This window comes from Diabrotica undecimpunctata, chromosome 2, assembly GCF_040954645.1.
Source record: "Diabrotica undecimpunctata isolate CICGRU chromosome 2, icDiaUnde3, whole genome shotgun sequence".
Taxonomy (NCBI): domain Eukaryota; kingdom Metazoa; phylum Arthropoda; class Insecta; order Coleoptera; family Chrysomelidae; genus Diabrotica; species Diabrotica undecimpunctata.
The window spans coordinates 50,842,230-51,053,328 of NC_092804.1; the positions used below are offsets into that span (position 1 = coordinate 50,842,230).

Below are 211,099 nucleotides of genomic sequence, written 5' to 3' on the forward strand. Positions count from 1 at the left end.
CACTGTTAACTGTGGAAGAAAAGCTAGACACTTGGAAGAATTATGTGGAAGTAACTTTTGCAGATGAAAGGCAGAACACCATTGAAGACACTGAGTGCCAAACAAAACCCCCAATTACCATTGAAGAAGTCACGTCAGCTATTAAAAGAACTAAAGATGGTAAAGCGGTAGGGCCTGACGAGTTTTGTGCAGAATTCCTTAAACTTATGGATGAACAGGGAATAAAATGGATAACAACTGTATTCAACAACATATACGTAACTGGAAAAATACCCCAAAGCTGGTTAAACTCGACCTTCGTGACCATACCAAAAAAAGTAAATGCCAAGACATGCGAAGACTACAGAACAATTAGCCTAATGAGCCACTTACTTAAAACGGTCTTGAAAGTGATAAACGGCAGAATATATAAAAAATGCGAAGAACAAGTATCATGGACGCAGTTTGGATTCCGAGATTCCTTAGGCACCCGAGAGGCTCTATTCGCTGTCCAAGTGCTTATACAAAGATGCAGGGATGTTAACTGTGATGTATATACTTGTTTTATTGACTACAAAAAGGCATTTGATAGAGTAAAGCATGATAAACTTATAAACATCTTGAAAGAAGTGGGGTTAGATGATAGGGACTAGAATCATCTATAATTTATATTACAACCAAATAGCCAATATTAAAGTGGATGACCAATTGACAGAGGCAGTCTCCATAGATAGAGGAGTGAGGCAAGGATGCATTCTATCCCCGGTGTTATTTAATATATACTCTGAATATATCTTCGAGCAAGCGCTAGGCGAACTACAAGAAGGCGTATTAGTCAACGGAATACGTCTAAACAACATTAGATATGCCGACGACGCAGTAGTTTTTGCAGATAGTCTGGACGGTTTGCAAAGAATAATGTCGCGTATATCAGATATAAGTAGAGAACACGGACTTGATCTTAATACGAAGAAAACAAAGTACATGGTAGTCAGTAAGCGCGAAATATTAAATACACAACTTTTGGTTAACCAACATCCAATTGACAGAGTGGACAGCTACACATACCTTGGTACCAACATTAACAGCCAATGGGATCACTCCAGTGAAATAAAACAACGCATAGGAAAAGCGAGATCAGCGTTCATAATGATGAAGTCTCTTTTCAGAAGTCACGATTTACCACTTGCTACCAAAATCTCTCTCATTAGATGCTATGTATTTTCTACTTCTATTTATTATACGGAGTAGAGGTCTGGACACTTTCCGAAGCTTCTTTAAGAAAACTCGGGGCATTCGAGATGTGGTGTTACAGACGTATTTTAAGAATTTCATGGGTGGATCGTGTGACTAATGTTGATGTCCTACGTAGAATACGCAAGGAATGCGAGATTATTAACACCATCAAAGAGCGCAAACTAGAATATCTTGGCCATGTTATGAGGAATGAACAGAGATACGGCTTGTTGCAACTCATTCTTCAGGGCAAGGTGTTTGGAGAGAGAGGACCAGGGAGAAGAAGAATATCTTGGCTTCAAAACCTGAGAAAGTGATTTAATACATCGACAACCGGACTATTCAGAATAGCAGCAAGCAAAGTTAGGATAGCCATGTTGATCGCTAACATCCGGAACGGATAGGCTTCGTAAGAAAAAGATCTATGTGGCAGACACCAGGCGGTAGTGTCTAAAGGTCATCTCTCCGATTTTCTATCCGTAAAACATAAAGTCCTACAGGGTTCGGTCTTAGGACCTCTTTTATGTATTATGTATGTCAACGATTTGCGTAAATTCATATCTCCGTATAAACTCATAGAATTCGCAGATGATACGACATACGTTATATCAGGAAAAAATAATTATGATTTAAAAATGTCTCATGAGGAAGTTTCTACTAAATCTAGCACATGGTTTGCTGATAACAAAACTTAATTCTGATAAAACGCAAAATGTGGTTATATCTGCAAGTAATTTACATAATTTAAGTAATTTAATAAACAATGAGCGAAACTTTAAACAGCTGTATTGTAAAGTTGACCAAATGCACTTACGATATTCTACGTAGATCTACAACAGATATAAATTCGTCCTTATCACCTCTCTTTACTTTCAGTCTATAAATGAGAGTAAAATTATACCTTGATACTGTATCAGTAAAAACTCTTCGTTTTTTTTTAAGTAAGCTACAAAACCCCTTTGCTTTTTTTCCCTCCTACCTAAATTTCAAAATTTATTGAAAATGGAAATAATTTCATCGGTAATAATTTTTAAAGAACATTTTTGTCTACAATTTTTTGGACACATCGGTTTTAATGATTTCGCAAACTGGTTGTACCATCACGACTTTTATATGATTTACCTGTATTTGGCTCTTTCTTGTATTAATAATCCAAGATGCAACATGTCGACGTCTGATGTTACCTACATCCTTTCGAGAAACCTGTTTTCGTTTTCTAGAACATTTCTGAGTTGATTCGGAAAATAAAGAAATCAAGGTGTTTGCTTGGGGTGTTGATAGTAGGTCAGTAGTGGATGAAACGACTGACTGCGGTTTTTGTATAGCATTTTCATTCTAAGGACAAAAGTAGTTATCACAATCGTAGTCTAAATGGCTTTTAGCACACTCTGGGGATGGAATGTGTGTGTTATCTTCCTCTGACTAGTTCTCTATTGATTCTCAAAATAATTCAATGTTGGGTTATCATTGTGTACCTATAAATAATATTGTTATTATCATATTTATTATTTTTTATTTATAGATGTTTACTAGAAAACGGGGAAGAAGGAACGTTATTGAAAACTTTATCAACTGTGACAAAAAATCAAAAAAATGACAATTTGTTCTATTGCACTCTTGTCTAGATCCGATGGCAGAGGAGATTCTGGAAAAAGAAAATGAAATTAGTTAAAAATGTAAAAATTTTTTGACATGTATAATGTTGTAACTTAAATAACTAAACGAAGTAATCTAAGGCAAGTAGTAGATGCGATAAAAAAAACAATATGAAACGCCAACGTAAAACATCGTATCATATACATACGACATCTTCGTCTTCTCATTGCGCCGTCTCCTTTCGAAGGTTGGCGATCCAAATGGCAATTGTAGTTTTGGAAACTGCTGCGCGAAAGATCTCTGCGGATGAGCGGTCGAACCATCTCCTCAGGTCTTTCAGCCACGAGTTCTGGCGTCTTCCTACTGATCTTTTGCCCTGTACTTTTCCTTCCAGTATAACTTGAAGTAATTCATATCTTTCGCCTCTCAACACATGACCCAAGTATTGCATTTTCTTCTCTTTGATTATTCTTAGTAATTCTTTTTGTTTACACATGCGATTAAGTACCTCAACATTAGTAACTCTTTGTACCCATGGAATCCTCAACATTCTTCTGTATATGTACATCTCAAAGGCATCTATTCTTTTTTCTATTGCAGAGTCCATTGTCCAACTTTCACAGTCATACAGTAAGACAGAAAAACGTAACATCTGATCATTCGGATTCTAAGCTGTAGACGAAGGTCTGATCTTGTAAAAAATGTTTTCATGCTCATGAATGTTTTCCTTGCTTGTTCGATTCTTGATAGGATTTCTTTTTTTATATATATATTTATTTTATTTTATATTATATATTTTATATACAAACGACATAATTTTTATTTATTTTCCGGTGTAATAGTATATTACTTTATGAGGCGGAGAAGCATGACTTTTCTTGACGCGCCCGATATTACGCGCCGAACGAAGTGAGGCGCGTAATAGAGGGCAAGTCAAGAAAAGTCGCTTCTTTGCCGAATAAAGTATGTATACTATTTTTTCTTCAAACGTAGCAATTTTCAACCATAAATAGTACAATTCATGCGCTATTTTTACTCGAAATTAACTGTGACAACTATCAAAGTCGTCTAGATGTTAGAAATTAAAATAATTAAGTCGTCGGTGGGATTTGCGTCTCCCTGGTTACAGTTGTTTGACAGTTGTTTGCAATTATTAAAGACAGCTTATTGTTGTTGCAACCACAAGCGCAAATTTAGTGCGAAAATGGAAAACCTAAACGAAATTGAGTCCGCGGCTAATGATGCAGTAGCACGTTTGGGGCCCTCCAAGTCCGGAATAAAGTATCGGTTAGCGTACAAGCACTTCCAAGAGTGGTGCGATACAAGAGGAGTACGGCAAGTTACCGAAGACGTTTTACTGGCATATTTTAATATTTAATGGAAAATGAAAATAAATGGAAATCTTCTACAATGTGGTCACGATACTCTATGATAAAATCCGAGTTAGTTATTAGAAAAAATGTGGATATAAGCAATTTTTTAAAGTTACGTGCCTTTCTGAAAAAAACAAGCGAAGAATATACTGCAAAGAAGTCTAAAGTTTTCACTAAAGACGAGTTTGATAAATTTTTGTTTGAAGCGCCAGATAAGTTGTTTTTAGGATTAAAGGTAAAAAAATTATATTGCAAAGCATGTAGTATACTCTACTAAATTATAAAAATATTTCAGATTGTTTTATTAATTGGGGTTACCGGCGCCTGTCGATGCGACGAAATGGTAAAAATGAAGACTGTGGACATTGAGGATAAAGAAAATGTAATAATTATCAAAATCCCAGACAGTAAAACACGAAAAATTAGATCTTTTACGATAATTGGTCAAAACTACATTAAACTGTATAAAAAGTATGCATCACTGCGGCCTGAAAATTTCACAGAAAACCGATTTTTTATCAAGTACCAAAATGGAAAGTGTTACCGAAGCGTCATGGGAATACATTCGATCAGCGCAGTAGTCACTCTTTACGACGAACTTCAGCAACACTTTTAATTGATGGAGGCGGATATATAGAGGATTCAATAAGAAATAAGAACGATAATGACCAAAAAATTTTAAACCCTCATGATTCGCCAACATCGGGAATGATTGCTGAAAGTTGTTCTCGACCATCAGTATCATCAACAATTACCAATGCGTATCAAGAGTCGGGAACATTTTTGCACGGTTTCAGTTTTGAAAATGCCTCATTAACTAATTGTACTTTTAATATTACTATAAATAAAAATGTGGTTTAATTGTTGTTAATGACATTTGTATTGTTGCTTTGTGACATGTTTCATATTGTTGCCATCACAACATTTTTCCCTCCGCTGTAAAGAAATGGGAAAAAAACTGCTGCCGGCGGAGACATCAAACTTTGACAGGATCAAGTTAGATAAGTAATGTCATCATTATTTGACGTTTGAAGAAAAAATATATTATTTAACACACACGATATTTTTTTTAACAGCACAAACAACGTAAAGTATAGTAGATATAACTTACGATATTTTTCATCGGTAAAGATAAAAATTATTTCGTTTATATTCAAATACTCTTTTTACGACAAAATATCAATACACAATAATACATATCTTCATTTCTTTCACTTTCTTTAATTGAATCTTCGCCGCCCGTATAATATCGGTAGTAGAACATACGATTGTATACTTGGACAAAAGTAAACATACGACATTTTACATTCTAATTTTGGAGGCCTTCTATTAGAAACATAGAAATTTTAATTATTGCAGAAGTTAGTTTACAAGTATGAAAATGAAAAAAAGTGAAAAACCGAATTGTTTTGGTTACTATACTTTACGTAGGAGGTGTCGATATATGAGCCGCCGATTAAAATTCATGCCAACAAAGGTTAGTTTAACATAAACTCCAACCTTCATGACACGATACAAGATCTAGAGATGCTATTAGAGCACAATTTAGGTTGACAAAGAGCATAAAAAATTCGACCGATATTGGTTTGTATACCTTTTTGCCAGATAAAGTAAAAAATCTTCACTTATTATCGTTTAGGCTTAAAACACATTTTTTAAAACATTGTTTCTATTCAAAAACGGATTGCCTAAGTACACCTTTTACACAATAGTACTAGTTTGGTCAGGGCATTTGCCTATTATGACGATATTTCATGTTTTTATATTTTTATTTAGTGTGTTTGTCGTTTCTTAAATTGTTAATATTAAATATCGGTTTGTAAAGTTTAAATTCGCAAAAATTTTATATGTATGTATGTAAAAATTGTCACTATATATTGACTTGTTAACAAAAAAACAATTTTTGTATATTAACTAAATAAATTCTATTCTCTCTCTCTATTCTCTATTCTAGGGTATAAATTTTAGTCATTTTATTCGCTCTGACTTTTGTTTGTTAATCCATGTTTCCTACTTTGATATGATTACTCCGAGATATTTGATTGTCGACAATATTTCTAGATCCTTATTTTTGCAGGTAAGATCTATATTTTTCTGTTGTCGCTTTTCCTAGGTCTTTGTTCTCTTGACATCTATTTTCATTTTCATGTTTTCCATTTTTTTTTTTCATAATTAACTGTTGAATAACTAATTTTCTGTTGAATGAACCCTTTTTTGAGTTTTCATTGGTTTATAATAAGAATCTTAATTTATACATTCTTTGCATTTATAGATCACCTGACTCTTCCACGGAACTATTTTTTCAGAACCTGTTAAATTTGTTAGACGACCTGCCCAATAAAAGCAGAAAGAATAAATAAATTACGCTGTTGCTTATGGTTTCACAATGCACGTTAATTCTCCTACAAGAATTACTAAAACAACATCTACCATAATTGATTATATTGTCTCAGATTTCGCATCCCTTGATGTACGTTCTACAATTATTAATGCTCTAACCATGAAGCAGTGTAACATTCTTAAAAAACCATTCTCGAAAAGCCAACGTTTAGGTATAGGTTTAGGATTTTTTTAGCCCAGAACTTTCGTAAATTCCAAATTTTGTGCTTGACTTCTGGATGGAACTTTCCCTCTGTGGACGTGGACTATAATTTCAGTATTTTTTTAAATAAGCTTGTCTGTATTTTCAATAGGGCATTTCCTTTAATTACAATTAAGTCAAAACATCACAAACCCTAAACAACGAGGGGTATCCGCATTCAGCCAAGAATATGCGTTCACTGGAGTATATCAAGAAATTTACTACCAATGTCTTTGTCACTGAATATATCTCCAAGTACAGGGGAACCTATCTAAAACTTATCAAAATAGCTAAAAAATGTACTCTGAGAATCGTCTGGGAAGCTATAAAAATGTTGTAAGGAAAATTTGGTCCATAATAAATAATCTTCGAAATAAAACTGACACAGCTCAAAAATAAATTTTTTGTTCCAAACCCTGTAAATTTAAATGGATACGTCGTTAATGTGAGTAAAAATATAACATCAGCTATTTTGCCACAATAAGATCCTATTTCCTATCGCCCCAATTTAAAGAAGGTTTCGAATTAATTCTTTATAAGACCAGTTGATAAATCTAAACTGATCCAAACAACCAGTAGTATCAAAAACACATCTTTCTGTAGTACTGATAGACTATCCATAAAAATGTTCTTAAATCTCACAAATAATATGTAGAAAGTACTGGTCTCACTAATTAACGATTCATTTAAGAAATATATATTTCCAGAGTGCCTAAAGACAGCCATTATTGTTCTTCTTTATAAGGGTGGTGATAAATCTAATGTCTGCAACTATAGACCTATTGCCTTACTACCTGTTATCTCCCAGTTTATTGAATTAGGTACCTAAACATTTCTAATTTGATGCTCAGATTTGTAAATCATTTTTGTTTTGATATTCAAAGCGTAAACACTCGTTGTGCGTAACAAAAAGGAAGATTGTGATTTTATAATGCCTAAAACAACCAGTGCTTCAACTTGGATTAAACCTTATAAAGAGCTGTCTATGGATATGGGAAAAATCTACTGTTCAGTCTGTGGCAAAATTGTAAGTATCTAATATTTTCTATTAAATATCTAATATTTCATACATACAGGGTGTTTCCAAATGACACTTACAACGTTTGACTGTAGATACTTCTCGAAAAATTGAACAAAACGATATAGTTAATGAGGGGTCAAACTTATTTACTTTTCGAGATACAGGGTGTTAAAATTAAAAAAAATTAAATTCTTTTAGTTAATAACAACAATAACTTTAAAACCAATAAACGTATTTACTTGAAATTTAGTACTCGTAGGTTGTTTTTAAATGAAAAATAGCTTCCTTTAGTGAGAAAAAATTGTCCATGGTACAATACAATGGTGTGTATTTAGAAAAATTTTTCACCTTTACTTTTTTTATGAAGTCAGCTAACTAAAACACAATTATTTTTATTGTAATTGAATTAACAAAAAAAAAACTTTTGTTGAATTTTAAAATAAGTTATATGATGTACTAATGGGTAGTAACAAAAACTAATTTGTGGATTAATACTGCATTTAAAACACTTAGCGAGTGATATTTTTTCCAAACCAGTTATTTGATTAACCAAAAACACCTTGTATATTTTTATATTTTAAAGGTTGGGTTAAAATAAAGGTTTTTATTTTTATTTATAGATAGCATGTGAGAAGAAATTTCAGATATACCAACATGTGAGAACTGCTTCACACATTGCAAAAAATGGAAAAATAGGAGGAAAACATCAAACTTCAATGGCTAAATGTTTCCAATCTACTTCAAAAAAATTAGATGAGCAAGAAACTTTTAATGAAGACTTGTGTCGCGCATTAGTGTCTGCAAACATACCGCTTTCAAAATTAGCAAATGTAAATTTTAGTTCGTTTCTAAAAAAATATTGCAAACTTAATGTTCCAAGTGATCGGTCTCTAAGAAGAAATAATGTGAACGGGCTATACTCGTCGGTGTTAATTAATATTAAGGAAGAAATTGCAGATAATTATTTTTACATATCTGTAGACGAAACCACTGATTCCTCAGGAAAGTATATTGCTCATTTATTGATTGGTGTTCTTAAAGAAGATACCTTACCAAAATCTCATCTTATTTCATGCCAGCAACTTGAGAAAACAAATGCTTTAACAATTTCGCGTTTTATACAAGAAACATTAGCAACTTTTTTTCTTCCGACAACTATTCCTTCTAATAAATTACTGCTTATTTTATCGGATGCTGCTCCTTATATGGTGAAAGCAGGACAAAATTTAAAAATATTTTTCCCAGATTTAATACATGTTACTTGTGTAGCGCATGGATTAAACAGAGTTGCAGAGGAAATACGAAAAAAGTTTCCTCTTGTAAATACCATGATATCCAGTGTCAAAAAAGTATTTCTTAAATCTCCTATAAGAATTCAACTTTATAAAGAAATGCTACCTAACATTCCTCTTCCACCACAACCTATTTTAACGCGATGGGGAACATGGTTAGAAGCAGCTAATTTTTATGCAGATCATTTTGTTAAAATAAAGAACATAATTGATACGTTAACAGATGAAAGTTCCCAATCTCTTTTGGATTCTAAACAAACTTTTCAGAGTAACTTGCTTCAACAAGAACTTTCATTTATAAAATCAAATTTTAGTTTTGTTCAAAAAACAATTACTCAGTTAGAATCACCAAAACTGTCATTGTTCGAAAGTACAGCATTAATAAAAGAATTTGCGTCATGTTGACGGAACGTTAGAGGTAATATTGGAAAAGATATTTTAAAAAAAATTGAAGCTACTAGGGAAAAAATAAAGGTTACCATATTCTTTCTGAAGTAGTCAGTGTTCTAGCTGGAAATATTTCGGAAACAATTAATTTAGAACCAAATGTTTTGGTTAGTTTGAAAAATGCTCCCGTTACATCAGTTGATGTTGAACGAAGTTTTTCCATATATAATTATATGTACTCAGAGAGAAGCCACAAGTTTTTGTTAGAAAATTTTGAACACCACTTGGTCATTTATTGTTACCATAATTCTAAATAAGTTTATTCATACTTAAAAATGATGTAGTTACTTAAAATAAATGTAAATCTTAATGAATAGTAGGAAATATTTAGTTATGTACACTTTTTTTTTAAATAAAATTGTTACTATTTTACGATTTTTTTATTTATTTGTATGCATATTTTGTAAAATATTTGCATATTTTCGGGTAAACACGTGCATATTTATGCGCATATTTTCTACATTTTTATTTGCATATTTGCCGAAGTCTAGTCATGACATTTTGATAAAAAACCTAAATTTCTACGGAATTCGAGGTATTTCTTTGAATTGGTTCCAATCTTACTTGAGGTATATGAAACAACTAGTTCGAGCAAATGATACTGACTCTAGTCACAAAAGCATTATATGTGGAGTACCACAAGGTTAAATACTGGGTCCTCTACTTTTCCTTATCTTTATAAATGACATCACTAACTTAAAAATCGATGGAAAAATTTTTCTCTTTGCTAATGATACCAGTATTATCTGGAAGAACTCTAATATTACAACTCTTCATGCAATTATAACTTCTGATCTACTTGAAATAAAAACCTGGTCCGACTCTAATTTACTCGTGGAGATGGTGGTGGATAAGATAGTAGCATTATCCTATAAGGAAACTCTTCTACCCTTGCTTCTCAATAACAGCCAGATCAGTATAATTGATTCTCTAAAATTTCTTGATATTTTTATAGACCAAGCAACCTTAAATGGTCCCTTCATATCGATTTGTTTAGTAAGAAACTAGCCTCAGCCTGCTATGCAATAAGATCTATTGCGAAGGAAATTAATTTAGCATCTTGAAAAATAACATAATTTTCTTTGTTCGAGTCTCATCTTCGATATGGCCTTCCTTTTTGGGGTTCTAGTACAGCTGTCCAATCTGATATTATTTTTAAATTACAAAAAAGAGCAATACTGTATCTTTTTGGCCTCAGTACAATAACACATTGCAAAAGCTACTTCAAAACTGACGGGATTTTAACTCTTACCTCTCTATATATTTTAGAAACTGTTTGCTTAATTCGTAAATACCTACATGTTTTTCCAGCAAGACCTAGTCATGACTACTCCACTAGAAATTCAAGCTTTGATGTGTACTCACCGATCCCATCCACTGAGAAACGAAATCTATTTTATATTCGGCAAAACAATTATACAACCATCTTCCTTTGCAACTTAAATCTACAACTTCTTTCCTTAAGTTCAGTAAATTGACAAAAGCCTATCTATCTGAAAGACCTTGTTATTCAGTGGAAGAGTTTCTTAATGAATAATTAAGAAAGTACAGTTCGTTTAGGTACAAGCAACAAAGTATTTTTATAATATTTGGGTATCACATGCAGCAGCTTAAACTTAAACTTATTCGTAAACTAGTTCGTAAGGTTTTATTATGTAATTTGCAATATAGTGAAATTTTGCAATGGCTTGTATGTTTTATTATGTTTTATTCTGTGATATTGACGATTTATGTAATTTTAGTAAATTTTAATTGTTATTGTTATTATTACTTTTTTAACCTTTATAAGCTTTGTCCATAAAATTGTACAATTTTCAGTGACAATAGAACATATTTCTACATAACTCTTTTTAATTAATTTAAAAGAAAATAGATACCATTTGTATTTTAAATTACATTAAAAATTCAGTTTTATTATCATACTTTATTTTGGTTTTTGGCATTGGCTATCGCAACTCAGCCAGTCACAATAAATATTATAAAATCATGTATAAATTGATAAGTATGTATTTTTAGTCTACGGGAACCCATTATCACCCGAATTTAGAAAAGGAAAATTTTATCGAAAGACCTTATCAAATAAAAAACAGTATCAAATCAGCAACAGTAAATCTGGAAACTTAATTAATACTTTACAATCTGATACTGTTTGAAAGCTATTTTTGCGTAGCTTTTCATGATTTGATAAGGCAAAAATATAAAAAGAGCCTTCACTTGGACATTGTTACAGTTAACGTTAATCGTCTGTTGCAAAATGAATAAGTTAGCATTGTTTGCCTTTTTATTTGTTATTGGTTCTGTCCAATCACAATCCATTTATTGGGTAAGTATGGTTTAACATATTAACTATATTTTTTGTTTATATAATTATGTAATATTAAAACGCCGGAAAAAAAATTTATTATTTTTGTCCGATTGGTACTCGCCCGAGCTTCCGCGATTATTCGGATACAATAAGCGACTCTGTGTAAAAACCATAAAGCCAACTTAATTTAATTACAATGCATTTACTAAACACATTGTAATTAAAACAGCTAATTGGAATAAAAAAATGAAATCATTATTATCTTCACCCTATGTTGGCTTCCTTAATTACATTTCACCATAAGTTTCTATATTGAGTCATGCCAATATCAATCCCCATTACCCCATAGCCTTTTTATTCATCTACCCTCTTTCCTTCTTTGGTTTTTCCTCCTACTACTTTCAGGAATTGGTAGATCACCATTGCTTCTCATTAAGTTATTAGCGTCTCAACGTTAAACATGCTCAAACCATCTTAGCCTAGGCTATTTTATTTTAGCATCAATTGGTGCAACCCTTACACACCCTAATACACATTCTTAATTTTATCTTTTTTGTCACTTTACTCATCCGTCTAAGTATTCTCATATCTGTTACATACATTCGTGGTTCATCTTTCTTTTTACATGCCCAACATTCTGTTCATACATCGTAGCTGTTCTTATAACACTCTTAGATAATTTTTCTTTAAGTTTGATTAAAATATTTCTGTCACACTACACCACTCGTTTACTTTCAGTTAATCTATCCCGTCCTAAGTCTACATATCCTTCTATTTCCGCGTTAGTCTGTAATAATCAAGTAATTAAAACTATTACCTTTCACAATCATTTCACCATCCTAAGCTATCATCTTTTTTTGTATTGACAGCTCTATCCTGAAATGAATATTACAAATACTCTGTTTTTGTCCTACTAAATTTTAAACCTTTTTTCTAAAAGTCTTCACTTCCAGTTTTTGTTTTAAATCTCTTTCAGTATTTCCTACTAACTCAGTTTCATTAGCATTCATTAATTACCAGATAATGTTACCCCGTAGTTTACCTGTATACCTACACACATGTCCAAAAGTTTGGAATACGTACAAATAATATATCTACGCCTATCGTGGTTTTAAAACTGTTGTTGATATTCATTCTAGAGGGTTTTTAAATGAAAATGATAAAAAATTTGAATCGTTTTTGTATAATTTTGGTCACATTCAACTGATTAGCGTATTAACACATTATTTCCGTCTTTGTTTAAATTTTAATTAAGCCGTTTAAAAATGTCTAGAAACGTGATATCTCATTTTGACAGATCCAGAGTAATTGCTTTGTTACAACAGGACTTTAGTCAAAGTCATATCGTGAATATTGCTGATGTTACTCAGAGTGCTGTATCGAAAATTAAAAAAAAATTCCAAGATAAAAATGAAGTCAAGGATCGTCTCAGAAGTGGTAGAAATCGATGTACAACAGCAGCACAAGACCGGCAAATAACATTTATAGCTCGTAGAAATCATCTGGAATCTACAAGTGGTATATCCAGAGAAATTTCTAGGCTTCAAGGACTGAATATTTCACTTCAAACAATAACACGCAGACTAAATGCGGTAAATTTGTATCGTAGAAGACCGCTACGTGTTCCTAAACTAACCTACCAACACAAAATAGGAAGGTTGCAATGGGCTAGAGAAATGGCGCATCATGATCCTAACTGGAATAACGTGATGTTCTCTGATGAGTCAAAAATTGACTTGGTATCTGATTCGCTAAACCGCGTGTCCCATTTGAAGGTGGCAGTATTAGGGTTTGGGGTGGTATTATGAGTGGTACACGGACGTCACTGCTGGTTCTGGAGAGAAGAGTCACTGGTGCTGTATACATCAAGGAAGTTTTAAATACTGTCGTACGTCTATTCCGAGGGGCAGTAGGTGATGAATTTGTGTTTATGCATGACAACGCACCTCTTCATCGAACATCAGCAGTACAAAATTTTCTTGAAGAAGAAGGAATATCTACATTACAGTGGCCCTCGAATTCCCTCGACATTAACATTATTGAACATGCTTGGGACATTCTCAAAACACGCATCAAGAAGCGAAACAATCCCCCTATTACACTTTGATAACTTAAAGATGCTGCTCGTGAAGAATGGAAGAGAATTCCGCAAGCCCAGCTCAACCAGTTAATCGGCAGCATGCCAAATCGCCTACAGGCTTGCATACAGGCCAATGGAGGAAATACTTATTATTAGTTTTATTAAAAATTATTTTTTTCTATACTAATTTATTTTTAAATGTAAGTTGTACATTGTAAGTTTTTCACTCCAAGAAAATAAATATTTTTTTTCCATATCGTTTATCTGGTTTTGAGATTTATTTAGTATTGTTGATAATTGAAACAAAATGATGTTTAACTATTCAGATGATTTTATATATAAAAATCAATAAAAAGATGAAATATTCCAATATTCCAAACTTTTGGACATATATGTATCTATAAAATCCAATACTATTAAGAATAAATCAGAACTAAGCACTGAACTCTGCTACAATCTTGTGTCTCTTGTTACCTTATTTCTATTTTTTTCTCATCAGCCGGCTTATAATTAAAATTTCATCTGTTGTTGATTTGCCTTGCATACATCCAAACTATGGATGATTTTTAAAAATTTCGGTTTTTAGCATATTCATCCATCAGTTAATTTCTTCTAAATTTTCATGGTGTGGTTAAGTAGTTTTATCGCCTTTTGTATTGTGCATTATTGTATATCTCCTTTGTTATTGTTAACAGGTACTAATTTATTTCTTCTCCATTTATCTGGCATTGGTATCACTTCCACTATTATATTAAAGAAATTGTTATCCAACTTGTTGTTGTCTCTCCTAAATCTGGCCATTATCTGGTCCAACTACTTTACCTTTCTTTATTTTTTAAAGTTCTTGAATACTGTTTCGTTTATTATTTTGGTAACCATTGCTGTTATTGTCTTCGTTAGCTTAACTTATTTTCTGCCAAATTTTTTATTTAGTTTACTTTAAGGGTACTTTCTTATACATATATACATATATACCAGCCACTACATCAGTTCTGGAACCGTCTGTATACTAACTTAAATTGGTCATTACCTCATTACATACGGATAAGTTTTCCAGTTCTCAGTCTTTAATACTATAATATTAAAATATTTATCAGAGCTATATCTTCAAACCATTCGGTCTACAAGCATTCCCAGAACGGAGTTATATTTTCTGATATAACTTTATTTGATCCGTTCCTTGCCTTATGCTTTTATAATCTTGACTTTGTATTAGTCTGTATGTTGTTAATTGGTCTTTTCCTGTATTAATATGTGCTAGGTTTCACAATACCTCTATCGCATCCGTAAAGGCGATTGTTATAGTTCTAGACTGTTTATTAATAGTACATCATAACAAAGTATTAATACATCATAACCTATACCGTAAGAGTTTTAAGGTCATCATAGGTCTTATAACCCTTATGTATAACCAAATGTCCCGATGTCCCATTCGCTTGATGTCTCATGTGCTAAAGTTACTACTAAAAGTCATCCATAACCGAATATATCACAAACTGGACATAGACGTTAATGATACACAATTTGGTTTTCTCAAAGGCCTAGGAACGCGTGAAGCTCTTTTTTTCACTTAATATACTGATACAAAGATGCCTGGACGTCAATCAAGATATATACGTATGTTTTATTGACTATAATAAAGCATTCGATAAAGTACGAAATCAACAATTAATGAATATCCTGAAGTCAAAGAAGATTGACTACAACAACCTCAAGATCATATCAAATTTATACTATAAACAGCGAGCAAAAGTACGTGTTAACCAACAGGTGTCAGAAGAAATTGAAATTAGATGTGGAGTGGAGTGTAGTTCTATCTACACAGTCTTCTACATCTGCCAAAAACCATTATAACCTTATGTGTAATATTAATAATCTGTAGAATTTCACATCAGCTTTCGATCAAATATTACACCTAGGTACTTTGCCTGACTTACAAATAAAATATTCACTCCCTTGAGCACTTGTAAATGTAATCCTTGTAGTGCCATTTTCCTACTAAAGGTAATAACTGCAGTTTTTCTCAGATAAACCCTTGGCCTTTAGTCTCACATTAGCTATCCATCTCCCTCAGAGCGAGCTGCGTTCGTTCTGAAAATAGTTTGGCAAAACATGTGTTAACCACAACAGTGGGATAATACCCTACCTGTGCACAGCCACTTCCTGTCTTCGTCACGACACTGGTTTCGCCTAATGCGACTTTCTACCCTCCTCTTAACACTGGGTTCGCCTAACAGGATACAGCGATTCCATTTGTTAAAACTGCCTGTGTCCATTCACATATTAAGGTAGGCATTCCTCTTCTTTAAAACGCTTCCGTGACGCACTCGAAGAAGATACTATTAAATACTACCTCTGCGTCAAGAAAAGTCACTCCCGTTGTATGTTTATCCTCCAATGACTTTATAGTTTGCTAAGATCGTCCAGTGCTAAATCTGTCGACTTTTGTGACTAGTACGTATATGGAGGTTGGTCGAGTGGTTTTCCCTTCAGCACTTATCTCTGGTGTGCCTATCTATGAGTCTTTCTAGCATTTTTGCAAGAAAAAAAGATAGGCTCTTAATATTTTACCATGCCACTGGTATATGTCTTCATGCCAAATTAGCTTTAAAGATTTTACTTAGATCTGATATTATCACATTCTGTCCCTGCTACAGACGGACTAGATAGATTTTATCCATTGTGGAGAACTTATGTAGCTAAAATATAGTTATATACTACCTAACCCTCTAAGACCTCATAATTTTGGCAGTCGGTCTGCTGTAGAAATCCTTGTTGAACAAATAGGCTTTACCGAAGAGTTAATATTGGTAGATAAACCAGGAAAGTGGGCTTTGGTGAGTCCAAGTTTTGTTTTCCTATTTCAGAAATCCAACCAAAATCATAGCATTTGTAGGTATATTCAAATTCCTCTCAGAACCGTCTCTTCGAAGTCGTTTTGGCTTTACGGATTTCTTTATTGTACTGCGTCAGTTTCTCTCTACAATAATCAAACTCTTGATTGGATTTGGACCTATTGAATAGCTTTCTTACATATTTTAAAAAACCTTTTGAGTATGCCTTTAGTACTTTCCCAGTGTGTCTCTCTTAAATTTCAGAACTTTAATTATAACAAAGTTGGAGTGACTAGGTCAACTAGAATTTACCTGTAATAGGAATTCGAAGATTTTATTGACACGTGCCAATTCTTTTTAGTATCATAGATTTTGTCACTACAGAATGTTAAATCTAAGAGTTCTGTGTGATTGTTTGTAGAAAAAGAAGGTTAACTTTTTATATTGGCAATTTGTAACTATTTAAGATCAATTAAATAAGTACTCACCTCTACTCTTAATGTTTACAAAACATCCCAGTATTACTTAGAGACTATTTCTTACTTTAGCATCTTTTATTGTTTTTCTTCGTTGGGGCGCTTAGGATACCTTTAATAAAATACTTGGTGCAAAGCCACAGAATTACCTACAATTTACCCCCTTACCATATACTATGTAAGCTCGGACTTTTGCCCCAAAAGAATCGTATAGTACTTTACCTTATTTCGGTCTCAGACCTGTAATTTTCCCATTACGAAGCCAAGATTTCTGAATTGGAGCTTAATGTACCTGGAAGCTTGCACTTTCTTAGGGTTTAAGACTGGCAACTACTTTCTTAAGCCATTGTAGACTAGCACTTTCTAAACATGCAATTGCCCCAGATAACTTGATTGTATTCTATGCAAGCTTTACTTGTATGCTATTTATTAGTGAGTTATCCCCTGTTGCTCTGGAGGGGCTTCCACTGCCTTAAGCTTTATGTATTCCATTAAGACTCTGTGAAACCCTACACAAACTACCACCACCTTTATCGAGGATAAGGCCTCTATGAAAGACATCTCATTTCTTGGTCTTTTCATGACTTCGGACTATTATCCGACCGTGACCGTTTCTTCTTAGGCTTCTTCTTTTGGCCATCTTTGGCCTTTTAGGCTTCATCAATATAGCCTTACTTTATCAATATTTGTGCGGCTTAGAGCTTTACTAAAGTTAGCCTTCACTACCGAGTTTTTTGCTTCAATGAAATCTTTGCCTCTTTCCACCATTATCTTTCTTATTTTGAAGACATATGATTATCTAACCATTATGACTTCTTTGTTAGACATTAGGTCCATCCCTTGCCTTTTTAATAGAGAAGATTCTAACACCACCTTTTTTGGCTGACCATCTGCAGTAGAATTCTTCTAGATTTTTGCCAATTTTAAATGATATAAAGACAATGTGACCTTACCTATTTCTCCTTTGAATGTTAGTCTTATGTGTAAGCATAAATAATAGAAACAAATAAAATATAAATGCAAAATCACAAATGTTCAACTAAATAATAGTTTCTAAAAGGGCGCATAAGGAACTGTAAAGAACAGTTCTAGCAGATCCTCGCCCTTATTTCATAATATGTTTAGAATTCTAGATGTAACTTAAGGACTCAATATTGTATAAATTTATGTACAAATGTTCAACTAAATAATAGTTTCTAAAAGGGCGCATAAGGAACTGTAAAGAACAGTTCTAGCAGATCCTCGTCCTAATTTCATAATATGTTTAGAATTCTAGATGTAACTTAAGAGCTCAATATTGTATAAATTTATTTTTTTTATTCATTATTTATTTAAATTTCAATAACAGAAAACAGACAAATCTTTTATATAATAATTTATTAAAAATTTTGACTTAATAGATGAATTTTCATCGTACAATATTTAGTATATGTATTTATTATATTTATATTATAAATATTCAATATTAAATAATACTGTTTTTTTATATAGCCCAGACGACATAAGAGAGAAGCAATGCAGATGCAGGCGCAGGTAAGCATTTAAATCCAAAGTTTTGTAGAAAAAATTGAAACAACAAAAATGGCATGACTACTACTATCAGGAGTATCTTTTTGAAAAATACACACCAGTTGACTGCCGTTCAGTGTTTATTCTAATAAACATTCTTTATATATTTTTTTATACTTTGAATTGATTGATTGATTGAATTTATCACTTTCATTACACAAAATTTAAATGTTATCAATAATGATATCAAAATCCATAGTATGGTCTTTGTCGATTACATGCTCTGCTAAAGCATAAGATGGTTTTTTAATTATACAATCACTTTTGTGGGAAATAATACGATTTAACAGATTTCTTCCGGTCTCACCAACATACACAGCTTCACACTGAGTACAACCAATGCTGTATACTACATTTGTTTTATCTAATTTGTCTATAGGATACTTAGTTTTGGAATATTAAGATGAAATTGTTGAAATGTGTTGAAAACCAAATGGTTCAGAAAACCCATGTATAGTAATAGATTTATAAGCTATTACTCACATCATCCAAACAAGATGAAAATGAATCTTATAGCAGATTTAAAAGAACTTGTTTTAAGGCTTTCTTATCCAGATTATCTACAAGAAGATCTTCAATTGTTAAAAATATTTTAATTGAGAACTCTTATCCTCCAGACATGCTACATATGATGCTTCCTTCTAATATTGTTAATACAAATAACTTAACACCATTTTTTGCTAAATCTCAGAACATTGTATCCAACAATCTTAACATCTATTATCATTCACTACCTTTTATATTATCATTAACACCTAAATTCATACAAACACTAAAGGTTATTGACAATATTAAAATAGAAACAAAGAACATCAAAACTATTTCATCCTTATATGTCAAAGCTAAATATCCTATAGACCAATTAGATAAAACAAATGTAGTATACAGCATTGGTTGTACTCAGTGTGAAGCTGTGTATGTTGGTGAGACCGGAAGAAATCTGTCAAATCGTATTATTTCCCACAAACGTGATTGAAGAATTAAAAAACCATATTGTGCTTTAGCAGAGCATGTAATCGACAAAGACCATATTATGTATTTTGATAACATTAAAATTTTGTGTAATGAAAGTAATAAATTCAAAAGGATTTTTTTAGAAATGGTTTGTATTAGCAGAAGTGATAATAATTTAAACAAAAATCAGAAATTCAAAATCTAAGCAAAATTTATAATTATATTATTTCTCTATAATTTATTTATAAAACCAGTAAAAGATCACATTTTAATTTAATTTTCCATTTATTAGATAAGCTAATTTTTATAATAGTATTTTGAAATACGTTTATATAGCAGCATAAATTTATTAACCAAATTAATTTTATTTGGTGAGTTAATATTTTTTTTTCTAGTTCCACTTTGTAAGATATTTTGTATTTTTTAGCAGCTCTTGAAAATAATAATATATATATATATATATATATACACTTCTCCAAGAAATTATCGCACCACTTCAATAAATCAATTTGATCTGTAAACAGGCAGAGAATAATAAATAAAACTTTATTAGATTTATTCTACATTTTATTAGTAATTATAACAATTTGTCTAATCATCAGAAAATGTTGAAGTACAGGAGAAAAAAAGAATAAAACGGAAAATTCTAAAAAAATAATGATAAGAAAAGTAAACTAAAATACGAAAAAAGTCTTAATAATGAGTGTTTTCACCTCTACTACGTATAACAACCTTACGTCGTTGGCCCATACTTAAAATTATTTGCCGTGTTTCATTTTGGTCTAGTTCTCTCCAAATCTGGATCAGTCCCTCTCTCCCACTTCCTGTAAGTTGTTTGGTTGGATCGGTGTCTCTCTTAATCGCCTACCAAGGATATCCCAGAGATTTTCAATCGGATTTAAATCCGGACTATGTGCTGGCCAATCCATAGTGTTAATTTCTACCTCTTCTAGATAATTTCTGACGATCTGTGCAGCGTGAGGTCTGGCATTATCTTGCATTAGTAAGAAATTTTCACCGATATAAGGAGCAAATGGTACTAGATGTTGCTCCAGGTTCTCCAATATGTACCTTTCAGCTGTAACAGTTCCATTTTGTATGACCACTAGGTCCGTACGTGCGGTCAAAGAAATACCACCCCACACCATAACGGATCCTCCACCAAAAAATGTGGTGTGTGAGAAGTTACACTGAGCATATCGTTCGTTGGGTCGTCGCAACACACGAACACGTCTGTCGTTATTGTACAAACAAAATCGGGATGCATCAGTAAATAGCACTCGTTGCCAGTCAGCCTCTAACCAATTAACGTTTTCTCTGGCAAAATGTAGTCTCCCCCTTCGATGCTCTGTACTTAATAGAGGACCTCGTGCGGCAATCCTAGGTGTATTCCCTAAGACGCTGGCGAACAGTTTCCGTATTATATTGTATAGCATGCACGTCTCGAAGCTAAATTTGTAGACTTCGATGTGTTACAAAACGTTGTCGAAGAGCAGAAATTCTTAAAAATCGATCTTGAATAGGGGTAGTTACCCGGTTTCGTACTTGCCCTGGTCTGCGAGTATGATCCTCTGTTTCGAGAAATCTTTCTAACACCCGTGAGACGGATGTGTGGGGTACATTAAACCGATGACCAATTCTTCGGTAACTCCAACCTTCTCCCGACAGTATAACTGCTTGGGCACATTCATCTTGGGTTAAATTACGTGATTGGCGTTCCATAATAAACACAATTAACAATAATCAACAATTAAACAGTAGCCGAATAAAATTCGTGAACACTTGGAAATTATTATATTTATAGAATTAGTGCATTTTTTGCTTCTTTTTGTTTTGTTGCAAAAAAAACTACAGCGATAAAAAACAGTCAATAAATATAGAGTGTACGAATAGCATATACAAGGGACTTGCAAAATATAACATTACAATGGAAATTTTTATTAACGCTAATAAAATATTTTAATATTTCAAAGTGGTGCGTTAATTTCTTGGAGAAGTGTATATATATATATATATATATATATATATATATATATATATATATGTAAATAATGTATATACAGATATATATATATATATATATATATATATATATATATATATATATATATATATATATATATATACAGATTTGGAAAAATTTTTACGGAACATTGGATTTTAATACAATAACTCAGATCCTCTGCTTTGCAATTAACCAGTGTAAATTTCAATACAACGTCGCGATGTTTTATAATTAGTTCATTTGTTCGACTGGGGTCTTAATTCATGCCGCGATGCTGCCAGTGTAAGTGTAAAAACGGAACACAGCTAGAGTGCATGTCAATTCGCCGAAAACGTACGTATTTATAAATACAGATATGGAATTAAAAATATTATTTAACAAAAAAAAATGGTTATGTTTTTTTGCTAAAACGGCTTGAAAAAAAAGTAGATTTCTAAAAATAAAAATAAAAAGGAATTTCAGAGATAAAATAATAATAATACACTCGTTTTAATTTGAAATTATAAACAATATTTGGAATAATAACTGTATTTAAGTATAAATTTAATAATTCAAATAATACCTAATGAACACAAACAAAATTGATGTTAATGATACATTATTTGGCGCTAAAATCGGCAACATTACATCATACGAGGTAATTGTAATTATCCGATCCCCTCGTCTCCGACACTTAGACCCCTAGACAGAAAACGAGAAAACCATTTAGTAACACATAACAAGGCAAGGGATTTTTTTGCATACGTATACCCGGTTCATTTCTTATAACATAAACTCGATAAAAATACACTGACCATTATAAGGCGGTGCATTTGTATCGGTTTTTAATAATGTGTACATTTTTGTGGTTAAATTAAAAATAAAAGCGCATTTCTTTAAAACGATAAAACAAAAAATATACTCTTATTGAAAATAAAACATAATTCCAACTAAAATAAATAATTCTTCATGCCCCACATAAATGATTCACATATTTGACCTTCTATGACTGAACAGTATTCCAATCTGTCATAAAAACTTCTGCGGATAGAAGTAAGAGTTTCTGCTCTAATAGAATTGGAGACTACTCTTATTCGGTTTCTTAATTCATCCAAATTTTGGGCTCTAGCCTCAGGATAATTGTAAATGATGCTTTTAAATGTCCCCAAAAAAAGAAGTCCATGAGTGTTAGATCTGGAGATCGCGCAGGCTACTTAATATAGCTTGTTCCACTGATAACTCAATTCGGGAAAGTATTCTTTAAGTACTCCCTAATTATCCGAGCGTTGTGAACTGAACAGCCGTCTTGATGAAACCAAACATTCTCCAGATTTACATCAGGAAGATTGAGAATCTCGGGAAGAACATGATTCTGTAACAAATCGAGGTATATTCCACTATTGAAACATAAACATTATATATATATATATATATATATATATATATATATATATATATATATATATATATATTATATATATATATACATATATATACATATATATACATATATATATATATATATATATATATATATATATATATATATATATATATATATATATATATATATATATGTCGAAGTTTCTTAGAGAATCGGTAACAAATCGGCAACTTAGCTAAGTGGAGTTTATTAACAATTTTCGAAGGTTTTAGCGAGAGAGTATATAGAAGAACAGTTCAAATGGGCGATTTGGTTACGGTTATTATACTTCAAAACAATCCTTAAGAGAGCGACTGCATAAACTTAAACCGTGGTCGTCGGCTTAAAACCGTTATGAAAGATATAGTTAGGGGGAAGTCAGAAAGGAGTACGAATGGACCTATTTATTTAACTTATACATCCACGCTTATCATTGAAAAAAAAGGTATGAAATTTACAATATTCAAAGTATTTAATTTTTTATTACATTTGAATAAAATTTTATAAAAAGGAAAAGACAGATTTGATTTAACGTACAGGGCGCTTGCGCATCCGCTTATACGTATTTCGGCCTAATAGGCCTCATCAGAACGGCTTTCGCAATCACTATGAACGTGAAATAAATCTTTTCTGTCTTAGGAAGCAACTCTAACATGGCTTCGTATAGACGCAATGTAGCGACATCTGATAATAAAATCGTAGACTAATTTTCGAAACCAAATTCAAGAATTCTGCTTTAATCTGTGCCTTCTAAGAATTGCAAGGCAAAACAGACGTTGATAAAGATGTTAAGAGAGACATGGGGAATCTAAAAATTGCATTCCACAACCTACCTCCTCAACTAAGCAAAATTCTTAGCGAATTGGTTTCTAGTACTCGTACAGAGTATATCGAAATAAAAAGGAAAAGACAGTTAAGATTTGATTTCACGTACAGGGCGCTTGCGCATCCGCTTATACGTATTTCGGCCCAATAGGCCTCATCAGAACGGCTTTCGCAATCGCTCTGAACGTGAAATAAATCTTTTCTGTCTTAGGAAGCAACTCTAACATGGCTTCGTATAGACGCAATGTAGCGACATCTGGTAATAAAATCGTAGACTAATTTTCGAAACCAAACCAAAAATTTATAACTTTGAATTAAAGCTAGGTTTGTTCCAACACTATGAAAAACCGTCACGTAACTTTTTATTATACTGTTTTCCTGCCCAAAAATTTACGAAACATTTTAAAAAATTTAGCTTCATTGGACGGATCCTGATGGTTTCTTCATCAAGCTCTTTCTTGAGGACGCGAGTGAGGACCATGGGGCGCTTGGGTATATTATTTGGATCAATTTTATTTAAGTTTGCTCCCTCCCACAGGCCCTCAATAGTCTTTACCACTTCAGTCGTCCACTTTTTGTATGCTCGTTAACACAGTTCGCCCACAGGGTCCCTTCGCTTAACAATATTTTATGGAACTGCAAAAGTTCATTTTGACCTCCGATAGGAGCCTCATCAAGTGCTTGCTCCAGTTTGTTAATGATCAAATTTGCTTGAGGCCGATCTAGTTGAGTATCAGGATGGTGTCTGTGTGCTACCACCATTCTGAATACTTTTGTCACGGTGCTTTATGACCTAGTCTGCTCGATAGGGCCCCTTGGTTTCTTAGCAACTCTGTTACGAGGGGGGTGATGGTATTCTCCCGAAGTCTCTTTTTATTCTAGTGTGTTGCTGATTTGGTTTTCTTGGGATTTGCTATGGTCCATGTCTCAGCAACCATTTTTGCCTTTTTTTTCATCTTCCTTTGTTGACCTCTAGTGATGCGTTTTTTGAGACTTATTAATTTTTTAATTTAAAAATCTGAAATAATACTTCACAATTTGGAATGTTCAAATTGTAAAAAATAATTGTTTATAAGAAAAGAGTTTTAATTATACTATTTTTTTTCTAAAGAGATTCATTTATTAAAAGTTAAAATAATATTTTATTTTCTTCAGAAAGTTTTATGCAAAACGCAAAAATGTAATGCTATTCTACGACCATGCGGCATCTATATATAAAAATATCTATGGTTGCATTTGTTGCGCTACTCTTTCTTATTTTCGAAGCAGTAATAGCGCTGACATGACCGCTCCCTAGTGGTACCAATAAGGAACTAAAATCATGATCAACTTCTGATCAACCTTTGTCGACGCTAAAAATGGCAGTGGGATTCTTCTATGCGTCTCTATTCTTTGGTTTTATTCTAAAAAGCTAAAATCTTCAGTTTCTTAGATTAGCGTCACACAATAATTGACCCACCCCTTTTCTATTAAGCTAAAACCGGAACAGTTTTATAGAAGTTTTGAAAAACATTTGTCTAAAAAGCCGAAATTATCAGTCTCTTAAGTATAAGGCCAATTTAATATGTTTTCTTCATTTGAATTGTATTGTTCTAACATATTAGTGTGACAAAATATAGATTTAATTATAGGACATATGTATAGATTATTAATTATGGAATACGGTCAAATGATCTTTTGTTATTTTTTAATGAATAAACTAGAAACCCTATTAGTTTTAATATTGCATAATATTATTTTAACAACATTCTGATTAGTTCTGCCAAAACTCACTTTAACAGACGTTGACATTAGTATTTTGGTTAATTGCATTAGTATCGCAAACATTAATAGCTTCTTTTCCACACTTATTCGACGTGAAAACAGCATTTGTTATGTATTGCAAAGATAAAGATCCGTTCTCTTTAACACTGCTATTTACTTCTGCTGTAATATCTTCTTCACATTCCATAGAAGTAAAAGCTACATGGGGTATATACTGCTCAGATAAAGATGTACCTTGTTCGCTGACTTCTGCAGTAAAATCTACTTCATTCTGTATCAAAATAACACTCGACTTATGAGTTTGATGTAATTTCTGTAAAACTCTGGGAGAATAATTCGTCTAGTCCTATTTTTTAATTTCTCCATCTCATACTATGTTGAAAAGTGTCATATGTAGACAGTCTATCTCCTTGTCCTACGACTGGTTATTATTTTTCCTGGTATAATCTTCATTTCTAGTCAATTGGTGCCTATTTACAGGCCAAAGACCTGTTGGAAATCTATAACGGTTTAGTTCTATCTCAATATATAAGCCAGCAGGGGCAGGATCTGTAACTAATATTATTGGCGATTCTACGCATCAGTGGGAATTCTTCTAATTCTTATCATATTGTCTTTTTACTCTTACCCCCGACCGATCCCCATTTTGGGTGGCACGTACCTACCGCAATAACACAGTTCGTGTTTAATAACTTCTCCACTGTATCAGTCCATCGGGTTGGTGATCGCCCTCGGCTACTTCTTCCCTCCGGTTTTCCTTGGATTACTAATCTCTTAATATTATCGGTACATGTTACGTGTCCTAAGAATGTTAAGATTTTTTGAATATCTGGAATGGGATAAACGTTGTAGATTGTTAATCTCCACCGCAACAGATGTATTTGTTCTTCTGGCTGTCCAAGGAATTTGAAGCATTCTTGTCTAACGACACATCTGAAATGCATTGATTCTTGTTCTGTCTGCTATTCGAATGCTTCACGTTTCAGAGACATAACTAAATATTGGGAAAATCGGTGGACATAGCGGTTCTACCCATCTTTATACGTCATCGAATTTCCTGTTCACAGATTTCATTGATGTTGACGGTGCTGCCTAAATAAATAAAACTTTCCACTACTTCCTATCCAGCAATGTTGTTGGTTCTATCAACAATTAATACTTTTGTTTTTATTAATTCGTAATCTATGTTCCGGTTAGCGGTTTTAAATTTGTCGAGTACCAATGTAAGATGTTCCTTTCGGCAAAGCCAGGATTGAACACACATTGACTCCACCTACTGGAATTCCTCCTTCCCATTAATTTAGAACAAGACTTATTATGTGTTCACTATATTATGTTAAATTATTTTAGAGCTATATAATGTATACATTTATATTTTGTATTGATTTTTTTTTTATTTTATTAGCTTGTCACACTACTCTTAGCACGTGCAATCAACAAAAATTAATAATATAACTGTATTAGGTTATAGATATATGTTCTTTGATTTTATGATTTAAATGATTTGTTTAAATGATTTTGTTTTTTTTTATTTTCAGCAGAGACCTGAACTCAGCAGATATTATCAAGAATTGCAGGTTAGCATTAATATGTATAGTTTTGTTAGAAATAATCCAAATCACAAATATACTATTATGACTTCTATTAACAGTACACAAACACACACACACCACACACACACACATACACACACGTGAACAACCCTGCCTCTAAGGAACATGTGTATAGCATTTTACAGTATACATTCTACTTATGATCTGATCGTTACTTTGGGTGTCGTGGGTAATCGAATACCCTGTTTTTCTTGACTGTGGTTAGGCCACCTAACTGTAGGGGTAGCATAAAAGTCGTCTTTTCTCCCTATTTACTTTACTGATTCTATTGAAGTTACTCTAATATGACTTCGTTACCCAAGTCCCTAAAAAAAGTGTGTGTTTCGAACAGAGAGCCACCAACCTAAGTTGGTGTCCAGAGAGCCACCAACCTAAGTTGGTGTCTCTCTGTCCGAAATATGTGTGTACTCGTTCGCTCAGCCGCCGATTTGGCAAAATAAATTTTGTTCTCCTGACCGGCTGAGCGTCCGAAAGGTCTGGCCAACTAGCCCATGTTTGTCGTACATGATCAGATTCCGCGAAAAAGATCTCTATGTCACCTGCTATAAGGGTCTATACCTAAGCAAATGTGTAAAAGATTTGATGGGCCTTTTATACATACTCATTAAACGTAAAAAGTGCACCAGTATTTACTCGATCATATACAAAAGAATTTGACGCGATAACAGAAGGTTTTTTGTAAAATTTTTGTTACTATTCACGCAAGCGTAAAAATAAGGGAAAATTAAAGCATGCTTAGATTTTTTTCCCTTCACCGCTGATCAACTCTATATCCTGCTAGTTGTTGCTTGGACTGTTTGTGTACCACCCTTAGGTTTTCATCATAGTCTGTCAACTCTCTTAATATGCTGTTGGGATGGTTTGTGAGGTCGTTGAAGATATCTTAAGCTTTCTCGTCCATCATCGTAAGACCTTCTTTTGTTTTGAATCTCTAAATACATACCTTAACGGTAAGTTTGATATTCCCAGCGCTTCTTTGATTGTGAAGTTTTGGACTATTTGGATCTTCTTCCTATTTGTTTTGTAGGTATGTCCCCATGCTGCAGAGGCATACTATAATGTTGGCAGGATAATACTACTTGCAACTCTTATCTTTGTTTTAAACCTCAACTTACTTTTTCGGCCTATTAATAAAGAGAGTTGACTCTTTAATGCCTTGGGTGTTGTTCACATGCTCTGTGAACGTCAGCTTTTTATCAAGCGTTAGGCCTAAGTATTTAGCTTGGCTAGTCCAGTCTATTGGTAGATTAAGTACCGTTAGTTTTATATTTGGTCTACCTTTTCTTTACTGGTACATGGCGGCCTGTGTTTTTTCCGGGTTTATTACTACTTTCCATCAAATCAAATATACACCTCAAATATACATCAAACTTATATGCGATTTAGAACTCTTTGTAGATGATTTGTAGTTAAGTCTGAATCTCTGATGCAGGCAGCTATTACAGTGTTGTCTGCTTATAGACTTAATAACAATCTAGAATCAGTTGGAGTATCGGCTGTGTAGATGGTATACAGGTAAGGCGACATTTCAGCCTTCATAATTCCGACCTCCGACAGAGTTGATCCTATCCTATTTCTGAATCTTCTCTTGGCTAGGTACGATGCAAGAAGGCATGTCATCGCTTCAGTATATCCATATTCGTTCAGTCTGTACAGCAAGCCTTCATGCCGTACGCTGTCAAAAGCTGTATACATTTGTTCGTTGAACCCTTTCGTTATATATTCTGTTAAACGCAGTACCTGTAGTTTGCATGGGTGTTCAGCTCTGAATACGAACTGTGCTTCAGGTATTATTCCTATTGCTGTAAATTCCTCTTTGAGCCTGGCTAGATATACTCTTTTTGCAATTTAGCTTATTGATGATAATAGCTTATTGGCCTGTAGTTTTGTGGAAAGGTCCCGTTTTTCTCTGGTTTTTCAATCATCATAACATGAGTCCCTTTCGATCTGTCTGGGAAATAACTTAGTCTTACCATGTTATTGATGACGTTTGTAATATAGACTACCACTTTCGCTCACAGGTTCTGGAGAGCTCTGTTTGTGATGTTATCCAGTCCTGATGATTGCTTCTTTGAAGATAACTAGATAAAGTTGGGTATCCTCGCAAAAATATCCAAAAAAAGTCTCGACATCTGATTCACGTTTTGACGTATATAACGCAACTCACCCTGATGTAGACGAATTAGTCAGCTGGAAATAAAACACCTTCTTAAATAAAATAGAAAAACATAACATGAAGAAAACCAGTATGATAATAGAATATTTGAATGGACCGTTAATAATAAAAGTGGTTTATTCTCCACCAAATTATCGAGCAAACAAAGAGTTATGTAGAAATAATAGCAACAGATTCCTAGCTACACCGCTGGAAATCTCGACGTACAGCACCAGGAAGAGGAAGAAACCTACTTATCGGCTAACAAACTTCCAAAACATCCAAAGTGTTATGAATTCTTTATGACAAAAGAATTTTTCTACTTACAAGATTTCTGTAACATATAGCAGTAATAGCTACGGTTCATACTAATAGCCAAAAAAACATGATCAGTGTTACTTCATAATTATGCTACCAGTTGGAATCCACTTAGAGAAATAATAGAGAATATTTTTTTTTTAGCCCTTTTTCTATCCGAATTGTCGAATAAAGGCCTCTCCCATTTCTCGCCATTCATCCCTGTTGTGTGCTAGGCGTTTCCACATTGGTCCTGCGACTCTTTTGATATCGTCGCTCCAGCGCATTTGAGGTCTTCCTCTTGGTCTCTTCGCATCGTACGGTCGCCAGTTTCCGACTTCTTTGTTCCATCCACCATCTTCGAGACGTTCGTTGTGTCCAGCCCATTTCCATTTTAATTTAGCTGCTTGTTTCGCGGCGTCCTTTATTTTTGTTTTGTTCGATAGAGAATATAACTTCTTTCAAAACAACGAGATTTGGAGAATCAAGCACAAACACTTACAGGATTAATGTAGTATTCTTCATGACCATTAACACTACGATTGGTATGTATCAAATACATAAGTTCTTGTCCTTCAACTATAAGGAAGAAGATTAAGGAAAACGCCGTCAAAACACAACTTGAAGATAAAACCAACTATAATCGGGTAGCAAAACGTTACAAATGGGTTTGCAAAGTTTATATCACCAGAGGACTCAGACTACGGCTTATGGAAAACAACCTAAAGAACATACCCAACCTATAATGAAACCTGACGAAAGTTAAATAAAAATAAATTAAGAAAAGGCAAAGGCTTTCGCTAAATACCTAAAATCAACTTTCCAATCTCTTTCAATTCGAGAAGATACATATTACGAAATATAGCCTTTCTTGATTTAAAAACACTGAAAGACAAATTAATAAAACCTATTACAGCAAAAGAGGTAAGAGTATTAAAAAAAAAGGTAGCAACAGGATATGACTTCATCACTGTGAAAATCATAAAACAATTATCATAAAAGGGTATATTTATGTTAGCCTGCCTTAAAAACGCCGTTATAAGTTTATGTTTCAACACAATGGAAGGTAGCGCAAATAATACCAAAACGTGGAAAGCCTTAAAAAGAGACAACTTCTTAACGACCAATACGTCTATTGCCGTCTAAAGTAATGGAAAATTTTCAACTAAGCGATTAGTAAAAATCATTGCAGAAAATTAACTTATACGAACATACGAATTTGGTTTCAGAACATTCAAAAATTGAACAAATCCATCGAGTACTGAAATTATTCCAAAATTCTTGAAAACAAGTACTACTACTCAATACCATTCATCAATATGAGTCTAACTTTTGACAAAACGCGACATCAGACTTTATTACGAATTAAAAAAACTACACCAGAATTTTTTTTTCTGGTGATACTAGATGGTGAAAGTTATGTTTCTTAAATCTACTTCTAGATAACATATGAAGATAATATAACTTGTTTACATCTCATAACATCAGGCGTCCCTGCAGACAACGTTCTTAGGCCATCCTTTACTTACTCTTTACTTCTGATTTACCTGCTGGCACTAAAATCCATATAGCCACTTTTGCAAACTACGCCGTAATAATGGCAGTACATTCAGACTCCGCTATTACAGAAAAACCCTTTTAATAGAACATAAATAAAGTTTAGGAATAAATAAAAAAAAAAGAAAGATAAAACTCAATGACTAAAAATCAAGTCGCACGGTTTTTGAAATACCTTAGCAATTCACCTCTTTAACTGAACGGAGCACTCTTTCCAATGATAAAGTACCTAGATTTACATATGAACAAAAGACTTACCTGGAGACCTCATATATGATTAAAAAGAATACATATTGACAACACATAGAGAAAATATTGTGGGATGTTCGGAAGAAAGTCACAGTTATCGATACGGAAAAAAACCTAGTATACAATGCCGTACTTAAATCTGTTTGAACGTATATAATACACTGTAAGGTACTGGTTCAAAATCCAATCTAGTAATCATTGAGTGATTCCAAAATAAAGTATTATGGGCTATACTTAATACTCATTGGTTTGAAAGCATTATTATGTCTATCACGAAACCTACAAGTGCCAAATATGAGTGAAATAAAACTATCATTTAGTGATGAATATTTAAAACGACTGGAGAAAGATTATAATGCGTTAGCATTAAATTTATTGGAGAAAAGTTAACAAAAATGACGTGACGTTACAGAAAAAATAACTAACAGACACATTTATAGCTTATTAATTTATTAAAGGAATTTAATAAACTAAAATTTGTTTAATTCAGCGCTCAGAAGGAAACGAGATTTATAATTTATCCCTATACCCTTTGGGACGTTGGACAATGCCACCACATATCCATGTTATTAAAGTCATAACGAGCGAAACCGATTTTAATGAGGTTTTTATACAGGCAATGACAGTCTTTTGTTACAATAATGAGTTTACGGCTGTCAATTGTCCAGGGCATTGTCAACGATGTTCCTTTGTTATTTTCATACGTGACACCCCATGTCGTTTTGCCATGACCTGTATTTTTCTCGGTGATAGGGGTTATTTTTGCAAATGGGATTTGGGGAGTTTGATGGAGGGTTATAAGGGATGTTTATACTCAGTGCGTGTTCATGTGCCATATTTTTGATGGTTCGTCATTTAGCTGAAAATGAGTTTGCGGATATTTTCTGGCCTATATGGCACATATTGTTAGTTGAGACCGGCATTGGGGTTGTAAAATCCTATTTGATACTCTCACTTGTAGTTTTTAGGGCCATTTTCTAAAACGATATTTTAAAACTTTTTATATTCAAACCAAAGCAGACATTTATCACGTAAAATACTGTTTTCAAAATGTTATTTCGTCTTAGTAGAAACATTTTTATATAAATATATATCTTGTACGGTTTTTATATACCAACGGAACTATGTTAGTATATAACAAACGTAAGGAATATGTCAATAACATATTAAAAATTATCAATAACAGCTTTTTATAGCTTTCCGTACAGTGTCTGTCCCCTGGTCATTCGGCTTTCCTGGTCCTTCAGATTTAATCAGTACATATTAGAAAAAGAGCGAGCGGGTATTTGTTCTGCAGATTCTGACTTATTGGCAAGTTAGAATGCCACTTGTTGGCGAAGTTTTATTAAGGGTCACTTAGCGTTTTAGTTTATCTTATTTTAAATTATCCAAACGTTCTCAAAAGTTATTTTTTTATACCACTTCAATATACTGTTTGGAGCGGTATAATATGTTGACATTTGATCACTAAAAAAACCTCTTTTTGTAATTATTGTAATCAATAACACAAAGAGGTTTTAAAATATTTTCTTGTTTACTATTTTTTCGGCCTGTGTTTAGTAAACCTGGAAATTTAGTATATTTATTGGGAATAAGTCACAATTTTACTATAAAATAAGTTCATTTTGACGTTTCGCTTTCCACTTCGGAAATCGTTCTCAAAATACAAAGCATTAATAATTTAAACAAATTTTAATTTTGTTATTTGGCAAAAAAGTTCTTCATGTTTCCGTTGTTATTTCATGTAAAGTGTTCAATTCCATAATTAAAAATCGTCTAAAATTGTACCTTTTTGCACTATTTATGAAAAAATAAAACAAATAAAAATATGGCATTTTATTTTTCTTAAGGGAAGAAAGACTTTGACTTTAATGACATAAAGTGACAACGAACAACGCACAGGCACGAGACTAGCAGTGCCATCAAACGAAAGCCTGCCAAATAAAAACATGCGTTGTCCTTGGCTATCCGTGTTACCGATCTAGGTTTAATTTTTTTGTGGATATGATTACGATAAAGAAATATATTTGATTCAATACATTGCGTGAATAATTTAAATGAATTGTGACCTAGAAGCAATAAAATGCAGTAATGATAACGTTAGATTTGCGAAATTACAAAGGCTGCACCAACTTTGCCAGAAAAATCACGAATATTTGCTGCAAAATAGTAATAGTCATCAGCGAGCCAATGTATATGAAGCTGTCAATACGTTCAAAGATATGACTTCCAAAGACTATTTCCTGTTCGTCGTTTGCTTTAGGATCCTTAGTAAACTGCATGTATTTGGTTTTTTCTTCGTTGATGACTAGACCGATATATTTCGCCGCCGTTTCCAAGGCTACGAAACATTGCTCGGTGTGCCCTACTATGCAATATTATCAGCGTATGTTAAGATTTGTATCGATCTATTGTAAATAGTACCACCATTTCTAATTCGAATGTGTTTTCCAAGGCAATATTAAATAGAAGGTGAGCCAGCGAATCCCCTTGTCTTTAGTCCATCCTTTATCTCAAAAGTTCTAGAATTCTCTCTCCGTATTTTAACACTTGCTTTTAAATTAGACATTGTCATTCTCGTTATCTGGATAAGTTTTTCTGGTATGCCAAACTTGCGCATTGATTTATATATTACTGTTCTATTGACACTATCGTACGCGGCCTTGAAGTCAACGATTAGGTGATAGATTTCGATGTTACTAATGTCTTCTCTGGTTTTTTTTTCAATCATGTTCACTGTGTAAAGTTGTAGCCTTTCATAGAGAATATCTGCTAGTACTTTGTAAGCAGTTATTAACAGAGTTACACCTCTGTTGTCACACTAAAGCTGGTCGCCGTTTTTATGTTACATGCATATTAGGACATCGCTTCATTTTGCCAGATACGAAATAAAAGTTTATGTAGTATCTTAGCAAGTTACATTCTTGTAAAGCTCACTGCAAATTTGATCAATTTCTGGTGATTTATTATTCTTAAACTTTTTATTGGCTTGGCAACCTCCTCAATTGTCGATGGTCTTTTGTTTGGGTAGAATAGATTTCAATCATTTCGATCTACTAGAGTATTCTCTGCTTCTTTGACATAATGACCATTAAATTTTGCCTCAAAAAAAGTCAACCCATCGATTCAAGACTAAGGCCGTATTGTTTGGGATATTTTCCTCTCCATTCTTACAGCACCATATTCTTGGCTTAAACTTGTTTCTGATTTAATTCAGAGTTCCGTAGAACTTATGCTTTCTAACTGTTTTTCTTCAAATTGCACCTTTTTTCTTTAATGTGTTCTTTTTTTTGTCTTTTTGTCCGGTATTCTTTTTGCTTCTCTTGTATATCCTGCTTGATTTTTCTTGAGGTATGCTTTATTTTTGTTATTTATTGGCACTCCTTGTCAGACCAGTCGTGTTTTTATTTGGTTTGGTCTTCCCCGATATTCCTGTTACCCTCTCAATTATTACTTTTCCTTTTCCGCATTTTCTCCACAATTCCTTCGCATTTTCCTCCAGTCTCTCCATTCCCTCATCCATGTGTCTTCTATACTCCCTCGCAACGGTTCCAATGCGCTAATTATCCACATGTAAAAGAAATTTAAGTTATGAAAAGTTGAAGCAATGCAGGAAAAAAGTAGTTGATAGAGCAGGATGGAAGAATTTTATTTAGAGATCTAAAAAATGGTCCTAAGAGAAGCAGAAAAAATATAAGAAATAAATCTGGATATATTTTTTCAAAAATAATAAACTTAGTTCTAAAAAAAATTATATACTGTCTTGGTTATAGTCATGTAATAAAAACTGAATTAAAAAAAACAGGTGCAATATAGATAAAATAAAAGTATATTATTCGCTCCGTGCGTGACTGACGCGACACCTTCCGCCTTCATCTGACAGTTTTGGACCTACCAATTTTCAGGTTAAACATATGACATATGTTTGACATTGTTAAATACAGGCGAAATTAACAATTATTAATAATTAACTTTTTGTTTTGATAAAGTGCAGCAACAACCGTTGATACGTATTTCGACCTCCTTAAGTCTCTTCAGAACGGTATAGCCACTGCTCTGAACCAAAACAAAAATCTTTCCCGTCCTAGATAATAGTTATTAAAATAACTATATACAGACGTAACTACGCCATCTAAAAACAAAAAGAGAAATCAAACGATTTCTACTTGGCGAAACCGAATTCAAATCTTAACCACTGTGTTTCCTAAAATTTGCGAAACAAACAGCTGGATGAATTACTCGGCAAGGGAATCTAAAATTGCATTCCACAAGCCGTCCATCCTAGTCAAAATTCGTAGTGAATTCAGTTTCTCGTACTTCCAACGAAGTAAATAACAAAACAGAATGACGGTATTAGATTTTTGTTTTGATAAAGTGCAGCAACAACCGTTGATACGTATTTCGACCTCCTTAAGTCTCTTCAGAACGGTATAGCCACTGCTCTGAACCAAAACAAAAATCTTTCCCGTCCTAGATAATAGTTATTAAAATAACTATATACAAACGTAACTACGCCTGTAACTACTGAATTCGGTTTCGCCAAGTAGAAATCGTTTGATTTCTCTTTTTGTTTTTAGATGGCGTAGTTACGTCTGTATATAGTTATTTTAATAACTATTATCTAGGACGGGAAAGATTTTTGTTTTGGTTCAGAGCAGTGGCTATACCGTTCTGAAGAGACTTAAGGAGGTCGAAATACGTATCAACGGTTGTTGCTGCACTTTATCAAAACAAAAATCTAATACCGTCATTCTGTTTTGTTATTTACTTCGTTGGAAGTACGAGAAACTGAATTCACTACGAATTTTGACTAGGATGGACGGCTTGTGGAATGCAATTTTAGATTCCCTTGCCGAGTAATTCATCCAGCTGTTTGTTTCGCAAATTTTAGGAAACACAGTGGTTAAGATTTGAATTCGGTTTCGCCAAGTAGAAATCGTTTGATTTCTCTTTTTGTTTTTAGATGGCGTAGTTACGTCTGTATATAGTTATTTTAATAACTATTATCTAGGACGGGAAAGATTTTTGTTTTGGTTCAGAGCAGTGGCTATACCGTTCTGAAGAGACTTAAGGAGGTCGAAATACGTATCAACGGTTGTTGCTGCACTTTATCAAAACAAAAATCTAATACCGTCATTCTGTTTTGTTATTTACTTCGTTGGAAGTACGAGAAACTGAATTCACTACGAATTTTGACTAGGATGGACGGCTTGTGGAATGCAATTTTAGATTCCCTTGCCGAGTAATTCATCCAGCTGTTTGTTTCGCAAATTTTAGGAAACACAGTGGTTAAGATTTGAATTCGGTTTCGCCAAGTAGAAATCGTTTGATTTCTCTTTTTGTTTAATTAACTTTTTAATTATATTTTTTCAGTTTATGTACAAAATAAATGTAGTATTAAAAACTGGGTTTCTCAAAATTTATCATAATATATCTTTTTAACCCCAAACGGAAAAATCTAGTACTGCAGGTAGGGAGGTTATGTGATATTTACTTTTTTATATAATTAATAGCACGGATCCATCTTTTTGTTTTCTCTAATTTATATGTAACCTTTGGGAACCTATAAAAACTAGACTCACTATTTTTGCTATTATTAGCACAATTAAATACGCAACATGTATTTGCACACATTTTTGATAAAATTTATGCCTACAAAGATTCCAATTTTGTCATATTTCGCCGCTACGCAAGCTGGCATCGTTTCAAGGTACCCCTGATATGGTCACGCACGGAGCGAATACTCAAAAACGAAAATGGATAATTTTACTACACTGAAAGTCTTTTGAAACTTAAATGTTTCTTACGTGTCACGCAAATGCGAACTAATTTTATAATAGCTATTCCACTTTAAAAACCTTTTTTCTAATTATATCTTTGTTTTTTCAGAATTTAGTTCCTGAGTTATTACCCTCCAACAATCTTATGGTAAGTAAACAAAATTTGAAAAAAACGTCTATTCTTTTTTACTTAAACCTCTCACATCTCTTAAATTTCTAGATTATTATTTGTTTTTTACTTTTATCTACATTTTACTGTTAAAATGTTAGTATTTTCATTTCCTTAAGTTTTTTACTTTTCTCTCCCCCTTTTTAATAAAGCTTAACCAATTTTTTCTTAAATGTTTCCAAGTTTATCTATGTTAGTATGTCTTCTTTATATATACGACCTCTATTTCCATGTCCATCAATATCATGAATGACGTTATAACGCTTAGTGAGTCTCTGCCGCATTTACTACTGTCTTCTATTTTTGTCGATCCTGCTCCACCATTTCACATTGTCCCACTTTTTTCAGATCCTCTTTTTGACTGCATTTTTTCACCTTTTTCTAGGTCATCCTACATATCTCATTTTTCCCAAAACACATAGTTGACAAGGCGATTGTCATTACCGCGTATCACATATCCTGCCTATCAGTCTATTGGCCATTATTTATCTCACTAGATTTTTCTTTCCGAAGAGATACTCTAACTCTTTCACCTCCAATTGCATGTCCATATCCACATATTTATCTTGCTAAACCCTCTTGTGCCCTTGCACAATGTACCATCTCAACTAAATACAAAAGTGATTTGACTGATGTCAAAATACTTCGTAAACAACAAAATTATCACAAGATATCCCTCCTTGAAATGTGCCAAATTCTAAAACATCCAAACTCCCTAAATATTAAGTACTGACATCGATAACTTGGGCCAGATATCACTCTCTTATCATACCTAACAATTAAGAACCATAATATTATTAGTTTTTAAACAAATAGTCCAAATTTTTCCATTAAATATTAAACAAACTTTTTCACGAATCCAAAAAAATTCGATCACTAATGCTCTTGACAATCGCGTACCTCACTGAACCTTATGGACCACATGTAGAAAGGCAATACACACTTGTAATCATGACGCTCTCGTGTCACTAAACAGCAAATATCTGAATCCAATACGTTAGTGTCGTACTGACAATTAAATTAACGAACACCCGCGCTCTAATTCAGTTTTTTTTCTCGTTGAGTTTGCTGTGTTTTAATGTTAAGTAATCTTATAGTTTTCATAACATCACAAAATTTACAACTTGTTTTGTAAGTATGAACTCACCCTTGCTGTTTTTTACTTATAATCTTACATTATTACTTTCTGTAAAGAACTGAAGATGCTATTAAAGAATAAAAAAGCGAAACGTTCTAATAAACTAATGTACTAGTTGACTTCTTTCATTGACCGATCAAACCGCTGCATTCACCTATATATTACGGACGTAATAATATATTCTAATATATTATAATAAAAAACTGTAACTGTTAATGTTTTATATAAAATATTTCATTAAATTTTTTATTTTCAGATTATTGCTCCACCTGAAAGAAAATACTCCCAGGTATTTTATTTTAAAATTTTTCCTTAAGTATTAGTATTTGTTTGTTAGTGAAATTTGATGTTTTTTCTACTCCTTACACCTCGTCTAACGGACAAGGTTGCTAATTAATATTAGAAAAAAAAATTACGCATTTAGATTTAGCTAATATTTTCAGAGTTTTTTGCAATTAGCATAAAAACAACATGCACGTGTTTTTTTAAAACTTGGTTAGGTTAGGTTAACTTGGGTTAGGTTAGTTTATACAGTAACCATAGACATATGATACATATAGACTGACTGCTGCTATACAATCGCGTTCCCCCAGTGCGGCAGAGAAATCTGAGGCAAAGCAGTCTTTGAATCTCTTTATAATGGGGCCGGTTTATCAACCACGTGACCTTCTCATTGGTCATTTAGTTCACGTGGGCGATAATTCTGGCAAATTAGAAAGAGTTGCAGGGACTGCTTTGCGTCAGTTTTGTCTGTCGCACTAGGGCAGGGGTCACCAATTATATTCACTGAGGGTCCGTTTCAAAAAACTACTACACTTTCGCGGTCCGGACACTCAGCACTATACCAGGCAGTGGTGTAACCGGGGGGAGGTTACCCAGAAATCCTCCAGTACTTGTAACCTCCCCCTCAGATCATCCTGGTTACATAGGTAAAATCAGGCAACTAGGCTACCTCGTTTAGGGGGGGTATAAAATAAACTCATGGAAAAAGATGATTATAAAGCTATTATATTGTTTTTTCTCCCGTCTTTGTTTAATAAATTTTTGCGGCGTAATTTGAAATATTTGTATCTTAATTGAACTGAACTTAATTTAATCGTTTAATGATACTGTTTCTGGTTGCTTTCTTTTTGCATCTATAGTGTTCAAAAATTTTATGGAACATATTTATGTAAACCTATTTAGACATTTACAGCTTACCAGCTTACCTTAAATAGCGTTTGTTTACTTTACTTTGCCAGCTTCGCTGATCCGTACACCATTAGGCTTGAGTGAAAAACTGTTGCTTAACAGTTGCACATTTTCAATTTTGTGGAAATCAGCGTATCGTTTTTTACATTCTCAAACAAGTTCATTAATAAAACGTGAGAACTAAGTAGCATCAATATCTTTATTACTATCACAAACGGATTGAGAGGAAAGTTCAAAAGTTCTGCCTTAATATCCTCAGAAAAAATTCAATATTTTTAGAAAATCTTGTAATATCCGACAAAAGTTCACAAACAAGTTTTCCCTTGCATTGTAGTTTTAAATTCAAGAAGTTCAGATGTCTGAAGATATCCGCCAAAAATGCGATAGTTGCAACGTTTTCTGTGTCCAAGAGAAAGGCCAAATGGTCATTTGCACCTTCATTGTTAATAGTGGAAATTATATAATAGTGGAAGTAGAAATTCGTTTATGTTATCAAGTATTTCAAAGCATCTTTCAAGCACTAAACCTTGAATTGACGATGCCTCAAAAATGATTTTGCACGTACAAAGTTCACTATCTTCATGACGATTTGCATTTTACTGTGAAGAATTGGATTTAAACTGCAACACAACATACTTTGATGAATAATACAATGATACGATATTAGATTTTTATTGCACATAAAATTGCTACTTAGTTGCTGAACCAAGAATTTTCTACATCTAACCATCGCTGCAGAGCCGTCCGTAGTGATCGAAATAACTTTTTTCTTCAAACGTCAAATAATGATGACATTACTTATCTAACTTGATCCTGTCAAAGTTTGATGTCTCCGCCGGCAGCAGTTTTTTTTTCCATTTCTTTACGGCGGAGGGAAAAATGTTGTCATTGCAACAATATGAAACATGTCACAAAGCAACAATACAAATGTCATTAACAACAATTAAACATCATTTTTATTTATAGTAATATTAAAAGTACAATTAGTTAATGAGGCATTTTCAAAATTGAAACCGTGCAAAAATGTTCCCGACTCTTGATACGCATTGGTAATTGTTGATGATACTGATGGTCAAGAACAACTTTCAGCAATCATTCCCGATGTTGGCGAATCATGAGGGTTTAAAATTTTTTGAGCGGAGTGTTAGAGTATAGACACTCCGTGGCTCTCCCCATTGTTCTCTTGACTTCAACCCATGTTGAAGTCAATGGTGTGTTGCGTTCTGTAAAGCGAGCTGGGTCGCAGGTTCGGAATAATCCACGTTATCGGGCGCTATGTCACCTCGGGGGAACAAATACGGGTCTATACACCTTCTGTTATCTCCGGGAGCTCTGTAGAGGGCTTCGAATATAGCAGTCGAGAGCTCCTCTACCCAAGTCCATTTACTGGGTATGGACTTGTAAATATTTATCTTCTGATGGCTTGTCTTGAAAAAGACAAGATATTTCTTACATGACAAAGGTACAACAAGTCGAAATAAAGCATCAGGTCGTGGTCTTCTGAAGGCTTGTCTTGAAAAAGACAAGATATTTCTTACATGACAAAAATATAGGTCGAAATAAAACATCAGATTGTAGTTGAATAATATCTCAGCCACAGAGTATAATTGGAACAGCAGGAAGCAGCGCCCCAAGAGCACTAAGTTCTCGGAGGGCCCGTGAGGGACTGACCTGGCTGACCTGAAAATCGCCAATATTTATATGTGCCGTTCGAGCGATAAATAGGGATTTCCAGGTCAAGAGCCAATGGGAATATTCGAGGCAGGGCGATGCGCATCGAAATGTGCACTATTCCACAGACTATGGCATTCGATGACAAAATACCATCAATACCATTCAAGAAATACGGATATTTAACTTCACCATATTGGAAGTAAGTTAAACTAAATGGCCCAACTCAAGCGAAATAACAATTGAGCAAAACTGTATTAGTATGAGAAAAACAAAAGGATACCAAAAAATTTAAAGAAAATGATATTCCACAACTATATTCTACCAGTTATGATCTATGGAATAAAGACCGTGACACTTACAGAGTTGTCCTGGAGCTTTTTCCTTCAATTTTACCTTGCAAAATGCATTGGAGTAGTTCATATATGCCTTGATTGCCAAGTACTGCAGCTTACGGCCCTTCAAGGTGTTCACCTAATCCGCTGTTGTGTTCATCCTCCGTAGTACTTCTTCATTGGTGACTTTCTCCGTCCATGGTATCTTCAGGATCCTTCTGTATAACCATAGCTTAAAAGGCTGAAGTATTAATGAAGCCCGAATCCTGTTAATTAGTAACAAAAAGTTATAATTTTAATCTTCATACGAAAATCAGGAGTAGTAGTAGTAGTAATAACGAGTACGGAAAAAACAAAATTAAAAATATTATTCAACAGGTATGGAAAAATAATTCAAGATATCAAGGAGAGAATAAAAAGATGGCAAGAGTATATCTAAGAACATTTTAGAGAAAACGGACTACAATTAATAGTTAAATAACGTTACACTGACAATGGTCCAGACATAACAAAAAAAAAGATGTACATTTAAGGACAAATCCAAACTAAGAAAATAATCAAAAACGGACATAAAAATGCTGCACCACGACCCACCACAGGGGTGTGCGGGGTCGTTATTGGTGCCATTCGATAGTTTTTTAAAAAATATTAAACACTTATTTTTTGGTTTTTTATTTGGAAGTGTATTTCTCGTATATTAAACCCCCTTCTATCATTTTCCTAGGTATCACTATAAATCTTTTTTCCGACTATAACGCTATCTATCAACAATTCGAAAAAAATGTTTTTTTATAAAAGTTTCAGGAAAAGAAAAGAAAGATTTTAAATCTGTAATAAAAAAAATGAGAGTTTTTATTTAATATTTTAAAGTTGCCCACTTCCCTGCTCCATAGGGTGTGGCAGCGAAGTAGCGTTTGGTGTCATTAAATAGATTTTTGAAAAATATTGAACTGCTGTGCTGTCCTTTCAGTCTCTCGATCCGATGTTTAATTTGCGAAATATTCGACCGTCACACTTCTTTTAACACACCCTGTACATATTATCATATTAAGGAGCTGATAGGTGCTTATTAAAATAGTTTCGTTGTCCGTATATTTGTGAGATCACTGTTACAAGAAAGGTCCTAGTTTTTAAATTTGGTACAAAGGTTTCTCTTGTTGTAAGGAAGTGCCCTATTAAAGTCTACGGAAGTTCACTCTACTGAATTTAGAGTCAATGGTTCTCCTTTTTCTGCCCATATTCATATTCATATTTCTTTCCTTTTTCTTGAAGAGAAAGTCACATGGTCTTGAAACTTGGCGCATAGGTTTCTCATCGTATTACGCTCAAGAATTGTATTGGGTCCTTTAATGTCCCATTGCATCAATTTATTACAATATAAAACGTTGAATATATTAGAACTCCTACATATAATAAATATTTAAATACAGGGTGTCCAAAAACTCTCCTGACAAACGAAGACCAGCGATTCCTCAGATAATTTTAAGACGATTTAACCCAATTCACCTACTCCGAAAATGCTTCCTAAGAAAGCTAGAGCTCTTTGAAGATGGCTGCTTGTAATTAGTTTTTTTTTAATTCTTCCAGAGCGCTTCTATTTAGACAAACTAAAACTGGTATTATTATTCTTCGATTATTTATTCTCCAGAGTTGAATCGATTCCGTCAACAGCCAATTTCTAGTACAGGTCATAGGCGTCCGTTTTGGGTACGCCAACGGTTATTTTAACATATACCTTTTTTGTTTTTAGCTTTTAATCATTCGTGATACTAGATTATTAGATTTTTCGATATTCTAGTATTAAAAGATACTTTTATTTTAAGTCAGTAGGATACACCGTTTTCGAGAAAAATCGATTTGAAAATTTTTCGTTTTTTCGTCATAAAAGTTAAATTATTATTTTTTGCACTCGTTCGCTTTGAACTGACAACAGAACTAGAACCTACGTTTCTCATTGTTAAATTGTTGTCAGTTCGCGAAGTTTCTCTTTTAGTTTTTACTTTGTGGAATTCAAACACAACAATTTCAATTTAACAAAAATTATTTTTACTAAAGAGAAATACGCACTCAATTTCGCAATAAATCAAATATATATATATATATATATATATATATATATATATATATATATTTGATTTATTGCGAAATTGAGTGTAACGTTCGAGCAGTAACGTACATACATTGAAAAATTTCCCGAGTAAGAGAAACAAGTTCAGTGTTCCCAAAAAAATAATGAAACAGGGCGATATGATAATGTGACAGCAGCAACTGAAGATGTTATTTTAATGGAAGATGAGGAAAATTTAGAAATTAAAGTTCGAAGACTATTTGCCTCGTATCTCAAAATTTCAAAATCTTTCGCAGGATATATCTTGCACAACGAAAACTTTTATATTTTCATTTTACAAACGTACAAACACTGCTACAAGGAGATTTTCCTGCTCGTGAAGAAGTCGCTATAAAGTTACAAAATCAGAAAAATAACAATGAAGATTTTTTCAAATACATTTTATTTTGCGACGAAGCTACATTCACAAAAAATGAAATTTTTAATTTACATGATGTACATTATTATTCGTACGTTGGTGATAATCCCCACGTTGTTCAAGAATTTAAGCATCGGCACAGGTTTAGCATAAACGTCTGGATAACAGTAGTTAACGAATATCTACTTGGGTCTGTGGAAATGCCAGCTCGTTTAAATCGTGCTGATTATTTACATTTCCTACAAAATATTTTACCCGATTTGTTAAATGATGTACCTTTAAATATTTGGCAAAAGTTATAGTTTCTACATGACGGCTGTCCGACCAACTTTAGCAAGAACGTACAAGACTTTCTTGTTAATAAATACGAAGAACAATGGATTGGAAGAGGCAGCCCAGTTGCTTCGCCAGCAACGTCGCCGGATTTGAATCCTTGTGATTATTGTATTTGTGGATATATAAAAGCATTTGTTTATTCCGTTCCGATACAAAATCTCGCACAACTCTGATTAAGGATACAAGATGCTTGCAACGAGTTTAGAAATATCTGAAATTTCGTCATCACATTGAGCATCTTTTGTTACTATCTACCTTTGATACGTGTTGTTTTGCATTACTCGTGGTTTCGTTCCATCGTAATAAATACTTTCGTTTTTAAAAACCTTTAAATAAAATTTTGTTCCAAATTGATTTTTTGCTTTTTTTTCCAAATTTTTGAAGTTATACTTCTATACGCGCGCTCCACGTTGGAAATTTGTATGGGAGTGAATCTGTGAAATCATTACATATGTAAGATAATGAGTAAGAGAGAGACAGAAGATATATTTTCTCTCCCTTCCTCTCTCGAATATAAAAATGTTCCTTTTGTATATATATTTAATATTATATATATATATTATATATATATACATATAATATTATATATATAATAAAATATTTATTAATATTATTATTTATGTGATATGTTTTGTATTATTTATTAAATGTTCATAATTATATTAGTCTTTTGTATTTAAAAATAATAATCTAAATAAATCACTGTATGACCCAGAACTGTCAATTTTGAAATACGTTTGTGTCATGTCCTCGGTAGTATAGTAGTCAGTATCCACGCCTGTCACGCGGGAGACCGGGGTTCGATTCCCAGTGGGGGAGTACTTTTTTATTAATATTATTACATCATGGTAAATTAAACATATGCGTAAGTAGAAAAGTTATGTATATTATTATCATTTTTAAATACTTATGAATATTGCATTTTAATTTGTATTGTATTATTATATTGAATTATGTTGCAGTGTATTGTATTGTATTTTTATATTAATAACAAAATAAATAATGCATTTTACTGCAGAGTATGTGTAAAAAAATTTTTGCATTCAACTCCTTTCATACATATATGAAAATAAAAATATACATTTGCATCAAAATATTGATTCAATCTTTCATTTATTATACTCCTATTACAGGTCAAATGTTGTTTATTAATTGTTAGTAAGTTGTTATTAATTCTGTTTCTCTTTCTGCTATGTCTTACCTATCGCATTACATATGTAATGATTGTGCAGATTGACTCCCAAATAAATTTGTAACTGCGAATGCGTGTATAGAAGTGTAACTTCTACCGGCAGTCTTTCTGGACTGCCACACCCGTTTTTTTTTACCAATTGTGTTGCATTTACTGCAGCAAAAGGTAATTTATAAAATTAATTAAGGTGCCTATTGGTTTAATTTTTATGATGAAAAAATGAAAAATTTTCAAATCGATTTTTCCAGAAAACGGTGTATCCTACAGACTTTAAGTAAAAGTACTTTTAGTACCAGAATACCTAAAAATTTAATAATCAGTATCACAAGTGCTTAAAAGGTAAAGACAAAAAAGTTATGCGTTAAAATAATAGTTGACCTACCCAAAACGGACGCCTATGAACGGTACTATAAATTCGCAACTAATGGAATCATTCAACTTTGAAGGATAAATAATCGTACCAGTTTTCGTTTTTTCTAAATAAAATTATTCTGGGGGTATTAAAAAAATTACCTGCAAGGCGCCATCTTCAAAGAGCTCTATCTCCCTTAGAAAGCATTTTCGGACTAAGTGAATTTGGTTAAATCATCTTAAAATTATCTGAGGTATTTACGGTTTGTCAGGAGAGTTTCTGGACACCCTGTATATTAAACTGCTACAAAAATATTTCGAATAGTTAAGTTTTAAATAATTGTGTATTAATTACTTCTTTTTATTTCAGGATTCTGTAAATTTAGACGACCAAGTAAGTAATTTTTAGTATTATAATTTGTCCTCTTTTATGTTTTCTATTTGAAGCTTTTAAAGTATTTCCTGGAACATTTTCAACTCTAAGGCCGCCGCAAACAAACGCGGCGTTCTCTAAATGAATTTTCTTATAATGTGCTCTTTTATGCATCAACGTCGGCGTCGGTGAGCCGCTCGAGACCAGTACCGCGACTTCTCAAATTCTGTCACCCGAAATTAAAGAACGCGTCGCGATAGCATTTTATAAGTACGTTAAATTAAATTGGTCCTTTTATGCAACGCGTTTATTGTCGCTGATCTACTAAACCTAAACCAGCTGAACTAACTAACAATATAATATTTAATATAATATTCATAATTAAATACATAACATATAAATATAAAAAACCTTTTCTAAAAGTTCTTAATGGTATCTACACAATTCTGTAACAAAAAATAAAGTTTCAAAATGTTTAAAAATAAGTTTAACAGTAAAATAATTAAATCGCAACCATGGCAATACTGCCGAAAGTAAATAACATGTTCAAATGTTATATAAAACATTTTCCAAATTTAAAAACTTTATTTTCTTTTGAAAACTCTTCAGCCAATCAAAATTTCGCATCATGACATTTTATCTACAATAAATTCTCTTCTTTTTCACCATTGTTAATAGCCAAAGTGTCTGTTCAATTTGCGGTATCTTCTAAACATTCAAACAAACGTTTCTAGGTCGCCTTATGCTTCTTGGCGCTATTGGTGCGCCATTCTATGAATATGTTTATCCCATCCCATTTTTCGTTTTTGTAGGTACATATTCTAGGTGTATTTTAACCGGATCTATCATAAAATTTAAGTTTTGCCGGTTATTTTTCTGTTGTTTTCAATTTCTGTTTTGTTCTACTCGTATCACGCGTTATGTCCCCGAGATAATTAAAATAAACTAATTGTTATATTGCTGCAATATCAACTTCTTGTCATACATTTTTTTAGTTGCTATTACCATAATCCGACTGTTATCATCTACATTCCCTGCTACCAGGACAGCATCATCTGCATACCATTTCATTTTCAAGTCTAGGAGTAAACATAATAATTTGTTGAATTATTTTAATATAATGTAATTTGTTTAAAATGTAAATAATTAATAAATAATAAAATTACTTTATTCAATTTTAAAAATATTATTTAAATTTTAGAAATACAGAAAACATAGTATGAGGCTTCACGCTAGTCTACAGTACCGCCTACTGTACCATCTTTTATTTATGTATCTAATGATTACTTTTTTTTTTTTTTTAGCTGGACCTTCTAAAACAATTAGTAGTTGACAAGGCTCAAGAAATCGTAAGTAATAATTTAAAATGTTTTAACTTCATCGACTATTTGAATTTACTCTATATGTACTCTTACCACAATGTAACTTTGCAATGATTTTATTACTCATTTCGTCTCATCTTTAATTTGTGTTCTCTTTGTCCTGACGATCTGGCTAATTTATGGATTCCCATACGAGTCTCCGGTCTCTATATTTGTTGATCTCCTCCAAACGTCTTTTACTCCCCCGAATATCTTTCTTAGAACACTCCGTTCCCAGATGTTCAGCATATTTTTTTTTAATTTTTGTTCGTAACCCACGTTTCGATACCGTATAGTACCGTGGGTTGGATCACTCTTCGCTATAGTGTCAATTTTGCCTCTCTTGGGATGTTTTTTGCTCTTAGTAGTGTGTGTAGAGCTCCGACCGCCTTTTTTCCTCTCAAAATCTGCTACTCAATTTCTTGGCTTTCTTTCCCTTTACTTGTTAGTGTTACACCTAAATACTCAAACTCCGTCACTTTTTGAAGCAATATTCTTTACTCTGTTTATTTTTGGTAGTCCTCAGTTATGTGCCTTCATATGTGCTCTGTAGCATTTCCATATTTTGGTCTTCGTTTCAAAGAGTTTGAAAATCCTTAGCAGTTCCACTTTAGTTCTGACCATTAACACCACGTCGTCCGTAAAGGCCAGGACCTGGCTTCTGTTGTCATAAATCATACCTTTCGTTCGAATTCCACTCGCTCTCTCTCATTATTGCCTCAAGCCAGAAATTGAAGAGTATTTTGGACAGCGGATCTCCCTGCTCTAGTTCCCTTCTTACTTCAAATTGGGCCTGATAGGCTTCCTTCTATCCTACTCTATTGTCAGTCTTTATTAGGGTCATTTTTACTAGTCTGATCATCGTGGAAAATAATATAATAAGAGATAAGGAAGTAGAAGCATAAAACGTAGTGTGGCGAAAAAAATTTACAAAAGTAGATAATAAAAAGATTCTCGCTCACAATACTTAACGAAAACCACGTTGCTCAAGTCAGCAGCTTCATTTGAAGTGGGTAGGGATATAGATGATAGAAAAGTACAGATTATAGAGAGATAGATTTTTAAGCCCTTCTCTCTATTCGAATTGCCGAATATAGGCCTCTCCTAATTTTCACCATTCTTCTCTGTTATCTGTAAAACATTTCCACATTGGTCCTGCAGTTCTTTTAATATCGTCGCTCCAGCGCATTTGCAGTCTTCCTCGTGGTCGTTTCCAATTCCCGATTTCTTTATTCCATCGCCATCCTTAAGACGTTCGTTATGTCCAGTCCATTTCTATTTCAGTTTAGCTGCCTGTTCCACAGCATCTTTTACTTTTGTACCATTACGAATGTCTTTATCATACGAATGACCCATCATCTGTCGTTCCATAGCTCTCTGAGTTTTTCTGATCTTTTTCATGTTTATTTTAGTGAATGTCCAGGTTCGAGCTCCGTATGTAAGTACAGCAAGAATACAGGAATTAAACACTTTGGTTCGCAGTCTTCTTGATGTTTTTTAATGTCCTCTTTATCGTTTTCTTGTTACTCTAGTAAGTTCCTTAAATTCTTCAGTATCTCTTTTGTTTTGTCTCAGAAGATCTTTTCTTTGTTCCAGCATGTTTTGTGATTCTACACTTATTTTGGATTTTCGTTTACTGTTAGCGGTTGCCACTACTGAGCTTGCATTTAATAGTTATTTTGTTATGACTTCATTGATTTCATTTAAGCTAAGTTCATCTAAATTTAATACTTTCGCAGGTTTTAACTTGCTTTTATATTGTTCTGTATTAGATTTTAGTTTATCTGTGTCTATATTATAAGTTTTTTTAAATTTATTTTTATTTTTATTATATTTTATTTCTAATTTGGCTCTAACCATTCATTGATCGCTACTTACTGACGCCGTATTTATTACTGTTACGTCCCGTATGATATCTGTTTTCTTACACAGTATGTAATCTATTTCTTTCCGAGTTTTTCCATCTGGGGATAGTTACGTCCGATAGAATGTGTTCATTGCATAGTATTCGTGGGTTTGTAGGAAGATAACCAAGGTTTCTCCTCTCTCATTTCTAACTTCAGAGCCGAATTGTCCCATATAGTTTTCGGTTTTTTCAAGTCGTTGTTCGATCTTAGCGTTGAAGTCTCCTATTATCATCGTATACGTTCTGTGATAATTCGTGCTAGTTTCTGCAATTTTCTCATAAAATTCGTCTATCTCTTCATCGGGATGTGCTGCGGTTGGAGCTTATACTTGAATACTTTTAAGGGAGATGTTCTCGTTTACATTTAGCCTAATCATTGCAATTCTTTCAGATATTTCTACGAATTGCTCTACTTTATGTGCATATTTCTAGGAAATTAGAAATCTTACGCCATGTAGGCTTTGTTCTTCTCGCCCTTTGTAATATAGGACCTTACCGGACTCTAGTGTTATAAACTCTTCCCCTTTTCTTTTTACCTCTGCTAGACTAATTATGTCACATTTTAAGTCCTTGACGTCTTCTTCGAGTTCGTTGACTTTTTCATCTTTGCTTAAGGACCTTATATTTAGAGTTGCGATGTTCAATCGTGGGGTTTTTAGCGATTTCTTGCTTCCTCCAGATTCCATGAAGCTATCCTTTTTTCCAAAGGAGTGGAATTTGTCATTACTGTTTGGTCTACCCACATGGGTACCCATTCCTTTTGGATATTTGGGATATCGCCATATTCCTGTTAGGAGGTTTTTTAGTCTTAGAACACCACGCTGGCTAGACGGGTTGGTGAATGATTTTATACAATCCCTAAAATCAAGGGATTGCCGCTTCCGCCATCCACACCGTACCGAAGGTATTCCTCTCCGCCGTGGCTGCCGTTGTGGACTTCATCCGTGACCCTGGACAAGGGAACCTAAGCAGGTACTAGTTTCCCGGGTTAGGAAACACCTGGAATCTGCGGAGGGCAGGGATTGATTCATTTTCCCTGATAGGACTATCCAAAGGAGTTCCTATCCGCTACCCAAGATTAATATTAGTAGAGAAATTAATAACAAACTCACTCAGTTTTCAGGTTGAACTACGTACAATTGTACAAAGTTTACTATTCACTACACTACTGTCGTTACTACGCTGCACTGATACTTTGATGCTGCATATGGTGACTTAGTTCGCTAACGTGTTGTAATAAATGGACGGTAATTTAGTCTGCTTGTCGGGTAATCACCATGTATGCTGTGCCTTGATCTCGTTTATTGAAAGGGTCTGTTTTTCGACTTCGATTGCTTCTAGGAAATTGCTTGGTTTATAAAACGGATAGGGACTAGGGTTCTGGAATTAACTATCTTATGATCTATTTAAAGATGATCCTGAGTTAGAGTATAATTGTTCGATTATAATAAATTCTTCGATTGTTTTGACAAATGTAAGTTTGAGGGCAATCTACATATGTAATTTCATAAACTCCATGATGTTCGTTGGAATATTGTTTTTGGACCGGACAAGAGAGGAATGATCATTCTTATTCTTTTTAGCTTCAGAACTTTATTTAATTAATTTTTGCTTTTCTTTTCTTTTTTAAACAGATGGAAAATATTATCTTTGTTTCAGACCTTACCTTTTTCTAAATAAATCTAAGATAACTTTGTTATTATTTTATTTATTTCTTCTTTTACAAAAACTAACAGACAATTTTTATTTTAGGAAGAACTTTGGAAGAAAACTCAAAGTGAATTGGTAAGAAATATTTAATTTGATATAAGGTTGAATGCTCGAGTAAATGAACTTTGAAAAATTAAAGGCAATATTTATATTAAATTGTCAAATATTAATATTTAATTATTATAAGCTTAAAGTTTCAAATGTTCTTAAAATATCTGGATATAAAAAAACTGACGCTAAGAATTATTTTTAATACAATATTACAATTACATTAGGAGTCGACACATTAAAAACTCCCAGAATAAGCTAATCAGGTTTAGTAAAACCCAAAATTTGAAAATAATTTGCATTATATAGTTTTTTTTACTTCTACGTCTAAAATTCACTAGATAAAAAAGACGATAGGCTGTCCGGTAGCAGGATGAAGAATCTCTCGCTTAAATAAAAGCAGAAAACTCCAGTAGCAGAACAACGATACAAAGGTAATAAACATATGTATGAAAGTATGTAAATCAAGACGAGACGACAAATAAGATTCCAAAGGACTTTAAGTTTCTAAAGTAGAAAGTGCCAAAACGAAGATCCCTGGTCATATTACAAGAGGAACATGTCGTGATTCTTCGCCTAATAATCAAAGGAAAAGATTAGTCCGTCGAAGAGAAAAGCCTTCGTAAGAAGGCGTGTCATAAAAACATTAAAATGAAAAATAAATTAGGCAGTGCATATTAAAATATATTCAGAGTTGACATTAAATCAGAAATGGCAAAATATAAGCGAACCTATATAAACGCCAATAATAGAATGCATAGGGAAAAGGAGAAAAAAACAAGAAAAAAGTGGTTTGACCAGGAATGTGAATAAAGTTTAATGCTAAAAAATAACAAAAATATGGAGCTACGAACAATACCAACAGATGATAGTAGAGAAGTTTACCATAGAATTTGAAAAAAGAAGAGAAAAGTGTTGAAAAAGAAGAAAAAACAATACCTAGAAAATTGGATAACACAACTTGAGAGAAACCTCAGAATCGGTCAGTCTAGGTAGTGTTATCAAGAAATAAAATCACTAAAGGCCAAAATATAAAATATTGACATCAATAATAAAAAGGAGATTATCAAAGATCGCAAAGAAGACAGTAGGAAACTACCAATGTTAATTCACAGAAGGAAGATCTACAATAGATGCAATACACACAATAACACAAATAATGAAAAAAGCAAACGAATATAAATTAGAATTGGAAATGTTATTCATAGACTTCAAACAGGCATTTGATTCAATTAAAAGGCCACAATTAATGATAGAAATCGCACTTAGAAAATTAAAATTTCCACATAAACTCAGAAAATCAATAGAAATGACAATGAGAACTACAAAAATAAGCATAAAGACACAAAGAGGAGAGACAGAGGAATTCAGTATAAATAAAGGGATGAAACAAGGAGCTGCCTTATCAACAACGCTATTTAATCTAGCATTAGAATATATACTAAATATAAATAAAGGAAATCTCAGAACAAGAGGTGGTCAAATAATTGCATATGCAGACGATATAGCTATTATTGCAAAGAATAGGAAAATAATGAAAGAAATCCTAGAAGAAATAAGAGAGAAAGGTTAGATATTGGGACTAAGATTAAATCAAAAAAAGACAAAATAGGTAGTTCTGATATTGAAGAACTAGAATACTTCAAATACCTAGGAGTTACAATAAGCAAAACCGGAGAAAGGAAGTCCGAAATAAAAGAAAAAATATTAGCAGCGAATAAAGCTTATTTTGCAAAACAATAATGAGAAACAATAACGATGGTTAAAAAGATGAAGAACCATACTGGGACCAATCAGAATAGAGCAAAATGAATATAGGAGCAGAACAAATGCAAAGATTAAGGAAGACATTGTGACTTAAATAAAGCAATGCGGAGTTAGATTGATTAGGTCTCATTTGGCGAGCAGGAGATGAGGCAATGGCATACGCAATGATAGAATGGAATCCAGGAGGAAGAAAAAGAAGGGAAAGACCAAGATCAAAGTGACTGCAAATAAAAATGCAATAAGGCAAAGTATAAATTGTACGGGATTTATAAAGAATAATCTACTGACAATTTCTTACAGAGAATAAAGGCATAAGCCGACAATGGAGAGAGTATTTCAAACAATTGTTATATACTCACGATCCAACAAGAACATACGAACAAAAACAGTACAACTCAGTAGAACCCGAAATAGTGTTACCAACTCTTGATAAAGTAAAGGCAATACTCTTGAAACTAAGAAATAACAAAGCTTCAGACACAGATGGCAAACATACGGAACTGGTTAAAAATGGGGAATGGGGAGAAACACTTCATGTACAAATACATCACCTTATAAATGAATGACAACGATAAGAAATGCCGATAGAATGGCGTGAAAGCTACATAGTACTAGCACTCAAAACGAAGATAAACATGTATGTAAGTTATGTATTACAAAGTTATGTCGACTATTCTACTGAGAAGATTAATTTTGTACGCAGCAGAAATAATATGTGGTTACCACTGTAGCTTCCGACTGGAAAAGTCAACAATAGACCAGATCTTTATCTTTCGCCGATTAGAAAAGAGTTCGGAATATAACAAAGATATAAATCAAATTAATGGTGGAAATGGGAGTACCCAGGAAGCTAGTAGGATTAACCCAGACGTGTGTGCAGAATTTATGTACACGTATCAGAAATGGCAGAAGTACATTAGATGAGTTTCAAATTGGAGCGGCTCTTAGACAAGGATAAGAAAAACCAGAAATAGCTTCTCTGTCTAATCAGCGAAGGTTTTATTAGCTTTTAGTGATGATGTCAACACAACTACACAATCTACCAGTTATGCGAAAGAATTGCTTACCCCTTTTAAAAGCGGGGCTAAGGAAATTGGCCTTAAAGTCAACAAAGATAAGACCAAGTACATGGTAGTTAACAAAAATCCAAGATTAAGAATTAGACAAAATGATTTAAATACTTGGCAGCAGTAATAACAGCGGAGAACAGTTATGAAAACGATGTAGCAGCTAGAAGCATGTTAGGAAATAGAGCGTATCACTCCTTAGCGATGATACTTAGATCGTAATTGCTCTCAAAAAAAAAACTATATATAAATAGGTATATAAAATTATAATTCGCCCTATAATAAAGTATAGGGGTAAGACATAGACACTAAACCAGCCTGAAACAATAAAATTATTAGTCTTAGAACGGAAGATGCTGCGGACGATCTTTGGTCCTTGTAGAGACGACATAATAGTAGAGAGGAAACGAAGACATAACTAGGAACTATAAGTACTGTACGGAGACGAAAGCATAGTACGGTACATTAAGGCAAATCGTATAATATGGGCAGGATATGTCCTGACAGCGAATGATTAAAGCCTACTAAATACAACTTTCTGGGAAAGGCTCCATGGCCGAATGTCAGTTTGATGGAAGGATCGTCTACCGAGTGATCTACGTAAGATGGGGATGCAACGATGGGAGATTGCTGCACAAGACCGTAAACAGTAAATACGGCTAAAACTCACTTAGAGTTGTAGAGTCAAAAAAAAATAAAAAGAAGATGAAGAAGGCGTATAAGAACCATATTTATAGATATAAAAAGGAAAACTAAATATCCGGAAAGCCTAATTAAACACGCAAATTGCTTATATGAGTGATAAGAATGTATTTTAATGATTTAGTATAACATTGCCACAAATAAATTTTTTAAAATAGTTGTGTTATATTAAATTTGTTATATTAAACTATTATATTGTAAAATTGGGTGACACTAAGAACGAATATAATATATACAACATAACATACATAAAACTTGAACAACTTGTCATTGTTTTTTTTCAAAGTTCTAAAAAATAAATGTAAGTGTATTATTAATCTAAATCATATAAATTTTTTATTTAATATGAAATTTATAATTTTCAGAACGACTTTGCAAAGGAATACGAACAGGTTAGTAGTTATTTATACATCTCTCATACATCGTTTTTCCTTGATCTCTGTGCTGCTCCATTTTGTAATAATGTACCATAGATGTGAACGAAATTACTAAAAAGTAAACTTACATATACACTAATATACTATATGCTCGAAGGAACCGTTGCTCAGTCCTAGTAGATTATAAGTGGGGTCGTTCAAAGAGGTGAGAAACACAAGAAAGATTGACACAAAGCAACAAAAAATTATAGGGAAGAGAACAACTCTTTAAGAACAGGGCGTCACTATTTTTAAATATTTAAATAGCAAAAAAACAGTAATGGGATGTTGATAAAACACAGAGAAAAAAACAAATATCATAAAAATGAAAAATGATAAAATTCTTTATATCAAATTATATTTAAAAAATCAAATATCATACCATACCATACCATAAAGTAATCAAATATCGTATTAAATATCAGTAAAGATATCAAATATCATAAAAACCTGAGAATGGTCTTAACTTACATTAGTCTTTTTTGCAATGGATTATCTGTGTGTTGAAAATAAAAATCCGTGCAATCGAATGAGAAAAATTAATTACGAAAAAAAATTTTACTGTTTAGTTAATTCATTTTGGTTTAAACATGTTTAAAATAGAGACTGCAAAAACAAAATTTTTTAAATATTAAATTCTATCATGTAACTCAATTTAGTCTCTTGCATAATTAGATAAATTTTGTTAACCTGATAACCTGTAACATCTTGTCCTGGCTTAGAATATAAGAAGACTATACTCAAAATAATTTAAGTAATCTGTTAACGAGATTAACTGAAAGATGGCCTCGATACCAGCAAAATCTTGAATAAAAGGGAGCCTCCGTCCAAACTCATGCACAAGAGGAGGCTCCATACTAGGATGAGAGGCCCTCCAAATTAGGATGCTGGTCTAACTAGGACTAGCTAGGAAGCGAGGAACCACAAATTAGGACGAGAAGGGCCTCCGTATTAGTAGGAACTTAGATTTAAATAAGATGAAAAATTGCAATAATAAAATTACGAATAAAACAAAAGGTATAGAAATAAAAAACATAGAGATCTTACCCTGACAAGATGTCTGGAATACACGTAGATTCGTTCACATTTTGACAGGATAGTTCACCTATCTCGCTAGATCTGGGAGTACAAACAAACAGAGTATGCTTATAATCTTTGAAGATTTTAAAACGAAATTTGAAATGTTAAGTCAAACATTGAGGAATTTATATGATATATACAATTGAAAAATTGCTACAAGTTCACATAACAAAAACAATTCATAACTTTATATAACGGACCCTCTAGAAATCAAAGTCACTAGAAAGGAAAAGTGACATTTTAAAAAGAATCTTGTCGAAATAGGCGCTAATTGATTCGCCAACTTTGATAACGAATAAACTCTTACAAAAAGTTAGCATAGAAATTGTACCTATTTATTATAAAAAAATTACAAATATCCCTTAGTCTTATGGAGCAATTCATCCGCAATTCCTTATATTTTTTCTTAAGTTAATACAAATTGTTTTTTATTTCAGCTTATTGAAGAGGAAGTTGCAAACCAAATTTGGAAAGTAAGTTAACTTATTCTTTATAATAGTTTGTCTTAAATATTATTCCACTCGTTAGTAGGTATTCTTCTTTTATATGTGGTTAACCAAAGTTAACGAAAATTAACCATTTTCTGTTATTCGATACTTATTATTTAGTGCATGTCATTTTATGTTTTTGTTAGATATATGAACTCAAAATTTCCTTCTTCTTCTATTAGAATATCTCCAACCTTCTGTATCTTGGTAACAACATATGTGTATGATGAATATGATGATATTGGTATATAAAATAAAATCCGTCTCGATATAGTCTAAGTTTGTCTCTATATCTCTTTTTGTTCTTTGATCTTATTTTCAAGTGCTGTATGCACCAATGCGTATTCTACATCGCAATATTCGACACAGGTATTTGCTAAACAGAATATTAACAGACTAAAAGAAAAGTAGAATTCATAACTTCTTCATCACAGTCTCCTCTCTATAATTTTGTCTTCTAGTACGCAACATACTTATTTCAATTTATCAACTCTTCTCATGGATCATTATCTATTAAATACTTACATGAATTTGATTGGATTTCTTCCTGTTTATCGGCACTGTCTTTGTTTTCTTTATCTCCTAAAGTTTATTCAAAACATATATATTTTTACAATAGTGCAGGGATATGTAGGTATATATAACTATGTCTTAGTTTTTACCGTCAAATTAATACTATTAATTCTTTTTAGGATAAAGAAGAACTAGCCTAAAGTCAACCCTAAAATTGATGTAATCGTAGAAAATGACTATAAAACTGTTTCCATGTATAAAGTTAATTCTTTTTAACATAATTATGTCGTATTATTAAAATAAACACAGTTCATCACTAAATATTTTTGTTTCATATTAAAGATGCTCTAAAAAAATTCAGGCACCTATTCAAAATATTAAATACAGTCTGTCCCAAACCCTTCTTTCAGTGCGTCACTAATTTTGACGTCATATAGGATTTTAAGAATGTCGAGAATTATTGCATGACATTTTAGTTAAATTTGACAGTTGTAGGATAGTAATCTCTCTTTTTCTAATTGAAAATAATTTAATAATTTTAATATTGGTCTTTGTTCTTTCTCGATGTATGTTTAAAATATTTTTATGACAATAAATACAAAATTTTCACTGTAAAATCTCTGATAATACTAACCTGGAATGACAATTATCATTTTATCAGTTGACATTGTGAAAGTACTGTCACGATAGAGACAATCTACGTCAAATTATATTTATGTGCATCGTTGATTGGATATCTATTTAGCGTATTCTAAACTCCAACCAATTATACATCCGTAAGTAGAATTAGCTTTACGATAAATCATTTTCTAAGTTCTATGTATAATAATCACAGACTCACGTTTTTTTCTGTCACTTCTAGCTTAATGTGTTAGAGAGAATTCGATAAACTATGACGCACTGAAAGAAGGGTTTGGGATGAACTATACGTAGTTAACACATTCACGACACCAACCCTCAGGTGAAGTTTTCGTAAGAACTGCTGACACCCATGTGTGACACATAACTTACGTGATGAAATGTAAAATAATTTCACCACGGTTTATCACAGTGGGTCTAAATTTGCCCACAGTCCACCTGAACAATCCTTCTTTCACACGCTATGACTGGGTTGTGATCTCGACGTTAAAAAAACAAGAAATAACCTATAAATTTATAGCACGTATGCAAACGTCAAATACGAAAAGTGTCGTTATTGTGTATAATTTAGACAGGTAATATAACTACGTAACTTATTTACACACGGTGTAATCCCTTATTATTTGTTTCATCTAAGTACACGAGATCTTCAATTAGAGGCCGAGATGGCTAGTAGGGAAGTTAGTGAGTACAGAGAGACCGAAAATATTGAATATGAATTCGAGAAGGACCATAATGATGAAATATTTTATTCTAGTGGAAGTGAATATTCTCCTTCTCATTCTGGAAGAGAGACTGAGGATACTAGCAATGATGGCGGTGAGTCGAGTAATGATGAGGGCGAAGCTAACGATGCAAATGAAAATATGGTACAAGAAAATGATGAGGCGGACTGGCCTGATGTAGAGGAAGATATTGAGATACATCAGTTTACTGAACAAAAAAGTATAAAAGTAGAAATTCCTGTTGACGCAACACCTATACAATATTTTTTATTACTATTTGATTAAGAGTGTTCAAATCTCTATAACATAAAAGTATTTATTTACAAAGTAAGGTAATTTACAGGAAAGTCAGTTTGTCAATTCTCTTTATATCAGTTCTCCGAATGTTTAGTGGAATTAAAAATCTATTCTTTGTTCAAAAAATAAAACCTTTCTCTCAGAGACTACCTGACCGTTAAGTCGTACATTGTATTAAATGAATTCTAGGAGTTGCTAAACCGGTGATTTAAAGGGACTTTGTGGTCCCTGACTTGATGTTTGGCGACGATTCAGTAACACAAAAATATATTCAAGTATCGGCCTTCAGTCGTAACGGTTCGATAATATAGAGTTTCTCTCTCTGACTCTCACTCAAGAATAGTAAAAGGGCAGTCACGTCTCAGCCTTCAGTCGTAGCGGTTCGATGATATAAAAATTTTTCTCTCTTTGATTTTCACGCGGAAATAGTGTAATTAGAATCTTAAACGGGATATATTCACATCTGTTCGCAATCAACGACATAGCAAGAAGCATTTATGGTCGGCTTTCGATGATAATTATTATATAAAATCGCATTTGTTAGAATAGTTGTGATCAATAAAATTGACTGGTAGCAGATTCAATACTTTCTTTATTACCGGAAATCATCCTTACTTCGACCGAGATTATTTGGAATCGACGTCTTAATACGAAACCAACAAAACGCTTGGTTCCCTTTCTTATGTTTGGACGAAACATCACATCTCCACACAAAATTTGGTACCCCTGGTGGGACAGCAAACGTCCTCCACAACACTACAGAAGCAAGGATTTCCAGTTAAAGAGTTCTGACTCCATCACCCACATCGAGATTTACGAAGACGCTGCTCCAAACCCGTGAGTCGTCTTCAAAACGACCCTCTCCAACAGGTAACACCGTTTACAACAACGGTGGACTTATAAACTTTATTTATTTTCGCGTTACTCAGTGACTCTAACTCGATACAATTTCTATAAACAATTCTCACAGTGTTTATTTGTATTTTATATATTATCACTCACTATAATTTTTATACTCGTTCTCGTTTTAAGTAATACTTTCTTACTTACTATAATTTACGCATAATACGCAATTTTGAATGTGTTTATCAAAGTCGTATCCTACTATATTTATGACTAATTAAAAATTACTTATCGCATTCATTTACAGATATTTCACGATTTTTTTACACATTTATATAATTTTGAATTTGAATTTTTACACATTTTTTATAGTATAGTACAATTTCAATTTTCAGCCACGATCTTTTTTCTTTTTAATAACAAACATATCTTTCTATCTCTACACTGTACACTGGTGTTGTCTCAGTTTTGTTTTCGTTTTATTATCACATATTTTAATTTATACTAATTGACATGGATCTATTGAAAAGAGAGCGTGGCACATGCAAGTCTACAATCACTAGAATTTTAAATTGGATCAATAACTCCCTTGATATTCAAACTAACACCTTTGAATTAGATCACCGAAAAGCACATTTAGTTAATACCTTTAATAATTACAATGATATTTGCAATAAAATAGAATCTATTGATGCGGTCGACTTGCATACCGAAACTAGGGAAGAAATCGAGGATAAATACTTCTCTGCTATGTCACGAATTGACGGAAAATTATCTCAATTAACGCTCAGTAACTCATCTTCTTCCCCATCACATTCTCAATCACAGGAAACCGCTAGTATTTCAAATGTAAGGTTACCACCCATTTCCGTCCCCAATTTCAATGGTGAATACAGTAAATGGCTCTCTTTTTACCAATTATTTTCTTCTCTAGTAAAGGATAACAATAGTATCACAAAAGCACAAAAATTAATATATTTAAAATCTTCTCTTAAAGGTGAACCCTTAACTTTAATTGACTCACTTGAAGTTACTCACGAAAATTTTGATCTCGCAATAACTATTTTAGAAAAAAAATATGATAATAATCTCGCGATAATAAATTCGCATATTAACGCTATAATAGATTTCCCTACACTTTCAAAGAGCAATTATCATTCATTAAATGAATTCGTAAATGATTTGAAAAGACATATTGACTCCTTAAAAATTCTGCATGTTCCGATCGAATCGTGGGATTATCTCTTAATAAATATTATAATTAGGAAACTTGATTTTGCCACTAAACGGTATTATGGCGAAAGAAGGGATCGCGACAACACTCCCTCGATTGTCGAACTTTTTGAAATATTGAATGAACGGTGCAACATTCTCGCAGACCTAACATATACCTCTGACTCAAAAAGAGAAAAATCACACGGCAAATATAATGCTACCTCTCTCCACCTCAACGCCTCTGCTACACTCCCATCTCGCGTTTATATTAAATGTAATTACTGCAATGATTCAGCTCACAAAATATATACATGCAGAAAAAATTCTTCTCTGCCACACTCTGAAAAATATAACTTTCTTAAGGCTAATCACATGTGTTCTAACTGTTTGGGTACAAAACACACCCATGCTGATTGTCCTTCACGAACTTGCTCAATCTGTTCCAAAAAACACCACACTCTACTGCATCAAAACTCCTATGCGCAAAATACCAATTATTCTGGCTCTTCCCATTCTCCGCATTCCGAAAATTATCGTTCTAACATAAATGGAAATCATTCACGATTTAACCATTCAACACAAAACCCTTCGTATGATAATAGAACTAAACATAACTCTTTTCGTCAACCAAATGATGCCAGTCCAACAACCTCACAAAACACCAATTCTCCTAGTCTCTCATATCAACATAAAAATACCACGCACTCCACGGAACCGCTTCGGACTAATAATGTCCAACCTTCTACTTCTAACAATTTTCCAGACAATGGAAACGACTCCAGCGTTGCTTTGAGTGCTACAAATAAGTCCTTTACATACTCTTCAGTTCTCTTATCCACTGTTCAAGTTAATTTGATCGACAAATCAGGAAGGCCCTTACTAATTAAGGCAGTCCTAGACTCTGGAAGCCAAAAAACGTTCTGTTCTCAAGAGTTGCTAAGTAAAATCAATTGCAAAATTTATCACAGGGAATTACAAATTTCTGGCATTTCACAAGGCTCTTTCACCTCGAACTTAATGGCAAATATTAATGTTCATTCTCCTAATTTAAAATCTCAGCATCTTAACTTGAATTGTGCAGTTATCCCAAAAATAACTTGTCAGTTACCTCAATTTCATATTCAACCCAATAAGCTCAATATACCCAAGGGTTTCACTCTTGCTGACAAGCATTTTTATCAAAAATCAAATATTGACCTTTTGATAGGAGCAGATTATTATTATGACATTCTTCAACCAGGTCTCGTAAAGTTAGGACATAATCTCCCTACTCTTTTCAATACAATTTTTGGCTGGGCAATCGCTGGCAATGTTCCAAACTACGCTCAGTCTAAAAATAATGTCTCTCTATTTGTGCAAACTCAAAATACCCACTCTTCAGACTCAAACCTTGAAGCCCTTGTTTCTAAATTTTGGGAAACTGAAGATTGCCCCGGCGAAAAAATATTGTCCCCCGATGACCAATTAGCCGAATCAAATTTCATTAATCACCTCAAAATTCTCGAAAATGTTCGATTTCAAGTAAATCTACCTCAAAAATCTCCATCTGAGCACCTCAAGCTTGGTGAATCATTCCAAATTGCAAAAAAAACGTTTCGAATCACTTGAAAAGAGATTTAAAAATGACTCCAATTTATATAATGCATACAAACATTTTATAGATCAATACATCTCCCTAAATCACGGTAAATATGTTCCTCTTACATACCACAACTCGCTAGATGAAAACAAATATTTTCTACCCCATCACTGCGTATTAAAGGATTCAGCAACCACCAAATTGCGCGTAGTGTTCGACGGGAGTGCAAAAACCACTTCTGGATACTCTTTAAACCAGATACTTCTTACCGGCTTTCAAACACAGCCAGATCTCTTTGATATCCTTTGTCGGTTTCGGCAATTTAAATTTGTTTTCATCGCCGACATCGAAAAGATGTATCGGCAAATTAATGTCAATCCCAATCAAACTTTTTTACAAAACATCCTTTGGAGAGATAGCCCACACGAACCCTTAAAGTGTATTGAGCTAACGTCTGTAACCTATGGCGTAACGTGCTCCAGTTTTCTAGCCACTCGCTGTTTAAAAGAGATAGCTACTTTAAATACCACAAAATACCCCCTTGGTTCTGATGCACTGTTAAATCAGACATATGTCGATGATATTTTATACGGAACCAACACTCTAGCCGAATTAGAAGCTGCATATCATGAATTAAATTCCATCTTAAACGGTCACAGTATCACTCTTCACAAATGGGTTTCTAACTCGGCTGAATTTTCTGCCAAATATATTCGGTCATCTCAGTCTAATTATGAAATAACCTCAAACAACTTAAATACCAATAGGGTCTTAGGTCTCTCGTGGCACCCCTTAGATGACTATTTTACGATTTCAATTCCAAGTCCTCCCGCTGCTGATAATAGCTTCACAAAAAGAAACGCCCTCTCAGCACTCGCCAAAATATTTGACCCCATAGGTCTCTTGGGATCATTCACTGTCACTGGAAAGGTATTTATTCAAAAACTTTGGCTCAATAAATTAAATTGGGACGATCCACTCCCTGAAACTCTTGCTAAAGAATGGAAAAGATTTATTAACGATCTCACTCTGCTGGAGTCTCTTAAAGTACCCCGTAATCTTTTTAACAGCAGGCAAATCTCTAAAATTGAAATACACGGATTTGCCGATACCTCAAGTAAGGCTCAGGCCGCTGTTTTATATTTTCGCACAATTTACGCTGATGATACTATCAGTTGTACTCTAATCGCATCCAAATCTCGTCTAGCTCCCTTAAAAACGGTATCCATTCCTAGATTGGAGCTATCAGCCATGTTACTACTGTCAAAGTTAACTAAAAAAAAAAAATAAATTCCACTTTTGCAAATCGCTTGCACTTCTCCTCCACTAATTTGTGGACAGATTCACAAATCGCGTTATGTTGGATAAACTCTTCTGCCTCGCGCTGGAACACTTATGTAGCAAATAGAGTAACTCAAATTCAAGACCTAACATCAAATTTTTCTTGGAGACACGTTCGTTCTCATGAAAATGCAGCAGATTGTCTATCTCGCGGCTTGACCGCTACTGAATTTCTAAATTCCCGGATGTGGTGGAACGGCCCTGAATTTCTACTTAAAACGGACTTAAACCTAACGACATTTAACCCGAACTCTACCCAAGTATTATTACCGGACGAAAAGGTATCATCCCTTATAATCAGTTCAAAAATCTCAACGCAAGATGAATTTATCAATAATCTATTTTCAAGGTTTTCCTCTTACTCTAAATTATTACGCACCACTGCCTACATATACAGGTTCTCGTTTAATGCAAGAAACTCATCTGATAAAAAACTTGGTATTTTATCTCCGGACGAATTGCGATCCGCCTCTATATCAATATTTAAGGCTATACAATCCCTAAAATTCTCTAAAGAAATCTTGGAAATAAAAACCCAAGGAATTACATCAAATAAGTCCTTAATTACCCTGAACCCTTTTTTGAATGCAGACGGACTTTTCTGCGTCGGTGGACGCCTAAAAAACGCTAATATCCCCTATGAACAAAAACATCCAATATTGTTACCATCTAACTCTCACATTATCAATTTATTACTAACTCATGAACATTGTCGTCTAGGCCACGCCGGACCGCAAACGACATTGTCCAACGTCAGACTTAATTATTGGCCTTTAAACGGACTTCGAACACTAAAAAAAATTGTAAAAAATTGTCACGTATGTTTTAGATTTCGCGCTAAACCTATGGAACAAATCATGGGAAATTTACCTAAGGTTAGAATTACTCCTTCTCGCCCTTTTCAAAATGTGGGCTGCGATTTCGGTGGGCCATTTCTTATTAAATCCTCTAAGTTAAGAAAGGCTCCAATGCAAAAATGTTACATATCTATTTTCGTCTGTCTAGCCACAAAGGCCGTTCACATAGAATTAGTGTCATCACTCTCTACTGATTCATTTTTATTATGTCTAAAAAGATTCATTGCCCGAAGAGGTCTTCCCTCTCTCATATATAGTGACAACGCAACCAATTTCGCTGGTTCAAAAAATGAACTTAAGGATTTGCGCGAATTTTTTAAATCCCCTAGTTTTTCAAATGACATGCAAAATTTCGCTGCACAAAATTTCATAGAATGGAAGTTTATTCCACCTCATAGTCCCCATTGGGGAGGTATATGGGAAGCAGCAATTAAAAGTGCCAAATATCACATTCGTCGAATGATAGGGAATGCTTATTTAGTGTTTGAAGAATTCAGTACAATTCTCTCGCAGATCGAGGTAATTTTAAACTCACGCCCTATTTGCCCCTTGTCGAATGATCCCTCTGATCTACAATGCCTTACACCCGGACACTTTCTAATAGGCAGTAGCCTTACCTCTTACCCTGAAAAAACATTACTACACTTACCAATTAATAGGCTTAACTTCCTTCAAAGATGTTCACAGATTCAACAGTCGTTTTGGAAACGATGGTCTGTTGAATATCTTAGCCAACTGCATAGTCGACCAAAGTAGTCCAAAGTAAGTCAAAATATTAAGATAAATGATTTAGTCTTATTAAGAACTGATAACTGTCCCCCTCTAAAATGGCCTACCGCGAGAGTCCTGGAACTTTTTCCGGGGTCAGATAATCATGTCCGCGCAGTTAAAATTAGAACTGCTACGGGAGAGACTGTTCGACCAATAACTAAATTATATCTCTTACCACAATTTGATTAGGTATATTTTCTTTCGCGTTTTTCTTTCTATTACGCTTTCAATATTATTTACCCATTTTTTACATAGGTACATATCTATTATAACTATCCGCAATTCGCGCGGGCGAGCTTATGTTCAAATCTCTTTAACATAAAAGTATTTATTTACAAAGTAAGGTAATTTACAGGAAAGTCAGTTTGTCAATTCTCTTTATATCAGTTCTCCGAATGTTTAGTGGAATTAAAAATCTATTCTTTGTTCAAAAAATAAAACCTTTCTCTCAGAGACTACCTGACCGTTAAGTCGTACATTGTATTAAATAAATTCTAGGAGTTGCTAAACCGGTGATTTAAAGGGACTTTGTGGTCCCTGACTTGATGTTTGGCGACGATTCAGTAACACAAAAATATATTCAAGTATCGGCCTTCAGTCGTAACGGTTCGATAATATAGAGTTTCTCTCTCTGACTCTCACTCAAGAATAGTAAAAGGGCAGTCACGTCTCAGCCTTCAGTCGTAGCGGTTCGATGATATAAAAATTTTTCTCTCTTTGATTTTCACGCGGAAATAGTGTAATTAGAATCTTAAACGGGATATATTCACATCTGTTCGCGATCAACGACATAGCAAGAAGCATTTATGGTCGGCTTTCGATGATAATTATTATATAAAATCGCATTTGTTAGAATAGTTGTGATCAATAAAATTGACTGGTAGCAGATTCAATACTTTCTTTATTACCGGAAATCATCCTTACTTCGACCGAGATTATTTGGAATCGACGTCTTAATACGAAACCAACAAAACGCTTGGTTCCCTTTCTTATGTTTGGACGAAACATCACATCTCCACACAAAGAGCTTTTAATAAAAATCGTAGAGTGGACAAACAACAGAGCTGCTTCACGTAATGAAAACCCTAATTAAAAAAAATATTCCTTTTTAAGACGCTGGATAGATATAAATATTGACGACTTCAAAAAATTTTTGGGTCTCTGCAAATTAATGGGAAACATAAAACTTCCCTCCATACGTTCATGCTGGAGCATAGATCCACTATATCACTTTTCAATATTTGGAAAAACTATGCCCAGATCAAAGTTTGAAGCTATTCTTCAAAATATTTGTTTTTACAAGCCGGAAGACATAGAAGTTCAAGATCGACTTCACAAAAAACGTTACGAGTCATATTATAAATAATATCTCTAAAGTTTACTATCCAGAAGAGAACTTAAGTCTTGACGAAGCCCTCTTACTGTGGAGAGGGCGATTAATATTCCGACAATATATGTCGAAAAAAAACTACATAGTAAATGTGGAATAAAAATTTATCAGATTACTATATAGCTCTGATGGATTTTCACTAAATTTCCTAATCTACTGCGGCAAGGGGACAGTAGTAAATGAAAATGGGCATGGGTTTGAAGTAGTTAACAGGCTTTTTACTGAGTATTTAGAGAAGAAGCACACTATATACATGGACACTTATTACAACAGTTATGAAGCTTGCCACGTTTTTACATGAAAAGAAGACCTACGTTTGTGGAACAATAAGAAAAAAAAGAAAAAGTAACCCAAATAGTGTTATTACAAAAAAATTAAAGAAAGGAGAAGTCGTATGACAAAGAAGAGGTCTAATCAGAGTATTAAAATGAAAAGATAAGAGAAATGTAATAATGATTTCATCCAAGCATCGTTCCGAAATGGTTGAAGTTGAAAATCTAAAAAGCCAGTAATGATAAGTGACTACAATTCCTTTATGTCGGGAATTGACAGAACTGGCCAGATGACTTCTTATTATGGCACACCACGAAAAACTTTGAGATGGTACATGAAAGTTTTCTTTCACTTAGTAGATATATGCATGTGGAATGGCAACTGGTTGTTGAATAAAAATAGAAACACGTCAAAGAAAACAAGAATGTCGTACTTTCAGTTTAGAGAGGAAGTGATCAAACATTTATTGGGACAAACAGAATGGCCAAGCAGAAAAAAGTTGTTGCGGAACACAACTTAAAAAAAGGAAATTTGCGGAATACATGTCGACAGTGCAGTGCAAGCAAAAAAAGGGCTGTCACTTGGTACACATGTCAGGAATTTAAGGGGAGTGATGGACAGCCCATTGGGTTATGTGTTACACCCTATTTTGCTGAGTGGCACAGAAAAGAAAATTAAACTAATGTTTCATTTTTTATTGGAAGTAATTTTTATTTTTGTTAATGTTAAAGAAATAAATGATTTTTTATAAGTAGTAGCTAAAAATTTCTATGTCACATATTTGTGTGACTTGGGTTATGTTCAAATTTGTACAACTATAAACCAGTGTCACACATACGTGACAGTATCCAAAACAATTTTTTTATAATCCTTGTTCAATCATAATACTCCTCCCCAAAATGGTGGATTTGGCATGTTTCTTTCATGTATAACCACAATCAGTTTCAGTGGCGGATCCAGAAATTTTTTTCGGTGGGGGTCATGGGTCTTGAGTGTGATTTTGATATAGGATTTAGATTTTTACACCTTATAGTGGCGCTGATCCCCAGAAAAACAGAGGAGAAAAATATAACTTTCTACGACTCATAATGGAAGGAAAAGTAGAAGGAAAAAAGAGGTCCAGGAAGAAGAAAATGCTCCTAAAGAATGTAAGAGACTGGACAGGCATGGACACAAATATAATTTAAGAATAATTATTTCTATAATTAGATATATTAGGCTACAAGTGAGTGAACTATTTGTATACTCGGTATTGAAATTTTTGTCACGAATTGTCAGCAACAGCCGGCTACGAGTGGTAAATAAAGGTTTAGTGATTAAAAATACTATAAAAATAAGATAAGTAAATATTATATAATTTTATAAAATGTATTCTTTTCTATCCGATTTAGGAAATCGCTCTACGATTGCATCAACATCTAGAGAAATTTCAGGATGCACATTGATGAGTGCTAAACCAGTTAACCTTTTCTCCGAAGTTATGTTTCTAAGCCAAGTCTTTAGACGCTTAAGCGTAGAAAAACTATGCTCTGCTGTTGCTGCACTGACTGGCAGTGTAATTAATACTTGCAGAAATATTCTGATATTTGGATACATATGAATATCGCAGTTTTCTAATACTTCTAAAATAGAATCAGGAGTTTTCCAATATTTTGTATGACTCTTTTTCACTTTTGAATCCACAGTGAAAACTCTTGTTTTACTGTGGAATATGCAGTAGATGGTCCAATAATATCCTGGAAGGTGTCAACAATTTTTTTTAATGCAACTTTATCTTCTGGTGTGTTATTAGTTTTAGGTAAAACAACTCGAAGATTAAATAGATTTATAACTTTCGGTGAAAGTCGTTCTTCTAAATCAGTTAAGATATTGTCTAAAAGCGGTAAATAAATAGATCTTTGGAAATATTCTTCGCAAGAGTTAGCAGGTTGGTTTTGATGACAGGTTTGCAAGAAACTATACGTGGCATCTTCAGTTCAATGTCTAGTTGTTTAGCTATTTCCTTTACTTCATTGTAAATTCAGCATTCAGATTTGACCAGATTCAGCATTTGATCTTTTATTTTGGTGACTCAAGAAGACGACTAAGTGATACAGTTGTACCTAAAACATTACTAAGACAAACTACTGAAATGAGAAATTCTGTGCTCCTAATAGTTTTGCATTAATGAAAATGCATCAGCTGACATTTTACTGTCCTTCCATGTAGAAATTGTTTCAAGAGCGTTGTATATTTTGATGATTGATTCGCCCTGGAACTGAAGATGACCTTCATACCTTTCAACCCAACGAGTTTCACAAATATCTTGGACAGCAGCCGCCCAGTTCCTTTATTTGTATTCACTAACGTATCAGACAGAGCTAATGCAACAACAATATTCACTTTGATATTTATTATAAATAAATTATAAAATGTAACACACAGTCTCAACAATTATAATACATATTCAAATTACAAGCAACCAATTAGTAGACGAAACTGAAGATAATAAATACCTAATACAAAATAAAAATGTGCTGATTTTGTGCGAAAAGTCATGTCATGTACATTGAATGAGCAATAATGTGTGGGCGGTAATTCTATCTCATCGATAGTCGAACGACTCTTTGGCACTCAAATGACAAATTGACAAAATTTGAAAATCACGTAACTCTGAATTCGCGGAAGTTGGGGTAGCGTTATTCGAGGTATTACTGTATTCAGAATTGTTGATTTTCTAAAGAGCAATGTAAAAAGGCTTCCGCATAATTCTACACTTACTTAGAATAAATGAGTTTGAATCATTTCAACTCTTGACTTCTTGCTTATAGGGTTGATGGTTTTTAAATTATTTTTTTTAGGATTACTTGATTGATATTTTCGTAGAATGATGCGCATACCCTGGACAGCATATCGCACAAATGTCTCAATATGGACAGAACTCGACATCAATAGAATCATCGTGTTCGGTGTCAAGCATATCATAATATATATTGAAACATTTTATAAGATATGCTGCTAACAGACTTTCCATCTATTTTGAGAAGACCTGTGTGGTTACATATTTTGGGTAGAAATTTGTATTCTCAATTCCTTTCTACCTGATTTTGTAACACCGTATTCTTGGGCACTTTTACGTAAACTTAAGTTCACAGCAAGGACTTCCATAACTGCTCGTTTTATGTTCTCAGAGTTAAAAGTTCTGTTTGCCTTTCCCCTTTGTATGGGGTCGGCATGGACATAACCTCCGATAAAGCACTAATTTTTAAAATGATGATTTACGAAAAATTTTAGATATATTAATAACCACAACACACCTAAAACAAATTTTATGTACACCGTTACCTGCTAGATAAATAATAACATCAAGAAATTTTAACAACCAGCAAAAATTTGTGGTTATTTAATGGATACAATTTTATACATAATAATAATATAGTCAACACTGAATTCATTCACTAAAATATCGAATGACCACGTAGCAAACATTTAAGTTTGCAGTTCGTGGGTAATTTGAATGTGTCCTGATCCTACCGGGGTCCGAATCCTCCCCGTCATTCCCTAGTCGCTAGAAATCATCAGTACAAACGGTGAAAACCCGTCCGGGTGCGATATTAAATCAGACCATGTGTTCCTTGTAGTCAAAGTAAAGCTTAAACATAAATCACACGATAAACACACAGAGACAAAAAAGTTAACAATACGAAAGGATGAAGACCTTCTCCGAGAATGAGAAAAAACTCTGCACTCTATTCTTAACGATACATCTCAAAAAATATGAGAAATATTATATAATAACACCAATGAATCCTGTAAAGACAAACTTCTATAAGAAAACGCCGAATGATACATAGTACATTTCAAATGACTAAAAACAAAAGACATATTTTTCAAACTGATTGAAACTGACTGAAAAACCTCAACAAAGAAATAAATTTAATAAACCAATCATTGATTGACTTTCATCGTAGCTTTTATCTTTTGGTTTAGCCGGTGAACATACATTTTTCAAAATTTTATAGATATCTTCATTTAATAGAGTCAACAATACGGCTACCTTTCTATCAGTTTCAATTAAATTCGCCAACAAATACTGCTCCAATCTTTCTTCAAACACTTCTAAATCATCGCCCTGCTTAAAGCCTGCTAGCTCTCCTCGCTGTCCCTTGGGTTGGGGCCATTTTCTCGTGGTCTAACATATTCAGACACAAAAACACTTAAAAATAACGATTATTGGGTGTTTACCAAGTTTTACTCGTCGCCAATTTATGTTGTGACCGAGGAGCAGAAAACAAATAGGTAGGTTCTAAATTAGCGTTTGGCACTTTATTATCTGATTTATGTTTATTATTAAATTGTAAAATACAAAGCTGACTACGATCTAAGCTTCTACATAAGGAGCCAAGCTAATTCTATCCTATTTCTTAAAGCTAAGTTTACACGAAGTATTTCTTAAGAAACTACAACCCACTCATTGGACGCACTCTATAATCACAACAATACACAAAAAAGGTAACTTCCGTAAGTGCGACAATTATAGAACTAGTTTTCTTAGCTCACATGCCAGCAATTGCTTAACCCTGGGCATACAGTAGTAAAACTATTTCTCGAATACTCTAGAATCTGTACATTTTCGAAGCAAATCTTTAGGTACCTACCGACCTATAGATACATTTCTAATACTTATCAGTATTTCAAAAACTTCTGGTTCTAAGTGATTAAATTTGAATTGAAACCCAATGAGACATGTTTAAATATATTATTTTTAAACCTATCAATTACAAATCCACTGATGAAATGTCATAAAAATTAGAGAACAAAATGAGATTCATAAAATAATCCTACTTCGAGATCCGTGAGACCTTGTCGTGGCCATCCATTCCTTAGCTTCTCTTGGGACAAGAAGAAAGAAGCAAAGATCAATAAGGTCGCAATAAAGGTCAATAAGGACGGAAAAAGGTCCAGCGAACGAGAATGAGCAATGCAACGTGGAAAAGATTTAAGTACATGTTGAAGCAAGACCTCGACCCAAAGGAGACTTAACAGCAGGCGCCAAAACCTATTGGAAAACCACGAACGTACATAAAAAGGCTTCACTGAAAAAGATCTACGAGCACTGTAAAAAATTATACTTTTGTATAATTATTAACAATAAATATACAAAATTTTCACCTATTTCATCTGATTAATTTATATTCTTTCTTCCTGTAGTTTACTATTTTAATTGTTCTTAATCATCTTCATATATATTACAACTTGGTAGCTAAACTTTCGTTGCAAGTAAAATCTAGATATAAAAGAGGCAGCATCGTAGAATTTATTAATTTAGTCGTAGAATAAACTATTATAAGCTATGTAGTGAAATATTGTAGTTTAAGAAAAAATAAACATGTTTAAAAAATAAAAATAATACATAAAGATATAATATAAAGTGTTGCGCCATCTCCCCATTAACTTTCAAACCATAAGAACACAGACATATTGAAATAAAGAAACCAATGCCATCAGTAAAACAGGAACTCAGTTTCATTTTTAAGTGTGATTTAAAATTCAACTATAGAGGTCAGTAATATTTAATACTGGACGTTGATGTTTGCACTTTGCAACTCCGAGAATTTGTATTGATTTATTATTGAAACCAACTAATGAATGAAAATTCCAAGAAGAGGTTTATTTCTTTCCAAGGACCAAATTTAAAAATACTAACAGAAGTGTCATCTATTATTTAAAGGACCAGTTTGAAGTTGCTGGTTCCATGCTGGTTCCATCTATACTAAATTATCTCAAGTTAGATAGGTATCTACTAAATTCATAATTTAATAATCTAAGTATTAAGTATATTAACAGCTGATTTAATCCCAGACTTTACATTTTGCAATTAAAATATGCAGTCAGTTTAATTATCAACATTAGTTTCAAAATATTTGCTAAAATATTACCTCATCCTTGTTTAAAGTAAAGAAACAATTTAAACCTTATATCATCTTATATTTTCATTACTGATTGCGTCCTAACCTTATTTCAACATAATATAAATAAATAATACTCATTCTAAACAAACGTGGAATTAGTGAAAACTGATTAAATGTTTTTCATATTATGCTGAAGAGAATGACTGAAATAGACGTGAAACAAGGTCTTAAGTTGGTTTTATCAAAAATTGAGGAAGCATCCAACAAGAGAAGTCCTGTAAGTAATTGACACATTAAAAATGTTTCATTTTTGGTTTTACTTCTATGTATTTTTCTATGTAAGCAAGGATATCCATTTTTTGAGACACACCTTCCCATCATTTTTATATCCTTCTTGTTTTTTGGTTAGATCCATCCAGCTGAAATCAGTTTGGCTTTGGAAATCTGCATACAATCGCATGTTTTTCAAGTTGTATCAAACATTAAAAATCATCATAGGTATGCAGATCTTGTGGATCGTCACTTTAAATAGCTCTGCATTGTTGCATCTAACCCATTTCCTCAGATCTTTAATCCAGAATATTCTTGGTCTTCCCACTTTTAGTCTGAAGTAAATATAGCCTAAGATCCCACTGCAGGATCACTACATTCATAAAGTAGTTAATCAAACTCACATTTGTACATACATTTTAAATTAGTAGAATACAGTGATAATAGGTTGTCAGTCAAAAAGTGACTGGATATATTTTTAATTCAATTAATAGTAATTAATTTTTGATAAAAATTTTTGTTTCGTTCATTTATTTTATAAATAAAATATGCTGCTCATGACATATATGCATGTTTTTTATATCAAATTAAATCTAATGTTTTTCTTAATATGTTTTTAAGTTTGTAACCTTATTTTCCTAATAATAATATATTCTTATAATAGCATAACTTTGACTATTTGGTAAACCTAAAAAATCATTAAAACATGTTTGTTAATAAATTCATTGGGAACAAATAAACGAAAGGCTAATAAAAGTTGAGATGAAGCTAAAAGGATGTGACATAGTGGTAGTGGGCGCATATGCACCTTCTGAAGATGAAAAGGATGAGGTAAAGGATAAATTTTATGACGAATTGACGGACCTGGTAGAGAGTATTGGAACTAGGAAGGAAGTAATTCTACTAGGGACTTAAATGCTAGAACAGGAAGAAAAGTAAATAGCAAAGTGGTCGGTCCATTTGGAGAAGAAAAAATAAATAAAAACTGTGAGAGATTAATAAGTTTCTGCGATCATATGAATTTAAAGATAATGAATGGATATTATCAGCACAAGGATATTCATAAATTCACGTAGATTCAGCCAACGAGGAATTTGAAATCAATAATCGATTACTGTATATGCAAAGAAAACTCCACAATAAAGGTTAATAACGTTAGAGTCCATCGAGGAGCAGAATGTGGATCTGATCACCATTTGCTTAAAGCGTCACTACTATTTACATTTAAAGGAAGCCAACGACAAAATGAAAACGAAAGTTCAATGATACTGCAAGACATTTCAACAAAGAGATATAATCTACAAGGTTTTGAAAATGAGTCTACCCAGTTTCTGTATCGAATGAGGTTGAATCTGAAATTGCACGATGTTTGTTACTCCTCACCAATTAATACGTACAACGAAATTATGAAAGCTCTTGACGAAGCTGCAATGGAAGCTATTGGAGAAGTGGATAGCAAAAAAAAATAGAAATGAATGGTGGAATAAAGAAATAGAAGATCTTGTGGGGAAGAAGAAGAATATGTATAACAAATGGCTAGCAACAAAGGACCCTTACTATCGACAACAGTACAACAGCTTAAACAAAGAAGTACAAAAAGATGTAAATAAAGCCAAAAATGAGATGTGGAATAAAGCCTGCGATAACGTAGAAAATTTTATGGGTACAACAAGAAGTAAAGAAGCCTGGAAAACAATTAGAGGTAGTAGAACAGATAGAAAAGAATGCAGTAGGTTAACTCTAATAGCCCCAGAATTATGGGTCGAATATTATGAACAAATGCTGACAGAAGATAGAACAGAATTCCAAGATATTGGCTACCAAAAATATGATATTTCCTACCGCGAAGAAACTGAAATAACACCAGAAGAAATTAAAAAACACGCCAACGCTATGAAAAATGGAAAGGCTCCAGGACCGGGGGGAGTACCCATTGAACTGATTAAATATGGCCCTGACAAACTATTTCAGCTATTGGCTTATACTTTTAATTTATTCCTGAGAGGAGAAGAGCTACCCCCAGAATGGAAAACGGCATATATCAGCAATCTATACAAAAATAAAGGCGACAGAAAAGATTGTAAGAACTACCGAGGGCTTAGTGTAACTAACTCAATCTGTAGAGTCTACGGGAAGATAATTAAAAGCCGAATTGAAGATTGCTGGGAAGACGCTGAAGATCAGAGTGGCTTTCGTACTGGTCGTTCTTGTATAGACAATGTGTTCTGCCTAAAACAAACAATAGAAAAGCATTTGGAACATAATATGGAGACACACATGGTATTTATTGATCTTCAAAAAGCGTATGACAGTGTCCCATTAGCCAAGCTATGGCAGGTGCTAGAAGACAAGAATATTCCACCGATTTACATTAATGCTGTAAGGGAGTTGTACGATGATATGACGAGTGTAATAAAGATTGGACAAAAAGTGACAAAAAAGATAAAAGTGACCAAAGGACTTCGCCAAGGCTGCTGCATTGCACCTACACTCTTTAAGATTTATTTGGAGGGGGTTTTGGATATTTGGAAAAGAAAATGTGAACCTATGGGTGTTAAAATTGGAGACCATACACTGTACAGCTTACATTTTGCTGATGACCAAGTAATACTTGCAGAAGATCAAGATGATATCCACTATATGTTACGAAAAATAGATGAAGAATATGCTAAGTGGGGCTTATCAATTAATCCATCAAAAACAGAGTACGTAGTAGTGGGAGGTGAAGGAAAGCACTTAGAACTAGGAAGCAAACAAATTTAAAATACTGATAGCTATAAATATCTCGGTGTAAACATTACAAACAATGGTCGGAATACAAAAGAAATAGCTACTAGAATTGGTCAAGGAAATTCAGCAATACGTCAACTGAATAGTATACTTTGGAATAACCACATCACCCGAAACACAAAAATTAGGATATACAAAAGTATCATAGAAAGCATTGCTACATATGGTTCAGAGCTTTGGGTAATAAATAAAAATGACGCATCCAAAATAAAAGCAATGGAAATGAATTATTGGAGAAGATGTTGCCAACTCACTAGAAGAGATAGAGTAAGGAATACTGAAATCAGAGAGCGTATGGGCATAGACATTGACGTCCTGGAAACTATAGAATGCAAAAGGCTGAAGGCCTGAAAGGCCCATGTAGAAAGGATGAATGATCAACGATGGCCAAAGAGAATGTTACAGTGGATCCCCACCAACCGCAGGAAAAAGGGAAGATCGTGGAGACAAGAAGTAAAAGATGCAATGGAAGATAGGGGTCTACAAGTAGATGACTGGAACGATCGCAAGCGTTGGAAGCTAGGTTGCGAGAAACGGCGGCAGCTGTAATAAACTCGTTATATATATAATAAATTCAGTGTATAATTACGATAATGTTTTATTCTATACCATTCCGAAAACTTGTTGATCAGAGCTGATTGACACAATAGAGCAGTAAAAAGTTATACATAAAGATGTTGTAATAGATATTACTCCGCTTACTTGGTCCATTAGTAATAAAGTTATCAGCATTAAATGGCAAAGTGGTCTTCACACCTGGCTTTGACTTTATCTCAGACATTGTGTTGGTATATAAAGAACATCCTGTTACTTAGCGTTCACTCATTACTTTTCCATATCAATGTGTTTATTATTATTAGATGTAAAACCTTTTATAGTTTGTATTTGAGTTTTTATTTAACAACCATCAAATCTTAGATGGAATTTGTTATACTTAATCTACATTATTTGTAGGAATTACAAGTTTTAGAACCAAGGTTAGTAGCCGTAAGTAAAACAAAACCAGCAAACTTAATAGTAGCAGCCTATGAAGAAGGCCAAAGACATTTTGGAGAAAACTATGTCCAAGAACTAGAAGAGAAAGCCAACAATCCACTAATTTTAGAGAAATGTAAAGAAATAAAATGGCATTTAATAGGTCACCTTCAATCAAATAAAGTTAACAAAGTACTATGTCTTCCCAATTTGCATCTTATAGAAACAGTAGATTCTCAAAAGTTAGCATCCACACTTAACAAAAGCTGGCCAAAATTTGGGCCACCTGAATCAAAATTAAATATAATGATTCAGGTGAATACCAGTGGAGAAGATGGTAAGGCAATAAATCACGTTTTGATTATTATTAATGGTTAATAAAACTAGTAGGTTCATAGTTTCATTTACCATTCTTATACCTTGCTTCTTGTTCATCATCTTCCTTTCAGTTTTGTTTGGTGTTTAGTCTTCTCATATTCTTGACCTCTTTTTTATTTTGTTTCATATCTTTGTTTTTGTTTTTTTTTCACTTGTTCAACATTCAATACTTCTTTATCACGTCCAAATTTTATTGGTATTATTCTATTACTTACTCGTTCTAATCAATAGTAAATGGAAACAAACATGACATACAAACAGTACACATTCTTCCTAGCAATATGCATCTATACAGTCTTCAATCCCAAGTAATTATTGGTTTAAAAACTATTCTGTTCCACGAAGGTATATACCATCCATAATTAGAATAAAATTTGGAGAGGCCTGTTATCCTAGTCATCTGGCAGAACTAAAAATCGTAAATTCAAACTTGTGTCCAGAGTATCAAAAAGCAGGAGTTTTGAATGACATTTTTTTTTTCGAATGTAAAAAATACTTTACAAAAAATTTAATATAAGTATGTCAAAAATTTTTGTCCAAACAATATGTAACAAGTATGAATACTGTAAATGAATGTTTAATGTAATTTATCTGCAAAAAGCTTATTATTTTGGTGTTATTAGAATCCTGACCTCCTATTATGGTTACCTCCTGTCTGTATACTAGTCTAGTTGGTCTTATGATACAATGTCTTGATGGCCCCCTAGATGAGAAACGAGTATCCATGTTTTATCCCTATCCTTGATAATAATTATTTTAACGCTTAAAATTTGTAATGCAACTTGAGTTTGAAATTTACATTAGAGTTTTATATTATACTAAACAATATTTGCTCTGTTTAGAAAATAGTACATTGTGACTGGCTGTATGGCACTTGCCTATGCCAATTAAACTCATAATCTTACCTGTCTCTACATACCACAAATTACATCCTTCACCTAGTTCATTTGCTCTTTGTTTCTTTCCACCTCGTCTCTTGATTGCAAGCAATTTGTACTTTCCTTTTTTTAAGTGCATCTACCAACTCCATATTCTTATCTATAAGACTTCTAAAATTTTAAGACCTTATCCTGATTGTTCTAAACTGTAATGGTGTTTGCCCTGAAATAGTCATCAATATGGCTACTTATAATTAAAATCTTAACTTTTGCAAGTATTTATTTTTTTAATATCAAATATGTCATTTATATTTTAAAAATCATTTTTAGTGTTTGAACAATTTCATGTTATGATATTCTTTAAAATATTTGTCAGGCAGTGTGACTTCACACCTGTCGAATGCTTTCGTGGTTTTATTTGAGCAACAATATCTTCTTTGAAAACCAGTACCATTTAAATGTTGTTTTGACGTGGATGCAGGAATTATTGCAACAGTTTGAAGTCCAGTAGAATGGGATGGCTTGCCGTAACTGAACAATAATGTTCGAACAATCATTCAGTGAAATATAAGAAAATGTAGCATTGAAGCAAGACGAATGTCTTGGCTCCGTAATCTCACAAAAAAGTTCAAGTGTTATTCAAATCAACTTTTTAGAGCAGCTGTCAGCAGAATACAAATATTCATGATGATCACCAACCTCAGAAATACTAAGAGAGTAGTCTATATTTTCTCGGAATTTGTAACAATCTGCCTTAAGATCATTCCACTTAGTAGACGGGATTATCAAGAAAGAAGAAGGGATTATTTCTAATTCAATGTATAAAGGAAAATGATCTGATTCAAATGTATCTGGAAGGACTTTCCATGAAAACTTATCAACTAAGGAAAGATGTACACACCCATACAACTGTGAAAGTTGGGAAAACCCATATATCTCTGAATTGTCATTATAAATGAGGCAAAAAAATTAAATTAGAATAATTTTTTTGTATAACCCGGTAACAAAAAAATTTGTTTAATTTGTATTTTGAGAACGATTTCCGAAGTGGAATTGTCCGATTTTACAGTAGTTGTATTGATAATAATCTAATTACTTACATGTTGTAATTGATCAATATTGTAACTAACAATCTTTTTATTTGTAGAAAAAAGTGGAATTCTTCCAACACAAGTATCTGATGTTGCTCAATTCGTTTTAAAAGAATGTAGCAACTTAGAATTAAAGGGCCTAATGACTATAGGTAAAATAGGGTATGATCCTGCTGATGGGCCCAATCCTGATTTTTTACGTTTGAAGCAATGCCGTGATGATCTGTGTCAGAGTTTAGGTCTCGATTGGAAAAATATTGAATTGTCTATGGGAATGTCGACTGATTATGAACAAGCGGTAAGTATGTTTTTTAATACATGTTTAATTTTTTTATATTCATTTGAATATGGTATCCATATTTGTCAACTCTTCAAGTGGAACTGTCGATATATAACCTAAATATTTGTTACTACAAATTACAAAACATAGTGGATGGTAAATTAAAAGGTAAAAGGAATGAAAAAAAGTTGAAATACAGTACGACGAGCGAGAAGTGGCTAGTCATATATGCATAAATAGAAAATAGCGATTCATGAGAGAGATAGAATAGGCTTTTCTGAATGCGGTGTTGCTGCGTTAAAAACTTAGTTGTGATTTGATTATTACGAAAATAATGTACAGCTACGGTCACTGAATCGTTTAAAACTTTATTTTTACATTTAAATACTGTACTAAACACAGTGGTGTTTAAACACAAGGCAAGTTGCTGCAGATTCGGACGTGAGCCATTGTCATAAATGGGCATATGGAAAATCAAACAAAGATGGGAAATCAAAAAACCTCTTCTGAGTCCTCCACTGTTAATTAACGTCACTTTGACGTAAAATGTGCGTTTAAACGAGGTAAAAATTCAAAAAATTGGCTACTAGATATGTAAGGGTGTAAACTAAACTCCATTCGCTTAGCTCGGGCATATTTTGACAGACTCATTGTCAGAAACCTACAACACAACAATTCCTACTTCTCAGTATTAATAGCTTAAGTATCCTATTATTGCAGACATCTTTCTTAAAAAAAAAGAAGAATTATTCTAAATAGCGGAAGTGTATACTAAACCCATCAAATTGTGATTAGTATATATTTAAAAAATATATTTTAGTTGTTATAATTTAACATAACTATTTATTATATGGTCCAGATAAATAAATATTGATTGTCGGTAATTCGCAAAGTTCTATTTTATTTACTATTTAGTTTGTTTACTATTAATATTGGCTATGAGAACGTGTGCTTGGTTGTATAGTAATTCCAGCCACTTCTAGTCTGTCAAAAAGTAACTAACTTCGCAAAAAAATAATTACTAAATTCACTAGACAGTTCGGACTGGGAATAGCGAACCAAGTATATTCTTGGTCGCTACATAACCGGCCTAGAGTGTTTTTGGTGCCAAAGTATTTAGAGCTGAAAACTATCAGCTCTAGTTTTCAAGATTACGTAGATCATGCCAGCTTTTATGCATTAAAATACGAATATGTTGATATGGATATACTACAAAATTGAAATAAAAATCACACAATTAGAAAATACGTATATTTTAAGCCTTTTAGCCACAATAAAACCCTTTGTACAATGAAACAGATATACAATTAGTTTTGAGAAAAAAAACTAACAAAATTGAAAAAAAACTTTACTTGACGTAACGAAAGCTTCGCTTGCGTAATTTCCTGGAATGATCTTTTAAACAGTCTTTCTTCAAACTCCAGTAAAAATCTGCGATCATATGGATGTCTCATCTTCCTTGGTAACGGTCCTCCATGGTTTTTATGTCTTGATGAAATCTGTCACCTTGCTCATCACTTGTGTCATCTAAGTTTTCAGGAAAACGATGCAGGTAGTGGACTTTGATCCTCATATTACATCCAAGTGATTGGGAGTTATTCAGCAAACGATTTACCAGCTCAGTATAGTTTTCACTTTTGTGATTTCCCTGAAAATTTTTCATAATGTCCACAAATAAAAGTCAAGCTTTTTTCTCTACCTCTTTCATTGACCCCTCAAAAGCCGGATCCTTTGTAAGAAGTCTGATCTGTTGTGCATCAAAGATTCCAGCTTTAAGTTTTTCCGTACTTATACGGGGCCGCTTCCTTCCTATGTAGGCGAAGCATGGTCCATTAGAATCAAGTGCCTTAACGAATTGCTTCATTAGGCCTAGCTTAATATGGAGGGGTGGTAAGATTATTTTCTCTGGTTCGACTAAAGACTGGGCAATAATGTTCTTTTGCCCAATTACCAAGTTTTTTCTCTTAGGCCACTCTTTTTTAATCCAGTAGTTTTTTCGGTCCGTACTATCCGAGAGGCAAAAGAAACAAGGATATTTTGTGTAGCCGCTTTGCTGCCCAAGAAGAAAGTTTACCATTTTCAAGTCTACACAAATCACCCAGATGTTCCTGGTATTTTCTCTTCTGTAAAACTAAAGCTATTGTAGCATATTCTTCTTTAATCACGGTTTAATGAGCAATTGTTATTGAGCCAAACTTGTTTCCATTGTGAAGCAGAATACATTTTAAACTGCTCTTGAAGTTATAAATAAACACACGCCGTTTATTTGCATCGTAGTGTGGAAGTCCCATTTTCTCCAAGAGCCCCTTAACGTCCAAACAAAAAGTAAGGTTTTCTTCTTGGTTAAAGAACGGTAGCAGTTCCTTTTCCCTTGTTCTATAAAAAGTATTTTTGTGCCTTGTTCCAGTAAATTTTTATCATTTAATCTTGAAACCAGAAGTTCCGACGCTTCCTTCGATAAGGATAAATCTCAAACGAGATCACTTACTTCTTCTTGACTAAATAGTTGTTGGTTTGCTGTTGCCCCGTCGTAATCACTATTACTGTCTTTATTGGAGTCAGAAATATGTTCAAAAATGTCACCTTCATCCTCACAAATGTTAGGTAACTTTTAGAATACTGGGATCGGTAATTCCTCTGAGTGGGGTACTGAGCGTCTGGCTGAAGGCAAATCGGGATATGACCACTTTTGGCGATTGTTTCTATTGATCCCTGAAACATTGACCAGGCAAAAATAACAGTCATCAACGTGGTTCGTAGGTTCTTTCGTTTCCTAAACTAGGAAAAGATTTGGTACAACACTTTGAACAACTCACAAAAATTAGAGGTTATGTACATTTGTTATGAATATATAAACAGAACTGACTACAAAAAAGGCAACAATATCAGCAGTAAACATGAATGAGTATGCCATCTAGCGGATACTTATTGAAATAATTTTATTAACTGGGCTTAGTCATCGAGAGATAGCAGCACTAATAGTGATTTTGAAGCACCTATTATTTTATTAGGTGGAGGCTGAATAGGTTTACAAGTGGTAAATGTATCATTTTAAAAGTTTAAAAATACTGTTACGTAAAAATATGAGTCATAGTTTTAACCTTTAAAACATGTTTTTAATCTAATATGTTGTAGAGTTTACGAGAGGCCTCGATTTACCTGAGCGACCTTCCAGAAGCGATGCGAGGGAAATCCAGTTTGCCGTTACCGTTTCGCCATCGAAGGTTTTAGACTATTCGAGATAACGGCACTGGTATATAATAACGGAACTTTATTTGGAAGGGACAGTTAATAAAGAAGATTCGCGCTCGTGGTATTATTGTTACGCTCGCCTACTAATAAATTATTGTATATGTAGTGATAAATAAACTTATATAAATGATCGTGCCTTTTAATAAATTAAAGTAGGAACAATATAATAAATTAGTAAAGACATTATAAATTAAAGACATAACAATTAATAAATTCACAACAAATGGTGTCAGAAGTGGGATCGAACATAAATTAGACTTATAATAATAATACAAGTGAATACGTAAAATAAATTGTGAAAATGGCTACGATTTATGAGCTGACAGTGACTAATTTAAGAAGACATCTCGAAGACAGAGAATTAGCTTCTACCGGAAAAAAGGCTGAGTTAGTCCAACGACTAAAGAACGCTTTGCTAGAAGAAGGACTAGATCCAGAGACTTATATATTTGAAGATGCTGTCCTTTCGTCGATTTCGAAAGTTTCTTCTGATGTAGCCAAAGTTTCTGGTGACATCGCATCATTAGAGAACAAAGTTTCTGACGATATTTCGAAAGTTTCTTCTGATGTAGCCAAGGTTTCTGGTGATGTAGCCAAAGTTTCCGGCGACATCGCTTCGTTGGAAGACAAAGTTTCTAACGAGATTTCTTCGCTGGAAAGCAAAGTCTCTGCTAACATCTCTTCGGAAATCTCTAAAGTCACTTCTGAGATGTCTGCCCTGGACGATAGAATATCTTCATTAAAAAACCAAGTTGCTGCCGATATGTTAGCCTTCGAAGAAAAGATATGGAAAGAGATGGAAAAGAAGATGGAGGAAACAGGGACAGCAGAGAGAGGTAACAATCCGATTACAGTGGAGATAAAAGAAGACGAGACGAAATGTAAGTTGGAGACACGGCCGAAATTTGAAGGAAGTGGAGGTTCTATTCATGTTAAAGTCCCAACTTTCGACGGAAAATCATCATGGAACAACTACATGAAACAGTTCGAATCAGCCGCAAGAGCGAATGGATGGTCTGAAAAAGAAAAGGCTGTAAACCTGACTATCGCTCTTCGAGGAGATGCCTTAGATGTGCTTCAGACCATAGCCGTAGAGGAGACCGATGATTTCGAACAACTGAAGAAGAGGTTAAATATGCGATATGGCCACGAACATTTGGAGCATGTATATCAGTCACAGCTTAAAAATCGTAGACAGAAGAAAGATGAGGCTCTTCAAGAATATGAGGTAGATATTGCCAGATTAGTACGATATGCTTATCCAACAGCTCCCGAAGACATGATGGAAAAATTGGCCGTTCAAACGTTTATTGATGGTCTTCGTGATCATGAAATGCAGAGAACACTGCGATTAGCTCGTCACAAAACGCTGGTTGATGTCTTATCCGCCGCCCTCGAATACGAGTCAGCTACGCAGGCCTCTGGCGGGTACAGTAAAGTTAGGACTGTAAAAGAGGAAGGAGACGAAGATAAACTTGACCAGCTCTTTAATTTGATGAAAAGCATGACATGCAAGAAAAAGAAGACCATAAAATCAAGAAACTCACCATCAGGAAAACCAGAACGAGTCAACCTTAGGGAGGCAGCTTCGACCCGGAACTCTTCCAAAGACCCTCTCATACTAATAGCTTCTTTGAAATGTCGTGAAGATAGTGTATATGTAGATGGAGACATAAATGGTAAAAAGCATACGTTGTTGGTGGATACCGGAGCGACCAGAACCATTATACGCCCGACAGTTATAAACAGCCGAAAGAAACTGTTACCAACGAGGTTGCGACTTCGGACCGCTACAGGTGAAAATGCCAACATTCATGGAGAAATCCAGGTACAATTGGGAATTGGGACAGAAAAGTTTGTCCATACTGTTATAGTTGCTGACATCGAAGAGGATGTTATATTAGGAATGGACGTAATGAATATGCATGGATTCCAATTGGATTTTAAGAATAAGGTAATCAAAGTTGGCAACGAGGAGGTATTTCTCCATCCACATAATGACAACACTGTGCAAGCAGCCATTACAGAAGATACAGTCGTGCCTGCGAGAAGCGAAACGATCATAGTAGCGCGGCTACAGGGATTTGTGGACGAAGGGAGACCTGTTATGATGGAGCCTTGGAACCACGACGATGAGGTTGGCCGTGGAATCATAATTGGAAAGGAATTGGTGACTTCGGCTAAGGAAATTCCTGTGAGACTTATCAATGTCAACGACTACCCAGTGACCATAAAGAAAGAGACAAAAGTAGGAACTTGTGTACCTGTGACATCCATAATCCGTCAGGCGACAACATCTGATAATTCCAACGACAAATTCGACCAAATGGTTGCAGTTGCAGGACAGTCTCTAAATCAGATGGAGAAAAGGAAATTAAGGGAATTTCTTCGGCAGTATCGTGATATTTTCGTACCGAAAGGAGGAAAGACGGGAAGAACTACCGTTGTTAAGCATAAAATTGATACTGGTAATGCTAAGCCAATTCGTCAAACAGCTCGACGATTACCACAGGCGAAGAGAGAGGAAGCTGAAACGATTGTTGAGGAAATGAAGAAAGACGGGGTGATAGAACCTTCTACGAGCCCATGGGTCTCTCCGGTGGTCCTGGTTAAGAAGAAAGACGGAACGACGAGGTTCTGTGTGGATTACCGTTTGCTGAACAACGTTACCAAGAAAGATAGTTATCCTCTGCCTCGGATCGATGACACATTGGACACATTGGCTGGAAGTAAATTGTTTTCTACTTTAGATTTGAAGTCTGGATACTGGCAGGTAGAAATGGACCCAGTCGATAAAGAAAAGACAGCCTTCACCACAGGATCTGGATTGTGGCAATTCAACGTTATGCCATTTGGACTTTGTAATGCTCCTGCGACATTTGAGAGGCTTATGGAAAATGTGTTGAGAGGGTTATCTTGGAAAACATGCCTGGTTTATTTAGATGACATAATCGTCTTGGGGGAGACATTCGAAGATCATTTGAGGAATTTAGAAAACGTTTTTAATCGACTTAAAGCTGCCCAATTGATGCTAAACCCCAAGAAGTGCCAGCTATTTCAAGGTAAAGTCAATTATCTGGGTCATATAGTCAGTAAAGAAGGAGTGGCCGTGGATAAGGGAAAAATCGATTCCATTAAGGAGTGGCCAAAACCAACTGACAAACATCAAGTGAGAAGTTTTCTTGGACTATGTATTTACTACCGGAGGTTTATTAAGGAGTTTGCAGATATCGCTAAGCCATTAACGCGACTTACGGAGGAAGCAAGAGATTACCGCTGGGATACAGACTGCCAAAATGCCTTTGAGACCTTGAAAAAGCATTTAATAACAGCACCAATTTTAGGGTATCCACTGCCAGAAGGAGAGTTCATCTTAGATACAGATGCAAGTAATGTGGGAATTGGAGGAGTGCTGTCTCAGATTCAAGGAGGACAGGAACGAGTCCTCGGATATTTTAGTAAAGTTCTTTCAAAACCTGAGCGGAATTATTGCGTCACGAGAAGAGAACTTCTAGCAGTAGTTAAATCAGTAGAGCACTTCTATCAATACCTCTATGGCAGAAAGTTTCTAATCCGAACCGACCATGCCGCCCTTAAGTGGTTGATGCAGTTTAAGAATCCAGAGGGTCAGATAGCCAGGTGGATCGAACGACTCCAAGAATACGATTTTAAGATTGAGCACCGAGCCGGAGTTAGCCACAGAAACGCTGATTCTCTTTCCAGACGGCCATGCCCAGCAGAGTGTCCCCACTGCAACAAAACGGAATCCAAGGAAGCAGCAGTGCTAAGAACGACGATTGTCAACGACGACTGGACGCCTACTAAGATAAGGGAAGAACAAGAGAGAGATCCAGTTATACAGAAAATCCGAAAATGGAAAGAGGAAAACCGTCGACCACCTTGGCAGGAAATATCAAACCTATGCTCAGTAGTTAAGACGTATTGGGCCCAGTGGGACTCATTTATCATCGAAGATGGCTTGCTTAAACGAGTCCTGGAAAATGATGACGGTTCAGAGAAGAGAAGACAGTTGGTGATCCCAAAGAGCAGAATAGCCGAAGTACTTCGTCAGTTACACGACAGTCCATCGGGAGGGCATTTTGGTGTAAGGAAAACCCTTCAGCGAATTCGGGAACGGTTTTATTGGATGAACAGTTCCGACGACGTAAAAGACTGGTGTAAGAAATGTACTATTTGTGCTACGAGTAACGGGCCTCACCGGAAAAGGAGAGCTCCTATGAGACAATATAATGTTGGAAGCCCGTTTGAAAGAATAGCTTTGGACATTGCAGGGCCATTTCCAGAAAGTGAAAATGGGGGCAAGTACATGTTGGTAGTAATGGATTACTTCACTAAGTGGGTCGAGATTTACGCACTTCCAGACCAGAAGGCCGCCACCGTTGCAGATAAGTTGATCCAAGAATATATCAGCCGATTTGGAGTGCCTTTGGAGATCCATAGTGACCAAGGCAGGAACTTCGAAAGTGATCTATTCCAAGGAATATGTGATAGACTAGGCATGAAGAAAACAAGAACTACCGCGTATCATCCGCAATCGGATGGTATGGTAGAACGAATGAATAGGACAGTTGGCAAGTATTTGACAAAGATGGTGTCCAATCATCAGCGAGACTGGGTCCAATACCTTCCGTTCTTTACAATGGCCTACAGATCTGCTGTTAACGAATCAACGGGCCAGACACCAGCCAGAGTCCTATTCGGACGCGAAATGCGACTACCTTGTGATCTAGAATTTGGGTGTCGACCTGGAGAAGATGTAGCAGGTGAAGATTATGTGATCGAATTACGAAGAAGAATGGACGATGTACATGAGTTGGTCCGTTCCCACCTTCAGATCGCTAGCGACCGAATGAAGAAACGGTACGATACACAAGCCGGAAAGGGTTGCTTTAAGAAGAACGACAAAGTATGGCTGTATAATCCCAAGAAGCGAAAAGGTTGTTCTCCCAAATTGCAGCAGTTTTGGGAAGGTCCATACCTCATCATGGAGAAGATCAACGATGTCATCTACCGAATAAGCAAGATTCCGAGGGGAAAGCCGATGATAGTACACCATAACCGGTTGGCATCTTTCGAAGGTGACCACGACGTAGATGAAGAAGTGGAAGTAAACCAAGTCCAAGATGTGTTTGACCTCACGTTTGAGGAATTCATGGGTGCCTATGGAGGTACCGGTAAAGCGAGACATGGTGTTACCACTGAAGAAAAGCAAGATCTACTCGAGCTCCCCGATGACTACTCGCTGGCCCTTACCATCCCGGCCAGTATCAAAGACGCACCAGGGTTGGCATCCGTCTTTCGAAGGAAGTTTGGTCGAGTTGCAGAACTTCAATGCCAAGTGCCAGCTCCCGGTAAAACCTTGAAACTCCAAGATGCATCACGTTACCTTTTCTACCTGGTAACAAAAGACACTGCCCGTGACCAACCTACCTACCGAGATGTATGGGAAGCCTTACTTCAATTGAGAGGGCACGTACTAGAGTCCGACGTGCAAAAGTTAGCCATGCCAAAGTTGGAGTGCCGCCAATTAGATTGGAGGGTTATCCGAAATATGGTGGAGGAGATCTTTAAAGAAACCGAAGTCCAGGTGTTAGTCTGTTGCAATCCGCATAGTTACTGGTGCGGAGAGAAAACCGTCCCTTGTCATTTTTATACAACTGGAAGTTGTAAAAGAGGGTCCAGTTGCCGATACCAGCATACCGTTCCAGTTCTAGTCCCAACAAGGTTCCAGGAGGAACCATCTTTTGAGAGGGGGGCAATGTTACGTAAAAATATGAGTCATAGTTTTAACCTTTAAAACATGTTTTTAATCTAATATGTTGTAGAGTTTACGAGAGGCCTCGATTTACCTGAGCGACCTTCCAGAAGCGATGCGAGGGAAATCCAGTTTGCCGTTACCGTTTCGCCATCGAAGGTTTTAGACTATTCGAGATAACGGCACTGGTATATAATAACGGAACTTTATTTGGAAGGGACAGTTAATAAAGAAGATTCGCGCTCGTGGTATTATTGTTACGCTCGCCTACTAATAAATTATTGTATATGTAGTGATAAATAAACTTATATAAATGATCGTGCCTTTTAATAAATTAAAGTAGGAACAATATAATAAATTAGTAAAGACATTATAAATTAAAGACATAACAATTAATAAATTCACAACAATACTTTCCAAGCTGTTTTATTTCCTTATAAAATAGTAATGTAACCACATTAAAGTATTACTTCTTGCATAAATAAGGCATAATACAGTGAGAACAACAAATGTACTGAGGAAGAAGTTTAATTAACAATGTGTATTCCTTTGAATAGCATATTCTTCAATATCTCAAATATTAAAACTACTAATTTCGGAATGTGCCATATCCATAAAACTAGAGCTGATACAAAAAAATGGAATCCATATTTCGATTTATCGCCCCTAATATAGTAAAAATCAGCTTAAAGACTCACGGCACCAAAAAAAAATTTTTTTCTGTGGGCCTGTCATTCGAGCTATAAATATCTTCATCAGAATCACTGTTTGCTGCGTCATCACTCAATTTAAGTACGATTTGATCAAAAATTGCATCAAGTAAAGATTCTGTTGACACAAAGGTATCCCCAATTGAAACGACTGTATCTCAATTGTTTTCCATTGTTTAACAGGAATTGTATCCAAAAACGCATTTTAATTTGAAACGTGACATTTCTTGAACTGCTGTGCAGGTCTTACCACACTCTTGTATATTTTTTCTTTCTGCTTTTCCTCGATTTTTCGATCACAGAGTACCCTGCTCATTCGCGTCCAAGTAAACCAACCAGCCGGTATCCTGTGGGCAATTTCTCGATCTAGTGTATCATTTTCCGTTATGTAAAACCCAAGGTATTTAAATTATCCTACTCGTCCTAGTTTTTCTCAAACAATTTGATCTCCCTAATCATTCCTGTTCCTCCCAGCCACAGATACTCCGTTTTCGAATTGCTAATCTTAAGTCCTCCTTCTTCGATAGCACTTCTCTAATCCTTCAACATTTCGTTGGTTTCTTTCTTTGATAAAATGAAAAAGCAAGTCGTTTAATAGAGATCGAAATCCAAATTTACTATTATATTAAACAGAATTTGATGTACTTACAGTTTTATTTATATTTTTTCTTGAATTACTCGTTGTTGCGGCACTTAGCTTTTCACTAGGTTCAATTAATTTATTACACTGGCAACCTTCTAAATTATAGATTAATGCACGGAGCACTATACTACACATCATCATGGCAGTACGATTTTCTCTTGCAAAACATGATATTTTTAAGTAAAACGAGAAAATACTTCTAACATGATGTGTGATATCTTCCTTTTTCATTCACACTTACTGGTTATTTCACACTTATATTTTTTAATGTTTATCGATTAAAAGTAACTATTTTGTTATCACTTTTATTACAAATCATGATATATTATATTATAGATTCTATTAATGAAGAGATTAATATTGGTTAGGTCGTCTAATCTTGCAAGACCCATCCTACCACAATACGCTTCAACTTAGCCAACTTGAGTACATTTTCGCACTTATGTTATCCCGACCATCTCATCATCATCAATCAGTCAATCGTGTCCTCGGCTTCTTTTATAGTTTCTGGACCTCTATGTCATAATAAGTCTTGTCCACCGTCCATCTTGCGTTCTGGCTAAGTGCCCTACCCAGTTCCACTTAAGCGTCGGGGTTCTTTCGATGATGTCTTGAACTCTGATCTTTGCCTGATTTGTTGGTTTGTTATGTGGTCTTGAAGGCTCACGTTCAGCATTGTACGTTCCATGGCTCGTTGTGTAACTCTGAGTTTATTTGCAGATTTTTGCGTGAGTGTTAAAGTCTCTGCTCCATAAGTTTGTACAGGCAAAACACATTGGTTATAAACCTTTCGCTTGAGACACATGGGAATTGAACTTTTTAGAATATGGCTTAATTTGCCAAATGCTGCCCATATCAGGCCTATTCGCCTCTGTATTTGATGTGTTGGATTGTCTCTGCTTATTTTGATCTCGTGTCCCAGATATTTATAAGTGTCTGTTTGTTGTATGGTATTATTGTCTATAGTTATATTTCCACTCATTACGAGATTTGTCATAAGTTTGGTTTTCTCAAAGTTTATCTTTAATTCTGCTCTTTCAGACAGACTTTTAAGCGAATGTATCATAGGAACTGTATCCTGTAAGTTATCTGTCATTAATACAACATCATCTGCAAACCTTAGATGATTTAATCTTTCTCCATCTTTATTGATGCCCTTATATTGCCATTGAGTGTTCTTAAATATTGACTCCAGAGCGCAGTGAACAATTTTGGTGAAATATTATCTCCTTGTCTAACTCCTCGACGTAAGCTGAATTTTTCTGTGTCTTCGTGTACTCGTATACTTGATGTAGCGTTCTCGTAGATGTTTTTGATTAGTGTCGTGTACCTGTAATCTATTCGGCTTTGATTTAGGGCTTCCAGTACTGACAAACTCTATAGAATCAAAAGCCTTCTCGTAATTGACAAATGCAAGAACCAGTGGTATGTTGTACTCGATGCACTTTTCTATTAAGATCTTTATGGTATGCAAATGGTCATTTATGCCATATCCTGTCCTGAAGCCTGCCTGTTCCTTGGGCTGATAGAAATCAAGTTTAGGTGTTAATCTCTTTGTTAAGATTTTCATAAAGAGTTAGTACATATGTGTCAAGAGGCTGATGGGTCTATATACCGACCACCTGGCAGGTATAAAATCCAAGTAAAATGACTTGCTTTTGAAAATGTGTTTTTAAACGAAATCTAAGATAGATTTCATTTTGAAATACCACCATTCATACTTAGTATCAGACTGACAGTACCTTAAAAAAACTTCTAAGAACCAGCGTTTTTCTAGTTTCATAAGTTTCAAGTTTTTCACAATTTGTGTGAAATAGTTAATAGAAGTAACTAACCACATTTGTTTTCCAGGTTGAAATAGGTAGTACAAATGTGCGAGTTGGATCATCGATATTTGGTTATAGAGCACCTAAGCATTCTTAGAATCTTTGTAACATTTTTGTATGTATGTTATAACTTTTATTGAAAATAAATGCCGTTGATTTAAATTTTGATGTTCGTTTTCTTATTTATTTACTAAATTGACTAAGAATAATCAAGTGTAAGATTTTTTTTGTATATTAACCACTGAATGTTTTATTTAATGGTCACACTAACATTACAATATGCATTTTTTATGAGGAATCTTCCAATATGCTTTTAATATGGGAGCAAAGGAAACAACTAAAACTGTAGTTATTTCTCAGAACCTATCAGTAACAAAGTTGCCGTAGAATGGAAAATAACAGATTAGTTTAAAGGGGTAAATATGTTGGCAGAAGAAATACAAAAAGAAACAAAATTAATAGATTTGCCGGATGTTTTAATCATAAAAAATAGAAAAGCAAATTTTTAACAGTGGATGTAAAAGCAAAATCTTCGAGAATATCACTACTTTAGTGTCAACCCAAGCATAACAAAACTATACTCCAAAGTACGACATCATAAGATGTGGCAACATGGCGGAATACAGCACACACGTTGATAATGCTGCATTAAATAAAATGTGTCTAAAGTGTTCAAAAAAAGTTGTAAGTGCTTTAACTTGTATAAAATGCAATAGTTTTTATCATCCTGGTTGTGCAAAACCTTTAAATCATGTGAAATACATAATTAAAAGTGACATTGTTTGCTGTGAACTAGAGGATATGTCTAACCTTAAATTGGACGATGATTTCCTAAGTGCTATTCAGCAGGTTTCGATTGACAATAAGGTAGATATAAAAATATTTAATTATATTATTAAACAAAAAGACCTTATTATTAATGGTCTGCATCAACAAATAAAGGTATTAACAGACCAAATCAACTTTTTATATCCCAGTAAAAAAGGAAATCTCATGTTTATCAATGAAGATAAAAACCTGAGGATAAACAAGTATTTGCTCAAAGCAACAAATTATAAAATATTCATACAGAAAACCATAACAGCGTTGCCAAAGGTTCTCAAAAATCTCAAATTACTATAAAACAAACTTCCAGTGTTATTTTAGAAGCCGAAACTGTTGCAAAATGTAACAAGTATATTAGTTTAAACCAAGATATAATACCTGAGTCGGAAGAAAGTCATTGGCCAAACTGTTTCTCGGAAAAAGTCCAGAAGAAAAAAAAGTCCAGTAGACCCATCAATGTCTGAAAATTTATTGAAAGTAATATAGAACCATTTTCCCGAGGCTAGGAGTAGCCCTCTGAAGTCAAAGTTTCCAGACCAGTATTCATCCTTTAAAGTGAGTATTTATAACCAACATTTTGAGAAAGCTTTGGACCCTAGCATATGGCCCCAAGGTGCATAATGTGCGGCGTGTTTTTGTGAAGAAGATGCCTTACTTCAAATAGTATAAATCAATCTCAAAAGTTGACCGTTTATCACTTAAATTTTAGTAGTTTGAGGTACAAAATTCAATATTTGGAGGAATTGACGGTTTCTCTAAATTACCCAGAAGTATTTTGTGTTAGTGAAGTGTGGTGTGATAAACATGAAATTTTAAATTTGTTCTTGGACTCTTATGTATTAAGCGATTTCTTCCATCGTTCAGACTCAGGTGGGGGAGGGGTCGCAATATTTGTAAATGTAAGTTGTGCTTTTACTATTAAAAACTGTTCGGTTGCTAAGATTGATAAAATATTTGAGTATGCCTTGATTGATTTGGAATATCAAAATAACATTATAACTGTTGGCTGTTTTTACTGATCATCAAAAGATACACAAACTTTCATAAATAATATGGACGAAATGTTATCAGAAATATTAAATGAACGATTTGAACCTTTGGCGAGGTTGGACGTATTTAATTACCAGTCTAATCGCACCTAGTTTTTGTGCTTTTATTTATATCCACTTAATAATTAAAGTGTTGTGTTATTATAAATAAAAATTAGTGAACTTATTGGAGAAAATCTGTAAGTAATTTTAATCTAATTAGATACTTACTTCACAACAAGTTCATATTGTTTATATTACCTGATGTCATTAAAAAACGAAAATGGATGATGTTAATAGTCCAGGGGCGTCGAGGCCCCAAACGTTATTGACATCACATAAAACTTCTTCATATTCTGTAGCGTTAATCAATTCAACGCCAAAATTCCCATCCAAGAAACAAGCTATTTTATATAATGCTCTGGAAAACGCCAAACTTGAGGAATATCTACTTGCACTGGGAAAAATTATAGAACCAAGATATATTATTTTTTCATCACGAATTTCAAATCACCGTATTTGTATTTACCTAGCTAGTGAAGAATTAGTAGAAACAGTCATGAATGCTGACAACGGAAGAATAACCATCAATCAACAAATAATTTTTGCTCGACGCTTAATTACACCAAATGAAAGATTACTGATCTCTAATGTTTGCCCTAGTATTCCTCACACTTTCATAGAATCTGAACTTAAAAAGTTAGGCCTCAATTTATTAACTCCAATTAATTTTTTACGAATAGGTACAACAAACCCAGAATATAGACATATACTGAGCTTTCGGAGACATACATTTATCTCTCCTTTAGAAGCTACATTAATTCCTCCCTCAATTGTCATAAACCACGAACAAACATCTTATCGTATTTTCTTATCTTTAGAAAAACAGATGTGTTACTATTGTAAACAATCTGACCATTTTGTAGCAAACTGTCCATCCTGTACAAATCCAAATCAAAACTTAACAACAACAGTGCCAACTACTACTATAAATACAGTAGTTAATACTCTTCCACATGACGTCCCGATCACTTCAGCATCTTCAGCGAATTCCTTTTCCTTACAATCTTCGACTAGACCTTCTTCATTAACTACACCAATATTAACGGCATCCCAAATATCACCCTCAACATCATTCCCAAGTTCTCAAACTACATGCACAGATACAAATATAACAACTACCCAGTTATCAACAACACCTAATGTTTCACAACCTCATACATCAATCACAAACTCTTCCTCAACACTAGCATGCCCTGCCAATAGCATATCAATAGATACCACTGATACACTTGAAATAACTAATACACCTAGTAAAGAAGTAAACACAGCTAAGCGCAGCCTTGACGAAATTTTATCCCCACCTTTACAAGAACCTAAAGAAAATTTTACAAAACCAATACAAAAACTTACTCGACAACTAAAACCTCAGCTCGATAGCGACTCCTCCATAGAACCTTCTACATAAGCTCACGTTCAAGTCTATTTTTACAGTGGAATTTGAACGGTTATTATACCCGTTTAGAAATGTTACAATTAATAATTGCTCAAAATTCACCTTATATAATTTGTCTACAAGAAACTCATTTTAAAAATAACAAAATTCATAATTTGAGAAATTATACAAGCGTATCTAAAATTAGGCAAAATCAAGAACATGCCAGTGGTGGAGTTTCAATTTTTATCGAGAATTCCTATGAATATTGCAGTATTCCTCTAATAACAAATCTAGAGGCTGTAGCGGTGTGCTTAGTAGGTCCACTAAAAGTTAACATCTGCAGTCTTTACATCGCACCTAATTCTGATCCAAGTATAGCAGATATTTCTAATCTTTTATGTCAGATTCCTACACCTCGAATTATACTGGGAGATTTTAATGCGCATAATTCATTATGGGGCTCAAAAAAATTGACAAAAATGGGAAGAAAAATAGAAAATATCCTAAATAATCTCAATTTAAATCTACTTAATGACGGCAGGAATACTCGATATAATGCAGCAACAGGAGAGTTTTTAGCAATTGATTTGTCAATTTGTGAACCAAACTTGCAACCTAGTTTATCTTGGGACACTTTACCTGATCTATATGGAAGTGGTCACTTTCCCATCTTAGTTAACAATCTGTTGTACCATAAGCACAATACACACATCACCAAATGGTCCTTAAATAAAGCCAACTGGACTCTGTTCTCAACATTGATTTCTTCATCAGCTATGAATCTTAGAGAAATGTTAGACTCAGAACAAGATATTAACGAGAAAACATTATTTTTCAATAAAGTCATCATTGATGCAGCGAATAAATCCATTGGAAAAACAGCTTTTCATCCAAAACATTCACCTGTACCGTGGTGGAACGATGCGTGCAAACAGGCAATAAGGGAATCTAAATCGGCTTTTAATAGATATAAACGATATAAAACTACTGAAAATCATTTGGAATTTAAAAGAATAAGAGCTAAATGTAGATTTATTATTAAAAAAAGCAAGCAAGAGTCATGGCAAAAGTTTGTTTCAGAAATCAATAGATCTACTCCAATTGGTCAAATCTGGAACATGATTAGAAGTATATCTGGAAAAATTCACAACACTCTATAAAGTACTTAATAAAAGACAATTAGACATTTACGTCCGAATGCAGTATATCTGAAATAATGGCAAATCAATATTGTACCGCTTCTAGTGATGAAAGCTATTCAATAGAATTCTTAAATAAAAAACGATTTGAAGAAAATAAAGGAATACCAATAATCAATGACACTTCACCAATAAACAATCCTATAAGCTTGACTGAACTTATTGAAACTCTTAACTCCGTTAGAAATACTAGTCCAGGACCAGATAATATACCTGTGCTTTTTCTACAGAACCTACCACTAGTAGGCCAAGAACTATTATTGCAACTATTCAATTTTATATGGATCAATAAAGTATTCCCACACATATGGCACTCGTCAATCATAGTTCCAATACACAAACCAGGTAAACCTAAATTTGAAGCAAAATCCTATAGACCAATCTCTCTCACGAATGCAATGTGTAAGTTGTTAGAAAAGATCATTGCCAATCGACTCATGTGGTATATTGAATATAAACGTCTTATTATACCCGAACAAAGTGGATTTAGGAAAAATAGATCAACATTAGATAACTTAATATCATTGGAATCAGAAATTCACGAAGCATTTATATGTAATCAAGAATGTTTAGCCATATTCTTTGATGTAAAAAAGGCTTTTGATACAGTATCGCGCTACGATATTTTAACCACACTCCACAATTGGAAGATTCACGGTAACATGTTTGCTTTTATTTCAAACTTTCTACGGCAACGATATTTCCAAGTTCGAATCAATAACCATTTGTCTGAATCTAAATTACAGAAAAATGGAATTCCACAGGGCTCGAATCTAAGCGTAGCACTATTTTTAATTGCTATTAACAATGTTGTGTCGGACTGCAATGGCACAATTAAAAGTTTTTGTATGCTGATGATCTGGTAATTCTAGCAAGAAATAAAAACATATTATCGGCTCATAATCGTATTTCTGCAGCTCTTAAGTCGATAGAATCGTGATCTAACAATATTGGGCTCCAGTTTTCCAACACAAAAACAAAAGCTATACATTTTTCACGAAAATCAAATCCACAAAAGCTCCCAAATCTAATTTTAAACAATTCTCCCATAGAATATACAAAAGAAATAAAATTCCTATGAATGCATCATCATCATCATCATTCATTCTTCGCTTATCCACTGCTGGACATAGATCTCCCTCATAATTTTCCATCTATTTCGATCTTGTGCCTCTTGCATCCAATTCCTATGACAACGTGTTAGATCGTCAGTCCAACGTGTTGGTGGACGACCTCTACTTCGGTAGGCATAATCTCTTGGTCTCCATTCCAGTATCCGCTTTGTCCATCTATTGTCTGTCATTCGAGCCACGTGACCTGCCTAGTTCCATTTTAGTATTGCTACTCTCTCTACTGCATCAGCCACTCCTGTTCTTTGTCGTAGCTGGCGATTTGGGATCTGACAATAGATGGATCTAGATCCATCTATTGTCTGTCATTCGAGCCACGTGACCTGCCTAGTTCCATTTTAGTATTGCTACTCTCTCTACTGCATCAGCCACTCCTGTTCTTTGTCGTAGCTGGCGATTTGGGATCTGGTCTCGTAGTGAAACGCCCAACATAGCACGCTCCATCGCCCTTTGACACACACGGATCTTTTGAACTGTTCTCCTTGTCATGGTCAACGTTTCAGCACCGTAAGTTAACACTGGCAAAACACACTGATTAAACGTTTTTCTTTTAAGGCATATTGGTATATCAGACGATTTGAAAATATGGTTCAGCTTGCAGAAGGCTGCCCAAGTCAGTCTTATACGACGGAGAAGCTCAACGGTTTGGTTATCTTTTCCTATGCGAATCTCATGACCTAGGTATTTATAGGCCATTACCTGGTCTATGGATCTTGTTCCTACGCATGTTATGGCGAGCACGCCACTGTGTGTGTGTGTGTGTGTGTTTTATCTCAATATTCAGACTACTTAGAAGATGATAAACATCCACGCTGAGTATCTCGAGGTGTTTACGATATTATCAAGAACTATGAGAGGTTTTTAGGATAGTTTGTAATTCTTAAGTTAGCATAGTCTTATACCCTAAACTGTTAACATCTAAATAAATTTGTGCATTTCATTCAAAGTTACGTTATTTAATTCTCCAACGAACACATATCATTTTATAGAGAATAAAAGTAGCGCAGTCAGTAGAATTTCCAATTAGAAAAAGTAAAGCCTTTTTTAAATCGATTTTTATCGTTAATTGGAAAATTGGAGAATTAGTGACTTAGTATTTGAGTTCCGAGTGTAAGGCCACGAGGAAGGAAAACTGAATGAACCCGTAAGCAACTTCGAAGAATTCCAAGTGTAAGGCCACTTGTTGTGTAAAGCCACAAAGTAATTCGGAAGTTCTGGGGAGGCGCAACTAGCAACTTCGTGAAATCTTCTCAACCGGCTTTAGTGAAAAGCCACTCGACCCTGGAAACGGTGAAGCATTTCCACAGAAGAAGCAACATCTCGGCTACCATTCCGACTACATACAGTTTAGAATTTCGACCAGTTCCAGTGTAAACCCAGTTGATCCAGAAGGTACAACGTTCTTCACCCGTTCTCTACCCGTTCCAGTGTAAATCCACTTGATCTGAGACGCTGCAACGTTTTCGACCAGTTCCGGTGTAAAGCCACGTTCTCACGGAAATACTTGAGGTTAGTCGAATTATATTAATTTTTTATTTGTTTTCATTTTTTTTATTTACTCTCTTTCGCAATTTTCAAACTTTTAAGCTATCATATCTAGTATTTGCATTTTTTTTAATTGTTTAATTTATTTTTGATAATACAATGGCAACTAACGACGTAACAGCAACTACGCCAATAATTTCCGCTACCACTTCTAATAATTATATTAATTGTGACAAAGCTATCAAGCTTATAAATGTTTTTGATGGGTCCTCTTCAAAATTACATTATTTTATAGATTCTGTTGATTTCATTTTTGCAAAATTTGACCCAGCGGAATTGCAAATTTTTCCTTTTATTGTAAAAAGCAGGTTAGAGGGAAAAGCTCTTGATTTCATTGGCTCGAAAGAATTTTCGACATGGCAAGAGATAAAAAATGCTCTCCTTTCTCAGTTTGGTGAAAATTTGGATTTGCAGTGTCTAAATTTTGAGTTATGTCATTTTAAGCAACGTTCTAATGAAAAACCTACAAATTTCGTTGATAGAATTGAAAAACAATTAACAAGAATCAATAAAGTTATCAAATACGATTCAAATTTGAACAATGTTGAGAAAAAATGTTTAAATAATTTTCACAGTAAAACTGCAATTCTGACCGCTATTACGGGCATAAAAGAACCTTTGTGTCAAATGCTTCGCTCTTTAAATCCTAGTTCGTTAATTCAAATTAAGCAAATTTTAAACGATTATGAAAACCAACAATATTTCAAACAAACAAATGACAATTTTTCTAAATTAAATATAAATAATGACAATAAAATTTCTACACAAAAAACATTTTCTGATCCCGGTTCAACAAATCAATCGATAAATCCACCAATTAAATTAACCATTCCAAAGTGCACTGTTTGTCATAAATATGGACATAAAGCAGAAAAATGTTATCGTAAACCACAATCTCACAATGTTGTTCATAATACCTATTGCGACAACGATAGTTCAGAAAAAGAAATAGAAATCGAAGTTGATCAGGATTTCTTTAGAGCAAGTGCCGCTGACAACGTTACAGTTTACCAAGTAGCAAATAAACCGCTTCTTTACGCGCATATTAAAAATTTGAATATAAAATTATTAATTGATTCAGGGGCAGCTATATCAATATTGAAACCAGGTAAAATTTTAGACTCTTATCACTTTAATCATGAAAATTTTGAAATATTTGGTATTAATAACGAACCAATTCAAGTTACAAAGAGCGTAAACTTTAAGTTATTTTCGGGTGTTCAAAAATTCTATATAGTTGACATAAATTCTCCTTTTGATGGAATACTTGGTTATGATTTTTTAGAAAAGAATAAATGTGTTATTGACTTTGGTTTAAATACTTTATTTGCTAATCGCGAGGAAATCCCATTGTTTCAATCTGATCAGGAACATAATATACTTAGTCTAAATAATATACACGAACATCAAGTCCGAAGTAATAATGTTATTGACGTAACTGAAAAAATCGATACTATTGTAAGTAAACTAAAATTAGAAGCTCTGCCAAGAATTCGAAAAAACCGTGTCCATCAAAAACAAAATGAATATACCGAATTTGAGAATATTAAAACTAACTTAAATTTAAATAATTTCTCCTACTCTAATGAGCAAATCTTAGACGTTAACAATAAGAATATTTTATATCTATACGATGAGAATGACAGAAATGTATATCATTTCGAAAATTTCATTTTAATAATGTAAAACCATTTTATGATGCGATTAACTAAACGAAGTTGAAGTGTAACACGACAAGTAGTAGATATGAGCTTTAATTATCCATATTATAAAGGAATTTTAATCAATAATGACTGCAATATATAATTCGATTACCTTGTGGTACACTTCGTCTACGGCTTTCTCATAACAACAAAAGTAGAATAAGTTATTGCCGGTTGGTTTTTTTGTTCCATGAGGACCTACCTGCCCTGTACGGAGTATGAGAGGCTCTTCACTACAAGTCAAAACTTCGAAGCTGCAAAAGAAGCCCTTCTTGGACACCCCAGTTTCGGTCTTCAGGAGGGAGGTGTTATGGCGAGCACGCCACTGTGTGTGTGTGTGTGTGTGTGTGTTTTATCTCAATATTCAGACTACTTAGAAGATGATAAACATCCACGCTGAGTATCTCGAGGTGTTTACGATATTATCAAGAACTATGAGAGGTTTTTAGGATAGTTTGTAATTCTTAAGTTAGTATAGTCTTATACCCTAAACTGTTAACATCTAAATAAATTTGTGCATTTCATTCAGAGTTGCGTTATTTAATTCTCCAACGAACACATATCATTTTATAGAGAATAAAAGTCGCATATATCTTCGCTGACTATGAATGCAACTGGACTCAAAATTAAGTTGGACAAGTCATATACACTCGCTAAGAGTATCGTGCCATGAAATCTGTATCACATAAAAATTGGGGAGCAGATTTTCCAACTCTAATAAATTTATATAGAGCTTTAATTAGATTACAACTGGACTACGGATGTGTTGTGTATAACACCGCAAACCAAGCATTGCTTAAAACTTTGGATACTCTTCAGAGTTCAGCCGTTAGACGTTAGACTTGCTCTAGGAGCATATTGCACCAGTCCTGTGGACAGTCTACTCTGTGAAGCTGGAGAGCCACCCTTAAACCTAAGAAGAAAATACTTAACTCTATCGTATGTCTCGAGTATAAAATCTAACCCAAAAAATCCAGCTCTTCATCATGCTGTTGCTAACAGGTTCCAGGAGGTCTATCGAAAAAGAAATAGGGGTCCTGTACCTTTCTATGAACGAGCTAATAGATACTTATTCGATTTTGATATTGAACTACCTCCCATTTATCCTATCTGTGAAATAAATTTATGTTTTCCTTGGGTTGTTCCCTCTCCGCTTTGTAACCTTAAACTTACAGCATATAACAAAAATAACGTGATACCAAATTTTTTTAAAACTCACTTTCTCCATGTTCTCACGCAGTACAAAACTTACCATTTTATATACACGGACGCATCTAAGACCATAAATGGAGTAGGAGCATGCTTTGTGACATCCCATGAACATTCCATCTATAAATTGCCTCCTAAGACAAGTATTTTTACAGCAGAACTATTTGCCATCAATAAGGCCCTAACCTATATTCTAGAAAAAAAACTTCCCAAATCTCTTATAATATCTGATTCACTTAGTTGTCTGACATCAATTTCTCAGATTTATCCCTCTCATCCAACATTACAGCAGATTAAGTTAATTTTATACCGTATATACCAAAGCAATTTGACAGTAGAGTTCCTCTGGGTACCGTCACACGTTCGAATAGATGGTAACGAAAAGGCAGATAGTCTAGCTAGGTCCGCAGTAACCAATACAGCCGCATCAGTGGAAAATCTAACGGTGCATTTGGATTTAAAACCTTACTTAAAATCAAAATTGCACGATGTTTGGCAAAACCAATGGAATAGAAGCACCACTAAATTGATAGAAATAAAATCTTCCGTCCTTCCATGGAACTTCTGGCCTTCAAAGCGACAACATCAAGTCCTAATAACACGTCTCAGATTAGGACACATTTCTACAACACATGAATACTTGTTGAAGAAAGAAGAGGAACCAGTGTGTTTTGTTTGTGAATGTAAAGTGACAGTGAAGCACATTTTGATTGAGTGTCCAATATACTCAGTGGAAAGACTATATCATCACTTTCCAAAAACATTAAAAGAACTTTTAGGAGAATCTAAATACGTAGCTGACTTGATAGAATTCTTGAAAACTATAAACCTTTTCAATAAAATTTAATACAATACATCAATAATTAAAATATATATTGTATATTGATATTTTGTATATGCCTATGTATGTCTTTATCATTTTTGTATTTTTCTTATGCTAATAACCCTAAGTGGTTGAAGCAAAATAAATAAAAAAAAATATTAAATAAAAATAATATTATTTTCATCTGTGGTGACTTCAATATAAATTTTGATCCAAAGGTGCACAATATAGATGCATTAAGATTAAAAAATGTTTTTACCTCTTATGGTTTAAATCAATGTATTTTTGAATATACTAGAATACATAATGACTCTAAAACTGTGATTGATAATATTTTCTGCAATGTAAATATTAGTTTTTATCTTGTTCTGTTGTATATACCGATGTGAGTGATCATTTTTTACAGAAAGTTGAATACAACTTGAATGCTTCTTTTTCGGGGGATAATATTGTTTATAAACGTGATTTTAATAGCACTCTTAATATTAATTATTTTAATCAATTGCTCTCTAGGGAATCTTAATGCTTTCTAAACTCATATCTATCTTCGGATAACAAGTTTTGCATATTTTATAAAAAAAATTATGGAACTATTCGATAAAGCATTTCCTTTGCAAACGGTGGATACTAGACGATTTTCTAAACAGCCTAAAAATAAGGGCTGGTTGACTTCTAATTTAATAAATGAGGGAGATTTTATTAGAGACATTTTCAGATCTATAAAATATTCAGAAAAATCATGAGCTCAGAATACGGTATTTCTTACGTATTTACATATTGTTACGATAAATATACTGGCCTAAATTTTATGACTAACTATTCTGTTTTGTTGTAGAAATTTCGGTGGAAGTCTAGAACCAAAATTATGGTGAATGAGCCCGGCTAAGCTTCTCGATCTTTCGATGCAAGACAATGCGATCTTTCGATGCTGTTCTCGAATATCAGGATTGCTTATAAAATAACCGAACTTTGATTGAAGAGGGCAGTTAATTCTGAAGACCCGCGGCCGCGATATTTATTGTTACGCTCGCCTAAATAAATTATGTGTATTATTCGTGTAAATAAATCGATATAAATTATTGTGCCTTTTAATGAATTAAGATAAGAACAAGACATTATAAATTAAATAGACATTGAAATAAAATCATCACAGTGGTGTCAGAAGTGAGATCGAACATAAATTAGACTTATAATAATAATACAAGTGAATATTTGTAAATTGTGAAAATGACGACGATTTATGAGCTGACAGTGACTAATTTAAGAAGACATCTCGAAGACAGAGAATTAGCTTCTACCGGAAAAAAGGCTGAGTTAGTCCAACGACTAAAGAACGCTTTGCTAGAAGAAGGACTAGATCCGGAAACTTATATATTTGAAGACAAGCATGCTGCTGTCCTCTCGTCGATTTCGAAAGTTTCTGGTGATGTAGCCAAAGTTTCTGGTGACATCGCATCATTAGAGAACAAAGTTTCCGGCGACATCGCATCATTAGAGAACAAAGTTTCTGGCGATATTTCGAAAGTTTCTGGTGATATCGCATCATTTGAGAACAAAGTTTCCGGTGACATCGCTTCCTTGGAAGACAAAGTTTCTAATGAGATTTCTTCGCTGGAAAGCAAAGTCTCTGCTAATATCTCTTTGGAAATCTCTAAAGTAACTTCTGAGATATCTGCCCTCGACGATAGAATGTCTTCGTTAAAAAACCAAGTTGCTGCCGATATGTCGGCCTTCGAAGAAAAGATTAAAGAGATGGAAAGAAAGATGGAGGAAACAGGGACAACAGAGAGAGGAAACAATCCAATTACAGTGGAGATAAAAGAAGACGAGACGAAATGTAAGTTGGAGACACGGCCGAAATTTGAAGGAAGTGGAGGTTCTATTCATGTTAAAGTCCCAACTTTCGACGGAAAATCATCATGGAACAACTACATGAAACAGTTCGAATCAGCCGCAAGAGCGAATGGATGGTCTGAAAAAGAAAAGGCTGTAAACCTGACTATCGCTCTTCGAGGAGATGCCTTAGATGTGCTTCAGACCATAGCCGTAGAGGAGACCGATGATTTCGAACAACTGAAGAAGAGGTTAAATATGCAATATGGCCACGAACATTTGGAGCATGTATATCAGTCGCAGCTTAAAAATCGTAGACAGAAGAAAGATGAGGCTCTTCAAGAATATGAGGTAGATATTGCCAGATTAGTACGATATGCTTATCCAACAGCTCCCGAAGACATGATGGAAAAATTGGCCGTTCAAACGTTTATTGATGGTCTTCGTGATCATGAAATGCAGAGAACACTGCGATTAGCTCGTCACAAAACGCTGGTTGATGTCTTATCCGCCGCCCTCGAATACGAGTCAGCTACGCTGGCCTCTGGCGGGTACAGTAAAGTTAGAACTGTAAAAGAGGAAGGAGATGAAGATAAACTTGACCAGCTCGTTAACATGATAAAAAGCATGACATACAAGAAAACGAAGACCATCAGATGCTGGAATTGTGGCGAAATAGGACACGTACGAAGCTCCTGTAAGCACCCTAGGTACGACGCAAATCAAGAAACTCACCATCAGGAAAACTAGAACGGGCCAGCCTTAGGGGGGCAGCTTCGACCCAGAACTTTTCCAAAGACCCTCTCATACTAATAGCTTCTTTGAAATGTCGTGAAGATAGTGTATATGTAGATGGAGAAATAAATGGTAAAAGACATACGTTGTTGGTGGATACCGGAGCGACCAGAACCATTATACGTCCAACAGTTATAAACAGCCGTAAGAAACTGTTACCAACGAGGTTGCGACTTCGGACCGCTACAGGTGAAAATGCCAACATTCATGGAGAAATCCAGGTACAATTGGGAATTGGAGCAGAAAAGTTCGTCCATACTGTTATAGTTGCTGACATCGAAGAGGATGTTATATTAGGAATGGACGTAATGAATATGCATGGATTCCAATTGGATTTTAAGAATAAGGTAATCAAAGTTGGCAACGAGGAGGTATTTCTTCATCCACATAATGACAACACTGTGCAAGCAGCCATTACAGAAGATACAGTCGTGCCTGCGAGAAGCGAAACGATCATAGTAGCGCGGCTACAGGGAATTGTGGACGAAGGGAGACCTGTTATGATGGAGCCTTGGAACCACGACGATGAGGTTGGCCGTGGAATCATAATTGGAAAGGAATTGGTGACTTCGGCTAAAGAAATTCCTGTGAGACTTATCAATGTCAACGACTACCCAGTGACCATAAAGAAAGAGACAAAAGTAGGAACTTGTGTACCTGTGACATCCATAATCCGTCAGGCGACAACATCTGATAATTCCAACGACAAATTCGACCAAATGGTTGCAGGACAGTCTCTAAATCAGATGGAGAAAAGGAAATTAAGGGAATTTCTGCGGCAGTATCGTGATATTTTCGTACCGAAAGGAGGAAAGACGGGAAGAACTACCGTTGTTAAGCATAAAATTGATACTGGTAATGCTAAGCCAATTCGTCAAACAGCTCGACGATTACCACAGGCGAAGAGAGAGGAAGCTGAAACGATTGTTCAGGAAATGAAGAAAGACGGGGTGATAGAACCTTCTACTAGCCCATGGGCCTCTCCGGTGGTCCTGGTTAAGAAGAAAGACGGAACGACGAGGTTCTGTGTGGATTACCGTTTGCTGAACAACGTTACCAAGAAAGATAGTTATCCTCTGCCTCGGATCGATGACACATTGGACACATTGGCTGGAAGTAAATTGTTTTCTACTTTAGATTTGAAGTCTGGATACTGGCAGGTAGAAATGGACCCAGTCGATAAAGAAAAGACAGCCTTCACCACAGGATCTGGATTGTGGCAATTCAACGTTATGCCATTTGGACTTTGTAATGCTCCTGCGACATTTGAGAGGCTTATGGAAAATGTGTTGAGAGGGTTATCTTGGAAAACATGCCTGGTTTATTTAGATGACATAATCATCTTGGGGGAGACATTCGAAGATCATTTGAGGAATTTAGAAAACGTTTTTAATCGACTTAAAGCTGCCCAATTGATGCTAAACCCCAAGAAGTGCCAGCTATTTCAAGGTAAAGTCAATTATCTGGGTCATATAGTCAGTAAAGAAGGAGTGGCCGTGGATAAGGGAAAAATAGATTCCATTAAGGAATGGCCAAAACCAACTGACAAACATCAAGTGAGAAGTTTTCTTGAACTATGTACTTACTACCGGAGGTTTATTAAGAAGTTTGCAGATATCGCTAAGCCATTAACGCGACTTACAGAGGAAGCAAGAGAATACCGCTGGGATACAGACTGCCAAAATGCCTTTGAGACCTTAAAAAAACATCTAATAACATCACAAATTTTAGGGTATCCACTGCCAGAAGGAGAGTTCATCTTAGATACGGATGCAAGTAATGTGGGAATTGGAGGAGTGCTGTCTCAGATTCAAGGAGGACAGGAACGAGTCCTCGGATATTTTAGTAAAGTTCTTTCAAAACCTGAGCGGAATTATTGCGTCACGAGAAGAGAACTTCTAGCAGTAGTTAAATCAGTAGAGCACTTCTATCAATACCTCTATGGCAGAAAGTTTCTAATCCGGACCGACCATGCCGCCCTTAAGTGGTTGATGCAGTTTAAGAATCCAGAGGGTCAGATAGCCAGGTGGATCGAACGACTCCAAGAATACGATTTTAAGATTGAGCACCGGGCCGGAGTTAGCCACAGAAACGCTGATTCTCTTTCCAGAAGGCCATGCCCAGCAGAGTGTTCCCACTGCAACAAAACGGAATCCAAGGAAGCAGCAGTGCTAAGAACGACGATTGTCAACGACGACTGGACGCCTACTAAGATAAGGGCAGAACAAGAGAGAGATCAAGTTATACAGAAAATCCGAAAATGGAAAGAGGAAAACCGTCGACCACCTTGGCAGGAAATATCAAACCTATGCTCAGTAGTTAAGACGTATTGGGCCCAGTGGGACTCATTTATCATCGAAGATGGTTTGCTCAAACGAGTCCTGGAAAATGATGACGGTTCAGAGAAGAGAAGACAGTTGGTGATCCCAAAGAGCAGAATAGCCGAAGTACTTCGTCAGTTACACGACAGTCCATCGGGAGGGCATTTTGGTGTAAGGAAAACCCTTCAGCGAATTCGGGAACGGTTTTATTGGATGAACAGTTCCGACGATGTAAAAGACTGGTGTAAGAAATGTACTATTTGTGCCACGAGTAACGGGCCTTACCGAAAAAGGAGAGCTCCTATGAGACAATATAATGTTGGAAGCCCGTTTGAAAGAATAGCTTTGGACATCGCTGGGCCATTTCCAGAAAGTGAAAATGGAGGCAAATACATGCTGGTAGTAATGGATTACTTCACTAAGTGGGTCGAGATTTACGCACTTCCCGACCAGAAGGCCGCCACCGTTGCAGATAAGTTGATCCAAGAATATATCAGCCGATTTGGAGTGCCTTTGGAGATACATAGTGACCAAGGCAGGAACTTCGAAAGCGATCTATTCCAAGGAATATGTGATAGACTAGGCATGAAGAAAACAAGAACTACCGCGTATCATCCGCAATCGGATGGTATGGTAGAACGAATGAATAGGACAGTTGGCAAGTATTTGACAAAGATGGTGTCCGATCATCAGCGAGACTGGGACCAATACCTTCCGTTCTTCACAATGGCCTACAGATCTGCTGTTAACGAATTAACAGGCCAGACACCAGCCAGAGTCCTATTCGGACGCGAAATGCGACTACCTTGTGATCTCGAGTTTGGATGTAAACCTGGAGAAGATGTAGCAGGTGAAGATGATGTGATCGAATTACGAAGAAGAATGGACGATGTACATGAGTTCCCACCCTCAGATCGCTAGCGACAGAATGAAGAAACGGTACGATACACAAGCCGAAAAGGGTTGCTTTAAGAAGAACGACAAAGTATGGCTGTATAATCCCAAGAAGCGAAAAGGTTGTTCTCCCAAATTGCAGCAGTTTTGGGAAGGTCCATACCTCATCATGGAGAAGATCAACGATGTCATCTACCGAATAAGCAAGATTCCGAGGGGAAAGCCGATGATAGTACACCATAACCGGCTAGCGTCTTTCGAAGGTGACCACGACGTAGATGAAGAAGTGGAAGTAAACCAAGTCCAAGATGTGTCTGACCTCACGTTTGAGGAATTCATGGGTGCCTATGGGGGTACCGGTAAAGCAAGACATGGTGTTACCACTGAAGAAAAGCAAGATCTACTCGCGCTCCCCGCTGACTACTCGCTGGCCCTTACCATCCCGGCCAGTATCAAAGACGCACCAGGGTTGGCATCCGTCTTTCGAAGGAAGTTTGGTCGAGTTGCAGAACTTCAATGCCAGGTGCCAGCTCCCGGTAAAACCTTGAAACTCCAAGATGCATCGCGTTACCTTTTCTACCTGGTAACAAAAGGCACTGCCCGTGACCAACCTACCTACCGAGATGTATGGGAAGCCTTACTTCAATTAAGAGAGCACGTACTAGAGTCCGACGTGCAAAAGTTAGCCATGCCAAAGTTGGAGTGCCGCCAATTAGATTGGAGGGTTATCCGAAATATGGTGGAGGAGATCTTCAAAGACACCGAAGTCCAGGTGTTAGTCTGTTGCAATCCGCTAAGTACCTTGTGCGGAGAGAAAACCGTCCCTTGTCATTTTTATACAACTGGAAGTTGTAAAAGAGGGTCCAGTTGCCGATACCAGCATACAGTTCCGGTTCCAGTCCCGACAAGGTTCCAGGAGGTAGCATCTTTTAAGAGGGGGGCAATGTTACGATAAATATACTGGCCTAAATTTTATGACTAACTATTCTGTTTTGTTGTAGAAATTTCGGTGGAAGTCTAGAACCAAAATTATGGTGAATGAGCCCGGCTAAGCTTCTCGATCTTTCGATGCAAGACAATGCGATCTTTCGATGCTGTTCTCGAATATCAGGATTGCTTATAAAATAACCGAACTTTGATTGAAGAGGGCAGTTAATTCTGAAGACCCGCGGCCGCGATATTTATTGTTACGCTCGCCTAAATAAATTATGTGTATTATTCGTTTAAATAAATCGATATAAATTATTGTGCCTTTTAATGAATTAAGATAAGAACGAGACATTATAAATTAAATAGACATTGAAATAAAATCATCACAATATTTATATACGGAAACATTCTAAAAAAAATCATGAATATAAAGTTAAGTTAGGCAAACTTATTTTAATAATAAAATGATAAATGCGCAGAATAGTACGGCTGAGGCTTGGCGCATCATAAATCGAAACACTGTCGGAGGTAAAAATCGAAACTCTTCTAAATACCCAAGTAAATTTAAAAATAATTTGGGAATTTCTGTGGATGACCCTCATGACATAGCAGAATCTTTCAGCCAACATTTTTCGAATTCCGTAAAAAATTTAATTACTCAAACTTCACCTGACTGTAATCCTAAGAATCTTTCTTCGCCTATACACTCTCTTTTCCTTTATCCTGTTAGTGATGAAGAAATAAAAAGTAAAATTAAAGATATCTCAAAAAAATCATCGGCTGGACTGGATTTTTCCTCAAATTCTAAATACTGCTTTAGTTGTGCCTATACATAAAAAAGGTGACAAATCAAAATTTGATAACTATCGAGGCCTATCACTTTTATCTGTGTTTTTAAAAATATATGAGAAGGCATTTCATACACGTCTCCTCTCGTATATTTATAAGAACAACATTATAGAAAAGTCTCAATTTGGTGTCCGTGAAGGTATAAGTGTGCAAGATGCACTACTAGCGCTGTGCAATCATATTTTATCGAACTTTGATAAGGGTAATAAAGTTATCTGTTTGTTTTTTGACTTAGCACGAGCTTTTGAAACTGTAAATCATCCAATACTGCTGGAAAAACTTTATCATAGTGGTGTTAGAGGAACTGCGTTAAAGTGGATCCACACCTTTTTATCGAAAAGGTTTCAAAAAATTAGGGTCAATGTGAATGGGGATATATTTTCTTCAGAAGAAAGTGTCCTCTCCGGAGTTCCACAGGGAAGTATCATTGGCCCTCTTTTATTTTTGATTTTTGTCAATGATTTAAATCAACTGATAAACGATAACTCAACATGTTTGGTTCGGAATCCATTAGATAATTTTTCTGATGCAATAAGCGTTCGAGTAGAAAACGTGGAACAGCAATAAGGCTGTTATGTCACTCAATTCAAAATCAAGGGTAAAAGATCCATAGGAAGACGAAGAATTTCCTGGCTGAGAAACCTATAGTCCAGCTACTGAGGCTTAAAATATGGTAATACCTCCGAATTTTTTATAACTGCATCGATTTCTTTGAAAATTTTAAATTAAGCTTATCTTACCCTCTACTTCAAAAGTTATATACGCTCTAGGTGCACTTTTTGTTTTTAAGGGGTGAAAACTACCCCTTATTGAAGAAACTGGGAAAAACACGGATTTAATTATTTTATGCACTTAAATCTTGTTTATTCGCATAAGGTAAATATTGTAATGTGTTCTCTAATATGAAAATTAATTATTTACAATTTTCAACCCTTAAAACCCTTTAAAAACACAAACTTTTACCCTTTATAGACTGAAAGAACAGCTACCTACATCCAAAACTGTTCAATAATTGCCGTTATTGGGTTAACGAAAATATCCTGTAGAAAGAAAGATAGACCCAACAGCCATTAAAATTACATTGAAAACAAAGTGTAAGTAATAGTAATATTATCCCAAAAACGCTTGCATTATGGTGTACGGGCCAAAATTCCTGCTGTAAGGACTGATCTGTCAGTATTGTATTGTTTCCTGTGTTCCACCATTACGTACTTTTTGATAATAATCTTTTGGGATTTTTATAATTGATATAAAATCTAAATATCAATTAATATTCAAATTAAATTCCTATTTTGTCTTATACCAAAAATGTCTGTAGAAGTTATATTGATCTACAATGTGTTCTTCAGGAATCTTTGATTTTTACATATAATAACAAATAAAGTATAACATTTTTCTTGCTTTAATGTACATTTTTACACCAATTTTAGTCAAAATAAAAATTTACCTTAAAAAAAATCAAAAAGGTTGCATCGGCCGGGAATCGAACCCGGGCCGCCCGCGTGGCAGGCGAGCATTCTACCACTGAACCACCGATGCTACACTAAAGTTTTGCTATTAAAGCATTAAATGTAATAGTCGACCTTATTTAAACATAATTTTTTTAAAATCTTGAAATATACAACAATTTAGATTGAAGTCTCGATTTTAATTTATTTACGTATTACATATATAAATAGCACTTATTTAAATAATCATCGTCCAGCCCAAAAGTCCACTGCTGAGCATATGCGTCTTCCTCGTGTTTCCAATCCACTCTATCTTGCGCCGTTCTCATCCACTTTTTTATTTAGCCTGTTTAAATCATGTAGGTGGTCGACCGACGCTTCTCTTGTCTTCCCTTGGTCTCTATTCCAATAAGTTCTGTCTTTGTCCATCCCGATCGCTCATTGTACTATGTGTCCTGCTCATCTCTATTTTAGTCTGGCTGTCCTTTCGATGACGTCAGTCACCTTGGTTCTTGTCCAGATCTCTTCGTTTTTTATTTTGTCGAAATAAAAAAAAATATTTAAATATTAATAATAGATTATAATCTTTCGCATCTGCTTATATTCCGTAAAAAATTTGCTAATTCAGTAACATCAGAATAGTATACCTAATTGCTTTTCATATAGGTACAAAGATAATTTATTTTATATAATAATCTTGAAAATATCTCCTACACAAATATAATTTATGTACTATGGATTGAAATTATATAAAAAATCATATTTATTTAAAAAAAAAGGACTCCTTCGAGCCGGATTTGAACCAGCGACCTATGGATATCTAAATCGGAATTTTCCACTACAGTCCACCGCTCTACCAACTGAGCTATCGAAGGTTGAAAATTTACTTTTCTTGAAAAATATGAACGTAGAATGCAATTAGATTAATAAAATAAATAGTAAAATAATAATAATTTAATACTAAAACAATATTATTTTATCAACGAATATAGACGCCCATAGAAGATTAACACTTATGGAGAAAATTTCCCACGTTTTAACAGTTTGCGCACTTTTTAGGGATAATGTATGCCTGGTGAGGAAGAGTATTTTTGTAAAAATGCTTATGTATTTGTTGTTAGAAGGACAGTAATACTAAAATGATATATACCGGGTGTTAACTAATTTTTGACTTGCGACTCACATGTGCGCCATGCGCACTCTTGTATGATTTGCTTGCTGTGTGCTGACTGGCGCTCATGTGAGTCTTGCTAATTTAGTTTTTATTTTGGTCAACAAATAAATAAAAGTCAACTAAAATAAGGATATCTATATATTGCACAAAAAACATTACAGTTTTCCAGTCAAAATAGTTTTAAAAAATTTTAATAATTCAAAAAACTAAAAATTCATACCGTCAAACAAACTAAATTATAACAATTGCATAACAGAAAAATAAAAAACTTGCCAACACAAAGTCCAAGTTTTTCCGGACAGTTTTCACAATGATAGGTATATTGTTTTTTTTTTTTTTTTTTTTCGTAAGTTGTTTTTTGAACATCGCCTACAATGTTTACTTTGTGTTTGCCGGCACGACTTACTGCAGAAATTTTAGTAATAATATGTGGTCCTTTGTTGTTTGTAATAATTTTATGTTTTTGATTTGGTAAAAGCGAGTTAAGAATTGATAATCGAAAATCATAGAGTGACTTTTATGACCTGAGTACTCATTGTATAACAAATGTGAATTTAATAACATTAGTTGAAGGAAATGTATTCCTAGTTTTTTATAACACCTCAACGTATTTCTGTCACAGGGGTAGTAGGAACTCAGTTGATCTTGTCGGTCAACTCCTCCCATATTCTTATGGGAGGAGTTTGTCCATATTCTTAAGGTTTGCTCTTCGTTTGTTGTCTTTTGTCTATATATTCAATCATGTCATTTCCAAATTCGTTGGGTATGTACAAAACGTCCCTTTTGTCTTTCCATTTTCCTACCAATATATTATTACAGTAGGCCGCAACTGTTTCATCTTTCTTTAGTTTTTGTGCTGTTACTCCTCTAGGATTTTCTTTTCGTTTGACATTGAGGGTGCCAGTGTAGTGTGTACTTCGTGTGGTTTAATAGTGAGCTAACTCATATGAATTATAAAAGTTGCCCATGTAGACACTATGTCCAGAATCTAGATAGTCCTCCAATAGAGACTGAACCACTTTACTTGTATGATCTTTCCCTTCCATATTGTTGGCTGCTCCAGTATACACCAATGGTTTTAAAATTAAACCGTTTGGTTCAGTTAACATGTATAACTTTATTCTGTATTTATGGCGTTTGTTTTTGATGTACTGGCTAAAAAATCAGACGCTCACGCCATAGTACCATTGACTCAATGTCTCCCATCTTTCTGTTGAAAAAATTGATGATTGGTTTAATTTTAATCAAACGATCTGTAGAATTTTATTGGTCATTATTGGTAAAATGTAGACATCTCATGATTAATAGAAATTTGTCACGACTCATGTGCTCAGCGAAGAATTTTATATACCTTTCCAGTAATCTTGTAATCTATTTAACTTTATTATTCCTCTGTGCAGCACTAGTGCTAAGAGAGTCAACATTTCTTCGAATGTAACAGGTTTCCATCGTGTAACTCTGGACTTCTCCAAAGGTCAAAGAATGGAGGTAAAGGAACTAATAGAACCAAAACACATACGAAAGGATAAGTGGATTGTCTACCTAAAAAAGCTATAATGCAGAGCAAGAACAAACGACACTAGAACCGGAAACACCAGAAATTACCACAAATGAAGAACTTAATATAAATGTTCAGGAAGTTCGGAAAATACTTGAAAACTTGAAGAACTGAAAAACAGCAGGTAAAGACGGGATACCAAACGAGTTACTGAAATATTGTGGAGCAGCAATGATAGATCAATTAACAACATTAATTAATATAATTATAAAACACAATAAAATACCGGAAGAATGGAGAACGAGCGAACTAATTCTACTATTCAAAAAGGAGATAAAAAACAGCCACAAAACTACAGAGGTATAAACTTGCTAAATACTACGCTAAAACTTACAACTAAAATTTTACACTTGCTAATAAATCAGAGGATAAGTTTAGCAGATGAACAACAGGGTTTTCGTAGTGGAAGATCATGTACAGATGCAATATTGGTTATAAAGCAAATTACTGAGAAATCACTAGAGTATAATAGACCAGCATTGACCTAAAGAAAGCGTTTGACAGAGTAAGAGTCAAAGATGTAATCCATCTTCTGTATAATAGAGAAGTTCCCCTAAATATTATAAAAACTATCGATATCCAAAACAATAAAATGGAAGTCAGAATAGATGGACAACTTACAGAACCTAAAGAAATAGGCAGCGGAATAAGACAAGGGGATCATTGAGCCCCATGCTCTTCAATTTGATCGTAGATGAAATCATCAAAATAAAGAGGATACAGAATGGGAAACAAAGAAATCAAAATACTCCGTTACGCAGACGACGCAATATTGATAGCCCGAGATGAAGATAGTCTGCAAAGACTGGTCCACAGATTTAACATAAGAGCAAAAGAATTTAATATGACTATCTCATCCCAGAAAACTAAAACAATAGTAGTCAGCAAAGAACCAACCAGATGTAAAATAGAAATTGATGGCATCAGTATTGAACAAGTAATGGAAATAAAATACCTGGGAATTACACTGTCTCGCTATGGAGACCTGGACAAAGAAGTGAGAGATCAAGTACAAAAGCAAATAGACTGGCAGGATGCCTTATTAACACTATGGCGAAACAGACACATTGACACTGAGATGAAGTCAAGAATTTATACTTAAAGCCAGTGGAAGACTAATAATGACATACGCCTCAGAAACAGACACAGCCACAACGCAAAGGCTACTGGAAACGGCAGAGATGAGAGTACTGAGAAGAATTACACTAAATACGCTGAGAGATAGAAAGAGAAGTGAAGACATTAGAAGAAAATGTAACGCAGTATATAAATAAATGGACACAAAATAGAAAAAAAAAATGAATGGAATAACCACGTAAGCAGAATTGAGGAGACCCGTGTCGTCAAAATAGCAAGAGATGTCACCAATCGGCAGAAGAAGTATCGGATGACCGCGCAAAAGATGGAGTGACAACCTTTTATAGGGGTATTAATCAGCCAATGAACAAGCAGAATTGCTTATAAAGAGGAAAAAGAAGAAGAAGAAGAAGAAGGTATTTTTATTGATTAATGAAATGAGGGTGTCGGTAAAATTATTTAAGAAATCATTAGGGCTATTTATATCAGAACAGTGATCCCAATTTTGAAAACTGAAATCCCTTTTTAAATCATCACAATTAGTTATTTTTTTAAACTTAGTTTTTGCATTCAATTTTATTTTATGCATCAATAAAACATGATATTTACAAATAGAAATTTTAGTGATACCTATATAAATATTTATCTATATATTCAAATATGCTCTTCATCTTTCGATAGTGGTCTGTAAATTACTGTTATTCTTGTATTTTGATTATATTTCTTTTATAGTTATCTCTAATACTTTATATACACTAATGTCTACAATCTTAAATTCATCATTTTGATTTATGATTGTATTGTTAAAATTATCTTTTTTAAATAAAGATATATCAGGAATAACCCAAGTTTCCGTTAGACATACAGTCAAAATCAAGTGTCATCTGTTGTATATTTAATCGTCACTGATCTAGATTTTCATTATTCATTATATTTGCCTTTATACAAATCTGCAGTTAACTTAATAACTTCAATATGTTTAGGTTTGTGAGTACTTAATTACGGGAATGTAGTCTACATCACGAATGTATGGATCTATATTATAACAACAACTAAAAAAATGATAGTGAACTTAACCTGAACAGTAATATTTGTCTTAAAAAATTCTAGGACTTATTGCTTTGCTGCCAAGTGTTAACTCTTTCTTTAAATATAATAAGAAGACACCATCGGATGAGCTAGAAAATCTAGAGATTCTAGAAAAAAATATTGAAATAAAAATTAAAAAGAAATATTAAAAATAAACATTGAGGTACTCATTAAAATTTATTTTAATACTGATTTAATTGCCAACTACCTATATCTAGTTTTAATTAGAAATAATTATTGTAAGTGATATTGATGTTTCAATTAATCTCTCCCCTATTACAATATTTTATACAAGCCCTAACCATTTTTATTTACAATTGCGTATAATATTATTAGAAACTCTTAAGAAAATGATCCCAATAATATTATCACAAAACAAACCAACACACCGTTTCAATAACTTCTATACATAAGCATCTGCTCTTATAAGCCCTCACACAAATTCTTTAAGTAATTTACTTGAACATGTTGATGGGCCATATTCAAAACCTTTTTGTTGTCAAAAAGGGCATTATCGAGGAATGTTTTTCCGGTCCGCTAAGAAATTATAATGGCAGCAAATAGATTTGAAAGAAACGAATTCTCACACAAATGCCACCAAAATATTCGAAAATTACTACCTTGAGGGATACATAACTTCAGGTATGCGTTGGAGCAGAACCGTAACCGATTCTTTTTAATAGAAAATAGGAAGGGTGTGTAATGATGTGTATATAAAAATTACATCTGTGTTCAAATTTGTAACTCTATTACTTCTTCTATCATAGATATATAACAATGATAAATCAACTTTAATATATAAGTTTATAAAGTATAAGAATAAATATATGAACTTCCGATAACAGTGTCGATGTCAATACACATTTTACAAGTCAAGGATTCAAAAATTTTGAGCAGTCATTTACATACGATAAGCAAAAATTAATAAACATCAGCTACACAAAACATGAAATAGATAAAATAATTCATCATCATCATCAGTAGCTCGACAACCCTTTCTGGGTCCTGGCTTGTTCTAGGATTTTCCGCCTGTTCTTTCCGTGTTCCGTGTTTCCGTTCTGTTCCTTGCTTTGTTTTTCCAGTCGGTGATCTTAAGTGTTTTCAGATCTTGTTCCACTTATTCCATGTATCTAAGTTTTGTCTTCCTTTTGACCTTCTCCCTACTGGTGTTTGCCTCATTATATGTTTGGGTGTTTCAGTCTCCAACATCCGTTCAACATGGCCCATCTAGCGCAGATGTCCGATCTTTATGGATATTATGACCTCGGGTCCATTGTATGCTGTGTATAATTCAAAATTATATCTTCTGCGCCATATGTCATTTTCTTTCACCCCCTTATATATGTGTCTAAGGATTTTTCGTTCAAATCTACCTAATATGTTCTCATCGCTTTTCGACAGTGTCCATGTCTATGATCCATATACAAGGACCGGTTTTATCGGTAACTAGTGAACCTAGATATGTAAAAAATTTCACGCTTTCGATGTTATAGTCTCCTATTGTCAGATTCTGTAGGTTTCTTTGGCCTGTCGATTTGCTGGCCTTCATGTATTTGGTTTTTATTTCGTTAATGTTTAGGCCACTGTTTTGTGCCGCTCTTTTTATCGCATTAAATGCTTCTATCATCTCTCTTTCGCTTCTAGCTATGATATCAACATGTTTCTATCAACAAGTGTACAAATGCCAATATTTGTAGACTTTTTGTTATTATTGTTCCTCTGGTGTTGACTTTTGACTCTCTCATTATTTTCTCTAATTTGATGTTGAATAGAATACAGGATAGGGTATCTCCCTGTCGTAGGCCCGTTCTCACATGGGTTGGTACTGTTAGTGCGTTTTGAATTCGAATTTTGCTTTGTACTTTAAGTGTTTCTTTTACTATATCAATGAGTTGAGTTGGAATATTAAACTCTTTCAATGGATAAATCAGAAATTCTCGATGAATGCTATCATAGGCACTATCAAAATCAATGAAGAGATGATGTGTGTCTATATTAAATTCACTAGTATTTTCCAAGATTTGCCTCAAGACGAAGATCTAATCTATTGTGGACTTCTGCATACAGAAACCACATTGATATCACCCAACTATTTGTTCCGCATATGGTCTCAATCGGTCATACACAATATTTGACAGTATTTTATATGCCACAGTTAGCAGCGTTATTGTCCGGTAGTTTTTACATTGAAGCTGATCTCTCTTTTTATATAGTGGGATAATTACTCCGGTATTCCAGTCTTGTGGCAGTTTTTTATTATTCCATATGTTCACTATTAGTTCGTGTATCGCATTCAATAGGGAATCTCCGCCTTCCTTTATTAATTCTGCCCTAATGTTGTGTAATCCAGGTGACTTGTTGTTTTTCAGTCTGGTAATTGCTTCTTGTATTTCAGCTACTGAAGGGGGGGGGGGGGGTTATTACTCTGGTATCCGTTTGATCCAGCATAATTCCATTATATAGTGCATCTTCGTTAATTGATAAAATAATTCAACTTGATGTAAATGAATAACAACAGAGAAAACACAAAAAATAATAAATATTACATAATACTAAAATAGTAATATAATATTTCAAGAGGTGGATTCCAAAAGAGCCTAAGTCATTTTTTTTCACATTTTGAGGTTTAAGTTTAATCTGATTTTAGAGCATCATTTCTAACATTAGAAAAACAATTCATGCCATAGCAGCTTAAGTCAAGTATACTATACAGATTACAAATCAGTAATGTTTTCCAAAAGTGCTTTAGTCATGCCTTGTTTTTTTCGAAACAAGCTTAAGTCAGCTGTTGAGTGTTTTGCGCATGCGCGATTTCAGCTGTCAGCATCTATTTGCTGTGAGTTTTTGGTTATGTTGACTGTTTGCGGTGAAACAAGTGAGTAATCAAAAACGTGTGTTATATAAGTATAAAATGAGTTTAGATTTTGTAACAAGTGATTTTTCAGTATCTGTAAACGACATTAATAGTGCCAAGAAGAGGAAGTGAGAGAAAAATGAAGACCTACTTCTTCTTCTTTTTATATAGACATGACTCTGTCTGTTTTTCAATGTGCCTCCAGTAAGTTGTCGTTCCATCGTTTTCGTGGTCTTCCTACTGATCGTCTTCCTATTGGGGAACCGTCTCTTGCCGTCTTTACTACTCTATTTGTTGTCATTCGGCTTATATGATCGTTCCATTCTACTCTTCTATTTCTTATCCAGTTCTTGATGTTCTCCACCTTGCATATACGTCGTATATCTGTACTTCTAGCTCTGTCCCATTGTGTCTTACCATCAATTTTTCTAGGTGTTTTCATCTCTGCTGTTTCTAACATCCTTTTTGTCCTCTCTGTGTCAGGTCTTGTTTCTGCCGCGTATGTCACGTCTGATGGCTGTTTTGTAAATTCTGCCTTTCGTTTCTTTTCCCATATTTTTATTTCTCCACATTGTTTCATTTAGACAGCCTGTGGCTCTGTTTGCTCTATTCACTTGATCTTCCACTTCGGTTTCAAGCTTTCCGTAGCTAGATAATGTGATGCCTAGATATTTAAACTCCATCACTTGTTCTATTATCTGACCTTCCAGCTCCAATTTACATCTTAGTAAAATTACTGTTGTAACCATGCATTTTGTCTTTTTTGGAGAAATTAACGTGTTAAATTTTCTGACGGTTATATTAAATTGGCATACGTTGTAAATCATCTTCACTTTGAGAGAGTAGTATTACGTCGTCTGCATAGCAGATTATTTTATTTTATTTTGAAAACCTGTGGGACAAAAATCTCCAGAAATTCTCAAGAAATAGTAAAGAAGCTCATCCAGATCCTCGCATTGTTTATGCCCATAAAGGTGATATTTGTAAGGCATATCTATTAACTCCTAAGATGTAAGTAGCTTTTATGAAAAAATCTACTTATATAGGAGTCCTGCTGATCAGAACAACTTCCACATTCCTGTCCATCACACAATTTTAATCAAAAATATGGAATCGATTAGCTAAAGCTTTAAAAGAGTCAGGAGAATGTCCTCGCGAAAATCGAGGTGAAGCTAGGATAAAACCCAAAGATTCAAGTACAACTCAATCAATGATTGATTTCATAAAATCATTAAAGTGCTGTGGAAGTCATTATGGTCGGGGTAAGAGCGTCCGCGGTTACCGTAGCCCTGAGTTATCTATTAAAAAATTGTGGCGTATTTGGAAACAGACTCAAAAAGAACAGAAGAAGTCACTTGCATCTTACTCAAAGTTCTTCAAGTTCTTCCAGACGAAATTCCAAAGACAGACGTTTGTTGATTTTTTGATCTAACAAAAAGTGAAATAAATTTATGCAAAGACCAAAAAAAAGCTTCCCTTATTACTAAGTACAGATTGCACAAGTTACGAGCTAAGAAATTTTATAAACTGCTTAAAAGAACAGAAGCTAATGTAGTTAAAGTATCTTTTGACATGGAACAAAACCAGCCTCTTCCAAAACTAAGAGTTGGTGCGGTATTTTATTCTCGACAAATTTGGGTCTATAATCTTACTTTTGTATTAATGGAAGATACACAAGTTTCTACTAATACTTTTGTGTATACATGGACTGAAAACCAGAGTGGGCGAGGCTCAAATTAAGTAGTTTCAGCTCTGTATAACTTTTTAGAGATTTTGGAAGACAAGTTTAAAAATGTTCCAGCGAAATCATTGACACTTCAACTCTTTTCCGATGCTTGCAGAGGACAAAATAAAAATCAAAATGTTTTGGATTTCCTACTTAGTTATGTGCAGACTTCCAGAGCGTTTAATGATATTCAGCATTGCTTTCCAATTGGGACATAGCTATATGCCTCCTGATAGAGTATTTGGATGTTTTGAAAAAATATTTAGTAGAAAAGAAACAATAGTTGAACCAGAGGAGTACTACAAAGTGTTTGCATCTTCAGCGACAGATAAAGTGTTAGGAAGAAACTGGGAACTTTTTGATTTCATGGATTTGAAGAAGCTCCCTTTTTTGATGCGTGAACAACGCGTTTTTTCATTTTTAAATAAAAGTAATAAAGACATTAAAGCTAAAAATACCTACTGTGGTGATTCTAGTAGTTTTAAAGTTATAAAAAAAGGATGCAATTTGCTGGGAGTGTACAGTACAGTACAGTCTATGCCCATAGTGAATCATGTAAGTGAAAAGAAGAAACAATATGTGGAAAACCTTCTCAAATTTATTTCATTATCTGAAAGTTCAAAAGACTTTTATAATACTGCACTTACCAATGTGCAAAATGGTTCCAACGATAATAATACTGTAGTGTATGATGAACTAGAGCCTTTTACTTGAAAAATTTTTCAACTTTACTTTTCAAATTTTGACAAAAATGTGAATAATTGATTTTGATGAATAAAAATTAATTATAGAAAGAGAGTGGTCGTATGGATCTCTAAGACGTGCCTTTTTATACTTGTAGTTTGCATTTCTAGTTCTGTTGGTTGGTCACACGAACACTAAATGAAGTAATGTGAGTTAGAACTATCAATTCATGTATCCAAGTGCACATTATTTATGTCCAATTTATGGTATGAAACCCTAATCAAAAAACCTAATATCAGAATAATAATTCGTTTAATCAACTACATTTTTTGAAAATAACCCAAATTTAAGATTAAAAATATTTTTTATTTATCGTTTTGATTTTTAACCCAGAAATATGTAGTTCGAATGACTTTCGACGTCGAAATCGAAATATTCAGTATTCTTAAAGGTGGTGGTTAATACAAAAATTCACAGGAAAGTAGTTTCCCAATAATAATAGGAAATCTTTTTTTAATCAGAATATATTATCACTATCATTACATAATACTGTAAGATAATGCCCCTTCTCGTTGATGATACGGTACCAATCGCAATTGGTAAAAAGAATTCAATCTCTAACTGTCCAGAAAGGCATCTCCATTCCTTAAAATTCTAATTCCAATCTTAACTCTAAAATCCTAATCATAAATCCAAATCCTTGAATAAAAAGTTGATCAGAAAATCAAAATTAAAAACAAGGTCAAAAATACGTTCATAATTTATTTGGAATACCAATTTATCAGGATCCTCAGCAAATTGTTTAAATTAAAGAAAGATTCATTGTGTATAGAGTAAAAAAAATCCCGCCTACTAGGATCATACCTCAGACTTGCTCTAACTCGTTCTAAAACTCTTCTCAAAACAAAAATTTTTCATTAGGTGCGTTATGAACTAGAGAGCAAAAATCTGTATCCTACTAACGGAATGACAAACCAGCGTACTCTTAACAACCAAAAGAAAAATATTTTGGAAAATGCAATACACATGATATTTTGCATTTTCCTCTCAATATTCATTTATAATATATTCCTAAAATCAGTCAATATTTCTAAAATTATCAAAGGAATCACTTACAAAAGCAAATCGTCACGTTGAGAACTATCGATGCTCTAACATCAGAACTGGAAACTTCCTCAAAAATTGTTGCTTTTTCCTTGGACATTTTCTCGTAAGAATACCTACAGAAAACCAACCTATTCTGCTTTAAAATATGCAGATCTCTTGCAGCACAGACCTTCTAAAAATCTTATAGACGAGTACTTGATTGAAGACGATGTATGAGGATCCATTTCTATAATATTGCTATTAGATTCTTAATAGGACATATTAGTTGAATTTCTGTTGTTTCCCAATCTCATTGCTTAATACTATATCTGTTCTTAGAAAGGAGTTAACCACAGTTACCGTCAACAAGCCCTTGACAAGAACACCTGCCAAAATCGCTAAAGATCCGTCCGCCAAAAATCAATAATCTCTCAAAAAAGAGTCCACAATCAAGGTCCACAATTTTGTTATTGAAAAATGTCAAAACAGAAATTAAGAAGTTTTTAGGAAAGTTGTCAATTAAACTTAATAATAATACTGCGTAACCTGTATCGAACACTAGGATTCATAAACATTAACAATTAAATAGGTATTTATACATTTAAAGTAAAAGTGATAAAATTATTGATAGAGCTCAATAAAATCAATTTTTCTCACCATTTTCTACAATAATTTATTCATTCAGGAGCTAATTCTTCAATTATAATCATATTATTTTTAACTGTTAAATAGTAAGACAAAAGGTGACTTTTCTTAAGGCGTCTGAAAAATACAATTCAATATTAACTAAACTGGTACTGTCGGGACCTATATGTCCCACGAAATTTAAAAAAGTTCTAGTAGTGCCTATTTGTCGCCTAAATTAACTATAATCAAATAAAACCGGATTACTAAACATTTCGTTAAGGTATGCAACCAACAATTCGATTATATAACCTCAAATTTTCTAGAAATAGGTGTTCTTGTACAACGTGCTTCTGTATTTTGTTGCTGTGATATATATTTAGTGTTTTGTCTGCAAAATTCTACTATAAAACAACCTTTTAAGCGTTTGTTGTTGAAAGTTTTTTTTATTTTAAACAAGAACACATCTTATCTACCAGAATAATCAGAATTTTTTCTTTAAGTTAATTTTGCCAAGATTGTTTGTAAACTAGATGTCACCTGGTCCTTCCTAGTTTTTCGACATGAAATGCTCACTTCTTTGTTGTGACTACACAGCACAGCACTCACTCTGCTTTTCACTAACTGTTCACGTCCTTGTTGTGGCTACAATGCACAATACTAATTAAGCCTTGAACAACTTCGCACATTTGGGCGACTCTTCATGTCTCCTGTCGACTTTCTTAATTTCATTTGGAATAGGTTCTACTCTAAAGTCTCTACGTAAATCATCATTCCGATCATACTAAGGAGCACCTGCAATATTCCTTAGTATTCGGTTCTGGAGCGTTTCTAAATTTCTATAATTGCTTCTTTGGTACAGCCATATAATTGTAGACCATATGTCCACTGGTTCCAATATCTGTTTCTAAATCAGTATTTTGTTCTGGATAAAAAATTGAGAGTACCTATCTATCAGCCAATACATATTTTTGTACTTTATCTTCAACTGTTTAGTTATATTTTTAACATGCTCCTTCCATTTGAGTTAGACGTCCAGATTTAAACCCAGGTATTTCGCTGTTTTCTTATTAGGAACAATTCTGTTGTTTAAGATAATTAGGAGGTAATTGAATTTCTTGTTAGTAAAGTTAATATAAACTGATTTTTGTTTATTAAACTGTATACCATTTTTTGGATCAGCGTTCTATGCCATTAATTTCTTTTTGTAGATTAACCGAAGATTCTTCTATAGTTGCTCCTATTGCCAGAACTGTTGTATTATGTCAGATGTATACAAAAGGTACAGTACCGGTCCAGGAGGGCTACCTTGTGGAACCGCTGCGTTTATTGGCGTTTACTTGCGTTTACTCTTACTCGTTTTCTATTTTAACTTAAAAGTTATTGAAAGTAAATAAAATTTCTAATAAAATCCATTTTTCCTTCACTGTTTTCGCACAATTCATGTAATGGGACATGGATGTACCAGTATTCTTTTTGCTCAAATCATTAGTGTCCCATCAGTTTTTTATATCGACTCTAAATAGTGACAGCAGTTCTACGCATTTCCTGAATTCTGGCCAGACATTTTTTGACACAAAAGTAATTGAAAAACATCGTTAAAAAGCTGAGTGACTTGTCAGAACCAGAAAAACTTTTCCTGGCTCAGATATTGACGAATATCTACCCAGTGACGAAAAGTCTCATGAAGGTTCAAATTAACAAGAACATTCTTAGCAAGAGGACGATTTTAAAAGAGATCTCGAAAGGATAGGTTCTGAAGAAGAAGAGCGGAGGATGAGTTTGGTTGAACTAAGAAAAATATGAGCTTTTAATTTTATAGATAAAAATATGCCCTTTCTATTTAAAAAAATTATCGATGACGTCACATCTACTAAGATAGGGGTAAAATTTATTTTTTTTTCCAAAAACGTTAAAAACAAAAATAAAAATCGACCTGTCAGAGATTTAACTCTGAAAATAATTAAGTCATGAGATAATAGACCATTTCCACACTCTATGAACACACTGTATATACATACAGAGTGGTCCTTAAATAATTGTACAAAAAGGAACAGTAGATTCTACACTTTAAAATATTACAATTTAAGCCAACTTGCTTTAATAAAAGTTAATATTAAGAAAGATCATCATCATCCAGCCTTTATTTATCACGTCCACTGCTGGGCATAGGCCTCCCTTAAACTCCTCCATTCTTTGCGATTTTGTGCTTTTTGTTGCCAATTTTTGGTGATACGCCTGATGTCGTCAGTCCAACCTCTAGGTGGTCTTCCTCTACTACGTTGGTCTGCTCTTAGCCTCCAATGTGTAATTTTGCTCGTTCATCATGAGTCATGCATTCTCGCTACCTGGCCTGCCCAATTTCATTTTAGTTCCACTATGCGTTCCACAACATCAGCAATACTCGTCTCTCGTCCGTCCTTACTCAGCAATTAAGAAAGATACAAGTGAAAATTTAAAATTTTATTTTTCGCTATGACTTTTATGTTTGCAGACATTTATTTCATCATCATCCAGCCTCAAGAGTCCACTGCTGAACATAGGCCTCTTCCTCATGTTTCCAGCCCCGTCTATCTTGCGCCGCTCTCATCCAGTTTTTATTGAGTCTTCTTAAATCGTCAGTCCATCTTGTAGGTGGTCGACCGACGCTTCTCTTGTCTTCCCTTGGCCTCCATTCCAATAACCTCTTTGTCCATCGCCCATCTGTCATTCTGGCTATGTGTCCTGCCCATCTCCATTTTAGTGTGGCTATCTTCTCGATGATGTCAGTCACTCCGGTTCTTCTCCTGATGTCTTCGTTGGTTATTCTCTCTCGCAGAGTTATTCCTAACATGGACCGCTCCATTCTTCTCTGCGTGACTCTCAGTTTGGTAACTGCTGCTTTTGTTAAGGTAAGTGTTTCTGCTCCGTACGTCAAGACTGGGAGGACGCACTGATCAAATACCTTTCTCTTTAGGCATGTGGGCAGCTCATTTTTAAAAGTTTCTCTCAGTTTTCCAAATGCTGCCCACCCAAGGCCGATTCTTCTCTTCAGTTCATGAGTCTGGTTATCCCTGCCAATCATAATTTCATGTCCCAGGTATTTATATCTATCTACGAGTTCTATTTCTTTTCCACCAATACTGATGTTCTGGTTGGGTACCAAATTGGTCATGATTTTTGTTTTCGAGATATTTATATTTAAACCTACACTTTCTGTAGCCACAACGAGTTCCTGTACCATCTCTCTTGCCATACCTAGATCTTCAGCTATTATAAGTATATCATCGGCGAAACGTAAGTTGTTTAGATATTCTCCATCTATTTTTATTCCCTTTGTCATCCAATCCAAATTCTTAAAAGCATGTTCTAGCACCGTATTAAAAAGTTTAGGTGACATTGGGTCTCCTTGTCTAACCCCCCGTTCTATTTTTATGCGATTACTGTTAGTATGTAATCCTGACAGTGGTTGTTGCCTGCAGATATATTTTGTATAATAATTTAGTATATCTATAATCTAGCCTGCATTCTTTAAGCGCCTGTAATATTTTGCTTAGCTCAACTGTGTCAAAGGCTTTGTGAAAATCGATAAATATTAGAACTAGAGGTTTATTGTATTCCACTGCTTTCTCTATTAGGGTTTTTATACTTTGTAGATGGTCATTTGTTCCGTAACTTTTTCGGAATCCTGCCTGTTCCCTTGGTTGATAAGTCTCTAATTTTCTTTCCATTCTCTTAACTAGTATTCGCATAAACAACTTATATATATGGCTGAGGAGGCTAATCGGTCTGTAATTCTCTAAATTTGCTTTATCTCCTGCTTTGTGTAATAGAATCATAGTAGCGTTGTTCCAGTCTGTTGGAATATTGGCGCTGTGAAGGCAGATATTGAAAAGTTGTTTAATTTTTTCAAGTAATACATCCCCTCCAATTTTTAGTGCTTCTGATACTATTCCATCTTCACCCGGGGTTCGATTATTTTTCATTTTCTTCAGGGCTTCTTTGATTTCTGATTTTGTTATATCGGGCATTAAATCTGATCCTTGGTTTAATACCCCAGTTTTTAGTGTAATTGGAGGTTCCGTATTGTTATCTTTTTTTCTTGATCTATATAACTCTGTGTAGAACTCTTCGACTATTCTTAATATTTCATCTCTGTTCGTTGTTTCTTCTCCAGTGCTGTTTCTCAGTTTGTTAATTTCTATTTTCCCCTTTTGTACGCTCCTCTTCAAAACTTTTATTTACAAAAATTTATAAATGGGGGCTTCTGAGTGTAAACAATTATAATTTGATGCATACTTTAATTTAACTGATAGAGGGCGTCACATATGCCACATATGTGGTATTAATTTGCTCTTAACTTTTTTGTTTTTCAAGTTAGCGCTATTTTTGTGAGAAAATATTAATGATACATTATTTTAACAAAAAATTGTGTATTTATTAATTTCTTCAAAACTCGACAGTTTTCGAGATAATCGCAGTTTACAAATCAGCTGCATAATAATTCTTAGTTGTCATATTTGTGCGGTAAAGCACTGATTACCTGTAGATAAGCATAATTAGTAGTTTATTCTTATCAAAACAGCTCAAAAATGGTAACATTACGGAATTCTTTATTATGACTGTAAAATATCTTATTGAATCGAAGCTTCTATCTTCTTCTTTAAGTGCCGTGTCTGTATTCAGATGTTGGTCGTCAGCATATTTACAATTTCTTGAAACGTTTCTCTATCGCTTCTATAAGCTTCTATACTGGCGTTGTATTACTTTTTCTTTATAGTAAAATGCTAAGGCGAGCGTCACGGAAGAAGCGCAATAAATTTTAACATAGTAAACTGTTGTCTCGAATGCTTTTGACAATTAAACATAAGTCTTGTTTCGATTAATCAGTGATTTTTTAATATCTAGTTTATTTTGCTGTATCAAAGAAAAGCAAAAAATCCCGAGGCATAATAGTTTTTCTAATATGGACATGAGAGATATGATTGATATTTATTGTCAGCAACACTTTAATGGGCGTGCACCGAAAAGGGAATATTTAAAAAGATATCCAAACAAGTCGAAACCTTATCACCAAACCTTTAAACATATATTTCGGAATTTAGGCGAAACTGATTCATTTCATCTTAAACTTACACCGAAAATTATTGCATTTACACGCCATTGTATTTTTAATTTAGGGAACAATCATTTCTGGGATATTGAAAATCTCCATGTTAAGAGAGAAAGGCATTTCCAACATGAATTTAAAATAAACTTATGGTGTGGAATCATTGGTAATCATTTTTTAGGGTTATGCGAGTTACCTTGTAATTTGAATGGTGAGAACTATTTACCTCTTTTACAAAATGAGTTTATTAATTTGTTGAAAGAATTGCCATTAAACTTAAGACAAAGTATGTGGTTTATGCAAGATGGTGCATCACCACATTATACGAGGGCAGTGAGATTATACTTAAATACCAACTTACCTGAATATTGGATCGGTTGGGGTAGTCATTTTCCTTGGCCATCACGTAGCCCAGAATTTAATCCGCTCGATTTTGGTGTATGAGGCGCAATAAAACAACGTGTCTACAAGAATCTGATAAACATTCTCAACCAACTTTGGGAAGAAATAAATACTGCAGCAGTTTCTTTTGAATCCTTGATGCTATTTAATATGAGACGATCTTTTATGGAACGTATTGATAAATGCAGCAAAATGATTTCAATTTAAATATAAAACGTAAAATGTTTGCTGTCAAATCATATTATCCTATTATTTTGTTAAATCCTACTATTAGTTATATTTATTGTCTTAAATATTTCAGAAATTATTAACACTAGTTGAAAGTATTTCATACCATAATTCAGAAGTATTGATGTTTTCGTCAATTTTTCATTCGTTGGCTGGAGTAATACTGCTTTAAATCATAATTATGCAGCCGATTTGTGAAATGCTAATATCTCGAAAAATATCTTTTTTTGTTAAAATAATGCATCTTTAATATTTTTTGACACAAATAGCGCTAACTTGAAAAGCAAGTACGTTAAGGGCAAATGTATACCACATGCAGCATAATTATGTGGCGCCCCATATTAGCCATAGCAAAGTATGCATCAAATTATAAATTTTCATACTCAAGAGAACTTAGTTGTAAATTTTTATACATAAATGTTTACAAACATGAAAGTTATAGCTGAAAATAAAATTTTTAATTTCCACACCCTGTATCTTCTTTAATATCAACATTTTATTAAAGCAAGTTGGCTTAAATCTTAATATTTTAAAGTGTAGAATCTACTATTTCTTTTTGTACGATTACTTAAGGACCACCCTGTATATAGATATTATGTTTAATGTTTGGTTTCATGGCACATATCTAAGGTATAAGGTTACTTCTTTTTCAATATTGGTTTTAAATTTTATAGTTATAATTATTTTATTAATACCGATTTTGTTTTGTTTGCTATATTTATTAGACTGTAAATAATCTGACCAATAACTTTCACTTTACAATTTTATTGGAATAGAATAGTTTCAATAGAAAATCAATCAATTACCAATTATTCCATCACAATTTTTTTATTGTTTTATTGGTCAGTAAGTTACCATATTATATTGATTTATAAATAACAATTCATAACTGTGTGAATCGTTTGTTTCTGTGGTATAATATACAGCTGTATTCTGCAACAAAAAGGCTTAACTCCATAGAGATGTCGACTATAAAAGGATTCTGAAGATCTCATAGAGGAAAAAAATAAATTGAAGGAATAAGTAAAAAAAAACATTTGGGACATATAATGCGTGGAGAAAATTCAACATCTTGTGGCTAATAATCCAAGACAAAATAGAGATCAGGAGTGTGAGAAACAACTATTAACAATAAATTGACCAAAACTACTATAAGCATACGTGGACGACATTGGTATTGTTGGAAACACTGTTGCCACTGTAATGCTATCTTTTAACAAAATAGAGATAGAGGAAGAAAACCGGTGTTATGGTCAATGAAGAAAAAACTAAATGCATGTACATTAATAGACAAGGGAGAAGAGATAGAATATGGCAAAGGGTCACAATAGACCCATATAACTTTGAAAGAATGGAGTGTTTTAAATATCCCGGACCAACAATCACCACAGAAGAGATAAAAGGGAGAATTCAGGCAGCAAACGGATGTATTATAGCCTCCGCAACCCTGTTAAATCCAAGAGCCTAACACCAACATAAAAAACCAGGATATATAAAACAGTGATTAGATCGATGCTCATGTATGGATGTGAGATATGAACGATAACAAAAGCAATGAAAAGAAAACTCAGATGTTTTGAGAGAAAAATCCTCAGAAGGATCTTCGGACCCTATCACTACCCGAATACCAACCAATACTGAATGAGGACAAATGCAGAGGTTAAACGGCCTTAACGCCTAAGATGATCATGTCCACGGGCTCTCTAAAAACAACCTTGCCAAGTTAATCTGGAAGGAAGCATCGACGGAGAAAAGACCCTTAGGAGGCCACCAATGCGGTGGAGATGTAATATACCGTCATACCGCCGTTAAGAACAATAGGGCTACCCACCTACCTAACTATCATGGAAGAGCGTGTGAGCTGGAAGCAAGTTGTGCAGTCAGCCAAGACCGCCACCGGATTTTAGGGCTGCAAGAAGAAGTATGGGAAAGAGACGAACATCTTGACCAAAAAAACCTACGAGAATTGTATGACTTTAGCTCGAAGCAACTCTTTAGAGCGCAGTTGGTTTAAAAGTTAAAGAGGTTGATTGCCAACCTTTGTAACGGAGATGGTACTTGAATAAGATTTATTATTGAATTTATCTGACAGGAAATTATCTGATATCTGAAAGACAAGAAAGTATAAGAGTTAACGAAAAAATGATTTGGCAGCAAATTCACACAGAAGAGTAGTGCATATATAATAAATAAATCCCACTTTTTCACTTTTATCCCATTTTACATATTTTTTTATCGTTTCTGTAGCTTCTTCGTTTCTTTTGTGTGGTCTTACCATCTTTCAAAAGTTTATTTTATATTATATTTATTATATTTATACTACATTTATTATATTTTTAATGTATGTAATGTAGCAACAAATTTTGATTAAAATCGATAAAATTTCAAATGTATTTTTACTTCCTTGTCATTTGGAAAACTTATCAACATGAAAGATATCACCCATTTTTAAAGCAACGTAAAAAATTCTCATACTTGAATCAGATAATCCTAAATTTTAGTATTTTAAATACCTTTTCAATGCAATGAATTTCCTCTTACAAATCCTCATCATTACAATTCTGAGAACGTTTACTAATCAATATTCCCATTTACCCACTATTATGTTTGACCTACCGACACAATTTATATTATCTTCTGCACCGTTTCCCTTTTGACGTAATTTCGAGATTAATTTCAGAAGTACTCTAGTAAAAACAACCTTGAAATTCGGTCCTGCGTCCGTTACTTTCGATCTTAATAGCATTCGGACAGGTAAGCCCAAACCAAGCCTCAACGAGCTACGACTCACACAGGTAAGAACCGTTGGTCGAGGACAGTGACGTATACTTAAGAAGTTACTGCTTAATAAATTTAATTTATCCAAGTTTTCTTAAATATTTGATATGTAAATTTTGCTTTTAATAATATATATTTTTCACATGTCTTCACTCCTGTGACTGATAACCATTATAGCATACTCTTCTCTAATATGTGTGTAAACTCAATTTACTAATGTTTGTATTTTGAGAACGATTTCCGAAGTGGAAATTGAAACGTCAATAAACGTATTTTAACCTTTAATTGTGGCTTATTCCCATTTAAATAGTAATTAACGGTTATTCGGTTTCGTCGAGTGGAAATTGACCAAACCTCCCAATATAGCACATCCGTCAGGTTGATTCAATACATTTTCGTCGATGGCTTTTCGAAGAGAGAACTTGGCAAATATTCCACCATTCGAACTTCAACTGCCGTAACTCCCAATATCAATAAATGTAAAATTATATTTATGATCCACCAGTGCCAGGAGTACAATGGCAAACGTTACTTTGTATTTAAAGTATTGAAAACCGGAATTTGGAGGGCATTAAATCAATACATGCTTTCCATTAAGTGATCCAATACAATTAGGAAAATTCCAGAGAGTTTCAAATCCATTTATCACTTCATTCCACTCATTTTCCCTTTGGATTTCCTAAAAAATAGAAACACGTTTGTTGAAACAATTCTAAATAATTAAAAACATTATTTTATATATTTTTTTATTGCAGATCCTGCAAGATCAATTTTCAGTAGAAAGTGAGAAAAATGCAGCATCAGCTGAAGAATCGACCCAAAAACCTATGGAGTCTCAAGAAGCTTCTTTGACCACCAATCCAGTGAGAATGACACAGGCAAAGTTTAACAAGCTTAATGTATAGCCCACATTTAATGAAATTTCATTCAGTTAAAATAATTTAGTCAAATCGCAAAATGTCTACAAGTAAAAGAACAAAGAGGGGGATGATTCTTTAGATGAGGCTGTAAAACCTTTGAAAGTTCAGTACAGCAAGTTCCTTTAAAAGTGTTTCAGAAGTACCAAGTGTAATTATCCTTTCTATCCATTTTCTCACCTATGCCTCTTTAGGTTTTTAGTTTTTCTCTGTTTTTTTTTTAATTATTTCAACAACAACAATAGCTGTCAAAGCAATTAACACTGTATCGGCCAACATGTTGTTGATTACTATTGTGACAATTTTTTATTTGTATTTTATATGATAATACTAGCAGAAATAAAATTATGAAACCATTCCACAAATGTCCACAAATATTAAAAACAAATCTGAGGAATCGAGAGATCTTATTAAAAACGTGAATAAATACTCTAGAAATAGAAAAAATTTCTACCCCTTTCAGGCCTGAACTTTTTTGAGTGAAAATTAAGTTTTCCTTTGAGTAAATACGATATACGTTATCCAAAAAAGGTATAAAAAATGCAGAAAAAAAATTCATAGTTTGAATTTGTCAAAAATGACATATCACGTTCGTGCGCTCTCGGCTTATGTTCTAAAACTCACTTTTATTAAACCTAATTAGGATTAGGTTAGGACCAAATAAAAATTATTTTATAATTTTTTAACATTTATTACATACAACCTTAAATAAAACAAAAACTAGGAGTAAATTTCAAGCAATTATATGTGAACAAATTGTCAGGTAGAGAAATTTCAAAAAATAATTATTATTTTTTATGGTAATCTCTAAAACAGGACTTGTTGCGTGACAAACACAAATAAACATTGCACTTTTCACATCTAACTTTAGACCTACTAGAACAATTTTCAAATCTGCATGTTCAAGGAGCTGGAATTTCATCAAAAATAGGAAAATGTTCATAACAATCATACCTCCTTGAGTCACTTGGATTATTGGCTGGTCGATACCTTTTTTGGTTTACAACTGGATCAATATCCATAGATTGAGTGTCTTCACTTGTTGATGAAGGATTTTTAGTTTTCGTTCCAATGAGACCATCGGCTACTTTTGATGCCTTCAGTTATATAAAGGCGCCAAGCATTCACTACACAAAGGTCTATAAAGTGCAATATTACTTTGAGGGTCCATTTTTTTGTTTTCATGAATGTGTGATAATATTCCATACCTTGGTCTAGAACGTCCACACCTCCCATGTTGGTATTGTAGTTGTGAATAAGCTTTGGCATGGAAACTTAAATATAAGCTTTAGAAGTTCTATCCCAGCGATTCACATTCACTGTATTGTCAGCTGATGTACAATTCGATACCATAAGCACAGATTTATTGTCTTTCCATTTAACAACAACTAAGTCTCCACACACAAATTGCTGTGATTCGCCTCGTTTCATACAACGATCTTCTTTAAAAGGTATCTTTCTCCGTTCTGGAAGTCTGTTCATCATCAAAGTAGCTGTTCCATGAAGTTTCATTTGAGATAGACGTTCAATGAGGGGAAAATTGATGAAAAATATCTATCAAAATAGAGACAGCTTCCTGGAGGAATTGACTTTGATAGGTGTAGAATCACAGCTGCGGAAACTCCAAGTGATCTGTCAGGGAAGGGAGTCCTTGCACCTTGATATACCTCAAAGTCTATCATTAGACCGTCGCTTGTTGTAGTCACAAACACTTTTAGGCCTTGAGATCGCGGTTTGTTTTTAACTACTTGTCTTAAACCATTTGGACATCTTCCACAGAAAGGAATAATCTGTTCGTCAATGGAATAATTACCTAGATGTCTTTCTAATCTGTCACATGCTCGTTTAACTGCAGTTATGATAGGTTGTATCTTCCAAAGTGCATTCGTATTACCTTCAGGTGCTATGTCCTCATCAACTACATGCAAGGATGTACGCAATGTCTTGAAACGGTCTCGTGACATTTGGCTTGATACCGTGTGAAGTTGCATCTCTTGACGCCCATACATGTGAAGTCTAGGATAAGGGATGCATCCCATAATCAAGTGTATACCTATTAACTTCTTTATTTCTTCACTGTTTGTGTTCAGCATGTGACCTGTCTTACGCATATAATAATTATTTGTACAATTTGCAGCTAAATCAAAGAGAAACCATTATTTAAATAATCGGAAAAGTACTCCATAGCATTTCTAATTGGTTTAGGTGTACTTTCTGGATAATTATGATTTTTTTGCTGAAATGTTGTGTCTTTCCATTGCCTCCTTGCTGAAGAAGAGCTCGTTGAAGGAACAGGTTCTTCATCCAATACAGTTTCTTAAATATCCTTGTCATCGATGTCATTTTCAAATGTTTGAACCTCAAAAGCATCATCATTTTCGTCATCTAAATCTTCTATTTCAGACTCGTTGCCATCATTTAATAACTCTAGAGCCAAATCGTGGGTCAGAGGCACACCTGTAATTAGAAAAAAAATATTTGTATCATTTAAATAGAGAAAAATTAATAAAAAGTTAAACCAATAAATATTTAGTATTTTTAATTTCCTGCTATTGAAAATTGTATTTGTGACGACAACTCACTATCGTGATATTCAAATATTATGGGACAAGATCTCTACAAACAAACCAATAATTTCTTAAATCTTGTTTATTATCACGAAGTTTAAACTTTACTTATACCACAAACCCGTTACCATAAAATAAATACATAAAATAAAAACAAAATATCTTTTACTTACGTTTACCGGTTTTGTCATCAAAATACACAGCCATCTTCTCGGGTATTCTATTGCAAACTAATCGCGAATTCGTTAAATAATTTCAGTTGTGCTGATAATGCATGATAGACACAACATATTGAATCATCTATCCCAGTAAAAATATGTTTATTTTGATATTGATACCCATATAAACATGAGCTCACGATCGTGTCAGCCGGTCACGAAAGGGCTACGGGCTTATGATATGATGTCTGAAATTATTTCTTCCTAGAAAGAAATATTTTATATGTGTAAACACCTCACTTTCATGATAGCACTATCGAGGTTACTATGGTGAGAGTACTTTCGCGAAAGTACTATCATCGTGAAAACGAGCCGTACGGTAATAGGTACGGTATTTTTCGGGGACATACGGATCTAAGTATTAAATAATCTGTTTTCTTCTTTGTAATAAAATCAATACGCTTGTTAAAATAAATGGTATTAACATAAAATGGGTATAAAATGTAATATTCTGCCTATTTCTTTACTTTTAAATAATACCCGTACCTCTCCCCCAACCCTACGTCTATGCGCGTAACTATTGTTAAAGAAAACATTAGCAACAGCAAGCGAAATTCCCGCTTTCTATTGACAAACTGCATCGAGCACCGAATCGAGTCACTCATGGTTAACCACATGTGCTGTAAGTGTACAAGAATACCATTCACGAGTTCTTGTTTAAAAATATCTCAAGTTATTTTAACTTTAGTTGAGTGATGGTGGTGACAATATGTGATTTTGTAGTGACTTTTAATTGTTTATTGTGTTGTTTATACGGATAGTACTATGATTAAGTGGTTATCGTTATTTTTATTGTTAACAGGTAAGAAAATTGAGTGAGTTCAATACAAGATTAGACGCGAAACTAATTTGTATTTCTATAATTTACCCATTTTTATTAGTTCATAAGGATTATTGATAAACTTTGCGAAGTACTTAATGATTGATATTTTGAATATATATTCTGATAAATTGATAGTCAAAACCAAAACGTCAAAATATAGTAATAATCTTTTTTTAATAACTTATTACATAAGTATCTAATTGTCTAAGGAGGTACTAGGTCTTCCGAATATTTAACACAAATTATATTTGTCTATTAGGGGAATAACAATTAAATAGAATGACATTACTTAGATAATACCAAATAATACTAGCAGAAATAAAATTATGAAACCATTCCACAAAAAAGATAAAAACTGTAGGATATGGAAAACAAATCTGAGGAATCGAGAGATCTTATTAAAAACGTGAATAAATACTCTAGAAATAGAAAAAATTTCTAGGGGATTATGATATGATGTCTGAAATTATTTCTTCCTAGAAAGAAATATTCTAGACTACACATTCCATAATTCCGGAAAGCAGTGAATGGCTTTTGCTTTGACATCAGCTTTAACAGTTAAGAACCAAAGAATATAGACGCATCTGCGTCTATATTCTTTACGAGAACATTTACTAAAAGCCTTAATTTTTTAATAATGTAAGAACCTAATATTTTGACATTCTGGCGAAAACAACTGAGATAACCATATTAGATACAATTAATATTTTCTCATGAGAATTAAAAAACATGTTCTATAACAAGCGAGGAATGAATATTTGACACCAGTGGAAAAGTCTGAATGCAGGGGTGATTAACTATGAGTAGGTAAAGTTTGTTTCACGAAAAATGATTGAGTGCTTAATGGTTACCTGAGTTGATCCTATTGTGTATACAAGAGTCTCTCAATAAACTACCGAAGTACACAGGGTCGCACTTCAGAAAGTTTGTTATTTAATATATTTCATTGGTAACTATGTAATACACGATTATAAAAATTTATTAAATTATTTCATATGGTATTTTCAGGTTGTTCAAGTGAATATACTTGATAATTGAACAATTTTTAACATGAAGAAAGTAGTTTTTTGTTCTACGTGAATAATTGTAGTATATGGATCTAAATTCAGAAAGGTACTTTCCTTACACTTTTTACAGGCTTAGCACTGTCAGCAAAAAACTGGCGTGTTTAAAAGTTTTTGCTCTTCCTAGTTGCATATCGTTAAAAATGTACAGTAATAATAGTTCTATTTACAGTATACACATACAAACGAATACATAATGTACAAAAAATAGATGAATTGAAAAAAAAATATAGAAAAATATATACAAGTTAATATTTACAAAAAAATACCCAAAATAACAAACAGTCTTCAAGATTAATAACAATTCGTTTAATTATGTGATTCAAAGTAACATATGAATTTTCTACGTTCATTACATGGCGTACTGAATTTTTCCAACTTTCTGGGGAGATATCATCAACACATTTCCTTATTAATTCGACTACACTACCACTTAAAGTCGGAGAAACATTTTGTGACCTAACATTTGACTTTAGTTGATGCCACATATGCTCTATGGGATTAAATAAACAATAGTAGGGTGGAAGCCGTAACACTGTATGTCCCATGTCCTCGGCCAATGCTTCACAAACATATACTTTTTTAATAGAAAATGATTTTAACACTTCTAACAGTTCATTTTCTAAATAACTTTCTTCAAAATATACATCGTTTTCTAACAAGTAGTTTTGAATTTCAATTTTCGTGTTATTTGCACTTGGAGACTTATGTAATTGACGACTGTGGTAACTTGCATTGTCCATTAATATCACACTATTTTGAGCAAGGTTAGGTATAAGACAATTCTTAAACCATTGCTCAAAAAGCTCTGCCGTTGTACCCTCATGGTAGTCCACGCAGGAGTCTTTAATGTTCTTTGCAGAAAGCCATAAGGCATTTGGGACCCAACCATTTTCTAATCCTGTTGTTCTTTTGTTTGACACCTATTGGAAGAATCGGACCATCCTTTGGATGTTGTTTCATGAGTGTCAAACCATGTCTCGTCCAGATAAATTATTGGTCGATCTTCTGTACGGTACTTTCTTATGGAAGTTATATATTCAGTACGCCACTTTTGTAAACGATGGGACTCCATAAGCACTTGCCTTTTGTCAATTGTACGATATCTGAAGCCCATTTTAGACAAAATCCTCCAAAGACTAATGCGGCTACAGTTTATTTGTGTATCATCATTAGTAAGCCGTTGTTTTAAAGCATTTAATGTAGGTATCCGTTGATCTTCGTACATTGTGTAAATTTTTTGTCTTATTAAGTCCTTATCACTTTCGTCAATACATTTGGTAGAACCGGCATCCTTACGCTTCCTTCTTGACTTAATGGGATTTGATGTAATTCTTTTCACTGTGGCTAGAGGTATTTTCGTTAAATCAGATATTTCACTGGCAGCAGTATTAGCAGTAAGTCCTCTTGTAAGTAAAGAACTATATATTGTTTTTACGATTTCTTTAGCGTCAGCAGATAAATGCTTTTTCTTGGCTGGAACACTGGAAGAAGCACCATCAATGTTTTTCCACGGACGCCACATAATGCTGTTTTATAGGTATAAATAGGTATAACACTGGTAACACTTGTAACACTTTCAACTAAATGAAACAAAATGTATATTTAAAAATTTCTCATCGGTTTTATATACTTTTACAAATTATACATAATAGAGGGAACCTGTATAATTATTCCAGGATGTACTTAACGATCAACAAATTTATTGTAGTCATTAAAAGATCAACCATTGATAGTGAAACTCACTGTTAAAATGTTTACAACTTTATCAAATAAAATGTATTCTAATCGTTTTTATAATTTTATATGATTTTTTAATCGTTTTTATATTACCAGGAATTTATTATACAAACAAGATAACGACACTCCACAGTAGCTTCAATTTTACCTGAATACTTACCTGCTCAACTAATGTCGACTAAGCTGGGGTACTTGCGGTCGGGTTTTATTGCAATAATTAAGCACTCAACCATTTTTCTTGAAATAAACTATATAGGGTAGATTGCTTCAATAGTGCGCACTTAAGGTTTAATCAGGTGTTAAATCCAAACTAATTGCTTTCAAAATATATTTATTTTTATTTAAGCCTGTTAATACATAAACAACAAAATAAATTATAATTTGCGAATAATAAAATAAAAATAAAATCCCTTACTATAATTATAATTTTATTACCCTTAATATAATTACATTTCACAACTCACAAGATATTTCAACTTAAAATATATCTTCTTTCTTGACGTGCCGCTTCCGCACCGCCTACTGGTTGGACTGCTTCCTCTCGGATCTTGAATTTTCTGTCCTGGACTCCTTGGCTTTGTTTCTGTAGGTACCTGTTATCGGTATCGTACCTACTTTCCTGATTGGCTGTCTTCGGCAACCACCCAGCTAGACTCTGACCATATGGTCGATCAGTCTATGTTTTGATCTGAACATCATCTGGATCCAATTCTTTACGAGGATGTCTCTGGTCTTAAGGAGTCTTCTTGTGGCTTAGTGGACATCTAGTTGGTTGCAGTATCTTGTCCTTTTCTCAGCCACCTCCCTAGCGGTGTATACTGGAGCCCTTCTTTAATGGTTGCATTTGTTATTCTTTCTTCCCTTGTTAATCCAACAATGATCTTGTAACATGACATCTCTGTAGCTTCTAGTTTCTTCCAGTTGGTTTTCGATGTGGAGTTCCAAACTGGGACAGCGTATAGCATAACCGATCTAACATAGGCCTGGTATAATTGGATCTTCTTGACAACAAAACGTATTTTAGAGTGGAGACCAAGGCAAGAGAATGCCCACCAACTAGATGGACTGATGGCCTAAAGTGTGTTGCAAGCCGCACAAGACAGAGACAGATGGAAAAAGCTGAGGGAGACTTATGTCCAGCAGTGGACGCATACAGCTTGGTGATAATGATGATGACTAGTTTTTTAGCAGCATTTGCTTTTATCTATTTGTTGAGTATTCTTCGTGAAGTTAAGTTTCCTGTCGAGATGGACTCCTAGGTACTTGACTGAATCTTATGACTGGATCCTGTTTCCCCCTATTGTTTTTTCTACTACTGGTGGACTTGATTTGCATCTTTTGGGCGTTGATTTTGATCTTCCATTTTTTGGTGTATTCTTTGATTCTTCGAGGTGGTTTTCTATGTTTTGGACTATTCTTCTCCTTCATCATCATCCTTTCCTGTTGCATATATTGCTTTGTCGTCTGAATAGACGGCTGTACTTGTTCTTAGATCTATTGGTAGGTCTGAAACAAAAATGTATAAAATGGGGGAGAGTATATTGCCCTGTAGCGTCCCTTCTTGGGTTTCTTGAATTCTGGACATATTTTGGTTGGCTGAAACTTAACAGGTTCTATTAGTTAGATAAGTGTTGCATATATTAACTAAATAATAAGGTAATCTCTAGCTCTGTCCATCTTCTAGATTAGTGCCTTCTTCCAGACCGTGTAATATGCTTTCGCGATGTCTAGGATGGCCATTCCTGTCTTCTGTTTCCTGTTGAATCTGATCTTCGTGTCGCTGATGACTACTGCTAGTTGGAGTTCGCTGTTTATTCCTCTTATGAATCCGAACTTGTCCTCCTGAATAATTCATCTTCTTTCTCTGTGCTTCATCAGCCTTCTGTAGATGATTTTCTCCAGTATTTTTCCTAATGTTTTTAGTAGTGAGATTGGTTTGTAACTTTTCTGTCTTATTCCGTCCTTCCTTGGTTTTAGTAGAGAGATGATCTTGGCATGCTTCCAGTTGTTCGGAAAATGCGCTTTTTCCAGGCCGTATTTGAAAATATAGTACAGTTGTACTATTATCTTCTTTGGTAGTTAATTGAGGGCAATGTTGTGGATTCCTTCTGTTCATGGTGCTCTGCTTTCTTTTAATCTTCTAATTATTTAGGCAACTTCTGCTGGATTGATGTAGTCTTCTTCCTCTACTAAAAATTCTTTTCTTCTCTTATTCTTTTGTATTCTGTGTTGACCTACTCGATGGTTCTTGCATCCGACATGTTTTGGTTTTGCTTGTGTGTTGCTGCCATTCTTCTTGCGATTGCATCCACTTTTTCTTCTTTTTCAAGAAGTAGTATTAGAAATGGAGATTGTTAACACATTCTTTCAAAAGGGAGAAAGTCAATTTGTCACATACAAAACTGGAGAAAACCATTCCCAAATAGATCATTTTATGACAAGAAAAAATATATACGTATAGAATTTTTCATATAAAAATGATTGCAAGTCATTCAATATTTACGACGTCAGAACTCCACAGCGTTGCGAAAACATCAGAATAGTTAGTGAGGAATTTTTAAAATGTCAACTATTTGTCAAATTGTAAATATAGTATTTTTCATATAAAAATGCATGCACGTCATTCAAGATTTACGACGTCAGAACCCCACAGCGTTGCCAAAACATCAGAATAGTTAGTAAGTGAGGAATTTTTAAAATGTCAAGTATTTGTCAAACTATTATTTAACAGTAAATACACTTAGTTTTAAGACTACTTCTTCTTCTTGCAGTACCGTCTCCTATCGGAGGTTGGCTACCATCACAGCAATCTTTACTTTGTTGGCTGCAGCTCTGAACAACTGTATTGAACTGCACCCATACCACTCCCTTAAATTTCGCAACCAGGAAATCCTCCTACGTCCCACATTTCTCTTTCCTGAGATTTTTCCTTGGATTATGAGTCTAAGCAGAGAGTACTTTTCTCCTCTCATTATGTGGCCCAGATATTCCAGTTTTTTCGTTTGTATGGTTTTTATGACTTCGCATTCCTTCCGCATCTTCAGCAGAACATCTTGATTTGTTACTCTTTCTGTCCATGGTATTTTAAACATTCTCCCTCGAAAGCCTCAATGTTTTTGATGTTTATCTTTTTCAGTGTCCAGGCTTCCATGCCGTACAGCAGAACGGAGAAAACATAGCACCTTAAAATTCTCGTTCTTAAGTTTATATTTATGTCCCGGCTGCATAGGAACTTTTTCATTTTGACAAACGATTGTCTCGCTATCTCTATTCGCCTCTTGATTTCTCTTGTCTGGTCATTAGTATCAGTGAAGCAAACCCCTAAATATTTGTAGGACGTAACTCTTTTAACTGGCTGATTATTTATGGTTAAATTCACATTGGTGTATAGCTTCTTTGTTACAATCATGAATTTAGTCTTTTTGATATTCAGTTTTAGACCATATTTTTTGGTATGGGTGTTTATGTTTTCCATCAAAAACTGTAAACTTGCTAGGTTATCTGTTACTATTAGCGTGTCATCAGCGTATCGTCTATTGTTAATTAACTCTCCGTTAATGTTCATACCAATGTTTTGCTCTAGGAGCGCTTCCTGACATATTGTTTCGCTATATATATTGAATAATAGTGGAAAAAGCACACAACCCTGACGCACACCTCGACGAATCTCAATTTCTTCGGTTAACTCATTATCAACTTTGATTTTTGCTGTTTGTCCCCAGTAAAACCTGGATATGATGTTAATGTCGCGACTGTCGATGTTTTTGCTTCTTAGGATTTCATACAGCTTTTGGTGTCTGACTTTATCGAAGGCCTTCTCAAAATCTATGAAACCTACGTAGAGGTCTTGGTTTACATCCAAACATCTTTGCATTAACACACTCAGTCCACCTCTGAATCCAAACTGTGTGGCGCTTATGTCCTCTTCTAATTTATTAAATATTCTTTTGTGAATTATTTTTAAAAATAATTTTAGTGTGTGGCTCATAAATGCTATAGTTCTGTGGTCTGAACACTCTCTGGCGTTATTCGTCTTCGGGATTGTGACAAAAGTAGAGGAGAGCCATTTCTTTGGTATGATGCCTGTTCTATAAATTGTGTTAAAGAGGTTCACCATTATTTCAAGTGCGTCGTCGTCTATTAGTTTCAACAATTCTACAGGAATTTCATCTGGTCCTGCAGCTTTACCACCTTTTGTGTTCCTTATAGCATATTCTACCTCGCTTTTTAGGATTTCAGGCCCTGTTGTGTCGTCTGTAGTTTCTGCCACTGCTATTTCTGGTCTTTCGTCTGCAAAAAGTTCTTCAATGTATTCTGTCCATCTTGCCAGTTTTTCGTTTAAATCTGTAATTATTTTACCTTTTTTGTCCTTTACTATGGATGCTTGTTACACTTTTTTACCTGTTATTTCCTTGATCTTTTTATGCACGTTAAAGCTATCGTACTTTCTATCATATTCTTCTATTTCCTTGCAGTTGTCCAGAACCCAGTTCTCTTTGGCTTCTCTAATTTTTCTCTTAATTTCACGGTTCACTTCTTTGTATTTTGTCTTGTTGGTTTTATTTCTTCGACTATTTTAAGACTACTGCAATACACTAAAATACATAAGAAAACATTTTAATACAAAATTATGTATTCTAAATTTTAAACTTACCTCTTTTAGAGCATTAACGGTAAAAACGTCCCGCCATTATTTCTTGTTCAAAATAATCTATCCTATATGAAAGCTTATCAGCTTTCTACAGACTATTTAGTTGTTTTGGCATAGCACAATCACAATACACAACAATAATTAGTTTTTAAAGCTATTAATCAAAATTTAGTATGTATTTATAAATACAATTTATTAATATATTATGATCAAATTGTGTAAGAAATCAAAACGTAAACAAAATTCTTACTCTAAAAAACGGCAACACTTTTGCCACACGCTGAACTGTCATTAAAATTTGAAGTATTTCCGTATCAATTGCGTACAATTGTCTAATCTATTTAATGAAAATTATTATTTTGTGGAATATTAGACTTATTTTATAAAATTTATATTACTAATAATAACAAATGTTTTTGATTATTTAATCAATATAATTCTATAATTCCCAATATAATGATGATTACATTTTTCTGATTATTATACCATGTTGACGTCTATGAAAGATCGAGCAGTTCCGTATGGGTTTCATATTATTAGCTGTGTTAGGAAAATTTGAACTCTAACGTTGACGTTCTGGAAATTGTAAATATAAGTGACGTCACTTTATATAAATTGTGACGTGCAACGGTTTTACTTTGAAAGTGGTACATATGTATGAATATGCAAGGTAATTCTCAGTGAGACCAGAGAACAACCCAACACAGTGTGTCTCTGTTATTCTAGGGTGAGACTGTCAGTCACAATCTAAGTTGCTTGTTCTAATCATTGAGAAGAAACCAAACTATCAGACGGGACCTCAAAAACCAAATGATGGATGTTAAAATATGAGGCAAAAAAGAGGCAGAAAAATGAGCTGGAACCTGAAAGGCAGTCCTAATATAATTTGGCTTGTAGTATCAGAGAACATCACACATCCTATAGCGTCCACTGCTGAATATAGGCGTTTACTATTTGTAGACTGGAAAGAAAGTGAGAATTTTTATTTCTTATTATTAAAAATTATTTCGAAATTATAACTTTTATTAATGATCTAAGAGAAGTGCAATCTACAATAATCTTACAAACCGTTTCGTCTACGTTTATCCGCGTATACATGGTATTACAGCGAGTAATGGTAATTCAGTTATACAGCGTATACATGGTAATACATTTTTACTCAGTTGCGCAAAATATCTAATGTTTAATCTCACAATTTTAATAAGGTCTGAGCATTGGATTCAGTGCAGATAAAATCTCGATTGCAAAATAAAATAAATTGAAGCGATCTTAACATAAAATAATAAAATTGATTATTCGCATAGATAGACAACATATGGCTCATTAATAAAGAGAAAATAACGAACTTTTAAGGTTAAACAAGATACACAAGTGTATTAGAAATTAAAAAACATGTGTGAAAACCATATAAATTTAATACCGGTTAGTTAAAATTAAATAACAAACAATTTTTAAACAAAACCAACGAAACATAATTTGTAGGAAAAAATGAAGATTGACGAAAACTTTAATTTTCTGAAGAATAGTATGTTTATTATGCTGTTGCAAGCTGGATTTTAAGTGTATTTCCAATAAATTTCTGCTATTTAAAACATCAAATATTTCAATAATACGTTCGATGAAATTCTCAGTAGCTTCGCTGTTTTTAAATTTCTTTGAGTATTTATTTTTTAAATAATTTAATGCTTTAGCAAACTTTTTGGATGAAAGTTTGGGCAGCTAATTTTACCTTCATTTTTTCTTTAAACCAAATAATATGTCTTCGGGTTATCCTAGTTGCTAGTTGAAGGCCTTCCTTTTCTTGAATTTCTAACATTTTTTCTAAATATTCCCATCTAATCGCTTCATTATTACCATTGAAAAAAAATTATAATTACCCAAAGTATTGCGGATAAGCGTTAACATATATGTGGAGGGTCAAATAATACATATATTGGTTAATTTGTGAGTTCTTCTTCTTTCTATGCCGTCCCCATTAACGGAGGTAGGCGACCACATTTCTAAAAATTTCTCTGTCTTTTGCAACATGGAATAATTCGTCTACAGTCATGTTTGTCCAGTCTCGAATATTTCGCAGCCATGACTTCCTATTTCTACCTATTCCCTTTTTGCCATCGACTCTACCCTTCATGATGACCTGCATAAGACTATATTTATCATTCCTCAGTATGTGTCCAAGGTATGCATTCTTGCTTACTTTTATTGTTCTCAACAATTTTTTGTCTCGACCCATCCTTCTCAGCACTTCCTCATTGGTGACCCTGGCAGTCCATGGAATTCTCAACATTCTCCGGTATATCCAAAGTTCAAAGGCTTCAAGCTTCTTAACTATTTGCGTTTCTAACGGCCATGTTTCTACCCCGTACAATAGTTGGGACCAGACGTAACATTCAACAAACCTCAGTCTCAGCGCAGTATTCAGATTTTTGTCACAAAACAATTGCTTGAATTTTAAGAACGCTGTCCTTGTCATTTCTATTCGTACCCTGATCTCTTGGTCTTGATCTAATTCTATTTTGATGTAAGCCCCCAGATATTTATATTTTGTCACTTCTGTCCATCTAGAGTTAGTTGTTCATTATTTATTGGACTCCTTGATAATATCATAAATTTGGTCTTATCTGTGTTGATGTCAAGTCCCATTTGAATGCATTCACTATTTATTGCATCTAGTAAAGTTTGTAGTTCTTCTATACTCTCAGCCATAATTATCGTGTCATCTGAAAATCTCATGGTGTTTACGATTTCTCCACCAATTCCTAATCCCTCTTTTCTTTCCCATAAGGGTTTTCTGAATATGACCTGTGAGTACACGTTGAAAAGCGTCGGAGACAAGACGCATCCTTGCCTGACCCCTCTCGCAATCGGTATATTATTTGTTTCTATATCGTTCACCTTTACTACTGCTTTCTGGTTCCAGTATATAGCCTTAATAAACTCAATGTCTTTTTTGTCTTATTTGATGTTTTTTAATTCATCTATTAACTTCATATGCTGCACTCGGTCAAAGGCCTTCCTAAAGTCTATGAAGCATACATATGCACTCTTGTTATATTCCCGACATTTCTGCAAGAGTACCGTCAACGCAAATAATGCCTCTCTTGTACCCATGCCTCCTCTGAAGCCAAACTGCGTTTGATCTATCTGCTCCTCACATTTCTTATAAATTCGGTTTTGAACAATTTTCAGAATCTTTAAAGGGTGGCACATTAGGCTTATCAATCTACATATAGTCATTACATGATTTGGGATTGTTGTTTTTTGGTATAGGTAAAAATATCGATTTAAGCCATTCCTCCGGGATGTTGCCCTCTACATATATGTGGTTGAGAATTTGGGTGAGTCTCTTTATATTACCGTCATCTAAGGCTTTTAACAGTTTAACTGGAATTTGATCAGGACCCGGTGCTTTTCCTTGTTTTGCATTCTGTAGGGTATTCTTTACTTCTGAGGGTAAAATTTGTAGGTATTGTTCTTCTTCACCTATATCTTGTTCATTTTCCCTCTCGTCATGGAACAGATGGATTATGTATTGTTCCCATACTTCCTTTATTTTGCTCTCTTCAGTAAGTTTTCCTCTATTATTATCTCTTGTTATGAGTGTTCTTCTTTGTCTGGTGTTGCCTGTAAGTTCTTTCATGTTTTTATGCAATGCTGAGTTCTTCCAGTTCCTGGCATTCTTTGTTCATACAATTCCTCCTTAGCCTTTCTGATTTCATATTTGATTTTATTCTTGATGGTATTATATTTATTTTCATCTTTATTTTTGTATTTTCTTTTTTCAGATATTAGCTCAACTATTTCTGGTGTCATCCAGTCTTTTTTAGTGGTTTTCTCTTCTTCACGTAGGACCTCTTTTCCCGCTTTTAGTATGGCTTTTTTCATATCTGCCCATTCCACGCTTCCTTCAGTTAATTTATTTATCTCTGTGTTTAGTTGCTGTTGGCAGTTGTCGTCTTTTAGCGCTTGGATAGGTTTTTGCCCTTTGTACTCCATTACGAAACCTTTTGTTAATCGTTATAAAATCTATTTGGTTTCTGAATTTATTGTTGGTGTTATCTTTTGGAGAAGTCCACGTGTATAATCTTCGTAACGGTAGGTCGTAGTATGTATTTTTTATGACTAATTCTTTCTCCTGGCAGTACTAGACTAGTCTATCTCCTCTTTCATTTCTTTTACCTAACCCAAAATTTCCTACTATATTTCAAGTTTTTCCTCGACCGATTTTAGCATTAAAGTCGTTCATAATTATTTTTACCTCCTGCTTCTTTATGTTTTTTGTTAACAGCTCTAAGTCCGCGTAGAATTTTTCGACCTCGGCATCATTGCTATCAGATGTTGCACCATACACTTGGATTAGATTTATGTTTACAGCTTTGGCTTTCAGCTGAAGTAGCATCATACGTTCGTTAAAAGGAATGAAATGTGTCACAAACTCTTTTAAATTATTGTTGATAATAATACCAATACCATGGCTGTGTTCTCCAGTGCTTTTGCCTGAGTAGAAAATAGTATTATTATCCTTGGTGTAGTTTCCAGAATTTGGCCATCGAACTTCTGAAAGGCCCAATACTTGTATGTATAATCTCTCCATTTCTAGCATGACTGTTGTTAATTTTCCTGCTTCATAAAGTGTTCTTATATTCTACGTTGCTATGCGTTTTAAATCGCTTACACTAAAATTGTTTCTCCGCCCGGGGATTTTTCGCACCTCTGTCCCATTAAAGGGACGCCGGGCACTCGGAGCCACTGTTTGATTTACGTCCATTTGTGGTTGTTCTTGAGAATCCTTAGGGATCTTTAATGCAGTGGTTTCTCCTTGCCTTCTGCATCCTTATGCCGTTTATCTTGGTTCATCCACCTTTGAGATCTATTTCTCAATCTCAGGACAAAAGAGTGCCCTCCCATTTACCAACTCATCCGCCCGCAGCCGATGGTCAGTAAGTATGGGTTTGCTTATACCGGCAAACATTCGGTGATTTCGCAGTGTCACAACCGGTTAAATCATAATTACCGCCTGTGATTATTCAGTATTAGACCGGTAAAAAGATTTTCTCCGCGGGTGCTCCCACATATCTGTAGGACGTTCCCTATTAGCCATTGGGACGCGTCGTGTTGAGGTTGAGAACTACCCCTCTCCGAGTGTGTTTTCCAAGAAGTACTGAAGAGTCCCTCCTCAATTCAGAACCCCTCTTTCTTGGAAACTACACCGGCACGGCGTAGCACGGCGTAATTTGTGACTGGATGTAAAAAATAGGCTTTATTAATATTAATAGATAAATTAATTTCAAGATGATTAACCAAGCTAATATTTGATGTTGCACCATCAAACGTTAAACTTGTGATTACGACAACAGCTTCGTGCATTATTTTTAAGCACATTTTTACCAGATTACTTTTTTGAACTCCTGATAAACTATCGATTAAAAAGTAGCCTATTGGTAGTTTCCATGTGCCATTTAAGCTATTAATTAAAAATACAATGGCTTCTTTTGCTTTGACTTCCGAAGAATTTTTCTATGTCAACATACCTACAATTAAAGTTTTTAATTATGTAAATAGAAAATATATGTTATGATATTTTTATAATTGCTAAGCTAAACATACCCTAAAAACTTACCACCATCCCATTCTATTTTCTGATGTATAGACATTTCATCAACCATCAAAACACAAATACATGATTTTCGTTTATCTTTAAGTTCAACTACTTTCTGTTTTAATACCTTCACTGCTTCTTTTTGAAATCCAGGCTCACAAGCTACTACCTGATACCACTTTTGAAGAGTTCGTGGATGCGGCAACATATTAGCAAAAGTTTTTCTGACATACAAGTACGCTTTTGGCAAATAGAAATTAAAAGTGATAGCAAAGCTTTTTAATTCCGGGGGAAACGTTTTGGTGCTCTTAGATTTATGCAGCTGTTTAAAGATAGTTTTTGCAAAAGCATGCATCGTATCCTAATAAAATATAAAACAATAATTTAACCTTGATCGACTAACTACAAACAATATAAAATAATAAACTGGTTATACATACCAAAACTAAATAGATCAGTAATATGAAGTAGGTATAAATAATTTTGCTTACCGAAAGTTTCAGGGAGGAATCTTCACAGATCATCTGCGTTTCTTTAAGATGTTCTAGTAAAGATTTTAAGGTATTAACTTTTTTAAAAAGCCTTCTATTTTGTTGTTGCAATATTTTAATTTGTTTGTTTTTCTTTTGAAATAATTTGTTTGCTACTACTTTATATTCCTGATCTCTGTTAGATAATCCTTGTTTAACAAAGTCACCAACAGAATGTCTTCACTTTTTCAAGAGAAGTTCTAAGGTAGTTTCATCTGGAATTTCTACTGGAGTCTTTAGGATAGTAGATTTACTGGTTGTTCTATTTATATTTTCATTTTTAGAGTCTGTTTTGTCTGAGACAGTTTCTCTTTTTACTGAAAATTTTCTAGTTTTTACTTCCTTAATTAAACGGTTTGGAAAATCAAAAATGCTGAGTACAGCACCTTTTTTGAGTTGTTTTTTTTTTTAACTCATCCACTAATAATAAACGAATCCATTGTAAAATGCTTGGAGCAAATTTCAAAACTCTTTGTTGGTTTAAAATTTTCTGCAATGATGAATTTTTAGGAAATCTATAACAATTTATTTACTTTATCCTTTAGTTCTCAACGTAAATATAAAATGAAAATTATATAAGACTCTCATATATGTATCTATTTTAAACACTTTGGAAGAAAAAAGTAAATTTATATGTGCTCAATTTCTGGTAGGTTTTCCAAGTTTAATTTATGAATTTACTTATCTATGAAATAATATATCTGACCCTTTTTTTGTCGTTGCGTACAATTAAATGCACTGCAAGGTAATACCATAAGAAAAAAAATTAATGTATTGGAAAAGTTTTAAATTGGAACTTATAAACAGTTTGCAAACGCCTGTAAACACTTCTAGTTTCGAACGTTTTCTGCCGTAAACTGACGTCACGCATCGCTGCGCAAAGCAATTTATGTTGGCTGCACTATTCGAAACGGGTGTATAGCATACGGCGTGTCTATAAGCTTTAATGGTCTAAGATTGTAACCATTTGAATGCATCGGCCTGAACTTAATGGAAAACTGATAATGAGTGGGACCCTTAACCGACAATAAAAGTTTCAGTTATTTCCAGCCAGCTCAAAGGCAGTAGATGCCTCCAACATTCAGTAATGATTTAAAATAAACAAAATACAAGAAATATTTAACCACTTCCAGGTTAGTGGTTAAATTTAAATTTAACCACTAACCAATTTAAAAACAAGGATAACAATAAATACAGAGAGATAAACCACGAGATTAGGAAGACGATAAAGCAGGCAAAAGAAAAATACTTTGAAGAGCAATGCAAAGAGATCGAAGACCTTCAAAATAAATATGATCTGTTTAACCTACACAAGAAAGTCAAAGAACTGGCAGGACTAAGAAAACAAAATCCCACTTGTGCAATTCTGGATAGACGCGGTACTGCTATAACACATACGGACGAGAAAGTACAAAGATGGGCAGAATATATCGACGAATTGTTCGATGATGAAAGAGGAGATCTGGAGCACATAGAACTTACGTCAGAAGAAATAGGTCCGTATATTACAAAAGAAGAAATATTACATGCATTAAAAACAATGAAGAGTGGGAAAAGCCCTGGACCTGATATGCTTCCTATAGAAATCTTAAAAATTCTAGATGAGAAGCACATTGATGTTTTAGTGACACTCTTGAAACAAATTTATAGTTCAGGCGTATTACCCAAAGAGTGGTTAACATCTATTTTTATTTGTCTCCCTAAAAAGACAAACGCAAGAGAATGCAGCGATTACCGCACCATTAGCTTAATGTCTCATATGCTAAAGTTACTACTTAAAGTCATCCATAACCGAATATATCACAAACTGGACATATACGTTAATAATACACAATTTGGTTTTCGGAAAGGTATAGGAACACGTGAAGCTCTTTTTTCACTTAATATACTAATACAAAGATGCCTGGACGTCAATCAATATATATACGCATGTTTTATTGACTATAATAAAGCATTAGATAAAGTACGACATAAACAATTAATGAATGTCCTGAAATCAAAGAAGATTGACTACAACGACCTCAGGATCATATTAAATTTATACTATAAACAGCGAGCAAAAGTACGTGTTAACGAACAGCTTTCAGAAGAAATTGAAATTAGATGTGGAGTAAGACAGGGATGCATATTGTCGCCAATTCTTTTTAATGCCTACTCCGAAGAGGTCCTGAAAAAAGCTCTTGAGGGTGAAACAGCTGGAATAAAGGTAAATGGAGTTCCCATTAACAACATTAGATATGCGGATGACACTGTGATCTTAGCCGAAAACATTGAAGATCTTCAGAGACTGGTGACCAGAATAGCAGAGTATGGTAAAGAGTATGGTCTAACAATGAATGTTAAGAAGACGAAATGTGGACGAACAAGTGGACAAATATGCATACCTGGGAACAATGATTAACTCCACAAATGATTACAATCAGGAGATCAAAATAAGAATAGAAAAGGCTAGAGCAAATTTCAACAAAATGAGAAGAGTGTTATGTACCAGGGATTTAAAACTGCAACTAAGAGTTAGGTTGGCGAGGTGCTATGTTTTTTCGACTTTATTTTATGGAATGGAATCTTGGACCTTGAATGCGACATCAATGAAAAAACTGGAATCATTTGAGCTTTGGGTGTACAGGAGAATTCTGAAAATATCATGGACCGAACACGTCACAAACAAAGAGGTTCTGGGAAGGATGAACAAAGAAATGAAAATTTTAAATACAATAAAAACAAGAAAATTAGAATATCTCGGACGTATTACACGTGGAAAGAAATACACCTTGCTCCAACTGATTATGCAGGGAAAGATCCAAGGAGTGTCCAAGGAATTTAGTAACAAAATAATAGTAAAAAGAAATCTAATTTACAAAGTAGGAAAAAATAAAATTCTTTTACATACAGTTAGAACCCGTTACACTGAGACTACTCAATTAATTCAAGTCACAACCTGTATCCTCGCAAACGATTACTTACCAAATTTGTGACTGTTGTAATTTTATACACAAATATATAATGGGTTTTAATAATAAGCATTATAGTAGTTTATTTTGTTCGATCAATTTGTTCGATCTCAGCGATTAGTGTAGCGTAAAGTTTATTGTAAAATATTATTTGGATCTTTCTGTTCCCCATTCTCCCCCTGTTGAGGGCTTAATGAAACACCTTGCCTGACTTCGCTTTGTACAGGTATAGCTGTGTTTGTTTTCCATTGATCTTTTTCTGCATTCGATTGGGGGAATAGATGTTTTTGATGGTGTGTGTAATATTGATTGGTATATCTCTTTAATATAATAACTGTAAGACATATCCGACTTAAATTCAATCGAAAGCCTTTATTCGGTCTACGAAACATAAATATGCGGGTTTATTATGTTCAATGGCCTTCAAAAATTGATTTAGCCAATTCGTTTTTAAGATTTTCCAAGTTAATTTTTAAATTATTTAAAGTATAACACAGAACTTATATAATTCTATTTTTCAGAAACGTTATAGACGTTCTTATTTTTAATCTAGAAATTTTTAATATAATTTATGTGTAAAAATGAACAGTTTCTGTAAAAGCTAATTAGCTACCATATTGAAATAAAACAGACATTTATTTTGAGTATATTTATATAACCGGTTGAGTATTTGGTGTGAAAATAATATTTTGCATTTAAATGTTGCTAAATGCTGCTATATAAGTTTTTATAGAGGTTTTAGAAAAAATGATACTTCTTACTACAATTAATGATAATGAATTATCTTATGTCAAAACAGTTAGTTTTGACATTAGGTTAAATAGACTTAGGAGTCACATTTGATGAGCAGTTGCGTTTTGTACAACATATATAAATGATGTACTATTCATTTGACTCTCGACCTGTAAATATCGATACGAATTAGGAGAAAGTTTATAGTGGTGATTAAAAACTGGTTCCGGCCTCGTTTTTACCGTCATTATTGTGTATCAAGTGGATATACTATTTATAAACCATTTAAAAATTAAGATAATACAGATTTAACAATTAAAATGAGTGCTCCACCAGATTTATCGGTGAATGTCCCTTTTTATACTGCTACTGTTAATGGTCAACCTATAAATATTCAAAATCAGCAAATTCAACCAGAATGCCCAAATGTCCTTTTTCCACAAAACTTTTAACCAAATTCAGCACAAATTTTAAACAACCCACCAACAATATATTATTTTCCTAACCAAGTACTATCACAATCTTCCTTAAACTGTCAATACAATCCTAAAATAAATTCCACATTATCTACACCTCAAAATGAAGCTTCTGATTCTATTGAGATGACACATACATTACAAAGTAAAGAATCTTCAGGGGAAATCAGCGACATTGAGTCATCGAACATCCACGAATGGCAAACTATACAACATAGTAACAAAAAAGGTAAAGTTAATCCTCCGACACCAACAGAAAACGAAGACACGGTAGTGAACAGCAATAAATTTCAGATTCTACAAAATGAAAACGAAAACGACAACAATAATAGTACAGAAAATACCAACGAAACTCCAGCAACCTCTAAACCCCCACCAATTTTTATATATGGTGTTACTGAATACAATAAAATAGTTAATAACCTATCAGAAGTAACAAAAACAGAGACATACTATTGTACAGCATTAAAAAACAACACAATAAAAATAAATTCCCGAGACTCTGAAACATTCCGAAAACTGGTAAGACATTTAAACAGCAAAAAATTGTGCATCATACGTACCAAATGAAAGAGGATAGAGCATACAGAGTTGTAATTCGTAATCTACATCATACAGTGCCCATTAATATAATAAAATGTGAAATAGAAAAACATAGGCATTTAGTACGAAATATTGTAAATACAAAACACAGACTAAGTAAGGACCCTGTAATGATGTTCTACGTCGATATAGAACTTAATCAAAATAATAAAAAAATATATGAAATTCAATTCATAAATAACGCGAAAATAGTTATTGAGCCACCGTATAAAAAGAATAATATTATCCAGTGAACCAGATGCCAATTGTATGGACACTCTAAGACATGCTGTAATAGACCTTATCACTGTGTCAAATGTGGAGGCAACCATATGTCAGCCGATTGTAAAAAACCTAGGGACACACCTGCCATATGCGCTCTCTGCAATGGAGCACACACCGCAAATTACAAAGAATGCATGGTATATAAAGAGTTAATTAGCAGTAGAATCAGAGCAAGAGGAGTATCATCGCACACTCCAGCAAACAATCAACTGCAATATAACAGAAATACAGTACAGAATAATCCGAACTTAAGCAATCAAAAACACGCGAGTTACACACAAGCAACAGGTGGAACAAATGTAAATAATGTCCATAATAATACGAACTCATACAACCAAAAACATGCAACTTACGCTCAAATAACAAGTGGAACACATGTAAGTAATACAAAAAGTGACATTGGATAGATGATGAAGAGTTTCCTTAACAAATTCAAAGCTATGTTTTCACAACTAATAAATCAAAATAGCGTGATCTTAAACATGCTTTCCACAGTAATAAATAAATCCAGTAATGGAACTTAAGTCACTACGAATTGCACAATGCCAACGGCCTAAGCAACCATAACACAGAAGGTACTAACTTTCTTGAACATAACAAAATTGATATTCTACTCATATCAGAAACCCACTTCACTGACAGAACGATGTTCAAGATCCTTCATTATTCTATTTACAACACCAACCATCCTGATGGAACAGCACACGGTGGCGCTGCTCCAAAATCATTCAGAAAATCCAATCCAAAATACTCAGAATGATTTTCAACGCGCCGTGGTACGTTAGTAACAAAACACTGCATGATGACTCTGGTATACCGTTCGTTGAAGACGAAATCAGCAGACTAACAAGAAATTATTTAGAACATCTGCCAGACCACCCCAACGAGGAAGCAAGACAACTACACCTCCAATTAGAAGTCGGACGAAGATTGAAGAAATGTGGCCAACAGACTTTATTCACTAATTTCAATTTTAAATTTTAATTTTCATTTAAATTTTAGTTTCAAATTATTAATGTAATACATTACTACCCTACATTAATTTAATTTGTTAGTGTTAGTATTGGGAGTGTTATCAGTGGATAATTTCTCCTCTTATATATTTGCAATACTCACATTTACGAATAGCTTGTAATAGCAGATTGTAAATTTGCAAATTTAATAATAAAAAAAATATATAAATGATGTAACAGTTAATTCATTAAAATCTTTAGTCATTATCATTCGCAACTGACTGAGACTATCTGTTTGGGCTTTAAGAACGTTTTATTATGTTTTGGTCGTATCTAAAGTGGAATATGCATTTATTGTATGGTCTCCACAATACCAAATTCATTCTACTACATTGGAGAGATTGCAGAACAAATTTTTAATATATTATGAGATAACTATGATTTAGTATTTGTGTTTAAATTAATAAATGGTTTAATTTGTTGTCCTGAACTTCTCCAATCTCTTAGTTTATATGTTCCCTCCAGAAGTTTCAGATATGTTGATCTGTTTTATATACCTTTTTACCGTACAAATTATGGTATGCACTCACCATTGAGCGAATACTGAAAATTATAAATAGGAAAAATTTAGAAATATTTGGTGCCTCCTTGACTTCATTTAAAAGTCCGATAAAAAGAGCTTGACAAGTTATAGGTACTTTTTTGTTTATTTTAATTGATCTTGTTTCATATACAGTGTGTAAAAGCCAAATGGAATAAATTCATTATTTAGGTTACTGTACATATTTATAAAAAATCCCGAAACGCGTCAAATTTAAATTATAACTTGACATTCTTTAGCGTGAAAATGCAACCCCTACCTTCAACCCCCTTAGAATGACAGGTACAACCCCCAATTTTTAAAATAGGAAGTATAGGCTTGTGATAAATCGTTTGAAAGATCTTTTCATTCTCCATTCAAAAATGTTGTCGCTTTTAAGTTTATTAAGATTAATTAAGATAAAATAAATTAAAATCATGTGGTTACCGAAATTCGCTACAATATAATCAAAAACTAAAATGAAATGCAAAACGTAATAAAATGTAGAACACGAAAAAGAACTATGAATGTTAATGAAGTAGATGTTCAAAATGTTCACCGCGAACGTCTTGGCAACATCCTAATCTCAAATAAAACTGTCTTCTAACATTATTTAACATAACAGGCGTGATCGACCTAATCGCAAGTGTTATTCGTTCTTTTAAGTCATTTAAATCAGAAGGTTTAGTTTTGTACACATGGCTCTTCACATATCTCCATAAAAAGAAATCTAATAATGTAAGATCAGGTGATCGCGCTGGCCATTCAATCGATCCTCGCCTCCCTATCCACCGATTGGGAAATATTGTATCGAGGTACTGCCGGACATTAAGTTGGTAATGTGGTGGTGCTCCATCCTGCTGAAACCATATCGTATTCGCTGGAACTTGAGGGTTTCCTGGATCAGGATATAAATTTGCCAACGTTGGAATGACATCATTTTGAAGTAGTGCCAAATAATTGTTGCCATTCAAGTTGCCCTCAATGAAAAAGGGACCAATGATATTGTTTCCTACAATCCCTGCCCAAACATTAACCTTTTGAGGGTATTGAGTGTGTTCTTCTCTCATCCAGTGAGAATTTTCCGTGGCCCAGTAGTGGCAATTTTGCCGATTAGCATGACCGTTAAGTGAAAAAGTACACTCATCAGAAAACATAACGTCTTCTAATTGGATAATATTGTTATCCAACATGTCCATCATTTGCTCACAAAAAAAAGTTCTTCTATCAAAATCGTCTTCCATGAGCTCCTGAGTAGGTATTATCTTATAGGGATGCAATTTATTTTCTTTTAATATGTTTACTATCGATGTATGGCTAGCATTGAATGCAGAGGATGCCTGTCTACTTGATGTATGTGGATTTTCCTGAAACTCAAGCAACACATCTAATTTGAGTTCATCACTCAGTGCATTGGCAGCTGCTTTTTTTATCTGCCTTACATGACCAAACTCGCGAAACTGCTTCTCTATTTTACTTATTGTTCCTTGGGATATAGGCGGTAAATTAGGAAATTTCTCATGAAATAGGCGAGTTACTTCCTGTTGTGTTCGGGTGTTATCTCCGTAACCAATCATTTGTAAAACTGTTATTTTATGCATTTCCGTTAATCTAACCATTTTTCAGAATTGAATTGAACGAACTTTTTACTTAAATTAAAATACTGACAACTTAAATAAAACAATTTACTAATGCGTGTTAAAATAACGTTGCCACGGAAATTCTTTAAAGTTTTTTAATGGTTACCATCTAAAAACCACATTGCTATGGTTTTTGTTCACTTTCTCATTATCAAGACCTAAACGGGAAATAAGTTTTGAGTATATTTTAGCGAATTTCGGTAACCACATGATTTTAATTTATTTTATCTTAATTAATCTTAATAAACTTGAAAGCGACAACATATTTGAATGGAGAATGAAAAGACCTTTCAAACGATATATCACAAGCCTATACTTCCTATTTTAAAAATTGGGGGTTGTACCTGTCATTCTAAGGGGGTTGAAGGTAGGGGTCGCATTTTCACGCTAAAGAATGTCAAGTTATAATTTAAATTTGACGCGTTTCGGGATTTTTTATAAATATGTACAGTAACCTAAATAATGAATTTATTCCATTTGGCTTTTACACACTGTATAGTTAATATTTTGTTTTATTTATAATTAGGATTTTAATTTCACTCAGTTTTTTGTAATGGGGGTTATCCCGTATATTAATAAATAAATATTTTTTAATGGGTTTTTAGTTTTGGAAACGTCAAATTCATTGGAACTTAGAAGTTACATCTCTTCCCAAGGTCTTCATGGCACAATTTCGTTCACCAAATTAAAAGATGAGATTGTAATCCGTACTGATTTAAAAACCACACTAGAGTACCCTACTCAAATATGGTCCTGGTATCTCTCTGAATTCCCGGTAGATTACTCCCAGCTAGAAGACAGATGTCAAAATTTAGGAAAAAAGATCTTGCCATTGCAGGATTCTTTTGGCTATCTCATCCTTCCAGACAATCAAACTGCAGAATATGTTACCAAAGAATTAAAAATCAGTGGACCATTAGGCTTATACGGAAAATCGTTACTGTTTAAAAATGAAGACACCAATCAAATTATATGTGCCTCGATTACTATGGTAAGTTCTTCTTATATATGTAGAATAAAACACTGTGACCGGTATATTATTTGAAAATTATTTATCTGTAACATTGCTTATTCACCAATTATTTTGGAGAATAGTACTACATCTGTCCTACCATTTACTAAAGAACTATGCATATAACGACCGGTTCATAGCATCCTGAGCCTTCTGGTTTCGTCTTCATTTGCGTTTATCGACCGAGTTTTCTGGTCGTGTATCTCTCTCTCTCTCTCTCTCTCTCTCTCTGACTTTTTGGACTCCATCAATTCATGTCGTTTTTGGTCTTCCTCGTTTGGTTTTTCGCTCAGGTGGTTGCCTATCCAATAATAATTTAGGTAGTTGATTGTTTGTAATTCTCTGTAAATATCCGTGCCAAATAAATTGTTTTTGCTGTATTTCCTCTATGATGGTGGTTGCCAAAAAGATTTGGCATCTTTGCTCCCAAATAGATAGATTCGGAACATGATGAAATTACCTTTCCATCTTTTAATTTAAAATCGTCCAAACTCCTAGTATGCATATGTATTTTGTTTTTCTTTTCTTGAACATTTAGACCCCATAGGTGGTATTCTTGTATTAATCGTTGTATTATCAATTGTAGATCTTCCTGGTATTATGCGATTACTACTTGATCGTCCGCGAAATGTAGCGTATATAAGGTTATTTCGTCGTTGAATGTTATACTTATTCCAGAACAAGTTCTTCTCCATTTCTTCAGTAGTTCAGGTAGATTTTGAAGAATGTTGGAGATAGACTACAGCCTTAGCTCCTTATTTACCATAAATTTTTCGGAGAGCTCGTTGTTAATCCTTAATTTTGATTATAAATCATGGCCGAACCCTTGTATTGTTTTCATAAGTGTATTATTAATAGTTGAGCTTTCAAATACTTGCCATAGTCTACATAGGGGTATTGTGTCATAAGCTTTCGTCAAGTCCACAAATAATAGATTATTTGGTCCAGCCCTAGTCATTCTTTTTTCATTTAGTTGGGTTCTACTCGAAATCCTGCTTGTTGCTTCAGCTCCAGTGGTTCGAATTCGTTTTTTGACTAAGGTTTTCATAACTTTTCCATATAATCTACTGAGAGTACTGGTATCTGAGTCTGCCTAATCCCCTTTTTATGGATCTGTAAAACCCATTCTCCTTTCCAGCTTTCAGGTACATTGTCTCCGTTTAAATATCTAATAAAAAGTTCTATCAGCGTATTAACAATCTGTTTCAGGGAACAACTTTTTATTTATTAGTAACAATATTATTTGATTCTAATTTTGTCACTTATTTTCTTTTAAATAATAATTTTACATCTTTTTTAATAGGTGGACAAAGCTAAAGAAAAAACTGCCGTGGCACGATTCAACAGTCCTATAGCGGGAAATGTATATTTCAGGTGGTTTTCCACTAGCGATAATCAGACAGATATGTTAGTAATGACTGATCTCTATCATGTGCGTAACAAAGAAAATTTCAGTAGGTCCCTACAAAATACTGAACATTCTTGGAAGATTTATGTAACCGACATTTTGGAGTCGGATGAAAATAGACACGTGGATAATTGTAATATCCTTCAACTTGTTTTTGATCCAAATGACAAAGGTAGAGGTAAGTACAGTAGCACTCTTGAAATTTGTAAGTTACAATATAAAAAAAAAAGAATTGATCAAGTACTACTACAAAAATTATTTAGTTAATACAGTAGACTCCCTCTATAACGAGAACTGAAATGACAGACTAATTACCTCGTTATAAGCCGATCTCGTTATATCAGACAATCATAATACTCTGCATACATATGAATCTGTAGTTTTCTAAACCATTAACTTCCTATAGTGAAGCCATTCGGAGCAATATAAGATGCTAATAAATATTGTTTGAACTCTGTTATTTTTAACTGCTTTAAATGGTCCAGTATCATTCTATCATATATTTTCTAAAGATGTGAAACAGTTGTATTTATTCATTGTAAAGAAGTTTATTGCGGGCTGCAGTTAAGTTTATTGAGGGGCTGTTTGAAAAGGTATTTATTTATAGCCACGACCGGACTAAAAACGTAAAAAACACGTTTTTGGATCTTATTTTCTCTCGTTATAACCAAATTTGCCTCGCTATAGACGGTTATAGTTCGATATAAATTTCACGGGACATCTAATGTATCTCGTTATAAGCGAAACCTCGTAATAACCGTGTTCGTTATAGAGGGAGTATACTGTATTATAAAGTTTTACACTTTCACAGAATGACGGTATTAGATTTTTGTTTTGATATATTTAGATTCCCTTGCCGAGTAATTTATCCAGCTGTTTGTTTCGCAAATTTTAGGAAACACAGTGGTTAAGATTTGAATTCGGTTTCGCTAAGTAGAAATCGTTTGATTTCTCTTTTTGTTTTTACACTTTCATTTTTACTTTAGTATTGAATATCCATATATGTTTACAATGGATTTTTCAATATCCGTGACTTCTTTGTCCTTCGTTTTTTAATCTTTTGTTAATTTATCAATTGCCAATCTTATACTTATGCCTTACAAGGCGTTTCCTCGTTAAGAAACGAAATGTATGCAGTCCTTAAGAACGTTGTAGAGAAATTGATATGTTATTATGGTTGCGTGTTTAATTTAGTCTAGCCAATCTTTAGCCTTTAGCTAAAAAACTTGTTGTTTGAGTGATATTATTTTTCAATTTTTGCATTAATGTTTTTTATTTCTTCGTACTTAAGGGTTATTACGTGGAGTCTGTTATTACAAACAATGGAGTAAGCTAAGAAGAATGGCCAGGTCAGCAACGATCTTCTTCTGGTGCCCTTCATTACTGGAGGTTTGCGATCACTACATTAAAACATTCTTTATTTTCCGCCACTCTTAATATTTGTTGAACTTTCATGCCCGTCCAAGTGATATTGCGAAGCCATGACATGGCTTTTCTGCCTACTTCTCTTCGGCCCTCTATTTTCCCTTCAACTACTATTCGTAGCAGGTTATATTTGTCATTTCTAATTATGTGGCCTAGGTACGAGGTCTTTCCTTTCTTAATTGTTATTATAAGTTCTAATTCTTTATTGTCACGACTATGAAATAAGACGGTCATAACTAAGAATATCAAACTACGCTTGGTAATGGCGTTTATCTTTTCTATCAGCAGAACCTGTTCAGAAACTTGGACCATCACAAATTCTTACTCACAACGTAAAGAAAATTCGACAAAACTATTTCACGAGACAATTAATGCACCATATCAACGAAACATAATCTTTATTTATTTGTTCTTTTCTACCAAAGCATGATTTTGTGTATTATTGACCTGTAACATTTGGGAACTCGAAGGTCCAGCTTCATTTTTTGTTCTGAGATTTTCGATCAACTTCTGGAGGTGACTGGAATTCAGCTGCAGATATGGTTTTAGACAACTTCTATTTGAGTGACCCGTTAATTTAATTAGCTTCTGTTCAATAACACCTTGCTTGAACAAGGCTGACACAGCTGAAGATCGATGAGAATGGTTTGTTATTTTATGTTTTTTTGTGTCTATTCCAATTTTTCCAGCTGACATTTTTGTCCACTTAGATACGGTGTTCATTCCAAGTAGTCAGTTTTTGAACCAAGATCCATCCTTCCAGTTGGGTTAAACGGTAAGAAAGAGTCTGACTGATAAAATCTTTGGTCGCCTGTTTTCCATTAATTTTAAAAATAATCTAACTGGGCATAAATTTTCGTTTGATGAATTTGTTACCAGCCATTTGCTGCTTGCCAAACTTTTCGAACCGCCTTGATTTGTTTTGGAAAAAATGCTGTTGTATTCAATTCGGCCCGTAAATTCTCCTATAACATCAAATTCCTTCTGGCTTCATTGCCTCTCCAAGCAAGTTTAAATGAGCAAAGGTGAAAAAACTTTTTTTGTGCTCCATCGAGGGTTTCCTCGTCGTAGCTTTGGATGATTTTTAATAGTTCTTCGGTGGATAATGCTTTTGAACTGAGTTTTCTTTTTTCTTGAACAGTTTGAAGCTACCTCCGCTTGGTATCTCTGTCCAATCTTGCACATTTGAAAGATATATCCGTGAAAGTGTCGATTTTTATGCCGTACTCCGTAAAATATTTTTCTTGTACCATTTTTGCTATAGTATTCCACATTGACTTTACAGACGACTCTTTATAGTCTTCGCCATTGTCTTTTTTCACGTTAAAGGCATAATCCTCGAGAATTTTTGCTAGTTCTGTTATGGTAGTACATCTTTCAAGCGTAAAATTTCTCACCCGTAGGAACTCCCAAAATTGCGTCCAAATAGATCATCTGGACCTATGCGTGTTCAATAGGACATTTTCCGAAATAAACTTTTTGATTTCTTTACACCTTCGTGACGGATCTGTAATAATTTTGTCGCTGAGAAATCACAGGAAGGCGTTTTGTCAATTGGAAACGTGGCGTTGCTATGACGTTTTTTCAGTTAAAAATAGTGAAATAGTCAGCCGAAAATATTTTGTTAATGAAATATCGACCACTAAGTTGAAAAATACTCTAAATTGATTCAACCCTGATTACGAATCAGCGTCAAAATAAAAGTTTTTTGATCAGGCTTCTAGATGTAGGATATAGAAAATTTAAGTTGATCGGTGACAAAAGATGAGTTTCGAGGTGGGAGCGAGCGAAGTGACCGGGATTATGGGACTAGGAGATATTTGGTAAGCTTTAATTAGGTTTGATCAGATTAGGTTATGTTAGATTAGAAAAAAGGAATTCATTAGACAGTGTTCATTTTTAAATGGGCTTGCCTTTGATTTTTATGTTTTCTTCCATATCAGAACAATTGAAGATAGAATTGTGTTTAAAGTTAAAGAAATCTCTTTTTTGATCGTCGATATCTCGTTACTTATAAACCTCATTAAAAATATTCTAGCAGATTCGTAATCATTGGCGTCAAATCGACCAGGAAACGCACATTTCAAACAAAAATTATATTGGTAGATATTTAGAAAAATCAGTCAATATTAATTACAAACAGAATACTGACTGTTTAATACTTGTTTTACTACTTCTCGGCTTTAACTGTTATCATATTTTGTATGTTGTGATGTGTTTTTTGTATGGTGGGATTTTCTGATTTCTTATGGGATTTATGTTTTACTAGAATTTTTACATTTCTTTAAATTGTGTTTTTATACAGCGTCCAACTGTTCTAGGAACATTAAAGGACTTAATATACATATGTACTCAATGTTTATATGATCGAATCCTGATAGTCTATGTTTGTTTAGGAAAAGCCATTGGAGATGTGGATAAAAGACTGGGCAAAGTTAAGGTATCAACCGATTACAACAAACATAAGTTTAAAACTTTATATAGAGATGAAGAACTAATACTATTACCTGGTGATCTCAATGGCCCCCAAAGAAGACTGTATTTGGTTCTGTTTGAAACTAAACATGAAGATGTTTTTCTAGGATGTGCCAAAATTCAGTACGACTCTGCAGTAAATACAAGGTATTTAAGTTCTATGTAACATTAATAATAATAACATTGCGAACATTGTCAACATTGCGAAAAAGACGGATTGCAAACAGCTATTTCTTTCATATTTTTCTGCGTCAAATTAATTTATTATACCCAAGTAAACTTGTTTTTCATATATTTTAAATTTTGTCTAATATATTTTCTAACCTTTTGTAACTTTTGTTACGTTTGTAACAAATATTACTACAAAGCAACAAATTCAACAGTTTAGAACTTTAGAATCAAATTCAATAGGCAGAACATACAAAGTATACCCAATAAAGGTTAGTAACGGTCTACTCTGATTATATCCAGTCAGGATGTTATTTGACCCTACATGGCGAGCTACCCCAAATTTTATTGAAGCGAAGCTTCTATTCACTCCGTGCGTGACTGACGCGACACCTACCGCCTTCATCTGACAGTTTTGGACCTACCAATTTTCAGGTTAAACATATGACATATGTTTGACATTGTTAAATTCATGCGAAATTGACAATTATTAATAATTAACTTTTTAATTATATTTTTTCAGTTTGTGTACAAAATAAATGTAGTATTAAAAACTGGGATTCTCAAAATTCATCATAATATATCTTTTCAACCACAAACGGAAAAGAAAGTGAGAAATCTAGTACTGGCAAATCAAGTTTTTCACGTGAAAGAGCATATATTTAAAAACAGTAATAGTAAAAGTTACGATATAAAAGCTAAAGTCATCAGGCACTCTGCAGCCTTCAAGCCTTATAAAATATCATTTAAGGTAAATTATTTAAATTTCTTGTCTTTCAATTGCATAAAAATGAAGTTATGTGATATTTACTTTTTCATATTAATAGCACAGATCCATCTTTTCTTTTCTCTAATTTATATGTAATCTTTGGGAACCTATTAAAACTACACTTCTATTTTTGCTATTATTAGCACAATTAAATACGCAATATGTATTTGCACACATTTTTAATAAAATTTATGCGTAAAAAGGTAGGTCCAATTGTGTCATATTTCGCCGCTACGCACGCTGGCATCGTTTCACAGTACCTCTACCATGGTCACGCACGGAGCGAATACTGCGCCAAAATTTGGAGTAGCTCGCCATGCAAGGTTAGCCGTTTTTTCGTCTAACCCGACTGGACTATTTGGAATAAAATAGGTACATACAAGTGACATTTACACATATTTTGCAATTAACCTGCGTTATTTCAACGACATATTATAATATACTTCTATTCTAAGATCTCCAATTGTAATAAATTATTAAGATCATTGCGAAAGATAATTCCAGCCAAAGAAAGGCATTTTGCGAGGTGTGCATTTTACCTTAATATTTACAGACATAAAAAAAACTGTGGTGAACCATGGCTGATACACGAGTTGAAAATGTTTAAAATCTTCAGATTAACAAAAATAGGAATGGATAACTATATAGCATTATAATCACACCTTTAAGAAAGGCGAAAAGAACCCAAATAATTATAAAAAATAAACCAGTTAAATACCATTCTGAAGCTCAAAACAAAAGTAATAACAAATAAGTTGATAAAAGTACATAATATACCGGACCAATATTTAAAATACATAGCATATAATATTATATTGTTTATTACATTTATATATATATTTTAGGGTGATAATTCAATCAGGCGGAATAAAAGGAGACATCCGAATGACTCAGCATACCAAATTTGAGCCAACGTTTTTGACATTTAATTTAACAACAGCTAGGGGTGATCTAGAGACAAGAATTGTTTACAGTTCTACTGTAGTTGCATACAAAATCCACGAACTACCGATGAAACCTTCCAGATCCGTAGGTCAAAATGAAAATACTTGTTTTACGACAAACTTTGTATACAATCCTATGAAAATCAATTTAAACAATGTTCCTCCCAATGGTAAGTATTTTAATATTCTATATAGTGTTTGTATAGCGATATTCTGCTCTTATAATCTCTTACAGCTCTACTAATTAATGCCGTGTATTATGTATATCTTACGCTATTCTCTATTATCTTGAATACATTTTTAAATTTTTTATATACACTCGAAATTCATAGTGTGAACATTTTTTAAGAGATTGAAGCGATTAAATGATGATTTGGCAAGGTCCCAAAATTTTATTATTCTAACTTTTAGGGAAGGTCAACAGTAGTGTAAATTTAAAATCGCGACTGAATTCCGCCATTGCGTTAGCCGCCATATTGATTTTAAAGCAGAACCGTTTTTGCTCAATATCGTAGCCGTTTTTAACTTTTAAACAAAAATAGTAAGAACTAAAATTGTTAAAAATGCGATTTCCTACAATTTCTTTCCTACAAATGTTTTCGTGAGGTCGATGTTTTCTAAGTAAATGGGGAAAACATTGGGAGGGGGAAAGCATTATTATTAACTTTACGAAATAAATGTACAAATGCAAAAATAAAGAGAATTATATTTTATACAATTTTCATCTCTTTCATTTTTTTCTAAAATCAAGATTTAAATTCGTGGGTTCTCGTTTTTGTTTATGTCACCGTCTAGGGTTCGTTAGGTTTTGGACCTTATATTGTAGCACATGAAAACTTTACTCGGAAAATATCGACCACATGAAAAAGATTGCAAAGAATTTGTAGGAAATCGTAATTGCAACAATTTTACTTCGTACGATTTTGGCGAAAAGTTAAAAATGACTGAGATTTTTTTTAAACAGACCATTTTTGTGGAAAAGTTTAAAATGGTGGAGATATTGAGCAAAAACGGTTCTCCCTTCAATTCAAAATGGCCGCTAATGCAATGATTGGATTTATTCGTGATTTTAAATTTACACTATTATTGACCCCCTCTAAAGTTCAGAATAATAAAATTTGGAGCAGCTCGCCATGCAAGGTTAGGTTAGCAATCACATTAAACAGTTGGAGAGTCCATTTACTCGACAAGGAGACTCCGCTATACAACGTGCAAACTTTCTCAACTTTTTTAAAATCTATACAAATCTATAAAAAAATAAATAAATAATAAAATTACTTTATTCAAATTTAAAAATATTATTTGAATTTTAAAAATACAGATCACGTATTATGAAGCTTCGCGCTAGTCTACAGTACCTCCTACTGTAATATTTTTTTAGTAAAATGGATACCTTTAGATTTTGTAGTTGAGAAATTAAATCTAAAGCTTGAAAACCAGTTATGTATTTTATTTACCGCATTTTTAACTAAAGTTCTTGTGCAAGCTCTGGGAATATTATTACATACATTAAATACCATGTTTTAGTAAAGCATTTCTCTTCTAACTAGTTTTAAAATGTTTAATTTTTTAAAGGCTTTGGAACACAGGACCAATACGCTGTAGGCGACTTATCTGGTAAACTTCTGGGAAGAAATAATGAAACTATGCTTGTACCAGGAACTCAAGAACTAAGTGGAAAATATTGGGATACTTATCTCCCATTGCAAGGAAGGTATTCATCTGTTCATAGGTCCTTAGTTATTTATAAGTAAGTATTATTTACATAAAAAATAGAATTGAACTGAAACTTTATTATTTTTTAATGAACTTGGTGTAACTAATTGCTTATTTTAATTAACCAATTGTTAGCTTTCCATTTAATACATAATTTTGTCATTAATTCCTTATTTTAAACAAGATGAAAAACCTTCCAATATATTTCATTGGCTTTGAAAACTTTAATGGCCGATAAAAATTTAATACCTATATTACATTTAGATAAATACATTCATTTCATTTGTTATATTTCAGGAATACTCAATATCCTTCATCAGAACTAATCGCAGAACCTTGGATATGTGGCGGAGTAACCTTGTACGAACCAAATTTCCAATATGAGAAACAAATTTTTACCGCCCAGGTTCTCTTCAGGTATCCAACAGTAGGAAGAATGCTAATGAGACAGGTTAAGGACGAACCTTGGGCAGATACAACAATACTAATCGAATATTTAGTACACGCAGATGGAGCAGCTCTTAATAACTCAGCTGAACACAGGTGGGCCATCCACGAGCTTCCTCCAGGAAAAGATTTTTATAATTGGACAGCAAGATGTTTAAGTTCCGGAGCTGTATATAATCCTTATAAGGTTAGTTGGAGTTATTTTTATAATGATTTAATTTGTGATCGTTTTTTATTTATTTTACTAACTAGTACTATGTTATTTGGTGTGTATATAGTAGAGTCCGTGCAAGCACTCTTGACCACGGCGCAGTAGACGAAATTTGGTTAAGTCCCCACCTCCACGCGAAACGCACTGTACTATGCAACGTGAAAATATCGACTTGAAAATTTTTAGTTGTGTTTTTGACTTTGAGGTGTTAACTTCAATAAGTTTGTGTGTTTTCTCTCGTTTACCTGTTGCGTATTCAAATTTATTAAAAGCGGTCAAAAGGTAGGTACTTTATCATAAATTAAAATACATAGGGGTGCATTAAGGAAATTTTAATAAAAATTTTTCATTTCTTTTTTGTTTTGAGACTGGTGCAAAACAAAAATTACTTGCAGTCTGTTTCAATTAATTGGTTAATATTTGATATTGGAAAATCTTTTTTTTTAAACTACTTCATATTTTACGATTTACGTTGATTTGAGTTTACATTTTTTTTAAATCTTTGCTTTATATATCGTGTTCTTTTTAACATAAAATTTTACATTTTTAAAACTTTTTTAACATAAAAAAAAATTTTTGTTGATAAAAATAGAAAATTTCAATACTTATTTTATAGATACGTAGTTATCTAATCTTAACATTTTTTTAAATTCGTTGTCGGATTATAATTAAATTATATTCTTTTGGTGATTGTTTTATAGAAAAAATAAACATTTTATAACACCTACCCAACATAGAAGTGATATATTTTTTTAATTTATATTTAGATCAATATTTTTATATTTTCATTTCCTTCACAGAGCTATCATAATGAATAACAGCCGTGTTATTCACAGTCAGGGCCGACATATTGTTTACAATGTATATAAGTTTTTAAAAAAGGAACAAGAAAAACACAACACAAAATCTTCGGTTTTAAATATGGTTGTTGAAGCCACTGGAATTTCTAAAAGTAGCGTCCAAAGAATTATTAAAGAAGGAGAGAGAGTTTCCGATTTTTCATCTCCTTCAGGCAGCTCGGGAAATGTCTTTAAATCTCCCAGAAAAAAAATTAATCAGCCAAAACCGAAAACCAACGTCGATGGTTATGAGGGAGAAATTATAAGAAACACAGTGCATACCTTTGCAATGATTCATGGCAGCAGACCTACAACGTCAGCTATTTACAACGCTGTTAAGAATGAGATTAATTTCCAAGGTAAACTCTCGTCGTTCAGAAAAGTGTTGAAGAAATTAGGTTTTAAATGGCAAAAAACAAATGACAACCGAAAAATACTTATGGAAAAACGGATATTCGAGCCAAACGAACCGAATATCTAAAAAAAATAATAAAATATAGAGCTGAGGGTTATAATGTTATCTACACTGATGAAACGTATCTCCACAGCAGCCATACAACATCTAAATCATGGGATGATGGTTCAAGCAAGTGTTTAAAGTCTCCTGTTGCCAAAGGTCAGCGGTTAATTATCGTACATGCAGGAGGGGAAAAAGGTTTCGTTCCAAATGGCCTACTAATTTTCAAATCTGATCAGCGTACTGGAGATTATCATAATGATATGAACCACGAAAACTTTATAAAATAGCTTCAAGAAAAGTTAATTCCCAACTTGCAGCAGAAAACCGTGCTTGTATTGGACAACGCATCCTATCATAACGTAGCCTGTGAAGTTGCCCCTACATCTTCATGGAAAAAAAAGGACATGCAGCGATGGCTAACAGAAAGATGCATTTATTTTGCAGTGACTGATACAAAACCAGAACTTTATGCAAAAATTAAATTGAATAAACAAGCACATAAACAATATGTAGTAGACACTATAATGGCGAAACAAGGACACATTGTATTACGTCTTCCTCCATATCACCCTGAACTAAATCCTATTGAAAAAATTTGGGCAGTAGTTAAAAATCATGTGGCTTCAAAGAATGTGTCGTTTAAAATGTCCGACGTTAGGCAAATAGCGGAAGAAAAATTCAACAATCTCGGAGCAGATGTGTGGAAGAATACATGTGAACACGTTATTGAAGTAGAACAGGAATACCTGAAAAAAGAACACTTAATAGATGACGTGGCTGAACTAATTATACACGTTGGCGAAGATGATTCTGATAGTTCGTGGTCAGACACTGACGATGATGAAGGTGACCTAATATGTGAACTTTTAGAAGAATCTGCTATAGACAATTAAAACTCTTACGAGAACTACATATTCTTACGTGACTATAACGCGTGTTAACAGTGACTTTGGGTAAGATTTTTTACTTATATTTAATATAACTTATATTTCTGTATCATCATACTCACTCAACAATCTATCTATATCCATTAAAATTTTATTTTAAAACTTGTTTATTAGATTATTTATTATTAAAATTAACTCACTGCCTTAAAAATGTTACATTTTGATGTCTCGTATTTCCTAAACCTGTTGTCCGATTTATGTGATTTTTTTAATGTGGAGATTTTTCTTAATGTGGAGATTGGTTTTAATGTGGATTTTTTTAATATGTTATAGAATGGTTATAGCCTTATACTTTAACAATAGTGCTGTAATAATATTGTTGCTGGAGAGGTAAATCGTCATTGTATACCGAGTGTACCAATCATACTGTGTTTTTTTCTTAAAGTTTTCAACACCCTGTGGAATATTCTAGCATTTGTAAAATACTAAAATTAAAACCCAACTATAGCCTTAGGTTTTCTTAACATTTTGTTTTTTTTTATTGATTCACTTATATTCAAAAATAACAAAGTTAGGTCCTTTAACAACTAGCCATGTTGTTTGTCAATAAATCCTTATTTTCTGCTTAGTTTAATAAACAAGCCTAAAGTGGGCTATGATAAATTAACAATTTGATAAATGTCAAATTATTAACAGTCACAAGGTGACTGGTGTTTTTGTAAAAATTAGTTACTTTATTATTTAAAGTTTCAATTAAAACAGACATAAAAAATGTCTAATTTTTAAAATGGTGTGTTAATTTTGAGGGTTTTGTGTATATATTGTCTAAACCTTTCGAGGAATTCAGGTATATAACTAAATCCAACTAATTACTAAAAGGGAATCCATGTATAGGTAGGTAAAACCTAATTATTGTATCTAATTGTTCTTATCTAACCTCATTGCAATTCCTAGTAATCTCTGATTTCTAGTAGTTATGGCGTATGGAGAATTCCAAACAAATTATCAATCAATCATTAGCATTCAACAAATCAGTAAACAAATGATCATTATCACTTAATCAAATTATCCGTTGGACTCTTATTTGAATATTATTTAATTTACCGTCCTAAATACCATTAAAAATCAATACAAAAATTAGTTAATTTGTAAATAATTTTTAAGTAGATACAACTGTTTAGACATTTTAAAAATAAATTATTAAATTAAATGTGTATTAGTTATTCATCCCATAATATTAGTTATATGTCTCAACTCAAAATAAGAAATTGAAAATATAAACTTTTGCAATAAATACTTGGGCTTTTTTCACGTTTAATATCGAAATTTAAGTTTAAAATAACAAATTAAAGCCAGTTTAAAAAAAAAATTGAACAAAAATCATTGAAAATATAAACGAAATGCAGATAAAAATAATTTTTGTTATGCACCGTGCAATTTTTTATTTATTACTCAGTCCAACACTGTAATTATTTCGACAATTTCGAGGTTGCAGTCGACGGTAGAACGTTTTAGTTTGGTTAGTATAATTCCACTTACAATAGAATCTTTCTGCCTTTACGTGAATTTTGACTCCGCCTTCGCGCAGCTTCATGGTCAAGAGTGCTTGCAAGTACTATACCTACATATTATTTTACTTGCAATTATTATTAACATTTAGACACTTTGTATCGCTTGAATTATTAGGATTTGGGAACATGTAAAATAATTCACTGCCACGGCTATGTTATTTTAACGATTTCGCCAATAATTATCAGTTTCTGGTTTTCACCAAGTGGTTTTTGTTTACATATAGTATCATGTTCCATGGAAAGTAATAATTTGACACCAGTAAGTAAAGTAATCCAGATTAAACTAAAGTTTATTGTGTTAAGTTGTAATCAATAACCACATAAATGCAATGCCATTAACTTTAGAAAAAGTTACACCTTACCCCCTGCTTGAGGGGGAGAAACTCCGTTTAATACGGGAACTCTTTCTTCAGGTGGGGGATAGGCGTGAAAGGGTTATTGGTTTCGTAGATGCGGAACCTTTTACTGAGTTGGAACTCGGCGAGGCTGTTGGACGGATGAAGATCCGAAAGGCACCTGGTATAGACGGAGTCATGCCGGAGACAGTAAGACTCGCCGCACTAAGATACCCGCAGGTTTTCCTGAGATTGCTAAAGAAACTGCTTGACCAACAGCAGTTTCCAACAATGTTGAAAGAAACTAAGGTTGTCCTTATCCCGAAAGGTAGAGGTGAAGAGGAAGAGGTACGATTTCGACCAATTTGCCTTCTTAGTTCGTTAGCTAAATTGTACGTTGCCTGTCAGAATTCAATGGATACCTTCTTAGGCTCTTACTGGAATCTGGCAATACGGCAATTAAAAAAAAACTTTGGAGAAAATTTGAAATAATCTGGTCGATGGTGATACTGCCCAAATTTAATTTGTGACATGCCCACATTGTTCATGAAAAAGCTAAATAATCCAAAAGATAAAGATAAGACTGAAGTACTATTTACAAAATCAAACGAAATAGTCGACCTCGTCAAATACCATACATGCAAATACATACAGATACAGATCGAGCATACATGAGCCTTCAAGATTTATCTTCCCACCTAAATATAATAAGAATAATGGGATACAACGAATAAGCGTTCACGAGTGCCTTTATTTCGCAGAGATCATAGAAAATATAAACTGCGGCGTTCCTTGGTAACGTTGATCCAAACAACCGCCAATCTTTCCACGCTATTTTAAAAACAAGCAGATCGTTCTGTCCGAACTTAGTAGAATCACAACTGTACCATTTTGTATCTCCAGAAAAACAAGAAACGAATGTACATGCAGACCAAAAATAGATAGAGTGTGCCTATTAGCATATAAAAAACAAAACGACTTGGATGTGACACAGACAATAATTCAAAGACCAGAAAATCCAGAAAGATTTCAATAATACTGCACCTTTGGTGGGTAAAGTGAGATCGGCAGTAACAGGTATTTGTTGGAGAAATGGAAGAAGCCGATTAATTGTCACTCTTGTATGACCCAAAATTTCCTGTTCCTATACCAACAAAATGTGAAAGCAAAAATACAAGCGAGATAACTACTTCAAAAGCTCCAATACTGCTTCATTAGAAAAGTATGAACCAATCGCAAAGACCCAATGACCATATCGTAGAATACAGGTGCCTGAAGCAATAAGAATAACAAACATTCTCTTCCTTAGAAGACTTAACTTTAAAATTGAATAGGCCAAGTGTATGAAAGGAGCGGAGGAGATAGATACAGTCATCAATAATATCAGCTCCCTCTCGGAGAACTATGAAACCTTTATGGTGACAGTCAAGATAATAAAAAGCAACACATACCCAAAGGCTGCATACAGCATTTCATATCCAGGCCTTTTTGAGAATTTAAAAACCATTCTAACTAAATATGAAAAACTATATAACGAAAATAGAGTTAATGAAGAAACGATAGCGGGTGGCTCAGCATTGATAAAAATACTCGGTGAAGCAAAACAAAGTTAATGGACAACTTAGATCGAACGGATATGATACACACCAGTAAGACGATTTATAATCTCATCAAAAAGTTCAGTTGCTACCTCATTAAGGCAACCTCGTAAAGTAACACCAGCCCAAGTAGCTCACCACCTCCTTCTAACTGCCAGATCAAGATCACAGAAACAAAAATAATAAGTCTTCAATTTAGATAGTATATTTGTGGAACCAATAAAAAAACTTTTAGGTGAAAAAATTCACCAAAAAGCTACCAACATATCTCTCTTCTATGACATAATTTCAAAGTGTATGAAAAACTCGTCCTAAATCGTAAATAAAATATAGTCAACTAGAATCTTATACCACAACAAGCTGGGTTCAGACCAGATAAATCACCAGTCAAATTCTCAACCCCATAAAACACAGAAGTGGGACACGAAAATAATCAAATAACAGGGCCTGCACTGGTTAACCTGAGCCTCGTCTCTACGGTGAATCGCAGAAAGATTGTTGTCAAAACCTTACGATACATTCAAAGATTCCGACCTAGTCAGAATTGTCAATTTCTTTTCCCAAAAAATACCTAGCCATCAATGCAACGAACCTTTAAGGAAATGGAAAAGAAACTAAAATGGGCCCTCGATACTATGCTAAACTACTACTGAAAAGACTCACTTATACCATCCTAACCAAGATGGGTACTATATTTTCATCTCCGCGGCCTCCAAGTAAACAGAAGACTCTAGGTTAAATGGAATGATGTCACTCTCGAAGATACGGAGATTTCGCTGTAAAAGAACAGTTTCAGAAAGTGGCAGCGATAAATAACATCAGACCAGTCATCTAATAGTCACTGCTATGTGCTCTATGGCAGTGACAGTATCAAAAAGTTGATTTTATTTTGAACGAACAATGCAAATGCACTGTTAAGTCAACCCAAATAGGAAAACCTATACAGCCGCCGGTTTTGCTACCCCTATTGTCGTACACACTGCTATTGTAGAAAAGCACACGAAATTATGGAATGGACCAGGCAGACAGTTAATGAACGCCATCCTCTTTTCGCAGACCATTGTAAGTCCAAAAGATTAAAATTTCGCAGAAGATTCCTGGATGTGGTCTTGGATGGTCTATCTGCTATCTATCCGTTAATCGAGGAGATGTCTAGAGGCGTAAAGGATGCATTTTAAACTGCAGATACTGAGCCAGAGATAATCCTACATGGATTACAACTTATAATGAGCAATTCTCAGAAAGTTATTGTATGATGTAGGATTTTAGGAGATCGAACCATAGGCCACTTTTTCTTTAATAAACAATTAAGTGCTAGTTGTTTAGTTGACTTCTTCGAATGAGACTTTTATGGTGGACAGGATATGTATTTGTAGTGCCAAACCAAAATTTTTCTCTGCTTAGGATTGGTGAAGAGTTCTTTTGAATTATGGCCTGGAAGATTTCCTCGATATTGCACTTATAGATTTTGATTTTTGGTGAATGGTCATAAACGAGGTTTATAGAAAAGGACTAAAAAAATAGAGATAAACTTTCTGACAGAAAAGAATAATATTCGAAACAACTTTTTGTAATACTCTTTTTCGATATATATATATATATATACATATATATATATATATATATATATATATATATATATATATATATATATATATATATATATATATACCGGTATTTAGGCGGCACACGCCCTTCCGGTAGGGATCTATCGCAAGCCCTTATCTCTTGCCGTACTGCTCCACCATAGGCCGATCAGATACCAGCATATTCTAGACTAAGCCGCAGATTCATTTAGAATTTTAAACTGCTGCGTTAGCCTTTTTGTTTTCTGTACACCGAGCTGGGGATCGAACTGACATCTCTCGCAGTGAAGCGAAGGAGAAGCCAGCCGCCCAGCCCGCTTGGCTATCCGATCGACTTTTTTCGATATCTAATACGACTAAAATCTCAAAAATTGGTCATATTCATGAGTTCTCATTAATTAGACTCAATTTGAAAGTAAGATTTTAGTTGAGTATTTTGGAAAATGTTATCTATCACTTTTTATGTCCAAAATGTCCAAAAATTTTAATCATTATTTATTTACATAGCGAAAATGTACTTGTACCTATATCTTATTCTTAAATGCTCGAGAAATTCGTATGAAATTTTAATAGCTGACATGATTCGAAAGAAAAGTACTAAGGTGAATCTATGGAGCCGTAAATGACAATGGAGTTTGGAGGAACCCGATATCGTAAAATGCATTAAGATAGGACGTCTGAGGTGAGTAAGGCATGTAATGCGGATGGAACAAAATGACTCGCTAGGAAAACGCTCCTTGATAGACCCATTAGTCAGAGAATAAGAGGAAGACCCTGAACAAGGTTCCTTGATAATATCGATGAAGACATGAGAAATATGTTAGTACGTGCTTCGCGGAGGAAGGCGATGGATAGGGACGACTGGAGAGAAATTCTTGAGGAACTAGGACCTATACAGGGCTATAAAGCCAGAATAATGATGATGATGACGACCAATGTGTTTTTTTTTCTTATTTAGTCAGCCATTCACTACCAAAATTTAAGGATAAATCCACAGTGATGTTACTAATTGAGGCCTTTTATTTACCACTTATCTTGACCTTGAGCGACCTTTGAAATGTTTATTTTGAAAAGTGTAGTCCAATTTGAAAATACCACATTTAAGCCACCAAAAAATTATAAAAATTAATTTGGGTTTATCCATTTGGATAATTATTGATTCCATTGCTTTAACATTATACATGATATTCTATCTTTTCTCTTATTTGGTCGAAGAGATTTTAGTAGTCTTCAGTTATCTATAAGTACATCTTTAGCATCCCATGTATGAACAAAAATTCAGGCACCTTCAAACCTTTATCTTTTACTTTATCGCTAATTATATTTAAACGACACTTTAATATTAGTATTGAGTACCTGACTATTTTTACAGGTAGATTTTGATAATAGAACATCCCCTGATCGATGTAATATGAATGCTATTGGAATATGCAGACTGGGAGACATTTCAACACGTCAAGGTACAATCGATATTTCTGGAAAAATAGTTGATAGTGACAAAATATCTAGAAAACTGTGGACTGACCCGATGATACCGTTAACAGGTTTTCACACTGTTTTGGGAAAATCGCTTGTTTTATACGACGACCATGGACCTAAAGCTAGAGGCGAAAGACTTGCTTGTTCAAGGTTAGTAAACTAAAGTTATATTCAAAAACTTTTAACAATAAATATTGCCTTAGTTCATCTAAGTTTTAATTTAATCGACAGATAACGTTTTGAACATCGATACGATTATTCTTTCTATTTTATATATTTCAGTGAGTTAGGTATCTTATTTAGTTTTCTATTTCGTATTTATATTCTTCCCTACATTTCTATTACAGTGTATATTATAATTGAATGTTTTCTTTTAGAATTGGTGGTGTTTACAGAAGAAAAGCTGTTGCCAGGGATTGGTTTCCTAACGGTTATGATCTGACAGTTAAAGGAAAAATAGAATTTGTTCAACAAACTGAGTACGACATTACAGATGTCGACGTTGATTTGGAAGGACTGACGTCTGTTAAAGATTATCACATACACATGGTGAGTTTTCTTCTTCAAATCAAGTGAAGGCTTTTGATTTTTATACAGTCTATTAATTTTTGTAAGGGTTTTTCGGTAATTTTGTTGTATCTTGCTTGTCTTTTCCTTTTCTTCTTTTAAACACCTTGTAGATGAAATGTAAATGTAAAAAACGTGTATGAGATACACATAATCAAAATGTTATGTATAGAAAATCACAAAAGATATGGTATATATTAAGATGAGCTTGGAAGTCTCAAAATAATGTTGTAATTGTTTGGTAAAACACAGCATAGAGACAGTGTTAAAATAATTTAGGATATTAGTGCGTACAATTTTGCTCTCAATACACTTTTAATGAAACAAGAATCAAGGCACTTGTAACTTTTAATTGTAACCTTGTAATTTTAGTTTATTTTACTAAATTTTGTAAAACATTCAGTATATAAGTTTATTTTTTTGTAATCGTTTTATGCCGTGTTAATAAAACAACTGTTTAACGTTGATCCAAATGTCCGATACGTTACATCTTGTCAAAATTTTGTTATTTTAAAATTTTAAATCACCTGGTGTATCATTTTAAATTTCAGTACACATTTTCTGACGAGACAAATTCATAACACCATCCACTCATTTATTTTGACTATCCGTTCAGTTCTCTTTTGAAAAGTTACCACTGCAATACTCCAAGTACCGAACGGTACGTTTGAATCTTTATTGTCCTTTGTGTGGTTGTTTTTCTAAACGCTGTTAATCCAGTCCGGACACTTTTTTGTTGGCAAATATATTACTACCGGTTTGTTTGCACCTGTGAATGTTTCTTAAAAGGCCCGAATAACGATATCCCCTTATGAATCATGTTTATAGTTCAATCTATCTTGGACTGGACCACACGCAAAATAACTGTATCCCCTTTTTAAATATTTTTTTGTAAAAAGGAATATTTTTTTATTCATTTTCCACTGGGCAGTTGAAGTTTGACAAGTGCTGTACCTTCAGACCTCCGATAAAGGGCGAGATATATATTTCTTTATATTTTTATCTTTTCCTTCTCTTCGCCTATTTTTATATTGCTATTTTCTAATTTAATTAGGGTAAAAACCAATCCAACGTTTAGTCCACCGTAATCTTAAGTACGGTCTAAAGCCAATCTTAAGTATATTTCTCTGTTGGTCCTTGGTAAGTACAACGTCCGACGTAATCCTAAGTGTATTTCAAGTCTAGTCTCAGATTATTCCGTTGGGAATCGATCGCTATCCTGACTAGGAGTTCAGGTCTCCCCAGCTGAATATGGAATCCCTCGTGTATCCAAGAATTCTCTGCACAGAAGGTCAACGTTCAAATGATTATAAATACCTTTCTTTTTGCTGATTTAAGTGAAGTTTTTTCTTAAAAAAGTTCACTTAGACTAAAAAACGGGAGACTGGATATAGACATTGTTTTTTTAAATTGTCATGGTATATTATGTTGATAGTTATATAATGATTTTTTTTCTTACGTACTTAAATTTAATTAATAATTTTAGTACAGGTCGCACATTTTAAGCATGTTTAAATCAGAATTAAGTTTAATAAATGTGCATACTCCTTCAGAGAATAAAGACCAGAATGTAAAACAAGAATTCTATAGTGATATGATATGAAAATTTTAATAGGTGATTTAAACGCCAAGGTGGGGAATGAAGAGATGTACCGAAAAACGACGGAAGGTAAAAGCAAACATGACGAAAGCAACGAGAATGGGAAGTTGTTGGTAGGCTTTGCGAAAGAGAACAACTTGAGAATTGTGAGTACTTACTTTAATCACAAGAAAATCCACAAAGACACGAAGTGACATCGAAATAAAGTGGTTAATAATAGAAGAAGTTATAAAGGAAGCAGCTCAAAAGCGGTTAGGTCAAGTAAAGAAGGGGAGAGATAAAGAATGGGTTAATGCCAATTGGAAGAAAAGCTTTAACAAACGAAACGAGGCAAGACTGAAATATATGGACAAACCCAGTGACGAAAATAGAAATGAATATGAAGCAGGGAAAAGTCACGCGAAAAAAGTGTGTAGGAGGAAGGGAACGAAGCACATGGATAAAAAGCTCCAAGAGATTGAAGAACATTATATTAATAAAATTGTGAAAAACTTCTACCAGGAGGCGAAAAGGAGCAGTGACCTAGATGCAAGAAAAACAAAATTACTACAAGAGTAAAGAAGGGCATTTAATAGGAGATAAGCAGGGAAAGCTAGTTGATGGCAGAAGCATTTCAGAGAGCTGCTTAATGAAGAGCCGGATGGAAATGATAGGGAGTAAGTGGAAATGGTAGGGGAAGTCAACGACACGGCGGAAGCAATGGAGACTCCCACCGTGGAAGAAATAAGTGAAATCATATATAGCATGAAAAACAGTAGAAGTGGGAGATAAAAAGGGAGATAAAGCAAGATGCGAAAACTACAGTACATTACAATAACTATGTAACATATATGGTACTCGACAGAGTCATAAGAAGTAGACTGGAAAGACACTTAATGAGCAGGTTGGTGAACCCATCTTCTTCTTCTTCTTTTGGTACCTATCCTCTGTGGATGTTGGCAATCACGTTGGTCAATACAACTTTGTTGACAGCTGCTCTAAATAGATGTATGGTAGTCATTCCTGCCCACTGTCTGATGTTCTTCAACCACGATGTCCTTCTGCGCCCTTGAGATATTTTGCCTTCTTTTGCCTTTCCTATTATTTATATTTGATCTATGGTGAACCCATCACCATAGATCAAATATTCGTGTTAAAAATGATTCAGAGCAGTACGTACCAGCAATAGTTGAAGCTAAACCTCTTCTTTATAGATTTCAAACAAGCTTACGATTCTGTGATAAGAAGGCGTCTGTACTATACCCTAAGCGTACTTTGGAATTCCGGAAAAGATGATCAGACTAGTAAAAATAACCTTAATGAAGACCAACACTATAGTTAGGATAGAAGGAAGCCTCACAGGAAAATTTGAAGTAAGACGAGGACTAAAGCAGGGAGATCCGGTGTCCATAATACTCTTCAATTTCTTGCTGGAGACAATAATGAGAGAGAGTGGAATACGAACAAAAGACATGATTTATGCCAACAGAAGCCAGGTCTTTGCAGACGATTAGTGTTAATAGCAAGAACTAAAGGGAAACTGCTGAGGATTCTCAAGCTCTTTGAAGCGAAGTCTAAACAGTATGGACAGATTATAAATGAGCAAAAAACAAAGTATGTGAAAATGTGGCAGACTATATATGAAGACACACAAATGAAGACTACCAGAAACAATGAGAGTAAAGAGTATTGCTTCAAAAAGGTGACGGAGTTTGAGTATCTAGTTAGTACCAGTTAATCTGTTAAAAAAATATCCCATTCCTGCTTTTTTGGTATTTAAATATTTAAAAACAGTAGCGCTGGTTTTTTTGAAGAATTATTTTCTTGCCCATTCTTTTTTGTTGTTTTGTATCTATCCTTTCGTGTGTTTCTGCGAACAATTCCGCCCATATTCTAATAGGACTGAGCAGCAGTGCCTTCAAGTCACATAGTGTATCGGTGTTTATATTTTTATACTTTATATTTTTAATATTAATCATATTAACCTTTAAAAGTGTTTCACGCACAGAGTTTACTTACAACTTTTATTATTGTAGACACCAGTTGAAGAAAATCTTGAATTTCCATGTGAGAAAACATCACTGTACAGTACTTGGAATCCTTTAAATGTAGATCCTGAATCATCTCCTCGCGCTTACCATGGTACCCCGGACCAATATGAAGCTGGTGATCTAAGTGGGAAGTTTGGAAGCCCTATTAATTACACAATGTACAAAACCTACTATAACGACACCTTGTTAAGTTTGTTTGGGCCAAGGAGTATTTTAGGAAGATCCATAGTGTTATTCAAAAGGGTATGTCGTACTGTTTTATTTTGCGTCATTGATTACAAACTACGTTAATATATTTCAGAAATCACGAAGATGGGCTTGTTCAACTATTGAACGTGGTTACAGTCCATCAGAAGCAAGAGAATTACGAGCCATAGCATCCTTCCACAACCCTAATGGTCATGCGTTTGGTTACATGAAGATGGTAAGATTTTTATAAATTAAATTAATAATAATTTTTATTTTAACTTTGATCAAATAAAAGGCAGATATCGATCACAGTTTTATTAATTTAATCTTGCCCAAGTACTTTCGCTCCCTAGAGCATTTTCAGGGGCATTTCGTCAATTGCGGCCTAACGAACAAGAATAAAATGTTATAAACATAAAATTAAACATCACACTACACTACACAAGGACAAACACTTTAAAATTTTTAAAAAAATAGGCGAAGCTACATTATGTATGGAAACCGAAAACAGAAGTTCCGGAGACATTCTGTCTCCGGTTTCTATACATAATGTAGCTCTGAGATGGACTCCCAAAAACAACAATATAAACGCGAAAAATTGAGAGTTTCGAGGTGTGATGCTATTTACGAATATTAAAAATAAGTTTAATTAATAGAGTAACAATGGAAAAAGTATTACGTTGAATGGACAAAAGATCCGAAATAATACCATATAAAAGAGAACATTGGAACACTTGGGTCATCTAATGCGAGGATAAAAATACACATTCCTACCTTTCGATTTGTTGTATGAGATCGGTTTGGTTATATCACATACTAACTGTTTAGAACGTCTGGAAAAAAAGATTCAAATAGCCTTGATGATATTTATTCTACGAGCGAAACGATTCTACGATTTATATAAGGAAAAATTATGTGTTTTCTATTATTTGATTAAATGATGATGATGCCTTAATTAGTTTAGTATATCATTTGCTATGTTGTCCGTTTCAGGAATTTTTCTACTTCATTTTCTTGTTTTATTTCTTATACTTTCTTCAATCTTAATCCTGTTGAATGCTTCATAATCTCCTATGCTCTTAACCGTGTTAGTGTTGTGAATATGTGTATATATGTAGGTATGACGGATCTTTTACAATTATAAAGTCGCCTTTAATAGCATCGTTGCCACTTTTAAGCCACTTGTCACCTTCTTTATCCATTTCCCATTCAGAAAAAGAATCCTTCATGATGACTTTTTCCAAGCCTTCATCGGAAGAATGTTCTTCTAAAACAGTTCTCTTTTCTGTAAATAGTTTCTTCTTTACAATCTTGGCCATCTTCATTCTCTCGTTTTTTTCGAGTTCTTTCTTTTTCGATGTGTCTGTGGCGATTCTGATCTTCCCATGCTTTCGGCCACTCTTAGCTAATGTTTGGGGCTGAGCTTTTGGGAACACATTCAGTAGTTCTGGATAAACCAAAAACGTTGATGTAGAAGGAATTGGTCTAGGAAACTGAAGACTCGATGTAGGAGTTGATGTCTGAGTCTCTGCTGAACAGATAATTGTGATGGAAAAATGTACAACAGCAGTGTCTCTGTCTATTCTTCAGATGTTGATTCGATAGCTTTCAAGGAAGTACTGGTGACAAGAAGGAAGAAGGATATGGACGATCTAAGACCGCAGAGCAAAGAAAATCGTGGTCTTGAAAAATGTTTCTATCATGTAGTATCCTGTGGTGAGATACCACATTTCAGAAAATCTGGTTTCACATTTTCAGAAGTTGCAGCCCGATCTTAAGCTTTGGAAGATAGCTCAGGTACTGCGTAGATTGATAAAGTTTCATTAGGATTGACCAACTTCTATGAGTTGACTGCTTCAATGTAGTATTTTTTAAACGGGCCAAACACGCAACAGTCTAGTCAGTCAAGTAGTTGGAAGTGTGCGACAGAAGTGTTAAAATTGTCATCCCATTGTTTCGACAGAAATTGACACCTTCATTGACATTGTCTTTGAAAAATTTTAATACTAATACGAAGCTCCGTGTACTGCTCCAGCCATCATTCGCAATTTGTCGAAGCGGATATGTGGGAACACGAAAACGGGAAGTAAAGAATTTCCATTCGCACAAATTATGCTCACTTGAGTCACCAATTCTTCTCGGTCTCTTGAAGTCATCTGACCAACTTGTTTTTCACCCTTTTGTCCAATCACTTTGGTCGCCGAAAGCACTGTTGTAACTCCCGTTTTATTGAGGTTGAATATATCTGAAAGTCGAAACTTCTTCCTACGTCTACAGTAGTTTTATTGAAGGTAGTCATTCTGGCAAGAGAAGTTGCCTTAAGTTTTCTAATGGCTAACGTCGGATTTCTCTTCATAAACCCAATAAACCAGTCATCACCAGCTCCCTCTTTTTCTTTCCAGGCCTCGGGAAATTTTAGATTGTTTACTTCAGCAAATTGTAAAGCAATGTGTCTGCATTTATTCGGTGTCGCTCCGTAAAACTTTTAGAGCACTGTAAAAATAATCCGCCAGTGCTTTCTCCATTTGGTCTGTGAAAACCTGCTTTCTGTGGAAGTTTGGTTTAAACGACATGTTGTATATGCCTATTTCTTTGGCGTTCTTTACATAAAGTTAAAGACGAGACTTCGTTACGCTGTAAGTAGCTGCCACGTGGCGCAAACTTCCACGATTTTTTAAAATATCTTTCACCGTCTGCCGTAGATCACCTTCAGGTTAGTTCAGTTGTTCTTATAAATTCTCTTAAATATAGAATAAGGTAATCCAGTGCGTTAATATCTATCTATCTAATTAGCCTTCTTCGGTCCATCCTGCGTACCTTAGATGGTTCAAGCGTCGTCCACAAATTTTTGTATCTTTTAAAATGCGTTTAAAAGTGCGTTAATAATTAATAAATATATCAGGGATACAATGTACTACGTGTCAATTATATCCCCAACTGATGTAATCACACATTTCTGGCGGTGAATTTTTAATCAAACATTATATGATTATAAAATATACATAAATATGTCCCTACTAGTCACCACTTCATGCAAATGGAACACCAAATACAAAACCCGAAACTATGTTACAGAAAAACCTAATGTTCTTACCTTTAAAAGTTAGATCAATGATTTCAAAAAGTAAACAAACTCTGTAAAAGTTACAATTTTACACCATTGTTTTCTTGTTTTTTCAATCATTTTATATACTTTAATTTGTTCTTATATATTATGATTCATGTAGCCTATAAAATTTATAAAATATTGGTAGTATTAACATTAATTTTTCTTTTTTCTATGAGTTTCTTCGGCCACTTGGTATAATTTTGATTTCCCTTCAGACAGTAGTTTCTACTGTGTCCTTGTTAAAGACTTGCAGATTGATCAGATTTTATAAACAAAAATAAACAAAATGTCTTTGATATGTATTTGATTACTGCTAAAAATGTAATAGTAATAATAGTAATCTTATGTTGATTTAACTAAAGAACCTTGTTTTCCAGAGACAATTAATTCATAAAGATGGCAGCCCTAGCGATACTACAATTGAAGTTAAGCTTAGACATCCTGGAAAAAATGACAGAAATGTGGTAAGTGTTGAAGAGTAGAGCTATATTTACAAAACCTTTTACTCTATATAGTATACAGAGTGGACAAAAAGTCTGAAAACGCCTAATTATCTCTTAAATGAATTGTCCGAATTGTACAAAAATCGGGATACACCTATTCTGCAATATGCAAATTTCAAATGTGATGCTTGCAATGTTGCCATATTTACCATTTTTCTGATGTCATAGTCACGTCGGTTTTAAATGCAACACTCTGTATATTGTATTATTATTGGAATCCTTACTTCAATACGAGTTCAACCATATGTAACACGAAGGTCTTAGATAAAGAAAACTTCTCAGTGCCAAATAGTTTTGAAGTAATCAAGTAAGAATGCTGTGATTTTGACATTCAATCGTACAACTAACAGTAGCTTGACGTTTATTGAAAAAGTTGTATGTGTTTTAAAAACTCTACAATAAAGATGAAATAGAGCGAATTACTGTTTTAACGATGTGGGGCTACGGGGATAGAAAAATTTGTTCAACGTTACTTTCCTATCCATAAGTCGATGACACAACAAATTGTAAAGCGCTTTGAGAAAACTGGACGAGTAAAGGATGGCATTTGAACAGGTAGACCAAAAACTGTTATAAATTAAAATAAAACTTCGGATTTAATGCAGAGTTTTGTTGAAAATCCACATATATCCTCAGTCAGAGCAGCACAAATACATGATGTAGGTCATTTTTAGTCTTGCGTGTAATACATAAGAATTCATTTAAACCCTACAAAATCCATTTGTTGCAAGAATTAAATGAAGACGGCTACGACCGTAGATTACTAGTTAGCGAGGTAATGATGAATAAAATTAACGAGAACTTCGTTAAAAAGTTAATGTTTTTCCGACGAAGCAATATTTACAATATGTGGGAATGTAAATTGCCAAAATTTAAGGTATTGGAGTAAGGTAAATCCACACTGAATTTATAAAAACTATACTCAAAGATTACAAAATCTAAATGTGTGGTCGGGTATAGTGAGTACTCAGTTAATTGGGCCGTTTTTTGTAGCAGGAAATTTAACAAGCGATAACTATGAAATGCTACTAACAAATGAAATTGTACCTGCCCCGATACTAACTTAACTATTAAACGTTTAACTTTTGTAAACGTTTTGTAAACTTGTAAACGTTTAACTTTTAGATCATACAGACATTTTTATGAAGACTAATTTTTTTATCTACTATGTTTCATGGAAATTTTCACTTCAGAAATTGTCGTCAAAAATAGAAATCTAAACTACAAAATGAATGTATTTCAAATTAAACTTGAATATTAGTTGATATATATATATATATATATATATATATATATATATATATATATATATATATATATATATATATATATATATATATATATATATATATATATATATATATATATATACCCGGTATTTAGGCGTTCCACGCCCTTCCGGTAGGGATCTATGGAGGAGTATCACCTAGCCGCAAGCCCTTATCTCTTGCCGTACTGCTCCACCATAGGCCGATCAGAATATTAGTTGATGACTTGGATAATTAGTTCTCATAAAATATACTAGAGAACATAGAAATATCACAAGAAAATAGTTTCAGAACTACATGAGAATAATTTTTCCCCTAAAATTAAAACGTTTTTCAAATTGTTCAAAATTGGTAAGGCCCTGTATATGAGAGTAAATTTCTTGTTTTAGACAAGGGAGCACAACTGGGCTATCTATGTCAATCCAGTCGGTGTAGATGCCACGGTAAAAACTCTAGCAACTAGATGTGTAGCTGGTGGATATGTATGGAATCCTTATTTTACTCAACTGGCCGATCCGTTAAATGTAAGTATATATTATGTAAATAAAATGTATTAGTTTATCTGAATAATTATAAAAAAGATATGTTCAAACGTCTGGTAATACCTAGTTGTCAAGGGAATGTAACACAAGGTATAAAATGAATGTTTTTTTTTTATTTTAAAATTTGTGTTTTATTAGCCACAAAGTATAATATAAAGGATTATACGAGACAGGTGAACGTAAAGTAGATAAATAGTTTGCAAATCTATCTTTCTCTCTTTGACCCTCTCTCTCTCTCTCTCTCTCTCTCTCTCTCTTCTTAATCCATTCATGAGGATCATAAATTTCCGTAATATAGTTGATTATGGTTTCGTGATACAGCTGAATCGGTGACCATCTCTTTGCTGTCCTTCTTGATAAAGTCCTCTAATACAGTCAACTAGCCAGTCAAGAAGAACTAACTGATCTAATTAAAGCTGGCAATGGGATAAGATAGGGGAATTCCATGAGTCCTCTATTGTTCAACTTCAATGAAATAATAAAAAAAGTAAGAACTACAAAAGGATACCAAATGAGGAAACAACAGCTTAAAATATCTGCTATGCAGACGACGCAATACTACTCTCTCAAAGTAAAGATGATTTACAACGTCTGCTGCACCAATTTAATATAACCGCCAAAAAATTTAACATGTTAATTTCCCCATAAAAGACAAAATGCATGGTTACAACAGCAAATTTACTAAGATGTAAATTGGAGTTGGAAGGTCAGATAATAGAACAACTGATGGAGTTTAAATATCTAGGCATCATATTATCTAGCTACGGAAAGGTCGAAACAGAAGTGGAAGATCAAGTAAATAAAGCAAACAGAGTCGCAAAATGCCTGAATGAAACAATATGGAGAAATAAAAATATCGGGAAAGAAATGAAAGGCAGAATTTACAAAACATTCATCAGACCAATAATGACATACGTGGCAGAAACACGATCTGACACCGAGAGGACAAAAAGGATGTTAGGAATAGCAGAGATGGGACAGAGCTAGAAGTACAGATATACGAAGTAGATGCAAGGTGGAGAAGATCAAAAACTGGATAAGAAATAGAAAAGTAGAATGGAATGATCATATAAGCCGAATGACAACAAATAGAGTAATAAAGATGGCAAGAGACGGTTCCCCACTAGGAAAGCAATCAGTAGGAATACCATGTAAACGATGAAACGACAACTTACTGGAGGCACATTGAAAAACAGGCATGTCTACATAAAAAGAAGAAGACGAAGAAGAAAGTATCAAAATAGACCAGAGAATAAATAAAGTCAAAAATCTAAATAGATTGGAAGTGTTTGAGTTGTGGTGTTATAGTCGCATGCTCAAAATCTCATGACCAGCACACGAGGTAAAATCTAATTTGTAGAATCCTTTCGATTTTCTGTAAGTTATACCATGATTTTTTTCCAAAAATTTTCAAACGATTTTTCCGATAAGAAAAAAAATTTAGAAAAACTTTTCTAAAACATTTGATCAAACTCTACGTCATCGTCTGAATCTTTTATAGAATATTTTGTAGTTTTAAAATGATATTATGATAATGTTTTTTTTTTCAAACTAAAGTCATATTTACTTTACAAATCACATTGTTTTCTTAAATATAAATATTTTACGAATTAATTTTTAATTGAATAAATGTTTGATATTAGAATGAAAAACAAAACAAAATTATTTTCAATATAATAATCAATTGAAATTATCTGATGATTGATAAAAATTAATGATGAAACCGGTTAAGTAATTTTATTAAATTAAAGTAATTTTATAATGTTAACTATTGAATATTTTCGGTATAACAAATAGTAATTTTACTTATTTTTTATTACAATAAAAAGGTTTTTAAATTTTTATGGTTGGCATAAATAATGGTTGTTCAGATATAAGAAAAATTTGATTTATTATTACATTAATAATCAAATACAAAATATATTACATACTTTTATTTATGTTTTATCATTAAAAATATTTAGTAGAAAATGTAGTGGAAAAATTTAGAAATTAAATAGTAAAATTGATACAAAATCTATAGGTACAATAATCACAAAATATATGTATTACAATGCAAGATACATACCGAATTAAAGAACAATACATAGGCACATACCTAATACACACAAATACATAATACATTACATAAATAAAATACATAGTAACAAAATATACAATGTAAAATCTTAATCTATTTCGTTTATATTAAAAATTTCGTCATTTTTGTCACTCTCATTCTCATTGATGTCATCACATTCATCATCTTCGTCGCTTTCACTTTCAATAATATCACATTCATTATCTGCTTCATTTTCAATCACTACTTCTCGAACTAATTCTGGCATCTGAGGTCCACTAAGCCATTTGAATTTATATGTTTCATCTTCAAGCTCCCAACCATGTTCTTCAACAATCAATTCTGTTGGTACTTTTTTATGAGCATTTGTCCAAATATTTGAAATATAATGAGCTCGCAGTAGATGTTGGTGTTCATCTTGATTCATCTTGACATGGTGGTAAGCTTGAAGCATCGAAATTTTTTAGTTTTTTTTTTAAAAGGCTCGTTCACATCATGCAACTTATACTGCCGGTCAAATAGTGAAAATCTGACATCGTTTACTTTTCTTTTTGGAATTGTTCTCGTCAGTCCTGTTCCATATAAGTGACATATGAAAGTTTCTAAGGTTTCAAAAACTTCATTACAATCGAAGTCGAAGAATGTGATTTTTAAAGTAAATATGACTTTAGTTTGAAAAAAAAACATTATCATAATATCATTTTAAAACTACAAAATATTCTATAAAAGATTCAGACGATGACGTAGAGTTTTATCAAATGTTTTAGAAAAGTTTTTCTAAATTTTTTTTTCTTATCGGAAAAATCGTTTGAAAATTTTTGGAAAAAATCATGGTATAACCAAAGAATATAGACGCTTATATATAGACGCTATATATACGATAAGCGTCTATATTATTTGGTATAACTTACAGAAAATCGAAAGGATTCTACAAATTAGATTTTACCTCAAGAAATTACGAAAATTTTCATTTACGGAAATTTTTTTTGAAAATTTAGAGGAAAACTCTACTTGACGCTTTTCAGTATAGTAACAGAAGTGAGAATACAAATTTTCAAATCAATCGGTATAAAAATATCATAATAAAATCAGTTTGAAAATTGTTACCGAGACCTAAAATGCGCAGGCAAGTGGTACATTTGACCCCGTTTTATGGCTCTCTGTACCAACCCAGCTGTGCGTCCTTTTGGATTTAGAGTTTTTAGGGGCTAAATAATGAGCCATGAAAATGGCGGACATATTACGTATCGTTAATTTTTCCCCAAAAAATTGCAACTTCACCCCTGTCCGCCACCCCTTATGTATCCACTCTCGCGTCCGCCCTTTGGGATTTCGTCTAGTTATACCAGGATCTTACTCTGGGCAAATTTTCAGCCATATTATCGATCGTTAATTTTTCCGAAAAAAATGACAACTTCATCCATGTATAGCCACCCCCTGTGCCACGAGGGGCGTCCGCCTGTAAGACAAAGTCTTAACCTAGTTACAATGAATATATTCCAATAAAGAAATGTCATATTACTGATCAGTTCAAAATTTCGGCTCTATCTCTTGGACTATAAATGCAGGGCAAATATTTCATGTGACAGAAGATCGAGAAGCCTTCGCAATGGTAATTGCCAACGCCGGATAATTCTGATATGGCACGTGAGGAAGAAGAATCGTTAAAATAACCTCAAATTACAATATCGCCTCTAGATATAACATTCGTATTCGTTCAAAACTATGTGTCATATCATTTTTGGCTTTTATTTATTTATTTATCTTTTCAGACTGACTTGTACCAACAAGAATGTGGCCCAGAAAATCCCCTTCGATGTCACGTGGGTGATCTCTCAGCTCGATTAGGAACTATAGATATTGGCCTAGAAAGAAAAGTTTTTACAGATTCAAACTTTCCACTAGAAGGCGACGTAACCGCTATTGGAAGATCTATCGTCATATTGGCACCAGATAGAAGAGGAGAGAGATACGCTTGTGCGAATATCGAACCGGACTATGATATTATTAAATATGCTAATATTGAAAAACCGCCCAGGTTTGTCGTGTAAGTATAACATTATTAGTACGTTTACGTTTACCTTCCACTGAGTTCCCTGGGTTCGAAATAATAGAAAAATGAAATTTAATTACAAAGAAATGACTTTCATATTAAAATACACAAGTAGAAGTAGCTTAAAAGTTTTATTTCTATACGTCTGGTGATACAAACTCACTACTATGCAATTACTATAACTCCAGCAAATAAAAAATGAAGTGAGTCATACGCGTGATCAATTAAGTTATCTTATCATTTAGCTGTCTCTATGAGTTTTACCAAGAAGCGTGTCAGTAGTGGATAATTTATTTTTTTATTTAGTTTATGGCATACTAAGAACACATAATTAAATATAAAAAAACGTTAAATGGAGTATTACAAACGAACCTCTAATATATCAATACAATCTAAAACATTCTCGGTCGCATTCAAGAATTCCATCTTCTTAGTTTTTCTTGATATTCTGTCAATATATTACCCTCCTTATCTCTTCACTTCTTTTGTTTGAATTCTTTTCTGCTTTTGTTCAGTTTCTGTAAAATTTTCTTGTCTCTATTGGCTTACTTAGTTCTTTCTTGTAGTTCTTGAAGTTCTTTGTTCATATTTTCTCTCTTCTTTCTGTGGTGGATTTCTTTTCTTCTTTACGTAGTTATTTATATTCGTCCTCTGCTTGTCGAGTTCTGTTGCATCAGTACATATGCTCTGTTTTTTCTTTGTGTTATAATATGACATTCTTCCTCAAAACGGTCATTCGTTCTTGTTCTTCTTTGTTTACCTTCCATGCCTAGTAATTCTTAAGCTGCTTCTTTCATGATTTTTCTGCACCCTTCCCACTCTTCATTTATGTTTTCATGTTTTAGTCTGTTTTCTAGTTTGATATTTATATTTTGTTCGTATCTTTACGTCCGTTGTATCGTTCATTGTATCATTTTTAAATGTTTAAAATTCTGGCCCTTACCCTACTTTCGACCCGGTAGTAATCAGAATCCGTATTTGCTCCTCTTCTGGTGCGGACGTTTATTATATTCCATTGGTGTCTCTTACAGGTGTCTTTGTGTATATCTTTTCGAGCAAAGTTAAAATTATACAATCGATACCAAAAAAAATTACTATGAAAAAAAAGACATTTTTGAAATCAGAGCATCAAAAATATTTAAAATTCGTTATTTCTTAAGCAGCACATTTTTTCATTTTGTTGGGCTGTGTCATTCCTGTTCCATACCATGCAAGTTAAACGTTTACTTTGTATCACTTGCTACCAACAAGTCCTCAGGGACACTTCGTCTAATGGCTTTTGTGTCTAATGGCTAGCAAACCCAGTAGAGTCCTACGTTGTCATGAAGCTAATTCCGTGTATAACTTAAACATCCTAGTTTTTTAACATAAAAAATGTAATTTAAAACTAATTCAACTGTATTTATATATTATAAACGTAAATAAAAAAAAATAAAAATAAAATAAAAAAAAATGTAATTTAAAACTAATTCAACTGTATTTACCAATATATCTAGTGCCTTTAAACATGTAAATCCAGATAGCACTGATGATGGAATAGACTTTCCGAAAACGGTCTGTGATGTAGCCCGATAGGGTTTTTTTATTAATATACGTTTTATAAACGATTTTTTTAAATAAAAAAATAATGTGAGTCATGGTATATAGCCAACTGAAGGAATTCATTTTCCTTGTGGCGTTTATTTTGTGATCCAGTTGACGGAATTGTTTGTTTTTTATTGACGCTTATAAAATAAAAGTATTTGCTTCGTTGTGTAGTTGCAACAATCGTTGATTTAGCTGCTAATTCAGCTGTTGATTCATGTGTTGTGTCGCCGATGGCAATGTCGTTCGTATAATTTACTCCATGGTAGTGCCATTCTCCGGTTGGGCCGACACTAACGCAGCGCTGCTAACACAACGACATTAGCCGTCGTATAACAGGGTCTTTGCACATGAAATTTAAGAATTCATGTCTAAAAAGAGTTGGTATATAAAAGTTATTTTTTATAGCAAATATTCAGCATATCATTTAACCAAATTTTTAAGAATTTCAGTCTTATACTATTTTGATGACTACTCGAGTCCAAGTTTTGACTTCTACTTAGCACATTTCACTTTGTCTCCGCTTTTCGTAAACAAAGAACAGCGACCATGCTGTGAAGAAGAGAGCAGAAACATTTCAGTTATTCAAATATTTTCAAAAAAAAAATCATGAGAGTTTTTCTTATTTGGTATTTTCTATTAGTCCAGTTATCCAGCAGACATAATAAAACTTAACCCTACAATGCTCAATTTTTAATTTTATATTGGAAAAAATTATATGTATAGCTATTTTATAAAGAAGTCGGTAATGTATCAAATTTGATACAAAGTGCATTTGGGTAAAATTATATATAGGAAATAAAATACTTCTTCTTAAAGTGCCCTCTCCTCAATGGAGGTTGGCTACTACAATTTTAAACTCTTCTCTATCTTCAGCTGTTCTTATTAGCTGTTCAAAATTTAGCCCTGTCCATTGTCGGATGTTTCTGAGCCACGATAGTCTTTTCCTTCCTAGGCCTCTCTTTCCCTCGATTTTTCCTTTCACTATAAGTTGGGCATATTGGTACTTATTATTTCTCAGTATGTGGCCTAGGTATGATGTTTTTCTAACTTTTACTGTGTTAAAAAGTTCTCTTTCCTTGCCTATTCTATGCAGCACTTCTTCGTTTGAGGTATGCGATGTCCATGAAATTTTGAGTATTCTCCGGTAGATCCACATTTCAAAGGCCTCCAATTTATTTACGGTTGATGTTTTAAGGGTCCACGTTTCAACTGCATATAGAAGAGTCGACCAGACGTAGCATTTTGATAAACGTAGTCGAATTTCGAGTTTTATTCGAGAATCACAAAGCAATTTTTTTATTTTTTCGAAAGATTTTCTGGCCTGTTCTATTCTCGATCTTATTTCTAGATCAGGATTTAGGCTGCTATCGATCCAACATCCCAGGTACTTAAATCTATTGACCTGTTCTAAAATGTGCCCATTTATTGTGCAAGGTTGAGGTACGTTTTGGTTCTTTCGGATTGACATCACTTTGGTTTTTTTAATGTTTATTTTCATACCAAATTGCTCACAGGTCGAGTTGGTCTTGTCGATGAGTCGTTGTAGACCTAAGTCGGAATCCGCAATTAACACTGTATCATCGGCGTATCTGATACTGTTGATATTTACGCCATTCACATTGACTCCATCCTTGGAATCTTCCAATGCTTCTTTAAATAGAAACTCGGAGTAAAGATTAAACAGCAGAGGCGACAGAACACATCCCTGTCTAACTCCCCTCCTAATTTCTACTTCTGCGGATGTGGAACCTTCGATCCTTCGAAGTTTTTTAAGAATTTGATGTCTTTTCCATCTAAACCGACTTCTTGCAAACGTTTTAATAGTAGGTCGTGTCTTACTCTATCAAATGCTTTTTCGAAGTCTATAAAGCATATAAATATATATTTCTGTTGGTCGTAGCATTTTTGGGCGAGAACTAGTAAACTGAACAGGGCTTCTCTCGTTCCCATGCCGGCTCTGAATCCAAACTGATCGTCTCCGATGATTGTTTCGCACTTTCTATAGATACGATTATGTATGATTTTTAGTAGGACTTTTACTGCATGACTCATAAGGCTTATCAGACGGAACTCATTGCAGTGTTGTGGGTTTGGCTTTTTTGGTAGTGGGATGAATATTGACTCCAGCCAATCTTGGGGTATTTTACCTGTATCATAAATGCGATTGAATAAAAGGACAAATATTTCGATATTTTCTTCGCTGATTAATTTTAACGTTTCTGGGTATATTCCGTCTGGACCTGGGCTTTTATTTGTTTTAAGATGATTAATTGCATTTATGATTTCAGATTTCAGAATTGTTGGCCCTTCGTTGTTATTTTCCAATCTTGGTTCTTCTCGTATGTCGTGAAAAAGAATTTTAATATAGTTTTCCCATTCTTTCAGTTTATCTTCCGTTGATTCTAGCAGTTTGCCATCCGTGTTCAGCATGGTGTGAAAAGTCGTTCTCTTGGTAGTCGATGTAAACTCTTTTACCTTTTTATGTAAATTAAAAAAATCGTGCCTTTGTTGTAGTTCTTCTATTTCCACGCATTTTGTTTCCAGCCATTTCTCTTTTGCTTCGGTTATTTTTTTTTTCGAATTATTCTATTTAGTCTTTTGTATTCTCCGTCCTTGTCATTTTTTCCTTTAGATTCTCTTCGTTTGTTCATTAATTGTAAAATCTCTTCTGTCATCCATTCCTGTTTGTTATTTCTAGGTGTTACTTTTAGATGTTTTTCCGTTACATTGTTCATTTGTTCTTTAATAGTTTTCCACAGAACGTTTATGTCATCGTACTCGCTAATTCTATTGTGGTCGATATTTCCTAAATTTTTGTTTAATTCTTTATTTACTGTCTGATGTATATCAGACAGTAAATATATTTTGTCTATAAAATACTTAAGTACCTTTATAGTATAATATTTTTATTGATGAGATTGAAAGAAACAGTTTGAATCCTTATTAAAACATAAATGTAAACCACACTTGACACATTTAACATATATGTTAATTTTTTATAATTTGGCTTTTTGCATCAGGTTCGATCGCTAGTGTAGTTCGGCCAATGTCCTACAGCATCTGTTCGATTATCTTTTGAAGGAATATAGCGTATTGGCCCTTTCTTTTTCTTCAATTGTATATCCTGTTTAATAGAACTTGTAGATGGTCGTCCTCGCTCATTTTCTGCTGTATCTTCCAGTTCTGCCCCACTCAGCAGATCTTCAAATACCACTGGAATATTTGATATGTCTATATGTTCTAAATCTATATCATTATTCACATCTTCAGTATCACTTATATCACAATCATCTTCACTACCTATCATCTCAATTGTCGACTATAACTTGCAATTCTTTATCTGATAAAGACCTCTTCATATACCAGCTAGACATCTAAAATAATATTCAAATTACATTATGTCTCATAAATGATACAAACAAATTGTTTACTATACCTTTAAAAATAATAGTAGATGCTGAATAAAACTAATACTAATTTTGCACATTCAATTTTCATTAATAACACCTATAAAAAATTTTTAAACTCAGCGTTATCGTCAAGACGACGGTTAAGTGATAACTGACTAATTCGCGCGTTTTATAAAATATTAGACGACGTTGACAGGTTACAAAGTGTGTACATATAATAGAGTGGTATATATCCAATATATTACATAGTGCTGTTTGGACTTAATATTATTTCACTGTGTTATACATGTAAATTCTCGGTATGTTTCATATTATGATGCATTAAGCAGTGTAGGGTTAAATACGAACTTTCCATCTTATTGTTATACCATTTGTTAATTATTGATCCACGTTAACAGATATACTAAGTTCCAAGTTTTTGTAGTCTCATAACTCGTAATTGATTCTACTATATCTTTTCTCTTTGTATTTCACCTCGTCTAATGCCCTTTCCTAATCGATAGAGTATAGAAATAATCATTTTCATTGTTTGTGGCATTTCTCAATCAGCAATTAAATACTAAATTTAATATATTTGTTCAAATCTATAAATGTCTATTCTTTCCTTTACAGGGCTCAATTTATTGAAGATATTAGAGAAGTTATGGGGATCCCGGAGTGGTTCTTGACAGTGGATAGTAGAAAAACCAGATCGTTACATAACGATGGCTGCGTACAGCTTCTTTTACATTTTAAGGGACCAATCGCTGAGCGGTTAGAGCAAGATTTTAACAAATTGCTACTACACGGAAGGTTAGATGTGCCGAGTTTATACATTCCAGGATATATAAACGAAAAAAGGAAGGTTAAAATCGCATACAAATTGTGTGGTACAAAAGATCCAAATGAAAAAAGTAAGTTTTTTTTATTAAAATTCTGTATTAATTAACTACACTTGAGTGCAAAATAATCGACTCAAAATTATTTTGTGCAAGTACGTCTTCTGTTTCAATCTAAAAAGTGTAAATTTACAAATATTTAGTGTACAATCATTTACCTTATTATTTAGTTTAAAAAAAAATGTTTTTTGGTGAATTGGATGACTTATTACAAATAAATAATGCAACACTTAGAGAGGGGGTCAGAATTTGACTTATTAAAATCGACTCGCACTGATTTAACGCGTTCGTTAGTGTAACCTACTATTAAATCAGTCACTTAAGTTTCAACTACATTAATAATGGATACTACATCTGTTAAAGCAGCTGAAGCAGTAGCATTATTAAGAGAAGGCCTGAGCCAGAGGGCCGTGGTAAATCGACTAAATTTAAACCAATCTACTATGTCCCGAGTGTATTGTCAGTGCCAAGATACTGATGATTATGTCCGCCAACAAGAAGGAGGTTATAAAAGAATAAAAACGGAGAGAGATGATCGATTTCTTGTATCGAAATCTATGAGAAATCGACATTTGACTGGCGCTAATCTCAAAGAGGAGCTTAGAGAGATCCGCGTTCTGATTACCAGCATTTGGACAGTTAGAAGGAGACAAAAAGCAGTCAACCTGACACCAAAAGGGCAGCTACGGTCCCAAGCTAACTGCAGCCCAGAAGCAAAGGCGATGGATTGGGACGACTATCAATGGAGTCAGGTATTATTCTTCGACAAAAGTAAGATCTGCCAGCATGGCAACGACAAGAGACGTCAAGTCTATAGAAGGCCGGGAGAGTGATTTGCTTAATGTTGTATACGAGAAATTGTGTATTATGGAGGCGGTTCTTGTATGTTTTGGGCAGGCAGTTCCATGGATGGGAAAACGGAGTTAGTTTTCGTGCCTGGTGGAGGATGTTTAACGGCGGATCGTTACACCAGAGACATTTTGGAGGAACATTTGGTTCCATACGCGGGATTTATAGGTGATGCCTTTATTTTAATGTACGATAATGCACGGTGCCATACCGCACGCGTCACCACCACATATCTGACTAAGATCACTATACCCACAATAAATTGGCCTGCGTTGAGCCCAGACATAAATCCAATAGAGCATGTTTGGGATGAGCCTACACAAAGGGTCCGGGACAGAAATCATGCACCAAGGAGCATAATGAAATTGAGAGTTGAGCTTAATTATGAATTGGAAGCAACGCCTCAAGAATTTATTAGAAGAGTCATCCGATCCATGCGAAATCGATTGGAAAGTGTAATTAAGAGTAAGGGTGATAATATCAAATACTGAAAAATAAAGAAATTCATTTTATAATCGATGATTTCTCTGTTCATAACGTCTTTCTTCCTTGGTTCCAATGATGAATATTTAAGGAACTCTGTTTGTATTGCATATTGTTTTTATAATGCATTTTCCAAATAAATCAATAGCAGTTTTTGTAAGTTCAATAATAAAGTTATTGTTTGCACATAATATCTTTTTATTTTCATACTTCTTACATTGAAACAGAAGGTGTCATCTCAAATATCGCTTTTGAGTCGATTGTTTTGCACTCAAGTGTATATTGGAGGAGTACATCTTGAACAATTTTTGGGACAGAACGCTTTAGAAATTTGCACATTCGCGGAGAACCGATTTTTTTAATCTGAACTACTGCAAATCAGTGCTGGCACAAAAATCCAGCTCACATACATGCTATATTATTTTTAACGAGGAAAATTTCGATTTTCATGAGGACTTTTTATTCGCGGAATCGTAACAAGATATTTGGAAGGTGTTCAGTTCTCAACGCAAAGTTTACAAACGAGAATGATGACTGACGATTGGTAGAGTTAAATTGGATGTCGTTACATAGTTTTTAGGTATGCTACTGCGCATTATACTCCTCTAAGTATGATATTTCTATTGTCAGTTCTCCTTTGATTTCGGTATTGTTTTGATGATGTGATATAATTTAGAGATGTCTACTGCTATTTATGCTATTTAAGAATACTTATGAATTTTATAAGAATAAGTTTTTCATGCTGAACTCGATTAAAAGATCCATATAGTGCTTCACCTGATCCCAGACCTCTTTTTCAAAATCCACTTTTGAATAATTTTATTTTTCTTCATATTTTGTATCTCTTCTACTATGTATAACTTTCAGGAAGATTTTCAACGTACAGATCCATGAGTGCAATAGTTTAGGATTCGTTTACATTTGTCGTTTTGAAAATCGTTACAAAAATTGAGAGAAGAGAATCTTTGGGTAGCTACGTAACCTGTTGCATACGTGCTCTAACAACTATACGTTGGAACAATCAGTTATTTTGCGAATAAAATGCAAATTTACCGAAATTCTTTTACTTAATTATTTTTTTAATTGTAAATATAAAATTAACAGTTTTTATGATGTATTGAATCATTTTTAGGGCTTAATTATATATTTTATATTGTTTACTATTTAATTAATTGTTTGATAATCGAAAACTGCTGACAAGTAAATACTGGAACATTTTCTGCTTTTCCCCACGTTTCTTAAGTTTTATCAGGTTGACGTACAGAAGGCTTTGAAATCAAACATACGAGTAGGTAGTGCGTTGTCAACAATAATTGTCATGCGTCATTTGAGTATGAATTATTAACGACCGTTAGATTTATTACGTATGTAAAATACAAAAATGGCACATGGAAAGCCTACTGATATAAAAAAGAAATAAAGTATTATTCATCAGTACCGTAAAGGAAAAACAATGCGTGAAAATTCCAGCCAAGTAACTGTAGCAACAACTACTGTGTTTAATATAATTAAGAAATATGGTGAAATTTCCAGTATTGATGTTCCCGGCAAGAGGGCATGCCGTCCAAATGCTATTTCTCAGAGGAGTGTAAGGCATTTAATTACAGTATGCAAGTTGGGAAATTAATTAGAGTTAGAAATAAGGAGGTCCTTAAACGCCTGAACCAAACAACACAACTGGTCAATATAATAAAGAAACGCAAGATGCAATACTTCGGTCACATTGTGGGACACCCTGAAAAATATGAACTTTTACATTTGGTCATTCAGGGAAAGATCCAAGCTAAACGTGGTCCTGGTAGAAGAATAACCTCTTGGCTGAAAAATCTAAGACAATGGAACGGAAAATCGACTACATCATTATTTAGAGCTGCTGTCAATAAAGTCACGATAGCGAATATGGTAGCCAACATGATATCCAACGATCAATAACGGTCATGGAACTAGAAGCAGAAGAAGTTGGGAAGAAAAAATACACTATAAGAAATAACTGCTACCTGGAACAGATAAACTGGGATCAATGTTTCCAGAGAATGTTGTCGCAAATAAATCCACAAAAGCGGTCTTAGTTTTTGTAAGGTGTGTTTAATCGTTTCTTCTTTGCGATATAAATTTTTTGATTTATTCGAGTAGGCCTAAGAAAAACTATTGTTGACGGAAACTCAAAAAGGGAATCGTTACATTTGGGCAAAATCAAAACTTTTGTGGACCAAACATAACTAGGACAAAGTTATCCCTAGCGACCAAAGCAAATTTGAATGTGTGAGAGATTACCGAAAGCGTGTGATTCGGGAAAAAACAGAAGCATTCCGTAAGGATTGTCTCAAAAGGACTGTAAAGTTTCCATGGGGCATCATGGTGTAATGTTGTATGTCGACCAAAAGGTTTAAAACTTTACATTTTATTGAAGGCACAGTACGCGCAGCCAAATATCAAGATATCCTTTAACATTCTTTGTTACTTACGTGCGGCAAAGTTATATCCATTCAAAAGATTTCATCTTCCAACAGGACAGAGTCTTTTGCCATATGGCGAAATCTAACAAAAAATTGATGGGAGAACAAGACATTAAAGTTTTGTCACATCCTTCTAGCAGCCTGGATCTTAATCCAATAGAGACACTTTGGCACAAAATGAAACATCGCCTAAGAAATAGCCTCAGCGTACTTTTCCACAGCTACATCCTAAATTGCAAGAAATATGGGATAGTCTCACCCCTGAATTCTGTGACGGCCTAGTTGGTACAATGCTTAATAGAGTCGACTGTTATTCAAGCTAAGGGCGACGTTATGCCTTAATAATTTTAATTTGTTGAAAATCTATTGTTCCAATATTAGTAGCATTTTTCGGATATCAAACAATTAATTACATAGTAATCGACATCAAATATACAATTAAAATGTAAAAATAATTCCATACATCATAAAAATGTTAAAAATTAAATAAAAGAATTTCGGTAAATTGTACCCTCTTGATGATCGATTGGAGGTTACACAAAGAACGGTACTAGGCTCGGGCTTCAGTCTGGTAGAGGTATCTTGGTCGGGGTTCTTGTTACAGCTCAAATATCACGGATCAATTAAAGAAGTACTTACGACACAAAGACAAGAAGTTAGAAGAGAAGATAAGAGATAAGAGAAGAAAAGTTATTTGGGCACCACCCTATTTTTAGAGGAACAGGGAAACCTTAAGGCACATAAAAAAGGACGACGAGAAAGGTAAGGTACAGCTAGAGAACTCAGGCGAGGATAAAGTAAACCGTGAAAGAGAAAAGTATCGGAATTATGCGGTACACTCCTAATATTTCGACACATATACTTAAAATATACGATCAAACAAATAAATATAATAATATAATTCAATAAAAAATGCCTGGAAGAGAAACACAAAAATATAAATCCAAATTGTATAAAAAAAATATAAAAGAAATAAAAAGCAAAAAGTTCTTTAACAAAACTATATTTAGGTATATTTGTTAAAGTAAATGTACCATATTAAATTTTATTAAACAGTTGATTAAATAGCATGATTATTGCGTAACTGATTATTAATTACAAACAAAAAAATATCTCAAAAAAATAGTTATAAATAATTTAGTATCCTCAAGAATTAGAAAAAAAAGGCAAGGAACATTATAATTATACCTACATATATAAAGTAAATGGTCCGTTAATTATACGTATATATTATCCTGTATTTTTACTATATTACTCAGTCAAACCAAACCTACATAAACAAGAAGGTACACTGAACTGGAGTCATAAATCAACTGTTAAAGATTTCGTTACCACAGTTTAGTCAATAAAACTTATACTCACAGGTGTATTCAAATAATGGTATGACGCCCTCAATAAGGCACTTGACTTCGGTCCACCACAACAGGTAGTTGGGACGACACGACCACAATAAATTGCAGTCTTCCTAACGTAATCCCTTAGATTGTCTGTTAGGCCGACGAAAAGAGGCAGCTACCGGTACCGGGGTACTACAGGTGGTTGAGGTAACATAAAGATGACTGATGTTCAGGTGAACTAACTTTGCGGTGAATGCTTGAAAATTGTACACGGATGGACGGTGTATAATAGGAATCGGTATACAATCTGAATTGGTGTACAATCTGAATTGGTGTAAAATAGGAACGGCAAACAGAAGTGACTTCAGTTGTAAGACGTCGCCGATTGTCGAAGATAAGACCGCTTGCCACAGGAACCAACTTGGAAATGAATATCGGATTGTGAATTTAGAAGGGCTTAGACAAGCGAAGGTTGAAAATAGGGAGGGGATATTGGCTGAAGGATGCCACGCGAAATTGACATTAAATATCCGGGCTACTGGGGTTCATTTTCGTAGCGTTTACCAATAGAAAGTAAAGTTTCTACGAAAAACAACTCTTCTGATTTTCTGAGAAGGTAGCTCGGAGATTTCACAATAGGTCCTTTTTCCTTTGTTATTAGGAAAGATTTTTATGTACCAAAACAAGATAAAAAGAAGAAGAAACATTTGGCGAAGTTATTTCTTTGTTAAAAAAAGGCGTAACAAAACGAAGGTATGCAGGCATGGGCGGCGTGAAAATAGTTTATTAAAGGGAATAATTTAAAGAAATTATGAACATGCTTCAAAATTGGCATTTTATTCGCAAAATAACTGCATGTTCCAACATATAGTTGTTAGGGGTCGTATATGGTGATAAAGAGATCTACTAAAAAAGAGCTACAGTCCTATTTATCTAGTCCAAAGCTAAACAATGTAGTTTCATGATAGAATACAGCACTTTTAATGCATCTCTCTCTGAGGGGGTCAGAATAAAATACCAATTTACCGAAATTCTTTTATTTAATTTTTTTTAATTGTAAATATGAAATTAACAATAGTTTTTATGATGTATTGAATCATTTTTAGGGCTTAATTATATATTTTATATTGTGTACTATTTAATTAATTGTTTGATAATCGAAAACTGCTGGCAAGTAAATACTGGAACATTTTCTGCTTTTCCCCACGTTTCTTAAGTTTTATCAGGTTGACGTAAAGAAGGCTTTGAAATCAAACATACGAGTAGGTAGTGAGTTGTCAACAATAATTGTCATGCGTCATTTGAGTATGAATTATTAACGACCGTTAGTTTTATTACGTATGTAAAATACAAAAATGGCACATGGAAAGCCTACTGATATAAAAAAGAAATAAAGTATTATTCATCAGTACCATAAAGGAAAAACATTGCCTGAAAATTCCAGCCAAGTAACTGTAGCAACAACTACTGTGTTTAATATAATTAAGAAATATGGTGAAATTTACAGTATTGATGTTCCCGGCAAAAGGGCAGGCCGTCCAAATGCTGTTTCTCAAAGGAGTGTAAGGCATTTAATTACAGTATGCACGTTGGGAAATTAATTAGAGTTAGAAATAAGGAGGTCCTTAAATGCCTGAACCAAACAACACAACTGGTCAATATAATAAAGAAACGCAAGATGCAATACTTCGGTCACATTGTGGGACACCCTGAAAAATATGAACTTTTACATCTGGTCATTCAGGGAAAGATCCAAGCTAAACGTGGTCCTGGTAGAAGAATAACCTCTTGGCTGAAAAATCTAAGACAATGGAACGGAAAATCGACTACATCATTATTTAGAGCTGCTGTCAATAAAGTCACGATAGCGAATATGGTAGCCAACATGATATCCAACGATCGATAACGGTCATGGAACTAGAAGCAGAAGAAGTTGGGAAGAAAAAATACACTATGAGAAATAACTGCGGAACAGATAAACTGGGATCAATGTTTCCAGAGAATGTTGTCGCAAATAAATCCACAAAAACGGTCTTAGTTTTTGTAAGGTGTGTTTAATCGTTTCTTCTTTGCGATATAAATTTTTTGATTTATTCGAGTAGGCCTAAGAAAAACTATTGTTGACGGAAACTCAAAAAGGGAATCGTTACATTTGGGCTAAATGAAAACCAAACATAACTAGGACAAAGTTATCCCTAGCGACCAAAGCAAATTTGAATTTGTGAGAGATTACCGAAAGCGTGTGATTCGGGAAAAAAACAGAAGCATTCCGTAAGGATTGTCTCAAAAGGACTGTAAAGTTTTTATGGGGCATCATGGTGTAAGGTTGTATGTCGACCAAATGGTTTAAAACTTTACATTTTATTGAAGGCACAGTACGCGCAGCCAAATATCAAGATATCCTTTAACATTCTTTGTTACTTACGTGCGGCAAAGTTATATCCATTCAAAAGATTTCATCTTCCAACAGGACAGAGTCTTTTGCCATATGGCGAAATCTAACAAAAAATTGATGGGAGAACAAGACATTAAAGTTTTGTCACATCCTTCTAGCAGCCTGGATCTTAATCCAATAGAGACACTTTGGCACAAAATGAAACATCGCCTAAGAAATAGCCTCAGCGTACTTTTCCACAGCTACATCCTAACTTGCAAGAAATATGGGATAGTGTCACCCCTGAATTCTGTGACGGCCTAGTTGGTACAATGCTTAATAGAGTCGACTGTTATTCAAGCTAAGGGCGACGTTATGCCTTAATAATTTTAATTTGTTGAAAATCTATTGTTCCAATATTAGTAGCATTTTTCGGTTATCAAACAATTAATTACATAGTAATCAACATCAAATATACAATTAAAATGTAAAAATAATTCCATACATCATAAAAATGTTGGTAATTTCATATTTTTACAATTAAAAAAAAAATTAATAAAAGAATTTCGGTAAATTGGCATTTTATTCGCAAAATAACTGCATGTTCCAACATATAGTTGTTAGGGCTCGTATATGGTGATAAAGAGATCTACTAAAAAAGAGCTACAGTCCTATTTATCTAGTCCAAAGCTAAACAATGTAGTTTAATGATAAAATACAGCACTTTTAATGCATCTCTCTCTAGTTCCATCCCGCCTTGTGGAGTATTGGCGTTTATGCGTTTTTTGACCAAAAGTGTAAGATTATTGACTTGCCGGGCCGTTTATGCGTCCAATAAATAATAATAAAAAGTGAAAAACATTAATTAATTCAAAATCAGCAAATTGTTTACCGAATTATAAACATTTTAGTTTTTTCTCCCCTTTAATTATTTGATAAAATGATCGGAACCATTTTATCTTTGTTTTATTTACCTGGCTTTTATTTTTATTAATTTTTCATATAAATAATATAAAAAATCTCTACAAATTTTTTAATGCATTGATTTAACAAATAGTTGGAACCGTCTCATCCTAGTTACATCTTATATACCCTATTTACATTGCAAATTCCCAACATAAGCAGCCGGACACGCACGTGTTCTGACGGTATTCGCCTTCCCATTCGTCAAGAGGCTATTGAATATGATTTATCGCTTTGAGCAAGCATGATTGTCATTTTACAGGTCCAAATTGCTCAGTCAGATTATATTCAAATTGTAGTGTGTTGGTTTATATATTTTGTTATATTATAAGTTAATCAATTTTGTGTTTTATAAAGTTATTTTGAGTTATTTACTGGCCGTGATATTTTTTATAAGTTTTATAGTGTGTAGTAAACTTTTAGTATCCGAAATCAAAGTTTGTATTCATCAAAATTAAAAATAGCTTGTGGTAATCACTTGGATAATCGTAAGAGAAACTAATATTTTAATTTATTGATGTTTTGAAAAGTTTTATTTCCTTTTCGCGTGGCCGAGATAAAAAATTTGCTGATGGCTGAGGGTTTTAAAGACTCAATGTTAAAAGTGCAACTGATGGCTATTGTTAAGCAAGATAAGGGACAATATAACAAATACATTATTGATAAGATGACAAAAAACCAAAAGAAAATAGTTTTAAGGCAGCCTCCATACCATTGTGAGCTCAATCCGATTGAACTCATCTGGGCAGAAGTGAAAAATTATCTAGCAGCCAAAAATAATACATACAGTAAAACCTCCGTTAACCGAAATAATTGGGGGGGGGGAGGCCGTTTCGGATAACAAGAATGTCGGTTAAAAATATTATTGTTTTCATAGTATTCTTGGTCAAAGTATTGGTATTTAAAAATACTATGAGCGATTTTGTAATGTTTTCTAATAAGTAAATAGAGAATAAAGTAATAAAATTAAGGAAAATGAACAAGTTTAACAAGCTATTTTAAAGAAATCTTCTATTTTCTTTTGCGTTTTCATTTGACAACGATGTTTTGTAGCTATATCTCAATCGTTCATTTGCAGAACGTCATGGTTTGCCTCATTCGATTGTTCGACGAAACGTAAAGCAATATGAAAAGGACAAAACTTTATACAATGACAACAAAAATTAAGAACTTACTAGTGTCCCTAACTAATTAGGCCCACTGCATAAAATTCTTACCTCTAAGGCATTGAAAATATCGTCGGCGGTCTCGTGCTGCCTGTTGTCTGTTGGGTCATCATCTTCGTCGTCTGATACGCTCAGGTTGTCTGGATGAAGAACCGTATCAATGATGTCCTGGTCGGTGAATTCACTTTCTGAGTCATCGGCTGCTAACCACTCACGTATCTCTTCTTGGTTAATTTCGTCACATCCCGGCAAATTTTTTATTAAACATTTAATTTCTTCTGTCGTTTTTTTAGCATTTTTTTCTTCAGGATCGTCAATCATAATCCAATCAAAAAGTTTGTTCCAGCATTTTTTCAAAGTTGAAGTTTTGACCTTGGCCCACGACTCAGGACACCAATAAACAACATGTTTCATTATTAAAGATTTGAGAATTCCGGGAATACTTTTGCATTCATTCATCTCCTGTTATAACAGGTGTCTTAAAAATGCTCCTCTATAATATTTCTTGAATGTCTCTATTACTGGCTGAATTAAGCTCGTGACATTCGGTGGCAATAATCTGACAATTGTCACCATTTTGTAGATTTTAAGGGTGAGTTGTCACATTGTCAATAAGAAATAATGCTTTGATGGGAAGGTTTTTTTGATTTTAAAAAGGATTTTTCACTTGAGACGAATTTCTTTTCAAACCATTCTGAAAATAAAGGGGTCAAGATCCATGAGCTTTTTTGGCTTCTATAAAAAACTGGAAGTTCTTTTTCGGAAATATCTTTTAGAACTCTTAGTTTTTTTTTATTTCTCAACACACATAGGCATCATCAGTGAGTGAAATTAATTTAGTTGTTTACGTTTTGCGATAAAAATTTAATTGGCGAAATTATTCAAACTATCAGCCGTTTCGGTTAAACGATGTTTCGGTTAAAAAGGTTTCGGTTAAGGGAGGTTTTACTGTACTTTTAAATTTGCAGACATCAAAAATATTTTTTATGATGCAATAAATAAGATTACTTTAACTACATGGCATAAATGTGTGCAACACGTTAAACAAAAAGTCGAGTCCTAAATGTGGAAGTTGGAAAACATAATAGAGACCAATATTGTACCATTAATAATAAATTCAGACGAAGAAAGCAGCACATGTAGCTCCTCAGACTCTGAATAATTTAAATGGTATGTTTTTATGTTTTGAAAAACTTATGATGATGCTACTTTATTCAAAATACTTTGTTATGAATATTTTATTATAGCACATTTTTCTTCAATGGAACATTAATTTTTAATCACAATTAAACTTCAAGAAATTCTTACATTCTTAGTTTCAAAAAGTACATATTTTTAAAAATCATATATGATACACCTCAGTACGATCCTGTTTGTCTTTGGTTGGGAATATGTAATTCGAATGAACTGTAATTACTTAATATTTTAAAAACATTGGAAGAAGTAACATTTTAAAAATTGTATTAATATTTGTTTGCAAATACGATATTTATTAATAAAATGATATTTTAGGTAAAAGAAGGAATAGCCTTTTCTTCAGATCCAAAGCCAGCGCCGCAACTTTGACTGAATTAACCATTTCCATCTGTTTAATATTAACGTACATACTATTTTAATACGTTAAATGTATATATTGTAATTATAGCTTTATTTATTTTAACATTGCTGTAAAGAAAATTGTAAGAAATAAAGGTTTTTCTAAAAATATAAAGATTTTTAACGGAATACATATAGGAATTTGTAACAATAGGTTTTAACAGGGGAAGGGTGTTATCTCTACGTCTAATCTCCAATCTAGGGGAACAAAATGATAAAGTTCTTAGGTGGTAAAATAAATACTTGCAAAAGAAGGAAACAAACAAACTTAAAAAACGTTATACTGGAAACTGAAGTCATTAAAAAACCTGAATAATAAAGAAAATAACTGGATAAATTCTAACATAACTGGTGACAAGATGTCTCTCAGACTCCTGATCTATATTAGGGTAAATTTTATATACGAAATCCAAATTATTTTTTTTTCTATTAAATATTAAGACAAAATCCTTTCTTTTATACATTTGTTATATATTAAAAAACAACTTAATTAAAATGTAGATCTTTTACATACAAACATGCCATATTTATAATGTGTGGAAGCTGGGTATCCGCTATGTTCGCTCCCGGAGCGTGCAACGGTGCGCGCTCAGCGCTCCAATAGGTGGCGGTAAATTGGGCGAACACAAAGCACAAAGGCATGATACTATAACCAGACAAAATAAGTCAACGCGCATGTTCTTGTATCTCTCTCGCACACCTGTGACGTAAACCCGAGACAACTTTAATGATGCCAAGTTAAATGCTCTATCTGTTGCTTTCCTGTGTGCTTCAAAACGTAATGAATGAGATTTTTATTTATTCATTGATGTAGTAAAGACTTTGTATATTATATTGTTATATAAATTTTGTGGTGACACAGTAAACATTCAGTTTACTGTGTTAATATCACCTAATTTATTTATCGTACGCAACTTCCTCTCGACTACCTGTAGCTACTTTATAAAGAAGACTAATTATTGGGTTGCCATAATGTATTGTGCAGTGGTGGGTTATTTAAACAATTATAATAAAAAAAGGAAATCTTTTTCGAATCGTCGTTTTTGTGTGTTTCCTAGAGACAAACAAATGCGTAAAGTATGGGTCTTCAAGTGTTTTCGGCAAGACAAGTTTAATGTAGAAACCGCGAGAATATGATCAAAACATTTTACAGAAGCTGACTATTGTTTAAAAAAAACTATAGTGGAATATTACTACTAATAGTATAATTAATTATGAAATTGTCACTGAAGAGATCTTTTCCTCGCTAAACCTTCCTAGTGGTGAGACAGAAATTAACCCTGAAGATTTAATTGGCAGTCATCAAGATTTTATTAATGCAAATATAAAAGAGCTGGAATGGGATGAATTGGAAAATTAGCCGGTTTCATTGCATTTAAGTTACAAAAAAAAAAGAAATACCTACTTGGATATATTCCGGACGCTAACGATAAATCGTTTACTTGGGTAAACCACGTTTCTGAGGGTAGTTTACTCAAACCAACACTGGAATTTGTAACTAAATGTAGTGAACTGGAACATATTTTTCGTAGTTATAATGGCAAGAAATTGACAATAACTAAAAATTATTTAAAAAACCTAATAGAAGCTGCAAAATATGTAAATGTTAGCGAAGATGTAAAATTACTTTTTTTATATGTCAAATATATTTTAAAATACTAATTCTAAATAAAAATATTAAAGATAATTACAATATCCGCAAGAGAAAAATCACGAAGATTGT

At 33.8% G+C, this 211,099-nt stretch overlaps 4 protein-coding genes and 2 non-coding genes across 9 annotated transcripts; 4 read left to right on the forward strand and 2 right to left on the reverse strand.

Annotated features, from left to right (window-relative positions):
* Positions 1–11,689: 11,689 nt before the first annotated feature.
* Positions 11,690–58,011, forward strand: LOC140434525 (uncharacterized). Of its 3 annotated transcripts, none has more exons than XM_072522859.1 (11): positions 11,691–11,848; positions 18,712–18,753; positions 27,281–27,316; positions 37,500–37,538; positions 38,954–38,986; positions 46,630–46,653; positions 47,937–47,981; positions 51,652–51,684; positions 55,559–55,585; positions 57,127–57,162; positions 57,870–58,011. In XM_072522859.1, exons 1-11 carry the CDS (start codon positions 11,780–11,782, stop codon positions 57,888–57,890), a joined length of 405 nt encoding a protein of 134 aa, XP_072378960.1. In that variant the 5' UTR covers positions 11,691–11,779; the 3' UTR covers positions 57,891–58,011. The 3 variants fall into 3 exon arrangements, with proteins under 3 accessions (XP_072378961.1, XP_072378960.1, XP_072378959.1); XM_072522858.1 differs by having other exon boundaries at positions 11,693–11,848; positions 27,278–27,316; XM_072522860.1 differs by lacking the exon at positions 27,281–27,316 and having other exon boundaries at positions 11,690–11,848.
* A 2,696-nt stretch (positions 58,012–60,707) lies between these two features.
* Positions 60,708–64,278, forward strand: LOC140433674 (uncharacterized). The gene is made up of 2 exons (XM_072521654.1): positions 60,708–62,973; positions 63,071–64,278. The coding sequence occupies exons 1-2, from the start codon at positions 60,708–60,710 to the stop codon at positions 64,276–64,278; spliced, it is 3,474 nt and encodes a 1,157-aa protein (XP_072377755.1).
* Positions 64,279–73,418: 9,140 nt separating this feature from the next.
* On the forward strand, positions 73,419–136,126 carry LOC140434527 (pyridoxal phosphate homeostasis protein). 2 transcript variants are annotated; one of them, XM_072522861.1, is made up of 4 exons: positions 73,419–73,788; positions 77,526–77,883; positions 79,950–80,191; positions 133,475–136,126. In XM_072522861.1, exons 1-4 carry the CDS (start codon positions 73,699–73,701, stop codon positions 133,622–133,624), a joined length of 840 nt encoding a protein of 279 aa, XP_072378962.1. In that variant the 5' UTR covers positions 73,419–73,698; the 3' UTR covers positions 133,625–136,126. The 2 variants fall into 2 exon arrangements, with proteins under 2 accessions (XP_072378962.1, XP_072378963.1); XM_072522862.1 differs by lacking the exon at positions 133,475–136,126 and adding an exon at positions 92,406–92,546 and having other exon boundaries at positions 73,423–73,788.
* TRNAG-GCC (transfer RNA glycine (anticodon GCC)) lies at positions 112,371–112,441 on the reverse strand. Its single transcript has one exon. It is a non-coding gene; the product is annotated as a tRNA-Gly (tRNA).
* Positions 113,133–113,225, reverse strand: TRNAY-GUA (transfer RNA tyrosine (anticodon GUA)). Its single transcript has 2 exons — positions 113,189–113,225; positions 113,133–113,168 (listed from the first exon to the last, which is right to left on the reverse strand). It is a non-coding gene; the product is annotated as a tRNA-Tyr (tRNA).
* Positions 136,127–136,976: 850 nt separating the features above from the next.
* Rsod (superoxide dismutase family protein Rsod) lies at positions 136,977–209,483 on the forward strand. Its single transcript, XM_072522864.1, has 16 exons — positions 136,977–137,223; positions 159,633–160,018; positions 161,343–161,625; positions 165,269–165,494; positions 167,130–167,398; positions 168,804–168,978; positions 169,242–169,578; positions 178,251–178,507; positions 178,735–178,906; positions 182,540–182,797; positions 182,856–182,978; positions 186,230–186,316; positions 188,013–188,147; positions 191,997–192,271; positions 197,887–198,167; positions 209,293–209,483. Exons 1-16 carry the CDS (start codon positions 137,187–137,189, stop codon positions 209,394–209,396), a joined length of 3,405 nt encoding a protein of 1,134 aa, XP_072378965.1. The 5' UTR covers positions 136,977–137,186; the 3' UTR covers positions 209,397–209,483.
* Positions 209,484–211,099: the final 1,616 nt, after the last annotated feature.

What these genes read in the sequence shown, in the direction of transcription:
- LOC140434525 (XM_072522858.1), top strand. Translation starts at nt 11,780, where the DNA reads ATGAATAAGTTAGCATTGTTTGCCTTTTTATTTGTTATTGGTTCTGTC. An exon ending in AGAAAACTCAAAGTGAATTG is followed by an intron (nt 51,685 to 55,558) that starts GTAAGAAATATT and finishes TATAATTTTCAG; the next exon opens with AACGACTTTGCAAAGGAATA. An exon ending in TTGCAAAGGAATACGAACAG is followed by an intron (nt 55,586 to 57,126) that starts GTTAGTAGTTAT and finishes TTTTTATTTCAG; the next exon opens with CTTATTGAAGAGGAAGTTGC.
- LOC140433674 (XM_072521654.1), top strand. Translation starts at nt 60,708, where the DNA reads ATGGATCTATTGAAAAGAGAGCGTGGCACATGCAAGTCTACAATCACT. An exon ending in ATCTGAGCACCTCAAGCTTG is followed by an intron (nt 62,974 to 63,070) that starts GTGAATCATTCC and finishes AACATTTTATAG; the next exon opens with ATCAATACATCTCCCTAAAT.
- LOC140434527 (XM_072522861.1), top strand. Translation starts at nt 73,699, where the DNA reads ATGCTGAAGAGAATGACTGAAATAGACGTGAAACAAGGTCTTAAGTTG. An exon ending in GAATACCAGTGGAGAAGATG is followed by an intron (nt 77,884 to 79,949) that starts GTAAGGCAATAA and finishes TTTTATTTGTAG; the next exon opens with AAAAAAGTGGAATTCTTCCA. An exon ending in CGACTGATTATGAACAAGCG is followed by an intron (nt 80,192 to 133,474) that starts GTAAGTATGTTT and finishes TTTTTATTGCAG; the next exon opens with ATCCTGCAAGATCAATTTTC.
- Rsod (XM_072522864.1), top strand. Translation starts at nt 137,187, where the DNA reads ATGATTAAGTGGTTATCGTTATTTTTATTGTTAACAG. An exon ending in GAAAGACTTGCTTGTTCAAG is followed by an intron (nt 178,508 to 178,734) that starts GTTAGTAAACTA and finishes GTTTTCTTTTAG; the next exon opens with AATTGGTGGTGTTTACAGAA. An exon ending in AAAAGATCCAAATGAAAAAA is followed by an intron (nt 198,168 to 209,292) that starts GTAAGTTTTTTT and finishes ATGATATTTTAG; the next exon opens with GTAAAAGAAGGAATAGCCTT.